The following is a 288,358-nucleotide window of genomic DNA, read 5'->3' on the forward strand; positions in this document are numbered from 1 at the left end:
TTGATTATAACCACCCAAATTTTCCCCGATAGGTGGAAAATAAGTAAAGTAACTCCTATACCAAAATCTGGTAATGCCAAGGAAATCATCAATTATAGGCCTATATCTTTAATTTCAACACCAGCAAAAATTTTTGAACACATTTTATATAATAGAATTTGTTATCATGTTAAACCGTATATAACTCACCATCAGCATGGTTTTATATCCAAAAGATCAACCTTAACTAATCTTATCTCATTTACCCAATTTTTGGCAGACTCATTTAACAATGGTTACTCTGTTGATACTATTTATACAGATTTTGCTAAAGCTTTTGATAAGTTAGATCATGATATATTAATATATAAGTTAGCAAATTTCGGTTTTTCGTTTCCACTGTTAAAATTAATAGCATCGTATTTAAAAAATAGGAAATTCTATGTCACCTACAATTTTGAATCATCCCCTTTATATAATGTTACATCTGGTGTTCCGCAAGGCTCAAACTTGGGTCCCTTACTTTTTATAATATTTATTAATGATTTATCCTCTGTTATAAGAAATTCTAATTATCTGCTTTATGCTGATGACCTAAAAATATTTAAATCCATTACAAATATAAGTGATTTAGCGCAATTACAGAAAGATATAAACAATTGCTTTCAGTGGAGTGTCACCAATAAGTTAGATTTTAATATAAGTAAATGCAGAACTATTACGTTTAGCAGACATAACTTATCTTATACTCATAACTATACTATGAATGGAATAGTTTTAAATAGAGTTAAACTTATAAAGGATTTGGGACTTTTACTCGACTCAAGGCTTACTTACAGAGAGCACGTACAAACATTAGTATCGGATGCATTTAGAATTTTAGGTTTTATATTTAGAACTACCAGAGAAATTAATAATATTCAGGCTATTGCTTCAATATACAATTCGATATTAAGAAGTAAGTTAGAGTATGTTAGTGTCATCTGGGATCCTTATTTTCAATGCTACCGTGATTTAATTGAAAATGTTCAGAATAAGTTCGTAAGATATTTATATTACAAAAAATTTAAAAGATCTTCATATTTAGAAAGAATATCCTATAATACTATTTTATCTGAATTTGGGTTCTCTTCATTACAATCAAGAAGAGAACTAGCCAAACATATTTTACTTTATATATTTATAAATAACTTAATTGATGCTCAAGATTGTCTTCAGTTGATAGGATTCACAATTAAACCTAGAACGTTGCGTTCTTATTTGCCATTTTCTTTGGTTAATTCTAAAAATATTGTACATCAGAATTCAGTAATGGTTCAAATATGTAAAGCTCATAATGTACTAATACAAAATAATGTTAATATTGATTTTGCTATGTCCTACAAGAAATATTTATCTGTCATTAAACAATTTATTCTTAATTAGTACTTTGTCTAAAAAATTGTAATTCTATATTTTAAGTTATTTTATCAATGCTAAATATAATTTTATAATACAATATAATATAACACAAACTGAAAATAGGCATTAATATCATTTAATTATTTGTGTATATGCAATTGGTTTATGTGCTTGTATATGTTAATATTTGTGTTTATGTATATGTTAATATTATGTTTATGTATATGGATATTATGTACCATAGTTTATTTACTGGTAAGCCCCCGTTGTAAGTGGAGCAATAGCTCTGTTATGGGGAGTATGTATAAATAAATAAATAAATATATAAAGATAACAATATTCATTCTAAATTAATTTATTTTGCACCTTCGACATAAGTATTCTAAGCATGATTATCTTGAATGTATTCTAAAGTATAACTTATGGCCACATACTTAAAGTGAATATTCCATGTGGAATCGTTAATAAATTAAATATGTTATTTATGCCCCCAAAATACCCGTTGGAATTTAACGTAAATAAAAATATATAATTATTTTCTTAATTTTAAAACGTTTTCTTGACATTGAAATTGAAGTTCAAGACAATGACATAATTATGTAAACATAATTAGCCTTTCTAAGAAGCTAGCATGTTTATAGAAACCCAATGTCATCCAGAGGGCAGACAATTTCCCTTGCGCAATAGCTTCATCTCTTCAGCTAATTCAAACGAAGAGCTTTCTGCTCATTGTGTACTTTCCCCCCCTTTTCTTCTTCAATCTAGAGAGAAAAATGATTTTATTTTTAATCCGCCCAGCAGGGAATCCCCAGGCTGAAACAATATTTGAACTTAGTTTTCTTTTTAACGGAGGTTATCCAGTGTGAATAAACGAAAAGTTAAACATGATAATCTCTCGTGTTTACAGCAGTCCCACTGCGCCTTCAAATGCCTGGCTTTACCATGCCATCAAGACTGCAAAGTAAAACAATCCCTGTTACCATGTACTCTACAGGGTGTACACATGAAATCACCCTGATTTCAAATTGCAATTGTGACATAGAGCCTTAAGGTTTGCGTTTAAATTTAGTGCTGTCGTCATCGTTGCTAATTACCCAGCACCAAGAAAGGAAAATAGAATAAAACTCTTTGAGTTGCTTTACATGATGCTGCAAACCGCAAAGCTCTGTGGCGAATAGCTTCCTCACAATTGTAATTTGAAATCAGGAAGGTTTCATGTGAACACCCTGTATTAGTGATGACGTCCAATGAAGTTGTCACGTGGTTTTGCCGTATACTATACGGCGTACGTTTCTAGAAACGATATCGGGCGGGGCCACGCAGGTGCTGTACAGTTAAGAGACTGCGGCGCGCAAGTTAAACGCCGTGCTCTGTATTTTTCTTGCGCGCAAGAAGTTTTTGTAAAATTCGCCACTTTAGGGTTCGTCACGGAACACGGGAAACAACACGTCTCTACACACACACACACACAATGACCTTTTGATTTTCCTTCCGTCTGTTCTTTTCGTTGCCACCGTGTTGACGCCGCTGAGTTGTGTCTTGTCTTGGGAAAGCTATGGTTTCATCGGTGTTAAATTCGGCTGAATATACACAATGACCCTTCATTGCTGTGGGCGTTCACGAACTTTCCGAGTCTGGGTCAGTTTGAGTTCAGCGTTTTCGTGGCAAGGGCGGTGTAAGACAATTATACTCGTACGCCACGAAGAACAGTTGTGAGAGGATTCAATACAGCCCTTATTGATTGATTGATTTATTTTACTTCGCTTCTGGCTAATCGCGAAGATGAGGATGAGTGATGATATGATGAAATTGATGAAGGAACAGTTACAAGCATCCATACCCGGGCCGGGATTCGAACTTTGGACCCCTGGCATCATAGCGCGCTCTGCAATACAGCCCTTATGTTCGATTGTTGTGCAATAGTGTGTGTTCCGTGAGTGTTACTTAATAATGTCGCTCTCGAAACCTAGCACCAGTAGTGCAGGCACCAACTAACTAACTAACTAACTCGCTAGCCTTCTTAAACCCGAAGGTTCATGGCTGCAGCAACACAGGCCTTCCATCTTTCCCTATCTTGAGCAAGTTCTATATACTCTTTTCCATCCCTACCGATTTCCCTTAGGTCCATCTCAACGTTGTCCCTCCATCTTCGTCTTGGCCTTCCTACAGGTTCTTACCATCAGGTTTCCCAACAAGAATCCTGTAAACTCCTCTTTCCTCTCCCATTCGTGCCACATGACCTGCCCACCTAAGTCTTCTTGATTTAATTATTCTAATAATATCTGGACAAGAATACAAATGATGTAGTTCTAAATTATGTAACCTTCGCCACTCACCTGTCTCGTCATCCCTTTTAGGTCCAAATATTTTCCTAAGGATCTTATTTTCAAATACTCTCAATTTATGTTCCTCTTTCAATGTAAGGGACAAAGTTTCACACCCATATAATACTACAGGCAAAATTACTGTTTTGTATATTTTAACTTTTAGTATCTTAGATATTAAACGAGAAGACAAAAATTTATGAAGAGAGAAGTAACATGCATTTCCTGAATTAAGCCTACTTTTTATTTCCTCTTTAATATAATTTTCATTTGTTAATATTACTCCTAAGTATTTGAATTTGGAAACTGTTTCAAACGAGTTGTTATAAATAATTAGATTTTGATTATTACCTAACACTTGGTTTCGGCCTGTAAGCATATATTTAGTTTTATCTTTGTTAACTTCCAAACCTATCTCTTTAGCAGTTTTGAAAAATATTTTAGCATTATTCTTAATTGTATTCACATCATCCCCCAGTAAGTCTACATCATCTCCATATGCTAAGAACTGAGTCACACCATTTAATTTTAGTCCTTCTTTAGTTTCTTTTACTTTCCTAACAGCATATTCTAAGGCAAAATTAAAGAGCAATGGAGATAATGCATCTCCTTGTTTTAACCCATCATGAATTGTAAATTTGTGAGACATATTAATACCCACACGAATTTTACTTCCTGTTGCACTGGTGCATATTTTTATCATACTAACAAGCTTCTTAGGTATTCCAAACTCTACTAATATATTATATAATTTATCACTTTTGACCGAATCATATGCTTTTTTGAAATCAATGAATAGCTGATGGACATTTTGATTATATTCCCACTTTTTCTCAAGTGTCTGTCTGATGTGAAAAATTTGATCTGTAGTTGATCTGTTACGTTTAAATCCACATTGATAATCACCTATAATTTCATTAGCATATGGGGTTAGTCTTGTTAAAAGAATGTTTGATAATATTTTATATGTTGTTGAGAGTAGAGAAATTCCACGGTAATTATTGCAGTTCATTTTATCACCTTTTTTAAACACAGGAACAATTATGGATTCTTTCCACTGTTGAGGGATTTCTTCTTTATTCCATATTAAACAAATTAATTTATGAATTTGACATATTAATGAATTTCCACCATATTTAATTAACTCAGCTGGTATTAAATCAATGCCAGGTGCTTTGTTATTCTGTTAATCTATTAGATTATGACATTCATTATCAAACCATGGCTTACTTTTTCTCGGTTTATGGTATCCTATACTTTCTCTAGCTGCTGATTCTATTGCATTACGTATGTGCTCCCAATTCTTATTTACGTCTGTTTCATTTATATTTTCATCATCATTTAAATCCTGCAAAACATCAAATCTATTTGACAGTTTAATTTGGTAATCTTTCTTAATTCTTTCATCAGTAAACTTTCCTGTATCCAATTTTATAACTTTTAGATTTTGTTGCTTATGATTTATCACTGAGAGTCTTTCTCTTAATTTAGCAATTACTAAATAATGGTCACTGGCACAGTCAGCACCTCTATGTGTACGAACGTCAATTATACTAGTATGCCTTCTCTTATCAATGAGAATATGATCTATCTGATTATGAGTTTTACCATCTGGAGAAGACCAGGTATATTTATGGATATCTTTATGTTTAAAAGTGGTACTTTTCACAATTAAATTCTTTGAGGTTGCAAAAGTAATCAATCTTATACCATTATCATTACTTAATTCATGAAGACTTTCTTTACCAATCGTGGGTTTAAATGTCTCTTCTTTGCCAATCTGTGCATTACAGTCACCTAACAGAATTTTCATATCATACTGAGAAAATTTATCAAAGACCTGTTCTAACTCTGTATAAAAATCATCTTTAGTATTATCATCTTTATCTTCCGTTGGTGCATGTATGTTTATTAAAATAATTTTACACCACCTCCCTGTAAAACTGCATATGATATCCTATCATTAATAAATTCTACTGTTTTAAGAGCCGAGATAATTCTATTATTTATGAAAAAGCCTGTTCCAAAATTATGATTTTCAGTACCACCATAGAAAAAAGTATAATTTTTAGTTTTACAATTCCCTTCTCCTGGCCACCTAACTTCCTGGACAGCTACTACATCTAATTTATACTTAACTATCTCATTAACTGTACACTGACGGGCCTCCCCTATGGCGCAGTGGTAGCGTCATTGCCTTGTAATCGAGGGGTCCCGGGTTCGATACCCGTTGGAGGCACAAGTGGTTCGGATCCCACTTTAAACTGTAGGTCCAGTCCCGATTAGCCTTACTGTGCATAAAGTGGACTTAAAACAGCAGCTCAAATCAAAATCAAACTGTATACTGAAATGCCCAAGGCCGGTAAAGGCTCAGAACATTCAAGGTGCCTAATTTAATATCCTTATTCCTAACGTAGATCTTATCCTTAGTCCAGGGACCTCCCAAAGTAGTCCCCACCCGGAGATCCGAACGGGGGACTATTTTACCTCCGGAATATTTTACCTTGGGAACATCCATGGCCTTATATTACTGTTTCTTGACATTGTTTTTATACAGTGCAACTCTACGCCTAACCTCCAATATGAATGGAGGAACTACTACACAAGACAAACAAACACATTAAACAGCACAATTACAACACAAGACGAACACAAACACATTAGACAGCACAACTACTACACAAGACACACACAAACACATCACAACTATAACACAATATAAACACAAACACACCACAACTACTACACAATATAAACATAAACAAACTACACACCACAACTACTACACAAGACAAACACAAACAAATTAGACAGCACAACTACTACGCAAGACAAAACAAACATACTAGTCAGCACAACTACTACACAAACATACTAGACAGTACAACTACAACACAAGATACATACATACACATTACCGATACTACACAAGACAGACAGAAATACATTAGACAGCATAACTACTACATAAGATAAACACAAACACACTAGACAGCACAACTACTACACAAGACAATCCCAACCACACTAGACAGCACACCTACTACACAAGACAAACCCACATAGAAGCACACCACAACTACTACACAAGACAAACACAAACACACTAGACACCACAGCTACTACACAAGACAAACTCACACACTACACAGCACAACTACTGGACAAGACACACAAACACATAACAACCACTACACAAGAAAAAAACAAACATACAACTACTACTACACAAGATTATGAAAAAAAAGGAAAGAAAAAAGAAAGAAAGCACATTTAAATACAAAACACTGTTTTCAAATATTTTAAATTTCAGCACAGCCCTAAGACTGATAAAATTTCCCTCACCTTTTCATAACCATTTCACTTCAGAGTTGATTTTATGTCAACGATATGCATAAGCATGTATTATGTACGTGTAGATACAAACATTTCTGCATAAACATGCACAATGTCTCTATCAGAAATAATCACATCTAGTGCATAATATTTCAACTTTTAACTGGTCCCAGTAAACACAATAAATTAAATTCAAAATAAATAAAGATGATCTTCTTTTTGGTAATAATTCAAAATGATGATTTTTGAGTACAAAAATATAAAAATATATATATTTAAGAAAATCTTTGTTGCATAAAAAATACCATAGTTACTTAGCAGGGCCTCCCCGATGGTGCAGTGGTAACGTCGTTGCCTTGTAATCAAGGGGTCCTGAGTTCGATAACCGGTGGAGGCACATAGTGGTTCAGATCCCACTTTAAACTGTAGGACCAGTCCCGATTAGCCTTACTGTGCACAAAGTGGACTTAGAACACCAAATCAAACCAAAGTTACTTAGCAATTAATTCTGAGCTTTTTTTAAAATTGAGAAAACAATGACATGAATGTGTGTGTGTAGTAATTTCTTGTTGTGTCAAAGAAATTACTCTGATACACACAAGCACACAATCTAAATAATATTACTTATTATGTTAATAATTCTATACAATACTTTTAACAGAAATTATGTAAGTAAACAGACCTATTTCGTATATATGCTGATAAAAAAAAATAATAATAAAAAAAAGTGGTTAGCAAATCGCGCTGCCGCCAAGGGTCCCAGGTTCGAATCCCGCTCGAGCTTGGTTGTTTGTGTAGTGCAGGCACCAAGGGGAAAAATACAGAAATCTTATTTTTAAAGGGCGTCGGAAGAAGTACTTACTGAAACAGTGTTTTCTCAGTCGAGAACTTACGGCTAAAGCGTGTGGTGTAGGTGCATACAGTGTCGCGTATTATAAAACAGGGTAAAATAATCGGCGAGCCCCTATTCAAATCTCCTGGGAAACATGCTAAAAAACAGAATCGAGAACGTTGATGATGACCTTGCAGTTCCTCTACAATAACTACCTTGAAACTTCTTTCAGGTATAAGTATCTATTATATGCTGCAGAGATATGATATTATGATCCTCTGTAGAAATATTCACTATATTATTTCAATGTACTCAAATATAATGTGCATGCAAAGCTAAATATTGGACACAGCAAATTTTCTGTGTTTTCCTTCCGCTAGCAGTTAATTTGGCAACAGCGCAATAGTACTGGCTGCGTATTGGCTGAACTCATGTTCCTTCTAAAAGCGTACGACGTATAGAGCATTGGGATTTCCATCGTGAGGCGTTACTTTAACTATTGCGAGAGCAGTTATGAAACAAAATTGTGATGTATATCGTACATCCATGGATTCATATATATCATGGTTTTGTTCTATTATAATTAAACTAACATTTTTAAATTAACTCTGTTTGTTTGATATATTTGAACACTATTTTCTGTAGGTAGTAATTTTTACTAGTTATGATTTCAGTAATTTGGATATTTTTTAAGTATGTCAAAACACTCCAAAAGTCAGGAAAAATCAGTTTAATTGGAATCATCAGACATAAATATAAATTCACTATAGCGTCAAAAGTCAGTGAAGAGCAAACAAACATAATTATGTTATTAGATATGATAAAAGATTGCCACTTTCATAGAAAATAATTAGTAGTTTGATTACTTCAATTACCGTTACCAGATGGCAGCACATACCATCTGCAATGATAACTGAGAAACTCTTGGCAAGTTTTCCCTCTGTTCACTAAATATTTTTTTTTTTAATGTTTAATTTCTACTTGTGTATCTTTGCACTTACTTAAGTTGGTACTACTTTACTATACCGGAGACACCTATCAATGATTTATTTCGCAATTTTTTAAATTGCTAACGTACTATTCTGCATTGCGGAACATTTATTTAGATGAAATAATGAATTTCTAACGAAAATAATGTCTATTTCTTACATTAACGAGTACTTACTCTTGTTTCTTATTTCCCACAAACCATCCACGGGTAGCCCCAAAAACCATTGACATTAGCCCAAAAATTCACGATAGCCCCACGAACCATCACGGGGACGAGGTATGCCTACTAGGTTAGGTTAGGCCTGTTAGGTTAGGTTCCATTAGCACTCCTTTTGTTCAATTTAGCATATACGGACAATACGAGAGCGTATTGTGCTCTCGTGCAGGAAGCAAATGGCGGCAGCAGCAATAGCGCGTCGGAAATAGATTTTCGTACAAAGCCACATGAATTCGCATTAAAATGGATCAAAACTACATTCCCGAACATCAACAACGCTGCAGAAAATGATTTGCGTAAGTACTTTCTCCTGTAAATTTGAAGAAATCCGTCTCTGGTATAGTAAAGTGTTACCGTAGTTTGATTACTTCAACTACCATTAAGAGATGGCAGCACTTACCATCTGCAAAGCTAACTGAGAAACTCTTGGCAAGTTTTCACACTGTTCACTAAATAAATTAAAGTCTTTTTTATGTTTAATTTCTACTTGTGTATCTTTGCACTTATTTAAATTATTGCTATCTTTCACGATGTGCATTTTTGTGTGAAATGTTTGTAACACTGTAATATTTATGTAATATTTCAGAGTCGTCAACGGTCGTAGAGGTGTCCATGCACATTACGAAAATAACTCACGTGAATGAGGATAGTGCGGTAAGTAGACTTCACCATATTAACAATGAGATGTAACTGGATCAGAAATACGGGCTATAAAAATCATAAGTACAGGGTGTTCAGCCTAAAAGCATGTCGTCAACTAAGTCGTAAATAATTTTATAATTTATTAGTTCCCCGTGCCGGTAATTTGGGTCACGTTGCTTATGAGTAGTCTCACCAGGAGGCAGGACAGGTTATTAGAAAATTGTGAACTGTATTGAACCAGTTATATCTGCTACAGTACGGGGGTGTGGACTGTCTGGTGTTTGCTAGTACACGTTAACACACTTTGGTGTTTATGGTGCATTCAAATACTTAGGAGTGCATGTTTTTCTTGTACAGGGTGTTTTAAAAAAGTGACACAGTTATTGGCTGAAAAGTCTGAAAATTGGGGGTCCCGGGTTCGAATCCCGGCCTGGGCATGGATGTTTGTGAGCGTCCACTCATCATTTTCATCATATCATCATTCATCCCTATCTTTGCACATTAGCCAAAAGTAGCACAAAAGGCGAAGTAAAATAAAGCAAATCAATCAATCAAATCTGAAAATTAAGGATTATATTTAAATCCTTTCTATTTAAATTTGTATTTAAATTTCATCACGATCTGACCGCAAGTTTTTTTTTTATTTATAGAATTTCAAAGGGAGCTGTCGTTTGAAAAACACCAATAAACCGGTACCTTTTTTCTTCTCACGACGATAGAAATCAAAATTGGTTACCATAGCTTAACGCATAATTGAATAAGCTAAATTTTGATATAACTCTTTTTAATATTAATTTTTAATTGGAGTCTAATCTCGAGTATCCTTAATTTTTAATCCGATAATAGATGGCGCAGTTATAGACTTGTAGAATAAAAACAAGCAACGTTAACTACTTAGATCTCTAGTACGCACTCTTAAGACATTTAAATCTTTCTAAACTAATCCTGTATCAACGGATTTTATAAATGTATTCTTGATAATATTTATGCAAGGCTGAAGCTTCCCAAAGACATGTCTCGGATATATTATGAACAGAAACTCTGTTATATAACACTATGCAAGTGGAAAAATCGAGTCGAGTGATATTCTGCGTCATTCTGCGTACAGTCGTGTAAAGAAATGCTTCCCCCATAAGACTACATATATTAAGGCTTTATAGTGTCTCTCAACCTTAAAAGTCAGTATGTAAGTAAATGGATTACTTCACTCTCTCTCTAATACATGAGTTTTGCCAATAGCTCTGTCCTTCTCTACCACCGCTGCGTTGCGAGATGTTACAAAAATTTACAAAATGTAAAAGTAAAAAAATTAAAACAGTGAAATCATTATCCTGTAGAGTTTTTTATGCTCTATTTACTGACGGCATTATATAACCTGTCATAAATTAATGTGATCTGAAATTTCCATAATTATGCAATTTTGCAAAACGCTTAATTTTTTTCTAGTAAATACTTCAAAAGCCATAAATATCAAACAGCTTCAACAACTTCGCCAGTTTTTTTTCTACGGGATCTATGATGTTTGTAGATATGATATTCTTTGCCTGAGTGAATTAATTTGCTTACGAGGAGAGTTATATATATACACATTGGATATTTTGTATAAATCATCAGACCGTAACACGAAAAAGTTGGTTAGCGAGAAACTTTTCGGTTTGTCGCGATACACATGCAGACCAAGCGAGAAAAGTGTTGACCATTGTTTGAAGTTATTTTTAGAATGCATTGTTACTCCACAGCACCGTTATTTATTCCGCAATCGTAGTTTGCTTATGCGGGCTGTCTCGTGTATCAAATTCATCGCGCGGCACCAAGGTTACAATTCAGTTGCAGGCAGGTGCCTCAGTTTGTAGGAAGTTCAGTGTGCTTTATTTTCCGTAAAAAATGTATCTTAATGCTTGTTTTTGCATTTATTTAATTCTGTTTATGTAAAGGATACAACATTAAACGAAAGAAGTAACAATAGTTGCGTCGTGTATTACACATAATCAGTGATATGCGTCTACGCGTAAACAACGATAGTCTACATTCTACACGTAGACTATTTTATACACGTAGATTAGGTAATCTATGTAAACAACATGGTGGAAGGTGATAATTTAAAAAAGGGCGCCGTGGAATTAAAATAAAATTATATTGCGTATCAGTTGCTGATGTGTGAAGAGAACTTTTCATACTCTTTCTTCCAAATTCGAACAATTTCTCACCTAGGAAGAAACCTAATATAGGAAATATTCTAGTGTTTTATGAGAAAAAGACCACTCTTGCCTCACGACTGCCATCTGTTGTTGTTCTTTGCATACTATTTATCTTCTTCCATAGTTGATGATAGAAGAGAAGAGAAATTTTGTTGTAAATAGGATTCTTTTCATTTCGTTACAAACCAGTATAGTTGAAAATGTCACTTTCCTTTCATGAAAGCCTTGATAATTAATTTTAATGCACTTTAGATTGTCTACATAGTCTATGTAAACTACAACCCAATGTAATCTACGCGTAGATTACGTGTAGACAACGCATGTAGACGTAAAGTTATAGTCTACGGCACATCACTGCACATAATGCAAATGGTAAATAGTTAAGTCGAAATATAAACATTTACATGCAAATCTTGAGGTAACTATAGTATTTTTTTTCTCAAAGTGCATCAAATACATAGATATTGAAGATTTCCTATACGATATTAAGGAAGCAAATTTGTCACAATAATTAGCGATTAACAGCGACTCCGTTTGTTGATCTGGCAACGCCGCGTTCCATTTAACCCATACTGACTTTTAAGGTTGAGACGCTCTATAGGGGGAAGTACTTTTTTTCCCCATGACTGTACATTGGACCCATTCGGTTTATGATTACGTCAGACCTCGACTAGGAACGTAATAGGCGTAGTCTCTAGAGAAGCAGTTGGTGGTTTGTATTGCTTTCAAATGGAGGAGGACGTGATCAATATTTCACCTTCTCTGTCTACATACACACAAGAGCCAAGTGGTTTACGGAGCGACCCAGGATTTTCTCTGTTCAAAAACTAACGTCATATCCTGACGTCATGCTCTTTTGCATTCGTAGGAACAGGATGAAATATTGATTCCTTCTACGCTGTTTGAAAAGTGCTTTCTCCAGCTGTGTGCTTTGTGTATGGATTTGAAACTCACGCTTCATATCCTTCTTCTTTCTTCATAGGTCATCTCTTCTACCTACCTATCTCCCTTTTCTCGCACTTTATTGAATCAATTTTCCCTATCCATCCTTTCATTATATCCTCCTCTCTCTCTCTATTTTCCTATTTCTTGCTTCCCCCTCTCCCCTCTTTTACTTTCGCCTATTATTTTCTCCGTTTCTCGTTCTCTATACATTATCAAGGTGCCAGCAGGATTTTTCTCGGGTGGGGTGGGGGCGCAATATAGATTTTTCCCTGCAGTCATAGAAATTTATATTTAACTTTTTATTATTATTATTATTTTACAAAGAATAAAATTTAATTGACTTGAAAACACTTGGCGTTGTTAGAATTGAGTCCACTATTCAAATAGAAACTGGAAAGGAACCTAGAAAATAGGAAAATAGAAAACTTGCTTTCATAAACATCAATCACTTTGGCTTGTTGTGTCTTTTAAGCGGGAGAGGGACATTTTTTTCCTAGATCCTTCACTCTGAGGCAGCTGGGAACACTGTTGCCAACTTAGCTCTTTTGGGACCAGATCTGGCTCTTTCGTGCACTCGTTTGGCTGTGAACTGTGTCATCCGCCCCCCGCCCCACTATGATGCCACCACTTGCTCCGGCCCACAAAGACCAACTTTTGCCATGAGTGTACATTTTGCACATGACGTGATATTAATATATCGGCTACTCGTCCCATCCCCTCTTACCTCCCCAGCTTCTTTTATATAGCGCCTTGGCTGAGGTGAAGATGACAATACTGTTATCCGGCAATCCCTTATTTCCGATTCATACAACCATCGGTGGATTATTGAGATGGGTGATGCTGTCAGATGTAGACGGTGAAATCTAAGAATAGATTGTCACCACTTTAAAGTTACCGGTAATAGCAGTAACAATAACAATAATTTCAGTAACTTTTCTTTCAGTGAAAGTACAACATTGTGGATGTTCTATATAATTGTAACTTAAAATATTTTTTGTAGTGTTTGTATCTCAATGTTGGCAATGATAGGTTGCAAAATATCGGCTTCCATGTTTGTTTATAGTTTAATGATGATAACACTCTTTAGGGCTTTACATGATTAGTATTTTGTATATTATTCTACACAAAATATTGCTATTTTTGCCTATAGAAATTATTGAATTTTAAATCAAGAGAATTTAAGTGTGTTTACAGTTTTCTTTCGCACGAGCTTCACCCCATTAGTGTATATAATTTGTTTCCTTTCTTTTCCTGTCTTAGAGCCTAATAAACACCATTTACGAGATTAATGCACTTTCACCATAAGTGATTCTGATATCTAACAACATCAATTTACCTTTGCCACAATGGAATGCTCCTGATACAACTCAACCAACATTTCCCCTTTTGATTTCCAGGAAATCACGATGGACGTGTTCCTCCACCTGTACTGGACGGAGACTCGCCTCGTTCTGCCGGACAGCGTGAACAGCTCCTCCCTCCCGCTGAGGGTGAACAAGGACGAGATCAGCCAGTTCTGGGTGCCCGATCTCTTCATCGTTCAGCTGAGGCAGATAAAGAACAGGGAGATTTTCCACGAGCTCAAAGACTTCAAAATCTTCGGCAACAGGACAATAAGATATGTTGTCGCGTGAGTACCATTTCGTTTACCAGCCATGTGAAAGTTGATATGCACTTAGATGTCAGGCTGCTACTACGAGGGTTGGAGAGTAAGTCATGGCAACCCAGTAATAATTCGACAATCGAAGGATGTATTACAATTTGTTATATACAACTGAAAGAGTATCCGTTATGGTTATTTTGTTGGTAGGAACAATGGAAAGAAATCCCAAGCAACCCTGTGACATACACATGTATTAATGTACAAGTTACAAAAACCTGTCTGACCCTGTGACATACACATGTGCACATGTTACAAAAACTTGTCTGATTATGACAAACCTTCGAAATAATCTCCCGCATTGTCCACAGCACGGTGCCATCGATGTGGAAGAGTTCCTGCAGCGACATCTACGACGTGCCGTTAGGGAGAAGCATCCAGATCTACTACATAATGCAATCATACTCCACGATAATGCAAGGCCACATAATTCAGCTTGCGTACGGGACCCGCTGCGCAGCGTACTGTAGACAATGCGGGAGATTATTTCGAAGGTTTGTCATAATCAGACAAGTTTTTGTAACATGTGCACATGTGTATGTCACAGGGTCAGACAGGTTTTTGTAACTTGTACGTACATTAATACATGTGTATGTCACAGGGTTGCTTGGGTTTTCTTTGCATGGTTCCTACCAACAAAATATCCATAATACTCTTTCAGTTGTATATAACAATTTTTTAATACATCCTTCGGTTGTCGAATTATTACTGGGTTGTCATGACCTACTTCCCAACCCTCGTATTATACAGGGTGATTCATAAGTTTTGGCCCAAAAGTGTATGTAAGCATGGGTCCGCCAACGAACAGCTCATCGTGCCTGCAGTAATACCACTAAGAAAAACTCAATATGCTGACCAAGGCAGAAATTTATTTTATTATAAAACATAAACTAAACGTAACGTTTCAACCTTCTAGCAAGGTCTTCTTCAGACTCTGCACCAAGTACAAATGTAACAAGGTACAAAACAGGACGATATATATACACAAACATTACTTCCCTCCAGACTATTAGAAAGTTGTTCTGGAACATTCTAGCAGGTGGGTTTCCCTTGTCATCTGTACTTTCACCTGACAGGCGATTTAGCTAAACATTTTCTTTCATCTGGAATGTGGTTGGATTCTTTATCTCACGCTGGAAACAGCTGGAAATGAATGGCTACGAGAAGGAGGATAGACTGGACATCAACAGAAGAAGGAAGAAAAGTGGCAGTGGAGAAGAGGAAGAGAAAGAAGGGAAAAGAGAGGTGGTTTGGCATAAGGAGTATGGGGAAGACCACATAAAAGATATGCAAAGTGCTTAGGAAAGCGGGCATTAAAACGTACAGGAAGGGAGGGAGAAGCATCTTAAGAATAGCGAAGAATGCAAACAGGAAAAAGGAAAACAGAGAAGAGGAAGAGGAAGGGATTATCTACGAAGTGAAATGTAATGAATGTGAGAGTGTGTACATAGGAGAAACGTAAAAGAGGCTGAAAGACAGGTTGAAACAACATAGAGATGATGTACGACTTAAGAGAGAGAGACATGCGATATTTAAACACATGAGAGAAATAGGACATGACATAGAGTGGGATGAGGCTAAGCAGATAGGAAGGGAGAAGATAATACTAGTGACAAAATGGAAGGAGGCAAAGGAAATAGAGAAGAAAGGTGAAGAAGACACAATGAACTGGAATTAAGATAAACAAAGAATGGAAGAAGGTGTTAGAGAGAGTGGAAAGGACAAGAGAGAAAGAGGAGAGAAGAAGAAAGAAGAATGAAGGAAATAGAGCGTGAGATAAAGAGTCCAACCACATTCCAGATGGAAGTAAATATGTTTAGCCTTTTAGGTGAAAGTACAGTTGACAAGGGAAGGCCACCTGCTAGAATGTTCCAGGAAAACAACTTTCTAATAGTCTGGAGTGGGGTAATTTTTGTATATATATATCGTCCTGTTTTGTACCTTGTTACATTTGTACATGGTGCAGAGTCTGAAGAAGACCTTGCTAGAAGGTTGAAACATTACGTTTCGTTTATGTTTTATAATAAAATAAATTTCTGCCTTAGTCAGCATATTGTGTGTTTCATATCATGGAAACAAGGCTTAAGGGTGTTATAATACTACTAGTATCAATGGAGAACAAAATACCAAAAACAAGGCGTTCGCCACTGACGTGTTTGCTGGGAAAACACGAATAAAAATAGTGCACATTTCGCTAAAACGGTGTCTATCGAACGTACGATTTCAAGTGCACAGGTTTGTACAAATCAAGATATTACATGTTACACTGTGCTACATAAAGTGTTCGAATTGCATCAGTACGCAACGTGTACTCTTTCCGAATTCTTTCAAACACCCAGTTGATTTCTTAATTGCTGACAAGCAACCTTAATCCTGCGCATTAATTCTGCAACTGTCTCAACGAAAAAGCTGAACACTTTGTTTTTCGGATGATTCCAGAAAAAATATCCAAATGATTTAAGGCAAGTCAGGTGATTTGTGATGCCATATCTTTGTGTTAAATGCAAAAATATCCAAGTGATTCACGTCAGGTGATCTGTGAGGCCATATCTTTGCGTTAAATGCAAGAATATCCATATGATACAAGTGAGGTGATCTGTGAGGCCATATCTTTGTGTTAAATGCACAAATATCCATATGATACAAGTCAGGTGATCTTTGAGGTCATATATTTGCGATAAATGCAAAAATATCCAAATGATTCAAGTCAGGGGATCTGTGAGGCCAAATCTTTGCGTTAAATGTACAAATATCCAACTGATTCAAGTCAGGTGACCTGTGCGACTATATGCCACACATCAGTGGTTTATGTACAACACATTCATACATTCCCAATTATCTCGCAAACGGTTCATTTGCGGGCCCATGATTACCGACACTTTTTTGCTTCAATCTGTGCGTACTTTTCATCATCGTTTCGATCTTATTTATGAAACACCCTATGTGGTTAAGGAAGTTATTAAAATACAATACATATTTGAGTTGAACAATTTATTGTTTGGGTGAAGCGTATGCATTCAGAGTCCGCAACTCCCCACATGTACGAAATCTTTAATTTTTATCATGTCTCACTTTGGTAACATATAATCTGCGTTGGAAACACTAAAAGGATAAATATTTGTCCGTAGTACATAAATATAAAGCATATGACTATGTTATACAAAGTATGAAATTCTGCCAACTTTCTCTCTATACAGAAAGAGAACCTTGTATCACCCCATACAAGGTCCGATAGCCGGAGGCACATACTTGTTCGGATTTCACTTTAAACTGTAGGTCCAGTCGCGATTAACCTATCTGTGCATAAAGTGGACTTAAATAATCGGGTAATTTGGATATACGAATAATCTTGATATCAGAGTATCCGATATCCGGATAGAAAATTATGTGATATCAGGATGAAATTTTATCTGGATTTGACCATCCCTAGTTTTTAAGGATCGTAATTTTATGTATGTTGAAGCATAAGTTGTCAGAAACGTGTTTGGTATTGTGTTTCAATTATTGCATAAAATAGAGAGAGTGAGCAATGCCAATGGACAATTTGCTTAGCAATACTTATGCATCCCACTGTACAATTTGCTTTGCAATACTTATGCATCCAACTGTACAATTTCATATTCATGCATATGTATTGTCCTTATTTAGCATCGTGTTTCATCTAATTTTGGCTAATCGCGACGATGAAGAGGCTAACTGGATGTGTGTCGCGAAGAGAGACGCGGGATTCGAACAAGGAACCTTCGACCGCCATGCCTTGGGCCGACCATCCAGTTGGTTACATATTCTCACATCTTACGTTTTCCTTTAAAACAACCTTACCTCGTGTTGTTGAGATTTCGCTCCTAAAAGACCGCGAAATCCGATAATTTTAATTACTGCTCTCGTGAAACGGTTGCCTAGTAACCAGCGTCTGGTGTAATTATCATAAAACGTGATCGGGAGCCGGCGCCAAAGGCTGGTCGTTCCATTATATTTTTATGATCAGAGGAGAATCGGGAATCAGAAGACTGGTCCTTGAAAACCCGTTAATTTCACTTCCCCCCCTCTTTGAACCGATCGATACGCACAAAACATAGTCTAGTTAATTGGCAATAAAGCTAATTAATTTTTTTTTATGTACGTATTTGCAGTTCTAGTTGATGCTTGTTACAAGCACTGAAATACTTTTTTTATGTAATGTTTATGGAGAATGCACACTGTTTTCATGAGATATTTATTTGTAGTGTGTGTAAAATTAAACTATTATGTTCTTGAATAAATCAAACGACATCATAGGCGTGCGCACGAGAGGGAAGGGAATGGTAGGGCGTGTTCCCCCAAAAATAAAAATATAGAAACTACCATTAGTAAAATTAATACTCGTGTTTTAAAAAGTAAAGAATTTCGTTTCATTTTAGATGCCCGCTCTTTCTCCCCATCTCACCAAAACAGTGTGATGTTGTTTACTAATCTCGTAGTAAAGATGAATCGCACAGAGCTGTATTCCTAGCCTGATATTATTAGAAAAATTAAATGGCTTACCCAGGGTAGGGACAGATGGAAGGCTTGTGTTGCTGCAGTCATAAACCTTCGGGTTTTAGAATTCTAGAGAGTTAGTTAGTTACAGAGCTCCGCCACAAATCGGCCCGAACTTGTCACAGTGATAGGGAGACTTGTGCTAAATTGATAACGAACATTCAGAGACTATAATGATAAAATTTCATCTTCACATAACTAATAGTTTCTGTGAGAAAGGAATATGAAGTTGCAATACACTATAATTGTCCAGATAGGCAAGCGAAACTACCCCTGCCGACCCTGTGGCCGAGAGTTTAGCACATCGCGCTGCGACGTCAAGGGTCCCGGGTTCGAATCCCGGTCGGGCTTGGTTGTTTGTGAATGTCCATTCATCAATTTCATCACTCATCCCCATCTTCGCAAATTAGCCAAGAGGCACAAAACGCGAAGTAAAATAAACTAAATCAAATCAAATCAAACTACCCCTAAGGCAGAGGAGTCTCCTGAACGCATGCGTCAATTGTGGGAAAAAGGACAGCTTGCTCTGCGACGACATTAATGAGCATTTCTACATTCTAATTTCTTCATATAGGAGAAGTATTTATTTTACACGAGAGCGCTCAACTAAGCTTATATTACATTTCTTGGATCTGAAATGAAAGAAAGTAATAATTATTTTCCCACAATTGACGCATGCGTCACTTCAGATCCAAGAAATGTAATATAAGCTTAGTTGAGCGCTCTCGTGTAAAATAAATACTTCTCCTATATGAAGAAATTAGAATGTAGAAATGCTCATTAATGTCGTCGCAGAGCAAGCTGTCCATTTTCCCACAATTGACGCATGCGCAGCATGCACCGTATGCGTTCAGGAGACGCCTCTGCCCTAAGGCACCCCCAAATAAATTACTCTGCACACTCGTCTGCATTAGATCATATACGTATATTGTGGAATGAAACAATGAGCCATCATAAAACTCATAGTTTTCAAGCCATCCATCAGAACTCGGTCAGTCGTAACAAATAATATTCCTTTGCAAGATCAGCAGTGACGTAGGAAATATACAGCATTCCTAATTCACTGCCGGGTCAGAGGGATGAAATAAACAAGTAAACAGCCGCCAACCCGGAACGATTGATCAGGAGAAACGCAGCAGAACAATCGCCGCTATATAGGCCAACAAATTTGGAGAAGGGATGAGATGAACGCAGAAGCTAGCACCGAGAATAGAAGTTACAGAAGAGGATCGCCGTTTGAGAACGCTGCAACCGCCACTCCGCCTTACACCACACGGCAGCCAGCTTTGTTCTCTGCGCTGACGCTGTTAGCAGCCTGTTTGACACCGCGAGATCGGCGCTCGTCATCTCCGTCGCAGCGAGTTCCGTAGGGAACCCCGTCGCAGCACCCGGACAGCCTAAGCCCGCACGCCCTTCCTTCGCTGCGACTCAGGCTCTGTCCGAAAGGTACGAAGTACGTACTTGAAGCATGGTTTTGGCGGAAGTGACGTCACCTAGTACAGTTCGAAAGCGCCAAGAACAGGAGTACGCAAGTGCATAGCTCGCAGTGCAGATGGAAGCTGACTCGGTCACGTGATTTCCACACTCGTTGTTCCTTTGTTTAAAATCGCGGAGGTAGAAAGCCAGCAAGAAAGGTTTAATATACGTTTTGGGTCAGCAAGTTGTTGGTTAAAGTGCTTCTAATGTGTGGAAATGTATGTGTACGAACATTTGAAAATGCAACGTGATTTCTATGGTGAAAAACAAGTGTTTAAAACGTGGGGAAAACAACGAGTACTCAGTTTTATCTACTGATCGTATTTGGCGCTGCAGTCGAAGTGCAATTCGAAAGACAACACTTCCAGTCCACGACTTGAAGACCGCACTGCAAGACCATACTCGGAGGATGCTCGCTTCAAGTACAGTCTTGCACCTTTGGGACACGGCCTCAGTCTCTGTCGCCAAGTTTCCTGACGTGCCGTTGTTTCGGGCACGAAGCGAAAGGCCAATTACGCCGCGAAGAGTTACAGCCGCCGGCACTCAGTCAGCCTGCAACGCCACAGTATACGGAATAACTGTTAGGCCTACCGCTTATCCCGGACGCCACAAAATCGGAAGGTTGTGGGCCTCACAGCGCGAGACCGAACCATGACGTCAACACCGGACTGATTGACTGAGAGGTCCCTTGTTTCCTTCCACGCCACTGGCTAGGGGTTGATAAGGGAGATTGTAGGGGGACAACAAACCTGAAACCTCCTGCTCTATCATCTGGGTCCAACCGCACTCACGGTAAGATCCCACGTAACAACAAAGATCCTGTGAGTGCATCAATATATATAATCTGAAATGATCTTTGTGACACGTCATTTTCAAATTTACTTGTTACAAGTATAAACACATGCACCATTTCTTCACAAATCATATCAACAATGCCAAATAAACCTCTTGGTTCAAATTTGTTCTTGCTTCGTATGACATTTAGTCAGCTTTCATCCTAACAGTTCGATCAGTTCTATCCTGAAGATGAGCGTGACGTTAGCTCACGAGAGCTTGAAAACTTCTCCAGGAATCACCTCGTCAATAGCCCAAGACAATCTGTTCGTCAGTGTGTTGAGGTTTTGTTATTAGCAATTTGTTTAAACTAACACATTTCTATTTATAACAACGTTAATGAAAATAGTGAAATTCAACATCTGAGAGTAGCTCATACTCTCATATGTCAATACGTAGATATGGGACATTCCACTGTCGCGGGTGACACGCGCAGACTACATTTTTGATATTAAAGTAACTATTCTACTGATAGTTAAGCGACATTTTTCTCACATTTTCTGTACAATGAATTTTGAAACTAAACACTGTTGATTAAACATAACTACCTTTATGTTAATAAATAAGGAGCGGAAGTTGATGAAATGTCATCTTTTTCTGACATCTCGGACACGATGCCCATTAAATATACACAATATTACACTTCCTCTAGAACCCAAAAGAGGTAATTTTAAAGTGCATTATTTTGCATTTTTTTGCCAATTTTCAGGTTTTAGGTCATTTTCTCCGATTTTCGTAATTTTTCGCAATATTTGTTGTATTGTTTCGTCATATTTTGTCACTTCTTTCATTTTGGTAATATTCTTGAGTCTATTCACAAAGGTGAAATATATATCTCACCTCACACGATTGCAATTTACGTGTGCAACGTCCACCCACTCAGTGCTCAGAACCACGGCGCAGGAGTACTGGTACTGGCTGCGTTCAACACGCTAAACACTGCAGTTGGGTGGTCGGCAAAAGTTTACCCATATGTGCTAACTGATTCAGTCGTAGTACAAAGTCTCAGAAATATCTCAGGGCTTGCTGGGTGTAAAGAAAGACTAAACCAGGTTTATTTATATATAGATGTAACAGTTTATTATAATCGTATCACAAGGATGTTCGTTAGCACACTTACACACGTGTCTTTACCTTTACCCTTACCACTCATGTGCATTTACCTGTACCACCTTTAGACTCGGAAGAGATAAGGGGGGAGCAGGGAACATCCAATTCATTCCTCGCAGTGAGGCGCCAATGGGGAGTATGGGGACCTAATTTTATTTAGGGCCTGGTCGCCGCAGTCGTCACGGGTTCCCCTGAAAGAGAGAGTAGGTTGTCTGGAAACCCAACGCCACACTACCCTGGCGGGGTGCCGCAGGTTGATAGGGGAAGGAAACCTCTCGCAGCAAGCGGAGCGGGTCCTCTCACTCTAAAGTGGAGTTGTTCTCTCTCGCCAATAAGCGGAGTGGGGTATCTCTCACTCGAAAGTGGAGTGGGTTCTCTTGCCAAAGGCAGAGTTCAACCTCTCTCGCTGGAAGGCGGAGTGCGGCTTCTCTCGCCCGCAGGCGGAGGACAACTTCTCTTGGGTGCTTGGCCTCTCGCAAGAGCGGAGTGCAACTTCCTTCCTTCCTTCCTTAGGATGTTTGGACTCTCGCAAGAGCGGAGTGCAACTTCCTTCCTTCCTTCCTTAGGATGTTTGGACTCTCGCAAGAGCGGAGTTATCCTTCTTCCAGGTCCGTTGGTAAGAGAGATCTTATCGGGAGCCGACCTGAAAGCCAACTGAACTGCGGGCCTTGCTGCGCTGGCTTTATACTCGCGGTGGCGCATGGGTGGTGAAAATAGTAACTAAAAGTACGCGTTGCTAACTCATTTTTTTACATATTGCAACCTTCGTACTGAGAAACATCAAAGAAGTGACTTCAAGAAAACACTAGTGGGAAAATCACTAGATGCACGGGTCAAATATAAACTAAAACTGGGTGCATTCAGACAATACAATTAATAATGAGCCTCGCAGGACTTTGCAACGAATTGAACAGAGTAAATGACAATAAATGATAACATTTACCAAATACAACGACCACGCAGGGTCTAATAAAGAGCGAAGTTAATAAACGTAGAGGTGGACCCGTTAACATTTACAGAATACAGCGACCACGCAGGGTCAAATAATAATAAGCGAAACTAATAAACGTAGAGGTGGATCCGTTAACACATTTAAACATTTAGCATGCATTCTTCATCCATACCTTCTTAACAAAATATAATATTGCGACCACGCAGGGTCGTTAAATGTGGCGACCACGCAGGGTCGTTACATACGCCCCTTCCTCGGGCAAAAATTTTGGTAGAAATTTAAAACTTACAATTTCTGGAAAAATTTTACTGGAAATATTAAAGATCAAACTGGTAAGAGTATCTGTCTCTTCTACACTTCAGTCACTTGGTCCTCTTCTTCCCCTACTACTTCTCTTCTTCGCTCCGGAGAACATCTGTAAAGGCGAAGGTTGTCGAAGTTGACTCTGTCGACTGGGTTCTTGGTCGTCGGGTTCAACAGCAGGGCAGTGTTGCTTCGAACATCCGTGGCGACATAGGGGCCAATAAACACCTCAAATAGTTTGGCGATTGTCTTATTCCTTTTGGAACTCAGCTTATGGTTCCTGACAAGAACCAAGTCACCTTCTTGCAACAGGAATGCATTTCCTTTTACTTTAAACTTTCTTTTCTCACTTTTGGAGCGTTCTCTAGCTCTTGCCATGAATAACTTTTGATCCCAGTTGTCTATTTGGGAATCGGCTTCGTCGATGGGCCAGTTGAAGTGGTCCAAAACTTCATTAGGCACAGGCCTGTTAAAGAATAACTCTGAAGGTGCGTATCCTGTAACGTCTGAAACAGAGTTGTTTAAGAGCCATGAAATTTCGGTTAGATACTTTGACCAAGACTGGTGCTCACGATGACAGAACAATCTGAGTAACCGCACTATTTCTTGGTTCATTCGTTCGATGGTATTACTACTGGGGTGATAAGCAGTGGTGAAGTAATACTTAATCCCTTTCTTATCTAAATACTCCTTCCACAATCCCGAAGTAAACTGTGTTCCTCTATCAGATAGTATTGCTCTCACCTTTGGAAAATGGGAGAAATATCCTCTCTCCATTACATTAAGGATTTCCCTGGCCGTTCCTCGTCTCAGAGGGTAAGTGGAGACAAATTTGGTTCCTACATCTACCATGGTCAAAATATACTGGTACCCATGAGACATAGGTAGCTTTCCAATTAGGTCGACTGATAAAAGTTCATGAGGATTTTTCTGGTTAATGTGTAGCTTATCCTTCAAAATACCTAATTTGTCCATTTTCGTTTTAGCGCAGGTGAGACAATCCCTAACATGTTTGGCTATATCCATCTTCAATTTAGGTAAAAAATATCTACTCTTAATTCTCTTAAGGGTTTTAGCCATGCCGAAGTGACCCAGTTCGTCGTGGTTCTCCATTAGCACCCTCTCTTTCAGATTCTCGGGGACACACAATTTCCAGGAGACTTCATCTCCAGATGTTTTTCTAAATAAGAGGTTTCCATACACTTGATACAATCTTTTTATCCTGGAATCAACTGGGGAGTCGTTAACTTCCTCTTGCCTCAGAATCTTTAAGACCGGCTTGCAGAAATTATCCTCTTCTTGGGCCTGGATCCAATTCTCTACATCCTCCACTTCTCCCCTTTCTTGCCAAACGTAGTTCACATGGAAAAATTTGGTGTCCTCATCTTTCACGCTCTCTTCGGCTGGATAACGGCTGAGTATATCGGGAACCGTGTTTTCTTTTCCTTGTATATAAATAATTTCAAAAGAGTAAGATTGTAGTTTCAGGGACCATCTGGTGAGTCGACAGTTCCAGTTCCTGGAATTTTGGAGCCAAACTAACCCTCTGTGATCAGTGTAGATTTTGAAATGTCTCCCGCGAAGATAAATCTCAAACTTGCTTACTCCGAAAAGTATGGCCAGGCATTCCAGTTCGTGAATGGAGTAGTGTACTTCATTGTTCTTTAGCTTTCTGCTAGCATACTGGATTACAGCTTTCTCTCTATTCTGCTCCTGAAATAAGACACATCCTAAGCCTTTGGTCGAAGCGTCACACTGTATGCAGAACTCCTGGTCTAAATCAGGTTGAGCCAGGGCAGGAGCGGTTACCAGTTCTTGTTTAAGCTGGTCGAAGGCGGATTGTTGCATTGAACCCCAATTCCATCTAGCGGTTTTAGAGAGTAACTTCAGCAATGGTTCTGTCTTAACCGAAAAATCTTTTATGAATTTCCGTCTCCAATTTGCGAGTCCCAAAAACTTCCTGACATCTTTCTTAGTTTTAAGTTGTGGAAACTTCAGGATGGCTTCGTTCTTTTTCGGGTCTATTTTAATCTTATCTCCCGAAATTAAATGGCCTAAATAAATCAATTCACCTTTTGCAAAATTACATTTGCGAAGTTTCACCTTAAGTCCAACCTCTTCTAATCTATGGAGCACCTCTTCTATATGTTGGATATGGCTGTCGAAATCCACATCAAAAATCAGAAGATCGTCTATGTACACTGTCAGATAACTTTCAGTCTCAGGTCCAAAAACTGTATGCATAACCGACACAAAGGTAGACACAGCATTAGATAAGCCGTAAGGCATCTTCAAGAATTCGTACTGGCGACCTTTGTACGAAAAAGCCGTGTATTTTCGGCATTCTTGTTTCAAAGGTATCTGTAAATAGCCTGAAGCTAGATCTAAACTTGAAAAATACTGGGCTTCTTTAAATCTCTGCAATGACTCATCAATAGGTGGCACCGAACTTTTAGGAACAATCATAATAGCATTTAATAGTCGAAAATCCAGGCAGGGTCTTACACTTCCATCGGGCTTGTCTACCACTAGTAATGGATTTAGATAGGGTGATACCGATGGTTGTATAATGTTCCAGCTTTTCCACAAGCTAAGTTCTTTTTCTAAAGCGGCCCTTTTCGAAAGCGGCACTGGATATGGCGGGCGATGAACTGGTTCGGTACTTTTTAAAAGGATCTCACATTCTGCACTTTCCATGGTACCGGGCTTCTCTGAGAACACAGCTATATATCGATTCAGCACTTGCAGCAACTCCTGTTTCTGGGAATCATTCAGAATGTCTATAGTTTCGACCTTCTCCTTGAGGTCTGCCGGTTTATACATCCACTCTTCGTCTCTTTCTTGGACCTTTTGGATGTACCGCACAATCTCAACATCCAGTGGATTCCCTACATCTTGATCCGGAGTTTTTCCAAAATACAATTTTACCGAGTCTCTTCTGAAATTTATCTCGGCCTCGTGCTGCTTCAAGAATGGCATGCCCAAAAGAAGATCGGTACCAAAACCTCTCAATATAAAAACTTCAGTACTGAATACCATACCTTCAATCTCCAGTTCCACACGTCTGCTGCCAAAGACGCGCTTCCTATGGCTCCCCGAAAAATCCACCAATCTTATCTCTGGAACCTTCTGCACTTGAATACCTGGAATTTGTTCCTTTAATTTAGCCCAAATTTCATAACTTAAAATAGAGCATTCGCTCCCAGTATCTATTACACAAGTCACTGGTATATCTATTAACTTTGCAGCCACTGCTGGTGATTTATATCTAATCCTTGATTCCCTTGCGGATTTCAGTTCACTCTGTAATTTTACTTCTTCTGTTTCAGTTAGTTGGAAGTTAACCTTTAGTTCTTGGATAGTTGTATCAGGTCGCTCCTCCGAGGCCCCTTGCCTAAATGGGAACGAAGCACCTAGACAAGGATCTAGTTTGTTTGGCAGGATTGAGACCTTTGATTATGCAGGAAGTCCCGGGTTGTTTCTAGGGCTTCCTCCTGCTCAGAGGTCAAAACTTCTCTGGAGGGTGGCTGTCTTCCACTTGGTCCCGAGTCTCTAGGTGAGGGTCGCCTAGGAGAATTAAGACTACCGCGTCCCTGATTGTTCCTCCTCCAATCGGGAAATATGCGATCTGGCCCTTGATTTGGTCGATAAGGTTCCCATCGACCATTCTGGTTACGGCTCAGTCCTCTGTTACCTCCCCCTCTATTAAAATTCCGAGTTCTCCAAAAGTTTTCTGGTTTAGTGTCATTCTTGGTCTCAATGCTTCGCACTTTGAAATTCTTATTGGGAAGTTCTTTACCTTTGAAGTCCTCTTTATTTCTTTAGAAGTCGGGATCATCGTATATTTCAAAGTCCTTGAGGAAACTGGTTAATTCGTCGACTGTTCTGGGAGAGTGCGCAAGGCAGAGATTTCGAGTTCTATAGGGTAACTGACCTATGATTAAATTCAGCACCTCGCTCTCGCTGAAGTTGTCACTTAGATTCCTATAGGCGGCGTAAATGCTCCAAGCGAAGCTCTCCATATTTTCATGTACGGGACGGGAATATCTTCTATTTATTACTGCTGTTAATTGTCTCTGCTTAGCCTTCTCGGAGGCAAACTCTTCTTTAAACTTTACGCAGAAATCAGCATAGCTAACAAAACTGTCTATGTTACCTGCCAGCCAATGTTCAGCTTTACCTGTGAATACTCTAGGTAGCAATTCGAGTCTGTAATTGTCAGGCACTTGCATGAGCTCGAAGCTTACATTGAGCTCACGAAGATATTTCTCAGCTGACTGAGCTTCGATATCACCCTTGAACTTGGGGATGTGTGCGATGTCAGCCATTCTAGGCATCTTAAATTCGGTTCTTCGCCGAGGAGATGTCCCGTCGGAACTATCTGCTTCTCTAGGCCGCTTACGCTTATCCGATTGAATGGTTCCCAGATAGAAAGAATTCTCCACCACTCTAGGAGGTTCATAAGTGGCTGCTTCAGGATTCAGACTTCTATCCCGTTCAATGGAATCTGGGAGAACATCAGAAGGGACTCCCGGTTGTAGCTGCAACCGTTCAATTTTATCTTGCAGTTCGCCTACTCTTCTGACTATAGACCCAGTCTGCTCTTGTATTTCTTGCCGAAGAGATACTTCCAATTTCTGTGTTTCTCCGCGAAGAGAGTTCACCTTTTCGCCGGTTGCTTTGGACATCGTTTCTGCAGCTGCCTTCTGTTCTACGGCCTGCTCACTCAGAATCTTTACTGCTGAACTTATGGTTTCTATAGATGCTTCTATCTGCTTCACTCTCTCTGGTTCTTCACTTCCGTTATCCGTCGTAGACCGGGTTACCAATTGTAGACAGACATCTAAATTTTTCTTTATTTGTTCCTGCTCTTGCTCCATTTCACCACGCCAGGCAGCTAAAGGTTCTAATTGTTCTTCCACTACTTTCACTACTTCCAGCTGACAAGAGATTCTAATTTTCTCTAATTCCTCCCTAAGACTTTCTAACTGGTCTGTCTTATGTTGGGAGAAAAGAGTCTGTAATTCTGCTCTGCTTCTTTCAGCTTCTTGCTGTCTTCTCTCATTCTCCTCTTCTTTTTCTTTCATTCTCTTTTCTTCCTGACTTTCAACCAACGCACGGAGAATTTCTAACTCCCTGTCTCTCTTTTGCTCTGCTTCTAGTTTTTCAATTTCTCTTTTCCTTTCAAGAGACTCTATTAGCGACCTAAATTCTTGGGTCTCTATTTTTCTTTTAGCTTCTTCTTCTGCTTTTTCTAGTGCCTTTTTAGCTTCTTCGTCAGCTTTTTCATGAAACCTTTTCTCCTCCATGGACTCCACTACTTGTCTTAGCTCCATTACCTCTTTCTTTCTAGCTCTCTCTAATTGAGCCATATCTTTCTTTCTCTGTTTCTCTTCCATAAGTCTAAGCTCTTCTTCCTCTTTCTTTCTCTCTTCTTTATCTTTCATCAGCCATTCTAATAACCAATGGTCTGATGGGGTCGTACTAGGAGCACTTGGTTCTTGCCCGAAAGCCATCAAGGGCACTGAGGAGCAAGTCTTGCATCTGGACTCTGCAGTGGACACTGAGGTCTCTTCTTGCCCCTCACATTTCCAATGGAACTTCTGGAGACATTGCCAACACTGGAAATCCTCCATCTCTCCTCCGGTATCTTCACAGCATCCGAACCCAGTCTCTTCATCTACGGTTTTCCTCTCTCTGCTTCTTAAGTTCATACCTGACGCGTCCCTTTCCATTTTGGCACACCGTCTATGGTTTCTTCCACAACACAACACTATATCTTCTCCTTCGTGAATTCTTTGGACGAACACTAACACTGACACTTATGAGCCCTTTCTAGTCCTTGTAGCTAATAGGCCCCCTGGCTTCCTGGTTTCAGTCTTTACAATCGGGCCCCACGTTGGGCGCCAAAAACTTTATGCAACGTCCACCCACTCAGTGCTCAGAACCACGGCGCAGGAGTACTGGTACTGGCTGCGTTCAACACGCTAAACACTGCAGTTGGGTGGTCGGCAAAAGTTTACCCATATGTGCTAACTGATTCAGTCGTAGTACAAAGTCTCAGAAATATCTCAGGGCTTGCTGGGTGTAAAGAAAGACTAAACCAGGTTTATTTATATATAGATGTAACAGTTTATTATAATCGTATCACAAGGATGTTCGTTAGCACACTTACACACGTGTCTTTACCTTTACCCTTACCACTCATGTGCATTTACCTGTACCACCTTTAGACTCGGAAGAGATAAGGGGGGAGCAGGGAACATCCAATTCATTCCTCGCAGTGAGGCGCCAATGGGGAGTATGGGGACCTAATTTTATTTAGGGCCTGGTCGCCGCAGTCGTCACGGGTTCCCCTGAAAGAGAGAGTAGGTTGTCTGGAAACCCAACGCCACACTACCCTGGCGGGGTGCCGCAGGTTGATAGGGGAAGGAAACCTCTCGCAGCAAGCGGAGCGGGTCCTCTCACTCTAAAGTGGAGTTGTTCTCTCTCGCCAATAAGCGGAGTGGGGTATCTCTCACTCGAAAGTGGAGTGGGTTCTCTTGCCAAAGGCAGAGTTCAACCTCTCTCGCTGGAAGGCGGAGTGCGGCTTCTCTCGCCCGCAGGCGGAGGACAACTTCTCTTGGGTGCTTGGCCTCTCGCAAGAGCGGAGTGCAACTTCCTTCCTTCCTTCCTTAGGATGTTTGGACTCTCGCAAGAGCGGAGTTATCCTTCTTCCAGGTCCGTTGGTAAGAGAGATCTTATCGGGAGCCGACCTGAAAGCCAACTGAACTGCGGGCCTTGCTGCGCTGGCTTTATACTCGCGGTGGCGCATGGGTGGTGAAAATAGTAACTAAAAGTACGCGTTGCTAACTCATTTTTTTACATATTGCAACCTTCGTACTGAGAAACATCAAAGAAGTGACTTCAAGAAAACACTAGTGGGAAAATCACTAGATGCACGGGTCAAATATAAACTAAAACTGGGTGCATTCAGACAATACAATTAATAATGAGCCTCGCAGGACTTTGCAACGAATTGAACAGAGTAAATGACAATAAATGATAACATTTACCAAATACAACGACCACGCAGGGTCTAATAAAGAGCGAAGTTAATAAACGTAGAGGTGGACCCGTTAACATTTACAGAATACAGCGACCACGCAGGGTCAAATAATAATAAGCGAAACTAATAAACGTAGAGGTGGATCCGTTAACACATTTAAACATTTAGCATGCATTCTTCATCCATACCTTCTTAACAAAATATAATATTGCGACCACGCAGGGTCGTTAAATGTGGCGACCACGCAGGGTCGTTACACGTGCAAAAGAAATGCTGAACTGGTGACAGTCTTTGTTGTGTCGGGGGAAACCACCAGGTGTCCGTCTTGGGCAAACTCAAATTTCAGATCAGATAAGGAGATTGCATTTTGTTTAATTTGCTTTTCATTTAAATTTTTAACACGAAACTAACAAATTTAATGGTCATTTTTTGCATTTTGTTACGTCATTTTTTTCCATTTTTTTAGGACATTCTATAGGTCATATACCTATATTTTTTAGGTCATCAACTTCCGCTCCCTCTTAATAAAAAACGAGGCAGGGGATATTACACCAAAACTATGGTAGTTAGAAATGGGTCGCCGGGCCCGAAATGGAGGTGCAGGTGTGACGAAACTGATTTGCTCATGTTTTCCCGCTAGATGGCATTACGTGTCTGGCAAGTTATGCGCAAAGGCTGCTAACCGAGCAGCGGCCGTGTCCAGTCATTCCGTGTTTTTCCATCACCAAAAAAGTTCAAGACCCTCCACACTAGTGTCGGTAAGGTCATGATTTCGTTCTTCGATCGCAAGGGACCGCAACTCGTAGACTTCCTGTAGCATGGAGCTACGGTCAATGCCCAGCGGTATTGTGAAACGTTAACGAAGCCTAGGAAGGCAAATAAATCAAAACATCCCGGTCATCTTTCTCGTTGTGTCGTCCTATTGCACGACAACGTTAAACCACACAGCCAAAGCAAAAAAGAAATGTCTGAATTCAAGTGAGAAGTCCTATAGTCCAGATCTGTCCCCGTGTGACTTCCAGATCTTCGGTGAGCTCAAAAAAGCACTGCGGGGACAATGGTTTCAATCGGACGATGACGTCAAGAAGTACGTGCGCAATTGGTTCCAACAGCAGCCAAAGGAGTTCTACTAGCATGCCATTTTGCGACTGGTGTCACAATGGGATAAATGCCTAAACAGTGGCGGAAAATACTTCTGAGCGTCGTTACGTAAGCACTGTGAAATATCCTCTGCCTCGTTATTTATTCACTGAGCCTCATACTTTTCCAGATATATAGCTATAAGTGAACAATTTTGTGTAACAGGCGGGACGGTTAAGACACTGCCTCTTCACTTAATAAGAAATTCATGTTAATTTCTGTGAATTGTCAAATGAAAAACTATACATTATTTAAGACAAAGAAAGAAAGCAATTGACCTTTGAATATTCTAGTGGAGTTGAAGAGGAAATGCAACAGTTAAAGGAGAAATTAATTGCTTTTTTGTGTCACGGGTTGGACACAATACAAAACAAAAGTAAATCAAAAAGTTAAAATAAACAAACAATGTGTAAAATACTTTCTAACTTAATTATGTATAATACTTGAATTTTTATCCACATGACAAATGTCCAGATTGTTGACTCAGAAGATAGAATAAAGTTGCATCAGTTCATTTAATTTGAAAAATTGAAATTCGAGGGCACTTTGACATGGAATGCCCCATGCATAACAATTTTAAGTGACTTCAATGCTAAATACTGGATGATCCGTTTGGGATGTCATAAAAGTAAAGTATTATACACATAATGTTAATGTACATTTCTCTGAACAGTTTTCCATACTCTAAGCAGTAAGGTCGTAAGTTTCAAGTGAGCAGAGGTTTGCAGACTTCAACCGTGTGCATGAGAGACAAAATGGAGACAAAATGATGGTCACGGCACAAAAGCGTGCTCAGTGCGTCGTATGGCGTGCAAAATTGGGATACTGGACACCATCATCTTTCAACAGGACGGTGCTCCGCCACATTGGGCTCTCATAGTGCGGGATCATCTTAATGGGATATTCAACGATCGCTGGTGTAGCCGTGGTGGACCCATCTCATGGCCTGCGAATAGCCCGGACTTAACGCCTCCAGATTTTTTTGTGTGGGTGTCAAGTCATTATTGTATGCACAAAACCCACGGGCTGAAGCCGACCTGCGATTGCAGATTAGAGCAGCTTTTCAACAGAACACTCCAGAAATGGTGCACGTCACGTGGCGCAACATGTCTGCGCGGTATGAACTGTGCCGTGTCCGCAATGGCGGATCTGTTGAGTGCTGGGATACAAAAACTGTGACTCTCCTACACATGTATGTACATTGACAGGCAATACATTTAAATGGTTTCTGGTATATAACACTTTACTTTTATGACATCCCAAACGGATCACCCGGTATTTAAAATTTTGGTTAACCTAAAGAGGAAAGTGACATACAGAAGGAATCACAAATTTTCTTATAAACAAACTTGTAGCTTTCCTAGCAACCAAATGAAGGGATTCCCTTATATTGAGGACGAGAGAGACTTTATATCTGGAATCTCAACAATTTCCCCCACAATTCACCTTGTTATTTCTTTATTTACATAGTCTTACAGCGAGAAGATAATGCAGAGCATGTGAATAACATTAAGCTAATGAACTGGAAGTAAAGAATATTACTCTTCGGTGAACTGACGACCCCAAGCATGTTCGTAAACGGTCTGAAGTGGAGAACATTTGTGTCTCTACACTAATTATCCTATTATGCAGACAACCTGCCGTGCGGCATAGCTTTGTGGGTTGCATAACATCACGGCACTTTCCTCCTATCGAAGTTCATCAAAGTCGTAAGTCCATTTTATGCTCATTATCGAACCTGCGGTTTAGTGAGGTTCGAACCACTGTATAACTGTCTCCACAGGGAATCGAACCCGGGACTTGTTATCAAGGGGTCCCGGGTTCGATCATCATTGACGCTACGTAGTGGTTCGGATCCCACTTTAAAACCGTAGGATCAGTCCCGATTCGTTCAATCTGTGCATAAAGTGAACTTGGATGCTGATTTTGTGTTTTACAAGTTTGCTCTAGGTGGCCGAGCGTTCCGGGTTCAAGTCCGGATATGGTGCGGGCCATATCCAGCTTGCAACAAACGCTAAAAGCAATTGCTAAGGGCTCTAGACCTGGCCATCCTAACCTAACAATTTAGCTTCAGTATAATAATGCATATGTAGTTAGGTTCGGAGGGTCGCGTTTGGAGCTCTTAGCATTTACAGTAGAACCTCGTTAATCCGGACTAATGGGAGAGGGTAAGTTGACCGGTTTAACGAAAGTCCGGATTAACTGAAATAACCTAAAAGAACAATAGAAAGTGCATTAAAACTCCGTTTATAGCAACAAAACACGTTTATTATGGTGTATGTAAAGGGCATAGGCCTAAATACACTATACAGTACAGTACAAAGTCTGCTGGGAACTAAATTTCATCAGTGGTTGACTGCCTTTTCTTTGGGAAATTCTCTTGTTGACTTCTAGCCACATTTAAAACCTTGCATTCTGCTTTTTTGCCTTTTGCCTGTCCGGATTAAGCGAAGTCCGGCTTATTTGCTTCCGAATTAACTAGGTTTTACTGTAATTTTAGCGTTTGTTGTAAGCTGGGTGTGCCCCGCACCAGGCCCTTCGATCCTGTGCGAACGTCGCAAATGAAACCCACACAGTCGCGAGTAGCGTAGAGAGGCACGAAAGTGACTTAAAACAAAAATAAATGAATAATTGTTCTAGCGTTTTGCTTCAACAATACATTAACAAATACACCGATTCATTGCATTAGGTTATTTCGACGCTGATATGAACCTAGGATCCTTGACATTGTAGCGTGCTGTGATAACCATTCCCTCACGGTGATGGACACAACCTTCACGAATAAAGATAGTGTTTAAAACGTTGCTTGCCACGTGGTGGCAACGTGATCTCATTTTCATTGCTGCTTTTGCGGCCACGTGAGTCAGTCTGGGTCTCACACAGCCATTGTTGACCAGTTGACACGTGGTGCTTCAATACGCTGGCTTCACTTTTTTGGATTCCTGGCATAAGGAATTCGCACATTGGTCTTCATCACGACAATCATTGAACATTTTCCCCTTGCTTTTGGCACATCAGAGTTCACATCACTTAAACATCACAAGCTAAATTACTTTTCAAGAAATTGAACAAGAAAACATACAATCACAACCAACAAAAGAGTTCTCTAAAACACAGGAAAACAAGAGAATATTTCACGTTTCTCGCACAACACGTGTGTTCTCCTCAATGTGCCACATCCTCCCACCAACAATCTTAGCCTAAAAACACCTCCCATAAGGGTCCCAGATTTGATACCCGGGGAAGGCACATAGTGGTTCGGATCCCACTTGAAACTGTAGGCCCAGTTCCGATTAACCTTACTGTGCATAAAGTGGACGTTGACACGTTATTTAGTCAAAAGAACATGATTTAACTAAAAGAGAAAATAATAAGTTCACATGAAAGACTCGAAAGCATTCGCGTGATGCCTCTCAGGGTATGGGGTAATATCTCTGTGTTAGTTCGTCAAATAAAAATCAAAGTTAAGGTTGCACTAAGAAAAAATAAATCTATTTTACTTCTTTGCAAACTAAATACTTATATGCCTAACATATAATCCATGTCACTCAAAGAAATTAAACTTCTTATAATTCAACTTGATCACTCTATTCAAAAACCGAGTCCGAACTTCCAAAGTCAAGACAAAACACACTCGTAATTGCCATGGTAACAGCCCTTACAAGATAAGTATATACAGGTAAGTCACTATCCTGACATTATCAGTGATAGGTAAATTACAGAAGATAAGATTAAAGAACAATAAATATTTGTACAAGAGAAATGATAATTAATAACAATACATATTAGTGCAATGGGAAAGGACGTGAGTAGACCTAGTGTCCGGGTACTGAAACAAGAATTGGGGCTCGGTGGGGCTCGCAGTGTTGCCAACTGCTTACTCGAAAAAATCACCAAGGTTTTTGGTCTAACCTAACCTAAAAAGCAAGAAGCTGGCAATTTTGCTTGAGAGTTCACAAACCGGAAGTGGGGCTCGATTGCCTTAATGGATTTCTCTCGTAAGGCATGATCTCCACTTGATGGCGCAGTGTTGTCAACTTCTTACCCGAAAAAATCACCAAGGTTGTGGCGCTCGTTGTAGCTTTTTATGATGTATATTTTGAGGGGCAGAGTTGGCAACACTGTGGGTTTTTACTGTAGCCTTTTATGAGGGGGGGGTTTATTGCTTTCTGTTTGCATCTGGCAACACTACCGTAGATTGACAGTGTTGTTAACCTACTGGGTTTTTTCACTGTAAATTTTTATCAAAGGACCTGAGGGGTCCATGTATTTTTTATGTCTGGCAATACTGTTGGGGGCCTAGTGTTGGCGACACTGTGGGTTTACTGTAGTTTTTTATGAGGGGTACCTATTGCCCTCTGTTTACATCTGGCAACACTACCACTATTCATACTTTTTCTCACATATAGGTGTACGTGATGAATCACCAAACAGATTTTTCCTAAGTCATGAATTGGAGGGTTCTATGACAACCTATATTAATTCTCGTAAGAGAACAGAAAACACACACACACAAAAAAAAAAAACAATACTGTGGTCACTACAACAAATAGTCTTCTTCAACCCCAATCCAACAACCCAAAAATCATCCTAACTAGAACCATGTAACTATCTGCCATCTGTTAGAGGTTTTGTGAACTATGTGGTGTTTTGTTTGTGTGTAAAAAAAAAAATGCAATGCTTTTTGCACTTGGTTATCATCACCTAACATGTTATTAATTGTTTTTTAAAATTAATTACAACTGAAAACTAATAATTAATATTATCTAAAGTTACTAATTAATATTATACAAATAATTGATATATTTTTTTTGTTCTTGTTGCTAGTGTTGGGTAATTACAGTTGTTGCAAAATATTAGCTCTCGCGTATGACAGTTTCTGAGTTTTGTTGGGTATATATAGACGAATCGAAATTTTACTTGTTATGTTAAATTGTATGTTAGGGTACATGGTAGGAGAAATCATTGTATATTAGAGCGCTCTTTTAATGATTTGCCTATAACTGCATACAGGCAACCGTAAATTTAGCATAAAATATCCTGATCCTGTTTCTTCTAGCATGTGCGACGTTTGTTGTGGTGGGCTTCTTGGGGGAAATGTGATTCTCCCATGATGTCATCTGACTTACTAGCATATGCGATACGAAGAACAGGTGTGTATGTGGCTTACTAGGATTAGGCTCATGGTAATGAGGTCCTAGTAGCTGAAATGTTGTCGGGGTATTTTGCAAAAATTTTCCTTAAACAGTTAACAAATATAATATATATTTTTTTTTAAATTCAGATATTAGATGGATTTTACAAATATATTTTTTAAAAAATAGGTTAGGTAATTGTGGCTTCTACAGCTCGCCAAGCAGGGTGCTCTTGCATAAGCTCTTATCAGTCTGTAAGTCAGCAACAAGCAACCTGCGCTAGAGGTAGATGCTCTTGACATCATGAAAAATGAAAGCTTTTTCACTGTAAATTTTCATAAAAAAACCTGAGGGGTCCATGTATTTTTATGTCTGGCAATACTGTTGGGGGCCTAGTGTTGGCGACACTGTGGGTTTTTACTGTAGCTTTTTATGAGGGGGGGTTTATTGCTCCCTTTTTATATTTGGCAATTTTATTGGATGTTCCTTTTTTTGAGGCTCGAAATTATTATTTGAGGCTTGAAATCATTATTTGATGCTCGTCGGTGTTGCCAACCCACTCTACAAAAATTCTACTATATGATCTTTCACTGGCTAACCTAACCTAACCTAACCTACTCTAACCTAACCTAACCTAACCTACTCTAACCTAACCTAACCTAACCTAACCTACTCTAACCTAACCTAACCTAACCTAACCTACTCTAACCTAACCTAACCTAACCTAACCTACTCTAACCTAACCTAACCTACTCTAACCTAACCTAACCTAACCTACTCTAACCTAACCTAACCTAACCTAACCAGGTCTAACCTAACCTAACCTAACCTAACCTAACCTAACCTACTCTAACCTAACCTAACCTAACCTACTCTAACCTAACCTAACCTAACCTACTCTAACCTAACCTAACCTAACCTAACCTACTCTAACCTAACCTAACCTAACCTAACCTAACCTAACCTAACCTAACCTAACCAGGTCTAACCTAGCCTAAAGCAAGGAGCTGGCAACCTTGCTTGAGGCTTGCCTTACAGTGCATAAAGCAAGGTTGCTAACCTACTGGTATTTTTGCCATAACTTTTTACAAAAAAAGAGAGAGGAGAGAGAGAGATGGAAGAGTTAAACAACCGACAGCCCACCTACAGCTTTTTTTTGTCTAACCTAACCTAAAGCAAGGTTGCCAACCTACTGGTACTTTTGCCATGGCTTTTTACAAAAAAAAGAGAGAGGAGAGAGAGAGGGAAGAGTTAAACAACCGACAGCCTACCTACAGCTTTTTACAAAAAAAAGAGAGAGGAGAGAAAGAGAAGGAAGAGTTAAGCGTATTATCTGCTTTCATGTCAGATTTTACCAACCTGTGAGCTGTAGTGTTTAGGTGACAAGCGACCTGCTCAAATATGAGTTGGCAGCACTGACTTATAAACCCATTGGGTTCTCTTGGCATGTTTTTTCATGATGTGTTGCTAGGCTATTGAGCATCTTGGCGTATACAATGTATATATTTTGAGAGGGGGGTTATAGCTTTTTTATGCTGTACGAATACTGGAAGCTTGACAGTGACAACCAACAGAGTAGGTAAACCTACATCCAGGAACTGGCAACACTAGTTTCTGACAGTGAATTTGAAATAAAATATTAAACAAAATACATGAGTAAGCACTGTGATTACAAATAGTACCAGTGTTGTGCCCCCAACTCCAACTGGGCAACTGGGGGAAATAATTGTACAACAATTTGTACCTAATTGTACAACAACTTGTACCTAATTGTACAACATATACACAGACATAAAAGAGAGAGCCTTCCCGCAACTTACTTCATGTACAATTTATATGATTTTACAACTGTGAAAAGAAAGCATATGTGTTCTGTATGCACACATTTATTCTTATTTTTCGAAGTTGAATGAAAGCACATGTTTTTACGCTCTCGTAATACTAACCTTGCTCCACTGATTTTAAATTGCTTCCATCCGCTTTTTTTTTCTGTGTTATTTCCGCATGTATGCAACATTTGCTTTCAATAGACAGAAGGAATGTTAGTATAGCAGGCTCCGAGTTTACAATTTATTAAATTAAACAATAATTTATGTAAGAATATACTTGTACTTACCGAACACAAAATAATAAAAAGCACATGTGAATGTTTGCGTGTACAAAATGCTAATTAGCGAGAGTTAATTAAGCAAGGCAAGTAAAAGAAGCAAAATAGAACAACATATGGCGGCGTGAAAATATGTAAAAAATTCGATTCTGAGGTGGATCGAATTAAAGTTGGGGGATATTTTGCATTTTTTCCCTATAATGTACAAAACATTTACCGTACATAATCTTTTCCATTTACAACAGTATAAAATAAGAGGAATGTGTGACAATATCCATATTAATTAGGAAAGTATGTTGTATGCTAGGTTAGCTAATTGTGTCTTCTACAGCTTCACTGTATAGAGGGAAGATGGAAAAAGAGAGCTCTACAAAAACTAACGCTCTTAACAATATTGAACGCCCCGTGAAAATTACATATAAATAAGGCATAAGCGTATTATCTGCTTTCATGTCAGATTTTCCCAACCTGTGAGCTGTAGTGTTTAGGTGACAAGCGACGTGCTCAAATATGATACTGTTGACAATATTGTACGTCCGTGAAAATTATATATAAATAAGGCATAAGCGTATTATCTGCTTTCATGTCAGATTTTCCCAACCTGTGAGCTGTAGTGTTTAGGTGACAAGCGACCCGCTCAAATATAATACTGTTGACAATATTGAACGCCCCGTGAAAATTATATATAAATAAGGCATAAGCGTATTATCTGCTTTCATGTCAGATTTTCCCAACCTGTGAGCTGTAGTGTTTAGGTGACAAGCGACCCGCTCAAATATAATACTGTTGACAATATTGAACGCCCCGTGAAAATTATATATAAATAAGGCATAAGCGTATTATCTGCTTTCATGTCAGATTTTCCCAACCTGTGAGCTGTAGTGTTTAGGTGACAAGCGACCCGCTCAAATATAATACTGTTGACAATATTGAACGCCCCGTGAAAATTATATATAAATAAGGCATAAGCGTATTATCTGCTTTCATGTCAGATTTTCCCAACCTGTGAGCTGTAGTGTTTAGGTGACAAGCGACCCGCTCAAATATAATACTGTTGACAATATTGAACGCCCCGTGAAAATTATATATAAATAAGGCATAAGCGTATTATCTGCTTTCATGTCAGATTTTCCCAACCTGTGAGCTGTAGTGTTTAGGTGACAAGCGACCCGCTCAAATATAATACTGTTGACAATATTGTACGTATATTGTATTGTATAGGAGACTAGAAGCATATAATTTGGCGAAAAAAAAAACCAGGTAAGGTCATAGAAAATAGTTAAAAAAAAATGAGCAATTATATTTTGCATTGCACAGCATTAGGTATTAAATAACATACCCCCAAAAAATCTCTGCATTATGCGTTCTGAAAAAAATTGCCCTACGTGCCAAATTGCTGTGTCAAGTAAACATTTTCAAAGGCACTGTCGTACTTGTGTGCCGGGAAAGCGAATATGTGCAACCAAACTGTGCTCTAAGTGTGGAAAAAATTTTTCTATTGACTACTTCAAGCAACACCAGGTTACTTGCAAGAGCACTGGAACATCTCTACCGCAACCTTCCAAGCGAAAGGTAGAAGTAACCTCCCTCGATACATCGCCACCTGCCAAACGCGTCAAGCTGGCGAAGAAAGCAGACCGAATTGCGTTTGAGCATTTATTAGAAGACTTTAACATAACATCAGACAGCTCATGCGATGTGCGTAGTTTTCTGGAGAGCGAGCGAGCTAAGATAATATCCATCCTCAACGATGCATTGGCTACATACTCCACTAAATTCTATGCTGTGCTATGCTGCAAGTATAAGAAACCGTCTGATGAAATATATAAATTCTTCCATGCCACAAAAGCAAAAACACTGCATCAGGCAGATGTCACTGACCTCGACAGCATCTACAACAAGTTTGTCGAGGAGTTTGTGGCAAAGCACGAGGAGCATCAGGCTAAAGGCTCGGGCGGTTCGCTGTGTGGCGACCCCCACGAACTTTGTCTGACACTTAGCAAGTTCCTGCCACTGGCAGGGTCTAGCTATATTGCCCTGCCACCCGAGGTTGAAGCAAGGAAAGCTGTTCTCAATATTCAGAACAAAGACACCAAATGCTTCCTCTGGTCGGTGCTGGCAGCATTGCACCCTATACCTAGGGAAAACAATCCACGCCGTGTTAACCACTACACGCAGTATGAGTCGGAACTGGAGGTTGCAATGGCCGGGATTGCCTACCCTGTAGAAGTCTCGCATATTCGCAAGTTTGAGGTTCGTGCTCGTGACTTGTTGGGCCTGCAATTAGCCATCAATGTTTACGGTCTCACCGAGAACGAAAATGAGGTCCACCCCATCCGGGTGAGCAACGTGAGCAACAACAACGAGGTACGAGAAATCAACCTCCTGCTCATCAAGGACGAAACCCATCACCATTACACCCTTATCCGTTCCCTCTCTCGGCTTGTTTCGAGCCAACGGAGCAAAGACAAAACCCACGTCGAGGTGTGTCGCAGGTGCTTGGCTATATTTTATAATCGAGAACAGCAGGGTTACCGGTACATCAGAGGACCCAATATTGCTGCTGAGAAGCTAGCTCGCCACATGCTCTATTGTGGTACCAACAAGCCTGCACGAATTATTCTGCCCGAACCTGGTGCAGTAGAGTGCTTTCGCATGCACAGTGCTATGGTGAAGCATCCTGCCTATATTGTAGCAGACTTCGAGGCCTTTCTTCAACCTCTGTCTAACTGCGAGCCCAACCCCGAAACATCCTCTACCATTTCTTTCCAAATCCACGAGGCCTCGAGTTACTCCTATGTTGTGGTGTGGCGAGACCAACATATTGCCTCCGAGCCCTATGTGTATCGCGGTCCCGACCCGGTCAAACACTTCCTGGAGAGAATGCAACAGGAAGCCATCAAGATAGGGAAGGTGCTGTTGGCCCCCAAGCCCATGCTGCCTCTGTCTCCCAAAAACAAGCATCAGCACGAAATGGCTCTAAATTGTCCTGTTTGCAACTCGGTCTTCACTGACGATAACAAAAAGGTCCACCACCATGACCATTATGGGACCGGAAGCTACATTGGCCCGTGGTGCAACAGATGTAACTTGAGAGCCAGGGACCCGCGCTTCATACCGGTCTTTTTTCACAATGGCTCGGGATATGATTTCCATCACTTGGTCACACATCTAGGGTACGACAATGCGAGAATCAATGTCCTGGCGCAGAACGAGGAGCGTTATATTAGCATCAGCAAGTGGGTGCCGATCCCCAACTCAAGCAGCAGCATCGAGCTTCGGTTCCTCGACTCTCTGAGGTTCCTCCAGGCAAGCCTCGATGCTCTTGCTGGGAAGCTCAGAGACGACCAACTAGTCATTACTACATCAAGTTTCCCGAACTTAGATGTCGCACTCATCAGGCGTAAAGGGGTCTACCCCTACGAATACGTCACAGACCCTTCCAAGTTCGAAGAAGAGTTGCTGCCTCCCCAGGATAAGTTCTACAGCCAGCTGAGAGGTTCAGGTATTACCGACGAGGAGTACAAGCATGCTCAGTCTATGTGGGTCGAGTTGGGTTGCCGAACTTTCGGTGATTACCACGATGCATACCTGAAGCTTGATGTGACGCTTCTTGCCGATGTGTTCCAGGCGTTTCGGGCGACTGCGATAAATATTTACAACCTGGACCCTGTATATTTTTACAGCCTTCCTGGACTGGCATGGTCGGCCATGCTCCTGCTGACTAAAGTTAAACTTTCACTTATCTCCGATAATGATATCATGCTTTTCATCGAGAGAGCTATCCGGGGCGGCATGGTCCAAGTGTCGCAACGCTTCGCACACGCCAACAATCACCACATGGCCACTGGTTACGACCCCTCCCAACCATCAAGCTACATCATGTACACTGACGTGAATAATCTTTACGGGCACTCCATGATGCAGCCACTCCCAACAGGACAGTTTAAGTGGGTTGATCCTTTATACCACGACATCGAAAGCTTCGACGATTCAGAACATGGGTTTTTTGCCGAGGTGGACCTTGACTTCCCCGAGAAGCTGCAGGATACATTCTGTGACCTTTCGCCTGCTCCGGAATTGAAGTGCCCACCTGGCTCGGATCAACCGAAGCTCGTCATGGACTTGGAGCCCAAAAAGCGTTATGTGCTACACTACCGGAACCTCCAGTGGTTAATGCAGCAAGGGGTCTCGGTCAAAGCAGTTTACCGCGTGCTCTTGTTCAGGCAGTCTCCATGGTTGAAGCCGTACATCGAACTGAACACCAACCATCGCACTGATGCCACTTCGGAACTTGATCGCGATTTTTTCAAATTAATGAACAATGCGGTATTTGGGAAGACCATGGAGAATGTGCGAAATCGCGTTGATGTGAGGTTGGTGACGAAGAAAACACAGTGTCGTCGACTTGTTGCAAGCCCGCTGTTCAGCTCTCGAACAATTTACAACAAACAGATGTCTCTGATTCACATGAACCGGGGCAAGGTGCTACTCAACAAGCCCATCTATGTGGGAGCTGCAGTTTTGGATCTGAGCAAGTTGTGCATGTTCGAGACATATTACGGCATACTACGTGCACACTACAACCACAATATCTCGCTCCTCTACACAGACACAGACAGCTTGGTGTACCATGTTCGCACGGCCGATGCGTATGGTGATATAGCCAAAGTTCCAGCTCTTGTCAAGCTCTTCGACACATCGGGCTATCCCCAGCTAAACCGGTATGGAATTCTGCCCCGGAACAAAAAAATACCCGGCAAACTCAAGGACGAGAAAGACGGGGATGTGATTGTGGAGTTTGCTGGACTTCGTGCCAAAGCCTATGCGATCCGGGCTGAGGGTTCTGTAACAAAAAAGGCAAAGGGTGTAAGCAGGCAAGTGGTTCGGGAGCACCTCAAGTTTGAGGATTACCTCGAGTGCCTCAGAACAAAATCGCCCATTCTACAAAAAGAGCATCGTATCCAAAGCGTCGATCATGTGCTTACAACTAATATTGTCAGGAAAGTTGCTCTGGATGCACACGACGACAAGAGGTGTATTCTTGAATGTGGGGTCCATACACTTCCGTGGGGCCACTATCGCCTCCAAACTAGTAAGACCTGCCCAGAGTGTAACAAAAAGTAATAGGCAATGCGAAAAAAACAATTTTAATTTACTTCCACTTCCTCGATTACATGCATGCATGGCACAGCAAAATTAAACTTCTGGAAACTGCTAATTGCAATTTGTACTTATATATATAAAATTCCACATTTCTTATTGTGTGCTATTTTTTTTTTATTTATTTAAAACTGTTCAGTTACTCTTTCATTCTTGACGTCATACACAAATGTTTTCTCTGCAATAAGAATGACACTGCACAGAGTATCTGCAGGCAAGGCATCGTGGAACTCGCATACGATCTTGATGTTGGTACGATCGTTGACCACCACTTGCTTCCTCTTAGATGTGTTGATGACGGTCATGGGTCTCCGTGCTTTGAATTCGCTGGGCGCGTAGTACACGTCCACGCTTCCCTCGGTCACGCGTTTGTAAGCCGTGTAAGCTTCGTAAAGTTTGAGGTAATCGTCTTTGGTCATGTCGAGGTTGTAATTCTCGCGCGGGAACACTTCGTTCCTACCGTTCTTCAGATAAACGTTCTTGATCTTGCAGTCGTCGAACTTGCTGGAATCTTTTTCCTGATCGTTATCGCGTCCGGTCTGAAAAAGCACTACGACGAAATCTGGCATGTCGAACTGTATGTTGTTGAACTGCGTCGTCACGTCGAATTCCATGTGACTTCCCGACGCCATCTTCTGCACGCACTGGTAACCGTGAAAGTGAATCGGCACCTGCGGACTTTTCAAGATCTCCGCTTTGTACTTGAGGGCGTAGTTCGTTTCGTATTCCACCACCGGCATTCTCAATTCCATGCTCCGGATGACGCATTTCGCTGCTTCGGGTAAAGTGTTGGCTATCGGCGTGGTGCCGTCCGGACCCAAAGTAGCGTATCGCATCAGTGCGTCGTTGTCGTTGGCCGCTCTTCGAAACGTAACGCGCAGTCCTCCCTTCCACATGATCTCCTTGTAGTCCGAGAAGAAACCCGGCAGCAGACGCATGGGAAAGAGCACCGTGTGACTTTTCGTCGATATTTTGGTCCCGGCTTCGAATCCTCCGGCCTGGTAGTACGCTGCGTCCGTTTTGGATAATTTCAACGTTCCCACTGCCGTCGACGTGATGCCTGGATAATCTATTCTGTCGATGACGGTGTTGTGTTTCCTCACCTCCACCTGCGAGAACAGGTGAGGCACGAAGTTGTCCACGAGTATCAAGTTTGCTGCTGCGGGAAACGCGTCTCCGCTTTCCTTCTTCACCACGTCGAATTGAAGGTAGAGGTCCGCTCTGTGAGGATGAATGAACCCGTCGCCTACGTCCACGTCGTATTCGATCTCCCTGTTCGCCTCGTTCAGATTGGCGAACGTGCGACGGTTGGGAGGGAAAGATTGCAATTCGTAACTTTCGATTTGCTCCATTTTACATGTATGGTTATTTATTATATGTTGATCTCCACGATGGCCGTCGTAGTGGCACCTGCGAAATCCACCACGTCTCCTTTCTCGTTCGTCACCACCAACTCTATGTCGTCTATGCGGTTGTGACATACTGGAAAATAGATCGGCGAAGAGGGCGTGTAGATGATCGGTTCCATGAACTCGGAACTTGGTTTGAAAGTGGCTATGATTCCCGTCTGCTTGTGACTTCCTAATAATCCGTCCGAAGATTTCGTGATCATGCCTTCCGCCACGTTGCAGTGTACGTTCAGAGTCTCTATGGCCAAGAATTTAGGAATGTTGGTTGCCACGTGCTTGATGCCAGCTTCGAGTTTGGTGTTGTTCTCGAAACCTAAAAGTTCTCCCATGGTGCCCAGGTCCACGGTCTCCGTCGCGGATAGGATTTCCACTCTGTGCGTGACCGAATTTTGAGAAAGGTATGTGCCTTTGGGTAATTGAGCTTGCAAAGTGGAAAGATTGTATTGTCCTGGCGTGACGACGATGTGTTCGCTTCCGACGCTAATTTTGTTGTTGTGCTGCGTAACATTAGGTATGAGGTACATGCTGTAGAATGCACGCAGAGCCACGGATTTAGGATAGACGATGTCGTCGTGCAGCGTGAGTTTCAAGATTGAAGATTCGCTCGTGAGATGGAACACGCCCATCCTAGTGATGCTGTTTGAGGTTCCACAATGCTTTCTGGAAATCCTCGATCGTAGGGTTATTTATTTTAGAGAGAAACGCGAGCACGGAGAGGCAGAGATGACCGCAGTTCACGTCTCCGAAATTTTGAATGCGTTCGTCGTTGTAGTATATAGAGGTTTTGTTCGTTTTCAGATAATGAATTAAATTTGTAGGTGGGACACCTCCGAAAGAATCGAAAACGAATGCTTTATCATTGTCGTTTTTGTGGTAACATATCCAATGCGTGCCTGGATTTTCTTGACCGTCCAAGTTGACTACTCCGCATTCTCTTTTTTTAACGCTTGAAGGTAACGAGTCGGACATGAAAACTCCTCTGAAGTGTTTGATTTGTAACGGTTCGATCAGAGATTCAATGTCTCGGTTGGTGAGTGCTTCTGTTTCTTTTTTTTTAAACTTTTTCATCACGCCCTTTCCTCCTTTCTTCTCCATGGCCAGGTTGTGACGTTTCTGTTCTTCCAACTCGGCCTTGTTCTTCTTCGAGTCGATGACGGTTTTCGCGATGGCGGCACTTCCGCCGGCCAAACTTCCAACGGCCCCCAATGCTGCTAGGATGGCCGGGATGCTGAATATGAAACCTCCGATCTTTTGCTGTTTCCGCGAACGCTGCAATCTTTTCAATTGAGGTGTGCTGAGCAGCAATTTCATTCCGTGTCCTTTCGACAAGCAAGAACGTTTCTTCTCGCGTTGTTTCTTGGTGAGTAACCCATCGAGGGCACCTAGATTTTTAAGATTGGAGTATGGTATCTGGTACACGACACCCTTGGGCTTCATGTTGATGCTCTATGTGTTATTTTCACGGTATGTTATTTATATATATATTCTGAGATTTTTTCTTGTGTAGTTTTTTTACGGTATGTTATTTATATACCCCACCCCAATTTTTGTTTCGTGTTCATGGCGATGGTGGTACCCAGTGCGGCGACCCGTTCACCCAGCGATGCGTCTCTGCTCACGAACCTTTCGAAAGCTGCATGTTCCAATTTTTTGTCTGCTTCGTGACGTGCGTCCAGATCCGTCTGCGTGGTGTTGTAGGCGATGTCGTGATCTTTGCATGCCGCGTCCAACGGATTCACACCCTTGTCTCCTCTCTCCAATCTTTTCTCGAGTTTGGTGCCCGGTCCGCAGTACTGGTAGCCAGGTAGATGCATCTCGAAAGGTAACTTGTTGATGATGTCGTTCACGAGTCCTTTTCCTTCGGCCACGTTCCAGAATTTCGGAGGCAGCGTGTTGATGATTTTGATCAGGTAACCTATGCCCTTGTCGTCGTTCACGATGAAGTTGGAAAGTTTCGTGCTGATCATGTCCACGATGCCAACCTTCTCGTTGTAGAAATTACGGTTACCTGCATTCTCTTCGCCGGCTATCACCAACAATCGGTCCACGAGTTTCCTAACGTCGTCCACCCAAACGAATTCTTTGGGTAACGTGTTGTAGCGTTTGACGCCGCTGCCTGTTTTGACCTGGTTCCAAATCGGTTTGATGAGATTCCTGTACTTCTCGCCGCTGCTCGATTTCACCCTATTCTGCGAGGCGTCGTTGTTCTGGTACAAGGCATCCGTCATGATCAGAATTTCCTTGTAACTTTGGTAATCTTCGTCGGTGTAATCTTTCGGCTGCTTTTTGGCGACGAGTTCCCACAGTCCCACCGTACCCGGATACCTGTTCCAACTATCCTTGTCGCCTAAATTGACTTTAATGTCGTTGCCTTCGAAGGTCACCTTCGATTTCCCAATCTTCCACACCACACCGCCGCCTTCGCTGGTTTCCATGCTGGGATACAATCCGAACACTTCATCCTTGTCGAATTTCCCCGTACTCAGGTAGTCTCGTGCCAAAGGTCCCAACTCGATTTTATCCGAAGACGACGTGCTACCAATGGCTCGACGTCGTGCAGGTGCATCCTTCAGTTCGAACGGCGTCGAAGGAATGCTCGAAATGGGCGTGGGTACGGCGTAACTTTTAGCTGCGAGCGGTACGAGTTCATTAATCAAATTTTTATTTTGTTCCGTGACACTTTTAATTTCTTTACCTAGACTGCTGATGGCATCGATCACGGGTTGATCCTGACGTTTCTTCTCTTCGTAGAATCCGCGATTCTCGGATTTCCAACCTTTGAAGCGTTTCGCGAGGTAATCGCGAAGCTTGAGATTTTCGTCTTCGATTTTTCGTTTCGTCATGACGTTATTTATACACGTCGTTTCTCACAACGTTGCAACGTTTAGAAAGTCGTTGATTTTGTTTCTGTATTTTCCGTCGTTGGGTTTCCTCGTCATGTCGATCGTAGCGAATCCGAAATCGTCACCGTTCCAGCAAGTAGAGCAGCAGCGTTCCGAAAATTGATTGTAGTTCATGTCTCCGCCTACGTAGTCATCGTACGCGTGCTTGAGGTTGGTGTGATCTTGACGAAACAAACATATGAAATTAGCGTTGTCGCGCACTAACTGTTTTGGAATTTTGGAAAACGTTTGAGCTAGGTAAAAGCAATCCATTTCTTTGTGATTGCTTTTACCTAGCTCAAACGTTTTCCAAAATTCCAAAACAGTTAGTGCGCGACAACGCTAATTTCATATGTTGGTGTGATCTTGACGAAACAAACATATGAAATTAGCGTTGTCGCGCACTAACTGTTTTGGAATTTTGGAAAACGTTTGAGCTAGGTAAAAGCAATCCATTTCTTTGTGACGACCTTGCGTGAAAAAGTTGCGAATTTCATTTTGATTTTCCAGGATGGCGTCGTCGAACACAACGACTGAATTTTCACGACAATCGTCGAGTGGTTTTATTTCCGAGGCGAACGTTGCAATGTCCAGACCATCGTACAGTTTCATCAGTTGCTGGTATTTGGATTGCTCCAAACTTTTCGAGAACACGTACAGGTGCCTGTTCTTCCAATCTAACCAATTCGGTGCGAGGAGAAAATTGTCCACGAGCAGTGTCGTTTTCCCACACCCCGAAGGACCTACGATCAGACAGCGGATGCTGTCGGGAAGCAACTCGCCGTTCTTTTTTTTTTCTCGTTTGACTTTCCGGATCCGGTAGACGCTTCACCACGTTCCACGTACTCACAAGATCACTTCGTTCGCGTCGATCCAACTCTTTTCCGGAAGTCCCAGCCATTTGACAAACAGTTTGTCACCTTTCCTACGCAATACTTTCTCGATGAGGTACGTGTCGGGGTGTTTTGTTTTAGAGAGTTCCTCTTCGTAAAATCTTCCTTTCAAAATCTCGCCGCTACTATCTTTTATTATATACGTGTGTCGGTTTCCGGGTAGAACTCGAACCACCGTAAAGAGTTCCGTGCTCCAATTTTTTGTGAATCCCTTCTCGAAGGTGCGTTTGAATTTGCTGATCCTCACCTGGTCTCCAATTTTGTATTTAGCTTTTTTTGTCGTGGGTGTGTACTTTGGACAGTAAACTGTAGAAATTAAATGCTGCTCGTCGGACTTGGTAACGTCGGCTGGCTTCAGGCCTATTGTTCTGTGTACCGTATCATTATAGGTGTCGACGAGTTCCGGCAGGATGTCGACCCACTTGTAATTTCCCCGAAGCGTGAATCGTTTCCACATGTGTGTTTTCAAGGTTCGATTAAATCTTTCCACGATGCTGGCTTTGATGTGACTGAAGGTCGAATAATGTCGAATCTTGTGTTTTTGAATAAACTTTTGGAATACAGCGTTGTAAAATTCTTTACCGTTGTCCGTTTGCAGAAACCGTGGTCGTCTGCCGCCGCTTTCGCGAAAAATTGTCTTGAATGCTTCCGTGACGCACGTTCCCGTTTTGGCTTTCAAAGGTAGAGCCCATGCGAATTTCGAAAACGTGTCTATGACGGTGAGGAGGTACTTGTTGCCCTTGTTCAATTTATGTACGTTTTTCAAATTGCCGCTACTCATCTCCACGAGGTCGCTTTGCCAGAGGTCGTCGATGCCCTTGGTTACCACAGCCAAACGTTCGTAGTTACGGCGTGCAGGTTTATGCAATTCTTCGACGATGGCTTGCCTAGACATTTTTTCTTAGAGATTACGTTTCAAGAGAAGCACAAGCGTGATGGGATTCAAAGAGGGTGGCACTTCGCTCGTGTTTTGAATGATCAGCTTATCGCCGGCACTCACGTCGAAAACGGTGAGATCTTCGTCTTCGTGTATTTCATATATGTTGCGCGTTTCGTTCCAACGTGCCAGAGGAATGTTTCCTGCTTTCTGGACACCACGATTCGATATCAAAGTCATGGTAGGAACGCTAGCTTTTCTGCCGTGAGACCAGTACGAAAATTCGTTTATCTGAATCGTGCCATCGAGGAGAAACTTGTAGTACGGATGATAAGGATGTAACATGTACAGTTTGTTACCTTCGACGAACGTGGAGATTCTCTGTTGATTGGGTACGCTGTTGATTTCGATGGCTTGCAGAGAATGCAGTTTAGCGAATTTAGTGTCGACGCCGAGCAGATTACTGTGAACGTGTCCGAGTTTATTTTCGATGGGCAGCAAATGCTCGACTATGGTATCCGTTACGGCAGACAACGACGGTTTGATTTTCACTTCCACGTTCAACTGCTTGTAGTTTTCGTTGAGTTCTTGCAACTTAGCACCGAAAGAGGCCAGCGTCGATTCCTGCGTGGATTCCAGCACTCCGACTTGATCTCTGATGTTGACGACGATGTTCTGAAGGTTCTCGACTTGATTCAATTTCGAGCTCTTCTCGGTAAGATCGTTCACGATGCTTCGCATCTCTGTAAACTGCGTGTGAAGATCGGCGACGCTCTGCGAAGTGGGCAGCGCGACACCAGCGAACTAATTTCGTCTCGAATCTGTTCCACGTTCGCCGTTTCCGTTTCTAGTCGTTTCAGCATTCGAGATATGTTCCTTTTCAAAGCGTGCAATTCTTTGGAGGTGGGGAGATTGGCCACCCTACTCTCGAGATCGCTCAAAGAACTTTTGATGTCGCTCGATTCGGATAGTGCCGTCACCGCCGTTTTCAATTTTTCCAAATCTTCGCTCGAAGGCACGCTCGTCCGTAACGATTCCAAGTCACCCTGTATGTTGTCGAGTACGTGATGAAAATGAGCGAGATTCGTTTCGACGTTTAAATTTTCTAAATATTCGATCTTCTGCTGAACCGTGCTCAACGTGTCTTGAATGCTCGTCAACGCTCTCGCTTCAGCGTGAATATATTTAATTTCTTCGTTGATCAATTCCAAGGACGCCTGAAGCGTGGCGATGGTGGTTTGAATGTGTTCGAAATCTTGATAGGCCTCCAATTGAATTTTTATGTTCGCGACGCTTTTACCGATGACCTGCAGTTCGTCCGACGATGGTAGGTTCGTCATTGTATCTTCCAAAGTCTGCAACTTGGATTTAATTTCTTCCAACGTGCTGGTGAATTCTTCTTGTAATTTGGAAACGACGACATGTAAGCGTTCTGCATCTATATCGTTCACGACGGTTTGAAGTTCAGAGAAATTCTTTTCGATTGCGGAAGTTCGTTCTTCGATTTCGAGTTTCAGTTTTTCCAAATCTTCATTTTTCGATTGAAATTGCTGTAATTTGGCCAAATCATTTTGAAGCGAATCCACGCTCAACTGTATATTTTGAACGCTGTCGTAAGAAGGTACGTCGACATAATTTTTTATGAGCGTTTTCAGTTCGGAATCGATTTTCAGAATGGGGTCGAGACATTGCGTTTGGAGCGTAGCGATTTCCGACTCTAAACTTTTGTTTAAGGTCTCCTGCAAAGCGATCAAATCGGTCCTCAACTTCTTAACTCGAATGTCCAACATGAGAATCTCTTCTGCGTGGTCTACACGCTTGGTGTTGCCGAAAATGTCGTTAGGCATTTTTGGTTAACGGTTATTTATAATAGGATAGACGATTCGTAATTCTACAAAAAGAGGAATGAGTTTGTCGTAATCTCCGAGGAGTTCCACGTACAGGTAATCTCCTGCAGACACATCGTACGTAATGTTAGAAAGCATCTTGTCGTGCTTGATTCGAAAAATATTCTTGCCGGTAGAAATTTTGAATTCGCCTGCGTTTTCCGGATTCACGGTGATTTGAAGTTTCCCGTCGATCGGAATTTCGTAGAAATGTAAATTGTTATTAAAAACATAAAACATCTTGCCCACATCGTCATTCAGTTTCGTCCAAATGCTGTTGAGATGAACAATCAGTAAACCATTGAGTTTAGATAACACGGAAGGTAAGAGGTTATTGAAATTTGGCGGTGCAGTCTCCATGTTGATCTGTTTGCGGAAGCCAAAAAGATTCATTGTCCTTGTTAGTTATTTAAGAATACGGTCAAAGTTTTTTTTGTAATAACACGCAAAATTTTTTTTGTTTGCTTGCGTCACAATACAGGCACGCGCGCGCGCGTGTGTGTGTGCGACACATTGTTCCCGAAAAAGGTTTACAAAAGTCACGATATATAAACATTTGGTCCCACAGTTGGAAAATTACGATAAGTTGCATTCAAAAGTTTCAAAATATCATATAGTGGAATTTTTGTAGAGTAGGTAGGCAACACCGACGAGGCTCGAATCATCATTTGAGGCTCGAAATCATTATTTAATGCTCGTCGGTGTTGCCAACTCCTATTTGTAGGTTAGCTTAGCCAGTGAAAAATCATATAGTGGAATTTTCTTCGGATGGGTTGGCAAAACCCAAGCCTCAAAAAAGGAACATCCAATAGAGTTGCCAGATGTAAACAGAAGGCAATAGGTACCCCTCATAAAAAACTACAGTAAACCCACAGTGTTGCCAACACTAGGCCCCCCCCAACAGTATTGCCAGACATAAAAAATACATGGACCCCTCAGGTCCTTTGATGAAAATTTACAGTGAAAAAACCCAGTAGGTTAACAACACTGTCAAAAAATCTACGGTAGTGTTGCCAGATGTAAACAGAAGGCAATAAACCCCCCCCTCATAAAAAGCTACAGTAAAAACCCACAGTGTTGCCAACTCTGCCCCTCAAAATATACATCATAAAAAACTACAACAAGCGCCACAACCTTGGTGATTTTTTCGGGTAAGGAGTTGACAACACTGCGCCATCAAGTGGAGATCATGCCTTACGAGAGAAATCCATTAAGGCAATCGAGCCCCACTTCCGGTTTGTGAACTCTCAAGCAAAATTGCCAGCTCCTTGCTTTTTAGGTTAGGTTAGACCAAAAACCTTGGTGATTTTTTCGAGTAAGCAGTTGGCAACACTGCGAGCCCCACCGAGCCCCAATTCTTGTTTCAGTACCCGGACACTAGGTCTACTGACGTGTTAACTTAAAACCCAAAATTTTCGTGGGAAGACTTTTGTTAAAACAAAAAGAGATAAGCAATTAGTTTTGACTTCAAATATAGTTTACTAAGGATAATATCGAAAACACACAAAGTAGTGTGGCTGCGAGTGTTGAATGCTTTCTCTCCCTCCCTCTCTTTCAAGAGATCATTAACAGATCTACATCAATAACAACATGCACAGCACAATACAATTAAAAATGTGGGAAGAACCAGCAGTTCTTCTGAATCGTCTTGTATAATGGAGACTAAAATTACAGCCGAGGGAGATAAATTAAAAATAATAAAATAACAATGATGTACTGATTGTGATTGTTGTAGTTTCTAAGAGCCTTTAAAATTCAAAAGTGAACATGAACAGAGGAACATTTTCATATCTAGCATGATAAGAGAAACATGGAAAAACTTAATGTTTTTTGATCGACATTTCAGTCCAGGTAGACTATTGAATGTCATCTATTGGATTAATGCATACGTTCGTAGCGGTTTTCTTTCACCGTGGCAAAGGTTTTCTATTTCATACTCATTTGAGATGAACAAAAGACAAAAATTAATCAGTAATATAATTTCCGACGCTGTCTATGACTGTCTACCAACGCTAGGACAGTTTTTCGATTTTACGCGCGAAGAAACCCGTTGGTTTGTTGTTAAAGACGTCGCCAAGCCAAGCTTGAACAGCATTTTCGTTACCAAAGGCGTTTCGGAGTTTCGTTACCTTGGAGATTGGTGGATTGGGAGCTGAAAAGGTGGAAATCTGAAGGCGCAAGATCGGGGAAGTAAGAAGGATGTGCAACCTCCGCAACAAGCTCTTGGGTAGCAACTTTTGTCATGTTAGCGGAGTGCGGGCGTGCATTATCGTGTTGGAGCAGCACTTGATGCAGTCTTCCTGGCCTATTCGCTGGTTTGTTTTATGTTTTCCCTTAAAGCTTGCGGTATCCTGAACCTTACCCATTGAATGCAAATGTCGCACGATGGTTTAATGATCAAAATTGCTAATTCTCGGCTCGACTGACGTGGATCATTGTTGATTAAAGAGTTAAATGGCCTTAATTATAGCTCGATGGTCTTCTGTCCCTCTCTCTATCTCTCTTCCTCCACTTTTATCTTTCTCTCTCTTTCTTTTTCTTCCTCCTTTCTTTCCTTAGAAAAATGAAAGAAAGAAAGAAGGAAAGAAGAAAAATGAAAGAAAAATAAGAAAAGGAAGAAGGAAGGAAAGAAAGAAAGTTTCCTTTTCCTTTCCTTCTTTCTTTCTTTTTCTTCCCTCTCTCTCTCTCTCTCTTCCCCCCTCTCTCTCTCTCTCTTCCCCTCTCTCTCTCTGCCCTATCTATTTCTTTACTTCCTTCCTTCTTCTTCTTCTCTTTCTTTTTCTTCTCTCCTTCCGTCTGGAAAGAAACAAGGAACGAGAGACAGGGAGAAAGAGAGAGAGAGAGAGAGACCACCGAATCTCTCTCTCTCTTTTTCTCTTTCTCTCTACTTTTTCTCTCTCTACTTTCTTCTCTCTCTCTCTTCTCTTTATTTCTTTACCTCTTCTTCTTTTTTTCTGAAAGAAGGAAGGAAAGTACTCTCTTTCTTTCTTTCTTTGAAAGCAGCCAAACATTCGCTGCATTCACTCCTCTGTTACACCCAGACGGAAGAATATGTCGGAAGTGTTCGCTTTTTTCCACTTGACACTTATTGTTCTTTAGGCCAAAAATAACACTGTCTTCCTTCAAACCTGCAAAATTCACAAGCATAACAATGCCACTCCAATTGATGAACGTAAAAACGATAAACAAACACCTAACATCGTAGTGTTGCCATACCAAACACAAACATTACGAACTTATGCATCAACCCAATACAAATAACAATTATAATTAAACAATCAATGCAATTTATATCTGTTTCAGAGCAACGATAACAATCGAGTGCACAATGGAGTTTATTCTTTATCCGCTGGATATCCAAACCTGTCCGTTGGACTTGACAAGTTGTAAGTATAACTTTTTTCCTATGGTTAAACATTTTACCACAGTAATTTCTCCCATATAGCTTACACCATGGCGTAATTTATGGTAATTTTGGTAACACTTTACTATAGGGGTGACGAATTTCTTACTTTTTACAGGAGAAAGTACTTACGCAAATGAGTTTCTGTAGCGTTGTGGAAGTTCGTGAATGTAGTTTTGATCCATTTTAATGCGAATGCATGTTGTTTTCTGCGAAAATATCTGTCCGACACGCTGTTTCTGCTGCCGCCATTTGCTTTCTGCACGAGAGCACAATGTTACGTGTGGTAGATGACGTAAACCCCGTAGTCAGTGTTTCAAACTCGCCGTGTTTTCACTTGTCGAGTATTTTTATTTTTTTATTTTTTTTACTATGCTTGCCTAACCTAACCTAACCTTACGGAAAATGGTTTGTGGGGCTAACGTGAATGGTTTGTGGGGCTAACGTCAATGGTTTGTTAGGTTTGCATAATTTCAAATCCGGGTACGAAAGTAGGTATTTTCCGGTGAACAAGGTTGCAACACTGCATAAATCGACAAAACACTCTCACAACGCGCGATGAACCAATACGCTATCGCCATAATGTGTGTTACAGAATCGAAATAACGAGTAACAGTAAGTACTCGTAAATGTAAGAAATAGACATTATTTTCGTTAGAAATTCATTATTTCACCTAAAGAATTGTTCCGCAATGCAGAATAGTACGTTAGCAATGTAAAAAAGTGCGAAATAAATGATTTATAGGTGTCACCCCTATAGTAAAGTAGTACCGTCATTTTAACACTAAGTGAACTCTGAAATGTCAAAAAACAAGATGATATTGGTATTCTTACAAAAACAATATGACCTTCATAAGTTTTCCATCAATGTTCTTACCATGAGAGCTCAAGTAACAAGTGTGTCCTGGTGGTGCATTTTACATTACCACTGGCTCACAACCTTCCCTACAGAACTTACAAATTTGTTCGAAAGAAAATGCTTTTATGTCAGGGAAATATTCTATTGCATTAATAGATATAGCAAATTTGCAACATAAAACTTCACATCGATATCTATGATTAATTTTTAAGAAAGGAGCAGTTCATTTGTCATCATTACGTTCTTTAAAAACGTTCTTTCGTTTCCTGTTCGTTCCAAGTTTATAGGTTAATGGTAATGATTATATCCAGCGCCGTAGTTCCAAAATTTTCGGATGGTATACCCTAAGTTTCTTGAAACGTTAAGTGTAGACCATGTTTCCATTAAATATAAGGTTGAAATCATTTAACTTCTATAAAAATTGCCATTGATTGTAACTTCTATAAGCATTGCCATTGATTGTTACTTCTATAAAAATTGCCATTGATTGCAACTTCTATAAAAATTGTCATTGATTGTAACTTCCATAAAAATTGCCATTGATTGTAACTTCTATAAAAATTGCCATTGATTGTAGAATACTGATGGTATACTCATGATTGGCTAAGAGAGGCATATTACGTACAATAGAGAAGGATATGAAACACGTATTTTAATGATTGTACTTGAACGTAAAGGTTACAGTACTCGAAAACACTCCAAAGTGCCTCTTCTGATACGTAACTACCTGTAGAGGCGATTGGGTGCCAAAACAGGGCAGATTACTTTCTCTTGGTAGACAAGGCTTAGCATTAAGAGGCCACAGTGCGGGGGCAAATATGGCTAAAATGGTGGGCAACTGCCCCCCACTGGTCACTACACTTGTCACCAGAACGGTTGCAGAAACTCCTGAATTAGTGTCATTTACAGCATGATAATTTTCCTTAATATATTTCCGAGGCTTAAACTGGTGGACCTTCTCGACATTACGTTCTCGATCACGTGAAACCAGAAGTACTCTATGTGATCAGAAGTATCTGGACACTCACCTGAAACTGAAGTACAAGTTCTCCAACGGGAACACTGGCAGTCAATACGATGTTGGCCTACCCTTAACCTTGTTGACAGCCTTCACCCTCGCAGGCATATTTTCAATCAGTTGGCGGAAGGTTTTCTGGGGAATGGCAGCCCATTTCTCGCGGAGCGCCGAAATGAGAAGAGTTATCGATGGGGATCGGTGTGGTTTAGCATGAAGTCGCCGTTCCAAAACACCCCAGAGCTGTTCTATGGGATTTAAATCAAAACCGTGCGCAGGCCAGTTCATTAGTGGGACGTTGTTGTCGTCAAACCACTCCCCCACAAGCCCTGCAGTATGGACGGATGCTCGGTCGTGTTGAGATACACAATGTCATCCCCGAACTCGTCTTCGACGGTAGGCAGCATGAAAGCGGTTAAAATATCAACGTAAGCTTGTGCCGTGGCATTGCCACGTAAAGCAACAAGGGCGGGCCATGCCCTTTCAGGAGAAACATGACCACACTGTAACCCCACCACCTCCGAAGTTCACTGTCGGCACTATATAGGCTGGTAGATGTTGTTCACCAGGCATTCGCCACACCCACACCCTACCACCGTGATTCATCACTCCATACAACGGTTTTCCACTGTTCTGTGGTCCAGTTTCGACGCTCCTTGCACCACGCGAGACGGCGTTTGGCTTATGAGCAGCTGCTCAGCCATGGAAACTAAGTTGCCGCACCTCGCATCAAACATTATGGTGCTTGGAGTAGATCCTGATGCAGTTCGGAATTCCTGCGTGATGGTGACGATGGATGATACGACGGAAGTTCAGGCATTTATTTTCGTTAAAATAGGCAGGCAAAAAGGCATTTATAATGTGGAAAATAGGCACTAAAAATGAAGAAAAAGGCAAAATAAACCGAAAAATGGCACATTTGGAAGTCTATTACTTTTATCTATAATTTCTGGCAAAATGTTAAAATCTACATTGAGAAGAGCATTTCAATTTTCACCAAATTCACGCACGTAACCATGGAACTTACCACTTAATGGCACACTAAATTTCGGCATGATGACAACTACACGATCCTTTCCCTCCAAAGTGCAGAACTAAACTAATGATAGAGAACTTGATTTTGGAATCCATGCAAAGGCCCTTGGGCATTAGTGCTGTTTTTTGTCAATAACCTCCTGACACGGACGCTGGACGTGATGACGTAATTGTGCAGATGTTCTGCAACAGGTTTTCAGCAGTCAATCATGCACAAGAAAATGTTAACCGAAAGGCAATATCCTAAATCAGCATGAAATACTTTCTTCTCACACTTTTCTCTTTCAGCAATGTTGAAACATGCCTGAGTTCAGTATTACTTAAATAAGGCGAAAATTATTCAAATAATAAACGGAAGAAAAATAAATGCCATGAAAGTTTTTTGGGAGAAAAATAATTTATATACACACTTTTTATTTTAAAAAATGGTCCAATTTCATTGAAAAAGGCAAAAGGGGCATTATAATTAAAAATAGGCAGTGGGGTCCCAAATAGGCAAAATAGGCAAAATGAAAAGGCTTCTAAAACACTCGAAACAACATAAAAAACTTATATCCGGAAAAAAATTATCAATATATGCAGTAGATAAAAAGAGGCATTTTGCCAAACTTCCGGGCTCTAGTGATTACGCTGTACGATCCTCTTCAACACTTGACGGTCTCTGGAGGTCAACATGGGAAGTCGGCCTGCATATATAACATCAGAAACAGTGGACCTAGGGATGTTTAGGAGGGTGGAAATCTCGCGCACAGGCTTCTTACACAAGTGGCACCCAACCATCTTGAAAGTCCGTGAGTTCCTCAGACCGTCCCATATTGTAGTCTCGCGCTGTCTGCAGACTACTGAGATCACTGACCATGTTTTCCACTCGGTAGATGGCAGTACTGTCTCGCCCCTCTATAATGAGCACACGTTTCGCGATGTGCTTTTGATCACATAGAATATTTCACAGCTCAACGGAGCAATAGCCAAATTACATAAATAAGTATAACCGATACGAAAGTAGAAAGTATACACATTGTACCTATTCATATTATTCACAAAACGTTATTACAAAAGTGAACATTATTAGTGGGATTTAGTGAATTAATACAAAATTTAAAAGCACTAAGTTGCTGACCAAGGCAGTTTATTAAGATATAAAAACACATAACAAGTAACGTTTCAACCCTGTATCAGGGTAAAAAGGTAAAGTGTTCCCCTGTGCTTAGCACCACGCCATGAAGGCGCATAGGGGGTGTGGGGGTAACGCCCCACACTTTCTTGATCCGGTCGTGAGTGAGGGTGATGTGATCAGCACCACGCCCCTGACCGCCTTTACCCCCCAGGGTTTCCCCCAGGTACCCATGTTATTCGACGCTGGGTGGACGCCGTGGCCGCTTCCAACGTTAGAAAAGTTCCCGGATTTGAACCGGCCGGGGATCGAACCCGGGACCTTTAGCATGGTAGTCAGACGCGTTACCGACTGTATCAGGGTCTTCCCCTAGTTTAGTTCTTCGTCTTGATTGATTGATTGATTTGGTGTTTTAAGTCCACTTTATGCACAGAAAGTCTAATCGGGACTGGACCTACAGTTTAAAGTGGGATCCGAATCACGTGCCTCCACCGGGTAGTTCGTCTGAGGAAGACCCTGATACGGGGTTGAAACGTTACTTGTCAAGTGTTTTTTACATGTTAATAAACTCTCTTGTTCAGCAACTTAGTGTTTTTAATATGGATACAATTAAAAACCTAAATTTAGCAAAAATCAGAAATAATATTTTGTTTACTTGAAAATTAAATAACCTTATCATTATTTCTTTAAGATTCCATGTTTCCAGGGTCCTCTCTTAAACAAAAACGAAAAATGTAATGGGACGAAATTAGGAACAAGAAGGGGGCCGAAATTAGGAACACTCCTCAACCACATGGCGCCAGAACTCGCCACCTTCTCAACAAGTGAACCTGACGGCACACAACTCACATCTATTGACGAAATACCCAAGCCAATGACATGCAGAGAATGTAAACGCAACGATTAGACTAGGCGTAAAGGACTTGTAATAACTCATGTTACCAAGAAAACGAAAAATCTTCGTATAACCGAAACAGGAGCTTCCTAGATCTCTAAAAGTACACAACTGGCTCTGTTTGCCTTCCCCTACACACACGTTCTGGCGCCGATAGCATTCTTACCGACAGGACCGAGAAACTGAAGGGAACGGAATTAGGCGCCGGACGATATTTCCACCCCTTCCTACTGCTAGAAAGTTTTGAGAGTAATCTTATGACTCATTGTCTTTTGCAGTCAGCTATGGAGGCGACATAGTGAAGTTCCAGTGGCACAATGACGATGCTCTGACCTATCCGGACACCGCTCTTCGTCTCTCGTCTTTCAACGTCCAGTTCTTAACCAATGAGGAGCCTGTCGCTGTTCCCGGAGTCATGGGTGAGTAAGTTCTCTTGAAAGTAAAGTAAGACACTTAGAAACTTTGTTTGTATTTTAAAAATCATAACAATTAGATATATTTTAGATTCTGAAGAAAGCAAGCGAACGAAAACGAGTTCTCTGCGCAGGTAGTGACTCGAGAGGGTTCGACCAATGAACGTGTGAGAGGGGAAGTGAGTACATGGAGGGGGAAACGTGACCGCAGATCGCACGATGCTCTGCCCACTCGCTTTCTCCCCTTCTCTGCCGTTGCTCCACAGATTCCTGGGACAGACTGTAGAAAGAGTGAATCACGACTGACGGTAAGGCGTCTGTCAAGCAGGGAGACCCTGGTTCGATTCCCGTTGTGCTGGTGCTCGGGTAAGAAATTTTCTGACAGTATCCTTTCATAAAGCGGCTGTGGGGTTCAAGCGGCCTCTCGTCCGTGCGTACCTGTGGTTAACCCTGGAGGCTGGAGCGTGATACTGATCACCACCTGCACATGCCCCGTGACAAAGCGAATAAAGCAAGGTGGGCTTTGGTAGGACTACGTATACCCAATATAAGAAGGCGAATGCACATGAGAGCCGCTTATGAAGACAAATATTAAAATTCTCGTTTCAGATAACTCATCTCGATTGTTTTATTAATTGGGTGTATTTTATTTAGCTTTTGTGCCACTTTTGGCTAATCGCGAAGATTAGGGTGAGTGATGATATGATTAAAGTGATAAACGGACGCTCACAAAGAACACCCATATCCAGGCCGGGATTCGAACCCGGGGGCCCTAGAGTAGTAGCGTGCTGTGCTGACCACCCCAACACGGAGGCCGGTGCCCATCCCGAGAATCGAACACCAGTCTCCAGTGTGGTAGTCAGAATCCTACCAACCGAACCACTGCATGTCTTACAAGAACACTGGAAAGTCCGGCCGAAGTTTAAAAGGAGTGGATTGTGGTCAATAACGACGAAAATTGAAAAAAATCAGATTAAGATAATGTCAATCATTATTTCCTCATTTCCGTCATTAGTTGCATGGGTCAACTGATTTACGCACTACCCTATACTTCTACAACTCGGACTTTACACTCTATTATACCTTCATACATTGAAATGTAACACATTCCAGCTACTGCTACAATATATGAATGAGAAACAATGTTTTACCTTTTGGTAAAACTTTGTGTTCTTCATAATATTCATAGCAACGCCTATTCAGTCTCTATTATTGTTCCTTAGATATCTAGATTTTCCCAAGGCGTACGGTTTTAGCATTCCGGCCATAAGATGCCCTGAAGTACATAAACAACACCTCCAAATATAATTTCGATAACAGTTTCATATATCGGAGACACATTTCTTCATTTTTACACAAGAAACTACTTATGGAAATGAGTTTCTCTAAGGTTTTCAACGTTCGTCGAGGTATTTTCTTTCATCGTGGAATCTATTTGACCGGGAAATCATATATTTTTCAAGAGAAATATCTCACCGACGCACAATTGCCACTGATTTCCGTACGTGAACGGGATGCTGCATACGCTTGAAGACGTAACCCCCTGTCAGTGTTTCCAACCCTTTTTTGTAACTATGCTTGCCTAACCTAACCAAACCTAACCTAACCTTATCGGAAATGGTTCGTGGGGCTATCCGTCAGCTAGCCGTGCAATTTGCACACGTGACGAACACGATAGTAGGTATTTTTCGGTTAAGAAGGTTGGAAACACTGCATACCCACTACGGTAGTCAAGTTTTGCCCGCCATATTGTGTGTTAAGGAAGCGAAAAAAGGAATAACAAAAATTACTCTCTATGTGAAAAATTGTGTTTGTTTTCGTGTAAAAAGCATAATGGCACCTTGAACTATGTTCCGCAATACACAATTGGTAAGTACGAACCATGCGAAACACAAAATATCCGATTTTAATGTGCCTCCGATCTATGAAACTGGTACCATCATTTCTTTAGTAATTACTTCCGGGTCATATCCTAATTCCACCCTACTAAAGGTTGTGATGAATGATGATTATATTAAGTTAATGAAGGGACCTTTATTGGCAAGATTGGTTCACTGGCCACCGAGCGTCAGTAAAAGCAAAATGGACCGACAGAAAAAGATAACCAAGAAAAAATTTAAAACTATTGGAATACCAACACAGGAAGGGAGAAAAGCAATATGACAAAGTGAATTAGTCTCGAAACGATAAAAACAACTCGAGAGAACATGTAGCAACCTATCGCCCATTAAAACATGATAGAAATAGAGGAACAGAGGCTAGACTGTACAATCAACCCTTGTGTTTTACCGTTTGAAAGTAAAAAGAAAATATTGTGCGCTAATAGTACGTATTTAACACTTCGAATTGCCACTGTGCATTTCTCAATTTGAAGTTACATTTCTATGAAATAATAAAAGGGATAGTACTACATTACTTCCCATTACTGGTTTCCTTGAACCTAATACATGTTGTAAACACACAGTATTGCCAGGTCGAACTTTGGTTTTCAACGGGAATATATATGCGAATTTCCACTAGGATTCAACTTTTTTAAAATCATGTTTTCATTCAAAGGGACTCTATAGAAAAAGGCGGGGCCGCGGTAGCGGTAGGGGTTTTCAACTTCCAATTGTTTCCTCACCTTAAATTTTACATTTCTGGGATCTTTGATTCATACCCTTTCCAACGATGTATCAAACATATTTCTATTAAGAAGGATCGATCCGACATCCTTACCAGAGCAGAAAATATGAAGCTATTGTGAAAAAGCTAAGAGAAATTATCGAAAAGACGTTTAAGGAAATAATGCAGAAAATACAGAACTTGTATTCTAAAACCGCCCCGCCACTCGGCTGTCTGTCGACTGCTGGAAGATCCTGCCAGCCATACAGGGGCGCTGGAGACAGCACGTGCTTTGTTTTCAGCCAAACAGAGCTCGCCGTTCGCTTTTCGAGGGAAATTTGAACGTTCGGTTGCCATATTCACAGCAGAGGGGAGGGAAAAGCAACCGATGTGAGGGAAACGAATTTTCCTTCTAAGGGCTTCAATAATGCGTTCATATTATTTTTTGCCCTTTCGAAGGCCATGGGCGTGCGCAGGGAGGGGGGCGGGGCAAAAAAGCATTGATGAAAGTTTGGTCCGGGAAAGAAAATTTTTATTTCCTCTCACAGGGGCGTGTATTAATTATAATATATTATATTATATTTGTCCTTCTCCGTGGCCGTGCTGTTTAAGGCGCTATGCTTTGGACTCAGACTGCGGGACGGCAAGGGTTCGAGTCCGCCTGGGTTCAGTCTGGGTTCTCGGCCTGTGTATAGGACCGGTGGCGAACAACCATCGTGAGGAAATTGGGGAGCTACGAGTGTGTAGCGTAATCCGGTCTTGGATATCTCCTACAAACGGCTGAGGGTTCGACGTGCTGACCCCACGTTACCCCGTTATCGGTTGAAGATCTCCACACTTCTAGGTAGGACTGTAGGAGGGAGAGTGGCAGTCGGGAGATAGGCCAAGGCCCTTCCAGGGCTGTAGAGCCACGGGTTATGTTATATTATAATTAAATTATATATTAATTATATTATATTATATTATAAAAATATTATAAAATAGTAGATTACACACTACCCTGAAGACGGAGGCAGAATCAGTCTCCGAAACGTTGATATTTTTAAATGTAACACAGTGGTTAAAAGTCCAAAACTAAGAATGAAAAATATTATAATATTATGATAAAGATTAAGGAACTAATTTACATATATACATGGTTTCGCAGAGCAGATTCAAAACAACTAGAAATAATTTACACATTTCCAAAAGTGGTGGTGCTTAGGGGCCGTGGGGGCTATTGATCCCCCACTTTTTGCCTCACTCTAGATGTCTTGTCTACCACCTTTGTTGGCACCCAAACGCCGATGCTGATTTCGAATGTATGAGCAATCAATTTATTCTGCAAACATATAGAGGTAACGCAACTAAAGAAGAAAATGTGTGGTAGTTTTTATACAAGAAAGTTGCTAGAGAACGACTTTAGATAGTTCACATAGGAAATAATGCAGCCCCTCCCCCTCCGTAATTGCTTTGAACTTGAAAATACTTTAATTTGTCTTCAAGAGCATAATATTGTTTAAGAACGGCGATAAGATTCTATACACTAAATTTTTAAACGAGAGTATTAGGGGGAGGCAACTGCCCCCTCTTGCCCCCCGTGCGCACGCCTATGTTTGCAGAAAACATACGTTTGACAACAGCAGCCCGCAATCGACAGACCAGTTAGTGAGGCGAACTGTACCAAAATAAATCTTCTGACCTATAGTTAGTTAATTTTGACATGTTCAGCAACGAGTTTATATTCTGTGCTTCGGAAAATATTAACTAACATTCTTTTGTTAAGAAAATTATGCACGTTTTTAAAAATGAAACTAATTCATAAATTGAGCACGTTTGATCCGGGCATAATATTAATTCCTCTTTGCAACGATTCTGTGGTACACAGGAATTGAAAAAATAAAATCTAAGTTTGCTCCGGGGATAATATTAATTCCTCTTTGCAATGTTTCTGTGGTAGACAGGAATTGAAGAATAAGTAATACCTGTCGTCAGAACATTATAAAAATCTTATGTAAGTTTATTTGGCAGCTAAATTTTATAATTTGTTCCCAATATATTGAGTAGATCCATTTAAAAAATGTTTACTTTTCATAAGATAATTCAAAGACACGTTCCGAACGCCATCTATATGTCCGCGAGTGCAATTTGCGACTACACAGTTCTTATCACCGCTTTCTGCCTACAGCCAGATCCAGCATGTAGGGTGGGTCAATCAGTTCAACATTACCAGTTGAGAGCAGGCATACTGCTCGAATTATATTCAGGTACTTGTCAAACGCATTCCCGATTTCCAAAGCTTTCTCTTCTTTAAATCAAATCATTCTCACTTTTCTAACAGGTGATCACACTGCGGCCCGCATGTTCATCGTCCTGAAGAGGGAGCTTCGGAGCCACATGCTGGACACCTACATCCCCAGCGCCCTCTTCGTCCTCATCTCCTGGTGCAGCTTCCTTGTGCCACCGGAGGCCGTACCAGGGCGCATGGTTCTTCTGGTAACAACCTTACTGACGCTGGTCACCATGTTCAATTCCCTCAGGTGAGTTCAACAGATTTAGTGAATATTTGAAAATTTACCTATTTTTAAATGCGAGCAGTGTCGGACAAGAACAAGGAAAATCAAGTCATGAGGTATGGCGGTAATATGTCTGTATTTGATTGCATGCCACGTATGCATATCATATCGTCTATTCCCTTATCTTCCTGGTGGTGTCCTCTGCCTCTCCCCTCTCTCCAGTGTGTGTGTGTGAGCATGGCCGTAACTTGGTACCTAACTTTGGAGGGGGGAGCAGAATAGAAGTTGGGGCTTAATTTTTGTGGGTGTAGAATCGAACTTGGGGCTTAACTTTTGAGGGTGTAGAATCGAACTTGGGGCTTAACTTAGCGGGTAGAATCGAACTTGGGGCTTAACTTAGGGGGGTAGAATCGAACTTGGGGCTTAATCTAGAGGTGTAGATTCAAACTTGGGGCTCAATTTAGGAATGTAGAATCGAAGTTGAGGCTTAACTTAGGGATGTAGAATCGAACTTGGGGTTTACCTTATGGAGATAGAATCGAACTTGGGGCTTAACTTAGGGATGTAGGATCGAAGTTGGGGCTTAACTTAGGGGTGTAGAATCGAACTTGGGGCTTAACTTAGGGGGGTAGAATCGAACTTGGGGCTTAACTTAGGGGTGTAGAATCGAAATGGGGGCTTAAATTAGGGGGGTAGAATCGAACTTGGGGTTTAACTTAGGGGGGTAGAATCGAACTTGGGGCTTAACTTAGGGGGGTAAAATCGAACTTGGGGCTTAACTTAGGGGTGTAGAACCGAATTTGGGGCTTAACTTAGGGGAGTAAAATCGAACTTGGGGTTTAACGTAGGGGGGTAGAATCGAATTTGGAGTTTAACTTAGGGGGGTAAAATCGAACTTGGGGTTTAACTTAGGGGGATAGAATCGAACTTGTGGCTTAACTTAGGGGTGTAGAATCGAATTTGGGGCTTAAATTAGGGGAGTAGAATCGAACTTGGGGTTTAACTCATGGGGGTAGAATCGAACTTGGGGCTTAACTTAGGGGGGTAGAATCTAACTTGGAGCTTAATTAGGGGGGTAGAATCGAACTTGGGGCTAAACTTAGGGGTGTAGAATCGAACTTAGGGCTTAAATTAGGGGGGTAAAATCGAACTTGGGGTTTAACTTAGGGGTGTAGAACCGAATTTGGGGCTTAACTTAGGGGAGTAAAATCGAACTTGGGGTTTAACGTAGGGGGGTAGAATCGAATTTGGAGTTTAACTTAGGGGGGTAAAATCGAACTTGGGGTTTAACTTAGGGGGATAGAATCGAACTTGTGGCTTAACTTAGGGGTGTAGAATCGAATTTGGGGCTTAAATTAGGGGAGTAGAATCGAACTTGGGGTTTAACTTAGGGGGGTAGAATCGAACTTGGGGCTTAACTTAGGGGGGTAAAATCGAACTTGGGGCTTAACTTAGGGGGTAGAATCTAACTTGGAGCTTAACTTAGGGGGTAGAATCGAACTTGGGGCTTAACTTAGGGGTGTAGAATCGAACTTGGGGCTTAAATTAGGGGGGTAAAATTGAACTTGGGGTTTAACTTAGGGGTGTAGAATCGAATTTCGGGCTGAACTTAGGGGGGTAAAATCGAACTTGGGGTTTAACTTAGGGGGGTAGAATCGAATTTGGGGTTTAACTTAGGGGGGTAAAATCGAACTTGGGGTTTAACTTAGGGGGATAGAATCGAACTTGGGGCTTAACTTAGGGGGTACATTCGAACTTGGGGCTTAACTTAGGGGATAGAATCGAACTTGGGGCTTAACATATGGGGTAGAATCGAACTTGGGGCTTAATTACAGGTGTAGAATCGAACTTGGGGCTTAACTTAGGGGGAGAATCGAACTTGGGGCTTAACTTAGGGGTGGAGAATCGAACTTGGGGCTTAAATTAGGAGGGTAGAATCGAACTTGGGGCTTAAATTAGAGGTGTAGATTCGAACTTGGGGCTTAACTTAGGGATGTAGAATCGAACTTCGGGCTTAAATTATGGGGGTAGAATCTAACTTGGAGCTTAACTTAGGGGGGTAGAATCGAACTTGGGGCTTAACTTAGGGGTGTAGAATCGAACTTGGGGTTTAACTTATGGGGGTAGAATCGAACTTGGGGCTTAACTTAGGGGGGTAGAATCGAACTTGGGGCTTAACTTAGGGGGGTAGAATCGAACTTGGGGTTTAACTTATGGTGGTAGAATCGAACTTGGGGCTTAACTTAGGGGTGTAGAATCGAACTTGGGGCTTAACTTTGGGATGTAGATTCGAATTTGGGGCTTAACTTAGGGGGTAAAATGGAACTTGGGGCTTAACTTAGGGGTGTAGAATCGAACTTGGGGCTTAACTTAGGGGTGTAGGATCGAATTTGGGGCTTAACTTAGGGGGGTAGAATCGAACTTGGGGCCTAACTTAGGGGTGCAGAATCGAACTTGGGGCTTAACTTATGGGTGTAGAATCGAACTTGGGGCTTAACTTAGGGGGGTAGAATCGAACTTGGGGCTTAAATTAGAGGTGTAAAATCGAACTTGGGTAGAATCGAACTTGGGAATTAACTTAGGGAAGTAGAATCGAACTTGGGGTTTAACTTATGGGGGTAGAATCGAACTTGGGGCTTAAATTGGGGGTAGAATCGAACTTCGGGCTTAACTTAGGGGGGTAGAATCGAACTTGGGGCTTAACTTAGGGGGTAGAATCGAACTTGGGGCTTAACTTAGGGGGGTAGAATCGAACTTGGGGCTTAACTTAGGGGGGTAGAATCGAACTTGGGGGTCAACTTAGGGGGTAGAATCGAACTTGGGGCTTAACTTAGGGGGGTAGAATCGAACTTGGGGTTTAACTTATGGGGGTAGAATCGAACTTGGGGCTTAACTTAGGGGGGTAGAATCGAACTTGGGGCTTAACTTAGGGGGGTAGAATCGAACTTGGGGCTTAACTTAGGAGGGTAGAATCGAACTTGGGGTTTAACTTATGGGGGTAGAATCGAACTTGGGGCTTAACTTAGGGGTGTAGAATCGAACTTGGGGCTTAACTTAGGGATGTAGATTCGAACTTGGGGCTTAACTTAGGGGGGTAGAATCGAACTTGGGGCTTAAATTGGAGGTGTAGAATCGAACTTGGGGCTTAACTTAGGGATGTAGATTCGAACTTGGGGCTTAACTTAGGGATGTAGAATCGAACTTGGGGCTTAACTTAGGGGGGTAGAATCGAACCTGGGGCTTAACTTAGGGGTGTAGAATCGAACTTGGGGCTTAACTTAGGGGGGTAGATTCGAACTTGGGGCTTAAATTAGAGGGTAGAATCGAACTTGGGTAGAATCGAACTTGGGGCTTAACTTATGGGGGTAGAATCGAACTTGGGGCTTAAATTAGGGGGTAGAATCGAACTTGGGGCTTATCTTAGGGGGGTAGAATCGAACTTGGGGCTTAACTTAGGGGTGTAGAATCAAACGTGGGGCTTAACTTAGGGGGGTAGAATCGAACTTGGGGTTTAACTTATGGGGGTAGAATCGAACTTGGAGCTTAACTTAGGGATGTAGGATCGAACTTGGGGCTTAACTTAGGGATGTAGATTCGAACTTGGGGCTTAACTTAGGGATGTAGAATCGAACTTGGGGCTTAACTTAGGGGGGTAGAATCTAACTTGGAGCTTAACTTAGGGGGGTAGAATCGAACTTGGGGCTTAACTTAGGGGTGTAGAATCGATCTTGGGGCTTAACATAGGGGGGTAGAATCGAACTTGGGGCTTAAATTAGGAGGGTAGAATGGAACTTGGGTAGAATCGAACTTGGGGCCTAACTTAGGGGGGTAGAATCGACCTTGGGGCTTAACTTAGGGGTGTAGAATCGAACTTGGGGCTTAACTTAGGGGGGTAGAATCGAACATGGGGTTTAACTTATGGGGGTAGAATCGAACTTGGGGCTTAACTTAGGGATGTAGGATCGAACTTGGGGCTTAACTTAGGCATGTAGATTCGAACTTGGGGCTTAACTTAGGGATGTAGAATCGAACTTGGGACTTAACTTAGGGGGGTAGATTCTAACTTGGAGCTTAACTTAGCGGGGTAGAATCGAACTTGGGGCTTAACTTAGGGGTGTAGAATCGAACTTGGGGCTTAACTTGGGGGGGGTAGAATCGAACTTGGGGCTTAAATTAGGGGGTAGAATCGAACTTGGGTAGAAACGAAGTTGGGGCTTAATTTAGGTCGGTAGAATCGAACTTGGGGCTTAAATTAGAGGTGTAGAATCGAACTTGGGTAGAATCGAACTTGGGGCTTAACTTAGGGGGGTAGAATCGAACTTGGGGCTTAACTTAGGGGGGTAAAATCGAACTTGGGGTTTAACTTATGGGGGTAGAATCGAACTTGGGGCTTAACTTAGGGATGTAGGATCGAACTTGGGGCTTAACTTAGGGATGTAGAATCGAACTTGGGGCTTAACTTAGGGATGTAGAATCGAAGTTGGGGCTTAACTTAGGGATGTAGGATCGAACTTGGGGCTTAACTTAGGGATGTAGAATCGAACTTTGGGCTTAATTTGGGGATGTAGAATCGAAGTTGGGGCTTAACTTAGGGACGTAGAATCGAACTTTGGGCCTAACTTTGGGGACAGAATCAAACTTGAAGCATAACTTGGGGGGAGGCAGAATCGAACTTGGGGCTTAACTGGCGGGCGGGAGCAGAATAAAAAATCGTTCAGGATAATTTGTTAAATAACTGTTACGTGTGCGAAATCACAAGAATTACTCTTTAATGCTTTTTTCTTCAGGTCTCAGAAGGTTAACAGAAGTACCAATAACTTGTACGTTTTAATAAACATGAAAATTTGGGGGGCAAGTGCCCCCATGCCCCCGCCAAGTTACGTCTATGTGTGTGAGTGAGTGTGAGAGAGAGAGCCACATGACAGAAAGAACGAGAGGGGAGGAAGGGGTATACAAGCATGAACAGGAGAGAGAAAACAATGTCTGCCCCTCCCCCACAACTATGTTTCTTTGCCTTTAACTATCTCACTTTCTACTTTCACTTTCTTATCTCCCTGTCCCTCTCGTTGATTTGTTTTATTTCTTACTTTCATCCTGTGTCTATTTTCCTACCTTTCACCTTGTATATCTCACCCACTCTCCTTCCTACATCTGTCTATGTCACCGTGTCTCCATATCTGAGCCTCTGCTACTGTCTACAGAGCGTCTCAACCTTAAAAGTCAGTATGGGTTAAATGGAGCGCGGCGTTGCCAGATCAACAAACGGAGGCGCATCGAGTCGCTGTTAATCGCTACTGATTCCTACAAATTTACTTATATCGTATAGGATATGTTCAAAATCTATGTATTTGATGTATTTTGGGAAAAAAAAACTATAGTTACCTCAAGATTTGCATGTAAATGTTTATATTTCGACGTAACTATTTACTATTTTACATTTGCATTTTATGTGTAATACACGCAACTATTGTTACATCTTTCGTTGAATGCTGTATCCTTTACATAAACAGAATTAAATGCGAAAACAAACATTAAGATATATTTTTTACGGAAAATAAAGTAATAACAAAGTGTGCTCACGTACCTTTAAGCGTAACTACAGTCCTCGTCTGGTAATCACGTTACATCCTCCAAAAAATCTTCTGTTTCTTTTGATGGACCCGGTTCCATCGCATTTTCTCGTTCTGGCATTATTCTGTTTCCCCATTCTTTTCGACTTCTTTTTTGCCGGTGTTCTGAAAGGATCTTTGGTTTCTTCCTTTCGTATTCTGTATATAAGACGTTCGGAACACTTCGTAGCATTAGCCGTTCTCTTGTCTTTTCCAGCTTCTCTATCCATTATTAAACGAAATATGTAACTTCCATGCAATCCACAATTATCACACAGCACACTGCACTTCCTACGAACGGGCACTTGCACCTGCCTCCAACTGAATTGTAAACTCTGTGGCGCGCAATGAAATTGTTACGCGAGACAGCCCGCGTAAACAAACTACGATTGTACAATAAAAAAAGGTGGTGTGGAGTAACAATGCATTCTAAAAATAACTTCAAACAATGGTCAACACTTTTCTCGCTTCGTCTGCACGTGTATCGCGACAAACCGAAAAGTTTCTCGCTAACCAACTTTTTCGTGTTACGGTCTGATGATTTATACAAAATATCCAATGTATATATATATAACTCTCCTCGTAAGCAAGTTAATTCACTCAGGCGAGGAATATCATATCTACAAACATCATAGATCCCGTAGAATAAAAACTGGCGAAGTTGTTCAAGCGGTTTGATATTTATGGCTTTTGAAGTATTTACTACAAAAAATTAAGCGTTTTGCAAACTTGCATAATTATGGAAATTTCAGATCACATTAATTTATGACAGGTTATATAATGCCGTCATTATATAGAGCATAAAAAACTCTACAGGATAATGATTTTACTGTTTGAAATTTATGACTTTTACATTTTGTTAATTTTGTAACATCTGGCAACGCGGCGGTGGTAGAGGAGGACAGAGCTATTGGCAAGACTCATGTATTAGAGAGAGAGGGAAGTACTCCATTTACTTCCATACTGACTTTTAAGGATGAGACGCTCTATATAGCCTCTTTACTCTTTCTCTCTGTTTATCACAACTTGTTTATATCTATTCCCCTTTCACACAGCCAGTCTCTTTGTTGCGCGTGGCTCATCCTGTTCATCATTGTTGATGTCGCACACACACACACAGCCACTTTCCTTGCAATTTCGTAGGGTAATAATTTCTGTTTTAAACCTGGAAAATGTAATGCGTACCATACGACAAACATCATGATAATACAAGCTGTCAACGCTGTCGTACGTACAGGGGGCTGATGAGGCTACAGCCCTCTTCGAAATTTTAAAATAAAAACGGTGAAGAATTCAGGAAAGAACAAACTTCCCTTAACTTCAGTTAACATTGTTGAGAGTGGAATTTCTAAATATACTAAATATATTTCTTGTGTATGCCGCCCCTCTTGAAGGCAGGTATCCACGTTTACAATTCCACCCCCCCCCAAAAAAAATCATGCGTACGCCAGTGGGCTATCAGTATATTGATAGTCCACGTTAATTCGATTCTCTAAGAGTGACAGCAGACGAGATAATTTGATAGAAGTACATCTCCATAGTCTTTTAGGCAAATTTCATCTCCCTGTTCACATCGGTTCCTAGGATAAAAGAGGTCGCTTATTGTTCTCTTCCCAGTTTTCCTGATTATTGAATCAGATGCGAGTACCTCCTAAATGCTAATGAGGTCAGGTGACCTTCTAGGCACTTTTCTCCATCCAGGCCGAAGAGAAAGGGTGAATTAAGTTCTCTCAAGAGAGATTGAAGCAAGTTTGTTATCCCAGGCTGGATCTCGGTAGCTTTGAAATATTAATCCGGTCCTAATGGGATTCCGGGGTAACTCGACAGCGAAAAAATATTGACAGCTCCATCAATCTATATGAAAGCTTTTCCTCTCCTCTATCCTTCAACTGTTTGCATTTTGGATAATGGAACGGGATCAGAAGGCGAGCTGAGAGGACGCTATAAGCAATACAAATGTTCAATAGCAGTTTTAAACTATACTGCTGGACAAAAAAAACCGGACACCTTAATATTTGACATCTGAATTGCAATTACTTATGAATTACGCTCTCAGTTAAGTATTGAACAATTGAACATTCATTATTGAACATTTTGCATAGTTTTCCATTTACTATTTATTTATTTATTTACTCGTATTTACTTATTTGGGACACCTAGTAGGCTCAAAATTAATTTCATGCAATTTTGTTTTAATTTATTGATTTTCAATTCCTGTTGATGTTATTTTGTTTAATGTCTAGAGAGGCATGAATTTTGGTTCATAGTAACCATAGTAACAGATATTATTGATATTGTCATTTCTGGTGGTTATCTTGCAAGTGTATTGTAAGTTTGCTAGCTTGAAAATGAGACGTGAAGAGGTAGTAAAAGCAGTAGCTCTTCGTGATGATGGTCGTATATTGCTAGGGTGCTAAATATAGCACAAAGTACTATCAATGAAGCTCTCAGACGGTATGATGCAACTTGTTCCTATGGTAGAAGACCGGGTTCTGGTCGGAAACGATGCACAACAGCACGGGAAGATCGTTTCATGTGTATCATAGTCTTAACGGAACCATCGTACGACTTCAAATATTGTGGCACGGCGTTTGAGAAATGTTCATAGAGCTGTGGTTTCTTCACGAACAGTTCGTAGAAGACTAAATGAAAGTGGTTTATCATCTCGGAGGCCGGCCACACGTCCCAGGTTGTTAGCACGTCACCGGAAGCGAAGACTGGAATTTGCTACACAACACTTACATTGGAATGTGGAGCAGTGAGAAAAGGTTTTATTCTCCGATGAGTCAAAATTCAACCTACGTTCATCAGACGGGTGTGAACAAGTGTACAGAAGACCTAGTGAGCGTTATGCACAATGTTGTTTCGTTGAAATAACACCCTTTCGAGGCGGTGGTGTAATGGTCTGGGGAGGTATTTTTTTACAAGGACGTACAGAGTTGGTTCTTGTAGAGAATGGGGCAATGACAGCTCGCAGGTATATTACAGAATGTTTTGCAGATCATGTAGTACCATATGCACCATTCATAGGCCCAGATTTTGTTTTTATGCATGACAATGCGCGTCCTCACATTGCAAATATTGTCACGGAGTACCTGGACAAAGTTGGGATTACGCGATGAGAATGGCCACCACAAAGTCTGGACCTAAATCTGATAGAGCATGTCTGGGATCAACTGAAACGACATATCAGAAACCGCGCAATAGTTCCAGGAACAATTGAAGAGCTAAGACTTGCTATTCAAGAAGAATGGGAGCAATTGGACCAATAAGTGATTGCCAACCTTATTCGAAGTATGCCACGGAGGTTACAAGTTGTAATTGATGGCAGGGGAGGTAACACCCGCTACTAGACAGCTTATATACCCCACCAGTAGCACTTAACAATATTAAAACAAAATATTGCTAAGATTTTTTTTTCTAATTTTTTTTGGTAGTTTTCTGTAACTTTCGTTTATGTTCTAATTTAACTTATTAACAATAAATTTTAATTTGCTTTCTGTTGAATATATTCAGGTTTTTTTATTTCCAATAATTTCTGCAACATTTAGTAAGCCTTCGAATCAGAATTTATGCGTTATCACAAAAAATGCAAGTGTCCGGTTTTTTTTGTCCAGCAGTATAGTTGGAACTGGTTTTGCTATTAATTCGGTCCCTGGCCATAAGATCCGCACAAATTTTGAGGTGGACGAGTTTTCTCTTTTGATCCTGTTAGGGCATGCCTAAAGAAAGGAAAAAAAATCTTGGGTAGACATCTGACATACCGGGCCCAAGTTTTCTAGGGCCCATAAATTCAAGATGGCTGCTGCTTCACGCACCAGCAAATGAAATCGACCATAACTCCTTTAAAATTGGTTTTTGACAATTTTGCATAGAGACATATTTTGTTCAGAATTGAAAACTGAAGAAAAAATATTCTTACAGTTTTTTCATATCTTGCACTGTTATGGAGAATTCCGTGAAGGAATTCCGTACCCTTTTCTGCGAGGATTCTAAGCAATAGTTTACACTTTACTTGACATTCCGGCATATAAAGGGCAAATAATTACTGCCTGTGATACATTGTTGATGCCTACTATTGTGGCGCATGGCCTGTGTGACGTTATACGTTAAAGATGTCTGCCTCTGAAGACATTAACAAAGAACATCGACCATGTCTCCTTATCTCCTTCAGAAGTTCGTCGAGTTTTTGAATGAAGGGAAGCCATGTGTATGGAGGATGCCTTCATTTTGAGGCATGCAATCATAAGTATAATACTAGGTGTTTTGCTGGACAATGTGTCAAGAGAAGGTACATGGCGTCTGGAATCCAAGATGGCCGTCACGGAGGTTCTGAGCATAAAATATTGTCCATATCCTGATATACAGTTTGTTTATCAGATTTTTCCAGAGGCATTATCTGTTAAAAATAGCAAGTGAAAATATATTATTACAATTTTTGTAACTACAGTAGTGTCCAAAAGTTAAGGATGACGAAGATATGAGAAAATGTGTTATTGGTCAGAACTGCACAAAACATAGTGAAAGTTAATCAAAACGTTACATGAATTAACAATTGTTTTTAGTGTGAAGACAAGAAGTCCAAAAATCAGAAAATTGAAAATGGCTTCCTTAACAAGAAAAAGGTTTCTCTTGCATCATGTCTTCATTAACCTCTTGTCTGTGAGGAAGTAAAATATATAGATATTCTCCAGAATCTAGTATTTCTTTAGTTTCCTAACGGCTCATTGTTATAAAAGTCACGTTTTCTCGATCAGTTTTCAATACCGAAGCACAGAGACTCCCCAGGTGCAAGTTTCTTTAGAAACCTCCATACATCCGGGGCACTGGTTCTGGTGACGCCAGGTTTATGCTTGAAATATAGCAGTGCCATCTCTTGTCGATTATTATAAGTACGACTGATATCAATATTGCGGGTGACGCCCCTCAGCGGATTATTTTGAACTTCTTGCGGAAAGTAGTTCCCAGGAGGATGTTTTTCTCCCTAAGCTAAACATCGTATAATACGTTAATCTGTGATAATATCTTTAAAAGGGAAGCTTTATCTGAATTACTCCTAGATGTCGCGGTTATTCCATGCATAAATTTTAACTCATTGTAGTAAATCATTTAACCTTAACTGAAAGCAAAATTACATAACAAGGGAAGAAATTGTGATCTATCACACATTAACTACTTTTTTTTCAACCGTTTTTACTAGCGTAAAAATTTCGTCGATTTCTCTGAAGAAACTTAAGTCAAATTAACAAAATTCCTACTTTTATCATGGTTCACTCGCCTGGATAGTAATGTGATTTCCTCTCATGGATTATTTTCCATTATTTATACATCATCTTCGTCCAATGTTGGTCAAACTGCAACTTCGACAAGATCGCTGTATAAAGAAGCGAATTACGGCCTACTGAGACAAAGCACGCTACGACGCCCAGGTCTGGAGTTCGAATCCCGACATGGGCTTGGTTGTTCTCTCTGAGAGATTCTCACCAATCTCATCTTGTAATCTTTCCTCATCTTCGAAATTAGGCAGAAGTGGCAGAAGAACAAATTACAATAATGCAATCAATCAATTTCATTTTGCTTTTAAATACCGTGGTAACAGATAGTTCACTGGGCAGTTTAGTTCCCCGAAGATGAGAGTTACTTAACTCTCTTCTTCAAGGACCTCGACTGAAATTCAATGAGAGTTATCTCACTTAACTCTCATCTTGAAGGAACTAGACTGAACTTCATTGAGAGTTATTTAACTGAACTCTCATCTTCAGGGAACTAGACCGAAATTCACTGAGAGTGATTTAAGTGAACTCTCATCTTCAAGGAACTAGAGTGAACTTCATTGAGAGTTATTTATCTGAATTCTCATCTTGAAGGAACCAGATCGAACTTCATTGAGAGTTATTTAACTGAACTCTAATCTTCAAGAAACTAGACCGAACTTCATAGAGAGTTATTTTTCCCGGGTTCGAATCCCGGTCGGGCTTGGTTGTTTGTGAATGTCCATTCATCAATTTCATCATTTCATCACTCATCCCCATCTTCGCAAATTAGCCAAGAGGCACAAAACGCGAAGTAAAATAAACTAAATCAAATCAAATCAATCAAAGAGAGTTATCTTACTTAACTCTCATCTTCAAGGAACTAGACTCAACTTCATTGAGAGTTATTTCACTTAACTCTCATCTTGAAGGAACTAGACTGAACTTCAATCAGAGTTATTTAACTAAACTCTCATCTTCAGGGAACTAGACCGAAATTCACTGAGAGTGATTTAAGTGAACTCTCATCTTCAAGGAACTAGAGTGAACTTTATTGAGAGTTATTTATCTGAATTCTCATCTTAAAGGAACCAGATCGAACTTCATTGAGAGTTATCTCACTTAACTCTCATCTTCAAGGAACTAGACTGAACTTCATTGAGAGTTATTTCACTTAACTCTCATCTTCAAGGTATTAGACTGAACTTCTTTGAGACTGATTTAACTGAACTTTCATATTCAGAGAACTAAACCGAAATTCGTTCAAGGAACTAGACTGAACTTCATTAAGAGTTATTTCACTTAACTCTCATCTTCAAGGTACTAGACTGAACTTCTTTGAGAGTGATATAACTGAACTTTCATCTTCAGAGAACTAAACCGCTGAACTTTCATCTTCAGAGAACTAAACCGAAATTCGTTGAGAGTGATTTAAGTGAAGTCTCATCTTCAAGGAACTAGACGAACTTGATTGAGAGTTATTTATCTGAACTTTCATATTTAAGGAACTAAGCCGAAGTTCATTGAGTATTATTTAACTGAACACTTATCTTCAAGGAACTAGACTGAACTGTATTGAGAGTTATTTAACTGAACTGTCATCTTAAAGGAACTAGACTGAACTTTGTTGATTTATTTCACTTAACTCTCATCTGCAAGGAAGTAGACTGAACTTCGTTAAGAGTAATTTACCTTAACTCTCACCTTCAGGGAACTAATCCGAAATTCGTGAGAAAATTAAGTGAAGTCTCATCTTCAAGGAACTAGACCGAACTTCATTGAGAGTTATTTATCTGAACTCTCATGTTTAATGAACTAAGCCGAAGTTCATTGAGAATTATTTAACTGAACTCTTATCTTCAAGGAACTGGACTGAACTGTATTGAGAGTTATTTCACTTAACTCTCATCTTCAAGGAACTAGACTGAACTTTGTTGATTTATTTCACTTACCTCTCATCTTCAAGGAACTAGACTGAACTTAGTTGAGAATGATTTAACTTAACTCTCATCTTCAAGGAACTATACTGAACATCATTGAGAGTTATTTCACTTAACTCTCATCTTCAAGGAACTAGACTGAACGTTGTTGAGAGTGATTTAACTTAACTCTCATCTTCAAGGAACTATACTGAACTTCATTGAGAGTTATTTCACTTAACTCTCATCTTCAAGGAACTAGACTGAACTTAGTTGAGAGTTATTTCACTTAACTCTCATCTTCAAGGAACTACATCGAACTTCATTGAGAGTTATTTATCTGAAGTCTCATCTTCAAGGAACAAGACCGAAGTTCATTGAGATTTATTTAATTCAACTCTCATTCTCAAGGAACTGAACTTCACTGTAACCTTGAGAAAATTGAACGAAACAAGAACGTGGCCACCATTTTGTGAGTTTTTTACTTGTATTTTTCAGGGCCAACACTCCAGACGCCCTCGGCCTGAAGTGCAACGAGGTGTGGGTGGTCTCCTGCATCCTGTTCGTGTTTTTCGCCTTCATCGAGTACGGGTTCCTCCTCTTCATCATGCGTTTCCATCCCAGTTGGAGGAGCAACAGGGTAGCCCACGTGGGTCTCTCGGACCCCCAGAACACGGCCTTCATCCCCTTGAGCGACCTGCGACACAGGAAGTCCAGCGCGGCTCCGGAGACGCAGGTGAGGGTGGTGGGAACTAAGTATTTCCTCTAGATCCAATTGTGCTTTCTCATTTTATGTAGTAGTGTTTTTTTCTTTCTTATTGCGTCACTTTTAACTGTCATAATTACGAAATGAAATGTGTGATGATTACATGAAATGAAGAAACACTTGCATAAGTACGTACTTCCAAGGCGGGATTCGAACCAAAAAGTTTTTCGTTGCAAGATCATTAGTGGACAACACAAGTTGCATGCATGCACACACACGTATGTGTGTAATACGTGGGTAGGGAATTTAATAGTGGCAACTATCTAACTAACTCTCTAGCCTTCTTAAACCCGAAGGTTCATGGCTGCAGCAACACAGGCCTTCCATCTGTCCCTATCCTGAGCAAGATCTATATACTCTTTTTTCATCCCTACCAATTTCCTTTAGGTCCATCTCAACGTTGTCCCTCCATCTTCGTCTTGGCCTTCCTACAGGTTTCCCAACAAGAATCATGCAAACTCCTCTTTCCTCTCCCATTCATGCCACATGTCCTGCCCACCTAAGTCTTCTTGATTTAATTATTCTAATAATATCTGGACATGAATACAAATCATGTAGTTCTAAATTATGTAACCTTTTCTACTCACCTGTCTCCTCATCCCTTTTAGGTCCAAATATTTTCCTAAGAATCTTTCTTTTAAAATACTCTCAATTCATTTTCCTCTTTCAATATAAGGGACCAAGTTTCACATCCATATACTACTACAGGCAAAATTACGGTTTTGTATATTTTAACTTTTAGTTTCTTAGATATTAAACGAGAAGAGAGAAGTAACAAGAATTTCCTGAAATAAGCCTACTTTTTATTTCCTCTTTAATATAATTTTCATTTGTTAATATTACTCCTAAGTATTTGAATTTGGAAACTGGTTCAAACGAGTTGTTATCAATAATTAGATTTTGATTTTTAATTTACAAATGATGCGAAATAGATACCTCTCTGAAACTTTTATAGCCCTTTGATGTAATCACCAGCATTGTGTACAGTGTCTCTCAAAAGTTTTAGGACAACGACATTTTAAACTAGGCAACCCAATTTACACAAGCCGTTGGTGGGTTGCGTGCAGAGTTAGGCTCAATTTCAGGGTTGCCACATGCACAATAGATATTTATAAAATACGCGAAAGAAATATAAACAAGTATTATTGTATAAAATTATTAAAAATATCACTATTATATCGCAAATGACAAAATTCTTTCTGAAAGAAAAAAAATAGGTTTTCTAGTATTTCATCGCTGATGAGTCTACAGTAAGGAAAGGAGGTGAGAGGAAACGAAAGGTTACAAAGGAGAGGAGAAAGAGAAAGCGAAAGGAGAAGAGGAAAGTAGAGGAGAGAAGAAAGAGAGGATAGACGAGGAGAAGAGATGTAGTGAGGAGAATGTAAAAAGATTCGAGGAGAGATGAGGAAAAAAGAACAAAGAAGAGAAAAGAGGAGGAAAACGAGACGAGAGGAGAGGAGGAGACGAGAAGAGGGAAGTGGAGAGTAGGGTAAAGGAGAAACAAGGAGAAGAACGAAAAAAGATAGAATAGTGCAGTGGAGTCGGAAATCTAAGACGGGAAAGTAGATAAGAGGAGTGGAGAAGAGTGGGATGGAGATAAGATGCGAGAAAAGTAGGGAAGGCGATATGAGATAAAAGCATAACAGAAAGAGGGGAGAGAAGAAGGAGAAGGAACTGGAGAGAAGAGGTAGTTGCAGAAAATATCCTCTGAGCGTCAAGAATGGATGCATTGGTCAAATTATCGACATGAAACATTCAATAACATTTTGAAATGTATTGGAGAATATATTAGATCGGTGCGAAATGCCTTTTGGCTGAGTTCAGAGCAAGTTAAAATTTTCCATGTAAGATCTTTGATTTTACCTGCGATTACACCACTAAAAAAATGAACGTAATTTTTAATAATTATTCAATTTTTCTCCACTTCTCGGTTCGTTGAAATGGAGATTTCGTAATTCATATTTCCCCTCCCCCAATCGTTAATTCCAAACGGAATTATTCCGTTTCACACGGCGTGGACAATGAACACAATGGGATATATCTAAAACTTACGAAAATTTTCTGCCACCGGAAGGGTTTGAACCTATGACCGTCAGATTGACAATCCTAAACGATAGCCACTACCCTACAAGCTTTCGATCCTTAAACCAGGTAGAAGAACCACTACACCACGCCTTTACCTTCGAATGAAACAACAATTGTTTTTAAGTATTCCTGTCCCTCCAATATTGTAAATGTCGTTTGGTATACGTGTAGTTGAACTTTTACTTTAATTTTGATTTGCTTTCTTGTAGTATAACCGATATCTTCGAGAAATAATTTTCGAAGTGATTAAAAACGAGAATATTGGTAGTTGTGAAAATGCGAGATATTTCTTCTAACTTATTATTGTGATTAGACATTATTAATGGAAAATATCTAGAGCTTGAACATTACAGGACGATGTTCTTTTCCTGTGATACTGTAACAGACAAGATGCTTGTTTACTGATGCAAATCTTGTGTCCAGAACAGTCTTATGAAATGTATTTGCTGTTGCGTAAGGTAACACGAAATAATTACACCGTGTGCGAACTACCAAATCTGCGCAACGTTATACGTAAACAGGCGGAAAATTTTATTCATAAAATCATCTTACATTTGGCAGTATGTGTTAAGAGAACTCGTGGGACACTGTGTTAAGGTGCTGGACTAAATCCTTCTAATTTTCCTTCCTCGAAGAACAACAATTTCTAAGGAAAAGCAACAGTTATGCTCTTTCTTATTTCTTTTAAATGCTTACACTTTCCTTTAATTGGGTTAAAAATAAATAAGATTATTGCTTGCATTTCTGTCATTGACGTAGACCAGGTCCTTAAGCAGGATTTATTTGAGGGAGGGGCCAGACCCAATTATATATATATATATATATATATATATATATATATGTGTGTGTGTCTGTGTGTGTGTGTGTATACACACACACACACCATCACTCACACACACACACACACACACACACACACACATATATATATATATATATATATATATATATATACAGAGAGAGAGAGACAGAGACAGACATATATTACAAAATAGTTCAAATAGTGCGAGCGCCATTAAAAAGTCATGATAATTCTATGTTTAGAAAATAATATATTTATAAATTAAATGTTGCGTACTTAGAATTATTCATAAAATAAAGATCATGTCTAATTGTAAGTTAACAAAAAAACAATAATAAAGAGACATTTTCGCATCACGATTGCAGTTCGAAAAAGTCGGGACAGGGATTGAAAGTAACGCACTGTCCTGACTAAATCGGTGAATCGGACGTCTGGTAGCCTTGCATCAATGATTATAAAACTAAAAAGACCCAATATTGCAGCTTGAAGACTTTTGCACAAGAAACAGATTCATTTATGCAAGAGCAAAATTGAAATTTTTACACATTTCAAAAATCGACGATCTTATTTTCGTATTTATTTATTATTAGGTTCACATTTAAATATTTCAGAGTTCGAGGGGGGAGCATGGCCCACATGGCCCCTCCCCTGGGTACTGACCTAACGTAGACAGTGGAAGAGAAATTTTTGAGAACCTTTCTATTAAATTTAGTATTTACATTCACCTTATGCTCAGATAGGTTAAACCGTTTATTGACAACCGTGAACTTTTCGTTTAATAGATAATATTTGGTTTTAAACGATGGGAGAACATTGGTCGAATTTCCTTTCTTGCTCTTTTGAGAGAATATATACTTCTACAATAGCAATCGCGTTCGGAAACCGTGAAACAAATGACTTGGTTTTCAAAGGCAGACAAGCTTGGTAGTCTAGCTTGCTCGCGATTAAAGTGACTCACTTACGCTATTCAAGGCCGCTTCTTATCGCAACACTGTGCTTCGATGCACAATGTCTGCACCCAGCACGTTACAAGTGACCAGAGTCGAATTTTAAAGAGAATCTGAAGAATGGTAGATTTCATCAGAGGCGGCTAGGTAGGCATCAGCTCAACATGCAATAGTTTAAGTGATAATTCCTGACAAACAAAAAACCGTATTGAATAATTATTGGGTTAGTAATACGTGTATCCGCTTCTTTTTAACAATGTAAGCTCGAAGACAATCTGTATTCCATTTATTTATATTGGCAACTTGGTCAACCGGAGGTTATTTTATCGCCTTCGATGATCGAATTGTCTGATCGATTATTTTTTGTTTACCCAGGAACATGCTCCATAGGAGATTTCCGAGACCGGGTTACGCTACTCGCTCGTAGCTCCCCAATTTCTTCACGATGGTGGGTTTCTACCGGTCCCATACACAGGCCGAGAACCTAGAGAGTGAGCATAGGCGGACTCGAATCCATGCCGTTCTGCAGTCGGAGTCCAAAGCACAACTCCTTAGACCGCACGGTCACGGAGGAGGACTTTTCTTATTTTACCTTTGGCTAATCGCGACGATGAGGATGAACAATGAATAGAAAAATAAAGAAGGTCACGCACAAAGTAGAGGACGATCTTCAACCTCTTAGGTGACGAGTTCAAGCCCTAATTATGAGGATTTAAATTTCAAAATTATAAACAAATTGCCTACTTACACTAAACTTCTCATCAAGGCCAAAATAGTTTGTAACTGTGAAACTACCGCTGAATACAAATTGACATTTTTTCCATATGAGTAAGAATTAAATGTGTGGCATACAGAGATAGATGATACCTTTTGAGAAACAATTAACTGTATTCTGTCCCAGCATCTCTGGAGCAAAGCCGCCCATAACGGAAGAAAAGTGGAGAGAGGAGAGAGGGGATCGAGTGGACAGAGCGAAACAGTGCACGCTGCTGGGAAGGCTGGTAACTGAAGTGGGTTTCCTCCCTCCACGCAATCCCGTTCCTCAGTAGTCCAGTTTAGAGAGTTCTGCAACATCAAGTGAGGAGCTGAAGTGAGGAGCTTGCCTTAATGGATTTCTCTCGTAAGGCATGATCTTCACTTGATGGCGCAGTGTTGCTAGCTGCTTACTCGAAAAAATCACTAAGGTTTTTGGGGTAACCTAACCTAAAGCAAGGAGCTGGCAACCTTTTTCTCGCAGTGTTGTCAGCTCCTCACTCGAAAAAATCACCAAGGTTTTTGGTTTAACCTAACCTAAAACAAGAAACTAACAACTTTTTTCTCGCAGTGTTGCCAACACTACACCCGAAAGTAAAGCTCGGTGGGGCTTGCTTTAATGGTTTGCTCTTGTAAGGCATAAACCCCCCCCCCTATTTTCGGACACAGTATTACCAACATCTTACTCAAAAAAAATCACCAAGGTTTTTGGTCTAACGTAACCTAAAGCAAGGAGCTGGCAACCGTGCTTGAGGCTTGTTTTACAGTGCATAAAGCAAGGTTGCCAACCTACTGGTACTTTTGCCATGGCTTTTTACAAAAAAAAAAAAAAAAGAGAGAGAGAAGAGAGAGAGAGGGAAGAGTTAAACAGTCGACAGCCTACCTACAGCTTTTTTTTGTCTAACCTAGCCTAAAGCAAGGAGCTGGCAACTTTGCTTGAGGTTTGCTTTACAGTGCATAAAGCAATTTTTGCCAACCTACATATACTAAACAAGGAGAGCCGGCACTGCCGTAAAAGAGAGAGAGAGATGGATGGGTGGGAACACTGCACGGGTTCAACGTTATTAAGTAAAAATCGCCTTAATGGTTTTTTCTTGTAAGGCATGATTTCTATTTTCTCGCAGTGTTACCAACTCCTACCTACACCTTTTTTTTTTACTTGGCAAGGGCTAGGGAGAGAGAAAAACCTATAGCTGGGAACAGTAACGAGCGAATGCGCCATATCGTAATTTTCCAACTCCGTATATCGCGACCTTTGTAAACCTTTCTCGGGGGAACGATGTGCCACACACACACACACACACGCGCGCGTATTGTGACGCAAACAAACAAACAAAATAATAATTGTTGTTTTTTAGGATGCCTGGCCCCTATAACCTCGCCAGGGTGCGTGGTGCCCAACCAAAAATGTAAAAGGTTCTAACGGCTGCGGTTCTAGATAACCACACCTCTGTAGGGTTTCACGTGTTTTTTTTTTCTCAAACTTCTTATATATTTTTTTAAATTTTTTTACAGGGTTTATTAAAGCACATATTTGAGGAAAACAACGTCACCCATATATAAATAAACCCCTCAAACTAACACTAATTAGAATTAGCCTACAAAATTTTTCTCGTAAGAAATTTTTTTTTTGTAAACACTCTACCACCAACAGATCACATATAAATAAACATACCCCCCAAAAAAATGCGCTCCATGAAAAGTTGTCCTGTGTGCAAGATAACCATATCAAGCCAAAATTTTGCAAGACATTGTCGTACCTGCGCACCTGGTAAGCGTGTAACCGCTAAAAAATCATGTCCCAGGTGCGGTATACATATTACCATTAATAATTTGAAGAGGCATATAACATCATGCAAAGTTGTCGTCGGAGCACCTGTTCCACAACCGTCGACCAGCTCGACCAAGAGGAAAGCGGAAGCTGACTCGCCACCATCCGCCAAACGCGTCAAGCCTGTGTCGAAAGCGAACCAGTCTGCTTTCCAGCGTTTGTTAGAAGATTTTGTCATCACTTCGGAGGGCTCATGCGACGTGCGTAGCTTTTTGGAGAACGTGCAAGCCGAAATTATTTCCATCCTCGGCGATGCGCTTGCAACGCACTCCACCAAATTCTACGCATCGCTACGTTGCCAGTACAAGAAGCCGTCTGATGAAATTTACAGCTTCTGCCACAACACCAAGGCGAAGACGCTGCATCTGGCGGATGTCGACAACCTCGAGGTTATCTACAACCAGTTTGCCGAGGAGCTGGCGGCAAAACAAGAGGAACATCAAGCCAAGGGCTCGGGGGGTTCGCTGTGTGGCGAGCCTCACGAACTGTGCGTCAAACTTTGTAAGTTCGTGCCTCTCTCCGCCTCCAGCTACGTCCTCTTACCACCTACCATTGTGGCAAAGAAGGCTGTCCTGAACATTCAGAACAGTGACGCCAAGTGCTTCGTATGGTGCGTGCTGGCAGCATTGCACCCCGTCGACAGGAAAAACCAACCACACCGAGTTAACCACTACCTACCCTACGAGTCAGAGCTGGAAGTTGCGATGGCTGGGATCGACTATCCCGTAGAGGTCTCGGACATTCGAAAGTTTGAGGCTCGTACACACAACCCTCGGTTGGCCATCAACGTTTACGCCCTCACTGACGAAAATGCGGTGTACCCCATCCGGGTGAGCGACGTAGAGGACGATGGTGTGCAGGAAATTCACCTTCTGCTCATCAAGGACGAGACCCATCACCACTACACCCTTATTCGCTCGCTCTCCCGGTTGGTGTCGAGCCAAAAAAGCAAGCATCATGGTAGCATAGAAGTTTGTCGAAGGTGCTTGTCAACTTTTGACAATCAAAAACAGCCGGATTATCAGCACATCAGAGGTCCCAACATCGCTGCAGAGAAGCTTGCCAGCCACAAGTTCTACTGCAATGCCAACGAGCCGGGTGTGGCAGTCTTGCCCAAACCTGGCACCGTGGAGCGTTTCCACATGCACGGTGCCATGGTAGAGCATCCCGCTATCATCATCGCGGATTTCGAGGCCTTCCTCAAACCCCTGTCCACTTGCGATCCCGACCCTGAAGTTTCCTCCACCACCCCTTACCAACTCCACGAGGCATCCAGTTTCGCATACGTTGTGGTGCGACGTGACCAGCACATCGCCCCCGAGCCCTACGTGTACCGCGGTCCCGACGCAGCCAAACACTTCCTCGAGAGGATGGTTGTCGAGGCCAACGAGATAGGGAAGGTACTGTTGGCCCCCAAGTCTATGCTCCCACTGTCCCCCGACGATCAACGTAGACACGACAAGGCTATCGCTTGCCCTGTCTGCGTCAAGGAGTACACCGCCAACAACCGTAAAGTCCAACACCATGATCACTTTAACGGTAGGTATGTTGGTCCATGGTGCAACGGATGCAACCTCATGGCCCGGGACCCGCGCTTCATCCCTGTGTTTTTTCACAATGGCTCGGGATACGACTTCCACCATCTGGTGCCTCACTTTGGGTACGACGACATGCGAATCAACGTCCTGGCGCAGAACGAGGAGCGTTACATTAGCTTGAGCAAGTGGGTGCGAATCTCAGGAACACACTCTACCGTCGAGCTTCGCTTCCTCGACTCCCTGAGGTTCCTCCCGGCCAGCCTCGATGCTCTCGCAGGGAAGCTTAGCGACGAGCAAATGCTTATTACCTCCGGAAACTTTCCGAACTTGGACGCAGGTCTCTTCAGGCGTAAGGGTGTCTACCCCTACGAATACGTCACAGACCCTACCAAGTTCGCAGAGACGTCGCTACCTCCCCAGGCGAAGTTCTACAGTCAGCTGCGAGGCTCGAACATCACCGACGAGGAATATCACCACGCCCAGTCCATGTGGCGCGAGCTGGGCTGTCGAACTCTCGGGGACTACCACGACGCCTACCTCAGACTTGATGTGACGCTCCTCGCCGACGTGTTCCAGACGTTCCGTGCGACTGCGAAGACCATCTACCAGCTGGACCCTGCCTACTTCTACAGTCTCCCCGGACTGGCGTGGTCAGCCATGTTTCTGGTGACGAAGATCGAGCTGGAGCTTCTTTCGGACGTGAACATGGTGCTGTTTGTGGAACGTGCCGTGCGGGGTGGAATGGTCCAGGTGTCGCAGCGACACTCGCGCGCCAACAATCACCACATGTCCACCGGTTACGACCCCTCACAACCGTCCAGCTACATCATGTACACGGACGTTAATAACCTCTATGGACACTCCATGATGCAGCCACTCCCCTTTAGAGGCTTCGAGTGGGCTGACCCTTCCAACTTCGACGTCGAAAGCTTCGACGATTCGGAACATGGGTTCTTCGCCGAGGTGGACCTTGAGTTCTCCGAGAAGCTGCAGGATTTGGTCTGCGATCTTCCCCCTGCACCCGAGTTCAAGTGTCCACCCGATTCCAACCAGAAGAAGCTCGTCATGGACTTCGAGTCCAAAGAGCGTTATGTCCTGCACTACCAAAACCTCCGGTGGTTGATGAAACAAGGGGTTACCGCCCGCACAGTTCACCGCATCCTCAAGTTCGAGCATTCTCCGTGGTTGAAGCCATACATCGAGCTCAACACCGAACATCGCACAGTCGCCACTTCTGATTTTGATCGCGATATCTTCAAGTTAATGAATAATGCGGTGTTTGGCAAAACTATGGAGAATGTACGGAATCGCATGGACATAAAATTGGTAACGAGGAAAGCACAATGTCGCAGGCTCGTAGCAAACCCGTTATTCAAATCGAGGACCATTTATAATGAGCAGCTTGCTCTGGTGCATATGAGGAAGAGTGAGGTGAGGCTCGACAAGCCAATTTATGTTGGTGCCTCAGTATTAGACCTGAGCAAGCTGCACATGTTCGAGACGTACTACGACATATTACGCCCACATTATAGCCACAACATCTCGCTTCTCTACACGGACACGGACAGCTTGGTGTACCACGTCCACTCACCCGATGCATACAGGGATATAGTCACGGTACCAGCTTTGGTTAACCTCTTCGACACCTCGGGCTATCCCCAGCCGAACCAGTACGGCATCCTGCCCCGAAACAAAAAAGTGCCTGGCAAACTCAAAGACGAGAAGGACGGTGATGTAATTCTCGAGTTTGCAGGTCTTCGCGCCAAGGCCTATGCCATCAAAGCCGAGGGCAGCGTTACCAAGAAGGCCAAGGGTGTCGGCAGACAGGTGGTTCGGGAGCATCTCGCATTCGAGGACTTCGTCGATTGCCTCAAGACCAGGTCGTCGGTTCTAAGAGAAGAACAGCGCATCCAGAGCGTCGACCATGTGTTGACCACAAACAAAGTTAGAAAAATTGCCCTGGATCCCAACGACGATAAGAGGTGCGTTCTCGAGTGTGGTATTCACACATTGCCGTGGGGGCACTATCGCTTAGCAGAAAGCAAAACCTGCAACATATGTCCATCTTCAACAGAAGATTCATAAAAACAAAAAAAAACAAAAAAAAAAAAAACACTTTGACTGTCATTACAAAAAAAAAACTTTGACCGTATTCTTAAATAACCAGCATGCCTATGAATTTGTTCGGTTTCAAAAAACAGATTATTATGGAAACCATACCAGATCATGAAGTCTTACCTTCCGTGTTACCTAAACTCAACGGTCTGTTGATTATTCACCTCAACAGCATTTGGACGAAACTGAATGACGATGTGGGCAAGATGTTTTATGTTTTTAATAACAATTTACATTTCTACGAAATTCCGATCGACGGGAAACTTCAAATCACCGTGAATCCGGAAAACGCAGGCGAAATCAAAATTTCTACCGGCAAGAACATTTTTCGAATCAAGCACGACAAGATGCTTTCTAACATTACGTACGATGTTTCTGCTGGAGATTACCTGTACGTGGAACTCCTCGGAGATTACGACAAACTTATTCCTCTCTTCGTAGAATTACGAATCGTCTATCCTATTATAAATAACCGTTAACCAAAAATGCCTAACGACATTTTCGGCAACACCAAGCGTGTAGACCACGCAGAAGAGATTCTCATGTTGGACATTCGAGTTAAGAAGTTGAGGACTGATTTGATTGCTTTGTAGGATACCTTAAACAAAAGTTTAGAGTCGGAAATCGCTACGCTCCAAACGCAATGTCTCGACCCTATTCTGAAAATCGATTCCGAACTGAAAACGCTCATAAAAAATTATGTCGACGTACCTTCTTACGACAACGTTCAAAATATACAGTTGAGCGTGGATTCGCTTCAAAATGATTTGGCCAAATTACAGCAATTTCAATCGAAAAATGAAGATTTGGAAAAATTGAAACTCGAAATCGAAGAACGAACTTCCGCAATCGAAAAGAATTTCTCCGAACTTCAAACCGTGGTGAACGATATTGATGTAGAACGCTTGCACGTCGTCGTTTCCAAATTACAAGAAGAATTCACCGGCACGTTGGAAGAAATTAAATCCAAGTTACAGACTTTGGAAGATACCATGACGAACCTACCATCGTCGGACGAACTGCAGGTCATCGGTAAAAGCGTCGCGAACATAAAAATTCAATTGGAGGCGTATCAAGATTTCGAACACATTCAAACCACCATCGCTACGCTTCAGGCATCCTTGGAATTGATCAACGAGGAAATTAAAAATATTCACGCTGAAGCGAGAGCGTTGACGAGCATTCAAGACACGTTGAGCACGGTTCAGCAGAAGATCGAATATTTAGAAAATTTGAACGTCGAATCCAATCTTGCTCATTTTCATCACGTACTGGACAACATACAGGGTGACTTGGAATCGTTACGGACGAGCGTACCTTCGAGCGAAGATTTGGAAAAATTGAAAACGGCGGTGACGGCACTATCCGAATCGAGCGACATCAAAAGTTCATTGAGCGATCTCGAGAGTAGGGTGGCCAATCTCCCCACCTCCAAAGAATTGCACGCTTTGAAAAGAAACATATCTCGAATGCTGAAACGACTAGAAACGGAAACGGCCAACGTGGAACAGATTCGAGACGAAATTAGTTCGCTGGTGTCGACGCTGCCCACTTCGCAGAGCGTCGCCGATCTTCACACGCAGTTTACAGAGATGCGAAGCATCGTGAATGATCTTACCGAGAAGAGCTCGAAATTGAATCAAGTCGAGAACCTTCAGAACATCGTCGTCAACATCAGAGATCAAGTCGGAGTGCTGGAATCCACGCAGGAATCGACGCTGGCTTCTTTCGGTGCCAAGTTGCAAGAACTCAACGAAAACTACAAGCAGTTGAACGTGGAAGTGAAAATCAAACCGTCGTTTTCTGCCGTAACGGATACCATAATCGAGCATTTGCTGCCCATCGAAAATAAACTCGGACACGTTCACAGTAATCTGCTCGGCGTCGACACTAAATTCGCCAAATTGTTCACCTTGCAAGCCATCGAAATCAACAGCGTTCCCAATCAACAGAGAATCTCCACGTTCGTCGAAGGTAACAAACTGTACATGTTACATCCTTATCATCCGTACTACAAGTTTCTCCTCGATGGCACGATTCAGATAAACGAATTTTCGTACTGGTCTCACGGCAGAAAAGCTAGCGTTCCCACCATGACTTTGATATCGAATCGTGGTGTCCAGAAAGCAGGAAACATTCCTCTGGCACGTTGGAACGAAACGCGCAACATATATGAAATACACGAAGACGAAGATCTCACCGTTTTCGACGTGAGTGCCGGCGACAAGCTGATCGTTCAAAACACGAGCGAAGTGCCACCCTCTTTGAATCCCATCACGCTTGTGCTTCTCTTCAAACGTAATCTCTAAAAAAATGTCTAGGCAAGCCATCGTCGAAGAATTGCATAAACCTGCACGCCGTAACTACGAACGTTTGGCTGTGGTAACCAAGGGCATCGACGACCTCTGGCAAAGTGACCTCGTGGAGATGAGCAGTGGCAATTTGAAAAACGTGCATAAATTGAACAAGGGCAACAAGTACCTTCTCACCGTCATAGACACATTTTCGAAATTCGCATGGGCTCTACCTTTGAAGGCGAAAACGGGAACATGCGTCACGGAAGCATTCAAGACAATTTTTCGCGAAAGCGGCGGCAGACGACCACGGTTTCTGCAAACAGACAAGGGGAAGGAATTTTACAATGCTGTATTCCAAAAGTTTATTCAAAAACATGGCATTCGACATTATTCGACCTTCAGTCACATCAAAGCCAGCATCGTGGAAAGATTCAATCGAACCTTGAAAACACACATGTGGAAACGATTCACGCTTCGGGGAAAGTAGTACAAGTGGCCCGGTACCCAGTCATCATTTGGCGCTCGAATCATCATTTGGCGCTCGATCGCCTTAATGGATTTCTCTCGTAAGGCATGTGTTGCCAACTCCTTACCCGAAAAAATCACCAAGGTTGTGGCGCTCGTCGTAGCCTTTTATGATGTATATTTTGAGGGCAGAGTTGGCAACATTGTGGGGGCACTGTAGCCTTTTATGAGGGGGGGGGTTTATTGCCCTCTGTTTACATCTGGCAACACTACCGTAGATTTTTTGACAGTGTTGTTAACCTACTGGGTTTTTTCACTGTAAATTTTTATCAAAGGACCTGAGGGGTCCATGTATTTTTATGTCTGGCAATACTGTTGGGGGCCTAGTGTTGGCGACACTGTGGGTTTACTGTAGCCTTTTATGAGGGGGGTCTATTGCCCTCTGTTTACATCTGGCAACACTACCAATATTCATACTTTTTCTCACATATAGGTGTACGTGATGAATCACCAAACAGATTTTTCCTAAGTCATGAATTGGAGGGTTCTATGACAACCTATATTAATTCTCGTAAGAGAACAGAAAACACACACACACAAAAAAAAACAATACTGTGGTCACTACAACAAATAGTCTTCTTCAACCCCAATCCAACAACCCAAAAATCATCCTAACTAGAACCATGTAACTATCTGCCATCTGTTAGAGGTTTTGTGAACTATGTGGTGTTTTGTTTGTGTGTAAAAAAAAATGCAATGCTTTTTGCACTTGGTTATCATCACCTAACATGTTATTAATTGTTTTTTAAAATTAATTACAACTGAAAACTAATAATTAATAATATCTAAAGTTACTAATTAATATTATACAAATAATTGATATATTTTTTTTTGTTCTTGTTGCTAGTGTTGGGTAATTACAGTTGTTGCAAAATATTAGCTCTCGCGTATGACAGTTTCTGAGTTTTGTTGGGTATATATAGACGAATCGAAATTTTACTTGTTATGTTAAATTGTATGTTAGGGTACATGGTAGGAGAAATCATTGTATATTAGAGCGCTCTTTTAATGATTTGCCTATAACTGCATACAGGCAGCCGTAAATTTAGCATAAAATATCCTGAACCTGTTTCTTCTAGCATGTGCGATGTTTGTTGTGGTGGGCTTCTTGGGGGAAATGTGATTCTCCCATGATGTCATCTGACTTACTAGCATATGCGATACGAAGAACAGGTGTGTATGTGGCTTACTAGGATTAGGCTCATGGTAATGAGGTCCTAGTAGCTGAAACGTTGTCGGGGTATTTTGCAAAAATTTTCCTTAAACAGTTAACAAATATAATATATATTTTTTTTAAATTCAGACATTAGATGGATTTTACAAATATATTTTTAAAAAAATAGGTTAGGTAATTGTGGCTTCTACAGCTCGCCAAGCAGGGTGCTCTTGCATAAGCTCTTATCAGTCTGTAAGTCAGCAACAAGCAACCTGCGCTAGAGGTAGATGCTCTTGACATCATGAAAAATGAAAGCTTTTTCACTGTAAATTTTCATAAAAGGACCTGAGGGGTCCATGTATTTTTATGTCTGGCAATACTGTTGGGGGCCTAGTGTTGGCGACACTGTGGGTTTTTACTGTAGCTTTTTATGAGGGGGGGGGTTTATTGCCCCCTTTTTATATTTGGCAATTTTATTGGATGTTCCTTTTTTTGAGGCTCGAAATTATTATTTGAGGCTTGAAATCATTATTTGATGCTCGTCGGTGTTGCCAACCCACTCTACAAAAATTCTACTATATGATCTTTCACTGGCTAACCTAACCTAACCTAACCCACCCTAACCTAACCTAACCTAACCTAACCTAACCTAACCTAACCTAACCTAACCTACTCTAACCTAACCTAACCTAACCTAACCTACTCTAACCTAACCTAACCTAACCTAACCTAACCTAACCTAACCTAACCTAACCTACTCTAACCTAACCTAACCTAACCTAACCTAACCTACTCTAACCTAACCTAACCTAACCTAACCTAACCTACTCTAACCTAACCTAACCTAACCTACTCTAACCTAACCTAACCTAACCTAACCTAACCTAACCTAACCAGGTCTAACCTAGCCTAAAGCAAGGAGCTGGCAACTTTACTTAAGACTTGCCTTACAGTGCATAAAGCAAGGTTGCTAACCTACTGGTATTTTTGCCATAACTTTTTACAAAAAAGAGAGAGGAGAGAGAGAGATGGAAGAGTTAAACAACCGACAGCCCACCTACAGCTTTTTTTTTGTCTAACCTAACCTAAAGCAAGGTTGCCAACCTACTGGTACTTTTGCCATGGCTTTTTACAAAAAAAAGAGAGAGGAGAGAGAGGGAAGAGTTAAACAACCGACAGCCTACCTACAGCTTTTTACAAAAAAAGAGAGAGGAGAGAAAGAGAGGGAAGAGTTAAGCGTATTATCTGCTTTCATGTCAGATTTTACCAACCTGTGAGCTGTAGTGTTTAGGTGACAAGCGACCTGCTCAAATATGAGTTGGCAGCACTGACTTATAAACCCATTGGGTTCTCTTGGCATGTTTTTTCATGATGTGTTGCTAGGCTATTGAGCATCTTGGCGTATACAATGTATATATTTTGAGAGGGGGGTTATAGCTTTTTTATGCTGTACGAATACTGGAAGCTTGACAGTGACAACCAACAGAGTAGGTAAACCTACATCCAGGAACTGGCAACACTAGTTTCTGACAGTGAATTTGAAATAAAATATTAAACAAAATACATGAGTAAGCACTGTGATTACAAATAGTACCAGTGTTGTGCCCCCAACTCCAACTGGGCAACTGGGGGAAATAATTGTACAACAATTTGTACCTAATTGTACAACAACTTGTACCTAATTGTACAACATATACACAGACATAAAAGAGAGAGCCTTCCCGCAACTTACTTCATGTACAATTTATATGATTTTACAACTGTGAAAAGAAAGCATATGTGTTCTGTATGCACACATTTATTCTTATTTTTCGAAGTTGAATGAAAGCACATGTTTTTACGTTCTCGTAATACTAACCTTGCTCCACTGATTTTAAATTGCTTCCATCCGCTTTTTTTTCTGTGTTATTTCCGCATGTATGCAACATTTGCTTTCAATAGACAGAAGGAATGTTAGTATAGCAGGCTCCGAGTTTACAATTTATTAAATTAAACAATAATTTATGTAAGAATATACTTGTACTTACCGAACACAAAATAATAAAAAGCACATGTGAATGTTTGCGTGTACAAAATGCTAATTAGCGAGAGTTAATTAAGCAAGGCAAGTAAAAGAAGCAAAATAGAACAACATATGGCGGCGTGAAAATATGTAAAAAATTCGATTCAGAGGTGGATCGAATTAAAGTTGGGGGATATTTTGCATGTTTTCCCTATAATGTACAAAACATTTACCGTACATAATCTTTTCCATTTACAACAGTATAAAATAAGAGGAATGTGTGACAATATCCATATTAATTAGGAAAGTATGTTGTATGCTAGGTTAGCTAATTGTGTCTTCTACAGCTTCACTGTATAGAGGGAAGATGGAAAAAGAGAGCTCTACGGAAACTGACGCTCTTAACAATATTGTACGCCCGTGAAAATTATATATAAATAAGGCATAAGCGTATTATCTGTTTTCATGTCAGATTTTACCAACCTGTGAGCTGTAGTGTTTAGGTGACAAGCGACCTGCTCAAATATGATACTGTTGACAATATTGTACGCCCGTGAAAATTACATATAAATAAGGCATAAGCGTATTATCTGCTTTCATGTCAGATTTTCCCAACCTGTGAGCTGTAGTGTTTAGGTGACAAGCGACCTGCTCAAATATGACGCTCTTAACAATATTGTACGCCCGTGAAAATTATATATAAATAAGGCATAAGCGTATTATCTGCTTTCATGTCAGATTTTACCAACCTGTGAGCTGTAGTGTTTAGGTGACAAGCGGCCTGCTCAAATATGATACTGTTGACAATATTGTACGTATATTGTATTGTATAGGAGACTAGAAGCATATAATTTGGCGAAAAAAAAAACCAAGTAAGGTCATAGAAAATAGTTAAAAAAAAAAAGTGAACAATTATATTTTGCATTTCACAGCATTAGGTATTAAATAACATACCCCCAAAAAAATCTCTGCATTATGCGTTCTGAAAAAAATTGCCCTACGTGCCAAATTGCTATGTCAAGTGAACATTTTCAAAGGCACTGTCGTACTTGTGTGCCGGGAAAGCGAATATCTGCAACCAAACTGTGCTCTAAGTGTGGAAAAAATAAGTCTATTGCCAACTTCAAGCGACACCAGCTTACTTGCAAGAGCACTGGAACATCTCTACCGCAACCTTCCAAGCGAAAGGTAGAAGTAACCTCCCTCGATGCATCGCCACCTGCCAAACGCGTCAAGCTGGCGAAGAAAGCAGACCGATTTGCGTTTGAGCATTTATTAGAAGACTTTAACATAACATCAGACAGCTCATGCGATGTGCGTAGTTTTCTGGAGAGCGAGCGAGCTAAGATAATATCCATCCTCAACGATGCATTGGCTACATACTCCACTAAATTCTATGCTGTGCTATGCTGCAAGTATAAGAAACCGTCTGATGAAATATATAAATTCTTCCATGCGACAAAAGCAAAAACACTGCATCAGGCAGATATCACTGACCTCGACAGCATCTACAACAAGTTTGTCGAGGAGTTTGTGGCAAAGCACGAGGAGCATCAGGCTAAAGGCTCGGGCGGTTCGCTGTGTGGCGACCCCCACGAACTTTGTCTGACACTTAGCAAGTTCCTACCACTGGCAGGGTCTAGCTATATTGCCCTGCCACCCGAGGTTGAAGCAAGGAAAGCTGTTCTCAATATTCAGAACAAAGACACCAAATGCTTCCTCTGGTCGGTGCTGGCAGCATTGCACCCTGTTCACTGGAAAAACAGTCCACGCCGTGTTAACCACTACACGCAGTATGAGTCGGAACTGGAGGATGCAATGGCCGGGATTGCCTACCCTGTAGAAGTCTCGCATATTCACAAGTTTGAGGTTCGTGCTCGTGACTTGTTGGGCCTGCAATTAGCCATCAATGTTTACGGTCTCACCGAGAACGAAAATGAGGTCCACCCCATCCGGGTGAGCAAGGTGAGCAACAACAACGAGGTACGAGAAATCAACCTCCTGCTCATCAAGGACGAGACCCATCACCATTACACCCTTATCCGTTCCCTCTCTCGGCTTGTTTCGAGCCAACGGAGCAGTGATAGTCGCCACGTCGAGGTGTGTCGCAGGTGCTTGGCTACATTTAATAATCGAGAACAGCAGGATTACCGGCGCATCAGAGGTCCCAACATTGCTGCTGAGAAGCTAGCTCGCCACATGTTCTACTGTGGTAGCAACAAGCCTGCACGAATTATCCTGCCCGAACCTGGTGCAGTAGAGTGCTTTCGCATGCACAGTGCTATGGTGAAGCATCCTGCCTATATTGTAGCAGACTTCGAGGCCTTTCTTCAACCTCTGTCTAACTGCGAGCCCAACCCCGAAACATCCTCTACCATTCCTTTCCAAATCCACGAGGCCTCGAGTTACTCCTATATTGTGGTGTGGCGAGACCAACATATTGCCTCCGAGCCCTATGTGTATCGCGGTCCCGACCCGGTCAAACACTTCCTGGAGAGAATGCAACAGGAAGCCATCAAGATAGGGAAGGTGCTGCTGGCCCCCAAACCCATGCTGCCTCTGTCTCCCAAAAACAAGCATCAGCACGAAATGGCTCTAAATTGTCCTGTTTGCAACTCGGTCTTCACTGACGATAACAAAAAGGTCCACCACCATGACCATTATGGGAGCGGAAGCTACATTGGCCCGTGGTGCAACAGATGTAACTTGAGAGCCAGGGACCCGCGCTTCATACCGGTCTTTTTTCACAATGGCTCGGGATATGATTTCCATCACTTGGTTACACATCTAGGGTACGACAATGCGAGAATCAATGTCCTGGCGCAGAACGAGGAGCGTTATATTAGCATCAGCAAGTGGGTGCCGATCCCCAACTCAAGCAGCAGCATCGAGCTTCGGTTCCTCGACTCTCTGAGGTTCCTCCAGGCAAGCCTCGATGCTCTTGCTGGGAAGCTCAGAGACGACCAACTAGCCATTACCACATCAAGTTTCCCGAACTTAGATGTCGCACTCATCAGACGTAAAGGGGTCTACCCCTACGAATACGTCACAGACCCTTCCAAGTTCGAAGAAGAGTTGCTGCCTCCCCAGGATAAGTTCTACAGCCAGCTGAGAGGTTCAGGTATTACCGACGAGGAGTACAAGCATGCTCAGTCTATGTGGGTCAAGTTGGGTTGCCGAACTTTCGGTGATTACCACGATGCATACCTGAAGCTTGATGTGACGCTTCTTGCCGATGTGTTCCAGGCGTTTCGGGCGACTGCGATAAATATTTACAACCTGGACCCTGTATATTTTTACAGCCTTCCTGGACTGGCATGGTCGGCCATGCTCCTGCTGACTAAAGTTAAACTTTCACTTATCTCCGATAATGATATCATGCTTTTCATCGAGAGAGCTATCCGGGGCGGCATGGTCCAAGTGTCGCAACGCTTCGCACACGCCAACAATCACCACATGGCCACTGGTTACGACCCCTCCCAACCATCAAGCTACATCATGTACACTGACGTGAATAATCTTTACGGGCACTCCATGATGCAGCCACTCCCAACAGGACAGTTTAAGTGGGCTGACCCCTCCAACTTCGACATCGAAAGCTTCGACGATTCAGAACATGGGTTTTTTGCCGAGGTGAACCTTGACTTCCCCGAGAAGCTGCAGGATACATTCTGTGACCTTTCGCCTGCTCCGGAATTGAAGTGTCCACCTGGCTCGGATCAACCGAAGCTCGTCATGGACTTGGAGCCAAAAAGCATTATGTGCTACACTACCGGAACCTCCAGTGGTTAATGCAGCAAGGGGTCTCGGTCAAAGCAGTTTACGACGTGCTCTTGTTCAGGCAGTCTCCATGGTTGAAGCCGTACATCGAACTGAACACCAACCATCGCACTGCTGCCACTTCGGAACTTGATCGCGATTTTTTCAAATTAATGAACAATGCGGTATTTGGGAAGACCATGGAGAATGTGCGAAATCGCGTTGATGTGAGGTTGGTGACGAAGAAAACACAGTGTCGTCGACTTGTTGCAAGCCCACTGTTCGGGTCTCGAACAATTTACAACGAACAGATGTCTCTGATTCACATGAACCGGGGCAAGGTGCTACTCAACAAGCCCATCTATGTGGGAGCTGCAGTTTTGGATCTGAGCAAGTTGTGCATGTTCGAGACATATTACGGCATACTACGTGCACACTACAACCACAATATCTCGCTCCTCTACACAGACACAGACAGCTTGGTGTACCATGTTCGCACGGCCGATGCGTATGGTGATATAGCCAAAGTTCTTGTCAAGCTCTTCGACACATCGGGCTATCCCCAGCTAAACCGGTATGGAATTCTGCCCCGGAACAAAAAAATACCCGGCAAACTCAAGGACGAGAAAGACGGGGATGTGATTGTGGAGTTTGCTGGACTTCGTGCCAAAGCCTATGCGATCCGGGCTGAGAGTTCTGTAACAAAAAAGGCAAAGGGTGTAAGCAGGCAAGTGGTTCGGGAGCACCTCAAGTTTGAGGATTACCTCGAGTGCCTCAGAACAAAATCGCCCATTCTACAAAAAGAGCATCGTATCCAAAGCGTCGATCATGTGCTTACAACTAATATTGTCAGGAAAGTTGCTCTGGATGCACACGACGACAAAAGATGTATTCTTGAATGTGGGGTCCATACACTTCCGTGGGGCCACTATCGCCTCCAAACTAGTAAGACCTGCCCAGAGTGTAACAAAAAGTAATAGGCAATGCGAAAAAAAACAATTTTAATTTACTTCCACTTCCTCGATTACATGCATGCATGGCACAGCAAAATTAAACTTCTGGAAACTGCTAATTACAATTTGTACTTATATATATAAAATTCCACATTTCTTATTGTGTGCTATTTTTTTTTTATTTATTTAAAACTGTTCAGTCACTCTTTCATTTTTGACGTCATACACAAATGTTTTCTCTGCAATAAGAATGACACTGCACAGAGTATCTGCAGGCAAGGCATCGTGGAACTCGCATACAATCTTGATGTTGGTACGATCGTTGACCACCACTTGCTTCCTCTTAGATGTGTTGATGACGGTCATGGGTCTCCGTGCTTTGAATTCGCTGGGCGCGTAGTACACGTCCACGCTTCCCTCGGTCACGCGTTTGTAAGCCGTGTAAGCTTCGTAAAGTTTGAGGTAATCGTCTTTGGTCATGTCGAGGTTGTAATTCTCGCGCGGGAACACTTCGTTCCTACCGTTCTTCAGATAAACGTTCTTGATCTTGCAGTCGTCGAACTTGCTGGAATCTTTTTCCTGATCGTTATCGCGTCCGGTCTGAAAAAGCACTACGACAAAATCTGGCATGTCGAACTGTATGTTGTTGAACTGCGTCGTCACGTCGAATTCCATGTGACTTCCCGACGCCATCTTCTGCACGCACTGGTAACCGTGAAAGTGAATCGGCACCTGCGGACTTTTCAAGATCTCCGCTTTGTACTTGAGGGCGTAGTTCGTTTCGTATTCCACCACCGGCATTCTCAATTCCATGCTCCGGATGACACATTTCGCTGCTTCGGGTAAAGTGTTGGCTATCGGCGTGGTGCCGTCCGGACCCAAAGTAGCATATCGCATCAGTGCGTCGTTGTCGTTGGCCGCTCTTCGAAACGTGATCCTCAGTCCTCCCTTCCACATGATCTCCTTGTAGTCCGAGAAGAAACCAGGCAGCAGACGCATGGGAAAGAGCACCGTGTGACTTTTCGTCGATATTTTGGTTCCGGCTTCGAATCCCCCGGCCTGATAGTACGCTGCGTCCGTTTTGGATAATTTCAACGTTCCCACTGCCGTCGATGTGATGCCTGGATAATCTATTCTGTCGATGACGGTGTTGTGTTTCCTCACCTCCACCTGCGAGAACAGGTGAGGCACGAAGTTGTCCACGAGTATCAAGTTTGCTGCTGCGGGAAACGCGTCTCCGCTTTCCTTCTTCACCACGTCGAATTGAAGGTAGAGGTCCGCTCTGTGAGGATGAATGAACCCGTCGCCTACGTCCACGTCGTATTCGATCTCCCTGTTCGCTTCGTTCAGATTGGCGAACGTGCGACGGTTGGGAGGGAAAGATTGCAATTCGTAACTTTCGATTTGCTCCATTTTACATGTATGGTTATTTATTATACGTTGATCTCCACGATGGCCGTCGTAGTGGCACCTGCGAAATCCACCACGTCTCCTTTCTCGTTCGTCACCACCAACTCTATGTCGTCTATGCGGTTGCGACATACTGGAAATAGATCGGCGAAGAGGGCGTGTAGATGATCGGTTCCATGAACTCGGAACTTGGTTTGAAAGTGGCTATGATTCCCGTCTGCTTGTGACTTCCTAACAATCCGTCCGAAGATTTCGTGATCATACCTTCGGCCACGTTACAGTGCACGTTCAGAGTCTCTATGGCCAAGAATTTAGGAATGTTGGTTGCTACGTGCTTGATGCCAGCTTCGAGTTTGGTGTCGTTCTCGAAACCTAAAAGTTCTCCTATGGTGCCCAGGTCCACGGTCTCCGTCGCGGATAGGATTTCCACTCTGTGCGTGACCGAATTTTGAGAAAGGTATGTACCCTTCGGTAATTGAGCTTGCAAAGTGGAAAGATTGTATTGTCCTGGCGTGACGACGATGTGTTCGCTTCCGACGCTAATTTTGTTGTTGTGATGCGTAACATTGGGTATGAGGTACATGCTGTAGAATGCACGCAGAGCCATGGATTTAGGATAGACGATGTCGTCGTGCAGCGTGAGTTTCAAGATTGAAGATTCGCTCGTGAGATGGAACACGCCCATCCTAGTGATGCTGTTTGAGGTTCCACAATGCTTTCTGGAAATCCTCGATCGTAGGGTTATTTATTTTAGAGAGAAACGCGAGCACGGAGAGGCAGAGATGACCGCAGTTCACGTCTCCGAAATTTTGAATGCGTTCGTCGTTGTAGTATATGGAGGTTTTGTTTGTTTTCAGATAATGAACTAAATTTGTAGGTGGAACACCTCCGAAAGAATCGAAAACGAATGCTTTATCATTGTTTTTATAATAACATATCCAATGCGTGCCTGGATTTTCTTGACCGTCCAAGTTGACTACTCCGCATTCTTTTCTTTTGACGCTTGAAGGTAACGAGTCGGACATGAAAACTCCTCTGAAGTGTTTGATTTGTAACGGTTCGATCAGAGATTCAATGTCTCGGTTGGTGAGTGCTTCTGTTTCTTTTTTTTAAACTTTCTCATCACGCCCTTTCCTCCTTTCTTCTCCATGGCCAGGTTGTGACGTTTCTGTTCTTCCAATTCCGCTTTGTTCTTCTTCGAGTCGATGACGGTTTTCGCGATGGCGGCACTTCCGCCGGCCAAACTTCCAACGGCCCCCAATGCTGCTAGGATGGCCGGGATGCTGAATATGAAACCTCCGATCTTTTGCTGTTTCCGCGAACGCTGCAATCTTTTCAATTGAGGTGTGCTGAGCAGCAATTTCATTCCGTGTCCTTTCGACAAGCAAGAACGTTTCTTCTCGCGTTGTTTCTTGGTGAGTAACCCATCGAGGGCACCTAGATTTTTAAGATTGGAGTATGGTATCTGGTACACGACACCCTTGGGCTTCATGTTGATGCTCTATGTGTTATTTTCACGGTATGTTATTTATATATATAGTAGTGGTACTTATGCTATTACCAGCACGAGAAAGGAAGAGCACTCCTCCAGCAGCTTTGCTACACTTAAAAACTTGCTTAACATGAGCATATGAGCATTTTGTTCTAGTGTAGAGCCCTACATAATCCAAGATTTTTGTAAAAATGCCCTCAGGACTTTTTCAGAAACGAAGAGCTCTTCTTATGCAGATTTGTTATACTTAAAACTTGTTCAACATGTTCATATGAGCTTTTTGATCTAGTGTAGCACCTGCCTAACCCAAGAGTTTTGTAAAAATGCTCTTCGGAAAGTATCAACCCCCCTCTCAAGCAGATTTTTGTCTATAAAATTGTTAAAAATTGTTAATGTTTTGGTTATACTTTAAATTAAGCCAAAAACCTACACACACATACATATTTACTTCTGGCTTAAGTTTAATTGGATATCAGGTTCATCTAATATTAAAACAATGCAATTCTAGAAGAATATGCCCCCCTCGGAATTTCCCGGCTGATGCAATTTTCGAGTATAGAAGCTTTGCATGCAAACAAAATTGCATCAGCCGGGAAATTCCGAGGGGGCATATTTTTTTCACGGGAATTTCCCGGCTGATGCAATTTCTGAGTATTGAAGCTTTGCATGCAAACAAAATTGCATCAGCCGGGAAATTCCGGTTTTTTTTCTTCTCGGCCCGGCTTAGGGTATATAAAGAGATTTTGCATTGCATCAGCCAGTATTGTGAGAGTAGCTGAGGGGTACAGACGTGTTGTTACAGTGCTTCTCATACTACAGGCCTGTTTGTTTTAATATATCTGCCCCAGCCTGTTATACAAAAAAAATCAATACATAACAAGGTCATTGCCATTCTAGATACGCGTGTCTGTACAGGTATTTGCGGAGGGTCAGTTTAGATCAATATTTCCACTTGTGGGCCATTGCCCTTACAACCTGTCATAAGATAGGCATAGAGTTTTGAATTCAAGCCCAGGAAATTTTATATAAATACCAAAGCCAAAAATATTAAGTGTATACACACATACACACACACACACACACACACACACATACACACACAAAGCACAGTGCTGAACCCAACTGATTCAGTATAAAGTTTTGATTTGAATCCCGGGAAATTGTATATAATAAACAACAGCAAAAATGCCGAATCAAAAATATTGTAATCAGTGCAATAAAAATATATTTAGCTCTAATTGGGCCAGACACCAAAAGATTTGTAACCCAGACAAATGCAGAACTCCCACAATAAGTTGCCCCAAATGCAATAGAAAATATAACATGGAATATTTCACATATAAACATAAAGATACTTGCTCTGTACAGTCATCAACTCAACCATCTACATCTGGTCTGAAAAGAAAGCACGAAACACCTGTTAATGCTGGACCTGCAAAACAGCCACGCTATGCACCCATCCACAGCAGTTTTGCTGGCCAACTTAGGGATTATCCGTTTGTATCAGAGCCAAGATGTGGCATTGAGAATTTCTTGAACAGTATAAATTCTGATCTCCAGGCAATTCTAAATGCACAAAATGGCTCTTATAAGCTGTTCCTCAAATTGTTTGTACAATATAAGAAACCAAATGGCACAAAATTTACACAGCCCCACATAACAGAAACTGTACCGGTATATTCAAATGCAAATTCAGACGGAATAATAAGCAGCTTGATAAATCAATTGAATATTAAACACTCTGAATTTGCAGCAAAAGAGTCCGGATGGAGTCTTTGCGGTTCTTCACACAAGTTATATGTTCATATTTCTGAATTCAGCCCATTACAAGGTTCCACTTATCTGCCATTACCTGCCAATATTAAAAACAAACAAGCCGTGGTTAATATAAAAAATGCCGACCTGAAATGCTTTTTGTGGTGTATATTAGCTGTTCTGTATCCAGTTTCAAGGAATCCTCAGAGAATAACTTATTACGAACAACATGAACATCTTTTTGACGATGCAATGGAGGGTTTAGAATATCCGATGTCTGTTCAGAATATTGACAAATTTGAAAAAAGGGCCAGGCACATCAATGGCAAACAATTATCTATTAATGTATTTATTTGTTCCACTGGCAATTGCTTAATAGCACCTCTCAGAATCAGTATACTTGATGATGAATCTTCTATTCCGATTGATTTGCTCTTAATTGAAGGGGATGATACACATCATTATACTCTGATACATAATCTTCAAGCTTTAGTGAGAACACAACTAGACAAAACTAATAGAATATTCAAGTTGTGCAGAAGATGTTTGACTGTATTTGATGGTCAAAAAATGGTGAAGGGGGTTCCTGAAAAAAATGCAGAAATTGCCAAAAACAAATTAATTGAGCATCTGAAATACTGTGGCAATCATAAACCTGTTCATATGGTGATGCCCAATCCAAGTGAAAATTGCAAATTCAAAAAGTTTGAAGCCTTGTTGGAACACCCAACATTTATTGTCTATGATTTTGAATCGAACCTCAAACCTCTTGCATTCTGCAATCCAGATCCTGAAGAATCTTCAATTACACCATACCAGCTACATGAACCTTCCGGCTTTTATTATGCGGTTGTACAGGGTGGTATGGTTAGTAAAGAATATTTATACCTGGGACCAAATGCCGTCAAAGAATTTGCACAAAGAATAGAAAATGAGTGCCGTGACATAGCATCTAACATCTTATTAAAATCAAAGCCTATGTTGCCTTTAACAGAGGAACAGATTGAAGATTTCAACAATGCAGAAAAATGCCCGGTATGTGATTGTGAATTTTCAGATGCAAATATCAAGGTACGTCACCATTCTCATACAGATGGTAAATTTTTAATGGCCCTGTGTAAAAGCTGTAATATTAAGATCAAGAGACCAAGATTTATCCCCATATTTTGCCATGGAGCATCCAATTATGATTTCCATCATTTGATCAGGTACGAGGGTTTTGAGAAGCAGAATTTAAATATTTTAGCTGAAAATGATGAAAAATATATTGCCATTACCAAGATAATTAAAGTTGATGGTGTTCCTATTCAATTAAGATTTCTTGATTCTCACAGATTTTTACCTGCTAGCCTGGCTACACTGGCCACTCAATTACCTGATGATGACTTGAAAATCACACGTGCCTCGTTTCCAAATCAGGACCTGCAATTAATTAGGCGGAAGGGTGTATATCCATATGACTATGTTACAGATTTTTCTAAATTTGATGAGTGTTCCCTGCCACCGCAAGAAGAGTTTTACAGCAGAATCAGAGGATCTGGAATCAGTGATGAAGATTATCACCATGCCCAGTTGGTGTGGAACGATTTAAAATGCAAGACATTTCGTGATTATCACAAGGCATATTCGAAACTTGATGGGACCCTCTTAGCTGATATAATGCAGGCATTCAGAAAATCTTGCATGCAAAATTATGGACTGGACCCAGTGTATTTTTACAGTGCCCCGGGCCTAGCATGGGCCGCAACGTTTTTGAACACTAAAAAGCAATTGGATCTGATCCACGACCAAGATATGTATCTGTTTGTGGAGAAAGGTATAAGAGGGGGGATGGTGCAATGTCCTCAGAGATATGCCAGAGCAAATAACAAATATATGCCTGATTATGATCCAACACGGCCATCAAATTTTATAACTTATGTAGATGCCAACAACCTCTATGGTCACGCTATGATGGATAAATTGCCATATGCAGGGCTTGAATGGGTTGAAGATTTCAATATTAAAGATCTTAAGAATTTTGATGACAGTGACTATGGCCTAATCTTAGAGGTTGATCTGACAATTCCAGAACATTTGCACAATAAATTTTCTGATCTGTCCCCAATTCCTGAGGTTCAGTGCTCACCTGGCTCTAAACAGAAGAAGCTCATGATGACACTGGAGCCAAAACAGGGTTATGTCGCATATTACAAAAACCTCCAGTTCCTGATGAAACATGGTGTTCAAGTAACCAAAGTTGGAAAAGTCTTGAGGTTCAGGCACTCAGAATGGTTGAAACCATACATTGATACAAATACGGAGCTTCGAACATCTGCAAAAAGCGAATTTGATAAGGGCTTGTTTAAATTGTTGGTTAATTCAGTGTATGGCAAAACAATTGAAAATGTCAGAAAACATACCGATGTTAAAATAATTACTGACCCCAGCCGGAGCAAAAAATTTGTCGCAAAGCCTAATTTCAATTACAGAAGAATTTATGATGAGCACATGGCACTTTTCAACATGAAGAAAACAAAGATTAAGTTTGATAAACCTATTTATGTAGGGGCTGTGATATTGGAATTGTCCAAATTACATATGTTAATATTGTATTATGACGTGCTGAAACCTTTTTATGGTGATCGTGTAAAATTATTGTACATGGACATGGATAGTTTTATTCTTGATATTCAAACAGAAGATGTTTATCAAGATATGTCACAGCCTGAATTGTTTCAATACTTTGATACCAGTGAACATACAAGAATTCAACCTCACAACAAAAAGGTGCCTGGCAAGTTAAAAGATGAGACACTTGGTGATGTTATTGTGGAATTTGCTGGGTTAAGTGCCAAGGTGTACAGTTTTAAAACATGTAGTGCTGTTGTCAAAAAGGCCAAGGGTATTGGCAAAGTAGCTGTGGAAAAAGAGCTCCAATTTGAAGATTATAAAAATTGCATCAAATTATGTACCACAATCAGAACATCAGAAAATAGAATTCAGAGTGAGGATCACTTATTGACTAGCAATACTGTAAGAAAAGTGGCTCTGGACCCGCATGATGACAAGAGATGCATTTTATCATGTGGCATACATACTTTACCTTGGGGGCATTGTGATTTGAAAAATGGGAATCAGTGCCCAATTACAGAGCATGATTTGAAATAAATAAACATGCCTATGAACTTATTTGGGTTCAAAAAACAGGCTATTATGGACCTGCCAACACCACAACCCTCTCCTGATATGCTGTCTAAACTGAGTGGCTTGTTAATTATTCATCTGAACAGCATACTTACAGAAGTTGATGATAAAACAGGCAAAATATTGTACATATTTAACAATAATTTAAATCATTACCAATTACCTGTAGGTGGGCAATTGCAATTTATTACAACCCCTGAGGGTGATGTCAAGATTTCAGTAGGGAGAAATATTTATAGAATTAAGCACTCAAACATGATTTCTGGCACTGTTTATACTGTTTCTGCTGGTGACTGCTTATATATTGAGGTCCCTGGATCATATCACAAGCTTATACCTTTTTTTATAGAATTAAGAATTAGATATTCAATAATAAATAACCATTAAAACAAAATGCCTAATGATATTTTTGGCCATACAAGACATGAAGATCACAGTGATGAGATTCTGATGCTTGATGTCAGAGTCAAGAAATTAAGAAGTGATTTACAAGCTTTACAAACCACTCTCAATGCCAGTCTTCAACTAGAAATTACAAATTTGCAATCACAATGCATGGACCCTCTTCTTAAAATTGATTCAGAACTCAAATTATTGCTTCAGAAATATACTGACCTGGCAACATTGGATAATTTTCAAAGTTTAGAAGAAGCTGTAGCAGCTCTTCAAGCCAAATTTAAGACCCAGGCCACCAACTCTGAGCAATTGAAACAGCAATTGGAAGAGCAGATTAATAATGTCCAGACACAGCTCCAAACAATTGTCAAAAGCATAAAGTCACAAGAAGATTTTGATCTAGTGATTTCCACTCTAAAAGAACAGATTCAGTCACTCCAAATACCTAATCTGGACCCCTTGAACAATGCCATAGCCGAGGTTAAAGAAAAAATTGAGACACTTGAAAATTTTATGAACAACTTGCCATCTTCTGATGCTTTGAATGCAATAACTCGGAGTGTAGCAAATATTAAGTTGCAACTTGAGACATACGAAGATTTTGGAAAAATTCAAAGTTCCATAACTCATCTTCAAGGTACAATAGCAGCAGTGCAAAGTGATTTGGCAAATGTACTAGAATCCCGCCTGCCTGGGATTGTAGATACCCTTGTCAGTGTCCAGCAACAAATCACAAAGCTTGAAAACCTCAACACTGAATCTGAACTATCTCATTTTCATCACTTGATCGATGATATCCAAACAAAACTTGAAATTTTACAACAATCAACACCCTCTCAGGCAGATATAGCCCTGCTCCAAAATGCTATGCAAAATGTGGCTGATGCTTCTGAATTAAATACAGTGAAATTGGCACTTGAATTTTTGCAAAATACAGTATCAAATCTCCCTACATCACAGGAACTTAAAAATATTAAGAGAGCAGTGAATAGGATATTGAAATCAGAAGATATCAAGAATATCCAGACAGAGATCAAACATCTCACTCAGACAGTGGCCACTCTACCAACCAATCAACATATTAATGAACTGCATGCCCTGTTTGAGGATATCAGAAGACAGGTCCATGATCTTACTGCTCAAAATTCAAAATTGGCAGTTGTTGAAAATTTGCAACAAATTGTAGCTAATATCAAGCAACAGCTAGGAACCATGGAATCCAATCAAGCAAATGCCCTGTCTGTTTTTGCCACCCAGCTCCAAGAGATTGTGCAACAATACAAGAAACTTATTGTGGACATAAAGATCAAGCCAGGCCATGATGATGTTGTTAGAACGATCAATGAGCACCTTGAATCTGTAACAAGCAGATTGCTTACAGCAGAAAAAGAAATAACAGGCATAATCGAGAATCCAAAACATACAGTAATTCTTGAATTGTACAGTATCCCCAACAAAGAATATGATTCTCCATTTACACCAGGTGGCAAAATATATATGCTATCCCCTGCACAATTTTATTACCAGTTTTTTGTTGGGGGCACACTGAGACCAATCAAGATCAAATATTGGCATCAACCACAGGCACACCACTACCCTATATTATCAATAACAAATGCTGAGAACAAACCAAAAATCACCAGTGTGAAGTTAGAGGATTTTACAGATCCCAATACATTAGAAACAGCCTATACTGAAGATGATGGCACTCTGGAATTTAAAATACAAATAGGGGACAAATTATATTTAGAAAATCCTGCAGTATCAGCTGCTGAACACCCTATAGTTGCAATATTCTTGTTTACATATTATGTCTAGACAAATTATTGTTGATGAATTACACAGACAGGCCAGACATAATTTTAAGAGACTGCCAGTAGTTACAAAAGGCATAGATGATTTATGGCAGAGCGACTTGATTGAGTTGTCAAGTGGGCAGTTGAAAAACTTAGACAAAATCAACAAGGGCTACAAGTATCTACTCACTGTAATAGACACATTTTCAAAATTTGCCTGGGCTGTGCCACTCAAATCCAAGACTGGAAAATGTGTTACAGAAGCCATCAGGACAATCATCAATCAGAGTGGAAGATCACCGCGCTATTTGCAAACAGATAATGGCAAAGAATTTTATAATTCAGTGTTTCAACAATTTATTAAAAGCCAGGCAATAAAACATTACTCGAGTTACAGTGATCTCAAGGCCTCAATTGTAGAGAGATTCAACAGAACCTTAAAAAATCTTATGTATAAACAATTTACACTGCAGGGTAATTATAAATGGCTTAATATTCTTCCAGAACTTCTACATAAATATAACAACTCGGTCCATTCCACAATCAACATGAAACCCTCTGAAGTAACTTCATCTGATGAGCAAAAATTGATCAGCACTGTTTATTATCCTAGATACCAGCCAACAACAAGAAGGGCCAAATACAGGGTGGGTGATCAAGTAAGAATAAGCAAATATAAGCACTTATTCAAAAGAGGCTTTACAAGAAACTGGAGTACAGAATTATTTACGGTAGTTCAAGTTAAACCTGGGACCCTTAACACATATATAATAAAAGATCACCGAGGAGAAATTCTCAAAGGCAGGTTCTATGAACAAGAACTCAGCAAAACTAAGCAGCCTGACACATATCTCATAGAAAAAATTATCCGCAGAAAAGGCAACAAGTTACTTGTCAAATGGCTAGGTCATCCGGAAAACAGCTGGATCGATGCAGACAAAGTGATAATATGAGCACCTGGGATGTTATAAAGAGGCTGCCAGAACCTGAACAGCAGAATAAGAGAAATGGCAACTTGCTACCTGATAATATTAGGTGTCTTATTGTTGGGCCATCTGCTTGTGGTAAAACTACACTTATGGTTGATAATTTTTTATTGGCACCCAACTGGTTAGACTGGAAAAACAGGCACTTGTATGTTTTCTCTAAGAGCTTGGAACAATTAAAATATCAGCAGCTGATGAAGCTATATGATGGATTGGATATAGCCACTTTTGAACCAGATGTTAAGCCACTCCATGACTGTCTCGATAATTCTGTTGTTGCGTTTGATGACATTATACTGGATAATCAAAACAAGGTTAGAAATTTCTTTACACAGGGGCGACACAAAAACATTGATTGCTTCTACCTGGCACAGACTTTTTCTAAAATACCGAAGCAACTGATTCGGGACAACAGCAATTTTATATGCGTGTTTCATCAAGACCATACCAACCTCAAACACATACACGATGAATATGTGGGTGGGGACTTGAGCTACAATGATTTTTCAAAGTTTTGCAGCAAGTGCTGGAACCAGGATAGTTATGGGTTTGTCACAATTGATATGACAAGAACACCTAACACTGGAAAATACAGAAATAAAATCAACGATTTTCTAGACGTTGAGACATAAATAAATAAACATGAAAAGGCCAATCATTGACGATCTTAAATTAAGAGATTATCTTGTAAAAAGATTTAAGGGATGGAAATCAGAGAACCGTGGAATTTATGAAAAACACAAACAAACAGAACAGCCTGTAATTGATGCTATTAATAATTTAGGTAAGAATATCAAAACTGTTACGGAGCAAAATCAAGATTTGATCACGGAGCTTGTACCTGTAGCTGCAAGGAACATATTAGATTATCCATTCACCCCACTTTCCAGTATTCATACACCTAGTCCTGTTGCTCCTAGAAGAATTGAGGCTAGTCAGGATCCTATTGAATTGGGTCTTCTTGCTCAAAAATATTTAACAACACCTAAAGACAACAAAGATGAGGTGTTTGGCTTATATGCCGACACAGAGCTTGATGGCAGCATCATACATAGAATTGGCAATTTCAGAGTAACATTTATGGGGGATGATATAATTGTATATTCAGAATCTCGTCTCGGAGAAAAAGGTGCTTTTGTTAAGTACACCGGCACACCTGGATTGTGGGAACTGATGACTCGGAAAAGGCCTGGCAGCTATACAGATCAAGATTATGAGGATTACAAAGAAATATTAATAAAATCAGATGCTCTATACCAGAACAATGATCCCACACAAAAAAGAGTCAAGTCGAGCAGTGGGGCAAAATACAATAATTTAATCAAGCCCATATGGTCACAAATCAAGACTGGCAGTGGAATCAAACAATACAACACCCTACCGAAAGAATTTGTGTGGGTTGATGATGTCAGGAAACTTGTAGATAGGTTGCTGGTGATAGCTGGGGAGGAAAATGCTGGCAACCACAATTTTTACAATGAAAAGGTTGGAATTATGGACATGATAAGCACCAAATTATCTAATTTTATAGTGAATGACCCTAAGGGGATTGGATATCTCATAAAAATTATTAATACTCTACCACCTAAATTTTGGAATATTTCTGAGGGCCGGGGCCTTGTTAATGACATTATAAACAAGCTGCCATTTGAACTACATATTCCAGGTTATCAGTATTGTGGTCCAGGCACAAAATTGGACCATAGATTAAACAGAGGGGATCCTGGTGTTAATCCTCTAGATGCTGCTTGTAGAGACCATGACATAGCATACAACACACATTCTGATCTTGACAAGAGACATGTTGCAGACAAGAAATTAGAAGAGGCTGCATTTGGTAGATTTGTAAGCAAAGATGCTTCTTTGAGTGAGAGAATATCAGCATTGGGAACCACCATAGCTATGAGCACCAAACAAAAACTGGGGTGGGGGTTGTGAATATGTATATAATAAACCTACAATGAAGGCCAAGGGTGTTATGTATCAAATACCTTATGCAGGTCTCAAATCTCTTAAAACTATTGACAGCCTTTTAACCAAAAAGCAGCGGAAGAAAAAAAATTCTTGTCTTGCCAAGGGACATGGTATGAAATTGTTACTTAGTACCCCCCAATTAAAAAAATTACAGCAATCAAGAAAAAAATCACATGTGGGGGGTTTCATATTTACCATCCCTGCCATCTTAGCTGCTCTCGGGGCAGTTGGGAGCTTGGCCGGCGGATCAGCCGCCATAGCAAAAACAGTAATAGCTGCCAAGAAAAATAGGGCAGAATTAGATGAGCAGAGGCGCCATAACCTCGCCATGGAGAAAAAAGGCAAAGGTGTTATGAATAAGTTTAAAAAAAACAAGAGTCGCTTACAAACCAAGATATTGAAGCTTTAATCAAGCCACTGGGCATCAAACATTTTAGAGGTGTGTACATGTCTGATTCTTTAGCAGAACAACCACTCAACAAAGAGTGTGGCATTGTTAATTTGGATGAGTACAAAAATCAGGGCACTCACTGGATCTGTTATCTTAAATATTTAAAAAATGAGGCATTTGTGTTTGATTCATTTGGAGGTGTTCCACCTGAAAATTTAATAAAATATCTAAATTCAGCTAATCTTTATTACAATAATGCCCGTGTTCAAAACTTCAAAGATGTTAATTGCGGACATTTGTGTTTATCTGTTCTTAGATATATGTCTCAAATAAATAAACCATCAATTGAAGATTTTCAAAAAGCCTTGTGGTATTTAAAACATCATGGGGGTATTCCATCTCACCAGCCAAAATTCAATATTGAAACTCAAATTGCATGATGACATAGTGTATCCCAAAACAATAGCTCTCAGAGCATTTTATGGCATGTACCTGATCCCTAATATTACACGCCACAACAACACAATTGCAGTAGGTAATGAAAAAATTGTCATCACTCCAGGGCAATATAATCTGTCCACTCTAAATGCTCAATTACCCAGAGGTATAGTGTTAAGTCAAAATTCTGTCACTCACAGAGTAGAGATTGTATCTGCTACAGAAACAGTGGATCTGGCTACTATAGGAGAGCTGCTAGGTTTTGAGAACAACACAAAACTCGAAGCAGGCATCAAACACACTGCTATGAATATACCTAAATTCTTAGCCATAGAGACTCTGAATATTCACTGTAATGTGGCCGAGGGTATGATCACCAAATCAAATGGCATAGGCACTCACAAACAAACTGGCATCATTGCAACATTCAAACCTAATTCCGAATTCATGGAGCCCATCATCTACAATCCATCCCCAACATTATATTTTCCTGTGTGTCATAACAGAATAGACTACATTGAATTGATGGTCACTAATGAAAAAGAAGAATTAGTTGATTTTGCTGGAGCCACAACAACTGCTATCATAGAGATTAACATTTAAATAAAAATACATACAATGGAAAATATTGAGAGTTATGAGCTACAATCATTCCCCCCAAACAGGAGGACATTTGCAAATTTAAATCAACCCAACACGGAAATAGAGGTGGATCTTGATGTAGGGGACGGCTTTATACACCCCCACAGAGCAGATCTATACATCAAATTTGATGTCGTAAAGCTCGATGGAACAGATTACCCGGCGAATTCTAATATAAGATTGGTAGACAATTTTGTGCCGCATCTGTTCTCTGAAATTGAGATCAGAAAGCATGGGGTTGTTATAAACAGAATAGATTATCCCGGCATTACCTCCACGGCTTTGGCCACACTAAAATTATCCAAAACCGAGGCTTGTTACTACAGAATCGGTGGATTTGAAGCTGGTGAGAAAATATTATCTAAAAACCACACTGTGCTGTTCCCCATGCGCCTATTGCCAGGATTCTTCTCGGATTACAAAGATATTATGTGGAAGGGTGGGTTAAGAATTACATTTAGGAGAGCTGCAAACGATAATAATGCTTTGATGAGGTACAGCACATTAAACCCTACAGGGGAAGCTCTGCCTAATACCCTACCTGATGCAGGCAAATGCATTATTCAGACTATGGAGTTAAGAATCCCGGTTGTTGAATATGAAGCCAGTTATGCTCTCAAATACAAAGCAGATATAATAAAAAATCCACAAGTTCCTCTGCAATTTTACACATATCAATGCGTACAGAAGGGTGCCGCTGGTACATATTATGAATTTGATGCTACAAATTCATTCTCCAGTATTCAATTCGACATGCCTGATTTCGTGGTGGTACTGTTTCAGACTGGGAGACACAATAATCAGGAAAAAAATTCAAGTAAATTTGATAACTGCAACGTCAAGAACATATATCTTAAAAATGGCAGAAATGAGGTCTTTCCTAGAGAAAATTACAATTTAGACATGTCCAAGAATGATTTCCTCAAATTATATGAAGCTTTTTCAGCTTTCAAGCGTGTCACTACTGGCAATACAGATATATATTACACACCAGATGAATTCAAGGCACAGAGACCCATGTTTGTAATTAACACTTCAAAAAGGAAACAAGTTGTAGTGAATGATAGAACAAATATTAAAATTATCTGTGAATTCCATGAGGCATTACCTGATGAGACCATTTGTAGTGTCATTCTCATAGGGGAAAAATCATATGTTTATGATGTAAGAAATGAGAGGGTGACAGAGCAGTTCTAGAAGATATTATCCTGTTGTACAACAACACACAAACCTCAACTGTTTATCAGCTAGCAGTTAATATCTTATGTGTGGGCAGTTGTATATATACAGGACTCGAACCCAAAGCCCCTGATTACAATGCCACAATATTAACACGTCTCTAAATAGAATATGCCCACATTTTACTGGGTTCTGAAGACCTTGATACAGACAAAATTAGATTTTGAACTGTGATATTATTTTCTAAGTTCTTGCCTAGGCTTATATTATCAGAACAGAATTGCTTTCAACATGATGAGGGGGGGGGGCAGTTCATTGCCACTGTGTGAAAATATGTATCTTTATCTCAATAATCTTTGTTACACTTTTACATGTTGACAGACATGTTACACGCACAGAAAGATTAATAGCCCCCTTCAGTGTCGCACAGAAAAATCATTATTATTCCCTTCTAGCGTGTCTCTTGCATGTCCTGCCGACACGCAAGCAATTAATTATGCTTACCCGCTCTTCTCTATTGTATTGAGGATTTGGTTATAAAACATGAGAAAATAAGAAAATTCAGTTTTTTGTACAATATATTATTGTAAAACACTTTTACCAGGTTTTCAGATCTGGGAGTTGTATATCAACTATTCTCAAAATCTTACGTATGGAATGCTGACGCAGAGGTGAAACATGCAATCACGGAACAATTCTCTGCATATTGCATTGTTTTAATATTGGATATGCAAGTTGAGGCTGGGGTCCAATTAAACTTAAACTGGAAGTAAATATGTGTGTGTATGTATGGGTTTTTTGCTTAATTTCTGGTGTGGCCAAAAATTTGGCAAGTTTATAGACAAAAATCTGCTTGAGAGGGGGGTTGATACTTTCCGAAGAGCATTTTTACAAAACTCTTGGGTTAGGCAGGTGCTACACTAGATCAAAAAGCTCATATGAACATGTTGAACAAGTTTTAAGTATAACAAATCTGCATGAAAAGAGCTCTTCGTTTCTGAAAAAGTCCCGAGGGCATTTTTACAAAAATCTTGGATTATGTAGGGCTCCACACTAGAACAAAATGCTCATATGCTCATGTTAAGCAAGTTTTTAAGTGTAGCAAAGCTGCTGGAGGAGTGCTCTTCCTTTCTCGTGCTGGTAATAGCATAAATACCACTACTTTCTGAGATTTTTTCTTGTGTAGTTTTTTTACGGTATGTTATTTATATACCCCACCCCAATTTTTGTTTCGTGTTCATGGCGATGGTGGTACCCAGTGCGGCGACCCGTTCACCCAGCGATGCGTCTCTGCTCACGAACCTTTCGAAAGCTGCATGTTCCAATTTTTTGTCTGCTTCGTGACGTGCGTCCAGATCCGTCTGCGTGGTGTTGTAGGCGATGTCGTGATCTTTGCATGCCGCGTCCAACGGATTCACACCCTTGTCTCCTCTCTCCAATCTTTTCTCGAGTTTGGTACCCGGTCCGCAGTACTGGTAGCCAGGTAGATGCATCTCGAAAGGTAACTTGTTGATGATGTCGTTCACGAGTCCCTTTCCTTCGGCCACGTTCCAAAATTTCGGAGGCAGCGTGTTGATGATTTTGATCAGGTAACCTATGCCCTTGTCGTCGTTCACGATTAAGTTGGAAAGTTTCGTGCTGATCATGTCCACGATGCCAACCTTCTCGTTGTAGAAATTACGGTTACCTGCATTCTCTTCGCCGGCTATCACCAACAATCGGTCCACGAGTTTCCTAACGTCGTCCACCCAAACGAATTCTTTGGGTAACGTGTTGTAGCGTTTGACGCCGCTGCCCGTTTTGACCTGGTTCCAAATCGGTTTGATGAGATTCCTGTACTTCTCGCCGCTGCTCGATTTCACCCTATTCTGCGAGGCGTCGTTGTTCTGGTACAAGGCATCCGTCATGATCAGAATTTCCTTGTAACTTTGGTAATCTTCGTCGGTGTAATCTTTCGGCTGCTTTTTGGCAACGAGTTCCCACAGTCCCACCGTACCCGGATACCTGTTCCAACTATCCTTGTCGCCTAAATTGACTTTAATGTCGTTGCCTTCGAAGGTCACCTTCGATTTCCCAATCTTCCACACCACACCGCCGCCTTCGCTGGTTTCCATGCTGGGATACAATCCGAACACTTCATCCTTGTCGAATTTCCCCGTACTCAGGTAGTCTCGTGCCAAAGGTCCCAACTCGATTTTATCCGAAGACGACGTGCTACCAATGGCTCGACGTCGTGCCGGTGCATCCTTCAGTTCGAACGGCGTCGAAGGAATGCTCGAAATAGGCGTGTGTACGGCGTAACTTTTAGCTGCGAGCGGTACGAGTTCGTTAATCAAATTTTTATTTTGTTCCGTGACACTTTTAATTTCTTTACCTAGACCGCTGATGGCATCGATCACGGGTTGATCCTGACGTTTCTTCTCTTCGTAGAATCCGCGATTCTCGGATTTCCAACCTTTGAAGCGTTTCGCGAGGTAATCGCGAAGCTTGAGATTTTCGTCTTCGATTTTTCGTTTCGTCATGACGTTATTTATACACGTCGTTTCTCACAACGTTGCAACGTTTAGAAAGTCGTTGATTTTGTTTCTGTATTTTCCGTCGTTGGGTTTCCTCGTCATGTCGATCGTCACAAATCCGAAATCGTCACCGTTCCAGCAAGTAGAGCAGCAGCGTTCCGAAAATTGATTGTAGTTCATGTCTCCGCCTACGTAGTCATCGTACGCGTGCTTGAGGTTGGTGTGATCTTGACGAAACAAACATATGAAATTAGCGTTGTCGCGTACTAACTGTTTTGGAATTTTGGAAAACGTTTGAGCTAGGTAAAAGCAATCCATTCCTTTGTGACGACCTTGCGTGAAAAAGTTGCGAATTTCATTTTGATTTTCCAGGATGGCGTCGTCGAACACAACAACTGAATTTTCACGACAATCGTCGAGTGGTTTTATTTCCGAGGCGAACGTTGCAATGTCCAGACCATCGTACAGTTTCATCAGTTGCTGGTATTTGGATTGCTCCAAACTTTTCGAGAACACGTACAGGTGCCTGTTCTTCCAATCTAACCAATTCGGTGCGAGGAGAAAATTGTCCACGAGCAGTGTCGTTTTCCCACACCCCGAAGGACCTACGATCAGACAGCGGATGCTGTCGGGAAGCAACTCACCGTTCTTTTTTTTTCTCGTTTGACTTTCCGGATCCGGTAGACGCTTCACCACGTTCCACGTACTTACAAGATCACTTCGTCCGCGTCGATCCAACTCTTTTCCGGAAGTCCCAGCCATTTGACAAACAGTTTGTCACCTTTCCTACGCAATACTTTCTCGATGAGGTACGTGTCGGCGTGTTTTGTTTTAGAGAGTTCCTCTTCGTAAAATCTTCCTTTCAAAATCTCGTCGCTACTATCTTTTATTATATACGTGTGTCGGTTTCCGGGTAGAACTCGAACCACCGTAAAGAGTTCCGTGCTCCAATTTTTTGTGAATCCCTTCTCGAAGGTGCGTTTGAATTTGCTGATCCTCACCTGGTCTCCAATTTTGTATTTAGCTTTTTTTGTCGTGGGTGTGTACTTTGGACAGTAAACGGTAGAAATTAAACGCTGCTCGTCGGACTTGGTTACGTCAACTGGCTTCATGCCTATCGTTCTGTGTACCGTTTCATTATAGGTGTCGACGAGTTCCGGCAGGATGTCGACCCATTTGTAATTTCCCCGAAGCGTGAATCGTTTCCACATGTGTGTTTTCAAGGTTCGATTGAATCTTTCCACGATGCTGGCTTTGATGTGACTGAAGCTCGAATAATGTCGAATCTTGTGTTTTTGAATAAATTTTTGGAATACGGCGTTGTAAAATTCTTTACCGTTGTCCGTTTGCAGAAACCGTGGTCGTCTGCCACCGCTTTCGCGAAAAATTAATTTGAATGCTTCCGTGACGCATGTTCCCGTTTTGGCTTTCAAAGGTAGAGCCCATGCGAATTTCGAAAACGTGTCTATGACGGTGAGAAGGTACTTGTTGCCCTTGTTCAATTTATGCACGTTTTTCAAATTGCCGCTACTCATCTCCACGAGGTCGCTTTGCCAGAGGTCGTCGATGCCCTTGGTTACCACAGCCAAACGTTCGTAGTTACGGCGTGCAGGTTTATGCAATTCTTCGACGATGGCTTGCCTAGACATTTTTTTTTAGAGATTACGTTTCAAGAGAAGCACATGCGTGATGGGATTCAAAGAGGGTGGCACTTCGCTCGTGTTTTGAATGATCAGCTTATCGCCGGCACTCACGTCGAAAACGGTGAGATCTTCGTCTTCGTGTATTTCATATATGTTGCGCGTTTCGTTCCAACGTGCCAGAGGAATGTTTCCTGCTTTCTGGACACCACGATTCGATATCAAAGTCATGGTGGGAACGCTAGCTTTTCTACCGTGAGACCAGTACGAAAATTCGTTTATCTGAATCGTGCCATCGAGGAGAAACTTGTAGTACGGATGATAAGGATGCAACATGTACAGTTTGTTACCTTCGACGAACGTGGAGATTCTCTGTTGATTGGGTACGCTGTTGATTTCGATGGCTTGCAGAAAATGTAGTTTAGCGAATTTAGTGTCGACGCCGAGCAGATTACTGTGAACGTGTCCGAGTTTATTTTCGATGGGCAGCAAATGCTCGACTATGGTATCCGTTACGGCAGAAAACGACGGTTTGATTTTCACTTCCACGTTCAACTGCTTGTAGTTTTCGTTGAGTTCTTGCAACTTGGCGTCGAAAGAGGCCAGCGTCGATTCCTGCGTGGATTCCAGCACTCCGACTTGATCTCTGATGTTGACGACAATGTTCTGAAGGTTCTCGACTTGATTCAATTTCGAGCTCTTCTCGGTAAGATCGTTCACGATGCTTCGCATCTCTGTAAACTGCGTGTGAAGGTCGGCGACGCTCTGCGAAGTGGGCAGCGTCGACACCAGCGAACTAATTTCGTCTCGAATCTGTTCCACGTTCGCCGTTTCCGTTTCTAGTCGTTTCAGCATTCGAGATATGTTTCTTTTCAAAGCGTGCAATTCTTTGGAGGTGGGGAGATTGGCCACTTTACTCTCGAGATCGCTCAAAGAACTTTTGATGTCGCTCGATTCGGATAGTGCCGTCACCGCCGTTTTCAATTTTTCCAAATCTTCGCTCGAAGGCACGCTCGTCCGTAACGATTCCAAGTCACCCTGTATGTTGTCGAGTACGTGATGAAAATGAGCAAGATTGGATTCGACGTTTAAATTTTCTAAATATTCGATTTTATGCTGAACCGTGCTCAACGTGTCTTGAATGCTCGTCAACGCTCTCGCTTCGGCGTGAATATTTTTAATTTCTTCGTTGATCAATTCCAAGGACGCCTGAAGCGTAGCGATGGTGGTTTGAATGTGTTCGAAATCTTGATAGGCCTCCAATTGAATTTTTATGTTCGCGACGCTTTTACCGATGACCTGCAGTTCGTCCGACGATGGTAGGTTCGTCATGGTATCTTCCAAAGTCTGCAACTTGGAGTTAATTTCTTCCAACGTGCCGGTGAATTCTTCTTGTAATTTGGAAACGACGACGTGCAAGCGTTCTGCGTCTATATCGTTCACCACGGTTTGATGTTCGGAGAAATTCTTTTCTATTGCGGAAGTTCGTTCTTCGATTTCGAGTTTCAGTTTTTCCAAATCTTCATTTTTCGATTGAAATTGCTGTAATTTGGCCAAATCATTTTGAAGCGAATCCACGCTCAACTGTATATTTTGAACGCTGTCGTAAGAAGGTACGTCGACATAATTTTTTATGAGCGTCTTCAGTTCGGAATCGATTTTCAGAATGGGGTCGAGACATTGCGTTTGGAGCGTAGCGATTTCCGACTCTAAACTTTTGTTTAAGGTCTCCTGCAAAGCGATCAAATCGGTCCTCAACTTCTTAACTCGAATGTCCAACATGAGAATCTCTTCTGCGTGGTCTACACGCTTGGTGTTGCCGAAAATGTCGTTAGGCATTTTTGGTTAACGGTTATTTATAATAGGATAGACGATTCGTAATTCTACAAAGAGAGGAATGAGTTTGTCGTAATCTCCGAGAAGTTCCATGTAAAGATAATCTCCTGCAGAAACATCGTACGTAATGTTAGAAAGCATCTTGTCGTGCTTGATTCGAAAAATATTCTTGCCGGTAGAAATTTTGATTTCGCCTGCGTTTTCCGGATTCACGGTGATTTGAAGTTTCCCGTCGATCGGAATTTCGTAAAAATGTAAATTGTTATTAAAAACATAAAACATCTTGCCCACATCGTCATTCAGTTTCGTCCAAATGCTGTTGAGATGAACAATCAGTAAACCATTGAGTTTAGATAATACGGAAGGTAAGAGGTTATTGGAATTTGGCGGTGCAGTCTCCATGTTGATCTGTTTGCGGAAGCCAAAAAGATTCATTGTCCTTGTTAGTTATTTAAGAATACGGTCAAAGTTTTTTTGTAATGACACGCAAAGTTTTTTTTTTTGTTTGCTTGCGTCACAATACAGGCACGCGCGCGCGCGTGTGTGTGTGCGACACATTGTTCCCGAAAGAGGTTTACAAAAGTCACGATATATAAACATTTGGTCCCACAGTTGGAAAATTACGATAAGTTGCATTCAAAAGTTTCAAAATATCATATAGTAGAATTTTTGTAGAGTGGGTAGGCAACACCGACGAGCCTCAAATAATAATTCAAGACTCGTCGGTGTTGCCAATTCCTATTTGTAGGTTAGCTTAGCCAGTGAAAGATCATATAGTGGAATTTTCTTCGGATGGGTTGGCAAAACCCAAGCCTCAAACAAAACATCCAATAAAATTGCCAAATATAAAAAGAGGACAATAGACCCCCTCATAAAAGGCTACAGTAAAAACCCACAGTGTCGCCAACACTAGGCCCCCAACAGTATTGCCAGACATAAAAAATACATGAACCTCTCAGGTCCTTTGATAAAAATTTACAGTAAAAAAACCCAGTAGGTTAACAACACTGTCAAAAAATCTACGGTAGTGTTGCCAGATGTAAACAAAAAGCAATAGACCCCCCCTCATAAAAAGCTACAGTAAACCCACAGTGTTGCCAACTCTACCCCTCAAAATATACATCATAAAAGGCTACGACTAGCTCCACATGATGATTCGAGCTCCAATTGAGGGCTTAGAACACTGTCAAAAAATCTACGGGTAGTGTTGCCAGATGTAAACAGAAAGCAATAGACCCCCCTCATAAAAGGCTACAGTAAGCCCACAGTGTTGCCAACTCTGCCCTCAAAATATACATCATAAAAGGCTACGACGAGCTCCAAATGATGATTCGAGCTCCAAATGAGCTGCGAGAAAAAGGTTGCCAGCTCCATGCTTTAGGTTAGGTTAGACCAAAAACCTTGGTGATTTTTTCGAGTGAGGAGTTGGCAACACTGTGCCATCAAGTAAAGCTCATGCCTTAGTAGAGAAATCCATTAAGGACGACGAGCGCCAAATGATGATTCGAGCGCCAAATGATGACTCGGTACCGGGCCACCTGTACTACTGGGGAAATTACAAGTGGGTCGACATCCTGCCGGAACTCGTCGACACCTATAATGAAAGGGTACACAGAACGATAGGCATGAAGCCAGCCGACGTTACCAAGTCCGACGAGCAGCGTTTAATTTCTACAGTTTACTGTCCAAAGTACACACCCACGACAAAAAAAGCTAAATACAAAATTGGAGACCAGGTGAGGATCAGCAAATTCAAACGCACCTTCGAGAATTGATTCACAAAAAAATTGGAGCACGGAACTCTTTACGGTGGTTCGAGTTCTACCCGGAAACCGACACACGTATATAATAAAAGATAGTAGCGGCGAGATTTTGAAAGGAAGATTTTACGAAGAGGAACTCTCTAAAACAAAACACGCCGACACGTACCTCATCGAGAAAATATTGCGTAGGAAAGGTGACAAACTTTTGGTCAAATGGCTGGGACTTCCGGAAAAGAGTTGGATCGACGCGAACGAAGTGATCTTGTGAGTACGTGGAACGTGGTGAAGCGTCTACCGGATCCGGAAAGTCAAACGAGAAAAAAAAAGAACGGCAAGTTGCTTCCCGACAGCATCCGCTGTCTGATCGTAGGTCCTTCGGGGTGTGGGAAAACGACACTGCTCGTGGACAATTTTCTCCTCGCACCGAATTGGTTAGATTGGAAGAACAGGCACCTGTACGTGTTCTCGAAAAGTTTGGAGCAATCCAAATACCAGCAACTGATGAAACTGTACGATGGTCTGGACATTGCAACGTTCGCCTCGGAAATAAAACCACTCGACGATTGTCGTGAAAATTCAGTCGTCGTGTTCGACGACGCCATCCTGGAAAATCAAAATGAAATTCGCAACTTTTTCACGCAAGGTCGTCACAAAGAAATGGATTGCTTTTACCTAGCTCAAACGTTTTCCAAAATTCCAAAACAGTTAGTACGCGACAACGCTAATTTCATATGTTTGTTTCGTCAAGATCACACCAACCTCAAGCACGCGTACGATGACTACGTAGGCGGAGACATGAACTACAATCAATTTTCGGAACGCTGCTGCTCTACTTGCTGGAACGGTGACGATTTCGGATTCGCGACGATCGACATGACGAGGAAACCCAACGACGGAAAATACAGAAACAAAATCAACGACTTTCTAAACGTTGCAACGTTGTGAGAAACGACGTGTATAAATAACGTCATGACGAAACGGAAAATCGAAGACGAAAATCTCAAGCTTCGCGATTACCTCGCGAAACGCTTCAAAGGTTGGAAATCCGAGAATCGCGGATTCTACGAAGAGAAGAAACGTCACGATCAACCTGTGATCGATGCCATCAGCGGTCTAGGTAAAGAAATTAAAAGTGTCACGGAACAAAATAAAAATTTGATTAATGAACTCGTACCGCTCGCAGCTAAAAGTTACACCGTACCCACGCCCATTTCGAGCATTCCTTCGACGCCGTTCGAACTGATGGATGCACCGGCACGACGTCGAGCCATAGGTAGCACGTCGTCTTCGGATAAAATCGAGTTGGGACCTTTGGCACGAGACTACCTGAGCACGGGGAAATTCGACAAGGATGAAGTGTTCGGATTGTATCCCAGCATGGAAACCAACGAAGGCGGTGGTGTGGTGTGGAAGATTGGGAAATCGAAGGTGACCTTTGAAGGCAACGACATTAAAGTCAATTTAGGCGACAAGGATAGTTGGAACAGGTATCCGGGTACGGTGGGACTGTGGGAACTCGTCGCCAAAAAGCAGCCGAAAGATTACACCGACGAAGATTACCAGAGTTACAAGGAAATCCTCATCATGACGGATGCCTTGTACCAGAACAACGACGCCTCGCAGAATAGGGTGAAATCAAGCAGCGGCGAGAAGTACAGGAATCTCATCAAACCGATTTGGAACCAGGTCAAAACAGGCAGCGGCGTCAAACGCTACAACACGTTACCCAAAGAATTTGTTTGGGTGGACGACGTGAGGAAGCTCGTGGACCGATTGTTGGTGATAGCCGGCGAAGAGAATGCAGGCAATCGTAATTTCTACAACGAGAAGGTTGGCATCGTGGACATGATCAGCACCAAACTTTCCAACTTCATCGTGAACGACGACAAGGGCATAGGTTACCTGATCAAAATCATCAACACGCTGCCTCCGAAATTCTGGAACGTGGCCGAAGGAAAGGGACTCGTGAACGACATCATCAACAAGTTACCTTTCGAGATGCATTTACCTGGCTACCAGTACTGCGGACCGGGTACCAAACTCGAGAAAAGATTGGAGAGAGGAGACAAGGGTGTGAATCCGTTGGACGCCGCATGCAAAGATCACGACATCGCTTACAACACCACGCAGACGGATCTGGATGCACGTCACGAAGCAGACAGAAAGTTAGAGCACGCAGCTTTCGAAAGGTTCGTGAGCAGAGACGCTTCGTTGGGTGAAAGAGTTGCAGCACTAGGCACCACCATCGCCATGAACACGAAACAAAAATTGGGGTGGGGTATATAAATAACATAGAGTAAAAAATAATAATAATAACAACATGTCTCGTATAACTGATTTGCCACCCGAGCTACTATCTAAAATATTCAAGAAAGTAGTAAACGGAGATGTTAATAAACTTCTAATCATAGCAAGAACAACGCCGGAATTTCGCATCCCTTGTGAAATAGTTCTCAAGGACCATCTTCGGGAGATCAGCGGCCTGAGGTGCGGTGATCTCAACATTCTGCTTTCGGCTGCAGGGGAAAAATTGAACGAGAGGTTGGACGAACTGGACGAGGCGAGGCAGGGAAGAAGATGGTACACAGTAGATTGGTACAAGTCTATGCAGGAGACGGAAGATATCATTACGCACATCATCGCGTTTTCCGAAGCACGGACTTTCTTCCTCTGTTAAAAAATAATAATATATATACGTGTCAAAAAAAACTTGGTATATAAATAACACACATCGTGAAAAAAATAATCTTCGGTATATATAAATAACACACATCGTAAAAAAAACAATTAAATTTCTCTCTAACACTGAAATTTTTTTTGATATGACGACTGAAAAAATAAGTGATCTCCAAGCATTAAAACAAATGCTAAATTTGTCAGTTGAGTATGTAAAAATTCAGGAATTGGAAGTCGACAAACCTTACACGATAACTTCCGGTTCAATCGTTTCTACCCAGTATGGTCCCAAGGTACGTCTGTTGCTCAACGCACAATACAGTCTATTTTTACCAGATCGATACGCTAACATGTTATCCGACGAGAAGCTATCTATTTTAATCGAGAACAAAACTCGAATCGTGTACAAGGGGACAAAGGAACTTCTTGGCAAGAAAACGAAACACGTAATAGAATTTGTGTAACGACTGCGAGGCCTTGAAAATATATAAATAACATACCGTAAAAAACTACACAAGAAAAAATCTCAGAATATATATATAAATAACATACCGTGAAAATAACACATAGAGCATCAACATGAAGCCCAAGGGTGTCGTGTACCAGATACCATACTCCAATCTTAAAAATCTAGGTACCCTCGATGGGTTACTCACCAAGAAACAACGCGAGAAGAAACGTTCTTGCTTGTCGAAAGGACACGGAATGAAATTGCTGCTCAGCACACCTCAATTGAAAAGATTGCAGCGTTCGCGGAAACAGCAAAAGATCGGAGGTTTCATATTCAGCATCCCGGCCATCCTGGCAGCATTGGGGGCCGTTGGAAGTTTGGCCGGCGGAAGTGCCGCCATCGCGAAAACCGTCATCGACTCGAAGAAGAACAAGGCGGAATTGGAAGAACAGAAACGTCACAACCTGGCCATGGAGAAGAAGGGGAAGGGCGTGATGAAAAAGTTTAAAAAAAAGAAACAGAAGCACTCACCAACCGAGACATTGAATCTCTGATCGAACCGTTACAAATCAAACACTTCAGAGGAGTTTTCATGTCCGACTCGTTACCTTCAAGCGTCAAAAGAAAAGAATGCGGAGTAGTCAACTTGGACGGTCAAGAAAATCCAGGCACGCATTGGATATGTTATTATAAAAACAATGATAAAGCATTCGTTTTCGATTCTTTCGGAGGTGTTCCACCTACAAATTTAGTTCATTATCTGAAAACAAACAAAACCTCCATATACTACAACGACGAACGCATTCAAAATTTCGGAGACGTGAACTGCGGTCATCTCTGCCTCTCCGTGCTCGCGTTTCTCTCTAAAATAAATAACCCTACGATCGAGGATTTCCAGAAAGCATTGTGGAACCTCAAACAGCATCACTAGGATGGGCGTGTTCCATCTCACGAGCGAATCTTCAATCTTGAAACTCACGCTGCACGACGACATCGTCTATCCTAAATCCATGGCTCTGCGTGCATTCTACAGCATGTACCTCATACCCAATGTTACGCATCACAACAACAAAATTAGCGTCGGAAGCGAACACATCGTCGTCACGCCAGGACAATACAATCTTTCCACTTTGCAAGCTCAATTACCGAAGGGTACATACCTTTCTCAAAATTCGGTCACGCACAGAGTGGAAATCCTATCCGCGACGGAGACCGTGGACCTGGGCACCATGGGAGAACTTTTAGGTTTCGAGAACAACACAAAACTCGAAGCTGGCATCAAGCACGTGGCAACCAACATTCCTAAATTCTTGGCCATAGAGACTCTGAACGTACACTGCAACGTGGCAGAAGGCATGATCACGAAATCCTCGGACGGATTGTTAGGAAGTCACAAGCAGACGGGAATCATAGCCACGTTCAAACCAAGTTCCGAGTTCATGGAACCGATCATCTACACGCCCTCTTCGCCGATCTATTTTCCAGTATGTCGCAACCGCATAGACGACATAGAGTTGGTGGTGACGAACGAGAAAGGAGAGGTGGTGGATTTCGCAGGTGCCACTACGACGGCCATCGTGGAGATCAACGTATAATAAATAACCATACATGTAAAATGGAGCAAATCGAAAGTTACGAATTGCAATCTTTCCCTCCCAACCGTCGCACGTTCGCCAATCTGAACGAAGCGAACAGGGAGATCGAATACGACGTGGACGTAGGCGACGGGTTCATTCATCCTCACAGAGCGGACCTTTACCTTCAATTCGATGTGGTGAAGAAGGAAAGCGGAGACGCGTTTCCCGCAGCAGCAAACTTGATACTCGTGGACAACTTCGTGCCTCACCTGTTCTCGCAGGTGGAGGTGAGGAAACACAACACCGTCATCGACAGAATAGATTATCCAGGCATCACGTCGACGGCAGTGGGAACGTTGAAATTATCCAAAACGGACGCAGCGTACTACCAGGCCGGGGGATTCGAAGCCGGGACCAAAATATCGACGAAAAGTCACACGGTGCTCTTTCCCATGCGTCTGCTGCCGGGTTTCTTCTCGGACTACAAGGAGATCATGTGGAAGGGAGGACTGAGGGTCACGTTTCGAAGAGCGGCCAACGACAACGACGCACTGATGCGATACACCAACTTGAACGCCGACGGTACGCCGATAGCCAACACATTACCCGAAGCAGCGAAATGCGTCATCCGGAGCATGGAATTGAGAATGCCTGTGGTGGAATACGAAACGAACTACGCCCTCAAGTACAAAGCAGAGATCTTGAAAAATCCGCAGGTGCCGATTCACTTTCACGGTTACCAGTGCGTGCAGAAAATAGCGTCGGGAAGTCACATGGAATTCGACGTGACGACGCAGTTCAACAACATACAGTTCGACATGCCAGATTTCGTCGTAGTGCTCTTTCAGACCGGGAGGGACAAGAATCAGGAAAAAGATTCCAGCAAGTTCGACGACTGCAAGATCAAGAACGTTTATCTGAAGAATGGACGCAACGAAGTGTTCCCGCGCGAGAATTACAACCTCGACGTGACCAAAAACGATTACCTCAAACTTTACGAAGCGTTCTCGGCTTACAAACGCGTGACCGAGGGAAGCGTGGACATGTACTACACGCCCAGCGAGTTCAAAGCACGGAGACCCATGACCGTCATCAACACATCTAAGAGAAAGAAGGTTGTGGTCAACGATCGAACCAACATCAAGGTCGTCTGCGAGTTCCACGATGCCTTGCCCGAGGATACCCTATGCAGTGTCATCCTGATTGCAGAGAAGTCCTTCGCCTACGACGTGAAGAACGAGAGGGTCACAGAGCAGTTTTAACAAGTTTTTTTAACATCTTTTCTTGCACAATAAGAAATTTTCTGCACTAGCACAATCAGTTACAATGGCACAATACGAATTTCACTAGTTCAGATCAGTTACAAATGTCAATTTCATTAGTTATCAGTTACAATATCTTTTTTGCACTATAGCACGAGACAATCAGAAAATTTGCACAAAAAAATTTGTTGTTGTATTTTACACGTGAAAATTAACAATAAAATTTCTTTTTTTATCGTTTCAGATGCTGCCGAAACATCAAAAAACACATACACACACACTAGAAAAAAAGCATGCAACTTTATTTGTAACACACACATATTCTCCATCTTCATCAAGAAAATATTATAATAAACATAATTATTTTTATCTATCACACAATAAAACTCTATATCCAAAAATATCACAACATCAAATAACACTAGAGTCGTTAGTACACGTTGCATGCATTACGGAGGTCCTCTGTAGGGTTTCATGGAAGTTTGGGGGAAAAAAAAAACACGTGAAACCCTACAGAGGTGTGGTTATCTAGAACCGCAGCCGTTAGAACCTTTTACATTTTTGGTTGGGCACCACGCACCCTGGCGAGGTTATAGGGGCCAGGCATCCTAAAAAACAACAATTATTATTTTGTTTGTTTGTTTGCGTCACAATACGCGCGCGCGCGCGTGTGCGCGTGTGTGTGTGTGTGTGTGTGTGTGTGGCACATCGTTCCCCCGAGAAAGGTTTACAAAGGTCGCGATATACGGAGTTGGAAAATTACGATATGGCGCATTCGCTCGTTACTGTTCCCAGCTATAGGTTTTTCTCTCTCCCTAGCCCTTGCCAAGTAAAAAAAAAAGGTGTAGGTAGGAGTTGGTAACACTGCGAGAAAATAGAAATCATGCCTTACAAGAAAAAACCATTAAGGCGATTTTTACTTAATAACGTTGAACCCGTGCAGTGTTCCCACCCATCCATCTCTCTCTCTCTTTTACGGCAGTGCCGGCTCTCCTTGTTTAGTATATGTAGGTTGGCAAAAATTGCTTTATGCACTGTAAAGCAAACCTCAAGCAAAGTTGCCAGCTCCTTGCTTTAGGCTAGGTTAGACAAAAAAAAGCTCTAGGTAGGCTGTCGACTGTTTAACTCTTCCCTCTCTCTCTCTTCTCTCTCTTTTTTTTTTTTTTTTTTGTAAAAAGCCATGGCAAAAGTACCAGTAGGTTGGCAACCTTGCTTTATGCACTGTAAAACAAGCCTCAAGCACGGTTGCCAGCTCCTTGCTTTAGGTTACGTTAGACCAAAAACCTTGGTGATTTTTTTTGAGTAAGATGTTGGTAATACTGTGTCCGAAAATAGGGGGGGGGTTTATGCCTTACAAGAGCAAACCATTAAAGCAAGCCCCACCGAGCTTTACTTTCGGGTGTAGTGTTGGCAACACTGCGAGAAAAAAGTTGTTAGTTTCTTGTTTTAGGTTAGGTTAAACCAAAAACCTTGGTGATTTTTTCGAGTGAGGAGCTGACAACACTGCGAGAAAAAGGTTGCCAGCTCCTTGCTTTAGGTTAGGTTACCCCAAAAACCTTAGTGATTTTTTCGAGTAAGCAGCTAGCAACACTGCGCCATCAAGTGAAGATCATGCCTTACGAGAGAAATCCATTAAGGCAAGCTCCTCACTTCAGCTCCTCACTTGATGTTGCAGAACTCTCTAAACTGGAGAGATACTTGTCTTCGTTCACCTGCTCCAGAGATAAGTGGGACAGAGTGTAGTTCGCATACATGTAGCAAGTAAAGACACTTATCCCAGAATGAAAATTCCACATAGTTTTAAAACGTTTCTTTAAGCAATGAATGACTGGAAACGGATCACACATAATTCCCTTGCCAAAATCTAGTGGTCGAAAATTAATTTTAAGACATTTCATATCTATTCACCATATTCCAAGTTATAAGGAACTATTTCGTAGATTTTCATGAAACCGTTATAAAATTACATTGTGGTCCCACGTTCGATCCTCCATACTAGATGTTCCTTAAAAAATATCCATTCCATTAAACATGAGCATGGTAACATTATTTATAATAGCAGTATATAGTGGCTACATTGTTCTGCATATGGAATTTATAAAAAAAAATAAACAAATAAATGAATTGACACACGTTCAACGGGATATTTTTATATATAAGATCGTGAATTATGATACTCTAACGATAATTGTGTACTGCTTCCAAGACATTGACAAATATTAATGAAATAACTATTTATATGGGTGGCAATTCAGGACATGCTAATTTTACCCCTTTTCCCACTCGGGTTCAATGCAAGGATACCTCCGCAAATATCGCATGAAAAGTTCTCACCATGTGCAATCCTCCATTAAATGTTTTCGCCGAGTCGTACTACCTTCGTTTTCTTTGTTACAAACAATACTTGTTTGCACGTTACATGCATAAGAGTTACATCTACATTTCTCATTGGTCAACTCCTTCTAGTTGGCTTAAAGAGCGAAAGCTTGTAGGGTAGTGGCTACCGTTTAGGATTGTCAATCTGACGGTCGTAGGTTCAAACACTTCCGGTGGCAGAAAATTTTCGTAAGTTTTAGACATATCCCATTGTGTTCATTGTCCACGCCGTGTGAAACGGAATAATTCCGTTTGGAATTAACGATTGGGGGAGGGGAAATATTGAATTACAAAATCTCCATTTCAACGAACCGAGAAGTGGAGAAAAATTGAATAATTATTAAAAATTACGTTCATTTTTTTAGTGGTGTAATCGCAGGTAAAATCAAAGATCTTACATGGAAAATTTTAACTTGCTCTGAACTCAGCCAAAAGGCATTTCGCACCGATCTAATATATTCTCCAATACATTTCAAAATGTTATTGAATGTTTCATGTCGATAATTTGACCAATGCATCCATTCTTGACGCTCAGAGGATATTTTCTGCAACTACCTCTTCTCTCCAGTTCCTTCTCCTTCTTCTCTCCCCTCTTTCTGTTATGCTTTTATCTCATATCGCCTTCCCTACTTTTCTCGCATCTTATCTCCATCCCACTCTTCTCCACTCCTCTTATCTACTTTCCCGTCTTAGATTTCCGACTCCACTGCACTATTCTATCTTTTTTCGTTCTTCTCCTTGTTTCTCCTTTACCCTACTCTCCACTTCCCTCTTCTCGTCTCCTCCTCTCCTCTCGTCTCGTTTTCCTCCTCTTTTCTCTTCTTTGTTCTTTTTTCCTCATCTCTCCTCGAATCTTTTTACATTCTCCTCACTACATCTCTTCTCCTCGTCTATCCTCTCTTTCTTCTCTCCTCTACTTTCCTCTTCTCCTTTCGCTTTCTCTTTCTCCTCTCCTTTGTAACCTTTCGTTTCCTCTCACCTCCTTTCCTTACTGTAGACTCATCAGCGATGAAATACTAGAAAACCTATTTTTTTTCTTTCAGAAAGAATTTTGTCATTTGCGATATAATAGTGATATTTTTAATAATTTTATACAATAATACTTGTTTATATTTCTTTCGCGTATTTTATAAATATCTATTGTGCATGTGGCAACCCTGAAATTGAGCCTAACTCTGCACGCAACCCACCAACGGCTTGTGTAAATTGGGTTGCCTAGTTTAAAATGTCGTTGTCCTAAAACTTTTGAGAGACACTGTACAACAGTTGTCAACGATGTGGAAGTCGCAGTATTTCTGTAGCAGTGCCTGTTCTGTTTATGGTTTCAATGGAGCGATCTGTTGCCTGAAGAATCTTTTGAACAGTTTGGAAGCGAATGCCATGAAGTTGTTCCACCATCTTAGGGATCAAATAAAAGTCACAAGGGCTTAAGTCTGGGAAGTAAGGGGGATGGTAGGGTTGCGCTACGTGCGCCCGAGCATTGCCCTGCAAAATGACGGGAGGATTCCGCGGAAAGTGTCCCCTCTTCAAGTCGCAGGTTATGTTCCAAAAATGAACAGTAATACTGCGCATTGACGGTCTGTCCTGGAGGCAGGGCGAGATTCACAAGAACCTTAGTGGGGTTCTGAGTCTGACTACACAACTTTAGACCGCCAACTTCAATGATACTCTATTCCTCTCATCACTGCGCATGCGCCTAGTGTTGGAAGGAAGAGTCCATTTACTGGGAGGTAGGTTAGGTATCAAACTAACATGTGGTATAAGTGTGAAGCACCGGTTCCATTTCATGGTTTATGTAAAGCAGTGTTGCCACTATTAAATTTCCATATATATAATGTCAGTACTTAAGTTATTAACTTTTAAGTTATTTAATTCTCATCTTCAAGTAACAAGTAACTGAACTGAACCTAATTGAGAGTGACTTAACGCTCATCTTGAAGAAACTAAACTTTATTTAGTTATTTAATCATCATCTTCTAGAAACTGAACCTCATTGAAAGTTACTTAATTCTCATCTTCAAGGAACTGAACTTCATTGAAAGTTACTTAATTCTCATCTTCAAGGAACTGAACCTCATTGAAAGTTACTTAATTCTCATTTTCAAGGAACTGAACCTCATTGAAAGTTACTTAATTCTCATCTTCAAGGAACTGAACTTCATTGAAAGTTACTTAATTCTCATCTTCAAGGAAATAAAACCGAACGTCATTGTTTAACTGAACTCTCATCTTGAAGAAACTATACCGAACTTCATTGAAAGTGATTTAACTTAACTCTCATTTTGAAAGAACTATACAGAACTTTGTTTTTTAACTGAACTCTCATCTTCAAATAAATATACCGAACTCCATTGCTTAACTGAACTCTCATCTTCAAGAAGCTAGACAACTTCATTGAGAGTTATTTAATTTAACTGTCGTCTTCAAGGAACTGAACTTCATTGATAGTAAACTTCACTTTAATCGTGAGAGAACTGAGTGAAACAGGAAACAAGTAAGGTTTTTGCTTGTAATTTTCTGGGCCAACACCCCAAACACTCAGAATATGTTTCGTTGCAAGGTCATTATTGAGAAAACACAAGTTGCATGCGTGCGCACACATGTATGCACGAGGCACGTTCCGAAAGTAAGTTTCGTCATTTTTTTTCCACAGGGAAGCTTTATTACAAACAGAAGAATACAATGTCATAACAAAATACAATCTGTTGGTTATTTTTCCACATAGTCGCCACCAAGATTGATACATTTGTCGTACCGTGAAATCAATTTCAAGAAGTCGGTGCCCAGCGATTTAAGGAAGTTCTTGACAGCGTGTCGCACGTCTTCATTGCTTCCGAAGTGACGTCCCGATAGTGCTCGAAAAAGGTGGAAGTCTGATGGGGCAAGATCGGGGCTGTAGGCCGAGTGATTCAATCTCTCCCATCCGAGACGACGAATGTGTTCTGCAGTGACCCTTGCTGTGTGGGGTCTTGCATTGTCGTCCAAGAACAAAACCCCTCGATCCAAGAGCCCCGGTCTCTTGCGTCGAATGGCGGACTTCAGTTTGCTTAGTGTGTGGCAATAGCGTGCCGCGCTTCCATTTGTGACCACGTTTCCAGCACACGTCTTTCTGCCATACTGGTTTGCACTCGAATGAGCTCGGGCACGTCGGTCTGCTTCTTATCGCTATTCTTTGGTACTCTGCGCATGCGCCATCGCTCCACTGCTCTCGCTCCTCCCGTCGTGTATTCAAGAAAGATTGTCTTTTGTTATGGAAAATGTGTTTTCTCTCTTTGTAATACAGCTTCCCTGTGAAAAAAATGACGAAACTTACTTTCGGAATGTACCTCGTATATATGTAATATATATCACTCTCACTCTGTGTGTAGAGAGAGAAAGAGAGAGAATGAAAGATGAAAGACAGAGAGGATAACGTTTCTCTCTCTCTCTCTATCTCTCTCTCTCCCTCTCTTCGCTCCGTTCTGTTCTCCCTCTTTCTCTGTACTCCCCCACGTGATATTTTCAGAATACGCTAGTACCTCATGAGTAAGACGGGGAAATATACATATGTACATACAGAGTGAGTGTAATATCCAGTGCCGTTGTCGGATTTAATTGCATGGCAGATGTCATGGGATAATTCCACTAGTTACTGTAAACCTTTAGGCTCCATGTGTACTTGGTTCAAAAATACTTTGAACACCATGTACCCGTTAGATGAGCGGGTTTAAATTTGGCTTTTTCTTTGCAGCTGCAGAATGATGAAGACCTTGATGGAGAGGTGCCCGTGGAACATCTTGAGAACCGCCGGAAGGCCAAACGGATGAGACTGAAGAATCTTTTCCGGATGTGGCAGAGATTGAAAAGCGGCCCAGATTATCTGGATCAGCTCTGCCTGTTCCTGTTCCCGGGCGCCTATGTTGCCTTCAACCTGGTCTACTGGGTATGCTACGGGACTCAGAGGATGCAGCGCTTCAACCTGTAGACCAATCCCCTTCCCCCTCCTCTGACCAGAAACGCACTATCTTTTGCCCAGCTGAGGAGGACTTGTAAACATGATAACAGCGATCAACAAACGTAGCACCTTCAATTTCTCCTATTGGGGATATGAAGCAGGTCACCCATGCTTATCACAGTAGTGGTAGCTTACATTGAACACGCTCATTTCTCTAACGAAAAAATACAATCTTATTTGACAATACCCAGTACTAAGGAATAGTGGGTTCGATTTTTGCCAATAATAGAGGTTCTTTAACCTGAGAAGGTTCTGAACTTCATTGAGAGTCATTTAACTCATCTTGAAGGAACTGAACTTCATTGAGAGTCATTTGACTCATCTTGAAGGAATTGAACATCATTGAGAGTCATTTGACTCATCTTGAAGGAACTGAACTTCATTGAGAGTCATTAAACTCATCTTGAAGGAACTGAACTGCATTGAGAGTCATTGAACTCATCTTGAAGGAACTGAACATCATTGAGAGTCATTTGACTCATCTTGAAGGAACTTCATTGAGAGTCATTTAACTCATCTTGAAGGAACTGAACTTCATTGAGAGTCATTTAACTCATCTTGAAGGAACTGAACTTCATTGATAGTCATTTAACTCATCTTGAAGGAACTAGACAACTTCATTAAGAGTTATTTTAACTAAGCTCTCATCTTCAAGTTATTAGACTGAACTCCATTGAGAGTTATTTATCTGAACTCTCATCTTCAAAGGTCTCCCCGATGGCATAGAGGAATAGTGGGTTCGATTTCTGCCAATGATACAGGTTCTTTAACCTGAGAAGGTTCTTGTAAGGTCTTACTCCCATTCGTTTGTTTTTCTTCACTAGCAAGAAACGGATTGTGTTGCAATTGTGATAAATGCCAATTTTCATTAAGGCCAGCCGCACACCGGATCCAACACGACGCGACGCAACACGATGCGACAAGACAAGCCAATTTGTTGCCTACAATCTGATAGCAGATTCCGTCCATGTACGCAGTGTGTCTAGGTCTGTCTTTATAATTTGGGAAGCGGGTAACGATGTATTACAAGTATAATAATTTACAGCACAATGTATCAATGTCTTTAAGTTAGGCACACAGAGGAGATGCGCTATGTAGATTTTTCATCGAAAAATGCAGGCTCGACCAGGATTCGGACCTGTTTTTTTGGTATACCGTTCTCTAACCACTGAGCTACCGAGCCGGCCTGGCTTCGCATGATTTTTCGCTACCTCTGTTTTACCTGGCAACGTCGACGTCTACAGGCCGTGTCCGACAGGTGCAACAGTGTACTTGAAGCGAGAATCCTCCGAGTATGGTCTTGGAGTGCGGTCTAAGTCGTGGACTGGAAGTAAAAGTCTTTCGAATTGCCCTTCGACTGCAGCGCCAAATACGATCAGTAGATAAAACTGAGTACTCCTTGTTTTCCTCGCGTTTTAAACACTTATTTTTCACCATAGAAATCACGTTGCATTTTCAAATGTTCGTACACATACATTTCCACACATTAGAAGAACTATTACCAACAACTTGCTGGTCCATAACGTATATCTATCTGTGTCGCTCGCTGGCTTTCTACCTCCGTGATTTTAAACAAATGAACAACGAGTGCGGAAACCACGTGACCTAGTCACCAAACCATCTGCACTGCGAGCTGTGCACTTGCTTCCTTCTGTCCTTGGCGCTTGCGAACTGTACTAGGTGACGTCACTTACGCCAAGACCATATTTCAAGTCTGTACTTTGTACCTTTCGGACAGAGCCACAGTGTTTCTTCTCTCTCTCTCTCTCCTCTTTCTCTCCCTCTCTCTCTCTTCCTCTCTCTCTCTTCCCCCCTCTGAGAGAAAGGAGAAGAGAAAGAGGAGACCCTCTCTCTCTCTCTCTCTTTATTTTCTTGGAGAGGGGGAGAGAGAGAGAGGAAGAAGAACAGAGAGAGAAAAGAGGAGAGGAGGAGAGAGAGAGAGAGAGAGTTTTTATCTTTTTCTTCTCTTTCTCTCGCTCTCTCTCTGTGAAAGAGGAGAGAGGAAAAAAGAAAGAGAAAAAGGAATATCTCTCTCTCTCTGTTTCTCTCTCCCTCTTTCTCTCTCTCCTCTTCTCTTTTTAGAGAGAGAGATAAAGAAAAGGAGAGAGAGAGATAAAGAAAAGGAGAGAGAGAGAAGAAAGAAAAGGAGAGAGAGAGAGAGAGAGAAATAGAGTGAGTATCTCTTTCTCCATTTTTTCTCTCTCTCTCTCCCTCCGTTTCTTCAAAGGCAACAGATCCGGGTTGCGGTAGCACCAGCAGAGACGATTCCACACAGGTCACGTACGTATGTCTTGGTATGTCTACACAAGAATGTATTGCTTACGTGTCACCAGATGCTTCTGAAGGCATAGGTGAACATGCAAAGCCCGTTGTTAACTTGACATATTGTTGAGAAAATGGAAGTTCTACAGATGATCTCAAATTACAAATATGAAGTTTAATAATAACTTCATTGGGTGCTCTATTTTATATTAATAAAATTAATATTTCACTTGTTGCTAAAGATTTGATTTTGTAATGTAGATGAAAATATTCAGTGCATGGCAAATGGCAATCAATAAATACTATTATTACACATTCAGAAGGTTTTGTAATTTTCTTGTTGTGTAAACTCGAAAATAAAATATATCTTTCAAATACTCACAACTCATACTTTTAAAAATGTAAAATTGCTCTTTACTTGTAAGGTATGTTAGTTACCAGTAGTTTTAATCCTAGCCTAAGTGATACTATGACAACTCTGCAATACAGAAGCTGCATCAAAAAATATATGAATATTTAAATATAAACAAAATGGAAATTACAATATCTTGGTACAAAAACTTGTTCCCTGAACAGGGATAACAATTTATATAGTTTTGTAGAGTATATTACGCCTATTAGAACGCCATAAGTCTGAGATCTCTGTGACTACCTGTTCAGGGGTCAGGTTTTGGAGAGGGCAAGTTGGTGATAGGGTTACCAAAGTTAGTATATAGGTATATCGTTACTACAACTTTTGAAAAATTTGTTTAATTTTGCGATATCTGAAGCTGTTTTAGAGATATTGGAGATTTATGGATTTCTAGATTATTTTTTAATGGATACCTTCTCGAGCAGCGACCACAGGACAGTCTTCTCTCATCCCCCCCCCCCTCAATGGACGTCGTACATCACCAGTCGGGGTGCACGGCTTTGCGCCAATCACTCTGGAAAATGGTTTGGTTTTGCGCCAATAATTACCGGATCCTTATCTTTCCGTACATGGTTTTGCGCCACTACAGAAAATCGTAATTCAATGACTTAGGTTGGCAAGCATGATTTTCGTCCCACTTAAACAGGCTGCGGACTGTCACCGAGATGGCCGCGTACACAATGCTTGAGGGTTGTTCATGTAATGCACTTGACGCCTTCCGTTTACATGAACCACGAATTTGTTGAAGTATTAAACTGCGTTCATTGCTATCGTGATTATGAATTATCTTCTCACTTTCAACTATCATGTCACTGTTCGTAATTATTATTGCTGTACACGACTTGTTTGTGCAACGCCACCGAACACGTCCATCTGAATATGCGTAAGCTTTCCTGAATTTATAATTGTCCTTACTTATTAGATCCTTACCTCTATTCGATGCCTCTGCGAGAAGTTCCATGGTCGACCGGACTCCGGTGTAATGAAACGTGTAACGTTGAGGTGAAACACAGGGAGGTAGACGAAAGCCACGATCAGTCCTTGCCCTTGAGAGACAGGATTGCCAACCTATACAATTCTTAGCTCGGCTAGACATTCAAGAGTGGCGGAAAACATTCTTGGCGCAAAAGATACTGTGGCACTAATATTTACAATTTGTTCATTGGCGCAAAACACGCGATTTTGGCGCAAATGCATTGCATCGTTCGTCGTGATGTGGGACTTTAGCATGTAGTTCTATCCAGGGTGGGTAAAAATCATGATTCTTTTTTTTTAAAAAAGTCATTTTGATGATTTTTTAATAGGATTTTTTAAATTTAAATCGATTTTTTTAAAGGCTTAACATTTTTTTGTATATTTTTTGGCACCATACTTGTATGTTTTCTTAGAAAGGATTTTTCTAGTACGCGGCCCAGTAAAATATTTGAACAGTTTGATTAAAGCAAATACAAAATTATATGTAAATATACCTACATCTGGAATACCCCATTATGCTTGCAAGGTGAATCACCCGAGAATATAAATTGGTGTCTGATATTCTAAAATTTATTTTAAAAAATGCCATGATCATAAAAAAGCACGTTGGTTATTTGCAGTAACAATATTAAAGATGATGGAAATATCCTAAGCCTGCTCTTCCTGGCCCTACTGTATTTGAGAATGAGATTGGGTTATTTTTACGTCGTTTTTCTGTCACTTTTGACTAATCGCGGCAATGAGGGTGAGTGATGATATGAAATTGATGAAGCGACACTCACAAAAAACAATCATTCCCAGACCAGGATTCGAACGCGGGTTCCCTTGCCGTCGTGGCGTGCTGTGGTAACCACTCCACCACGAAGATCCGCTCTTAGACATACCTGAATTGAAATCGGTTTATTTTGGGAACCTCGCACACACAGCATAGTGCTACGTGTACAGACTTTTACAAGAAAGTTAAGTTTTCTTCTCGCAATATAGAGTGGCATGCCTAAAGGGGTGCGGGGGGTGGTGCGGATAATAACCCCCCCCCTTTGGGCAGGAAAACATGGCAAAAGATGACTGCCTACTAAGAAACTGTATAGGTCCCCATCCCTTTTTAAAGTCTTTGGCACGCCACTGTATATAGAGCTTATTAGAGCATTGTTTTTAAGCCCAATTTATGCACAGGAAGGCTAATCGGGACTGGGGACTTGCAGTTTAAAGTGGAATCCGAACAACTTGTGCCTCACCCTTGCATCAAACCCGGCACCCGTTGATTACAAGGATGCGACGTTACCACTACGCTATCTATCAAAGAAAGAAAAACGGAAATTGTCCCACAACTTTTCAAGACATGTGCTGTTCCATTTGGAACAAAGAAAAGTAGGAGAATGGGCTGTTCCACTTTTTGATAGGGGAGGAAGTGTAATAATTTACATTGACATTTCTTAACATTTTAATTACTTTTTTCTCGAAAATGGGACGAGGCCCCAACGTTTTTTCATTTCCGTGTGTTAGTACATATATTCAGCTACAAGATGGCATACTTAGTTTATTTTTGGCTTGATGCTGTTTTGAGATAAATCTAATTCTAAAGTTGTGGATTTCGCAATTTTTGAGTATTCAAAGGGTTATATCTGCTAACAGCATCAATATCCAAGTAATGTGCTATATCAGGTAGCTTGTCCTAATATTGAGCTTCAATGCCCAGTTAACAAATCTTTAGGGTAGTGTTGCTTAACCAATATATTAAGGGCCGAAAACAAAAAAAAACTGCATTTTGGACCATCTTTGTTGCCACATAACAATGGAAAGCAACAATGTCCCATCAAAACAATTGAATGTATATAAGCAAAAATACTTATATTAACAGTATATCAAAACAAAAGTTTGGGGTGTTTTTGCTTTCCAAAGATACAGCACTCCGTACTTACCCATGTTTCACTTTCCATGAAAAATGGTTTCCATGAAAATGGGCGGTCTGACCTTGAACTTTGATATTTTCTACAGGGGAGGGAAAAAATTTTCATGGTCTCAAAATTGCACAATATTCATTTCTCATAACCTATTTCAACATATAAAAAAATGAAGCCAATCAAAAAATACAACTATCCAAATATCCCTTTTTTGTTCGAATTTCAAAATAACGGCTCTTAATATTACTATAATAAATTTCAGTAACTTTTATTTCAGTGAAAATAAAACACTCTGGATGTACTCTACAATTGTAACTTAAAATATTTGTTATAGACTTTGTAGCTGAATTTTGACAATTTTTTAATGATAGTTTGCAAAACATCTGCTGTCATGTTTATTTATGTTTATAGACACTATTTATGGTTTAACATGATTAGTATTTTGTTATATTTTTCTACACAAAATGTTTGCTATTTTTCCCAATAAAAATTATTTAATTTTAAATCTAGAGAAATTTAAGTGTGTTTACAGTTACATATTACATTTCATTTTGTATGAGCTTCATACTATCAGTACATATATTTAGTTTATTTTCCTTCCTTTCTTAGCCGCCCCCCGTGGAGGAGTGGTTAGCACATCGCGCTACGACGCCAGGGGTCCCGGTTTCGAATCCCTGCCTGGGCATGGATGTTTGTGAGTGTCCATTAGGGTGAAATGAAAAAAAAAAGTTTTAAAAAGAATTCTAATGGTGCTGAAAAGTTGCCTTTTGATGTAAAAACGACAAAAATAAAATTTGATGGTGATCGGAGCATGTCTTGTAGGTGCCGCAAGTACGATAAAGTTTCATAAATTTGATTTTTTCTCTCTATTTCAACCTTTTTCTCTAGTTTATTTGCGCTATAAAAGCCCAAATCAAAAAGTTCGTACTTTTTATGCCTTTTTATTAATAGAACAAACGTTTTAGGGGGGGGGTTAAATTTAATATTTTAATAATTTATTTTTGTTATCCTCACCATAAATTTAAAACCCCCCAAAACGTTTGTTCTATTAATAAAAAAAGCATAAAAAGTACGAACTTTTTGATTTGGGCTTTTATAGCGCAAATAAACTAGAGGAAAAGGTTGAAATAGAGCAAAAAAATTCAAATTTATGAAACTTCATCGTACTAGCTCCGATTACCATCAAATTCTATTTTTGTCGTTTTTACATCAAAAGGCAACTTTTCCGCACTATTAGAATTTTTTTTTAAAAAAATATTGTTTTTCGTTCCACCCTAGTGTCCATTCATCATATCACCACTCATCCCCATCTTCGCAATTAGCCAAAAGTGGCATAAAAGCGAAGTAAAATAAACTAAAATCAATCAATCAATCAATTCCTTTCTTAGATCCTGATAAACACCATTAAGTGATTACGAGATTAAAAGTGATTCTGATATCTACAAGATCGTTATGTACATTATATTATAAATTATTTATTTAAATTAATCCACGTTGGTTCTACGGCACATTGTTCACCACGAGGAAGTCAACCCGTGATTTCAGTGCTTCGTACACCTCGAAAACGTTGACAGTATCGGCGACAAGTCTTTCTACAAGCCTGTCTTCCTGTTGCTGAGTTACATGCCTGCTTGCCTGTCTGCAGACCAATGTGCACGTGTGAGATGCGTACAAGCAGATTCGACCAACCCACTTAAACTGGTGGGTTCCAGTGGACGGCGCGTGTGGATAGAGAGCTGAACGGAAAATTAGAAAAGGTATGTAGCGATTGTGTTATTGCTAGTGCTGCGAAAATAAGCGAATATTCAGGTATCCATTATCACGTGCTCGATACATCTATGAAAGAAATCGGAGCAGTAGTACCCGCATCGCTATTCACGTTATGTATCAACTGCATTAAAATCCGGTGGAGGCACACAGTCAGGCACGTAGCCAGGGGGAGGGCTAAGGGGACTGAAGCCCCACCTACAAATATCTAATTTAAATGTTATTTTTATTGTTAAGAACAGAAATAAAGCTATAACCACATTAGAAAAACTGCATTACACCGGAAAAGGTTTAGTGTATAATAGAGTAACCAGCTTATAGTTTTATATTCTACCATTTAATCCAAAGAATAAATGGATCCACAGCTTCCAAAAGTTATAGTTTTCTTTGTGAGAGGTCACAGAATATAAATTTTATGAGTAACATTTACCACTAACTGTTGAAGCCTTTTTTTTAACTATTGTGTAAAAGTTTATAACAAAATACAAGAACTATGATATTAAGTACACTAACTGTACAAAATATAAGAAAAATAATGGACAACAATTGTGTTAGATATTCACTGATACGGTAGATTGAGTAGCAAAGTCCATTTATGTGATAATAACAATACATTTGGATTGAAATTGATATATTTTTAATAACTTGTAATAGTTATTATTGTAAAGTATCACTAATCAAGTTTCATCTATGGCCTGACCCCCTGTACAAATATTTCTGGCGACGCCCGTGCTGATAAGTGATGAGCCCCCCCCCCCCCGAAGTAGAATTCTGGCTACGGGCCTGCACACGTGGTTCGGATCCCTCCTTAAACTGTAGGTCCCGTCCCGATTAGCCTTACTGTACATAAAGTGGACTTAAAACTGTACCCTTGACCCTCTGTACCCCTTGGAGAAAGTGAAATATCTTGCATGGTTTATTAAGATTTTGTTGTTCATGAACGTTTTCAGTTAATTTTAGCTCTCGTTAAATATGTTATTGCGAAGTAAAGTACGTCTGTTTCCTTAGCGCATGTTACTTTACTGAGAAGCAGAAGCCCGAAGGCTTAGCGCAAGTGAATATAGCACCCAAACGACTTTCCACAACAGCAGCTACAATTTTACGTAGTTAGGTTAGGATTGTTAGGTTTGGTACTGATAGTTATTTTCGACGTGTTCTTTCGCTATTTTAGTGTACATACAGACAGTTTATAGTATCAAAAAACCTTCGAAAATTCTCCGCAATTGCAGGTTTTAACTTACGTGGGCCATTCTTCGGGATCAAATATCTCCGTTATTTGTGCTTTCCTAACGCTGGAACGACTTTTACATTACGTAAAGCATTAAAATCTGTCGATTAAAAAAAATCGACGTAATTTTCGAAGGGGTACAGTGGGTAAACGTCCTCCTTAAAACATGAAATCAATCAATCAAAGTAGTAGAAGAAGCCCGGTTCACAAACCGAAAATGGGGCTCGGTGGGGCTCGCCTTAATGGATTTCTCTTGTAAGGCATGAGCCCCATTTTCTCGCAGTGTTGCCAACTCCTCACTCGAAAAAAAATCACCAAGGTTTTTTTTGGTCTAACCTAACCTAAAGCAAGGAGCTGGCAACCTTGCTTGAGGCTTCTTAATGGTTTGCTCTTGTAAGGCATAAGCCTCATTTTCTCGCAGTGTTACCAACACCTTACTCGAAAAAAATCACCAAGGTTTTTTTTTCTTGGTCTAACCTAACCTAAAGCAAGGAGCTGGCAACCTTGCTTGAGGCTTGTCTTACAGTGCATAAAGCAAGGTTGCCAACCTACTGGTGCTTTTGCCATAGCTTTTTACAAAAAAAAAGAGAGAGGAGAGAGAGAGAGGGAAGAGTTAAACAACCGACAGCCTACCTACAACTTTTTTTTCTTGGTCTAACCTAACCTAAAGCAAGGAGCTGGCAACTTTGCTTGAGGCTTGCCTTACAGTGCATAAAGCAATTTTTGCCAACCTACACACACTGGGCAAGGAGAGCCGGCACTGCCGTAAAAGAGAGAGAGATGGGTGGATGGCAACACAGTATGTGTGTGCGTGTGTGTGTATAATATGTAGCATTATTAACTAGAGTGTGTTGGCAAACCACCTGCAACTAAAAAAAATAGAGATGCCAACGTTGCTGTAAGATGAAGAGAGAGAGAGACCTACGGCTGGCAACAGTGGTGAGCGAATGCGCCATATCGTAATTTTCCAACTCCGTATATCGTGACTTTTGTAAACCTCTCTCGGGGGAACGATGTGCCACACACACACACACACACACACACACGCGCGCGCGCGCGTATTGTGACGCATTACATACATGTGGAAAAAAAAAACTTTGCCTGTTATTATAAAAAAAAACTTTGACCGTATTCTTAAATAACTAACAAGAACAATGAATCTTTTTGGCTTCCGCAAACAGATCAATATGGAGACTGCACCGCCAAATTTCAATAACCTCTTACCTTCCGTGTTATCTAAACTCAATGGTTTACTGATTGTTCATCTCAACAGCATTTGGACGAAACTGGATGACGATGTGGGCAAGATGTTTTATGTTTTTAATAACAATTTACATTTCTACGAAATTCCGATCGACGGGAAACTTCAAATCACCGTGAATCCGGTGAACGCAGGCGAAATCAAAATTTCTACCGGCAAGAATATTTTTCGAATCAAGCACGACAAGATGCTTTCCAACATTACGTACGATGTTTCCGCTGGAGATTACCTGTACGTGGAACTCCTCGGAGATTACGACAAACTTATTCCTCTCTTCGTAGAATTACGAATCGTCTATCCTATTATAAATAACCGTTAACCAAAAATGCCTAACGACATTTTCGGCAACACCAAGCGTGTAGACCATGCAGAAGAGATTCTCATGTTGGACGTTCGAGTTAAGAAGTTGAGGACCGATTTGATCGCTTTGCAGGAGACCTTAAACAAAAGTTTAGAGTCGGAAATCGCCACGCTCCAAACGCAATGTCTCGACCCCATTCTGAAAATCGATTCCGAACTGAAGACGCTGATAAAAAATTATGTCGACGTACCTTCTTACGACAGCGTTCAAAATATACAGTTGAGCGTGGATTCGCTTCAAAATGATTTGGCCAAATTACAGCAATTTCAATCGAAAAATGAAGATTTGGAAAAATTGAAACTCGAAATCGAAGAACGAACTTCCGCAATAGAAAAGAATTTCTCTGAACTTCAAACCGTCGTGAACGATATAGACGCAGAACGCTTGCACGTCGTCGTTTCCAAATTACAAGAAGAATTCACCAGCACGTTGGAAGAAATTAAATCCAAGTTGCAGACTTTGGAAGATACAATGACGAACCTACCATCGTCGGACGAACTGCAGGTCATCGGTAAAAGCGTCGCGAACATAAAAATTCAATTGGAGGCGTATCGAGATTTCGAACACATTCAAACCACCATCGCTACGCTTCAGGCGTCCTTGGAATTGATCAACGAAGAAATTAAAAATATTCACGCTGAAGCAAGAGCGTTGACGAGCATTCAAGACACGTTAAGCACGGTTCAGCAGAAGATCGAATATTTAGAAAATTTGAACGTCGAAACGAATCTCGCTCATTTTCATCACGTACTCGACAACATACAGGGTGACTTGGAATCGTTACGGACGAGCGTGCCTTCGAGCGAAGATTTGGAAAAATTGAAAACGGCGGTGACGGCACTATCCGATTCGAGCGACATCAAAAGTTCATTGAGCGATCTCGAGAGTAGGGTGGCCAATCTCCCCACCTCCAAAGAATTGCACGCTTTGAAAAGAAACATATCTCGAATGCTGAAACGACTAGAAACGGAAACAGCGAACGTGGAACAGATTCGAGACGAAATTAGTTCGCTGGTGTCGACGCTGCCCACTTCGCAGAGCGTCGCCGACCTTCACACGCAGTTTACAGAGATGCGAAGCATCGTGAACGATCTTACCGAGAAGAGCTCGAAATTGAATCAAGTCGAGAACCTTCAGAACATCGTCGTCAACATCAGAGATCAAGTTGGAGTGCTGGAATCCACGCAGGAATCGACGCTGGCCTCTTTCGGTGCCAAGTTGCAAGAACTCAACGAAAACTACAAGCAGTTGAACGTGGAAGTGAAAATCAAACCGTCGTTTTCTACCGTAACGGATACCATAATCGAGCATTTGCTGCCCATCGAAAATAAACTCGGACAAGTTCACAGTAATCTCGTCACCTTCGACACTAAATTCGCCAAATTGTTCACCTTGCAAGCCATCGAAATCAACAGCGTTCCCAATCAACAGAGAATCTCCACGTTCGTCGAAGGTAACAAACTGTACATGTTGCATCCTTATCATCCGTACTACAAGTTTCTCCTCGATGGGACAATTCAGATAAACGAATTTTCGTACTGGTCTCACGGCAGAAAAGCTAGCGTTCCCACCATGACCTTAATATCGAATCGTGGTGTCCAGAAAGCAGGAAACATTCCTCTGGCACGTTGGAACGAAACGCGCAACATATATGAAATACACGAAGACGAAGATCTCACCGTTTTCGACGTGAGTGCCGGCGATAAGCTGATCATTCAAAACACGAGCGAGGTGCCACCCTCTTTGAATCCCATCACGCTGGTGCTTCTCTTCAAACGTAATCTCTAAACAAAAAAATGTCTAGGCAAGCCATCGTCGAAGAATTGCATAAACCTGCACGCCGCAACTACGAACGTTTGGCTGTAGTAACCAAGGGCATCGACGACCTCTGGCAAAGCGACCTCGTGGAGATGAGCAGCGGCAATTTGAAAAACGTACATAAATGGAACAAGGGCAACAAGTACCTCCTCACCGTCATAGACACATTTTCGAAATTCGCATGGGCTCTACCTTTGAAGGCGAAAACGGGATCGTGCGTCGCGGAAGCATTCAAATTAATTTTTCGCGAAAGCGGCAGCAGACGACCTCGGTTTCTGCACACGGACAACGGTAAAGAATTTTACAACGCCGTATTCCAAAAGTTTATTCAAAAACATGGCATTCGACATTATTCGACCTTCAGTCACATCAAAGCCAGCATCGTGGAAAGATTCAATCGAACCTTGAAAACACACATGTGGAAACGATTCACGCTTCGGGGAAATTACAAATGGGTCGACATCCTGCCGGAACTCGTCGACACCTATAATGATACGGTACACAGAACGATAGGCATGAAGCCAGCTGACGTTACGAAATCTGACGAGCAGCGTTTAATTTCTACAGTTTACTGTCCAAAGTACACACCCACGACAAAAAAAGCTAAATACAAAATTGGAGACCGGGTGAGGATCAGCAAATTCAAACGCACCTTCGAGAAGGGATTCACAAAAAATTGGAGCACGGAACTCTTTACGGTGGTTCGAGTTTTACCCGGAAACCGACACACGTATATAATAAAAGATAGTAGCGGCGAGATTTTGAAAGGAAGATTTTACGAAGAGGAACTCTCTAAAACGAAACACCCCGACACGTACCTCATCGAGAAAGTATTGCGTAGGAAAGGTGACAAACTGTTTGTCAAATGGCTGGGACTTCCGGAAAAGAGTTGGATCGACGCGAACGAAGTGATCTTGTGAGTACGTGGAACGTGGTGAAGCGTCTACCGGATCCGGAAAGTCAAACGAAGAAAAAGAACGGTGAGTTGCTTCCCGACAGCATCCGCTGTCTGATCGTAGGTCCTTCGGGGTGTGGGAAAACGACACTGCTCGTGGACAATTTTCTCCTCGCACCGAATTGGTTAGATTGGAAGAACAGGCACCTGTACGTGTTCTCGAAAAGTTTGGAGCAATCCAAATACCAGCAACTGATGAAACTGTACGATGGTCTGGACATTGCAACGTTCGCCTCGGAAATAAAACCACTCGACGATTGTCGTGAAAATTCAGTCGTTGTGTTCGACGACGCCATCCTGGAAAATCAAAATGAAATTCGCAACTTTTTCACGCAAGGTCGTCACAAAGGAATGGATTGCTTCTACCTAGCTCAAACGTTTTCCAAAATTCCAAAACAGTTAGTACGCGACAACGCTAATTTCATATGTTTGTTTCGTCAAGATCACACCAACCTCAAGCACGCGTACGATGACTACGTAGGCGGAGACATGAACTACAATCAATTTTCGGAACGCTGCTGCTCTACTTGCTGGAACGGTGACGATTTCGGATTCGCGACGATCGACATGACGAGGAAACCCAACGAGGGAAAATACAGAAACAAAATCAACGACTTTCTAAACGTTGCAACGTTGTGAGAAACGACGTGTATAAATAACGTCATGACGAAACGAAAAATCGAAGACGAAAATCTCAAGCTTCGCGATTACCTCGCGAAACGCTTCAACGGTTGGAAATCCGAGAATCGCGGATTCTACGAAGAGAAGAAACGTCAGGATCAACCTGTGATCGATGCCATCAGCGGTCTAGGTAAAGAAATTAAAAGTGTCACGGAACAAAATAAAAATTTGATCAACGAACTCGTACCGCTCGCAGCTAAAAGTTACGCCGTACCCACGCCCATTTCGAACATTCCATCGACGCCGTTCGAACTGAAGGATACACCGGCACGACGTCGAGCCATTGGTAGCACGTCGTCGTCTTCGAATAAAATCGAGTTGGGACCTTTGGCACGAGACTACCTGAGTACGGGGAAATTCGACAAGGATGAAGTGTTCGGATTGTATCCCAGCATGGAAACCAACGAGGGCGGTGGTGTGGTGTGGAAGATTGGGAAATCGAAGGTGACCTTCGAAGGCAACGACATTAAAGTCAATTTAGGCGAAAAGGATAGTTGGACCAGGTATCCGGGTACGGTGGGACTGTGGGAACTCGTTGCCAAAAAGCAGCCGAAAGATTACACCGACGAAGATTACCAAAGATACAAGGAAATTCTGATCATGACGGATGCCTTGTACCAGAACAACGACGCCTCGCAGAATAGGGTGAAATCGAGCAGCGGCGAGAAGTACAGGAATCTCATCAAACCGATTTGGAACCAGGTCAAAACAGGCAGCGGCGTCAAACGCTACAACACGCTACCCAAAGAATTCGTTTGGGTGGACGACGTTAGGAAACTCGTGGACCGATTGTTGGTGATAGCCGGCGAAGAGAATGCAGGCAATCGTAATTTCTACAACGAGAAGGTTGGCATCGTGGACATGATCAGCACGAAACTTTCCAACTTCATCGTGAACGACGACAAGGGCATAGGTTACCTGATCAAAATCATCAACACGCTGCCTCCGAAATTCTGGAACGTGGCCGAGGGAAAAGGACTCGTGAACGACATCATCAACAAGTTACCTTTCGAGATGCATCTACCTGGCTACCAGTACTGCGGACCGGGTACCAAACTCGAGAAAAGATTGGAGAGAGGAGACAAGGGTGTGAATCCGTTGGACGCGGCATGCAAAGATCACGACATCGCCTACAACACCACGCAGACGGATCTGGACGCACGTCACGAAGCAGACAAAAAATTGGAACATGCAGCTTTCGAAAGGTTCGTGAGCAGAGACGCATCGTTGGGTGAACGGGTCGCCGCACTGGGTACCACCATCGCCATGAACACAAAACAAAAATTGGGGTGGGGTATATAAATAACATAGAGTAAAAAATAATAATAATAACAACACATCATCGCGTTTCCGAAGCACGGATTTTCTTCCTCTGTTAAAAATAATAATATATATATACGTGTCAAAAAAACTTGATATATAAATAACACACATCGTAAAAAATAATCTTCGGTATATATAAATAACACACATAGTGAAAAACAATTAAATTTCTCTTAACACTCTGAAATTTTTTTGATATGACGACTGAAAAAATGAGTGATCTCCAAGCATTAAAACAAATGCTAAATTTGTCAGTCGAGTATGTAAAAATTCAGGAATTGGAAGTCGACAAACCTTACACGATAACTTCCGGTTCAATCGTTTCTACCCAGTATGGTCCCAAGGTACGCCTGTTGCTCAACGCACAATACAGTCTATTTTTACCAGATCGATACGCTAACAAGTTATCCGACGAGAAGCTATCTATTTTAATCGAGAACAAAACTCGAATCGTGTACAAGTAGACAAAGGAACTTCTTGGCAAGAAAACGAAGCACGTAATAGAATTTGTGTAACGACTGCGAGGCCGTAAAAAAAAATCTCAGAACATTTATATATAAATAACATACCGTAAAAAACTACACGAGAAAAATCTCAGAATATATATATAAATAACATACCGTAAAAATAACACATAGAGCATCAACATGAAGCCCAAGGGTGTCGTGTACCAGATACCATACTCCAATCTTAAAAATCTAGGTGCCCTCGATGGGTTACTCACCAAGAAACAACGCGAGAAGAAACGTTCTTGCTTGAGCAAAGGACACGGAATGAAATTACTTCTCAGCACTCCACAATTGAGACGCTTGCAGCGTTCGCGGAAACAGCAAAAGATCGGAGGTTTCATATTCAGCATCCCGGCCATCCTGGCAGCATTGGGGGCCGTTGGAAGTTTGGCTGGCGGAAGCGCCGCCATCGCGAAAACCGTCATCGACTCGAAGAAGAACAAAGCGGAATTGGAAGAACAGAAACGTCACAACCTGGCCATGGAGAAGAAAGGGGGCAAGGGCGTGATGAAAAAGTTTAAAAAAAAGAAACAACAGCACTCACCAACCGAGACATTGAATCTCTGATCGAACCGTTACAAATCAAACACTTCAGAGGAGTTTTCATGTCCGACTCGTTACCTTCAAGCGTTAAAAGAAGAGAATGCGGAGTAGTCAACTTGGACGGTCAAGAAAATCCAGGCACGCATTGGATATGTTACCACAAAAATGATGATAAAGCATTCGTTTTCGATTCTTTCGGAGGTGTTCCACCTACAAATTTAATTCATTATCTGAAAACGAACAAAACCTCTATATACTACAACGACGAACGCATTCAAAATTTCGGAGACGTGAACTGCGGTCATCTCTGCCTCTCCGTGCTCGCGTTTCTCTCTAAAATAAATAACCCTACGATCGAGGATTTCCAGAAAGCATTGTGGAACCTCAAACAGCATCACTAGGATGGGTGTGTTCCATCTCACGAGCGAATCTTCAATCTTGAAACTCACGCTGCACGACGACATCGTCTATCCTAAATCCGTGGCTCTGCGTGCATTCTACAGCATGTACCTCATACCTAACGTCACGCAGCACAACAACAAAATTAGCGTCGGAAGCGAACACATCGTCGTCACGCCAGGCCAATACAATCTTTCCACTTTGCAAGCTCAATTACCCAAAGGCACGTACCTTTCTCAAAATTCGGTCACGCACAGAGTGGAAATCCTATCCGCGACGGAGACCGTGGACCTGGGCACCATGGGAGAACTTTTAGGTTTCGAGAACAACCACCCAAAACTCGAAGCTGGCATCAAGCACGTAGCAACCAACATTCCTAAATTCTTGGCCATAGAGACTCTGAACGTACACTGCAACGTGGCGGAAGGCATGATCACGAAATCTTCGGACGGATTATTAGGAAGTCACAAGCAGACGGGAATCATAGCCACTTTCAAACCAAGTTCCGAGTTCATGGAACCGATCATCTACACGCCCTCTTCGCCGATCTATTTTCCAGTATGTCGCAACCGCATAGACGACATAGAGTTGGTGGTGACGAACGAGAAAGGAGACGTGGTGGATTTCGCAGGTGCCACTACGACGGCCATCGTGGAGATCAACGTATAATAAATAACACGCATAGTGAAAATGGAGCAAATCGAAAGTTACGAATTGCAATCTTTCCCTCCCAACCGTCGCACGTTCGCCAATCTCAACGAAGCGAACAGGGAGATCGAATACGACGTGGACGTAGGCGACGGGTTCGTTCATCCTCACAGAGCGGACCTCTACCTTCAATTCGACGTGGTGAAGAAGGAAAGCGGAGACGCGTTTCCCGCAGCAGCAAACTTGATACTCGTGGACAACTTCGTGCCTCACCTGTTCTCGCAGGTGGAGGTGAGGAAACACAACACCGTCATCGACAGAATAGATTATCCAGGCATCACGTCGACGGCAGTGGGAACGTTGAAATTATCCAAAACGGACGCAGCATACTATCAGGCCGGGGGATTCGAAGCCGGGACCAAAATATCGACGACAAGTCACACGGTGCTCTTTCCCATGCGTCTGCTGCCTGGTTTCTTCTCGGACTACAAGGAGATCATGTGGAAGGGGGGATTGCGCGTCACGTTTCGAAGAGCGGCCAACGACAACGACGCACTGATGCGATACGCTACTTTGGGTCCGGACGGCACCACGCCGTTAGCCAACACTTTACCCGAAGCAGCGAAATGCGTCATCCGGAGCATGGAATTGAGAATGCCGGTGGTGGAATACGAAACGAACTACGCCCTCAAGTACAAAGCGGAGATCTTGAAAAGTCCGCAGGTGCCGATTCACTTTCACGGTTACCAGTGCGTGCAGAAGATGGCGTCGGGAAGTCACATGGAATTCGACGTGACGACGCAGTTCAACAACATACAGTTCGACATGCCAGATTTCGTCGTTGTGCTCTTTCAGACCGGACGCGATAACGATCAGGAAAAAGATTCCAGCAAGTTCGACGACTGCAAGATCAAGAACGTTTATCTGAAGAACGGTAGGAACGAAGTGTTCCCGCGCGAGAATTACAACCTCGACATGACCAAAAACGATTACCTCAAACTTTACGAAGCTTACACGGCTTACAAACGCGTGACCGAGGGAAGCGTGGACGTGTACTACGCGCCCAGCGAATTCAAAACACGCAGGCCGATGTTCGTCATCAACACATCTAAGAGAAAACAGGTGGTGGTCAACGATCGAACCAACATCAAGGTCGTCTGCGAGTTCCACGACGCGCTGCCTGCCGATACTCTGTGCAGCGTCATCCTGATTGCAGAGAAGTCTTTTGTGTATGATGTCAAAAATGAAAGAGTGACCGAACAGTTTTAAGTACAAGAAAAAAAATCACATAATTGTCAAAAAATTATACTGACCGCAGGTTCAAATATTAGATTAACCTGCAACGCAATGTTTAGGATGTACTGCGAGGAACAACTTCTTACATTTGTGAGAATAATCTGGAATAAAAAATAATAATAAAAAAAAATAATTTTAATGCATTTATAATAAATCACACTTGAACGCACAAAGGAACTTCCCCTTTGGCCCTGCGTGTGCCCCATATTCACCCCGTAGGGCGCGGCAGGGAGTTAGTCCCGCTAAACCTCCGCCTGTTTTTTTTTTTTTTTTGCATTTGAAGATAAACACTATTGTTCTAATATTTTGGCTATATTAAATTAGAACTTCTGTTACATAAATTGTTTTTTTTTCATACATACATACATACATGCCATTTACCACATTCGAAGCTAATTTCTAGATGATAGTGGCCCCATGGGAGCGTGTGAATCCCACATTTCAGAACGCACCTCTTGTCGTCGCGTGCGTCCAGGGCAACCTTTCTCACCTGGTTGGTTGTCAACACATGGTCGACGCTCTGGATGCGCTGCTCCACTCCTGCAATTGACGTCCTAGTTTGAAGGGTTTTGACGTAATCCTCGAACTTGAGGTACTCTTGGACGACCTGCCTGTCCACACCCTTAGCCTTTTTCGTGATGGATTCTTCTGCCCGAATAGCATAGGTTTTGGAGCGAAGACCGGCTTTCTTGAGAGTCACATCACCGTTCTCCTCGTCTTTGACTTTGCCGGGCACCATCCTGTTGCGAGCCGGGATGCCGTATCGGTTCGGCTGGGGATAGCCCGAGGTGTCGAAGAGGTTAACCAAAGATGGAACCGTGGCCATATCCTCGTACGCGTCGGCTGTGTGAACCTGGTATATTAAACTGTCCGTGTCTATGTAGAGAAGCGAGATGTTGTGGTCGTAGTGTGCACGTAATATGTCGTAGTACGTCTCGAACATGTGTAGCTTGCTCAGATCCAGAACCGTGGCTCCAACGTAGATGGGCTTGGTGAGCCTCACCTCACCTCGCTTCATGTGAATCAGAGCCAGCTGCTCATTGTAAATGGTTCTTGATTTGAATAACGGGTTTGCTACGAGCCTGCGACATTGTGCTTTGTTTGATATTAGCCTCACATCTACACGATTTCGCACATTCTCCATAGTTTTCCCGAACACCGCATTGTTCATTAACTTGAAGAAATCGCGATCGAAATCAGAAGTGGCGACTGTGCGATGTTCGGTGTTGAGCTCGATGTATGGCCTCAACCATGGAGAATGCTCGAACATCAAAACTCGATGTACCGTGCGGACGGTAACCCCTCGCTTCATCAACCACCGGAGGTTTTGGTAGTGTAGGACATAACGCTCTTTGGGCACGAAGTCCATGATGAGCTTTGCTTGGTTCGAGCCGGGCGGGCATTTGAATTCCGGGACTGGCGGAAGATCGCAGAACAAATCCTGCACCTTCTCGGAGAACTCGAGGTCCACCTCGGCAAAAAATCCGCGTTCCGAATCGTCGAAACCTTCAACGTCGAAGTTGGAGGGATCGGCCCACTCGAAGCCTCCAAAGGGGAGTGGCTGCATCATGGAGTGTCCGTAGAGGTTGTTGACGTCCGTGTGCATGATGTAGCTGGACGGTTGCGAAGGGTCGTAACCGGTGGCCATGTGGTGATTGTTGGCGCGTGCGTATCGCAGCGACACCTGGACCATTCCACCCCGCACGGCACGTTCTACAAACAGCATCATGTCCACGTCCGAAAGAAGCTCAAGCCTGATTTTCGTAAGAAGAAGCATGGCCGACCAGGCCAGTCCGGGAAGACTGTAGAAGTATGCAGGGTCCAGCTTGTAGATGGTCTTCGCAGTTGCACGAAACGCCTGGAACACGTCGGCGAGGAGCGTCACATCAAGTTTGAGGTACGCATCGTGGTAGTCCCCGAGATTTTGGCAATCCAGCTCGCGCCACATGGACTGAGCATGGTTATAGTCATCCTCAGATATGTCCGAGCCTCGCAGCTTGCTATAGAAGTTTGCTCGAGGAGGTAGCGACGTCTCCGCGAACTTGGTAGGGTCCGTGACGTATTCGTAGGGGTAGACCCCCTTACGCCTGAAGAGACCGGCGTCCAAGTTCGGAAAATTCGCAGAGGTGATGAGTGTTTGCTCGTCGGTGAGCTTCCCCGCGAGAGCATCGAGGCTTGCCGGGAGGAACCTCAGGGAGTCGAGGAAGCGAAGCTCGACGGTAGAGCGTGATCCCGGGATTCGCACCCACTTGCTCAAGCTAATGTAACGCTCCTCGTTCTGCGCCAGGACGTTGATTCGCATGTCGTCGTACCCCAAGTGAGGCACCAGATGGTGGAAGTCGTATCCCGAGCCATTGTGAAAAAACACAGGGATGAAGCGCGGGTCCCGGGCCATTAGGTTGCAATCGTTGCACCAAGGACGAACGTACCTACCGTTAAAGTGATCGTGGTGTTGGACTTTACGGTTGTTGGCGGTGTACTCCTCGACGCAGACAGGGCAAGCGATGGCCTCGTCGTGTCTACGTTGATCGTCGGGGGACAGTGGGAGCATAGACTTGGGGGCCAACAGTACCTTTGTTATCTCGATGGCTTCCACAACCATCCTCGCGAGGAAGTGTTTAACTGCGTCGGGACCGCGATACACGTAGGGCTCGGGGGCGATGTGCTGGTCACGTCGCACCACAACGTAGGCAAAACTGGATGCCTCGTGGAGTTGGTAAGGGGTGGTGGAGGAAACTTCGGGATCGGGATCGCAAGTGGACAGGGGTTTGAGGAAGGCCTCGAAGTCCGCGATGATGATAGCGGGGTGCTCCACCATGGCACCGTGCATGTGGAAACGCTCCACGGTGCCAGGTTTTGGCAAGACTGCCACAGCCGGCTCGTTGGCATCGCAATAAAGTTTGTGGCGAGCGAGCTTCTCTGCAGCGATGTTGGGACCTCTGATGTGTTGGTAATCCTGCTGTTCTCGATTATCAAATGTGGACAAGCACCTGCGACAAACTTCTATGTGGTGACTATCACTGCTCCGTTGGCTCGAAACAAGCCGAGAGAGCGAGCGAATGAGGGTGTAATGGTGATGGGTCTCGTCCTTGATGAGCAGAAGGTGAATTTCCCGAGCATCATCGTCGTCTACATCGCTCACCCGGATGGGGTACACCACATTTTTGTCAGTGAGGCCGTAAACGTTGATGGCCAACCGAGGGTTGTGTGTACGGGCCTCGAACTTGCGAATGTCCGGGACCTCCACCGGGTAGTCGATCCCAGCCATCGCATCTTCCAGCTCCGACTCGTAGGGTAGGTAGTGGTTAACTCGATGTGGATGGTTTTTCCAGTGGACAGGGTGCAACGCTGCAAGCACACACCATACGAAGCACTTGGCGTCACTGTTCTGAATGTTCAGGACGGCCTTCTTTGCCGCGATGGAAGGTGGTAAGGGGACGTAGCTGGAGGCGGAGAGAGGCACGAACTTGCAAAGTTTGACGCACAGTTCGTGAGGCCCCCCACACAGCGAACCCCCCGAGCCCTTAGCTTGATGTTCTTCTTGTTTAACCAGCAGCTCCTCGGCAAACTGGTTGTAGATGACCTCGAGGTTGTCGACATCCGCCAGATGCAGCGTCTTCGCCTTGGTGTTGTGGCAGAAGCTGTAAATTTCATCGGACGGCTTCTTGTACTGGCAACGTAGCGATGCGTAGAATTTGGTGGAGGAGTACGTAGCCAGTGCATTACAAAGAATGGAAATTATCTCCGCTCGCTTCTCCTCTAAAAAGCTACGAACGTCGCATAAGTCCTCCGAAGTGAGGACAAAATCCTCCAACAAAACGCTCGAAAGCAGATTGGTTCGCTTTCATCGCAGGCTTGACGCGTTTCGTGGGTGGTGCATTGATGGAGGCTGCTTCTGCCTTCCTCTTGGTGGAGGTCGAAGGCTGAGCCCCAGATGTACTTTCGCTTAGACAAGTAAGCTTATGCTTCTTGGCATACGCAATTGTGATGCGTTTATTGCATCCGGAACACAGTTCGGTGGCAGCCAAATGCTTGCCTGGCACGCAGGTGCGACAATGTCTTGCAAAATGTTTGCTTGATATGGTTGTTTTGCACACAGGGCAACTTTTCATGGAGCGCATTTTTTTTGGGGGTATGTTTATTTATATGTGATCTGTTGGTGGTAGAGTGTTTACGAAAAAATGCCTTATGAGAAAAATTTTGTAAGCTAATTCTAATTAGCGTTAGTTTGGGGGGTTTATTTATATATGGGTGGTGTTGTCTTCCTTAAATATGTGCTTTAATCAACCCTATAAAAAAATAAAAAATATATATATAAGAAAAATATGATTGTAGATAGAAAAAGCACAATAAATATTATATGCATGTGTAATTCTATTTAGCTTATTTTTGCTAGACACGAATCTTCTTCAGATTTTATTGCCTACTAGTATATTTTTCTACCAATCTAGTAGAGGTGCGAAACTATGAAAATGTTTTTGTTTAAGCACTAATCATTATGTTTCCAATAGGACTCCTATGGGACGTAAAACCTTGTAACTTTGCTCTATGTATATACTAGTGCTTTTCCAACATATTCACAAAACCTTAGAACCTTCACAGACAAAAAAATAAAGTTCCCCCCCTATGTACATGTATAATTTTAAACTCCAAGTTCGATACCCGGCAGATCCCACTGTAGGTCCAGTTTCGCTTAACCTTACTGTGCATAAAACAGCAAATCCAACTTAGAGTATCAACACATTCAAAAAAATAAAGTTTCCCCCTGTGTACATGTATAATTTTAAACTCCAAGTTCGATACCCGGCAGATCCCACTGTAGGTCCAGTTTCGGTTAACCTTACTGTGCATAAAACAGCAAATCCAACTTAGAGTATCAACACATTCAAAAAGATAAAGTTTCCCCCTGTGTACATGTATAATTTTAAACTCCAAGTTCGATACCCGGCAGATCCCACTGTAGGTCCAGTTTCGCTTAACCTTACTGTGCATAAAACAGCAAATCCAACTTAGAGTATCAACACATTCAAAAAAATAAAGTTTCCCCCTGTGTACATGTATAATTTTAAACTCCAAGTTCGATACCCGGCAGATCCCACTGTAGGTCCAGTTTCGCTTAACCTTACTGTGCATAAAACAGCAAATCCAATTTAGAGTACACGCGTCAATACCATCCACCATGAGTAAACTAACATGATTATTACCTCGCTTTTATGTTATTCGCGATGAAGAATAGTTTTTTTCAAGCGCACGTTATGTATGCTCATATTTTTTTTGTTTATCGTAAATTTCGATGTTTAATCAAAACAACACTTTCTGTTCACTAACGCCACTCGTAATTATTATTATTAACACACACACACACATGCAAAAGAAATAACAAAAAAACACAACTTACCTACAAAAGGCTGCTAGCAATTTAACACTCACAAATAGTAGTATAATCGCGCACAGTCGCAAAAACTTCACTGTTCTGTCTAGAAGCTTCCACAGAAACGAAAGTCATCCCCCCCTCTCTCTTCTCTCCACCCGTCGTCGCATCCGGTTGCGGTGACAATATAAGCAAAAACTAGGTCGCGTCAGTATTGCCAACTCACTAGGCCTCTGAGTTTAGGGCGACCCGAATTGTGCTGCCAGAGCGTGTTGCGCGCGGACCAGGTTCGAGGGCACAAACTCAACTGGCATCTCTCGCATTATTATTTCAGCAAAGCATTGCAGAACAAGCAATGTTTATGTTTCCCACGGCAGCATCTCGAGTATCATCACAAGCTGGTCGGGGGTTACGTACAGCAGCTGGCCTCCCCCCCTTTCAGCGTGAACTTGGGAGTGGCGCGAATTCCACGCCGCCGGAGCGGACGTTCCACCCGGTACGGAAGTTGATGTTTATCGCGGCGTCACGAATCCCACACCGGCGGCGTGGAAGCCAAACAGAACACGGCTAAATTAATGATGAATAGTATGCACGGGTAAATGTACAAATTGAAAAACACCCCCGAAGAGATTCGCCCCCACGTCAATCAATTTTACGTTCGAAGGCCGTACGGGAAAACCTTTACTTTTTTGTTTGGGCACCACGCACTTTGGCGGGGTTATAGGGGCCAGGTATCCTAAAAAACAACAATTATTATTATTTTGTTTATTTGCTTGCGTCACAATACAGGCGCGCGCGCGCGCGCGCGCGTGTGTGTGTGTGGCACATCGTTCCCCCGAGAGAGGTTTACAAAAGTCACGATATACGGAGTTGGAAAATTACGATATGGCGCATTCGCTCACCACTGTTGCCAGCCGTAGGTCTCTCTCTCTCTTCATCTTACAGCAACGTTGGCATCTCTATTTTTTTTAGTTGCAGGTGGTTTGCCAACACACTCTAGTTAATAATGCTACATATTATACACACACACGCACACACATACTGTGTTGCCATCCACCCATCTCTCTCTCTTTTACGGCAGTGCCGGCTCTCCTTGCCCAGTGTGTGTAGGTTGGCAAAAATTGCTTTATGCACTGTAAGGCAAGCCTCAAGCAAAGTTGCCAGCTCCTTGCTTTAGGTTAGGTTAGACCAAGAAAAAAAAGTTGTAGGTAGGCTGTCGGTTGTTTAACTCTTCCCTCTCTCTCTCTCCTCTCTCTTTTTTTTTGTAAAAAGCTATGGCAAAAGCACCAGTAGGTTGGCAACCTTGCTTTATGCACTGTAAGACAAGCCTCAAGCAAGGTTGCCAGCTCCTTGCTTTAGGTTAGGTTAGACCAAGAAAAAAAAACCTTGGTGATTTTTTCGAGTAAAATGTTGGCAACACTGCGAGAAAATGGAGCTTATGCCTTACAAGAGCAAACCATTAAGAAGCCTCAAGCAAGATTGCCAGCTCCTTGCTTTAGGTTAGGTTAGACCAAAAAAAACCTTGGTGATTTTTTTCGAGTGAGGAGTTGGCAACACTGCGAGAAAATGGGGCTCATGCCTTACAAGAGAAATCCATTAAGGCGAGCCCCACCGAGCCCCATTTTCGGTTTGTGAACCGGGCTTCTTCTACTACTAATCAACTGCATTAAAAATGAAAAGACGTTGGTTATTTTGTGGTGTCTAGAAAGTGTGTATAGAACTATGAATAACGTTTCAAGCTAAATTTCTCGTATCGGACAAACGGTTGAAATTTGCTAGTTCATTTAATTTGAATATTCGTACTTACGTATTCTGCATTGAGAAACATTGCTGAAGGTGGCATTTCGCTTATTTTACGGAAATAAGCTCTATATGCGACATATCGAGTAAGTTTTCTTCGTTTCTTTTTGCCTTCGGTAACACGTAGCCCCACAAACCATTGACGCATAGCCCCACGAACCATTCATACATAGCCCCACGAACCATTTCCGGTAAGGTTAGGTTAGATAGAGTCACGTATAGGTTACAATAGTTAAAAATTGGTTTCGAAAAAAATATGCGTAGCCCCACACACCATTTTCGCATAGCCCCACGAACCATTGGCACATAGCCCCACGAACCATTGGCACATAGCCCCACAAACCATTTGGGGAAACGTACCTTCTTTAGTTACAAAAACACGTGTTTGGAAACACTGGCCGGGATTACGTCATCACACACATCCACCTGGAAGTAAATGGATGCAAGAGCTTTCGTGCATCGGTCACACATTTATATCTAAAAATAGATGATTTACCGGCAAAATTCAATGAACGATGCGAGAAAACACTTCCCCGAACTTCCACAAGTATAAAGAAACTGCATTCGGTAAGTAATTTCTCCTGTAAATTTGAAGAAATCCGTTTGTCCGATACGAGAAATTTACCCGTTTGAACGCTCGTGAAGTTACAAGCATCATACAAATTGTGTACAGGACGCGATCACACGTAGCCCCACCGCATCGACCACGCGACTCAGTATCCATAATCCCAGCATCTACCAACGGTGGCTCATAGCACGGTGGATTGGAGCGCACCAAGCTTCTTACTATGCGCCAACAGGATGTTCATCATCCTATCATTGTTCGTGATCACCTAAACGAAGTTTTCACCGGTAGATGGATTGGTCGTGTCTCGCAACGGGGAGTTGCCCCCCTCCCTCGATCTGACCCCATCAGACTTTTACATTTGAGGGTTTATAAAGTCTAAGGTGTACGCGGCGAGGATCCACAGCATAGCCCAGTTGAAACAACTCATTACGGCCACAGTTGCTGAGATTACACCAGCTATGTTGGAGAAGGTGTTTCGGGCTGTGGTGGATTAATGGCATATGTGCCTAGACCTGAGGGGTGGTCACATTGAGTTATACTGATTTTGTGTCCTCCTGTGATATATGTTTCAGTACATATTGTATTTTTACCATAAATCCTATTCATGCAGAAATGTTAAGTGACTTTATAGACACCCTGTATTTCCACACATTAAAATAACATCAACCAACTGACTTTCTGCCGCCGTGATTTCAAACAAATGAACAATGAGTACAGTTCTCAAGAGTGCAACGATGCGTGCTCCGGTCTGTGGTCTCGATAACTCGTTTAATTGGCGCTTTCGAACTGCACTAGATGACGTCACTTCCGCCAAGACGATACTTCAACTCTGCTCTTTGTACCTTTCGGAAACAGCGAAAGGTTTACGAAACTTTTAAAGTTTTCTACAGCAAGTTACGCTGTTTAAAACCCCACAAGTTTCAAGCCCCTTAGACAATCCGTTCAGCACTTAGAAGCTATCCAAGGTTATGCTTTGTGGGGAGTTACGTCACCAACAAGATGGCGAACTCGTTCCGAACGTCAGTTAACAAACTTGTTATTCAGTTATGAAAGGGTGGGTAAATGCGCCTCTGTGTCTTTATGAAACATCCTTCAGATGTTGGAAACGAGTCGCAACAAAGCATTTTCTTCAAGGATTAATTCAATTAAAACAACAAAGAACGCTTTTCTCCACGACAACGGAGACTTTCCGCGAAATCTACAACAATATAGTTCCCCTGTATTGATTTCGAAACCTCACGTGACGTAACAAGGAGAACGTTTGAACCAATTCTTTAGCTTGTACAGAGCGTTTCACTTGCTCTCGGACCCTGATTTTGCTACGGACATACTTTGATGTATGAGAAGCATGATGACGTCACAGCGAGTGTTGGAAGTGGTCGCCATGCCTACACACGCCTCTCCATATTACAGAAGATGGGCATCAACACATCATGAGTCACAGCGTCAATTTCCCGCCGAATTCTGTCTTGCAGTTCCATGATAGTCTGAATAGTGATTTAGATTTATTCTTTCATGTGCGAGCCATAAGCTGTACGCACTACATAACATTTGGATTTTTTCTACAATACACACACACACACACACACACACACACACACACACACACACACCCACACACACACACAATCACACACACACACACACACATATATGTATATATATGTGTATACTGTATATATATATATATATATATATATATATATATATATATATATATATATATATATATATATAATTTGTAACGACCGCCATGTTAGGCAGATTTCAGTCGTATATTGGCATTTATCTTAATCGTATACTTTCAAGTTAAGAACGTAGATTAAATTATTTATACTTAATTGTTTTTATAATTCATGTATATATTTACGTTTTATCTTATTTTATAATATTATTCGCGTATTTTTGCAACATTTATTCAGAATTTAGAGGCTAATAATTATCCCAAATAATATATGCAACGTTTTCATTGTTTTTCAAATCCAAAATGGCTAGAATTATTTCTATCTTTCACGCAAATTTTGTTTGTTCAAGCACAAGTTAAATACATTTCTTCTTAATATCGATTTTTGTTCAACAATGTACAAGATTAAAGTAATTTGTCTTCGTTATAAACTAAATCTTTATTTAATCATTTTTATGTACAAGGGCAAATATGAATTATTTGATAAAATCAGTTTAGTTATTTCTATATAGTTTAATATTGTAATATTATAGCAAAGTATTTCTCCCTCGTTTTCAATAAAATATCGTTTTCATATTGGCTGTTTATGTTAGGAGTGGGGGAACCACGCTTTGTGTTCTTGGCGATGTAAAAACTTCCACGTTGGCATTTTTAATTGTTGCCAACCTGAAATTTAGCTTACTATCGCTAATTAACATTGATGTGTTATATAAATTATCAGTTTTTCTTGTGTTATTTTATGTTATGAGTTTGTATTGTAAGTTAGAACAATCTGTTATGCTGCGCCTCGCGCTTGATGTAGGCAGTTGAAGTCTTGCTATTAACTGTGAAGGCTGTGCGCCGACTCTCGTGTTAAATAAGTTGCTTATCACTGCCTACGAGCGTGCATGACCCAACAAATAAAACTTTTAACTTGTGCGAATCAGTATGTACGCGCGCGATTCGTGATTAAAGATTTTGGACATTTCAATTATAAAGTATTTGGAATTTTATTTACTGTCACGTGTCGCAATTCGGTGGTTACCTTCCTGGAGGAAGGGCGGATCTCTTAATCCCGATCCCTGAGTGAGAACTGGTGCTCCCAACTGACCAGCCGGAGCAAGGAGCGGTGTGTTGCCAATTCGGATCTCCATACCCCGGAGTTACGAGTGGGGGCACGTTGCTATATTGCATTTAGTTTATCTTAGTCTCCTAGTTTGTCCCCTATGTACACATTCTTTCCCCTCCCCTAACAACTCATTCACTCCACTCGTTCTTCTTCCAGTCTTTCTTCCTTCTTCCTCGCCTCACTTCTCTTTTCCTTCACTTTCACCAAAAACACTCCCACTTTCTCCAACTTTTCCACACTTGCTGCAGTCTGTTCCACAACTAATTTGAGTGCTTCTTCTTTTCCCACACCCTCCAGCCATTTGTCCTGCAGGGCGCGCGTTCCCGGACATGCAAACAGATGATCCGTCCCGTCATTCCCCTTACATATTATACATTCATATGCACCTCTCTCTCTGTTTTCAGCGCACTGTGTCTCCACCCCCAGTCTCAGCCATACTAAACCCTCTCTTGCTTTCTTGCTTAATTTATTTATATAATTTGCTTTTCCCCATTCCCGAATCTGCAAGTCTAGTGATATTTTAGTTGCGGTTTCCATCATTATTTCTTGCCGATCTATATCTTCTAGTCGCTGTAACGAGTTCAAGTGTTCCTTGGTCTACGTGCTCTTCTTCCCATACCCATCCTAACGCGATCTCGAATAGTTTACCTTTAACTTCATGATAGTCCGTAGCTGCTTGCGATAGACCTTTCAGCATGCCCCATAGGAAGAAATCGCCAAAGTCCTTTGAAAATGACACGATCTTACGGAGTTCCCTATCATCCAATTGGCCAAGAACTCAGACTGAAAGCACACGTCCGTACAATTGGCATGCCCACGCAAGGACTAGAGAGACTGTGGCGCCATCTCCAATGACGTCACCGTGCTTCTCGTACACGAAAGTATGTCCGTAGCGAATTTCATTACGTTATGACTAGGTCTCGGAAGTTGAGTAAAAATCCTTTTTTTTTCTAGTGTCCGAAGACGAGGCCCAACATAATATATGTTCATTTTGGGTCATGGTTGGCCAGAAAAAGGTGGGGTTTATTTGTCCTTTTTTGCCTTTCTCGGCGTTTTTTGGCTTAACATAGGGGGGTAGAATCGAACTTGGGGTTTAACTTATGGGGGTAGAATCGAACTTGGGGCTTAACTTAGGGGTGTAGAATCGAACTTGGGGCTTAACTTAGGGATGTAGAATCGAACATCGGGCTTAACTTAGGGTGGTAGAATCTAACTTGGAGCTTAACTTAGGGGGTAGAATCGAACTTGGGGCTTAACTTAGGGGTGTAGAATCGAACTTGGTGTTTAACTTATGGGGGTAGAATCGAACTTGGGGCTTAACTTAGGGGTGTAGAATCGAACTTGGGGTTTAACTTATGGGGGTAGAATCGAACTTGGGGCTTAAATTAGGGGAGTAGAAACGAACTTCGGGCTTAACTTAGGGGGGTAGAATCGAACTTGGGGCTTAACTTAGGGGGGTAGAATCGAACTTGGGGCTTAACTTAGGGGGTAGAATCGAACTTGGGGCTTAACTTAGGGGGGTAGAATCGAACTTGGGGCTTAACTTAGGGATGTAGATTCGAACTTGGGGCTTAACTTAGGGGGGTAGAATGGAACTTGGGGCTTAACTTAGGGGTGTAGAATCGAACTTGGGGCTTAACTTAGGGGGGTAGAATCGAACTTGGGGCTTAACTTAGGGGGGTAAAATCGAACTTGCGCTTAACTTAGGGGGGTAGAATCGAACTTGGGGTTTAACTTATGGGGGTAGAATCGAACTTGGGGCTTAACTTAGGGGTGTAGAATCGAACTTGGGGCTTAACTTAGGGATGTAGATTCGAACTTGGGGCTTAACTTAGGGGGGGTAGAATCGAACTTGGGGCTTAACTTAGGGATGTAGATTCGAACTTGGGGCTTAACTTATGGGGGTAGAATCGAACTTGGGGCTTAACTTAGGGGGGTAGAATCTAACTTGGAGCTTAACTTAGGGGTGTAGAATCGAACTTGGGGCTTAACTTAGGGGGGTAGAATCGAACTTGGGGCTTAACTTAGGGGGGTAGAATCGAACTTGGGGCTTAATTTAGGGGGGTAGAATCGAACTTGGTGCTTAACTTAGGAGGGTAGAATCTAACTTGGGGCATAACTTACGGGGGTAGAATCGAACTTGGGGCTTAACTTAGGGGTGTAGAATCGAACTTGGGGCTTAACTTAGGGATGTAGATTCGAACTTGGGGCTTAACTTAGGGGGGTAGAATCGAACTTGGGGCTTAAATTAGAGGTGTAGAATCGAACTTGGGTAGAATCGAACTTGGAGCTTAACTTAGGGGGGTAGAATCGAACTTGGGGTTTAACTTATGGGGGTAGAATCGAACTTGGGGCTTAACTTAGGGGTGTAGAATCGAACTTGTGGCTTAACTTAGGGGGGTAGAATCGAACTTGGGGTTTAACTTATGTGGGTAGAATCGAACTTGGGGCTTAACTTAGGGATGTAGGATCGAACTTGGGGCTTAACTTAGGGATGTAGATTCGAACTTGGGGCTTAACTTAGGGATGTAGAATCGAACTTGGGGCTTAACTTAGGGGGGTAGAATCTAACTTAGAGCTTAACTTAGGGGGGTATAATCGAACTTGGGCTTAACTTAGGGGTGTAAAATGGAACTTGGGGCTTAACTTAGGGGGTAGAATCAAACTTGGGGCTTAAATTAGGGGGGTAGAATCGAACTTGGGTAGAATCGAACTTGGGGCTTAACTTATGGGGGTAGAATCGAACTTGGGGCTTAAATTAAGGGGGTAGAATCGAACTTCGGGCTTAACTTAGGGGAGTAGAATCGAACTTGGGGCTTAACTTAGGGGGGTAGAATCGAACTTGGGGCTTAACTTAGGGGGGTAGAATCGAACTTGGGGTTTAACTTATGGGGGTAGAATCGAACTTGGGGCTTATCTTGGGGGGGTAGAATCGAACTTGGGGCTTAACTTAGGGATGTAGGATCGAACTTGGGGCTTAACGTAGGGATGTAGATTCGAACTTGGGGCTTAACTTAGGGATGTAGAATCGAACTTGGGGCTTAACTTAGGGGGGTAGAATCTAACTTGGAGCTTAACTGAGGGGGGTAGAATCGAACTTGGGGTTAACTTAGGGGTGTAGAATCGATCTTGGGGCTTAACTTAGGGGGGTATAATGGAACTTGGGGCTTAACTTAGGGGGTAGAATCGAACTTGGGTAGAATCAAACTTGGGGCTTAACTTAGGGGGGTAGAATCGAACTTGGGGCTTAACTTTTTGTGGTAGAATCGAACTTGGGGCTTAACGTAGGGGTGTAGAATCGAACTTGGGGCTTAACTTAGGGGCGTAGAATCGAACTTGGGGTTTAACTTATGGGGGTAGAATCGAACTTGGGGCTTAACTTAGGGATGTAGGATCGAACTTGGGGCTTAACTTAGGGATGTAGATTAGAACTTGGGGCTTAACTTAGGGATGTAGAATCGAACTTGGGACTTAACTTAGGGGATAGAATCTAACTTGGAGCTTAACTTAGGGGGATAAAATCGAACTTGGGGCTTAACTTAGGGGGGTAGAATCGAACTTGGGGCTTAAATTAGGGGGGTAGAATCGAACTTGGGTAGAATCGAACTTGGGGCTTAACTTAGGTGGGTAGAATCGAACTTGGGGCTTAAATTAGAGGTGTAGAATCGAACTTGGGTAGAATCGAACTTGGGTAGAATCGAACTTGGGGCTTAACTTAGGGGGGTAGAATCGAACTTGGGGCTTAACTTAGGGGGTTAGAATCGAACTTGGGGCTTAACTTAGGGGGGTAGAATCGAACTTGGGGTTTAACTTATGGGGGTAGAATCGAACTTGGGGCTTAACTTAGGGATGTAGGATCGAACTTGGGGCTTAACTTAGGGATGTAGAATCGAACTTGGGGCTTAACTTAGGGATGTAGAATCGAAGTTGGGGCTTAACTTAGGGATGTAGAATCGACGTTGAGGCTTAACTTACGGATGTAGAATCGAAGTTGGGGCTTAACGTAGGTATGTAGAATCGAAGTTGGGGCTTAACTTAGGGATGTAGGATCGAACTTGGGGCTTAACTTAGGGATGTAGAATCGAACTTGTGGCTTAACTTAGGGATGTAGAATCGAACTTGGGGCTTAACTTAGGGACGTAGAATCGAACTTGGGGCCTAACTTTGGGGACAGAATCAAACTTGAAGCATAACTTGGGGGGAGGCAGAATCGAACTTGGGGCTTAACTGGCGGGGGTGAGCAAAATAAAAAATCGTTCAGGATAATTTGTTAAATAACTGTTACGTGTGCGAAATCACAAGAATTACTCTTTAATGCTTTTTTTTTCAGATCTCAGAAGGTTAACAGAAGTACCAATAACTTGTACGTTTTAATAAACATGAAAATTTGGGGGGCAAGTGCCCCCATGCCCCCGCCAAGTTACGTCTATGTGTGTGAGTGAGTGTGAGAGAGAGAACCACATGACAGAAAGAACGAGAGGGGAGGAAGGGGTATACAAGCATGAACAGGAGAGAGAAAACAATGTCTGCCCCTCCCCCACAACTATGTTTCTTTGCCTTTAACTATCTCACTTTCTACTTTCACTTTCTTATCTCCCTGTCCCTCTCGTTGATTTGTTTTATTTCTTACTTTCATCCTGTGTCTATTTTCCTACCTTTCACCTTGTATATCTCACCCACTCTCCTTCCTACATCTGTCTATGTCACCGTGTCTCCATATCTGAGCCTCTGCTACTGTCTACAGAGCGTCTCAACCTTAAAAGTCAGTATGGGTTAAATGGAGCGCGGCGTTGCCAGATCAACAAACGGAGGCGCATCGAGTCGCTGTTAATCGCTACTGATTCCTACAAATTTACTTATATCGTATAGGATATGTTCAAAATCTATGTATTTGATGTATTTTGGGAAAAAAAACTATAGTTACCTCAAGATTTGCATGTAAATGTTTATATTTCGACGTAACTATTTACTATTTTACATTTGCATTTTATGTGTAATACACGCAACTATTGTTACATCTTTCGTTGAATGCTGTATCCTTTACATAAACAGAATTAAATGCGAAAACAAACATTAAGATATATTTTTTACGGAAAATAAAGTAATAACAAAGTGTGCTCACGTACCTTTAAGCGTAACTACAGTCCTCGTCTGGTAATCACGTTATATCCTCCAAAAAATCTTCTGTTTCTTTTGATGGACCCGGTTCCATCGCATTTTCTCGTTCTGGCATTATTCTGTTTCCCCATTCTTTTCGACTTCTTTTTTGCCGGTGTTCTGAAAGGATCTTTGGTTTCTTCCTTTCGTATTCTGTATATAAGACGTTCGGAACATTTCGTAGCATTAGCCGTTGTCTTGTCTTTTCCAGCTTCTCTATCCATTATTAAACAAAATATGTAACTTCCATGCAATCCACAATTATCACACAGCACACTGCACTTCCTACGAACGGACACTTGCACATGCCTCCAACTGAATTGTAAACTCTGTGGCGCGCAATGAAATTGTTACGCGAGACAGCCCGCGTAAACAAACTACGATTGTACAATAAAAAAAGGTGGTGTGGAGTAACAATGCATTCTAAAAATAACTTCAAACAATGGTCAACACTTTTCTCGCTTCGTCTGCACGTGTATCGCGACAAACCGAAAAGTTTCTCGCTAACCAACTTTTTCGTGTTACGGTCTGATGATTTATACAAAATATCCAATGTATATATATATAACTCTCCTCGTAAGCAAGTTAATTCACTCAGGCGAGGAATATCATATCTACAAACATCATAGATCCCGTAGAATAAAAACTGGCGAAGTTGTTCAAGCGGTTTGATATTTATGGCTCTTGAAGTATTTACTAGAAAAAAATTAAGCGTTTTGCAAACTTGCATAATTATGGAAATTTCAGATCACATTAATTTATGACAGGTTATATAATGCCGTCATTATATAGAGCATAAAAAACTCTACAGGATAATGATTTCACTGTTTGAAATTTATGAATTTTACATTTTGTTAATTTTGTAACATCTGGCAACGCAGCGGTGGTAGAGAAGGACAGAGCTATTGGCAAGACTCATGTATTAGAGAGAGAGGGAAGTACTCCATTTACTTCCATACTGACTTTTAAGGATGAGACGCTCTATATAGCCTCTTTACTCTTTCTCTCTGTTTATCACAACTTGTTTATATCTATTCCCCTTTCACACAGCCAGTCTCTTTGTTGCGCGTGGCTCATCCTGTTCATCATTGTTGATGTCGCACACACACACAGCCACTTTCCTTGCAATTTCGTAGGGTAATAATTTCTGTTTTAAACCTGGAAAATGTAATGCGCACGATACGGCAAACATCATGATAATACAAGCTGTCAACGCTGTCGTACGTACAGGGGGCTGATGAGGCTACAGCCCTCTCCGAAATTTTAAAATAAAAACGGTGAAGAATTCAGGAAAGAACAAACTTCCCTTAACTTCAGTTAACATTGTTGAGAGTGGAATTTCTAAATATACTAAATATATTTCTTGTGTATGCCGCCCCTCTTGAAGGCAGGTATCCACGTTTACAATTCCACCCCCCCCCCAAAAAAAATCATGCGTACGCCAGTGGGCTATCAGTATATTGATAGTCCACGTTAATTCGATTCTCTAAGAGTGACAGCAGACGAGATAATTTGATAGAAGTACATCTCCATAGTCTTTTAGGCAAATTTCATCTCCCTGTTCACATCGGTTCATAGGATAAAAGAGGTCGCTTATTGTTCTCTTCCCAGTTTTCCTGATTATTGAATCAGATGCGAGTACCTCCTAAATGCTAATGAGGTCAGGTGACCTTCTAGGCACTTTTCTCCATCCAGGCCGAAGAGAAAGGGCGAATTAAGTTCTCTCAAGAGAGATTGAAGCAAGTTTGTTATCCCAGGCTGGATCTCGGTAGCTTTGAAATATTAATCCGGTCCTAATGGGATTCCGGGGTAACTCGACAGCGAAAAAATATTGACAGCTCCATCAATCTATATGAAAGCTTTTCCTCTCCTCTATCCTTCGACTGTTTGCATTTTGGATAATGGAACGGGATCAGAAGGCGAGCTGAGAGGACGCTATAAGCAATACAAATGTTCAATAGCAGTTTTAAACTAGTTGGAACTGGTTTTGCTATTAATTCGGTCCCTGGCCATAAGATCCGCACAAATTTTGAGGTGGACGAGTTTTCTCTTTTGATCCTGTTAGGGCATGCCTAAAGAAAGGAGAAAAAATCTTGGGTAGACATCTGGCATACCGGGCCCAAGTTTTCTAGGGCCCATAAATTCAAGATGGCTGCTGCTTCACGCACCAGCAAATAAAATCGATCATAACTCCTTTAAAATTGGTTTTTGACAATTTTGCATAGAGACATATTTTGTTCAGAATTGAAAACGGAACGAAAGATATTCTTACAGTTTTTTCATATCTTGCACTGTTATGGAGATATATCCAGTGAAGGAATTCCGTACCCTTTTCTGCGAGGATTCTAAGCAATATTTTACACTTTAGTTGACATTCCGGCATATAAAGGGCAAATAATTACTGCCTGTGATACTTTGTTGATGCCTACTATTGTGGTGCATGGCCTGTATGACGTTATACGTTAAAGATGTCTGCCTCTGAAGACATTAACAAAGAACATCGACCATGTCTCCTTATCTCCTTCAGAAGTTCGTCGAGTTTTGGAATGAAGGGAAGACATGTGTGTGGACGATGCCTTCATTTTCAGGCATGCAATCATAGGTAAAATACTAGGTGTTTTGTGAACAATGTGTCAACATTGCGTCGGGAATCCAAGATGGCCGTCACGGAGGTTCTGAGCATAAAATATTGTCCATATCCTGATTTACAGTTCGTTTATCAGATTTTTCCAGAGGTATTATCTGTTCATAAATAGCAACTGAAAATATATTATTACAATTTTTGTAACTACAGTAGTGTCCAAAAGTTAAGCATGACGAAGATATGAGAAAATGTGTTATTGGTCAGAACTGCACAAAACATAGTGAAAGTTAATCAAAACGTTACATGAATTAACAATTGTTTTTAGTGTGAAGACAAGAAGTCCAAAAATAAGAAAATTGAAAAAGGCTTCCTTAACAAGAAAAAGAGGTTTGTATGGGCGTGATCCAGGTTAGTTTAGGTTAGGTTAGGCAAGGCAAGCATAGTTAAAATTTTGTCCGTAAAACAATGCGAAAAAGCTTCTTTTTTTTAAAAAAAAATCGACTCACATCAGCTTTTTTCACGATTTTCAGACGTGTCTGCCTCCAACTGAATTGTAAACTCTGTGGCGCGCAATGAAATTGTTACGCGAGACAGCCCGCGTAAACAAACTACGATTGTACAATAAAAAAAGGTGGTGTGGAGTAACAATGCATTCTAAAAATAACTTCAAACAATGGTCAACACTTTTCTCGCTTCGTCTGCACGTGTATCGCGACAAACCGAAAAGTTTCTCGCTAACCAACTTTTTCGTGTTACGGTCTGATGATTTATACAAAATATCCAATGTATATATATATAACTCTCCTCGTAAGCATTTTAACAACGTATTCGTGATTTGAAGTCCAAATTTAGTTAGTATACAAAATATTAACGAAATTAGAGACATTCTCTATATTCTACATTCGCTCCCTAATTTTTTCAACTCTTTTTACTAGCGCAAAAATTTCGTCAATTTCTCTGAAGAAACGCAAGTCAAGTTAACAAAATTCCTACTTTTATCATGGTGCACTCGCCTCGATAGTGATGTGATTTCCTTTGATGGATTATTTTCCATTATTATACATCTTCGTCTAATGTTGGTCAAACTGCAACTTCCACAAGATCGCTGTATAAAGAAGCGAATTACGGCCTACTGAGACAAAGCACGCTACGACGCCCAGCATGGGCTTGGTTGTTCTCTGTGAGAGATTCTCACCAATCTCATCTTGTAATCTTTCCTCATCTTCGCAATTAGGCAGAAGTGGCAGAAGAACAAATTACAATAATGCAATCAATCAATTTCATTTTGCTTTTAAATACCGTGGTAACAGATAGTTCACTGGGCAGTTTAGTTCCCCGAAGATGAGGGTTACTTAACTCTCATCATCAAGGAACTTGACTGAACTTCAATGAGAGTTATCTCACTTAACTCTCATCTTCAAGGAACTTGACTGAACTTCATTTGGAGTTATTTCACTTAACTCTCATCTTGAAGGAACTAGACTGAACTTCATTGAGAGTTATTTAACTGAACTCTCATCTTCAGGGAACTAGACCGAAATTCACTGAGAGTGATTTAAGTGAACTCTCATCTTCAAGGAACTAGAGTGAACTTTATTGAGAGTTATTTATCTGAATTCTCATCTTGAAGGAACCAGATCGAACTTCTTTGAGAGTTATCTCACTTAACTCTCATCTTCAAGGAACTAGACTGAACTTCATTGAGAGTTATTTTACTTAACTCTCATCTTCAAGGTACTAGACTGAACTTCTTTGAGAGTGATTTAACTGAACTTTCATCTTCAGAGAACTAAACCGCTGAACTTTCATCTTCAGAGAACTAAACCGAAATTCGTTGAGAGTGATTTAAGTGGAGTCTCATCTTCAAGGAACTAGACGAACTTCATTGAGAGTTATTTATCTGAACTTTCATCTTTAAGGAACTAAGCCGAAGTTCATTGAGAATTATTTAACTGAACACTTATCTTCAAGGAACTAGACTGAACTGTATTGAGAGTTATTTAACTGAACTGTCATCTTAAAGGAACTAGACTGAACTTTGTTGATTTATTTCACTTAACTCTCATCTGCAAGGAAGTAGACTGAACTTCGTTAAGAGTAATTTACCTTAACTCTCATCTTCAGGGAACTAATCCGAAATTCGTGAGAAATTTAAGTGAAGTCTCATCTTCAAGGAACTAGACCGAACTTCATTGTGAGTTATTTATCTGAACTTTTATCTTTAAGGAACTAAGCCGAAGTTCATTGAGAATTATTTAACTGAACTCTTATCTTCAAGGAACTGGACTGAACTGTATTGAGAGTTATTTAACTGAACTCTCATCTTCGAGGAACTAGACTGAACTTTGTTGAATTATTTCACTTAACTCTCATCTTCAAGGAACTAGACTGAACTTAGTTGAGAGTGATTTAACTTAACTCTCATCTTCAGGGAACTAAACCAAAATTCGCTTAGATTGATTTAAGTGAAGTCTCATCTTCAGAACTTCATTGAAAGTTATTTATCTGAAGTCTCATCTTCAAGGAACTAGACCAAAGTTCATTGAGATATATTAAACTCAACTCTCATTCTCAAGGAACTGAACTTTACTGTAACGTTGAGAAAACTGAACGAAACAAGAACGTGGCCACCATTTTGTGAGGTTTTTACTTGTATTTTTCAGGGCCAACACGCCAGACGCCCTCGGCCTGAAGTGCAACGAGGTGTGGGTGGTCTCCTGCATCCTGTTCGTGTTCTTCGCCTTCATCGAGTACGGGTTCCTCCTCTTCATCATGCGTTTTCATCCCAGCTGGAGGAGCAACAGGGTAGCCCACGTGGGTCTCTCGGACCCCCAAAACACGGCCTTTATCCCGTTGAGCGACCTGCGACACAGGAAGTCCAGCGCGGCTCCGGAGACGCAGGTGAGGGTGGTGGGAACGAAGTATTTCCTCTAGATCCAATTGTGCTTTCTCATTTTATGTAGTGGTGTTTTTTTTCTTTCTTATTGCGTCACTTTTAACTTTCATAATTACGAAATGAAATGTGTGATGATTACATGAAATGAAGAAACACTTGCAAAAGTACTTCCAATGCGGGATTCGAACCAGAAAGTTTTTCGTTGCAAGATCATTAGTGGACAACACAAGTTGCATGCATGCACACACAGACGTATGTGTGTATGTGTGTAATACGTGGGTAGGAAATTTAATAGTGGCAACTATCTAACTAACTCTCTAGCCTTCTTAAACTCGAAGGTTCATGGCTGCAGCAACACAGGCCTTCCATCTTTCCCTATCTTGAGCAAGATATATATACTCTTTTCCATCCCTACCGATTTCCTTTAGGTCCATCTCAACGTTGTCCCTCCATCTTCGTCTTGGCCTTCCTACAGGTCTCTTACCATCAGGTTTCCCAATAAGAATCATGTAAACTCCTCTTTCCTCTCCCATTCGTGCCTCATGGCCTGCCCACCTAAGTCTTCTTGATTTAATTATTCTAATAATATCTGGACATGAATACAAATTATGTAGTTCTAAATTATGTAACCTTCTCCACTCACCTGTCTCCTCATCCCTTTTAGGTCCAAAGATTTTCCTAAGGATCTTTCTTTTAAAATACTCTCAATTTGTGTTCCTCTTTCAATGTAAGGGACCAAGTTTCACACCCATATAATACTACAGGCAAAATTACGGTTTTGTATATTTTAACTTTTAGTTTCTTAGATATTAAACGAGAAGACAAAAGTTTATGGAGAGAGAAGTAACATGCATTTCCTGAATTAAGCCTACTTTTTATTTCCTCTTTAATATAATTTTCATTTGTTAATATTATTCCTAAATATTTGAATTTGGAAACTGGTTCAAACGAGTTGTTGTCAATAATTAGATTTTGATTTTTAATTTACAAATGATGCGAAATAGATACCTCTCTGAAACTTTTATAGCCCTTCAATGTAATCACCAGCATCGTGTACAACCGTTGTCAACGATGTGGAAGTCGCAGTATTTCTGTAGCAGTGCCTGTTCTGTTTATGGTTTTAATGGAGCGATCTGTTGCCTGAAGAATCTCTTGAACAGTTTGGAAGCGAATGCCATGAAGTTGTTCCACCATCTTAGGGATCAAATAAAAGTCACAAGGGCTTAAGTCTGGGAAGTAAGGGGGATGGTAGGGTTGCGCTACGTGCGCCCGAGCATTGCCCTGCAAAATGACGGGAGGATTCAGTGGAAAATGTCCCCTCTTCAAGTCGCAGGTCATGTTCCAAAAATGAACAGTAATACTGCGCATTGACGGTCTGTCCTGGAGTCACGGCGAGATTCACAAGAACTTTCACCTTAGTGGGGTTCTGAGTCTGACTACACAACTTTAGACCGCCAACTCCAATGATACTCTATTCCTCTCATCACTGCGCATGCGCCTAGTGTTGGAAGGAAGAGTCCTTTTACTGGGAGGTAGCTTAGGTATTAAACTAACATGTGGTATAAGTGTGAAGCACCGGTTCCATTTCATGGTTTATATTCAGCAGTGTTGCCATTATTACATTTATATATATATATATATATATATATATATATATATATATATAAATATAATGTCAATAGTTATTAACTTTTAAGTTATTTAATTCTCATCTTCAAGTAACAAGTAACTGAACTGAACCTAATTGAGAGTGACTTAACTCTCATCTTGAAGAAACTGAACTTCATTTAGTTATTTAATCATCATCTTCAAGGAACTGAACCTCATTGAAAGTTACTTAACTCTCATCTTGAAGGAACTGAACTACATTGAGAGATATTTAACTCATCTTGAAGGAAATGAACCTCATTTAGAGTCATTGAACTCATCTTGAAGGAACTAGACAACTTCATTAAGAGTTTTTTTAACTGAACTCTCATCTTCAATTAACTGAACTTCTCTAAGAGTTATTTAACTAAACTCTCATCTTCACGGAAATAAACCGAACTTGATTGAGATTGATTTAATTGAACTCTCATCTTCAAAGAAATATACCGAACTCCATTGCTTAACTGAACTCTCATCTTCAAGAAGCTAGACAACTTCATTGATAGTTATTTAATTTAACTGTCGTCTTCAAGGAACTGAACTTCATTGATAGTAAACTTCACTGTAATCATGAGAGAACTGAGTGAAACAGAAAACGAGTGAGGTTTTTGCTTGTAATTTTCTGGGCCAACACCCCAAACACTCAAAATATGTTTCGTTGCAAGATCACACGTTGCATGCTTGCGCACACAGGCATGTATGTATGTAATATATATCTCTGTCACTCTGTAGAGATAGAGAGAGAGAGAGAGAGAAAGACAGAGAGAGGAGAACGTCTCTCTTTCTCTCTCTCTCTCTCTCTCTCTCTCTCTCTCTCTCTCTCATGAGTAAGACGGGGAAATATACATATGTACAGTGGGAACCATGAGTGTTACCGTGCAAATTGTCCATCACCATGTTCGTGCACTTTATTTAACCCAATAAGAGCTTGAAGAATTAAAAGAAAACTCAAAACAAGCTGTTGACAACTTCTAAACCAGCATACAAAGAAAACAAAAAAAAAAACACAATTGCTTAAAAACACACAGGATGTAAGAGAAAAATTGTTGAAAATAGTCATGGACAATTTGCCGAGCAATACTAGTGGATCCCACTGTACATACAGAGTGAGTGTAATATCCAGAGTAAGGTACTGCCGTTGTCGGATTTAATTGCATGACAGATGTCATGGGATAATTCCACTAGTTACTGTAAACCTTTAGGCTCCATGTGTACTTGGTTCAAAAATACTTTGAACACCCTGTACCCGTTAGATGAGCTGGTTTAAACTTGGCTTTTTCTTTGCAGCTGCAGAATGATGAAGACCTTGATGGAGAGGTGCCCGTGGAACATCTTGAGAACCGCCGGAAGGCCAAACGGATGAGACTGAAGAATCTTTTCCGGATGTGGCAGAGATTGAAGAGCGGCCCAGATTACCTGGACCAGCTCTGCCTGTTCCTGTTCCCGGGCGCCTATGTTGCCTTCAACCTGGTCTACTGGGTATGCTACGGGACTCAGAGGATGCAGCGCTTCAATCTGTAGACCAACTCCCCTCCCCCTCCACCCCTTTTTACTGACCAGAAACGCACTATCTTTTGCCCAACTGAGGGGGACTTGTAAACATGATAACAGCGAGCAACAAACGTAGCAGCTTCAATTTCTCCTATTGGGGATATGAAGCAGCTCACCCATGCTTATCATAGTAGTGGTAGCTTCCATTGAACACGCTCATTTCTCTAACGAAAAAAGACAATCTTATTTGACAATACCCAGTACTAAGGAATAGTGGGTTCTACCTTCCGCCAATGATACAGGTTCTTTAACCTGAGAAGGTTCTTGCAAGGTCTTACTCCAATTCGTTTGTTTTTCTTCACTAGCAAGAAACGGATTGTGTTATAATTGTGATAAATGCAAATTTTCATTAAGACATTTCTCTCCTCTTTCTCTGTCTTTCCCCCTCTGAGAGAAAGGAAAAGAGAAAGAGGAGATTCTCTCTCTCTCTCTTTCTTTATTTTCTTGGAGAGAGAGGGAGGGAGGGAGAGAGAGAGAGAGAGAGGAAGAAGAAGAAGAACAGAGAGAGAAAAGAGGAGAGAGAAAGAGATAGAGAGAGAAGAAGAAGTGGAAGAAGAGAGAGAGAAAAGAGGAGAGGAGGGGAGAGAGAGAATTTTCTCTTTCTCTCCTTCTCTATTTTCTTGGAGAGAGGGAGAGAGAAGAAATAGAAGAACAGAGAGAGAAAGAGAGAGAGAAAAGAGGAGAGGAGGGGGAGAGAGAGAAAGAGATAGGGAGAGAAAAGAGGAGAGGAGGGGAGAGAAAGAAAGAGAGAGTTTTCTCTTTTTCTTTTCTCTCTCGCTCTCTCTTTATTTTCTTGGAGAGAGAGAGATAGAGAGGGAGAGGAGGGGAGAGAGAGAGAAAAGAGGAGAGAGAGAGAAAAGAGGAGAGAGAGAGAAGAAGAAGAAGAGAGAGAAAAGAGGAGAGGAGGGGAGAGAGATGAAAGAGGAGGAGGGGAGAGAGAAAAGAAGAAGAAGAAGAAGAAGAAGAGAGAGAGAAACGAGGAGAGGAGGGGAGAGAGAGAGAAAGAGAGTGTCTCTTTCTCCCCATTTTTCTTGCTTGATTTCGTGTTTTAAGTCCACTTTATGCACAATAAGGCTAATCGGGACTGGACCTACAGTTTAAAGTGGGATCCGAACCACTATGTGCCTCCACCGGGAATCGAACCCGGGACCCCTTGATTACAAGGCGATGACGCTACTACTGCGCCATCGGGGAGGCCCTCACATTTTTCTCTTTGTCTCCCTCCGGGTTGCGGTAACACGAGCAGAGACGATTCCACACAGGTCACGTATGTCTTGGTATTTTTACACAAGAATGTATTGCTTACGTGTCACCAGATGCTTCTGAAGGCATAGGTGAACATGCAAAGCCCGTTGTTAACTTGACATATTGTTGAGAAAATGGAAGTTCTACAGATGATCTCTAATTACAAATATGAAGTTTAATAATAACTTCATTGGGTGCTCTATTTTATATTAATAAAATTAATATTTCACTTGTTGCTAAAGATTTGATTTTGTAATGTAGATGAAAATATTCAGTGCATGGCAAATAGCAATCAATAAATACTATTATTACACATTCAGAAGGTTTTGTAATTTTCTTGTTGTGTAAACTCGAAAATAAAATATATCTTTCAAATACTCACAACTCATACTTTTAAAAATAGTAAAATTGCTCTTTACTTGTAAGGTATGTTAGTTACCAGTAGTTTTAATCCTAGCCTTAGTGATACTATGACAACTCTGCAATACAGAAGCTGCATCAAAAAATATATGAATATTTAAATATAAACAAGATGGAAATTACAATATCTTGTTACAAAAACTTAACAATTAATAACAATTTATATACATAGTTTTGTAGAGTATATTACGCCGATTAAAACGCCATAAGTCCGAGATCTCTGTGACTACCTGTTCAGGGGTCAAATTTTAGAGAGGGCAAGTTGGTGATAGGGTTACCAAAGTTAGTATATGGGTATATCGTTACCACAACAACTTTTGAAAAATTTGTTTAATTTTGCGATATCTGCAGCCGTTTTGGAGATATTGGAGATTTATGGATTCCTAGATTATTTTTTAATGGATACCTTCTCGAGCAGCGACCACAGGACAGTCTTCTCTCATCCCCCCCACACCCCTCAATTGACGTCGTACATCACAAGTCGCATCGTTCGTCGTGATGTGGGACTTTAGCATGTAGTTCTATGCTGGGTGGGTAAAAATCATGATTCTTTTTTTTAAAAAAAGTCATTTTGATGATTTTTAATAGGATTTTTTAAATTTAAATCGATTTTTTTAAAGGCTTGAAATTGCTTGTATATGTTTTCCTAGAAAGGATTTTTCTAGTACGCGGCCCAGTAAAATATTTGAACAGTTTGATTAAAGCAAATACAAAATTATATGTAAATATACCTACATCTGGAATACCCCATTATGCTTGCAAGGTGAATCACCCGAGAATATAAATTGGTGTCTGATATTCTAAAATTTATTTTAAAAAATGCCATGATCATAAAAAAGCACGTTGGTTATTTGCAGTAACAATATTAAAGATGATGGAAATATCTTAAGCCTGCTCTTCCTGGCGCTACTGTATTTGACAATGAGATTGGGTTATTTTACGTCGTTTTTCTGTCACTTTTGACTAATCGCGGCAATGAGGGTGAGTGATGATATGAAATTGATGAAGCGACACTCACAAAAAACAATCATTCCCAGACCAGGATTCGAACGCGGGTTCCCTTGCCGTCGTGGCGTGCTGTGGTAACCACTCCACCACGAAGATCCGCTCTTAGACATACCTGAATTGAAATCGGTTTATTTTGGGAACCTCGCACACACAGCATAGTGCTACGTGTACAGGCTTTTACAAGAAAGTTAAGTTTTCTTCTCGCAATATAGAGTGGCATAAATAAAGGGGTGCGGGGGGTGGTGCGGATAATAACCCCCCCCCCTTTGGGCAGGAAAAGATGGCAAGAGATGACTGCCTACTAAGAAAATGTATAGGTCCCCATCCCTTTTTAAAGTCTTTGGCACGCCACTGTATATAGAGCTTATTAGAGCATTGTTTTTAAGCCCAATTTATGCACAGGAAGGCTAATCGGGACTGGGGACTTGCAGTTTAAAGTGGAATCCGAACAACTTGTGCCTCACCCTTGCATCAAACCCGGCACCCGTTGATTACAAGGATGCGACGTTACCACTACGCTATCTATCAAAGAAAGAAAAACGGAAACTGTCCCACAACTTTTCAAGACATGTGCTGTTCCATTTGGAACAAAGAAAAGTAGGAGAATGGGCTGTTCCACTTTTTGATAGGGGAGGAAGTGTAATAATTTACATTGACATTTCTTAACATTTTAATTTCTTTTTTCTCGAAAATGGGACGAGGCCCCAACGTTTTTTTCATTTCCGTGTGTTAGTACATATATTCAGCTACAAGATGGCATACTTAGTTTATTTTTGGCTTGATGCTGTTTTGAGATAAATCTAATTCTAAAGTTGTGGATTTCGCAATTTTTGAGTATTCAAAGGGTTATATCTGCTAACAGCATCAATATCCAAGTAATGTGCTATATCAGGTAGCTTGTCCTAATAGTGAGCTTCAATGCCCAGTTAACAAATCTTTAGGGTAGTGTTGCTTAACCAATATATTAAGGGCCGAAAACAGGAAAAAATCTGCATTTTGGACCATCTTTGTTGCCACATAACAATGGAAAGCAACAATGTCCCATCAAAACAATTGAATGTATATAAGCAAAAATACTTATATTAACAGTATATCAAAACAAAAGTTTGGGGTGTTGTTGCTTTCCAAAGATACAGCACTCCGTACTTACCCATGTTTCACTTTCCATGAAAAATGGTTTCCATGAAAATGGGCGGTCTGACCTTGAACTTTAATATTTTCTACAGGGGAGGGAAAAAATTTTCATGGTCTCGAAATTGCACAATATTCATTTCTCATAACCTATTTCAACATATAAAAAAATGAAGCCAATCAAAAAATACAACTATCCAAATATCCCTTTTTTTGTTCGAATTTCAAAATAACGGCTCTTAATATTACTATAATAAATTTCAGTAACTTTTATTTCAGTGAAAATAAAACACTCTGGATGTACTCTACAATTGTAACTTAAAATATTTGTTATAGACTTTGTAGCTGAATTTTGACAATTTTTTAATGATAGTTTGCAAAACATCTGCTGTCATGTTTATTTATGTTTATAGACACTATTTATGGTTTAACATGATTAGTATTTTGTTATATTTTTCTACACAAAATGTTTGCTATTTTTCCCAATAAAAATTATTTAATTTTAAATCTAGAGAAATTTAAGTGTGTTTACAGTTACATATTACATTTCATTTTGTATGAGCTTCATACTATCAGTACATATATTTAGTTTATTTTCCTTCCTTTCTTAGCCGCCCCCCGTGGAGGAGTGGTTAGCACATCGCGCTACGACGCCAGGGGTCCCGGTTTCGAATCCCTGCCTGGGCATGGATGTTTGTGAGTGTCCATTAGGGTGAAATGAAAAAAAAATGTTTTAAAAAGAATTCTAATGGTGCGGAAAAGTTGCCTTTTGATGTAAAAACGACAAAAATAAAATTTGATGGTGATCGGAGCATGTCTTGTAGGTGCCGCAAGTACGATAAAGTTTCATAAATTTGATTTTTTTCTCTCTATTTCAACCTTTTTCTCTAGTTTATTTGCGCTATAAAAGCCCAAATCAAAAAGTTCGTACTTTTTATGCCTTTTTATTCATAGAACAAACGTTTTAGGGGGGGGTTAAATTTAATATTTTAATAATTTATTTTTGTTATCCTCACCATAAATTTAAAACCCTTCAAAACGTTTGTTCTATTAATAAAAAAAAGCATAAAAAGTACGAACTTTTTGATTTGGGCTTTTATAGCGCAAATAAACTAGAGGAAAAGGTTGAAATAGAGCAAAAAAATTCAAATTTATGAAACTTCATCGTACTAGCTCCGATTACCATCAAATTCTATTTTTGTCGTTTTTACATCAAAAGGCAACTTTTCCGCACTATTAGAATTTTTTTTTAAAAAAAAATATTGTATCTCGTTCCACCCTAGTGTCCATTCATCATATCACCACTCATCCCCATCTTCGCAATTAGCCAAAAGTGGCATAAAAGCGAAGTAAAATAAACTAAAATCAATGAATCAATCAATTCCTTTCTTAGATCCTGATAAACACCATTAAGTGATTACGAGATTAAAAGTGATTCTGATATCTACAAGGTCGTTATGTACATTATATTATAAATTATTTATTTAAATTAATCCACGTTGGTTCTACGGCACATTGTTCACCACGAGGAAGTCAACCCGTGATTTCAGTGCTTCGTACACCTCGAAAACGTTGACAGTATCGGCGACAAGTCTTTCTACAAGCCTGTCTTCCTGTTGCTGAGTTACATGCCTGCTTGCCTGTCTGCAGACCAATGTGCACGTGTGAGATGCGTACAAGCAGATTCGACCAACCCACTTAAACTGGTGGGTTCCAGTGGACGGCGCGTGTGGATAGAGAGCTGAACGGAAAATTAGAAAAGGTATGTAGCGATTGTGTTATTGCTAGTGCTGCGAAAATAAGCGAACATTCAGGTATCCATTATCACGTGCTCGATACATCCATGAAAGAAATCGGAGCAGTAGTACCCGCATCGCTATTCACGTTATGTATCAACTGCATTAAAATCCGGTGGAGGCACACAGTCAGGCACGTAGCCAGGGGGAGGGCTAAGGGGACTGAAGCCCCACCTACAAATATCTAATTTAAATGTTATTTTTATTGTTAAGAACAGAAATAAAGCTATAACCACATAAAAAAAACTGCATTACACCGGAAAAGGTTTAGTGTATAATAGAGTAACCAGCTTATAGTTTTATATTCTACCATTTAATCCAAAGAATAAATGGATCCACAGCTTCCAAAACTTATAGTTTTCTTTGTGAGAGGTCACAGAATATAAATTTTATGAGTAACATTTACCACTAACTGTTGAAGCCTTTTTTTTTTTAACTATTATGTAAAAGTTTATAACAAAATACAAGAACTATGATATTAAGTACACTAACTGTACAAAATATAAGAAAAATAATGGACAACAATTGTGTTAGATATTCACTGATACGGTAGATTGAGTAGCAAAGTCCATTTATGTGATAATAACAATACATTTGGATTGAAATTGATATATTTTTAATAACTTGTAATAGTTATTATTGTAAAGTATCACTAATCAAGTTTCATCTATGGCCTGACCCCCTGTACAAATATTTCTGGCGACGCCCGTGCTGATAAGGGATGAGCCCCCCCCCCCCGAAGTAGAATTCTGGCTACGGGCCTGCACACGTGGTTCGGATCCCTCCTTAAACTGTAGGTCCCGTCCCGATTAGCCTTACTGTACATAAAGTGGACTTAAAACTGTACCCTTCACCCTCTGTACCCCTTGGAGAAAGTGAAATAGCTTGCATGGTTTATTAAGATTTTGCTGTTCATGAACGTTTTCAGTTCATTTTAGCTCTCGTTAAATATGTTATTGCGAAGTAAAGTACGTCTGTTTCCTTAGCGCATGTTACTTTACTGAGAAGCAGAAGCCCGAAGGCTTAGCGCAAGTGAATATAGCACCCAAACGACTTTCCACAACAGCAGCTACAATTTTACGTAGTTAGGTTAGGATTGTTAGGTTTGGTACTGATAGTTATTTTCGACGTGTTCTTTCGCTATTTTAGTGTACATACAGACAGTTTATAGTATCAAAAAACCTTCGAAAATTCTCCGCAATTGCAGGTTTTAACTTACGTGGGCCATTCTTCGGGATCAAATATCTCCGTTATTTGTGCTTTCCTAACGCTGGAACGACTTTTACATTACGTAAAGCATTAAAATCTGTCGATTAAAAAAAATCGACGTAATTTTCGAAGGGGTACAGTGGGTAAACGTCCTCCTTAAAACATGAAATCAATCAATCAACTGCATTAAAAATGAAAAGACGTTGGTTATTTTGTGGTGTCTAGAAAGTGTGTATAGAACTATGAATAACGTTTCAAGCTAAATTTCTCGTATCGGACAAACGGTTGAAATTTGCTAGTTCATTTAATTTGAATATTCGTACTTACGTATTCTGCATTGAGAAACATTGCTGAAGGTGGCATTTCGCTTATTTTACGGAAATAAGCTCTATATGCGACATACCGAGTAAGTTTTCTTCGTTTCTTTTTGCCTTCGGTAACACGCAAAATGGCGGTCACAGTTTCACTACCGTACTCGGCATGCAGTGTTTCCACCCTACTGCACCCAAAAATAACTAAGTAGCCCCACAAACCATTGACGCATAGCCCCACGAACCATTCATACATAGCCCCACGAACCATTTCCGGTAAGGTTAGGTTAGATAGAGTCACGTATAGGTTACAATAGTTAAAAATTGGTTTCGAAAAAAATAAGCGTAGCTCCACACACCATTTTCGCATAGCCCCACGAACCATTGGCACATAGCCCCACGAACCATTGGCACATAGCCCCACGAACCATTTTCGCATAGCCCCACGAACCATTGGCACATAGCCCCACAAACCATTTGGGGAAACGTACCTTCTTTAGTTACAAAAACACGTGTTTGGAAACACTGGCCGGGATTACGTCATCACACACATCCACCTGGAAGTAAATGGATGCAAGAGCTTTCGTGCATCGGTCACACATTTATATCTAAAAATAGATGATTTACCGGCAAAATTCAATGAACGATGCGAGAAAACACTTCCCCGAACTTCCACAAGTATAAAGAAACTGCATTCGGTAAGTAATTTCTCCTGTAAATTTGAAGAAATCAGTTTGTCCAATACGAGAAATTTGCCCGTTTGAATGCTCGTGAAGTTACAAACATCATACAGAAAGGGGAACTGAATGGCCAGTAGAAGTAAAAAGAAAATCGAAGACCCAAGTTCCTTTTGTGTTTTTGCGATTTCATCCTGCTACGATTGCAATTGTAACATGGTTCGATTTCGATTTATGTCTGTTAACACATACTACGGAGTTTTAACGATTACTTAAGATTTTGTTCAATATATGCTTTCGTAGTTAGGTTAGGCAGACCAGGTTTGGTTCTCTTAGCATTAAAATAAAGTCCCTAAATGCATTGAACTAAAGTTCCGATTTACTTATAAATTCCCACTAGTCCACGACACTTATAGTCGCTTGTCAGCGGAAAATACATACATTGTCCATGGGAAGCGCGCGTGCTTGCGTTAGGCAATTTTTAAGTTGCTTTTACCACATAAATAACTTTATTTTCGAAATCCAAACAGTGATCATTACTTTAAGGAATATTTAAATTTCATGTGACAATGATTGCCAAAATTCTACGATAATTAGTCCTTCTGCTAGGAGAATTTGAAAAAAATCATAAAATAATCGGAACCGTTACAAAATCGAATTTTTATTCGGCAGAAATTTACAAGAGTATTGCCTCCTTTCCTCCATTGTCATTGTAATAAAGCAATTTTCACGATTCACCTGATGCAGCGGTTCTCAACGTTTTTCCTCTTTGTACCCTTTAGTCGTAACTAAACTCCTAATATACCCCACCCCCACCATAGGGTTTCTCCGAATCGTGGATTTTGAGGATTTTTTTTGACTGCCTGATTGGTTGGGCGTTTTTGATATGTTGGAAGCGTGTATCTGCAATGGAGCAAAATGGCATTCGGTCTGCATCTGGAAAGATGATGAACAAATTACGTTCATTATTTTATTGGGTGTTCCTACATTTATAATCTTTATGATTAGTTACAAAAATAAAAATATGAAACGCATATATAGAATAGAATAGAATAGAATGGTCTTTATTTAAGCAGGCGTGTTTCGGCCTCATGGGCCATTCTTACAACCAACCCTTGTCAAAGATACAATAAATGAATAAAAACAAAAAGAAAGAAAAAAAACACATAATGATCATGATAATACAATAAAGATAATATAAAGATTATACAATGATAAAATAATACATTGAATAGATTAGTATATATACTGTTGAGTAAAGATAAGTAATAAGTCTTCGGTAGTTCAATGTGTATGCCGGGGGGGGGGGGTAGGTTAGGTATGCATTATATGATGTATAAGTGCAGGTGCAATTGTTAACATATGAAGGTTAATTAAGTTGTTGGGACAATAGTAAGTTCTTCAGATTTTTCTTAAAACTTTGATGGCAAATAATGTTAGTCAATGGTGCAGGCAGTTTGTTCCATTCCCTGATCCCTGTAACAATGATGGACTTGTTATATGTGGCGGTTTTATGTTTGCGGATTTTTAGATTGTGCTTGTTGCGGATATTATGTTCGGCTGATGTTCTATGAGAACAGATCTTATCGGATAAGTATTTTGGGGAGCCACTCTTAAGTATTTTGTGCATCAAGGTGAGTGTTAAGTATTTTCTTCTATTGTTAATGTTTAGCCAAGAAAGTTTCTTTAAATAGGGGGATACATGTTCCTTTCTGTTTAGGTTAAATATGAAACGTATACAACAATTCTGAATTTTTTGAAGTTTATAGTTTAAGCCCTGGGATATATTACTGTACACTGGAGCGCAATAGTCTAACGTGGATAGGACAAGTGATTGCATAAGACGATCTTTAACATTAGCGTCCAGAGCATGTTTTAAATTATACAAAGATTTAAGTTTCCCCATACAGTTTTTCACAATAAATTCGACTTGTGGCTCCCAATTTAAGTGTCTATCGAACACAATCCCCAAGTTTTTGCTTGTATCCACTTCGCATAGCGGTATACTGCCAAGAGTTGGAGGAGAAGGTGTGTTTTTGTGAAGTTAAATATGCTAAGAAGTATGTAAAAACATTAATTTTCATGTATTTTTTCCAGTTATTGAAACAAAAGCAAAGAACAAAAACAGGTTTGTAAACAAACTGTCAAGCACAATTTTGGAGTTTTTATTGTAAATCCTCGGAGTTTCTAGTTAAAAGGGTGTGCCTTCATAGCCTGACACAGTCTCTTGATGTCTAGTTGTGCACTTGAAACTTTCAAGCGGAGATTCGGCTCCAAATTTAGTCTATTATAGATTTCGAAAGAGTATTTTATTTCAAAACATATGAAACAAAGATAATTGTGTCAGTGATAAAATCAGCCTTATTTTCCTGTTGCGCGTTAAAGCTTTGAAGTCTGCTGTACACACCTGCAGCTAAAATGTTGTCTTGTAAAGGGGGGGGGGGTGTCTTCGACATTTCTCTTCCGAGCTGATAGCGCACCCCCTTGAAGTCGTTCATGTACCCCTGGGGGTACGCGTACCACTGTTTGAATGCCACTGGACTAGAGCATCTGAAATAATCTTAAAAAGGCAGAAGTAAAATGTTAAATTGTTAATAGATTCTCGTGTGGTTCACGCGTACTCAACAAATTATGAATTACTCTTGTATGTAAAATCGCTAACGAAGCATTGTGATAAATGTCTGCAATATACTACAGTCGGGACGCGCTAGCAAGCGGCGTGGAACCACCCACTCTGGTAGCGACGCGCTGTTGCCGGATTGACCTACTTCACGATTTTCGCGAGCCCACAGAAACACGTGTAGGATTAATCATCTGGTTAAACAGTCAACATCGGGACACTTCCATTGTTCTCATTCCGACTCTGTTCATTTTTGAAGGAACAACGTTAACTTCTGTGCGTGAGCGGGCGTTCGTGTGTGTGTTTGTAAGTAAGAGTTGTTTGGATAAATTGTACTGCAATGTCGGAAAGAAGAAAGAAAGTAATTGGTACACTGCAATGGTAGCCGGTAAGCAAAAACAACTGATTCTTTAACTACTACTTCTGTTCTTTCATTCATTTTTTATGTTTTTACATACAGGTAGCTCAAAGCATTAATAACACATGTACCAAATGTATCATTAATGTTAAGGAAATCGAGCAATTGCCAAGCGTTTCGTTGTAATTTATTGAACTCTTTATTGCCAGAGCCTGTATTGTCATGTAGCTTCCCAAATTATCTCACTTCACACACCCACATGTGCCTCCCCGATGGCACAGTGGTAGGGTAAGTGTTGTCGCCTTGTAATCAAGTAGTCCTGGGTTTGATACCCTGTCGAGGCACATAGTGGTTCGGATACCACTTCCAACTGTAGGTCCATTCCAGATTAGCCGTAGTGTGCATAAAGTGAACTTTAGAACACCAACTCAATCAATCAATCAATTCACACACAATTGATTTGTTCTTGACAAATTCTTCTCCGTAATACAGTAACTCAGTTCTGTAAAATTCTGTTTTAGAAGTGAATTTTTGTAGGTTCCTCAAAATATAATTTAAAAACGTGTTAACGAAACGAAGTTGTACGTAATTTGTTTATACGTAATTTGCCCTAATTTTCAAGAAATACATTTCATTTGTACGTTCTGAAGCTTCAACAATCGCGGCGTGACAAAGAAGGCAAAAAGAGGCGGCATGAAATCGAAGGAGAACGATTTGCCACAGTTGTTCATAACACAAGACGCATTTTCTTTTGTTGGTAATTGTGATACGATACAACATAAGTAAAAAGATGCCGGTAGCTGATGCTTGCAATGTACCATAATAAAAACACAACAAAGGTTCTTTCAGTGAAGGTTTTCGGTTGCTGTGTAGAGCAGGAAGATAAAATGTTTCATGCTTGCCAGAATGCCCGAGCTTGCCAACAGCTGATTAGCTTGTCCGCCTGTTTGTGCGAACGTGGCAACGTAGAAAACCCCCAGCCACATGGCAGCCAACGAGGAGACAGAATTTGGTCACGTTCTGCCGTTCTGCGTTCTGATTGCACGCCGCTTCTTATCGCGTCCGTACTGTAAGTGCATGACCGGTATATATATATAATTGTATCAAAATTTTAGAAACAAGAACATCTGCATATGTTTATAACAAACCAAGTATTAATTGAAAGGACAGTTTTATAATTTCATGATGGCGCATTGATAGCGTCTTTGCCTTGTAATTAAGGGGTCCCGGGTTCGATACCCGGTGTAGGCACATATAGTGGTTCGGATCCCAGTTTAAGTTGTAGGTCCAGTCCCGATTAGCCGTACTGTGCATAAAGTGGACTTAAAACACCAACTCAATCAAAAAATGAATTATAATTTCACAAGTGGAATTTGCTTTGGTTATGCAATAGATGTAAGGCATAAAGCTTGATTGTTAGTTATTAAGTATTTGAACGTTGCATTCGTGGAACTCGCTTCAACGCTTTTGCGTGAGACAACCCCATTGCAAATACAATTTTGTTTTTTGGTCGTCATTTGGAGTTCATTATGTGGGCCAAGTCAACGTGCAAGTTTTCAACGACCAATAATCACGTTTACATCTTATAAAGGCATTGCCCGAGAAGTGCAAGACTGTGCTTGAAGCCAGGATCCTCCGAGAGTAGTCTCATAGTTCGGTTACAGCGCCTTGAATAACGTAGTGTGGAAAACGACCCAAGAAACTGGTTCCCGCGACTGATGAGAACATAGATGGCAGTGCGATCAGAATCGGTGCTAATTTTCTTATGAAAGTAATGCGGCTTTGTTAGTTTTTGGAAAATATTGTGTAGATTTGTTTCTCCAGAAAGGCGGTAAGTGAATTGATGGAAACAGTTATATTTGTGGAGTGATTTGCAGTCACGAAATGGCATTAATTTGGAAAGAAAAGTAAAATAAAATTAATAAATAAATAGCATGCGTGCGTAACACAAGAAGAAACATCGCAATGTGATTCCGGTTTGGACTGTGTATTAGAGTTTATTTTTCTATGTTATTACAATATATAAATAGTATCCTGAGAGATATTTCATACCGAGGCGACAAACCACAAATGTCGCTTGAAAGCGAGCAGTCGGAAATCAATGCAGCCTTTCGAACCGTAGGGACACAAGCTCTGACTGCACCGTTTCCTCAAGGAGATTTTAGACCAAAGCGACACGCGACAGACGATACGAGGATTTCACACCAAAGCGACACGGGTCATTCGGTCCAAGGCAACTTTCATACCGAAGCGACACATGTTGCTTGGAAAGGAGCCAATCAAGAGCAACATTTCACATCGTAGCGGCATGACGGGAAGCACAGGCCAGCGTTCGGTTGGTGAAATCCTCAAGCGATAAGTGTCGCGTGCCGCTTGTCGCTTTGGTGCGCAATCTCACTAAAGCATGACACTCATTGCATCGCGTATGCGCGAACAACAAACCACGGCAACATGTTGCAAGCTATTGAGGAAATGGCCCAGTTTGAGCGACGCACAAGCGACAAAGCGACACGGGTGGCTTATCGTGTCGCCTACATCTGTTGTTGTAATGTGCGGTTTATCGTGTCGCCTATCTGTTGTTCGCAAGCAACGCTTGCAAATAGATTGAAGGCACCATGTCGCTTGTCACTTAGTTGGGAACTCCCCCTGTAGCGCGTCGCTTCGGTCTCAGCACCCTTCCTTTAAGGAGCTTTCCGACCGAAGTAACAAGTAGCACGCGAATACGCTATATGAACGTGTCGTTTGCTGTTTGGACCCTCATGTGCAATGAATGCTATTTTACAGTCTGGAAGTGTGTGTCACTAGTGTGACAGTGTGAACATCCCGTGTCGCTTGTCCCATTGGTTTGAAAGTTGCCTTACACTCATGTCGATGGCACTAAGAAAGTTTTGTGGGGTTCCCCTTGTCGTTTCATGCAATCATCATTATCATCATCGCCGCGATTAGTTTAAAGCGGAAGAAAAGAGACATTAAATATCAAAAATACAAATGCTTCAGTATGTATATCTTTAAAAGAAATGATGATGATGATAATAATAATGAACCTAATTCGTACACAAAAATTTAGTTGAAAAGAGCATTCCACGCGTATTTTTCTCCCGTATTATTAACGAAAGTATGACGATAACAGGACGTGGTCGACTGTCTAGAATGTTCGTTAATATCTTCGCGACCATTGTACCAAATATCATAGCAATTATCACATTCATAGAAATGCTTCATGTAAAAGAATCAGACGTTGCAGCGAAAACTCCATTTACTTCCATTATAAGCAGACGAATACCAAGCACCGGGTACTACACCAGCGCCTCTAGCGGATCATTTTCGAGTGGAACCAGCCATGCACCTCGACTGCAGCGCCAAATACGATCAGTAGATAAAACTGAGGACACATTGTTTTCCCCACGTTTTAAACACTTGTTTTCACCATAGAAATCACATAGCATTTTTAAATGTTCTTATACATATACAGTGTGTCTATAAAGTCACTTAACATTTCAATGAACTAATGACAAATCTTTTCTTTTTTCCAAGTGATTTGATAAAATGTACTCTATAGAAGAGAGAATAGCCGTTGTTTGTGCTCGTCTGCGTGGAATGACGTATGAACAGGCGCGGACGGACTTCACTCGGAAATTCAGAAAACCAGGCTCCACCAGGCTGGCTATTAAGAACCTGGTCAACAAATTCAAGTGAAAGGTAGTGTTGAGGATGAAGAACGTCCTGCTACGCCAGCCATAACACTACAAATTGTGTACAGGACGCGATCACACGTAGCCCCACCGCATCGACCACGCGACTCAGTATCCATAATCCCAGCATCTACCAACGGTGGCTCATAGCACGGTGGATTGGAGCGCACCAAGCTTCTTACTATGCGCCAACAGGATGGGGCAGCCTCCCATCTTGCTATCATTGTTCGTGATCACCTAAACGAAGTTTTCACCGGTAGATGGATTGGTCGTGTCTCGCAACGGGGAGTTGACCCCCCTCCCTCGATCTGACCCCATCAGACTTTTACATTTGAGGGTTTATAAAGTCTAAGGTGTACGCGGCGAGGATCCACAGCATAGCCCAGTTGAAACAACTCATTACGGCCGCAGTTGCTGAGATTACACCAGCTATGTTGGAGAAGGTGTTTCGGGCTGTGGTGGATTAATGGCATATGTGCCTAGACCTGAAGGGTGGTCACATTGAGTTATACTGATTTTGTGTCCTCCTGTGATATATGTTTCAGTACGTATTGTATTTTTACCATAAATCCTATTCATGCAGAAATGTTAAGTGACTTTATAGACACCCTGTATTTCCACACATTAAAAGAACATCAACCAACTGACTTTCTGCCGCCGTGATTTCAAACAAATGAACAATGAGTACAGTTCTCAAGAGTGCAACGATGCGTGCTCCGGTCTGTGGTCTCGATAGCTCGTTTAATTGGCGCTTTCGAACTGCACTAGATGACGTCACTTCCGCCAAGACGATACTTCAACTCTGCTCTTTGTACCTTTCGGAAACAGCGAAAGGTTTACAAAACTTTTAAAGTTTTCTACAGCTAGTTACGCTGTTTAAAACCCCACAAGTTTCAAGCCCCCTTAGACAATCCGTTCAGCAGTTAGAAGCTATCCAAGGTTATGCTTTGTGGGGAGTTACGTCACCAACAAGATGGCGAACTCGTTCCGAACGTCAGTTAACAAACTTGTTATTCAGTTATGAAAGGGTGGGTAAATGCGCCTCTGTGTCTTTATGAAACATCCTTCAGATGTTGGAAACGAGTCGCAACAAAGCATTTTCTTCAAGGATTAATTCAATTAAAACAACAAAGAACGCTTTTCTCCACGACAACGGAGACTTTCCGCGAAATCTACAACAATATAGTTCCCCTGTATTGATTTCGAAACCTCACGTGACGTAACAAGGAGAACGTTTGAACCAATTATTTAGCTTGTACAGAGCGTTTCACTTGCTCTCGGCCCCTGATTTTGCTACGGACATACTTTGATGTATGAGAAGCATGATGACGTCACAGCGAGTGTTGGAAGTGGTCGCCATGCCTACACACGCCTCTCCATATTACAGAAGATGGGCATCAACACATCATGAGTCACAGCGTCAATTTCCCGCCGAATTCTGTCTTGCAGTTCCATGATAGTCTGAATAGTGATTTAGATTTATTCTTTCATGTGCGAGCCATAAGCTGTACGCACTACGTAACATTTGGATTTTTTCTACAATACACACACACACACACACACACACACCCCCACACACACCCACACACAATCACACACACACACACACACATATATGTATATATGTGTGTGTGTGTGTATATATATATATATATATATATATATATATATATATATATATATATATATATATATATATATATATATATATATATATATATATATATATATATTGTAACGACCGCCATGTTAGGCAGATTTCAGTCGTATATTGGCATTTATCTTAATCGTATACTTTCAAGTTAAGAACGTAGATTAAATTATTTATACTTAATTGTTTTTATAATTCATGTATATATTTACGTTTTATCTTATTTTATAATATTATTCGCGTATTTTTGCAACATTTATTCAGAATTTAGAGGCTAATAATTATCCCAAATAATATATGCAACGTTTTCATTGTTTTTCAAATCCAAAATGGCTAGAATTATTTCTATCTTTCACGCAAATTTTGTTTGTTCAAGCACAAGTTAAATACATTTCTTCTTAATATCGATTTTTGTTCAACAATGTACAAGATTGAAGTAATTTGTCTTCGTTATAAACTAAATCTTTATTTAATCATTTTTATGTACAAGGGCAAATATGAATTATTTGATCAAATCAGTTTAGTTATTTCTATATAGTTTAATATTGTAATATTATAGCAAAGTATTTCTCCCTCGTTTTCAATAAAATATCGTTTTCATATTGGCTGTTTATGTTAGGAGTGGGGGAACCACGCTTTGTGTTCTTGGCGATGTAAAAACTTCCACGTTGGCATTTTTAATTGTTGCCAACCTGAAATTTAGCTTACTATTGCTAATTAACATTGATGTGTTATATAAATTATCAGTTTTTCTTGTGTTATTTTATGTTATGAGTTTGTATTGTAAGTTAGAACAATCTGTTATGCTGCGCCTTGCGCTTGAGGTAGGCAGTTGAAGTCTTGCTATTGACTGTGAAGGCGGTGCGCGGACCCTCGTGTTAAATAAGTTGCTTATCACTGCCTACGAGCGTGCATGACCCAACAAATAAAACTTTTAACTTGTGCGAATCAGTATGTACGCGCGCGATTCGTGATTAAAGATTTTGGACATTTCAATTATAAAGTATTTGGAATTTTATTTACTGTCACGTGTCGCAATTCGGTGGTTACCTTCCTGGAGGAAGGGCGGATCTCTTAATCCCGATCCCTGAGTGAGAACTGGTGCTCCCAACTGACCAGCCGGAGCAAGGAGCGGTGTGTTGCCAATTCGGATCTCCATACCCCGGAGTTACGAGTGGGGGCACGTTGCTATATATATATATATATATATTGCATTTAGTTTATCTTAGTATCCTAGTTTGTCCCCTATGTACACATTATTTCCCCTCCCCTAACAACTCATTCACTCCACTCGTTCTTCTTTTAGTCTTTCTTCCTTCTTCCTCGCCTCACTTCTCTTTTCCTTCACTTTCACCAAAAACACTCCCACTTTCTCCAACTTTTCCACACTTGCTGCAGTCTGTTCCACAACTAATTTGAGTGCTTCTTCTTTTCCCACACCCTCCAGCCATTTGTCCTGCAGGGCGCGCGTTCCCGGACATGCAAACAGATGATCCGTCCCGTCATTCCCCTTACATATTATACATTCATATGCACCTCTCTCTCTGTTTTCAGCGCACTGTGTCTCCACCCCCAGTCTCAGCCATACTAAACCCTCTCTTGCTTTCTTGCTTAATTTATTTATATAATTTGCTTTTCCCCATTCCCGAATCTGCAAGTCTAGTGATATTTTAGTTGCGGTTTCCATCATTATTGCTTGCCGATCTATATCTTCTAGTCGCTGTAACGAGTTCAAGTGTTCCTTGGTCTACGTGCTCTTCTTCCCATTTCCATCCTAACGCGATCTCGAATAGTTTACCTTTAACTTCATGATAGTCCGTAGCTGCTTGCGATAGACCTTTCAGCATACCCCATAGGAAGAAATCGCCAAAGTCCTTTGAAAATGACACGATCTTACGGAGTTCCCTATCATCCAATTGGCCAAGAACTCAGACTGAAAGCACACGTCCGTACAATTGGCATGCCCACGCAAGGACTAGAGAGACTGTGGCGCCATCTCCAATGACGTCACCGTGCTTCTCGTACACGAAAGTATGTCCGTAGCGAATTTCATTACGTTATGACTAGGTCTCGGAAGTTGAGTGAAAATCCTTTTTTTTCCTAGTGTCCGAAGACGAGGCCCAACATAATATATGTTCATTTTGGGTCATTGTTGGCCAGAAAAAAGTGGGGTTTATTTGTCCTTTTTTGCCTTTCTCGGCGTTTTTTGGCTTATTGGTCCTCTTTTTAGGTCTTAACGGCTTTTTTCTTTGCAACTTCACCTCCTTTCGACTACGATTTTACTCCCCTTTCTCAATTCTAATCATCATCAGTTCATCACCTCTTAAACATCCTTTCTGTAGTAAAGGCATAAGAAAAAGAAAGAAAGAAATATATTTGAATCATCCCTGAAACGACAGAAAAACCTTTTTGGACGACTGAAATAGGATCTGAAGTCCTATTTCTGTAACCCTAGTGTGGTTAGACCAAATATGATTCTTCAAATATGATTTTTCAAATTATTGTTAATCTAAAAAATATGTGTCTGAAAGAAGATGCATTTCATTCCTATAGTTTTTTTGCACTGTGTGTTCCATACCACCAGAATTTTGTATTTTTTTCATTAAATATGTAATTAAAACTGAAGTTATTAATTAATTTGGATCACATTTATACGTCCTTTTTCCGTTTTTAAGTCGTTTTTTCATATTTTTAGGTATTTTTATAGGTCCTTTTTTGGCAATTTATAGGTCTTCAACTTCCGAGACCTAGTTATGACCAATAGTTTGATATTTACAAGCGAAAATCAGGGGCCGAGTGCGAGTGAAACACCCTGTACCGTAAGGATCCTTGCAGCCAACAAGACACATTTGGCTTTCATGACTTGTTTGAACTTGGAATGTTGTTTTCGTTCCTTGTTTCACCACGCCAGTCCGGCTGCTCTTTGAAGCTAGGAGAGTTAATATTTGTACAGCGCTGTTGTCCGATTGAAAGTCTCGCGTGAGAAGGCTACCAGCGATGTGTTGGTTCATAGGATAAGGAAAATGACGTAAACAGGACTTGCAAGTTCTCTTGTTTGTTTCTACAATAATCCAAAGTACTCAAAGTTACCTTCCGCTGTAAGGGATGGTAAACAAAAAGCAAGATCGATTATCGAAGAGTTGCAGGCTGACTTCGATATTGGTGATAAACTGAAGAGAGATGGGTCCTGCTTGCACGGGTAGAGATGAACAAAACAGTGCTGTGTTCTGGTTAAAAACTGCCATTGTAGAGATCTGATATTATACAGGGCGACTCAAAGTGATTCGTCCGAATTGTAAATATTTCGAAAACGGATGGAGACGTAGCAAAAACATGGGGAATGGGTTCACCTGAAGAAAGAAAAATGCTCAGTTACTGATTTTTCTTTCTTCTATCTTCCTTACTTATCTTTTCTTTGTAGACACTTGGCTTCATTCTTATTCAGAATCTCTATTGCTTACCCCTTTGTTGATTACTTCTTTAACTATATTTTCCTCTATTTTCTGCTTAGTTTTCTCATTTACTCTCACTCTCCCTCATTTGCAACCCTGTTAACCCTTAATTGAATAGAAAACGTTCAAGGAAGTAGGAAGTGTTCAAGTTGAGTGTGAAAAGATAGAGTCCAACATGAGTGCGAATAGGAGGTGTTCAATTTGGGTGGGAAAAGGAGGTGTCCAAGTTGAGTGAGAAAAGAAAGTATCCCTTAAACATGACATCACACAATTGTCAATACATGATATGTGTTTTTTTTAAATGTAAGTGTTTTGAAATAAAAAAAAAACACAATTTTAGAAGAGATCTCTTGTCCACTGATAATCATACTGTACGTTGTGTCCATTTTCTTACCTACAATTTCTTAAAATCAAAGCTATATGATTGTACTGTACAGAATCAACACTGAAAAATCAAATTGCCACTGGAGTGTTATTATAGCAACATCTAGAAACTATTAATCAACATTGTCTCGCTTTATTACTTGCAACACGAAGCACTTTGCACTCAATTCCCCCGAATGTGGCATTTTTTACAAGAATGAACTGGGTTCAATACCAAATAAAATTCTTGAATGAGAAGGCGTGAACAGAAAATTTTCTGAGGATGGCTCAAAATCGAAAACAAAAGAGAAAGAGAAATGAAGTACAAGGAGCTTAGGAGAAAAGGGAAATAAAGAAATGAGAAAGAAAAGTGAATGAGAGGATAGGAAGAGAAAAACACGAAGAAGAGAAAGGGGTAATATATGCGCAGAGAAAGAAAAGGATTGATAAAAGCAAAGGAGAGAAAGGGAAATAAATAAACAAAAAGAAAGAGAGAGAGGAAAACAAAAGGGGAGAGCAGGCAATAAAGAAAAGAAGCGAAGGAGAGAAAGGGGTAATATAGAAACAGGGAAAGGAAAGGAAGAGAAAGGAATGAAAATAAGTGGAGAGAAAGGGAAATAAAGAAACAGGAGAGAAAGAAAATAAAAGCGAATGAGAGAAGAGGAAGGAAAAGAAGCGATGGGAGAATGGAAAATGAAGAAACAAGAGAGAAATGAAAAGAAGCAAAGGAGACAAACGCAAGGGTAAAATAGAAACAAGGAGAAAGGAAGCAAAAGCGAAGGAAGTGGAAGAGAGAATGAAGAGAAGCGAAGGAGAGAATGGGGTAACATAGGAACAGGGAAAGGAATGGAAGAGAGAAAGTAATGAAAATAAGTGAAGGAGAGAAAGGGAAATAAATAAACAATTTAGAAAGGAAAGAAAAGCGAATGAAAGCAGAGGATGGAAAAGAAGCGATGGGGGAGAATGGGAAATAAAGAAACGAGAGACAGTAATGTAGAGAGAAAGGCAAGGGTAAAATAGAAGAAAAGAGTAAGGTATGGAATACAAAAGAAGCGAGTGAGAGAAAGAGGGAGAAAGAAATGAAACACTGAGAAAACAAAGGAAGAGAGAGAAATTGAATGTGAAATAAAGTAAGAAGACAGAAAGAAAGGAAATGCAGCGAGGAAGAAAAATAATGAGGTAGAGAGAGAGATTCAAATGATAAAAAATCATTACGCAATACAAGAAAGGGTGTACAAAAGTATTAATTAATACATATTGTTACTATGTGGGTGCATAGTAAATGCAGCCTCAAGTTGTTATATTCTGAAAAATGTAGGAAGGTATTACTTTAACAAAATAGCCTGGACATTGCTTCGAGAAACCGCAACGAAAATTTAAACATGATCCTCTTATAAATTCCTGAAGTTTTCCACCATAGGAAAAAAAGTTCGTTAGTTCAAAAATGTTGTCATGTTTCCTAACAGCTATTTATCAAAATTTCGTGATCGGTGTCTTGCTTAATTCGTCTTTTCACGCGGAAAAGTGGCTGATAATTTCTTGCAGGATGCGTGTCAACAGCCTGTCAGCCTCCCGGTGTCATCCCTGAAAGGGGGAGAGCAACCCCTGTGGGGTTCATGGACCGTGCGCCCTGCATTCATCTCTCGAGCGGTGTTGCCACTGCACACGCGGAAAAAAATCAGGTTACTAACCTGATTTGCTGAAATCAATACTCCAGTAGCGCTCTCCGTGGATCTTGTTAGCCAATATTGTTCTCCTGTTTGGAAGATGCTGCTTCATCTTCATACAAACCCTTTAGCAGTGGCGTGCCCAGGATTTTCGAAAGGGGGTCTTTAGTAGTCAGCCCTGATTTTCCTGCTTTGACGATTTTTTTAAAGAATACTGGGCCAAAAGGGAGGGTTATGACCCCAACACGCCCTCCCTTGGGCACGCCACTTTCTCTTAGCATCTAAGAATGTTCTATTTGTAATATTATGAGCAAAAACGCTCTTGACACACGAAGAAGGGAACGAAGCACGCTTGGTTAAGCTTTTTGTTTATAAAATAAAATGGCAACCTCGTTTAATTTGTGTTATTTAGCGTCGCTTTTCTGCCACTTTTGGCTAACCGTAACGACGAGGAGGATTGCAGGGACACTCACGAAGAACACCCGTGCCCAGATCAGGATTCGAGCGCGAAATCTCCATGGAGGTTGGTTTACTTCCGATTGAAAAGTTGCTATTGAACTTGTCTCATCGCAGAAGAGTTATGCAACACGCATAACGCATTGCAGAGAAGCCAGTATTTCAGGATGTGTCCCATTTATATTGCCGGTGAGTGTACATGGCACAGTGGTCCAGATCCCATTTTAAGTCCCGCTTTAGACGAAATAATTTTCCTTAACATTTATGCCATGACCAAAAAGCTACTGTGTAGATTGAGAAATGTTATGGCATTTCAGATGCCATGGCATATTTCATGGCATTTCGCAAGGATAGAACTCGTCCTATTTCAGTAGCATTTTTCGTAGCATAACCAATGGAGTCCAATAGTGTGACGTTACAGCAGACGGCGCGCTGGAACTGAGTCTAAACAAATAAACACATGTTTTTTTTTCCTATCCAATTCAATGCTATTTTCCTTCGGAAGGGGTAGCTTTAATTATTGTGACAGCTGTTATGAAACAAAATTGTGATGTGCATCGTACATCAATGTAAGGATGAGATTTCGGAGAATACGTCTATATATAATATATACCTTACAGATGAGAATGTAAAGCGTAAATGGTGTAAGAATAAAGTGAATGGTTCAAAAGAAATCACAGCCAATGGGCGCCGCCGGTTCAATCGCCTGAGGCTGCTGGTTTCCCATCATCCATAGCGGCAGCGTGGCCGACTTGAGATCGGGTGAGCTTCGGGTCGGCTTCGGCTGTACTCGGAACTAGAATGTTATGAAAATGCATGATTTTCTTACTCCGGTTATTCTTTACCTTATCCTCTGTAAGGTATGTGTGATATAAAGTCGTATTGTCCGAAATCTCATCTTTACACTGATGTACGATACGCATCATAATTTTGTTTCATAACTGCTGTCGCAATAATTAAAGCTACCCCTTCCGAAGGAAAATAGCATTGAATTGGATAGGAAAAAAACACGTTTTCTCGTTGTGTAGACTCAGTTCCAGCTCTTTGTCTGCTTGTGACGTCACCACTAATGGACTCCATCAGAAGCGACCTCTAGGTCACGAGTGGAAATGTAATGGCATTCGCGTGAGATGTAAACAACGTATCACTTCACACTTTTAAAAGACGATAACTATTCAACCGAGAGGAATGTCGCTTCGTATTAAATGGTTTTAGGTAGAGAAGAAAGGCGCTGATTAAATACATACTTTACAACGTTTACTGTGCACGCATGGAATAATATCTTAGCTTTTTCAATTGTAAACACCGTGCACACAGCATTGACGGTGTAACTCGACGTGCCTTTCGTGCTGTACATTGTAATTGAAACAGCTAACCGAAATGTTCCATAAAATGCTTTCGTGTAAAGTACCATCTCTTATAAGATTTTTGGAAGCATTTACGTAGCATTTAAGCTAGCAAAAATGTTTAAGGAAATGCTTTCGTATAAAGCCGGTTTAACTGTAGGTCCAATACATATTAGCCTATCTGATCAAAGAGTAGGAACATTTATTTCAGAGCCTTGTGGCTTTGGGACAATTATGAAAGAAAGCCCAAATAAATATGTTCATTAAAATTGCAGATTCTAAAAAAATCCAACATTTTTCAACTTAAGAAAAAGTTATAGCATAAAAGTTCGTTCTCCAAACGACTATATTGTTCATCTGAGAAATTGTTTTGGTAGTTCGTCGAGTCGTGGCTTCAGATTTCTATGCCCGGAACGAGAATAATATTTGACGCTCACTCTTCTGCTTGGGACAATCATGTTATTCCACAAATTTACATTTATTTTAAATTCGCGACCAAACAGCCAACTCCCTGAGGCCGCAAGGAATCTACAGCTAGAATAACACCCACTTCCTCTCCTCTCTGTAAAGAAAACATAAAAGAAACCCGTCTTCCTTAACTGTAGCAAAACTCCCTAAGACAAAGTTGCTTGACAACAAAAAGTTCGAACTGCATATACGAACTGCTGCTTAACGAGTCCTCCTTGTACACAGTAAGCCTAATCCGGACTGTACCTACAGTTTAATGTGCGATCCGAACCACTATGTGCCTCCACCGGGAATCGAACCCGTAACCCCTTGATTACAAGGCGACGACTTTACCACTACGCTATCGTTGAAACCCCTTTAGCCCCGGCATGAGTGTTGTTTGTGAGTGCCCCTTCATCCATTTGGTCCGATCACTCAACTCCATCGTCGCGATTAGCCAAAAATGGCAGAAGAGCGGCGCTAAATACAATATATAAATACTTGAGTTTTATAGCAAACATAAAAAAATAAGATATACGAGGGCTGGGGCATAACTCGTGGCAAGTATATTTTTTCTGAAAGTTAAACAGTGAAACAATAAAACAGTTAAACAATATGATCGTATCGTAACGAAGCGTAAGCCTGTACATTTTCTAAAAGCTTCAATCTGACCAAAGGTCATTCACTTATTCTACCAGCCAGTTGCTCTTCTTAGGCATGTCAAAAACTACTACTACTCTCACCATGTATGATTCAGGTTCGCAGGTTTTAAAATCCAAGCGTTAACTGTTTGACATTTCTAGTTTTTGATTAGTGTACAGTCTGAGAAAAAAATACCTGGGCCACGGGACGTAGAATTTCGTAACGTCTTAAAGCCTGTTGTTTATGCAACCCAAATAACAAAATATTCGCTTAAGTTTGCCTGGTGATTCTGACTTCTCGGGAAGGATTGAGCTTTGATAGCATGAGTCACATGACTCGTGCCCCAGCCACAACAAACAGCTGGGTGCTACGATGCCTCCAGAAGAAAATTTCAGGAACTGGTTTCTTGACAAGAGCTACTCGTAAGGAAATACTATTCTATCAAGTGATATTAGAGTCATTGTCAAGAAGGTTCGCTGAAATGATGGTTCTCATCACAGACCACATGCCACACGTTAATTGTTTAAGTCTAGTTCATGCACTGGACCTACAGATTAAAATGGGATTCGAACCAAAGCCTCTCTACTTGGTATTGAATTCGGAAGCCTTTCATTACATGGCGAAGACGTTACTACTACGACATCAGAGAGGCAATGGAACCCCTTGAGAAAGAGATAAGCGAAAATTGCTACCTGACAAACCATATTTGCCCGTAAATTTTAAAAATAAGACAATATTTTGTACTGACAGTTTCGAACCGTGGGAGAGGCATATATTTTTTGTACCATCGTCCATTTCACGAGTTTATAATTCTTCCTCACCGACACGAGTAACGCGAGTGGTAGAAGAAAAGCGAAGTAAAATAACTGAAACAGAAATAAAAGGAAAAAGCGAAATAAATTTTATTCATAATATTCTGCAGTCACTTGAGTTGTATTCACGGGATGCTATCTTTAAAGAAAGCCGTGGTCTCTTCCTTGTCTCTTTCGCTTTCTTTGTGCTCTTGCTTCCCCCGTCACGATTGGTCTAAAACTAATTAATGCGACGTTAATTAAACAATCCAAACAACGAAACAATGCACAATCAACTGCACAAGACAACATTCCAAATGTTTTCGAATCGGAAAACAATTGAGATGCTGTAAAATGACTTAAGATGCAGTAATAAAGTGGGAATTCGGTACCGTATAGAATTAAATCGGTAGAGATGTTCGATTTGATTGGATGTTTGTTATTTAGATTTGCTATTCTTTCACTTTTGGCAAATAGCGACGATGAAGATGAGTGATGCTATGATGAAATTGATGAAGGGACACTTACCAAGGACACCCACGCCCAAGTCGAGATTCTAACCAGGGACCCATGGCATCGTAGCGCGCTGTGCTAACCACTCCTCCATGGAGTGGACATTATAGCATATTTTGTGTGCTCAATTGGGATCAATCAATGGAATGAATAGGCATATTATATGATTAATAAATTCATATCATAATACCACGTCATATTATTCGGCACGAAGTAACATCAGAGACATTCAATCTTGCATTTTTGCCTTTCAACTAATTCTTTGAATTCAGGTTAATCACAACAATAAGATAAATTATGAAGAAAATGATAGTGAATGTGGGATATTGACAGTTATTACGAATTTCCTGAGAGAAACAACATTAAGCAGGCTCGGTGGTCAAGCTCATTAAGTGATTGACATTCGATATCGTCGCCAAAGTTCCCGGTTTTGAGTACCGTCCTTGTCGGGGGTGTTTGACTATTTCGTCATCAATTTCGTGTAATGGTCACTCGTCCTTATCGTCGCGATCATCGAACAGGGAATAAAAATTATAAAAATAAATACGATGGAAGAGTACTTATTTCATCTCTCACGAAATCTCCTACAAAAACGGAATATATAAAATACATGTATATTCATTCACATACATTTTCGATTTCTATATTTAACTAGTCGAGACCGAGAACGGGAGAGCAATTTTCAATTCGACAAACCGAGAGGCGGAGAAACTGTCAAGTCTCGTTTCTTCTTGGCACCTCCGTAATCGAGTTGTTCTGTTTGTCATTGGCTTTGTATTGGCAATTATTGTCATTATTCTTCCCCTGCAGGTAAACCATAACGATGAATTATGATGAAATGAAGCAGATAAAAGGGCAAGAACAAGAAAGTCATGCCTGTTCGGGACTCCAACCCAGAACCTTATGTAACGAGATTTGAAATTCTGGAGAAGGCGTCCGTGTTTCGCTTGGTTTTCTCTTTCCTCTACTTCTCTTATATTATCATACATGTATAATAAAAATGGATCTCATACGATATGTTGCGATTCATAATTGTGCTGGTTAGATGCTACAGATGTGAACTCCAACCTGCAATATATTATTCCCTTTTGTTTCGTATCTGGTTGAACATGAAATTTTCTTACACTGTGACAATTTCTTTCTTAGTTTTGGTTTGGTGCACAGATATGCTAATCTGGACTCGACCTTCAGTTTAAAGTGGGATACTAACCACTATGTGCATCCATCGTGTATCAAACCCGGGATCCACTGATTACAAGGCGACGACGTTATCACTACTCCATCCAGGAGGCCCCATGACAAAATGTTATTCACTCGATCTCTACCATAATTTATTTCAGCATTTACATTTTCGTTTTCTTCTTCTTTTTTCCTTTTGTTAACTACTCTTATACAACTCTTTTTGCGTCTTCGAATTTCTTCTTGTTTCAGGAAAAAATAATACATGCAGGCTCTATAAAAATCCCCCGTTCAAATAGATAAAACGTTCACTCTCGAGAACTAATTTACATGTTTATCACTAACGTAACCATTAGGAAACTATTGAAATGTTAACTGATATAACTGCAGATGAAACAATACTTACAGCCACTAACGAAATATCTATTCTTGTGTAGCCTCACAGACAACAAGTATCTGGTGAGTCATTCACTCTTGCTGACTACGGGCGAAGGTCACTGAACTAAAGGGTGGTGGCAAGCAAGCAGGCTTGTGCTCTACCAAAGACGAGGTCACGTGTTCCAGTTATCAATGGCGTACGAAATAAGGAGGAACACAGCTATCTGACGTATGTTTTGGTCCCGTCATTGCACGTAGACAGTGGCGTATGCTGGTTCTAACGAGTGGGTAATCTCCGACCTTTTGATCCTCAAACTCCAAAAGTTTCCGTGCAATTTATGTCACGCTCCATATTGGATTTAGGAATATTGTGTCGGAATGTTTGTCTTATTGCTACGATCACAATCAATTAATTCTCGTTATTGCAGTTTACTATACGCGTAGAATTTCAAATAATAAAACAAGACAGTATTATAAAGCTATAAAAAAACAGCCTGTGAAATATAAAAATGAAAGACGTGCACTAGTGAAATAAAAACCCGCAATATTAATTTAAGTGCAAAATTCAACTTACTCCAGGACCCGATTACTTGTGCTGTACTACATCCAAAGCACGCTGTTTGTCCAGTTGCACGTCAATACGTGTCTGGGCGAAAGATTGCAGCTTAACAAAGGAAGTTATGTGACTTTTGGATTTTTCATGTTTGGCACAAGTGTTGCAAAGATTACAGTCACGCGTCCATACATTCTTTTCAGCCCCGAAAAGTAAGCACGGCGAACAAAAATGCAAAGCTTATTAACACTTATACTTCCTGTCAACCATGGTGTTTTGTCATAATTTGCTTGCGAAAATGCCTCACATATTCCCGATTTTGTCTTTGTGTGTAGAAATAAGTTCAAGCGATGACACTGGCCTACCTGTATTAACAATTTGCAACTTCTCCTGAAAAGATCTTGTTCCAAAAGGTTTCACCAGCAAATCTTGTATCACATCCATTACCCTTTAACACAGCACTATCACGACAAACACTAACACCTAAATAAATAATAAACACGAAGCACAGCACGAAGCCAACGACTACACGCATTCAGTTTCACGCGCCAAACTTCTGTTGTTGTGTTCCTGGCTCAGAATGAAATTCCCTATGAATAATAAAAAAAATCCCTTTCCGAGCTCGAATTGACAGGTTTTTAAAAGTTCGAATCATTGCAGGTCAGAGTCAGAATTTTAATTCGGGATGAGGATCATCCCTTATTATCAGCCGCCACATAAATTTGAAACAGTGGGGTTAGAAGTCCTGAAGATGAATCTCAGATTATTAGAACGTATTAAGCAAAGTGTTTAATCCTGCTAATGAAGTAAAATGAATTACCACTATACACTTTTTAAATTAGATATTTGTAGGATTTCGGGGAGGGGGGTTTCCCTTTAAAAAAATATTCAGTTCCGTGAGATAAGTATTCTCGCTGCTTTTGAAGATTAGAGAGGAGAAACAATCACTATTTTTGTAAATACAAGGATGGGGGGAGTCAGCAAATAGGTGCTTTAATTGCTTAAGCCTTGAATTTTAATTCAGTTTGCTTCATCTTCAATATTTAAGCTTTTCCCTTTTGATAAATTTATGTTCAAGTAACAGAAATCAGCAAGACAGAAGCAAATGTAAAGTGAAAATTAGCGTAGAATTGGTTTGCCCATGTTATTCAGTTTTCCTGTTCTTCGCACTCTACCGGGTATGTTTTCCCTAGTTGAGCGGAGGGAACGGTAAAGGCTCTCAAGGTTGAGAGTGCGACCGGTGGACTCTCACAAGAAGGAGCTTACCCTGGGCACGGAATCACCGCGCCTGAAAAGCAGTGTTTCCTCCCCCTCTTTCCTTTCTCCTCCCTCCTCGCCAAGGGTTGTAAGGAAAGCGGGAGGAATGACGTCAGGGTGAGATTCCCTGAAGTCATTCCACCGGCTGGAGAAAGGTTCCCGGACATTCGGTGGCAAACGATTGGAAGTATTCGCGCGCTGGAAGCAAGGAAATGTATGCATCGAAATTGGTTTGGAAGAATATTGCGAGGAAATGTATATATATATATATATATATATATATATATTAAAAAAAAGAAATACAGCCGGGTCATCTGCGATTACCTAGATGACCCAGAGTATACGCCGCTGCACGTAGAACACTTTATCGTAGTGGCCTTGAAGTTCCCTCAGGGCACTCCTACGTAAAGGCTTCTGAGCTAGAAGGATATCTTCCCCATTGAGTGGAGGAAAAGTGGGTGCGTATAGAGGTCCCTCAACTTTCGTATTCTGTTTCATTTCAGAACCCGTGCTGTATCGTCGACTTAATCCAATCTATCCGATGTAGGTTTTAGGTTCTGTTTCTGTTCGGTTATTTCATGTTGTCTTCCTGCTTATGTTATTCGCGACGAAGGCTCTGGATTCGATAATCTGGACAATAACGGGATTGTGTTGGTTGCTTGATTTGGTGTCTTAAGTTCACTTTATGTCCTGTTAGGCTAATCGTGAATGGACCTACAGTTTAAAGGGGGATCCGAACCACTATGTTCCTCCACCGAGTATCGAACCCGGGATCCCTTAATTACAAGGCGCCCACGATCCCACTCCGCCATCGGGGATTGTGTTCGCAACGAATGAATCAAATTTGAGTGATATGATATGCAACCATTGGAAGACTATTGAAAGAAAAGCTACGGGAACCTGCCAGTTTTTCTACTGCAGACAGGAAACCATAAACATGCAAGAGAAGCTTATATTCTATGAAACCTGACGCTATGTGCTCGAATACTGGCTATATATAATCCATAGAGGCATAGCAACGTTAAACAACCTCTTATATGATACATATAGGTTTAAAAAGGTCGAAATACAAAGATTGTGTGCGCCTCACTGATCGCGTAGTGGTAAGGCCTTGTAATCAAGGGGTCTCGGGTACGATACCAGGTGATCGCACATAGTGGTTCGGATCCCACTTTAAACTGTATGCATTTCAGATTAGTCTATCTGTGCCGGTGACTCAGTCGGAAACGCGTCTGAGTACCATGCTATAGGCCCCGGGTTCGATCCCCGGCCGGTTCAAGCCTGGGAACTTTTCTAACGTTGGAAGCGGCCCCGGCGCCCACCCAGCGTCGAATGACATGGATACCTGGGGGAAACCCTGGGGGTAAAGGCGGTCAGGGGCGTGATGCTGATCACATCACCCCCCACTCACGAACGAATCAAGAAAGTATGGGGTGGCGTGATGCTGATCACATCACCCCCACTCACGAACGAATCAAGAAAGTGTGGGGCGTTACCCCCACACCCCCTATACGCCTTCATGGCGTAGCGCTAAGCACAGGTGAGAACTTTACCTTTTTTTTTTGCATAAAGTGGACTTACAACAAAATTTAAAATTGCGATAAAGATTATGATAAGGTATTAAAGAATTGGGTCTAACACATTTTTTTATTGTTTACCAATGACCTTGTTAACGGTGGAAGCGGTCCCGGCGTCTACCCAGCGTCGAATAACATGGGTACCTGGGGGAAACCCTGGGGGGTAAAGGCGGCAGGGGCGTGATGCTGATCACATCACCCCCACTCACGACCGGATCAAGAAAGTGTGGGGCGTTACCCCCACACCCCCTATACGCCTTCATGGCGTGGTGCTATGCACAGGGGAACACTTTACCTTTTTACCTTGTTAACTAATATTCTTAATTTCAGTTTCAAGATGAAATCGGCTACGAAATAAAAGGAGTGGGTTCACATTTCTGTTACGAAATTCCACTTTTGTAGTAGACCTGTGCCACACTAAGATGTGACATAATAAACAAATCTGAGACACTTTCAAAGTATTAAATTGCTATCTACGTATTTGGGAACAATCTTTCAAATTAATACTTTTTTTGGACGCGTCAAATCATAGTATTTAATTCCTGTTTTAGCAGCTTTAAGAAACCTGATTTTTTGGGGGGGGGTTACAAATGCCCTTTCTGCTCCCGTCAAGTTACGCCTATGAAAAAACAGGAATTCAAAGTAAAAGACTGTCCCGACTAAATCGGGAGACACGTCTGATAGATTTACAATTGGGAAAATCATAATTAAGCGTGTAGTTGAAAACAACCTATTTTCATATATTGCATGCAGCTCTACTTTTTCTGCAATGTGGATCAAGAACTGGGGACGTGGAGAAGCACACCACTCCACGTAACCAATAGTCACGTGACCCTCTTTGCTTTCCTGTCATGTTGACCTTCGCGTGGAACACATTTCTCGGTGTTAAGACAGGCAAAATCACCCGATCATCGAAGGGTGCAATATGTGTTGCCTACCCTCCTGCATTACTTGCTCCTATTAAAGCCTTATGGGGAAGAACTTTTTTCCATGACTGTACCTTGTTACTTTAGTATCTGATGCACCTTACCAGCAAGCTCACTATGAGCAGCAAGTTGGTCTGACGTTTGAGATAAATGATTAAGTGAGCTACATTCCCAATAAGATCCCTTAGGTATGAAACGATATGTCCCGGAGAACGTAGCACCTTTAGTATGTGAACATGTCACTAGATGGCAGTGTGATGAACCGTTATGGTACAGAGGACAGTGCTAATTCATTGTTAAGTCAACTGTCTTGCCACGGCGTGAACAGCGTTCATGTATCAAAATATCCGTTCTGGGGAGAAATGTCAGAGAATGCCACAGTGAGTTTGTAGAAACTGTGGGAGTAGTGCCCCACTGCAGTATGCTACTCTTTTGTTCCTGTAAAGTGTGTATGCTTCTTGACTTGTAGACACATGTGGCACGATATGTTACTTTGAGGACGTTTTGCTTTCTCCTGTATACTGCACCTGTGTTCTTCTTACATTCAACAGTACATACACTGCCCCCCTTCCTTTTCTATTTTTCTGATTTTCGTGCCGGTCCCCCCATTCTCGTGAAGAAAAATAGTTGACATGACTTATGCTCCAGCCCTCGTATATACAGTTGGTTTAAGTTTCGGTTTATATTAATTCGATTTTGCCACTTTTGGCTAATCCTGAAGGTGAGGATGAATATGATACAGAACACTTATGCCCAGGCTGGGATTCTAACCTGGTACCCTGACTGTGCTAACCACTCCGCCACTAGGCCAGCTACAGCTTATAGTGGAATTGGAGCCAGTATGAGCATCGAGGTACTGAAGACCGAACCGCTTGATTACAAAGCAACGACGCCAACGGGAAACCTCGCAACTGATCTGTCACTTTGAAAAAAATTAAGAATGTGCTAATATTAAAGCTAATTTAAAACCTTAAAATGGGCGGGTATTATCCGAAATTTACCTGGTATTGCGATTTATAATAATTTTGGAAGAAACACGTTTGAAGCTTTATAAGAAAAGCTTTAAAAATTTATGTTACGCTCGGATATACTCTTTTATGATGTAAGCTGGTATTATAGATAAGGAGAGCACTACTTTTCAGCAGCCTGTAGCTGACGAACAGAGGTACTTCTTAGGATCTTGAAAGTTAGATGGACTGCTCCTATTTATATATCGTTTTCCGTAAGACTGGATCATTGTGTTCATTTAGTTCCTCATTATCGTTCAATGTAATATCATGTAGAGGAAGTGTACAGAATGTGAGCCCCCATTTTGTTTTTGGCGCATATCAAGGAAACCATGAAGCCAAAATAAGTGGTACTTAAGCCTGAAATAGTACGGTATGACTTAGGCCCGCTTTAGACGAAAGCATTTTTCTTAACATTTATGCCATGACCAAAAAGCTACCGTGTAAAGTGAGAAATCATATGGCATTTCAGATGCCATGGCATATTTCGTGGCATTTCTCAAGGATAGGCTCGGTCCGTAGCATTTTTCGTAGCGTAACCAATCAGAAGCGACCTCTAGGTCGCGAGTGCAGTTGTAATGGCGGCCGCGTGAGATGTAACTTCACTTCACACTTTTAAACGACGATAACTATTCAACCGAGAGGAATATCGCTTCGTATTAAATGGTTTTAGGTAGAGAAGCATGGCGCTGATTAAATACATACTTTACAACGTTTACTGTACACGTATGGAATAATATTTTAGCTTTTTCAATTGTAAACACCGTGCACACAGCATTGACGGTGTAACTTAACATGCCTTTCGTGCTGTACATTGTAATTGAAACACCTAACCGAAATGTTCCATAAAATGCTTTGGTGTAAAGTATTATCTGCTATAGGATTTTTGGAAGCATTTACGTAGCATTTATGCTAGGAAAAATGTTTAAGGAAATGCTTTCGTCTAAAGCCGGATTTATTTAGTATGTTTCCTCCCGTAGCGGGAAAAAAAATGGCTTCATTGTGAAAATTCTGTTTCTTCGAAGAGATGCAATTTCGAAGATTGAAAAAAAAAAACGTTCCTAAACTGGGCTCCCTTATATTTAGTACAAGTAAAAGTAGCAACTGCATAAATTATAGTGATATAAGCTTAAAGACGATTCATAAAAGCTGTGGAATACAACAAAACGTTTTCTGAAATGCTAGACAGTATTACAAGCTTTCTTCAAGATCGTCCTTTTTCTTTCATGTAGACTCTAGGTGGCCATGTTGTCTTGATTAAACGATGTTACTTTCTCCCCTGTTCCCGTCATATCTATTCTCTTGGAACATGTACCAGAATTCCATGATTAGAATGTGGGCGAAAATGCATTCTGTGCTTGTTGCACAACAGCACAAGGGGCCCACTTTAGGACCACTAGGGATTTTTTTTTCATGATAAATATTTCTCACGTATTCCCATCCATTACTTCCCATTTGCATACAAAGATAGCTACTATATTTAGGATTAAGTATGTAGAAGAGTTGACGCGTTTACCTCTCAAATGACCGAAGTACGGCAATTGAACGTGGGAGTATTAAAACTTTGCACTTTCACAAACTCTCTCACGAGCTGATTGGAGAACAATAGACGCAGTAATCAACATGGGCGCAAGCACTGCACGCGACAATAACGTAAACTACCAACTCCATGTATTTCCGCCAGGGTACAGCACCATCCAGAGCATACTTTCTGGATTATGCGCTCTTTGTCCTGGTGCCGGGACGCAGTTTCCTCGGATTTTTAGTGATTTCCCCATTTATTATGTTCTTTATTTATTACATACAAGTGAATATACAGATATTACGTTACAAATACATACACATTAATGAAAAGATATAGGTTTCCATGTCTAGGGCTAGTTCTGGGAGCAAGAACAAGTTTTTTAAGTATGTTTAACTTGGCGTGATATTATGATATGCCTTTTGATTATTGCGGTTGTACAACGTTAGTATTTACTTATTTTGGTTTTAGAAGTGTTTATTGAAACATATTTGAGGAAATATGGTTAGAGTTAATTTTGCAGTATGGTGATTTTAAATGAGTATTTTGGTTTGGAAGATAAGTGGTGGTATTAGGGGTATGTTTATTCATTCAAGTTGTTGTATATAAAGGTAAAATAATAAGAGTTAGATATTTAATAAATAAATATCCTACATGCAAAAACCTAATACGAAGCTACAAAATCTTAGTTTTAAATCCTAGTATAACGAAATCGAGAGAATGGAAAATATAAAGTGAGAATACATACAATAGAAACTAATGCATATTCAAGTAAGAGACAGGGATTTCTTACGAGTCGAAACTGATCCACGATTGGGAACAATTCCATTTTCCCTATTTTACTTTCATATATGTTGTCATCAATAGAAAAGAAATAAGAAAACAGGGCAGATAGCGAGCGGAGAGAGTCTAGTCAAAAAGGGAAGACGGAATTCTTTCCTAAACTATCATTATTAACCCTAGCAATACCAAAGGGGGGGGGGGGCTCTCAGGCCCACTGATTCATTTTTTGCGTATTACATGTATATCCATCAATGTAAAAATTCATAAAAAATAGTAATTGTTCTTTGCAATATTTAGAATGACCGCGTGATTTTTCCCAAAAATGTTCATTAAAAAGTTACTTTATTTCGTTGATATTGTTTATGGGCCTCAAAGGCTTGGTAATTCTAAGGAAATATTTCGCAATGATGTTTTAAAGGTATTTCAATACATGAGAGGATATATTCAATTGGTAAACTATAGTAACAATTTGAAATAATGAACGTATGGGTAGTAGAAAAAGAAAAAAATAACTTTGCTAGAATTTTGCACAGTTTAAGCATTGTTCCAAGTATCAACATTGTAATTGAAGAAAAGTAATAAATGTTACAGTGGTGTACTATAATTACTTAAAAATCATTATGTGATTTATCTTTCATGTATAATCCATAACAAAACATGAAAGTAGTGTCTAATTAGTTAACTTATGTGTACAAATGACAGAAAACACACATCAGTCCAGTTCAATTGATTTTTCATTCATGGGCCTTTTAGCCCCCCCCCCTCCCTTGTTAAACCGTGTAACAAAAAATACCTTGGCATTGCTAGGGTTAAAGCAATGAAAACTGACTTAGACTAAAATGCTTTATTTTAATCAAGCAATGACAGTAATAAATAAGAGAAATTGAAATAACAAAATGCAACAAATGATGACAAGAAAACTATTATATATTTAGTTCCATACCACTGCTTTCTAGTTACTTCCAGTTTTAGGAATTTTATGGCAATGTTATTACTTTATATGCTAATTGTAGCCAGCAATTTGAGAAAAACTAACAGAAAGTTGGTTTGCATTCTGTAAGAGACAGAGCCACCTCTGAGACACAAAGTAAGCCAAAGCGTTTCAAACCCAAAAACTAACACGAGCTATGTGAACATAGGCGTAGCTAGAACTTTATATTTGGGTGTGCACAAAGAAAAAAAATGAGGTCTTGTACCTTTTTAATAGCATATTTCGCAACACAATCACTTGGCTCTTTAACTGCACTGATGTTTGTAAAGGGATATAAATTCACTAAATTACAGTGTTGAAAATTTCTGAATATATGTAGTAGAAAAAATCAAATTGCATAGAAATTACACACACACAAAATGTTCATAAATGTTATGAACATTTTGTTCATGCATACATCAACCAAATACATCAAAATACACGCAATCTATAACAAGAGACGTCTGTCAAAAGGTACAATGTTTTTAAACTCATCAATAACTTCATTTACATCAACAGACTAAGCTTTTTCCTGTTCCACAAATAGCAAGAGCAGGGCTTCCAATCTATCCTGCTTCTGAGTTGCTCTTAATTTAGTTTTAACTTGGGTAAGCTTGGAGAAAGCTCTCTCACGCGTGCAGCTTGTGACAGGTATAGAAGAAAAGCGCTGTCGTACAGAGTAGAATGCAGTAAATATCTTCCTTCTCCAATGACATCAAAAAATCGAAAATCTATAGACACTCGTTTCATCAGCGATAATGCACACGTTTGTACAAAGTAATGACATTTTCAACTTCTTACAAATTGCCGCTTATTTTCTCTCTTATTGAAATATCTGTCTTTAATTCTCCTTGATAAAGTAGCCCATGAAGACAGAAGTATACAAGAGAGAAATAACATTTGCGGCTCTGTTGTTCCTGTTCATTGTTGAACTGTGGGATCTTATTTGTTACAAAGAAGCTTTAAAGGCATATCCAAAGCAATTACACACAGGAAGTGCAGTCCCTAATACCTGTTCCATACAGGCAGTCTCTTTCCCATTACACACAGGAAGGGCTTAAATTCACTCTCCCTACTAAAGAAATTCTGAGGTATTTGTACCCGAGGTTTTACTCTCCACCCCCTCCCCCTTTTGGTCACATAATTATCATATCATAATAAAGTTACATTCATTAAAGTTTTTTATACATATGATGTTTAAACGTTATAAATTTTAAAAGTTGGGATATTATACACTTCTTCCTTTTATCTTGCTTCTCAGAAAAATACATTTTTCTTTACAAATTGCAGTTACCAGTTAATTACATCAGATTACATACAGGTTAGTCGCTTCGTTACTTTAAGCGCTGATTCGCAAAACAACAAATACGTAATATACCAAAGCTACATTTCTCAACTTCGTATTTAAAATAAAGCCGTAACAACCTATATTGCTATCTACAAGGTTGATGTCGCATTCTTAAAATAACATCAATAACATGCATAACTTCACACGTGCTGGCAACACTGAAAATCGTTCTCTCCTTTCAGCCACCCTCCGAGGTGGTGGAGTTGGAAGGCAATGACCTTGGAAGACGGAATTGGAGCCAGCTTTGATGAAGAGGATGCATGAAAACTCGGACGTTCCTTTCCGGGAGGAAACGGCCATCTGGCAGTGGCGTGCCCAGGGAGGGATTGGTGGAGGGCAATCCAATACGACACGCAAGAGATTGCTGACAATCAATTTCATTTAAGAGGTTGCAAACAACCAAGATACGAACATTCGACAGTGTATAAACAAAGCTAAGATGAGACCCCAGGTATTCAAGTGGGACTTTAATGTTTGATGTGGTTTATTTTGCTTCGCTTTTCTGCTACACTTTTGGCTAATCGCGAAGATTAGTGGTGATATGATGAAACACAAAGAACATCCTTACTCAGGCAGTGATTTGTGACTGACCTAAATATGTTAATTTATTTAATTTATTATTTATTGTTTAAATTTGTGCTTAATACGTACGTTATCAATTTGTGTTATCAATTTCTATTTTGTTATGTTCGCAAAACATTGTATTGAAGTAATATGATATATAATTTAATTATGATCACATTATTGAGAATGCAAAATTACGCTGTATAAATTTCTATATACATTTTGAGCACAGCAACCGTGGGCGTCCGGAAGGGGGGCAAGGGGAGGCCGTGCCCCCCTGGAAATTGAGTCAACCACAAATTATGTATTTCACACATATCATTTCATTTTAGCCTCAATAATATGTGTTAATTATTGCATGAACATCAGCTCCTCCCTGGAAAGAATCCTGCGGACGTCCATGACAGCAACGGAAAAGAAACAAATGACTATAGATCGATAAGTGACTAATATATATATGGAGATTTTTAATAGTTACGTCCCAGTTTTCATTGAATTTATCAAATTGTAAGCAGATTTGGATAAAGGGTGTGAAAGTGTCGCCCCCCTATCCCTCGTTTCTATCCGGCCCTCTGGATTACTTCCTACTTTCATCCCTCAATCTCTCCTTTCACCTCACCCTGGGTGCCAAGCGAGCAGATTATATTTGCGCCGGAATTACAAAAAGGGGGGGTTTCACATAACAATTTATATTTGTATGTCCCTGGTTCGTTTACACATATACAGCAAGTGAATATACAACTGGTTAAATGGACAGTACCGTAGTTCTTGAAATTATAACATTCTCGTAGGATATATTGGTTTATTTTACGTAGTTATATATATACATATTTTACAGAGCGTTTCCATGAGTGTCTTGCATAGACCAAAATTACCAAATCTCTAATAATATAGTTGCGCACCTATGGCATAACCATCGGCACTTCCCTTACCACCGAGTTAGCAAAACTATCTCGGTGGGCCTATCCTCAGCTTAAATGATATTCCGTTACAAATGCGTTTCCTTACGCCTTCTCTCTTTCTTTTGGGCATCAATTAATCATATACGGAAATATCCACATAATCAAAGCTTTTTCTAAAAGGGGACTTGGGACAGCAACAGGAGCTGGCATAACCAGATGCTACATTATTATATCCAGTCTAGCCACCATAAGTGGACTAAACTTAAGGAGACGTTCCTCTTTCGTCGATCAATGGGGAAACACTGCTTTTTCGCTAAAGCCCACTGGCTCTTTTTATAGCCGTGGTAAACGTCCGTGGACGTGGACCCCGTAGCGTTGGAAAATTCCACTGCCAACGGTCCTTTGTAAGACAGCTAGCTCCCCCAACCGGGGAGGTAAAAACAGGGGAATCTAACATCCAGCAAAGCACAATTCAATAATATACACTTACATGCAATAATAACATAAAAGTACACTCATGGAAACATATTACTTAACCCTACACCTTGTAGCTGGCCAGCAATTAATTATTACAATATACCAAAACCAGTAATGGTCAATCCGACCGTTACATAGTTCCCCCCTTCAAGAGGAACAAGAAAAAACAATACACTCAAAAACAAAATCACCATATTTACAAAACCATCCAACACACACTAAAGATATTCAACTGTTCTCAGAGTATCTGAAAAATGAAATAGTCACTAGTTCATTCACTGAATCACATTGTCCACAATGTTCACAGATTCACCAAGCTTCCTCTTCCTTGTGAAGTCCGCCACTGAAGTATCCTCTCTAGGATGAAGTCTTCCTGACAGCATCTTCCTTGAAGTTGGTTTTCTCTGGTTCCTGGTTTGACTCCCCAACGAGTCGCTGGTTCGACTCCCGACTGAGTCCTTGGTTTGACTCCCAACTGAGTCTCTGGTTTGACTCCCAACTGAGTCCCTGTCTTCGACTCCTGACCGAGTCCTTGGTTCGACTACTGACCGAGTCCTTGGCTTCGACTCCTGACCGAGTCCTTGGTTCGACTCCTGACCGAGTCCTTGGTTCGACTCCTGACCGAGTCCTTGGTTCGACTCTCCACCGAGTCCTGGTTCGACTCGCGAATCTAAATCCACAATGTGTCTTTCTGTTTACAACTTGGAGACACGCAAATAAATAAACTGTGTTGTGTGAATGAAGAAAATGGGGGTAAGTTATATACAAATGAAAACTAAATAATAATAAAAAATCAGAAATAAAAGAAGATCCGCGGTCGGCTATTATGACAGCTTGGATTGCTGGCCAGGCGGCCCGACGGTAGTCTTCCTAACCCTCATTAGGAGCTTGTCGCGTGGCTCCCCTCAACCTTTTGCTGTCCCTCCACCTCGCAGCAAAAGCTGGTGGTTTATGGCTGGACAACTGGCCTGGTTCACTTTCCACAATAGGACAATCCTCCCCATTCTTTGCCCTGAAAGTATCTTCTTTAATCCTTCCAGACATTAAACATGGACCCGAGTGTTCCGTTCCAAGTTCACCATTAACGCCACTCAATCTGCCAGATATAGTGTGCTCTTTCAGCCACACCTTGTCTCCAATGCGAAATTTACATGGCTTACGTTTGATCTGGTTCTCTTCATCCGGGAACATCTGTAAGGCTGGGCTCGTTTTCTTGTATTTCAATCTCACTTCTTCTGTCTTCCTTTTGCTGGAAACAGTACAGGGAACGCAACTTCTGACGTAGCGAGCGATATCTCGTGTCATTCCAAGCCACGAATATTTCTCCCTGACTTTCGACAAAGTTTTCCGCTTCCCATTGTGTCCTGCAAATTCAGAATCGTGATGTGACGTCAATATTTGAGATTTCAAACTCAACGGGACCCATATCTTGGATGTTCCCTTAGAATCTTGCTTGCAGTCTATCCTCCTGCACAAAACTCCCTCCTCATCCAAAAACGACTGATTGGCCAACTTAGCAACTTTCTCCTTATACTTCCTACTTCCAGAGAAATGCTCTCCCTTCAGTTGTTTCATTATATGAGATAACAAACTGTCTCTCATTTGCTCTGAAACAAGCGATGAAGTTTTTTGTAGCCTCTCAGAAACCAGTAATTCATCCTTTTCATTGTCCTCTAAAGCAAAAGGCAAAAATGATAATGCATGGTTCTTCTTGTCCGTAGAAATGGAATTTTTTCGAGGAAATTTGCATTCCCTTTTTATTCCCTTCCTCCGTTTTCTCTTTACCTCTTTCGAGATTTTGAGAGAGCATAATGCACCAGCGTTTGCAGTCTTCTGAACTTCGAGTCCTTGGGAATCCACTAATTGGCCCGTATCCTCATTCGTAGACTTCCCGCTATTCTCATGTGCATGTGTGTTGCATCCATCCAGGCTCGAGGGATCTGACGATTTATTCCTTTCCTGTACCACGTTATTTCTCTGCATAACTGTAACAGCGAATTCTCGTTTACATGCACGCTTCGAGAATGTGTAAATCACGTCGCTATCCTTGAACGACCAACCGTTCTCCTCAATGTGCAAAATTATCCCACTCTGCCTCAAAAAATCCCTTCCAACGATTATGTCACGGAAACAATTCTCAAGGATGATAAATTTATGCTTAAATTTCATGTTATTAATACAAACAGTAGCATACATCTCGCCCTTCGACGTAACGCTGCCCACAGCTAATGAAATGTTCCATTTTCTCGTCTTCATGAATTTATTTCCATCCCTCTCTAACAACTTGGCTGTCTCCAAACTTAGCGTAGAAGCTGAAGCTCCCGTATCTGCAAATAATACAAAGCGTTTGTTGTTAATTTTACATTTAATGAGAGGTTCGAGGTCATGCTGAAAACAGCCTTCTCCAATCAAAAAACGGCCTTTGTTTCTGTGTTTTCTTCCGGCGGGCGACAGAAGGTTTATTTGGGGACGCTGCTGACCTCCCTTTCCAGCGGGTTGGTTCCTTTTATTGGTCTGTTGACATTCCTGAAGTTTATGGCCCTCACAACGGCAGCCCCAACAAATTATCTTTGCAGAATTTTTATTGGCCCCCGCTTGTCCAAAAGTCGCATCAAAAGAGGGTCTCTTTTGCCCTACGGTCGCATCACCGCCAATGCCCCTTCTTAGAAACGCGGTTGTTTCACAGCCCTTGATCCTTTTTCCTAAACCTGGATTGAGAGAGAATAACGGTAGCTGGTCACTCTCGGTTCCCCCCTCGCTTGTCCTCGCGGACAAAGCCAAATGTTTTCCTCCTGTTCTTCGCGAGGTGTCCTCTTCAGTGTTGCAAACTTCAGAAAAAGATAATTCCGTCTCACCGGCGAGCGGTGAAAAATAAAGCCTTTCTGAATACAACCTTCTCTGAACAATGGCTGCTTCAGATTCCAATTCCTTCAAAGTCTGAAATTGCATTCCATACAAATGCCTTCGGAAACTAGGGTGTGCATGAGATAGAATATGTTCTATTACTTCACATTCCTCTGTCTCTTTTTGCCTCATAGAAAACAGTTTTCTCATTCTTCGAATAAACAAAACCAGAGATTCTTTGCTCATTTGGAAGCGATTCAGAATCAAACGGTCGATCTCATTCTTATAATCTAACTAACTAACTAACTAACTCTCTAGCCTTCTTAAACCCGAAGGTTCATGGCTGCAGCAACACAGGCCTTCCATCTGTCCCTATCTTGAGCAAGATCTATATACTCTTTTCCATCCCTACCGATTTCCCTTAGGTCCATCTCCACGTTGTCCCTCCATCTTCGTCTTGGCCTTCCTACAGGTCTCTTACCATCAGGTTTCCAAACAAGAATCCTGTAAACTCCTCTTTCCTCTCCCATTCGTGCCACATGGCCTGCCCACCTAAGTCTTCTTGATTTAATTATTCTAATAATGTCTGGACATGAATACAAATTATGTAGTTCTAAATTACGTAACCTTCTCCACTCACCTGTCTCCTCATCCCTTTTAGGTCCAAATATTTTCCTAAGGATCTTATTTTCAAATACTCTCAATTTCTGTTCCTCTTTCAATGTAAGGGACCAAGTTTCACACCCATATAATACTACAGGCAAAATTACTGTTTTGTATATTTTAACTTTTAGTTTCTTAGATATTAAACGAGAAGACAAAAGTTTATGAAGAGAGAAGTAACATGCATTTCCTGAATTAAGCCTACTTTTTATTTCCTCTTTAATATAATTTTCATTTGTTAATATTACTCCTAAGTATTTGAATTTGGAAACTGTTTCAAAAGAGTTGTTATCAATAATTAGATTTTGATTATTACCTAACACTTGGTTTCGCCCTGTAAGCATATATTTAGTTTTCTCTTTGTTAACTTCCAAACCTATCTCTTTAGCAGTTTTGAAAAATATTTTAGCATTATTCTTAATTGTATTCACATCATCCCCCAGTAAGTCTACATCATCTGCATATGCTAACAACTGAGTCACACCATTTAATTTTAGTCCTTCTTTAGTTTCGTTTACCTTCCTAACAGCATATTCTAAGGCAAAATTAAAGAGCAATGAAGATAATGCATCTCCTTGTTTTAACCCATCATGAATTGTAAATTTGTCAGACATATTAATACCCACACGAATTTTACTTTCTGTTTCACTGGTGCATATTTTTATCATACTAACAAGCTTCTTAGGTATTCCAAACTCTACTAATATATTATATAATTTATCTCTTTTGACCGAATCATATGCTTTTTTGAAATCAATGAATAGCTGATGGACATTTTGATTATATTCCCACTTTTTTTCAAGTGTCTGTCTGATGTGAAAAAATTGATCTGTAGTTGATCTGTTGCGTTTAAATCCACATTGATAATCACCTATAATTTCATTAGCATATGGGGTTAGTCTTGTTAAAAGAATGTTAGATAATATTTTATATGTTGTTGAGAGTAGAGAAATTCCACGGTAATTATTGCAGTTCATTTTATCACCTTTTTTAAACACAGGAACAATTATGGATTCTTTCCACTGTTGAGGGATTTCTTCTTTATTCCATATTAAACAAATTAATTTATGAATTTGACATATTAATGAATTTCCACCATATTTAATTAACTCAGCTGGTATTAAATCAATGCCAGGTGCTTTGTTATTCTTTAGCCTTTTAATAGCATCTTTAACTTCAGTCAAATTAGGTTCTGGAACTAAAGGTTCTGCTGTGTGGACTTCATTCACTTCTGATTTATCTCCTACATGGACATTTAAAAGGTCATTAAAGTAGTTCTTCCATCTATTTAGAATATCGCTTGGGTCAGCTAGAAAATCACCGTCTTTATCTTTTATCAAGTTTACTTTAGGTTGCCACCCCTTTCTAAACTCATTTACACCTTTATATAAATCTCTGATATTCTTATTATTAAGTTAGTTATTCTTATAATCTACAGAATAATATTCTTCTAAAAAAGCATTTTCAAAGCTCTTGAAATCTTCAAACGGGCGTGAAAATCTAAACCAATCCCCTGCAGCCCTCCTTAGCGAAAACGGAAGAATCTTGTCAAACAATGACTTCTCCGAAATGCTCATGACATCTTTATAATTCCGCAACTCTTGCAAATAATCATGCGGCGAAATCTTGTCATCGCTCCCTGTGAAGACTGGAATAGGTAAATTTGACTTATCGAGAATTTTCTGAACTTTTTTCTCCTCTTCCTTAGCACTCTGCTGTTCAGTGCGAGAAAAAGCAAGATTATTTAATTCCCTAATAATTTCCTCCTGAGATTTATCGCTTATATCCTGATTACCCAATAGCTGTCCAAGCAAATCTCTACCAAATTGTACTGCCATTTTTTCTACTTTACTTTTTCCACTACGTAATAACATTCACTTCTGTACGATCTTCGTTGTAAAAATTAAAAAAATCTATCCGTCCGTCAGTCCGTCTATCTTTCAAACTTATAGACCTGACGACAATTTATACAACAATTTATATTGCTGGACAATAGAGCCCCCATATGTGAAAGTGTCGCCCCCCTATCCCTCGTTTCTATCCGGCCCTCTGGATTACTTCCTACTTTCATCCCTCAATCTCTCCTTTCACCTCACCCTGGGTGCCAAGCGAGCAGATTATATTTGCGCCGGAATTACAAAAAGGGGGGGTTTCACATAACAATTTATATTTGTATGTCCCTGGTTCGTTTACACATATACAGCAAGTGAATATACAACTGGTTAAATTGACAGTACCGTAGTTCTTGAAATTATAACATTCTCGTAGGATATATTGGTTTATTTTACGTAGTTATATATATACATATTTTACAGAGCGTTTCCATGAGTGTCTTGCATAGACCAAAATTACCAAATCTCTAATAATATAGTTGCGCACCTATGGCATAACCATCGGCACTTCCCTTACCACCGAGTTAGCAAAACTATCTCGGTGAGCCTATCCTCAGCTTAAATGATATTCCGTTACAAATGCGTTTCCTTACGCCTTCTCTCTTTCTTTTGGGCATCAATTAATCATATACGGAAATATCCACATAATCAAAGCTTTTTCTAAAAGGGGACTTGGGACAGCAACAGGAGCTGGCATAACCAGATGCTACATTATTATATCCAGTCTAGCCACCATAAGTGGACTAAACTTGAGGAGACGTTCCTCTTTCGTCGATCAATGGAGAAACACTGCTTTTTCGCTAAAGCCCACTGGCCTTTTTTATAGCCGGGGTAAACGTCCGTGGACGTGGACCCCGTAGCGTTGGAAAATTCCACTGCCAACGGTCTTTTGTAAGACAGCTAGCTCCCCCAACCGGGGAGGTAAAAACAGGGGAATCTAACATCCAGCAAAGCACAATTCAATAATATACACTTACATGCAATAATAACATAAAAGTACACTCATGGAAACATATTACTTAACCCTACACCTTGTAGCTGGCCAGCAATTAATTATTACAATATACCAAAACCAGTAATGGTCAATCCGACCGTTACAAGGGAAATACTAGGGATGGGACCGATTAATCGGTACTCTATCGGTATCGGCCGATATAGGCATATCGGTGTATCGGTTTATCGGTAAAATTACCGATTATTTTACCGATCCGATATATCGATAAATATCTGATAGTTTAGTGCAAAATTCTGCCATTTTTGTTGTAATTTTTATGGATGATCTCCATGCCCTACTTTTTTAAAAAGTAGATGTCTAAATATGCAATTTCTCTTGCACTGCAGTCACTTTGAAACACACATTTTTTTAAGGTCAATGAACCTTTCAGGTTCTTCCGGGACCATTTCTAATTTTATATCGGATCGGTAGAATATCGGTTATCGGTATCGGTAAATTTTATATCGGTACTTTATCGGTATCGGCCAAAATTTCATATCGTCCCATCCCTAGGAAAAACTAAGATGTTTCGTTGAAGTGTGAGTGAAAAGGCTTGCTTCAGATTCGCACTGGGTACCCCTGGCGTCGTAGCGCGCTGTGGTAACCACTACGCCACGGAGATGGGTCTCTCATGATTACGAAGATCAGAATAAGCAGTTGAACCATATACCTTATTTATAAGTAAAGGGTTTATACAATAAGAAATTGAAGCGTTTATCTCTCTCCACATGCCTGCCTCGTAAGAGGTGTATTCAAAGGATTCGTTCCACGACGAATCTCTCTTAGTTCCAGAACTATCTCAGGGAGACCTGGCTGAAATTTCAGACTCGCTCTCATTAAAACTTTCAGACTTTCTTCCACGTAGCTTCGATGCATCTCCAGCTATCCAAGGAATGCGAGAAAGTTATCTCGTCTGCCAAATTGGAGCTAAATACTTTGAACCAAAGAGAAAACAAGGAGGGGAACAGTGCCGTTTGTCAAAGAGCAGAGAATGCTGCAAGAGAATATGATGAGATTATTTACACCCGAACGCTCATCTCGTCCTTTCTGACTGACATATTAGGTTTCGGGATGTGACGAACTGCGTTTCCGCTCCTTGAGAGAACGGTAGTAACTTGATAAATATTGACGATCACGGAATCAGCATGAGTTTGGCTTCCTTAATCACTTAAGCTTTACAAAAATCACCGTGACTATTTAACTTTGTTTATTTTGTCTGAAATCACTTCAGTGGAATGTTACAGTGCTCACAGTCACTTCAGTGACAACTTAGAGTAGATACTCAGACACAGCATTTTATACAGTGAAACCTCGATTTTACGTTTTTCGGGGGACCAAGCTGAAAAAACTTAAAATGCGGGAAAATGTAAACTGCAGGAACGTAAAATCAAGGTTCCACTGTATAAGTACATTACTTATTGGTTTTAAAAGCAAAAAGTATTGAAACTTGTCAGTTCGAAAACCTTTTACAATTAAATAATTGTAGAGTGTGTCAAGAAGTCATGAATTCTTACATTTTTCTTTACAGAACTAGATTTGTATTAAGAAGAAATCCTGTTCCTTCGCTATATTTCAATATAAGCTAATCTCGAGTTAATCCAAAATTTTTTCACTTTCCCATACTTTCCCCAAATTCACTCACTGGGGAAAACCCAAACAGAGCACCTATTTCATTTCAATACAGGACTTGGGCCGTAATTAAATTAATCCGAAAAAAAAGTTCCTGGACCGTAATTAAATTGACCCGGAAAACAAGATCCCTGGACCGCATTGACATCGATCAAAAAAAAAAAAGTTTCTTGGCCGTATAAAAATTGATCTGGAGAAAAGGTTCCTGGACCGAATTGAAATACTTGACAGATAATAAGGCTCTTTACGGTCCAGAAACCATTTACGCTGGTTGATTTACTCTCCTGGACCGGAAATGAATTTATTTTAAATTTCTGGACCTTTATTAACCCTGGTTTAGCGGGAATGTTAACATCACTTATAATTCCTTGTTCTAAGGTGAATGTAGGTTCCCATTTTCACCTTTACAAAATTTCTAAAATGTTTGATTTGATATGCATAATTTTATTTACCTTGCGTTTTATTTCAATACAATTTTACAAGAATTCACCACGAGAAGTAAGAATATATTTTATTGAAAGTTTCATTTTCGTAATATTCAAACAATATACTGTCTCTAAAAAGACCTGTAAGTATCATGTACTAATGTTCAAAACAATATTTTCTTTTTTTAAAAAAATGTCGAGGATGTACTACGCATCTTACATGAAACAAACTATGCTGCCATCTAGTGTTTCAAATTGAACTAATGCTGTGTAATAGGGTACATTTAATGTAATCGAATGGAGAAACTTTTATCGTAACAGTAGGACAGAGCCAGAGCCGGCCCTATGAAGGAGCAACTAGGGCACTCGCCACAGGCCCGATCTTCAGAGGGGCCCGCGGAAGATGAAAATAATTGTTTGTGTGCGGTTTATTACAAGTGCTTCAAATTAAATAACTAATTCGATTTTCCTTGACTTCATGGATTGTTTTGACATGGTTAAAAATATGCAATTTTTTTAAAAATTACCGTGCGGTCTAAGTTGTCATGCTTTGAGCTCCTGCTACGGGACGCACGCAGGTTCGAGTCTCCAGGGGGGGAACAACTATTCTCATGAGATTTCGGCCCGTGTATGGGAGGGGGGGGGGCACCCACCATCGTGAGAAAATTGTGGAGCTACGAACGAGTAACGTAACCCGGTCATGCAAACCTACAACGACGACTGGGGGTTCGTCGTGCTGACCGCACGTCACCACGTAACAGGTTGCATGATCTCCCACCTCAGCAGGTGGGATGAGGCTTGCAGTCGGTATGTAGGCCCTGGCCCTCAAGGGCTGTTGCTCCACGGGTTATATGTTATATTGTAAACAAAGTACTACATATAAATCGTGTTCAAATATTTCAATCAAAAATAGTTAAAAGTACAGGGTGGTCCAGAAAAAGTTGAACGACATGTAGAACCGTTAGTTATGTGTTCGGTTATCGTTTTTCTGGACCACCCTGTACAATATTCGTTAAATTATAGAATGAAATCCTATAATTTTACATGAAAAATTGCGTTCATTACTGTGTCAAAAATTCCATGAAAAGTAAACGACACTTTGATATACGAGTACATATACAGGGTGTACCAAAAGTCCCATTACCCCCCTCCCTTTGAATTGTAGACAAACCTGCAAAATGTTATTTTAACAGCATGCGTATGATGAGAGGATGGCATAGGCTACCATTAAATCAGACCAATGACCACCATATACTCCAGAGGATCTGTGTGCACACCGCCATTTTCATGGCACAGTATCCAGGTGCGATGTCAAATCCTCCTTAACATAAGATGTCAGATCTGGATTTCAAGTGGCCATTTTAAGAGAATACCTCAATGATGTGTTCAGAAACAAATGGATTGGGCGAGGATGGCCAAATTTACCAGCACCTCTAAAATGGCCACCCCAAAGTCCAAATCTGACATCTTGTGATAATGCGCTATGGGGACACATCAAACAGAAAGTCGCCCATAACAGTTATCAGACAACTGGGGAACTTCAAGAAGCTGTTCGCAGTGCGTTTGCTTCCCTCATTCCAGCCATGTTACGGAGGATTTCACATCGCACCTGGAGGCGAATAATACTGTGCCATAAAAATGGCGGTGTGCACACAGATCCTCTGGAGTAAATGGTGGTCATTGGTCTGATTTAATGGTAGCCTATACCATCCTCTCATCATACGCATGCTGTTAAAATAACATTTTGCAGGTTTGTCTACAATTCAAAGGGGGGGGGGGGGTAAAGGGACTTTTGGTACATCCTGTATATATTGAATACATCCAACTTTGTAATTAGGTATAAATATAATTAACGCCGCACCAGTGGCACACCAGAAATGAAACACTAAATTAGACAATTTTATTAACTTCCCATAATTCTTGATTCTTAGCCTTCAACATGTTCTGCTTATTGCTATTAAATGATAATACGAAATATACATATATATATATATTAATTGGATGGCTCGGGGGTAAACCATAGTAAATGACATTAGTAGTGTAAAAGTATATAGGATTGGGACGAGAAAGTATGAGGTCTTGCCTGTGCTAAAATTAGGCTAAGTTGCCTATAAAAATTTATTGCTCAAGTGTTCTCCTCTATCAAATTTAAGATTTTTGTACAAGAAAACTTTTTGAGAAAGTATGACCCCCCTCTTAGATTGATTTGGCTACACCTGAATCTGCCAGATTGTTATTTCTAAACTTATTAAAAATATGTTATTTATAAACTTATTAAAAATATGTTATTTTCGACACTGTTTTGGTTTTAGTTAACTACACAGTAGTACACTGTAAAATATAATTTTAAATACTTGTTTAAAAATATTTTTCGTACTATTATGTTAATATGTTGATTTAGAATGTTCTGAATTAAAACTAGGCTTAATTGATATATCTAATACTAAGATAATGCATTGTGCAAAAGTCTTCTAGAATTGCACTGCTTGGCTTCGCGTGTGTATTTTCAATGCTGAGTCTCGCTGTTTGGGCTTCGCGTGTGTATTTTCAATGCTGAATCTCGCTGCTTGGCTTCGCGTGGCTATTCTCAATTTGTTGAGTCTTGCTGCTTGGGTTTCGCGTGGGTAAGTCTTGCTGTTTGATAGATACAGCAATATACAAGATCGAAACATAACACACGCTATTATGGTCACTGCCTTTCTATGCCCGTAGAAACATGCAATTGCACGAGGTCAGTGATTCTCGAGGTCGTGTGCTTCTGGGGATCAATATTTATTCTATTTTTGTGCGTGTAGGCTATTAGTTTTTACAACCTGTCATTTATTAAAGAATTTTGATTTGAACCCCAAAAAATTGTCTATAATAAACCTAGGATAAAAAAATACTTACACACTAAATATATACACTAAGTATACAAAACATATTGCTAAAGCCAATTGATATTTTTATATTACATATAGAGTTTTAATTTAAACCCCAAGAAATCTGAAATAATAAACTAATAATAAAAAAATATTAACATATTAAGCATACAAAGCATATTATTAAATACAATTAATATTTTATATCAAGTATAAAGTTTTAATTTGAACCCCAAGAAATCTGTTATAATAAATTAATAACAAAAAATGCCAAATCAAAAATATTGTAAACAATGCAATAAAAATATATCTAGCCCTAATTGGGCTAAGCATCAAAGAAATTGTGATCCTGAAAAATGCAGAACACCAACAAAACTATGCCCAAAATGCCATAGAAAATATAACATGGAATATTTCTTATATAAACATAAAAATACTTGTTATGTACAACCATCCACATCTTCATCTGGTCTAAAAAGGAAACTTGAAACATCTAATAATACTAGATCAGCAAAACAGCTCCGCTACGCACCTATTGAACGCAGTTTTAATGGTCAACTAAAGGATTACCGTTTTATATCAGAGTCAAAATGTGATATTAAGAATTTTTTGAATAATATAAATTCTGATGTGCAGAATATTCTAAATAAACAAAATAGATCTTATAAATTATCTTTCAAATTATTTACACAATATAAGAAACCAAATGGAACAAAATTTACACACCCCCACATAACAGAAACTGTAGCTATATATTCAAATACAAATTCAGACAAAATAATAAGCAGTTTGATAGATCAATTGAATATTAAACACTCTGAATTTGCAGCAAAACAATCAGGATGGAGCCTATGCGGAACTCCACACAAGCTCTATGTTAATATTTCTGAATTCAGCCCATTACAAGGTTCCACATATGTGTTTTTACCTGATAATATTAAAAACAAAAAAGCCGTGGTTAACATAAAAAATAATGATGAGAAATGCTTTCTGTGGTGTATTTTAGCTGCTTTGTTTCCAGTTTTAGATCATCCTGAGAGAATAAGTTATTATAAACAGCATGAACATGATTTTGATGATGCTATGGAGGGCTTAGAATATCCAATGTCTGTTCAGAATATTGATAAATTTGAAAAAAAAAGGCCAGGGATATCAATGGTAAACAATTATCTATTAATGTATTTATTTGTTCTACTGGCCGTGGCAATTGCTTGATAGATCCTCTCAGAATCAGTACACTTGATGATGATTCTGCTGTTCCGATTGATCTGCTCTTAATTGAAGGGGATGACACACACCATTACACTCTGATACACAGTCTTGAAGCTTTAGTCAGAAAACAACTAGACAAATCTAAGACAATATTCAAGTTGTGTAGAACATGTTTAACTGTATTTGATGGTAAAAAATAATAAACAGGGTTTGTAAAGTGAATACAGAAATTGCTAAAAACAAGTTAATTGAACATTTAAAATACTGTGGCAACCATAAACCTGTTCATATGGTGATGCCTAATCCAAGTGAAAATGCCAAATTCAAAAAATTTGAAGCCTTGTTGGAACACCCAGCATATATAGTCTGTGATTTTGAATCAAACCTCAAACCCCTTGCATTCTGCAGCCCAGATCCTGATGAATCTTCAATTACATCATACCAGTTACATGAACCTTCTAGTTTTTATTATGTTGTTGTACAGGATGGTGTTGTTAGTAAAGAATATTTATACATGGGACAAAATGCCATCAAAGAATTTGTACATAGAATTGAAAATGAGTGCCATAATATAGCATCTAATATCTTATTAAAATCAAAACCTATGATGCGTTTAACAGAAGAACAAATTGAAAATTTCAATAATGCAGAAAAATGCCTGGTATGTGATTTTAAATTTTCAGATACAAATATCAAGGTAAAACACCATTCCCATACAAATTGTAAATTCTTAATGGCTCTGTGTAATAGTTGTAATATTAAGATCCAGAGACCAAAATTTGTCCCGATATTTTGCCATGGTGCATCTAATTATGATTTTCATCATCTGATCAGGTACGAGGGGTGTGACAAGCAGAATTTAAATATTTTAGCAGAAAATGATGAAAAATATATAGCTATTATCAAGATAATTAAAGTTAATGGTGTTCCTATTCACTTAAGATTTCTTGATTCATACAGAATTTTGTCGGCTAGCTTGGCTACTCTGGCCAGTCAATTATCTGATGATCAATTCAAAATTACTTGTAACACGTTTCCAAATCAGGACTTGAAATTAATTAGGCGAAAAGGTGTATACCCATATGATTATGTTACAGATTTTTCTAAATTTAATGAGTGTGCTTTGCCACCACAAAAAGCATTCTATAGTAAACTCAGGGCATCCAAAATTACTGATGAAGATTATCACCATGCCAAGTTGATGTGGGACAACTTAAAATGCCAGACATTTGGTGATTATCATAAGGCATATTTAAAACTTGATGTAACTCTTTTAGCCGATATACTTCAGGCATTTAGAAAATCTTCAATAGAAAATTATAAGCTAGATCCAATTTATTTCTATAGTGCTCCAGGGCTAGCATGGTCTGCAATGTTTTTAAACACTAAAATGGAGTTAAATTTAATCCAAGATCAAGATATGTATCTATTTATGGAACAGTGTATAAGAGGAGGGATGGTGCAATGCTCTCAGAGATATGCCAGAGCTAATAATAAATATATTTCTGATTATGATCCAGTATTGCCATCAAATTATATACTTTATGTGGATGCAAATAGCTTGTATGGTCACGCTATGATGGATAAATTGCCATATGCAGGGCTTGAGTGGGTTGAAAATTTTAGTATTGGGGATCTTCAGGATTTTGATGACAGTTACTATGGTCTATTCTTAGAGGTTGATCTGACAATTCCTGAAGATTTACACAATAAGTTTTCTGATTTGCCCCCAATTTATGAAGTTGAGTGTTCACCTAACTCTAAACAAAAAAAGCTAATGATGACTTTGAAAGCAAAACAGGATTATGTAATATATTACAAAAACCTGCAGTTTTTGATGCGTCATGGTGTTAAAGTAACTAAGGTTGGCAAAGTTTTGAGGTTCAGGCATTCAAGATGGTTGAAACCATATATTGATACGAATACCGAGCTTCGAACATCTGCAGTAAGCCAATTTGATAAAACTTTGTTTAAATTAATGGTAAACTATAGAAAATGTTAGAAAGCACACTGATGTTAAATTAGTTACCGACCCCAGCCGGAGCAAAAAATTAGTGGCAAATCCGAATTTTAATTATAGAAGAATTTATGATGAGAATATGGCACTTTTTAATATGAAAAAAACAAAGATTAAGTTTGATAAACCTATTTATGTAGGGGTGGTGATATTAGAATTGGCGAAATTACATATGTTAAAATTTTATTATGATGTGTTGAAACCTTTTTATGGTAATCGTATAAAATTAATGTATATGGACACAGATAGTTTTATTCTTGATATTCAAACAGAAGATGTTTATAAAGATATATCACATCCTGAATTATTTAAATATTTTGATACCAGTGAACATTCAAAAATTCAACCGCACAACAAAAAGGTGCCTTGCAAGTTAAAAGATGAGACACTTGGCGATGTTATTGTAGGATTTGCTGGGTTAAGGGCCAAGATGTATAGTTTTAAAACATGTAGTGGTGCTGTTGCCAAAAAAGCTAAGGGAATTGGTAGAGAAATTGTAGACAAAGAGCTTGAATTTGAAGATTACAAAAATTGTCTCATGTCACACAGGTTAATCCGAACATCGGAATGTAGAATTCAGAGTAAAGATCACTTGTTAACTAGCAATATTGTAAGAAAAGTAGCACTAGACCCACATGACGATAAGAGATGTATTTTATCATGTGGCATACATACTCTACCGTGGGGGCATTGTGACTTGATAAGTGGTAATCAATGCCCAATTACAGAGCATGATTTGAAATAAATAAACATGCCAATGAATTTATTTGGATTTAAAAAGAAGCTATTATGGACCTGCCGACACCAGCACCCTCTCCTAATATAATATCTAAACTAACTGGTTTGCTAATTATTCATCTTAATAGCATACTTACAGATGTTGATGATAAAACAAATAAAACATTATACATATTTAACAATAATTTAAACCACTACCAATTACCTATAGGTGGTCAATTACAATTTATTACAACTCCCGAGGGTGATGTCAAAATTTCAGTAGGGAAAAATATTTATAGAATTAAGCACTCAAACATGATTTCTGGCACTGTATATACCGTCTCTGCTGGTGATTGTTTATATATTGAGGTCCCAGGATATTACGACAAACTTATACCTTTTTTTATAGAATTAAGAATTAGATATTTTATAATAAATAACCCCTAAAACAAAATAAAAATAAAAATGCCTAATGATATATTTGGCCATACAAAACATGAAGATCACAGTGATGAGATTCTGATGCTTGATGTCAGAGTCAAAAAATTAAGAAGTGATTTACAAGTTTTACAAAGCACACTCAATGCCAGTCTTCAACTTGAAATTACAAATTTACAATCACAATGCATGGACCCTCTTCTTAAAATTGATTCAGAACTTAAATTATTGCTTCAAAAATATACTGATTTGGCAACATTGGATAATTTTCAAAGTTTAGAGGAAGCTGTAGCAACTCTTCAAGCCAAATTAAAAACCCAGGCTACCAACTCTGAACAATTAAAACAGCAACTAGAAGAGCAAATTAGTAGTGTCCAGGCACAACTCCAAACAATTGTCAAAAGCATAAAGTCACAAGAAGATTTTGATCTAGTAATTTCCACTCTAAAAGAACAAATTCAATCACTACAAATACCTAATCTGGACCCCTTGAACAATGCCATAGCCGAGGTTAAAGAAAAAATTGAGACACTTGAAAATTTTATGAACAACTTACCATCTTCTGATGCTCTGAGTGCTATAACTCGCAGTGTAGCTAACATCAAGCTGCAACTTGAGACATATGAAGATTTTGGAAACATTCAAAGTACCATAACCCACCTTGAAGGTACCATAGCAGCAGTACAAAGTGATCTGACAAATGTACAAGAAACTCTAGAATCCCGCTTGCCTGGTATTGTAGACACTCTTGTTAGTGTCCAGCAACAGATCACTAAACTTGAAAACCTCAACACCGAATCTGAGCTATCTCATTTTCATCACTTGATCGATGATATCCAAACAAAACTTGAAATTTTACAAAAATCGACACCTACTCAGGCAGACATAACCCTGCTCCAAGATGCTATGTGTAGTGTGGTTGATGCTAGTGAATTAAATAGTGTAAAATTAGCACTTGAATCTTTGCAGAATACTGTATCTAATCTGCCCACATCTCAGGAACTTAAAAATATTAAGAGATCAGTAAATCGCATACTAAAATCAGAAGATATCAAGAATATCCAGACAGAGATCAAACAGCTTACTCAGACAGTGGCCATTCTTCCAACTAATCAACATATTAATGAACTGCATGCTTTGTTTGAGGATATCAGAAGACAAGTCCATGATCTTACTGCCCAAAATTCTAAATTAGCAGTTGTTGAAAATTTACAGCAAATTGTAGCAAACATCAAGCAACAACTAGGGGCCATGGAATCCAACCAAGCAAATACTCTGTCTGTTTTTGCTACCCAGCTTCAAGAAATTGTGCAACAATACAAAAAACTTGCTGTAGACATAAGAATAAAACCAGGCCACGATGAAATTGTTAGCACTATCAACGAGCATCTTGAATCTGTAATAAATAGATTGCTTACAGCAGAAAAAGAAATAACTGACCTAATCGAGAATCCTAAGCATACAGTAATTCTTGAATTAAACAGTATCCCTAACAATGAATATAATTCACCATTTACACCAGGTGGGAAACTGTATAAGCTGTCCCCTGCACAATTTTATTACCAGTTTTTTGTTGGAGGTACACTTAGACCAATCAAGATCAAATATTGGCTACAACCACAAGCACACCACTACCCTACCTTATCAATAACAAATGCTGACAACAAACCAAAAGTCACCAATATAGAGTTAGAAGATTTTACAGATCCCAATACATTAGAAACATCTTATGCTGAAGATGATGGATCTCTGGAATTTAAAATACAAATAGGAGACAAATTATATTTAGAAAATCCTGTAGTATCGGCTGCTGAACACCCTATAGTTGCAATATTCTTGTTTACATACTATGTCTAGACAAATTATTGTTGATGAATTACACAAACCAGCCAGACATAATTATAAGCGACTACCAGTAGTTACAAAAGGCATAGATGATTTATGGAAGTGTGACTTGGTGGAAATGGCCCCTCATGGGGGACAGCTGAAAAACTTAGACAAGGTCAACAAAGGATACAAGTATATACTTACTGTCATAGATACATTTTCAAAATTTGCCTGGGCATTGCCGCTAAAATCTAAGACTGGAAAATGTGTTACAGAAGCTTTTAGGACAATTATTAATCAGAGTGGAAGATCACCTCGCTATCTACAAACAGATAATGGCAAAAAATTCTATAATTTGGTGTTCCAACAATTTATTAAAAGCCGGTCAATAAAACATTACTTGAGTTACAGCGATCTCAAGGCCTCTATTGTAGAAAGATTTAACAGAACTCTAAAAAATCATATGTATATACAATTTACCCTTCAAGGTAATTATAAGTGGCTTACTATCTTACCAGATATTATATATAGATATATTATAGGATAGATATAATAATTCAGTTCACACTACAATCAACATGAAACCCTCTGAGGTAACTTCATCTGATGAGCAAAAATTAATTACCACTGTTTACTATCCTAAATACCAACCAACAACTAGAAAAGCTAAATACAAAGTTGGTGATCAAGTAAGAATTAGCAAATATAAGTACTTATTTAAAAGAGGTTTTACAAGAAATTGGAGTAATGAATTATTTACAGTGGTTCAAGTTAAACCTGGGGCTCGTAATACATATATAATAAAAGATCACCGAGGTGAAATTCTCAAAGGCAGGTTTTATGAAGAAGAACTTAACAAAACTAAACAGCCAGACACATATCTCATAGAAAAAATCATTCGCAAAAAAGGCAACAAAATACTGGTCAAATGGCTAGGTCTCCCAGAACACAGTTGGATCGAGGCAGACAAAGTGATACTATGAACACCTGGGATGTTATAAAAAGACTACCAGATCCTGAACAGCAAAATAAAAAAAATGGCAAACTGTTGCCTGATAATATTAGATGTCTTATTGTTGGACCATCGGCTTGTGGTAAAACTACACTAATGATTGATAATTTTTTATTGGCACCCAATTGGCTAGATTGGAAAAATAGGCATTTGTATGTCTTTTCTAAGAGTTTAGAACAATTAAAATATCAGCAGTTGATGAATCTATATGATGGACTGGATATAGCCACTTTTGAATCAGATGTTAAACCACTTCATGAATGTCTCGATAACTCTGTTGTTGTTTTTGATGATATTATATTGGAAAACCAAAACAAGGTTAGAATTTTTTTTACACAGGGCCGACACAAAAACATAGATTGCTTCTACCTGGCACAGACTTTTTCTAAAATACCAAAACAGTTGATAAGAGACAACAGCAATTTTATATGTGTGTTTCATCAAGACCATACCAACCTCAAACACATACATGATGAATATGTAGGTGGTGACTTGAGCTACAATAATTTTTCTAAGTTTTGCAGTAGGGGCTGGAACCAGGATAGTTATGGGTTTGTTACAATTGATATGACAAGAAAACCTAATAGTGGTAAATATAGAAATAAAATTAACAATTTTCTAGATATTGAAATATATAAAAATAACCATGAAAAGACCAATTATTGATGATCTTAAATTAAGAGACTATCTTGTAAAAAGATTTAAGGGATGGAAATCAGAGAACCGAGGTATCTATGAACAACACAAGCGCACAGAACAACCGATTATTGATGCTATTAGTGAAGTAGGTAAAAATATCAAAACTGTTACAGAGCAGAATCAAAATTTAATCACAGAGCTTGCACCTGTAGCTGCCAGGAACATATTAGATTATCCAATCACCCCACTTTCTAGTATTCATACACCTAGTCCTGTTGCTCCTCGAAGAATTGAAGCTACTCAGGATCCTATTGAATTGGGTCTTCTTGCTCAGAAATATTTAAGCACACCTAAAGACAATAAAGATGAGGTTTTTGGTTTATATGCCGACACAGACCATGATGGTAGCATCATACATAGAATTGGCAATTTCAGAGTAACATTTATGGGAGATGATTTGATAGTATATTCAGAATCTCATCTTGGAGAAAGAGGTGGTTTTGTTAAGTATCCTGGCACACCTGGATTATGGGAACTGATGACTCGTAAGAGACCTGGCAGCTATACAGATCAAGACTATGAACACTACAAAAAATATGAATAAAATCAGATGCTCTATACCAGAACAATGATCCCACACAAAAAAGAGTCAAGTCTAGCAGTGGAGCAAAATACAACAACTTAATCAAGCCCATATGGTCACAGATCAAGACAGGTAGTGGGATCAAACAGTACAACACTCTGCCTAAAGAATTTGTGTGGGTTGATGATGTCAGGAAACTTGTAGATAGGTTGCTGGTGATAGCTGGGGAAGAAAATGCCGGTAACCACAATTTTTACAATGAAAAGGTTGGAGTTATGGACATGATAAGCACCAAATTGTCTAATTTTATAGTTAATGACACTAAGGGCATTGGATATCTTATAAAAATTATTAATACTCTACCACCTAAATTTTGGAATATCTCCGAGGGTCGGGGGCTAGTTAATGATATTATAAACAAGTTGCCATTTGAGCTACACATACCAGGCTATCAGTATTGTGGTCCAGGTACCAAACTAGACCATAGATTAAACAGAGGTGACCCTGGTGTCAATCCCCTAGTTGCTGCTTGCAGAGACCATGACATAGTATGCAACACACATACCAATCTTGACAAGCGACATGTGGCAGAGAAAAAATTAGAAGAGGCTCCATTTGGTAGATTTGTAAGCAAAGATGCTTCTTTGGGTGAGAGAATAGCAGCATTGGGGACCACCATAGCTATGAACACTAAACAAAAACTGGGGTGGGGGTTGTAATATATGAAGTAAATTAGTTACAATTTAATTGAACTAGTTAATCCCAGAATATGTATATAATAAACCAAAAAAATGAAGACCAAGGGTGTTATGTATCAAATACCTTATGCAGGTCTTAAATCTCTTAAAACTATTGATAGTCTTCTAACCAAAAAGCAGCGCAAGAAGAAAAGTTATTGTCTTGCCAAGGGACATGGTATGAAATTATTACTTAGTACCCCACAATTAAAAAAATTACAGCAATCTAGAAAAAAATCACATATAGGTGGATTCATATTTAGTATCCCAGCTATTTTAGCAGCATTGGGGGCCGTGGGGAGCTTGGCTGGGGGATCGGCTGCCATAGCAAAAACAGTAATAGATGCCAAGAAGAATAAGGCAGAATTAGATTAACAAAAGCGCCATAATCTAGCCATAGAAAAACAAGGCAAAAGTGTTAAGAAAGTTATAAATAAGTTTAAAAAAACAAGAGCCGTTTACAAACCAAGACATTGAAGCTTTAATCAAACCACTGGGCATCAAACATTTTAGAGGTGTGTACATGTCTGATTCTTTACCAGAACAACCACTCAAAAAAGAGTGTGGCATAGTTAATTTGGATAAGTACAAAAATCAGGGCACTCACTGGATTTGTTATCTTAAATATTTAAAAAATGATGCATTTGTGTTTGATTCATTTGGAGGTGTGCCACCTGAGAATTTAGTAAAATATCTAAAATCAACTAATCTTTATTATAATAATACCCGTATTCAAATTTCAAAGATATTAATTGTGGACATCTGTGTTTATCTGTTCTTAAATATCTATCTCAAATAAATAAACCATCAATTGAAGATTTTCAAAAAGCCCTGTGGTATCTGAAACATCATGGGAGTATTCCATCTTACCAGCCAAAATTCAATATTGAAGCTCAAACTACATGATGATATAGTATATCCCAAAACAATAGCTCTCAGAGCATTTTATGGCATGTACTTGATACCTAATATTACACACCACAACAACAAAATTGCAGTTGGTGACCAAAAAATTGTCATCACTCCAGGGCAATATAATCTGTCTACTCTAAATGCTCAGTTACCTAGGGGTACATTGTTAACTCAAAATTCTGTCACTCACAGAGTAGAAATTGTGTCTGCTACAGAGACAGTAGATCTGGGTACTATAGGAGAGCTATTAGGATTCGAAAACAACACAAAACTTGAACCAGCCATGAAACACACTGCTATTAATATACCTAAATTCTTAGCCATAGAGACTCTAAATATTCACTGTAATGTGGCCGAGGGTATGATCACCAAATCAAATGGCATAGGCACTCACAAACAAACTGGCATTATTGTAACATTTAAACCTGACTCTGAATTTATGGAACCGATCATCTACACTCCATCGCCAACATTATATTTTCCTGTGTGCCATAATAGAATAGATTATATTGAGTTGATGGTCACTAATGAAAAAGAAGAATTAGTTGACTTTGCTGGAGCCACAACAACTGCTATCATAGAAATTAATATTTAAATAAAAATACATACAAAAAAATGGAAAATATTGAGAGTTATGAGTTACAATCATTCCCTCCAAACCGGAGGACTTTTGCAAATTTAAATCAAGCCAACACAGAGATTGAGGTTGACCTTGATGTAGGAGATGGATTTATACACCCTCACAGAGCAGACCTATATATTAAATTTGATGTTGTCAAGCTCGATGGTACAGATTATCCGGCTAACTCAAATATAAGATTGGTAGACAATTTTGTGCCACATTTGTTCTCTGAAATTGAGATCAGAAAACATGGTGTTGTTATAAACAGAGTAGATTACCCTGGTATTACTTCTACAGCATTGGCCACACTAAAATTATCCAAAACCGAGGCTTCTTACTACAAAATAGGTGGATTTGAGGCTGGTGATAAGATAATATCTAAGAGTCACACAGTATTGTTTCCTATGCGCCTGTTACCTGGTTTCTTCTCAGATACAAAGATATTATGTGGAAGGGTGGTTTAAGAATTACATTTAGAAGAGCTGCCAATGATAATAATGCTTTGATGAGGTACAGTTCATTAAATTCTACTGGGGCAGCTCTTCCTAATACCCTACCTGCTGAAGGCAAATGCATTATTCAGACTATGGAGCTAAGAATTCCAGTAGTTGAATATGAAGCTAGTTATGCTCTTAAATACAAAGCAGATATACTAAAAAATCCACAGATACCTTTACAATTTTATACATATCAATGTGTGCAGAAGCCTGCCACTGGTAGCTATTATGAATTTGATGCTACAAACTCATTCTCCAGTATACAATATGACATGCCAGATTTTGTGGTGGTACTGTTTCAGACCGGAAGACACAATAATCAAGAAAAAAATTCAAGTAAATTTGATAACTGCAACATCAAGAACATATATCTTAAAAATGGCAGAAATGAAGTGTTTCCCAGAGAAAATTATAATTTAAACATATCCAAGGATGATTTCCTCAAATTATATGAGGCATTTTCAGCATACAAAAGGGTCACAATTGGGAATACTGACATGTATTACTCACCAGATGAATTCAAAACACAGAGACCCATGTTTGTAATCAACACCTCAAAAAGGAAACAAGTTGTGGTTAATGACAGGACAAACATTAAAATTATCTCTGAATTCCATGAAACACTCCCTGATGACACCATATGTAGTGTTATTCTTATAGGTGAAAAATTATATGTTTATGATGTAAGAAATGAAAGAGTCACAGAGCAATTCTAGAAAACTTTTGCACAATGCATTATCTTAGTATTAGATATATCAATTAAGCCTAGTTTTAATTCAGAACATTCCAAATCAACATATTAACATAATAGTACGAAAAATATTTTTAAACAAGTATTTTAAGATTATATTTTACAGTGTACTACTGTGTAGTTAACTAAAACCAAAACAGTGTCGAAAATAAAATATTTTTAATAAGTTTATAAATAACGATCTGGCAGATTCAGGTGTAGCCAAATCAATCTAAGAGGGGGGTCATACTTTCTCAAGAAGTTTTCTTGTACAAAAATCTTAAATTTGATAGAGGAGAACACTTGAGCAATAAACTTTTATAGGCAACTTAGCCTAATTTTAGCACAGGCAAGACCTCATACTTTCTCGTCCCAATCCTATATACTTTTACACTACTGACATTTTGGTCATTACTGAGTTACAAAGTAAAAAGAGCCATTCAATTTTCGTGTGTAATTGCCATGTCATGCAATTTTGTTTGACTCATTGAACGCTTCAGAAATTGGGAAACTCAACACGAAAAGAACCGATCTTCAGTATAACTTCTAATAATTGAACTTACTGGTTAATAAAACTCAATTATGACCAAAATGTCACCATGTTTTACTCCCGAGCCCTTAAATTGTTAATTAATTAATTATTGTAATTGTTCACGTCGCGTTATTGTTTGATAGCATTAATTATCTAACTTGCGAATTACTATTTTTTCAATTTATTTACGAGGAACGCCATTCGTCAAAGAGAAACAGAAGAGATAGGTGGGAAAAACCCTTCAGCCAATAGCTGAAGAGAAGAGATGGGAGAGAAGAAGAACAGGAAAAAGGAAAAGAGAGAAATCGTTAGCTTTACATCAATTTATGTACACAATACAATAAAACGTGTAGAGAGTATGAGAGAGAAAGAAAGACGTATAGAGAGAGATAGAGAGAAACGTGAAGAGCAGTGATGTGCGTCAACGCGTAAACAACGATAGTCTACATTCTACATGTAGACTTTTTTATACACGTAGATGACGTAATCTATGTAAACAACATGGCGAAAGGTGATAACTTAGCAAAGGGCGCCGTGAAATAAAAATACAATTATACTGCGTATCAGTTGCTGATGTGTGAGGAGATCTTTTCATACTCTTTCTTCCAAATTCGAACAATTTCTCACCTAGGAAAAAACCTAATATAGGAAATATACTAATGTTTTATGGGGAAAAGACCACTCTTGCCTCACGACTGTCATCTGTTGTTGTTTTTTGCATACTATTTATCTTCTTCCATAGTTGATAATAGAAGAGAAGAGAAATTTGTTGTAAATAGTATTCTTTTCATTTCGTTAGGAACAAATATAGTTGAAAATGTCACTTTCCTTTCATGAAACCCTTGAATATTAATTCTAATGCACTTTAGATTGTCTACGTAGTCTATGTAAACTACAACCCAATGTAATCTACGCGTATATTACGTATAGACAACGCATGTAGATGTCAACTTATAGTCTACGGCACATCACTGGTTTAGAGTGAGAAAGACCTAGAGAGAGAGAAAAAGGGAGGGAGGGAGAGATAGATAGATAGAGAGAGAGAGAGAGAGAGAGAGAGAGAGAGAGAAAGCAAACATTGGCTTCATAAATCAATTTCCGTCCTCAATACGATTACGTACTACGCCAAGAACAGTCATTCTTGCACCCAAAATACTGTAGGTGAGCAGATGTGAGCATTCAGAAAACTCAAAATAGACATCCATGCGTAACCGCCAGTTATGTTGAAGTTAAAGAAATTCGCGACCGGCCACAAAGTAAGTTACACCCAACAATTCTAGGTCAAGACACATACATTTATGGGGCGCAGAAGAATTTAAGAGAATGTACGAGGATTGAATAAAAAGTAATGGCAACACTTCCGTAATTGTGACCTGGTTTTATTACCACTTACATTATTTCAATGTAATCTCCTCCCATTTCTCAACCCGGGAATCGAACCTTGTTCTACCACGTAGCAGTCAGACGCTCTAGCGATCGGTACTTATTAATATTAATTAGCATGCGTTCATAATTCAACGTTACTAATTTTTTTATTTTTCATCTACCATCTACTCTTTGAGAGAATGCATATCTTGTCAATAGGTGGCAGCACTATAGCTAAAAATGTTTATATTCAGGCGCAACTGGAATTAAGCATTTTCTGTAATGAATTTACAGCCTCTTGTTTGATGTACGCAAATATAATTATTATCATGTTTACTATTCTTTGGAATCTTAGCGTACTAAGAGCAACTCCCAGATTAACTAAAGAATCCGTATTCAAAAAATAAATGTTGTCCAATATGTTGTGCCCTTTGTACAGTCAAGATCATGTCAACTCCCAATATGAATTTTTTGCGCGTCTCTGAAACTGCCCCCACATAGAGCACTCATGAATCTATTAGTACAATTCGTTAGTGCTCTCAACTACTGTTAACTATTGCGTTAGTGCTTCATTAGAACAAGAGTAATTACAAAAATAACTGTTGGGGCTAAGTTCAAGTCGACCCCCATATAGAGCGCTAACGAATCTAACAGTGCCATTTCTTAACCATGCAAGAAGCACTACCGCTAAATTATAAAATATCAGATCATAGCAAGAGTAGATTTCTGAAAGGATGAAAACTTAAGCGTTCTCTATGTCTCTTTATAGGAAGAATGCAAAAAAATGATAAGTTGATGTGGCTGCTGGAAATTTCAGCCAACTTGTGTAAATGAAATGAACTTATAAAATTATTCCTGCAAGACAATAGTTTAATTTACTGACTGGTAGCATATACAAATTTGTATGCAAGCCAAAAGAACTTACCCCAGAAATTAAATCAGAAATACGCCCCCCCCCAAAGCAAAAAGCTTAACTCGCTCACTGCACGTGCGGTGCTGATCTTAATAGCCGTGCTTTCATTATTATCGTTCTATTAGACATAGAAACAGTTACTGTGTACAATCTCTTTAGTATTTGCTAATGCTACATTTTCTTTGCATCAAACTTTATACTGTAGGTTTAGTCCGGACTTACTTAGAAACTCAAAACTTTATTGATTGAAAGCGAGCTGTTCTTCATTTTACTGACGAAAATCTAAAATTTGCATTAATTTTTTGGCGTTGTTTACCATTTTTTGCGACAACTAAGCTTTGCCTGTAGTGAAACGTCTTTCGCACCATCTCAACTCTTATTACGTAATATTTGGTCTTCAAGTTAGGTGATGTCTAGTAGAGACCTCTAGCGTCGCTTTTGGGAATCACGGTAAAACGTCAGTTGAAACAATGGTGTGAAGCGGACAAGGACGAAACAGATTAGGTGTCGTGACCTACAAGGAAGTGGAGTTTTCGGTGAGTACGTGTGCAGGCTGGTGTTTCCATGAATTTCTAGCACCACGGGGAGTCAAATCCACTTTAGCGAAACTGCGTTCACTGCTGCTGACCATATGAAACGGTTCTTTGTAGATTATGAGGGACATCTGAAACTGTTCCTATCTCAATTGTTTGCGTCAAGGATTTCGAAGGAAGTCTGTCTGATAGAGGCTTTGATCAACAAGGACAGAGAGAGGTAGACACTTTGCAATACGTTCCAGTTTTCCTTCTTGGGACGGCAAGATTATCAGAACAGATGTACAGGCAGAGGCGTCTCGTGAATGCATGCGTCAATTATGGCAAAATGGACAGCTTGCTTTGCGACGTCATTCATGAGCATTTCCACATTCTAATTTCTTCATAGGAGAAGTATTTATTTTACACGAGAGCGATGAACTAAGCTTATATTACATTTCTTGGATCTGAAGTGACGCATGCATCAATTATGGGAAAAGAATTATTACTTTCTTTCACTTCAGATCCAAGAAATGTAATATAAGCTTAGTTCAGCGCTCACGTGTAAAAAAATACTTCTCCTATGAAGAAATTAGAATGTAGAAATGCTCATGAACGTCGTCGCAGAGCAAGCTGTCCTTTTTCCCACAATTGACGGATGCGCAGCATGCACCGAGGAGTTCGCCTTGTGCTTCGGTGTGAGGCGGACGTTTGTGTTGTGTTCGTCCCATTCATACCTCAAAGGACCCATTTACTTATTAAGTGAATGGGAGGAAGAGTTTTGTGCTGTCTTTTGTGTTACTATTTACGAAGGACCTATTTATGAATATAAATAGGAGGAAGAGTTTATTTTCACACGGGATGTCATCGGATTTTGCCTGATGCATTCCTTCGGCACCGTTGTCCAAAATCGCCTTATTTAATGGTGATCGGGGCATTTTGAAGAAGAAGAAGAAGAAGCAGCATGCACCGCATGCGTTCACGAGACGCCTCTGTGTACAGGTATGTCAAACCTACTTGTCGACACTTCATTGCTTCAAAACACTGTTCCCGAACTATGAATACACTCGTCAATGGTTTCTCAAAAAATTGTCGGTAGGGGGGTTTAAGTGTAAAGTTATAGCCAAAAATACCATAAATTGAGCCTTTGTGAAAATTTCAGATGAGAGTTTGTGAATAAATCATTGACTCTCGTAAACACGGCGTCAAATGAATATGCCATTTCTGAGTGCAATGGCGATTTTGACCTTAGGCTTAATGTTGTTCATTATAGAAAACGCTCTCGGTTTATGCTGTTGTGCCTAGTAAACACGATCCAAACCCTATCACTTGCAAGAAAATCTTAGAGATTTGATTTTTGCTGCACCCTTGGCGAGGTTAGATGTTGGTGTTCTCTGCATCGAATTCGACGTGACGTGAATTTAAGCGTCCTAAATTATACTTCTGTTTAATACTAGCAACTTCCGGGGTGGGTAGTGGTCATTAGAAGAAAATTTTCAATCTTGATCTGCAATTTGTCTTTTTTTAAAAGATTGGACAGTGAAACTCATTATTTTTTGGATAAAATTTTCGTATCCGCAAAACGTATTTCTTCAATTTTACAGGAGAAAGTACTTACCGAACTGACTTTCCGTACACTTTTGAAAGGTAGTGGAAGTGTTTTTTCCCATCGGTTAATTTATTTCGCCGGTAAATCATGTATTTTTGAAGATTAATGTCTCTCCAATGCACGAAAGCTGTTGCCTCTATGTCCTTCCACTACGTGAACCAAATGTTGCGTGCGTTCGATGATGTAACCCCCGGTCAGTGTTTCCAACCACACCGTTGTTTTCCAAGAACATGACAATTTTAACTGTTTGCCTAACCTAACCGAACCTAACCTAACCTTGCCGTGCATGGTTCGTGGGGCTATTTATGAATGGTTTGTGGGGCTACGTGCATGGTTCGTGTGGCTATCCGTGCATGGTTCGTGGGGTTTTCGAACCTGGAAAAAAAATACAAAATAAGTAACACGAAAGTAGGTATTTTTCGATGAAGAAGATTGCAACACTGCATAACCACTGATCATGGACAACGCTAGTCAAGATTTCCCCGCCATATTGCGTGTAACGCAAGCGAAAACGAACAAAGGAATTACTCGATATGTCGAAAATTGAGATTATTTGCGCGAGAAAAACGAAATGGAACCTTCAAGAATCCTTAGGAATGCAGAATACGTAAGTACCAATGTGAAAAAGAAGAAAATAAAGGAATTTCAGACGTTTGGCGGATACTGAAATTTTAATATTTTTTGTGCTGACTGCAGTGTGTGGATTTTTTGTTGCTGTGGCCCAACTTCCGATTGTTTAATTCGTAAGTAATGAAGGTAGAGAGCCATTTTATTGCATAGTTCTATTTCTATTCATGTTTGTTGACACATACTTCACAGTTTTAGCAAGTATACTTATTACCTCTTGTCTGTGGAATGATTTTTTCCTTTCATACACTCCTATATATTTGTTGGTTTGCGAGCAGCCATTCGTTTGCTGTCGTCTTGGACATGGACTGGTGCTGCCATCTACTGTACGTGCGTGGGTGTGAAGAGCTATTACTTTCTTTAAATGCTTAGGTGAGGTCTCTTAACATTATTAATAAAACATCCCTAAATGCTTGCAACGTCCCACCTACACACTATTACCACTCTCTAAACACTTCACTTAGGAGGACGGCAAAAGTCTACCCATATGCGCTAACTTTTTGTCAGTCGTAGAACATGGACTCAGAAATATCTCAGGGCTTGCTGGGTGTAAGGAAAGACTATACCAGCTTAATATATATATATATATATATATATATATATATATTTATATATGTTTATTATAGTCTCAACACAAGGGTGTCCGTTTGCACACTTACACACGTGTCTTTACCTGAAACCTTTACCACGCTCGTGCATTTACTTGTACCACACACGTGCTTTTACCTGTTCCACGCACGTTCACCAAGAGATAAGGGGGGCAGGGAACATCCAATTTATTCCTCGCTGTGAGGCGCCAGGGGGAGTATGGGGACCTAATTTTATTTAGGGCCTTGGTCGCCGCTGACGTCACGGGTTCCCCTGTAAAAGAGAGTAGGTTGTGCGTAGTACCCCAACCACAGCCGGGAATTGGCCGAAACCAATCGGTACTCCCGAATAACGGGCGCAGGGTAAAAGGATTAAAGGATGCCGCGACACCCCGGCGTTAGCTGGGAGTTGGCAAGCCAACCGGTGTCTCCTATGAAGGGACGGCAGGTTAGAAAAGGAAGGTCCGGGTGCTCCCAGACAAGCCGGGCAGGTAGAACCTGGGCACCTATCAGCCTAAGCGAGCGGACCAGGTAGGTAGGTTGCTGCTAGGCTCTTCTTTCTCCGTCCTTCCTTCTGGGATGGCTTCTAGTTCTCAGGCTGGGAGGCCAGTTAACCCTGGATGTTTGCCTGTTGACATCAGGGAGCCAACTAAGCTCCGGTCTCGCTGCGCTGGGTTTTATACTCGCGGTGGCGCATGGGTGGTGAAAATTTTAAACTACAAGTATGCGTTGCTAACTCATTTTTTTTACATATTGCAAACTTCGTACTGAGGAATATCAAGGTTTTGACATTGAGAAATCACTAGTGGGAAAATCACTAGATGCACGTGACAATATAAAATAAACTAAAACTGTGTGCATTCAGACAATACAATTAATAATGAGCCTCGCAGGACTTTACTATTCTAAACAACACGTTGAACAATGTAAATGACAATAATTGATAACATTAAAAAGAATATAGTGACCACGCAGGGTCTAATAATGAGTGAAGCTAGTAAACGTAGAGGTGGAACCGTTAACGTTTACTGAATACATTTAAACTAAAATGGTACGCCTCGCAGGGACATTCCGCTTAACTCTTTCATCAGATTAAAAAGAATATAGTGACCACGCAAGGTCTAATAATAATTAAATGGCGACCAAGCAGGGTCGTTACATATGCCCCTTCCTCGGGCGAAAATTTTGAAGAAATTTAAATCTTACAATTTATGAAAAATTTTCATGAAACATTGATTTCAAATTCAATAGAAAAAAAATGACAGTAATAAGAGTCTGTTTCTCCTACACATTAGTCACTAGGTCATCTTCTTCCCCTACCACTTCTCTTCTTCGCTCCGATGAACACCTGTAGAGGCGAAGGTTGTCGAAGTTGACTCGGTCGACGGGTTGCCTGGTCCTGGGGTGAACTAACATTGCTGTGTTGTTCCGAAGATCAGTGGCTAAATAAGGTCCAATATACACCTCGAAGAGCTTAGCTATTGTTCTATTCTTCCTCGAACTAAGTTTATTATTTCGAACAAGAACCAAGTCGTCTTCGTGCAGCTCGAGCGCATGGCCTTTAGTCTTAAATTTTCGTTTCATATTTCTAGTGCGCTCTTTGGACTTGGCTAGAAATAGCTTTTGGTTCCAGTTGGAGATTTGCGGGTCTACTTCGTTGATAGGCCAGTTGAAATGATCAAGGACTTCGTTAGGAACGGGTCTGTTGAAGAATAATTCTGAAGGAGCATAGCCAGTGGCTTCAGATACCGAATTATTGAGTAGCCAACAGATTTCAGTTAAAAATTTACACCAACTTTGATGTTCACGATTGCAGAACAATCTGAGTAACCTTACAATTTCTTGATTCATCCTTTCGATTGTATTACTGCTTGGGTGGTAGGCGGTCGTGAAGAAATATCTTATGCCTTTCTGGTCAAGGTAGTCTTTCCATAGTCCTGAAGTAAACTGGGTACCCCTGTCTGACAATATGGCCTTAACGTTTGGAAAGTGGGAAAAGTATCCTCTCTCCATTATATTTATTATTTCTCTTGCAGTCCCTCGCCGTAAGGGATAAACTGAGACAAACTTTGTACCAACGTCTACCAGGGACAAGATGTATTGGTATCCCTGAGATGAAGGTAACTTTCCAATTAAATCTATGGACAGCAGCTGGTGAGGATCCTTCTGATTTATGTGCAGCTTGTCCTTAAGGATTCCTAGTTTATCCATCTTAGTCTTAGCACACGTGAGGCAATCTCTGACATGCTTAACTACATCTGCCTTCAATTTTGGCCAAAAGTAACGAGTCTTAATTCGGTTTAAGGTTTTGGCTAGGCCGAAATGTCCCTGCTCGTCGTGATTTTCTTTCTTAACTTTCTCCTTGAACTTTTCTGGAACACACAACTTCCACGTTACTTCATCTCCAGAACTCTTCCTAAACAAAAGATTACCATACCTTTGGTACAACTTCTTAACTTTTGTTTCTGCAGGCGAATCTTGCTCTTCCTTTTGTTCTAGGATTTTGATGACAGGCCGGCAAAAGTCATCAGCTTCTTGAGCTTCTATCCAACTTTCCACCTCCTCTATTTCATCTCGCTCCTGCCAGATGTAGTTCACATGGAAATTTCTGGTCTCTGGTTCCACATCTTCATCTTCCGCTGGATATCTGCTAAGCACGTCAGGTACTAAGTTTTCTTTTCCTTGGATGTAAATAATCTCGAAAGAGTAGGACTGCAATCTGAGGGACCATCTAGTAAGACGGCAATTCCAGTTCTTAGAGTTTTGTAGCCATACTAATCCACGGTGGTCAGTATAAATCTTGAAATGTCTACCCTTCAAATAAATTTCAAACTTATTCACTCCAAATAAGATGGCCAAACATTCAAGCTCATGAATTGAATAATGCCTTTCATTGTTCTTTAATTTTCTACTAGCATACTGAACAACAGCTTTATCTTCTCCTTGCTCTTGAAATAGGATGCACCCTAAACCTTTAGTTGAGGCATCGCTCTGAATACAGAACTCTTTATCTAGATCCGGCTGCACTAACGCTGGAGTACATACTAATTCTTCTTTTAACTGAGAAAAAGCTTCTTCTTGAGCTGGACTCCAATTCCATTTGGTAGCTTTGGAAAGCAGCTGCACCAGAGGTTCTGTCTTCACAGAGAAGTTCTTTATGAATTTTCTTCTCCAGTTTGCTAGTCCTAAAAATTTTCTAACGTCCTTTTTACTATTAGGGCGAGGGAACCTTAGAATGGCTTCATTCTTCTTTGGATCTACCTTGATCTGATCACCAGAGATTAAATGTCCGAGATACACTAGTTCTCCTTTCACAAAATTACATTTTCTTAACTTCACCTTGAGACCGACTTCTTCCAGTCTGCGAAGAACTTCTTCTATATGTGTTAAATGAGTTGGAAAATCCGAATCAAAAATAAGGAGATCATCAATATACACCGTTAAATAACTTTCAGTCTCAGGTCCAAACACACGGTGCATAACAGATACAAAAGTAGAAACTGCATTCGATAAGCCATAGGGCATTTTTAGGAATTCATATTGACGACCTTTGTAGGAAAAGGCTGTATACTATCTACACTCTGCTCTTAGGGGAATCTGCAAGTAACCTGAGGCCAGATCCAAACTAGTGAAGTATCGTGATCCTCGGAATCGTTGTAAAGATTCGTCAATTGTTGGAACGGAGCTCTTAGGGACCACCATGATTGCATTGAGTTGACGAAAATCCAGACAAGGCCGTACACTTCCGTCAGGCTTGTCGACCACTAATAATGGGTTCAGATACGGAGACAGAGATGGTTGGATGATATTCCATGCTCTCCAGAGATCTAATTCCTTTTCCAAAGCTTTTCTTTTGGAAAGCGGTACTGGGTATGGGTGGCGGTAAACTGGTTCAGAACTTTTCAGTACGATCTCGCATTCAGCACTTTCCATGGTTCCTGGTTTCTCTGAGAATACCTCTAGATACTGCAGCAGCACACTGAATAACTCCTGTTTCTGGGAATCGAGCAAAATATTTATCGTCTCGACCTTCTCTGTGAGGTCAGTGGGTTTATACATCCAATCCACTTCTTCATCTTGGATTCTTTGGATATACCGCACTATATCAATATTTAAAGGATTCCCCTCTCTCTGCTCAGAAGTTTTTCCGAACGACAACGTTACAATATTTTTCCTGAAGTTTATTTCAGCCTCGTGCTGTTTCAAGAAAGGCATTCCTAACAGAAGATCAGTTCCAAATCCTTTTAAGATGAAAACCTCAGTACTGAAATTTAAACCACCAATTTCTAACTCCACACGCCTGCTTCCACATACACGCTTCTTATGACTTCCAGAGAAATCTACTAATCGAACCTCTGGAACTTTCTGGATCTGTATGCCAGGTATCTTATCTACTAACTTAGTCCAGATTGAATAATTAAGGATCGAGCATTCACTTCCAGTATCAATCACACAGGTTACTGTAAAGTCCATTAATTTAGCTTGCACCACTGGAGATCTGTATCTAATTTTGGATTCCCTTGCAGACTTCAATTCCTTTTGTAAAATGGTCTCTTCAGTTTCTGTTAGCTGGAAATTTACTTGTAACTCTTGGACATCTTTATCTATTAATTTGGGCCGCTCCATCGAAGTCCCTTGCCTAAACAGGAACGAAGCATTTAGACAAGGTCCTAGTTTGTCTGGCTAGACTGGGACCTTTGATTTTGATGAAACACCCGCGCTGTTTCTACGGCCTCCTCCTGCTCCGATGTAATGTTTTGTCTAGGAGATGGAGGTCCGCGAATCTCATTCTGCTCACCCGAAAATTGTCGTCTCGGAGGACTAGGGCTACTTCTACCCTCACGGATCCTTCTTGGGTCAGGAGATCTACGTCTTTGGTTTTGGTAAGGTCGGAAAGAGTTTCTTCTAAAATCACGCCTGCCTCCTCTTTCATCAGTGAAACGTTGAGAACGCTGACAATTACTGTCTGGCCTCGTTTCTATGTTCCGGACTTTATAGTTCCTTGAGGGATTCTGTTCTTTTCCCTTCGGTTCATCTTTGTTCCTCCATGCATCTGGCTCATCATAGATTTCAAAATCCTTCAGGAAATGAGTTAGGTCATCTACCGTTCTAGGCGCATGTGCTAAACAAAGGTTTCGCATTCTATAAGGAAGTTGTCCGATGATCAAATTAAGTACTTCTCCCTCATTAAAGTTATCACTCAAGTTTCTATAGGCCGCATAAACGCTCCAGGCAAAGCTCTCCATACTTTCGTGGACAAGTCTGGAATATCTCCTGTTCCTCACAGCTGTTAGCTGCCGTTGTCTAGCCTTCTCAGAAGCGAATTCTTCTTTGAACCTGGCGCAAAAGTCAGCATAATTCACGAAACTATCGATATTTCCTGCAAGCCAGTGTTCAGCTTTATCAGTGAAGACTCTAGGAAGCAACTCCAGCCTATAATGCTCGGGTACCTGCATAAGTTCAGAGCTGACGTTGAGCTCCCGAAGATATTTTTCAGCTGACTGAGCCTCAATGTCGCCTTTAAATTTAGGAATGTGGGCGATATCCGCCATTCTAGGCATCTTAAAATCTGGCCTTCTTCTAGGTGGCGATCCATCTGAAGTGTCATCGTATCGAGGCCTCTTTCTTCCATCAGCCTTCATTCTGTTGGCAGCGAATAGAGGTTTCTCAGCCAACCTGGGAGGCTCATAAGGAGTAGCATTCGGATTCAGATCTCTATCCGGAGTAAAAGGGCTGGAATGATCATCTGGAGTGGGTTCTGTCTGAACATTCAATCTTTGGAACTGAATCTGAAGTTCACTTATCCTCTGGACAAATGTTCCTGTCTGATCTTGCATTTCTCTTCTCAGAGATACTTCAAGCTTCCTTGTCTCTACCCTAAGAGAATTCACCTTCTCTTCAGCTGCCTGCTCTACGTCCTTCCGCAGAGTTGCGGTCATTGACTCCATCACTTCCTTCTGTTCCTGCACGACTTTCTCGATGGATTCGGTCTTCTCTCCCAAATTTTGGACAGCTTTCTCAATGGACTCCACTGTAATCTCTACTTGTCCGCGCCACTGAGATAATGGTTCCAGTTTTTCCTGAAGTACCCCTTTCAATCTTTCCTCAACCTTTACTATATCTTGCTGAGAAGTAATTTGAATACTTTCTACTCCGGCCTTAAGACCTTCTATGTCAGTCCTCTGCTGGGCAAAGAGGGCTTGCAGTTCATTCCTACGCTTCTCTTCTTCTTCCTCTTTTTCTTTTCGTCTTCTGGCTTCTCCTTCCTCTTTTTCTCTTTGTCTTTTGGCTTCTTCTTCCTCTTTCTCTTTCTTTCTTATTTCCTCTAGGCTCTCAATTAAAGCTCGGAGAGTTTCAAAGCCTTTTTCCCTTTTCTCCTCAATTTCTCTTCTTTCTAGCTCTCTCTTCTCTTCAATTTCTCGTTTCTCAAGCTCTCTTTTCTCTTCGATCTCTCGTTTCTCTAGCTCCCTTTTCTCTTCAACCTCTCGTTTCTCTAGCTCTCTTTTCTCTTCATGGAACTCTATTAAGGATCTAAGTTCTAACAGTTCCTTTTTTCTCAGCTTTTCAGCTTGAACTGCCTCTCTTTTGCGCATCTTGTCTTCCTCCTGTTTCTCTTTCTTTCTGTCTTCCCTATCTTTCGTCAGCCATTCCAACAACCAATGGTCTGTTGGAGGCTTGGTCAGCGGACTTGGTTCTTGTATTGCGGTCTCCGCTACTTGGGTCTGCGGAGCACCTTCACACGTCTGGCATTTAACTCCTACAGCAGGGAAGGTAGCCACATCTTTTCCATCACAGTTCCAGTGAATTTGGCGCAGGCACTGGCAACACTGGAAATATGCTGCCTCTTCTCCCAGTTCTTCACAGCAACCAAATCCAGACTCTGAGTCCATGGTCTTCCTCCCTCTACTTCTCAGGTTCATACCAGTAAATTCTTGCTCCATGTTTAATACAGTCCACACTTTCACTTTCACTGGACAGTCCTTTTAATGCACGGTTCGGTTGACTTCACTTAATTGCACAATTCTGTCGGGCCCCACGTTATGGCGCCAAATACTTTTGCAACGTCCCACCTACACACTATTACCACTCTCTAAACACTTCACTTAGGAGGACGGCAAAAGTCTACCCATATGCGCTAACTTTTTGTCAGTCGTAGAACATGGACTCAGAAATATCTCAGGGCTTGCTGGGTGTAAGGAAAGACTATACCAGCTTAATATATATATATATATATATATATATATATATATATATATATATTTATATATGTTTATTATAGTCTCAACACAAGGGTGTCCGTTTGCACACTTACACACGTGTCTTTACCTGAAACCTTTACCACGCTCGTGCATTTACTTGTACCACACACGTGCTTTTACCTGTTCCACGCACGTTCACCAAGAGATAAGGGGGGCAGGGAACATCCAATTTATTCCTCGCTGTGAGGCGCCAGGGGGAGTATGGGGACCTAATTTTATTTAGGGCCTTGGTCGCCGCTGACGTCACGGGTTCCCCTGTAAAAGAGAGTAGGTTGTGCGTAGTACCCCAACCACAGCCGGGAATTGGCCGAAACCAATCGGTACTCCCGAATAACGGGCGCAGGGTAAAAGGATTAAAGGATGCCGCGACACCCCGGCGTTAGCTGGGAGTTGGCAAGCCAACCGGTGTCTCCTATGAAGGGACGGCAGGTTAGAAAAGGAAGGTCCGGGTGCTCCCAGACAAGCCGGGCAGGTAGAACCTGGGCACCTATCAGCCTAAGCGAGCGGACCAGGTAGGTAGGTTGCTGCTAGGCTCTTCTTTCTCCGTCCTTCCTTCTGGGATGGCTTCTAGTTCTCAGGCTGGGAGGCCAGTTAACCCTGGATGTTTGCCTGTTGACATCAGGGAGCCAACTAAGCTCCGGTCTCGCTGCGCTGGGTTTTATACTCGCGGTGGCGCATGGGTGGTGAAAATTTTAAACTACAAGTATGCGTTGCTAACTCATTTTTTTTACATATTGCAAACTTCGTACTGAGGAATATCAAGGTTTTGACATTGAGAAATCACTAGTGGGAAAATCACTAGATGCACGTGACAATATAAAATAAACTAAAACTGTGTGCATTCAGACAATACAATTAATAATGAGCCTCGCAGGACTCTACTATTCTAAACAACACGTTGAACAATGTAAATGACAATAATTGATAACATTAAAAAGAATATAGTGACCACGCAGGGTCTAATAATGAGTGAAGCTAGTAAACGTAGAGGTGGAACCGTTAACGTTTACTGAATACATTTAAACTAAAATGGTACGCCTCGCAGGGACATTCCGCTTAACTCTTTCATCAGATTAAAAAGAATATAGTGACCACGCAAGGTCTAATAATAATTAAATGGCGACCAAGCAGGGTCGTTACATGCTTTCATTGTTAGGTTAGGTGGGTCACGTTTAGGTCTCTTAGCATTAGCAAAATAACGTCCTTAAAGCCTAAATGCTTCCAACACCTGATCAAATCATAATTTCTTCAGCAAATAATACTTAGTGAAGCTATTAACTTTACTAATTAGTTTTTCTAAGCTTCTAAGTACCTTCCATAATTGTTTCCAGTATTCTAAAGTACTTCCTAACAATCATTAAACATTTGAAACCGTCACCACCGTTACTGCATTTTGAGCTTAATGATAGTTTATTTTAAACAATTTAAAGATAAGACATAATGATAATTTTTTTAATCAATTTAAAGATAAAGACATCCTTTATGTAAATTTTCCTAACCTAGTAATAACTTTTATTATACTGACAGAGTGGCATAATTATGAAAACTATTTTTAGCATTTACTCTAAAAAATTTTATATATGCTGATTTGAAGGCTAGGTTTTCTGCTTTGGTTCCTATATTTTGACCACTTTCGTCACCGTTCATTAACTTTTAAGTACAAATGAAATAATGTATTGTCTTCCTAAAAAATATGGCTTGGTGTTCAATAAATAGATGTGCTTTGATTGGCTGTGCTATATAATAAATTTTTGTTAATAGAATCTTTGTTGCTGTTTTAAAAATGCTAATTTTTCGATAGCCTGCAATTAATTTTGTCAGTTAAATCAGTGATTTGGACCTTAAGTCCAGTTTAGGCACAGTAAGGATAATCGGGACTGAAACTAGTTTAAAGTGGGATCCGAACCACTATGTACTACCTCTACCGGATGCGGGGCTATTTGTTTTAAAAAGAGTTGAATTCATTGAAGTTAGTGTGTATAAGTATATTTAAATAATCATCTAGCAATTTATGCTGGTTCCTGTTTTTTTTATATTGTTATGTAGGTATGTATTAAATAAACACATGCCTACAATAAACGTGTTCTTTAACCACTTAAGGAAATCTTTAAATAAGGTTATTATTTTCAGTCATTAAAATCGTCAGTATATACCATGGTCATGTTTCTTATTGGATGAAGGTGGAAAGTAGGAGGACGTGGGTAGGGTTGTTAAAGGTCCAGGAATTTTAGATAAATTCAATTCCGGTCCAGGAATTTTAGATGAATTCAATTCCGGTCCAGGAATTTTAGATGAATTCAATTCCGGTCCCGGAATTTTAGATAAATTCAATTCCGGTCCAGGAATTTTAGATAAATTCAATTCCGGTCCAGGAATTTTAGATAAATTCAATTCCGGTCCAGGAATTTTAGATGAATTCAATTCCGGTCCAGGAATTTTAGATGAATTCAATTTCGGTCCAGGAATTTTAGATGAATTCAATTTCGGTCCAGGAATTTTAGATGAATTCAATTTCGGTCCAGGAATTTTTAGATGAATTCAATTTCGGTCCAGGAATTTTAGATAAATTCAATTCCGGTCCAGGAATTTTAGATAAATTCAATTCCGGTCCAGGAATTTTAGATAAATTCAATTCCGGTCCAGGAATTTTAGATGAATTCAATTCCGGTCCAGGAATTTTAGATGAATTCAATTCCGGTCCAGGAATTTTAGATGAATTCAATTTCGGTCCAGGAAATTTAGATGAATTCAATTTCGGTCCAGGAATTTTAGATGAATTCAATTTCGGTCCAGGAATTTTAGATGAATTCAATTTCGGTCCAGGAATTTTAGATGAATTCAATTTCGGTCCAGGAATTTTAGATAAATTCAATTCCGGTCCAGGAATTTTAGATAAATTCAATTCCGGTCCAGGAGAGAAAATCCGCAAACGTAAATGGGTTCGAGACCATAAAATAACCTTTTTGTGTTTAAAGTATTTCAATACGGTCCAGGAACCTTTTTCTCCATGAAACAATACTCAACCTGTACCGAATTGAAATTGTGCGAGAGAAAAGGTTCCGGTCCTACAACGGAACCGATTATAATTTTTTTTGTTCCTGTATCTTTAACAACCCTAGTAGAAAGACGCGGGGGGAGCGGAGGGCAAAAAACCACTTCGCCCCCAACCAATGACAACTTTATCTCGAGCCACCCTTGTCGATATCCGATGGTGCACATTGCACAGTGGTTCGCATCCCACATTAAACTGAAGGTCCAGTCCCGATTAGCCTTTCTGTTCATAAAGTGGACTTCAAAGAAACATTCTCATGAAGATATCGTATGCAAATACAATTTAAGCAATAAGTATAAACTTGATATGACTTTTTGAGGGATGATAACAGTACGAGCGAAGGGAGCAAGAAAATTCTTATATTCCTTTGCAAACTGCTTATAACATTACTTTTAAAGAGGCCAACTTTATTTTCTATAATTTTACTCGTTCAGTGGGTGGACTCTTTGCCTCGGCACCGATTGAGAATGTTTTAGAACCGTGACGTACAACTTTATTCACAGGAAGGCTAATCTGGACTGGACCTACAGTTTAAAATGGGATCCGAACCACTATGAGCTTCCACCGGGAATCGAACCCGGGACCCCTTGACGTTACCACCCACGCCATCAGGGAGACCGGTAGAAAGTGGAAAATTTTGCTTGGTTTATGTAGATCATGTTGTTCGGCGTTCTCTGTTTTTAGCTCGTGGGGATGTTATAGTGAATTGATGAGTGGATCTTATGTTGTGCTTTTGAGGCCAAATGTCTACGCCATTTGCAGTGTTTGCACTCTAAAATACTTTTTTTTTTTTACATAAAACATCGAAATCTGTCGATTAAAATACTTTGCACGTGTTTTCCGATTTTTTTTTTAACGTCCATGGATCATTCCATGCCCTTTCGAAAATTTAATTAAATTTTCGACATTCAAACAAAAATCAATTACTGCATGTTTATCCAAACTATATTTGTGTACGTGAGTGTTGGGGTGGGGTTATGATGAACAATTATTTTGGGGCGATTTTTTGGGGGGAATGCGTCCTAGGCCTTTGGAGGGGCGGGGATGGGCACCCCTGGCCTGACTTACAATTCCGCTTAGGCCTAATAACGGATATGTGGTGAGGTTAGGAGGGGCAGGTTTAGAGCTAATAGCATTAGTTTTGGCGTTTGTGGAAGCTGAGTGTGCCCCGCACCAGACATGAAGGTGGGAACTAAATCAGGATAATAAGAATATTAAGTTAAGATATACACATGCAACTGGAAATAGTTTTCTTCAACGCAGGCAAGGAGTAGAGGCTTTCATATATGCATAAAAAATATATTTTGTCAGCTGCTTAACAAATATAAATCGATATGAGAAAGGCCATGAAATGAAGAAATATCTGAAATGTGGTATAACTATGAAAAATATAATTAACCACCTGATCTGTAACTTACAATTGAAAATATGCATTGGGGTCTGCACATTTACAAATCCAAGCCTGTCTTTATCCCATTGCCATCTTACGGCCAGAAATGGAAACGTAGAAAAGCCACAGTTACTTTATTAACTAATGTTAATTAAAATGTCAATATTTCTGGAGCTCTTTGACGTACTTTGATTAAAATTGAACCAAATGAAAGGTAATAAAATGTCACTGCAAACTGTAATAGCTATGTAAGCATGAACACAATTCAATCAGTATCTTAAAAGAAATATAATACCTTGTGTGACTTAATGCCTTCTAACCGCGTCGCACTGTGTAAGGGCTGGTTTTAAAGCTTCCAAGGGGGAAGGAGGAAAAGCCCTTGATTTGAAACTAACAGCCATAAGTTAGAAGTACCCCGTGCTTCCTTTGTTCAGAAGAAAGGTTATGAACACAGTATCCTTCCTGAATGGGCCAATAAACCACGTGCTCCAGCCCGGATAAGCGATCGTAAAAGAACAATGAAATAGTTTTATAAATAGGGTCAGAAGGAGGTGGTTTCATTCTTTTAAGTAATTTTCACGACACCAGTCTGTTCGACACTGTAGTAGACCAAAATGGGCGATTTGCCTGTTTTGCGATAACTACGGTACTGGTAAACAAGATGTCGCTGGTTCAACAACATGGTCGGTCATTTTAAATGCTGCGATGGTACCTTTAGCGAGTAATTTGTTACTTTCACACTAACTCGCTGCACTAGTTGATGCTACTAGTAATTGGAGGATTCTTTTCTATTATTAGAGCCGCGGTGGTTTAGTCGATACAGCCAGACGGGTGCCCCAGGTTCGATTCCCAGCGTGGGTGATCTCTTGGAATTTTTCCGGCCTTGTCCTCGCATAAAGCGGTTCTGAGGGTCACCTAGCCTCAAGTTAATGGGTACCTGTAGGCCAACCTTGGGGATAAAGGTAGCCGGAGTGTGGTGCTAATCACATCACCTCCAAAATTGCCGAGATCGAGAATATGTGGATTCCTACACCAACAACCCATAAATGTTTCTTCATTATACTTACCATATAGTAACACATAGTACATTACTTAGAAAAGCAGACACACACTGATTTTTTCATCGCCAAAAAATAACGTCTGTGAAATTCCCCCTACCCCATAGAGAGCACTCACGAATCAAATAGTGCAATTCGTTAGTGATCTCAACCATTTCATTAGTGCTTCATTAGAACAAGAGTAATTAAAGAAAACTGTTTGGGGGTTAAGTTCACGTTGCTCCCCACATATAGCACTAACGAATGTAATAGTGCCATTCGTTGGTGCTTCGTTTGTACACCAAACTACTGTTGTTCCTTTTATTAATATTTATTAGACACAAAAAGACTGTTGGGAGCTAAGGTCTTGCTGGCCGCTCATAGAGCACTAAGAAATCTAGTGCCATACCTTGCCGCTTGTTAGAGCTCGCAACTGCTACAGTTGGGTCCAAATTCAATTTAAACCTTGCACTTGCTCGACCGGTCAGTACGCCCCTGAGCAAATAGAGGCAAGAGTTTTTCATTGATTGCAATAGTGAACAAGAAGGAAGTTGAATTGAACCCTGGGCAGGGGTGCCGTCAGAAAGTTTCGACGGGGTGGGCAGAAGCTGTATATGAATACGTTAGGGTGGGCAGGTATAAATGTCAGACATTATACTAGTTCGGTCGTTTGTTCGCTCGCCCCCCTCTCTCCCCCCCACTTACTCCCTATTTACATCTTACCTTTTTATTATTGTATGCGTTCTTTTTCTGTATATTTCTTCCTGAGCTTGTGGTACATACAACCTCTATATCTTTCTCTCCCTCGCGCCGATCTTTGTAGTGGATTTGTTAAAACAGCACGCTCTAGGACCCGTGTTGTATTCCCGGCCTGGGCATGCTTGTTCTTTCTGAGTGTCCTTTATCAATATAATCATATCATCAATCATCCTCATCCTTGCGATTAGATAAAAGTGGCAGAAAAGCGAAGTAAAATACACACGGTAAATTTCTTATATCGGACATACGGATTTCTTCAAATTTACAGGAGAAATTACTTACCGAATGCAGTTTCTTTATACTTGTGGAAGTTCGGGGAAGTGTTTTCTCGCATCGTTCATTGAATTTTGCCGGTAAATCATCTATTTTTCGTTATAAATGTGTGACCGATGCACGAAAGCTCTTACATCCATTTACTTCCAACCGGATGTTGCCTGTGTGTGATGACGTAATCACGGTCAATCCCGGTCAGTGTTTCCAAACACGTGTTTTTGTAACTGAAGAAGGTACGTTTCCGCAAATGGTTTGTGGGGCTATATGTCAATGGTTTGTGGGGCTATATGTCAATGGTTTGTGGGGCTATATGTCAATGGTTCGTGGGGCTATGCGAGAATGGTGTGTGGGGCTACGCATTTTTTTCTAAACCAATTTTTAACTATTCTAACCTAAACGTGACGCAACCTAACCTTACCGGAAATGGTTCGTGTGGCTATGCGTCAATGGTTTGTGGGGCTACGTAGGTATTTTTGGGTGCAGTGGGGTGGAAACAATGCATTCAGAGTACGGTGGTGAAACTGTGACCGCCATTTTGCGTGTTACCGAAGGCAAAAAGAAACGAAGAAAACTTACTCGATATGTCGCAAATAGAGCTTATTTCCATGAAATAAGCGAAATGCCACTTTCAGTAATGTTTCTCAATGCAGAATACGTAAGTACGAATATTGAAATTAAAAGAACTAGCAAATTTCAACCGTTTGTCCGATATAAGAAATTTACCAATACACCCCATCAATCAATCAATCTGTTACTCATTCCACTCTTCAAAACTCTTATCTTAACTGATTTTCTCGTCCATATATTTCTATTTCCCAATCATTTGACCTTTCTTCCCTAACATATCTCGGCGAAATAAATTTGAATTTGGTTTAAGCTTGTGTTGCATCACATTTTGTTCTTCAAGTGCAAAAACTTCAAGGCACATGCAAAACGTATCTTCGACGATAAATGCTGATGTGGCTGATTGACGATGCTGAAAAATTTCATAGTTTTGTTCGTGGTTTAAATGCATGTACATAAATATATAGTTTCATCCAACGCTTGAATGTTGGTGGATGTTTGGTCGAGCCTTGGGGTTAGCTGGGGGGGCTCCTATGTTTTACCATGGTGACAGTGAGACAGCTGGGGATAAGCTTTGTGCACATGTTGCTAGATGGGCGATAACCACTCCACCACGGATGCTGGATTTATCATATTATGAGTTTTAAACGGAAAGAAGTGTTGTTTACTGGTCGAGGGTTAATGATCACTTTTCTTCGCTCTCTTTTTGTTTCTGTCAATCTCTTTTCCTATCAACCTCTTTTTCCACGCTGGAAACTGCATTCTTGTAGTCCAACAAAGTTTTGGAGCATGGGACCACAATCAAGATAATAAATCCTCTGTGGGATTTGTGTCTTTTTGTCCATGCGTGTTTGTGTTTGTTCCATCACTACTTTAATTTAACCACCATTCAACCAGATTAGCCAAAAACTAACTGAAAAGTAACGTAAAGTACGTATATCACTTCAATCAGTTACATCCTACTTCACAAATGCAGTTTCTCCAATTCATAGTAAATTCAATTCTACAATACTTCATTTTTGGATCATCAGAGAGCAACTGCGTCGTTTTCCGTAAAGGTCTCTATTGCTTGTAATTGTATTCTGCCATTTTTGGCAAATCGCAATGATGATGACGAGTGATTAGATTAAATTGATAAAGAGACCCAAAGAACATCCGTGCCCAGGTCGGGAGTCGAACCCTAGAACTTCGATGGCAAGATTGAAAGTCGACCACTTAATCCACACGCCACTGGGCCAGCTCAAATATTTCTCTCCGCATGTGGAAGAAATATTTTAATTCCTAGGCAGGACCATAGTAATACTGTCCTGTATATTCTTATATAGACACATCTTCTGTACTGATGAAATGACACTGTTGGCTTGAGTTATTTCTGTATATTTTCTTCCCGATGTTATCTGGTAATGCTGTCGCCGTCTAACGAAGGGGTCCTCGGTTCGATATCCAGTGTTGGAGGCACAATGAACACTTGTTTAAGTCCCAGTTCAAACCTGTTCTGCATATTTTGTGACAAAACACCTTTACATATTCTATCGAAGTTTTCACCCTGATGCTTCCAAACATTTCTAATCGTGCTTCATTATAACTCTCTGACAAATTTGAGTGTGTTACGTAACTGGCAGGAAGAATATACAAAGTGGACTTCTGAATACTGTTAATCCATCATTATCAACTCATTATTTTTTTGTTTCCTTCCACAACCACAGACCTGTTATATTAAAATTTAAATCACCTCGGTATTGTAGTGATTATTATACTCACTTCCCTATTATTAGAACGAATATAAAAATTATTATTTTACATACCACGTCATATCGTCTTTTGACGACAGTTACATAAAGATTGTGAGAAAAGGACATATCAATGTTCTCCCGATATTTCAATGCAGACATAATAAGGTCGAAAAAGCGGAGAAGAGGCTTTTATTTATTTTATTACGTATTTTTGTAAATTATTTGAATCATGCCCATGCCCGTATTTTTATATGTAGTGGCCTGAGCCTGGCAATGTCTGGAGGACCTCCTATAGCCTATTCACAGTTTATGTTAAAACTTGTAGGGTAATGTACGTCATACGAAGGGGGCTGGAAAGTTCATGAAATCACCCAGAAGAAATAACAATTAAAACAAACCTTTGTATTCATTAGAAATAGAATATATTGTAAACCTCTTATCATGCATATGATACTTTTGTCATTGTTATTTTTTTGTTTTTTTTTGTTTCGGGTTCAGTAAGAAGAGATGGCGGAGGACATAAGGAAACTTGAGAAGAATGAGCTTCGCAGTGTCATCAAGTTTTTCATGTTGCAAGACAAATCTCCCATGCATATCCATAAAACTTTGGATGAGACTTTGGGGGAACATGCTCCGGGATATACAACAGTAGCGAAATGGGTGAGATGTTTTAAGACTGGACATGGTGAGACTGAAGATTCTGGCAGGGCTCCAAGTGCAGTGACCACGGAAAACATTGGCAAAGTGCACGGCATGATCATGGAGGATAGGTGCATATCCACCAAAACTATTGCTGCGTATCTGGGGATATCATGTGAGTGTGTGGGTGTCATAATATCAGAGTATCTTGACATGCGGAAGCTCAGTGCGAAATGGATCCCAAAATGTCTGAATGCTGACCGGAAGAGAACACGGGTGCAGATGTCACGGGAGATCGTGCGCAAGTTTCAACACCCTGATGATATTTTGTGCTGTCTGGTGACTGAAGATGAAACATGGATTCACCATTATGACACACAGACTAAACAGCAATCCATTGAGTGGCGCAATGTGGGTCTCCTCGACCAAAAAATTTCCGAAGTCAAAGGTCAGCGGGGAAGGTTCTGGCATAGGTCTTTTGAGATAAAATATCTTAAACAGGGTAAAACCATCAATGCTGCTGTTCATTCCCAACATTTGATTGAATTGAAGGCGGCTCTGAAGGGAAAACGTCGGGGAAAGGTGAGCCGCGGTGTGCAATTTCTCCAGGACAGTGCGCCCTCGCACTAGGCCCATCAAACCATGCAATTGCTGGCGGATCTGGGCTTCACCTGTGTACCCCACCCACCCTATTCCCCTGATCTGGCCCCGTCTGACTATCACCTCTTCCCAAACCTAAAAAAAAACATCTCAAGGGCACACTTTTCAGTCCGAAGAGGCACTGGTTGAGGAGGTGGAGGGCTGGTTTGCACGGAAGGACAAAACCTTCCATTTGAAAGGGTTACAAATGTTAAAACATCGTTGTGAAAAGTGTATTTCGCTTCGGGGGGGGGGATATGTTGAATAATGTATTAAAATGGTTGTTCAAGCTGTATTTCTTCTGGGTAATTTCATGAACTTTCCAGTCCTCCCTCATTTTGTTCGTTATATTATTTATTTTTATATGTTTACCACGTTTCAAGTAACTAAATTCTTTCATTATGTGGCTCCTTTCAAAGCATATTTCCCCAGTAGAGGGCCTTCTGCAGATGAAGCCCCAGGGCTGCAACCTCTCTCCCCTAAATCCTGGCCTTATCATACCCACATAATTTTGTGCCTCTCTCAAAACAGACTTCATGGTTACAGCCTATTAAACCTGTTTTTTTTTGCTTACAATCACAAAATTATTCATTAGATCGCAACTTTTGTTTCAAAATTTATGTTCATTTGTTTTCGTTCTCTTTAAGCTCATGGCACAACAGCCCTCTAAGGGCCAGGGCCCGTCAGAGAGGCCTTTTCATAGGGTGACGCGTGGTCGGCGCATCAAGTCCCATCGCCGCTGTTTTCTGGCTTTCGAGACTGACCATTTCACTATCAAATTACCGAATTAATGAAGTTGCAACAAAATTTTTCATTCATTAGTTTCGCCAAAGGACAGCAAAGTTTGTGAACATTTCTAGTATTGACAATATTCAGTAGACAAGAATATACTTATTTATTGAGATATTTGCATTTTTCTAAAGCGTAAATATTTATTGAATTCGTTCGGGTGGGCAAACGGGTGGGCAAACGGGTGGGCACAGGAACTTTTGGGATTTTTTGATTCTTGCGTATTCATGATACTACTCGAGATTGGTTCCGAAGACATTTAACTTATTCAGTGAGTGTCTATTGTTTTATATTTGTGGCAAATTGTATCTAGATACTGCTGTTTGGAATATCAATGCTCTTTACTTTCATAACCCGTTTCACTTCTGACGAATCTTGGCTCTTTGAAAATGTTCAGACGAATCGAGGGAAATTTCATTTCCATAAGGGAACTTTTGTTGGAAAGAGGGAAATTTTCTGTACCTAAGAGGGAATTTGTTGGAAATGGAGCTGTCACCACTAAACAGCCAGTCAGCTGACGGCCACGCTTGGCCACGCAGCAGCTCTTTGCAGAGCGCCGTACGATGTGTGACCAACGAGCCCTGTGCCTGCCTGCCTGCTAAGAAGTAATGAGTAAAGTATGGTGTATTTTCCGTTTCGATATATCCTATAGACATATTTATTTTATTCGTAGAGTTGCAGAATTTGTTTATCGATCGCGAAAATTGTTTAAGTGTGGCACGTACCCCTTTCAACAGCTAAATTAAACTATTAGAAGAGTCAAATTTCTGTAGTTCAGTGAATAAAATATTAACAGCTAACTACATTTTTGTATGGAAAAATAGCTCCTATCGTTGTAGTACCCAAATAATGCCAATTTCATTCATTCTAAGACTCTTCCTGTTAATAAATGTAACATTTATTTGACAACTAACAGCATGAAGATTACGTCCGTTAAATTTGAAAATCCATGCATACAGTTACATAATCGTGTACAGGATTTGACTGATCGAAAAAACTGGTTTCACACAGCAGCACGTATTGTATCGGAATAACTATGATATTTTCATAAACTTCAGTGTCTCGATAGCTGGAAATCTTGTGGTTTATTTTACATGTTTATTTGGGTACTTTAATGGGGAAAGTTTTGCAATGATAATTGGCGTGATAATAGGAGCGAATTCATGTTCATAAATTTTCGTTTTGTATCTGGTTTGTTGACTAAGTTTTCCGGGTAACAGTATGGTATAGTGAAAACACATTTCACTCGTTTATTTCCTAATTATTTACATTTGTACTTACTTGTTATGCATAGCGGAACATTTTTGAACGTGGGATTTTGCTTTTTTCACTGAAAAAAGCGTAATTTTTCTCATTACAAGTATTTATAGTTTGTTTCTAATTCGCTTTCGTCACACACAATATGGCGGGCAAATCTTGACTCACGTTGTCTATCGTCAGCTGATATGCAGGGTTTCCAAACTTAGTAACCGAAAAATGCCGCACAAATTATTCACAGAAGGTTTTTAAGCGAAAATTGATCCACATACCAATCACGGCAGGTTAGGTTAGGTTCAGTTAGGTTCGGCAAACAGAAAATTAAATTGAAAAAAAAAAACGCTCACACGTCATCTTGTAAAACTACCGTGTGGTTGCTACACTAACAGGGGGTTACATAATTGAAAGCACGGAACATTTGATTCACGTAGTCGACGGTAATGGTGGCAAGAGTTATCGTGAATTGGAGATACATTAATGTCGAAAAATACATGATTTACCGGCCGAATAAGTTGAACGAAGGGAGAAAACACTTCCGCGAGCTTCCAAAAGTCTACAGAAACTAATTTCCGTAAGTAGTTTCTCCTGTAAATTTGAAGAAATGTTTTCACTATACCATACTGTTAGTTTTCCATATTATATTTATTTTACGAAGTTTCAATAGTCTCTGGTAGCTCGGGTGCGCCATTATATACTGCTGGACAAAGAAAACCGGACACTTTAATATTTGACATCTGAATTGCAATTACTTATGAATTACGCTCTCAGTTTGGTAGTTTTCTGTAACTTTCGTTTTTGTTCTAATTTAATTTATTAATGTATGTAGAACATCCTCAAAGTTTGTTTTCTGTTGAATATATTTCCAATAATTTAGTTAGCCTTCGAATCAGAATGTATGCGTTATCACAAAAAATGCAAGTGTCCGGTTTTTTTTGTCCAGCAGTATATTTAATATATTCTCATTATTACGTCATCTAAATGAGAAATTAATATCCAATAAAGTTAGAATATCGCGGTAAAAACTTGTACAAATTCTAATATTGCATTGTAAATGTGTTAATTTTTTTTTATTTAGACATCCGTAATTAAGAAATCCTCAATTCGAGTCTTGTAAGGTTACCCATTATTTTCACTTACCTATGCACGTGAATTCTATTTTTGTCACAAAGTTTGCCAATTGCAATTTGACAGCGTGGGTTGACTTGATTTTGTGGCCTACACTTTGACGCTGCTCCTACTAGAACGTCAACGAAACGAGACAGCAATGTTCTCGCCCCAGACGTCTGAAACAGACACGTATTATTTGTAATTTCTGTAATCCCAACTTTTGAAGAATACATTTTTATCGACAAGTCACCAATTTGTGACCGGGAGGACTCATCCACAGCTTCGAATGCTTGAGAGCAGTCTTTTATTTCGTCTAGTTAGTCCAGGTCTCGGGTTCGAATCCTGGTATTTCTGCACTCATGCAGTTCATTATTTAACCTCGTCGTCGCTTGACCAAAGTGCCTGGGAAGAGATGTAAAATAAACATGCAAAAATAGTTGCCTCCCTTTATCAGGCACCTAAGCATTTCTTCACCTTGCACCTATGTTCTGAACGTCCTTGTAATCAACGGTTTCCGGGTTCGACAAGCGATGGAGGCACGTAGTGCTTCGGATCCCACCCCAAATTGTAGATCCAGTCCCAATTAGACTATCTATGCATAAAGTGGATTCTAATATTACACAGCTAAACTGACTTCTGGTACGAATTCCAGATGAAACTTGGATAGTATATACTTGACTCTCCGTACTCCCCTATAAAAGCTTTTGTGTGTGTGCGTGTGTGTTTAGATTCTCGTATAATCAACGTTTTGTGTTTCAGCTCGCGGTGATGTAGTATTACAGTGAAACAATGAATGGTTTCAGTGATATTATTTATTGCGTTGATCATCATTTCCAACTCTTGAGAGATTTGAGTTTTGACTTATTTGGTTTATTTTACTTCGCATTTCTGCCACTTTTGACTGATGAGGAATTATATGGTGATAAATACTGATGGGCACTCGAAAGGAACACTCAAGTCCAGGCCGGGATTCCAACCCTGGTGCCCTGGCGTCGTAGCGCGCTGTTCTGATTTATGTGGCATTATTTATGCAACTAGTTTTGTACTTCGGTACTTGGGAAGAACGACAAATAGAAAGGAAGCTGGAATGTGGTTACGTTATGCTCGTGGTCTGCATGGAGTTTACGTGAGGTTTTGGTGCTTACAAATGCAGTGGCGTGCACAGTGTTTTGGAAAGGAGGGGGAAGGTATATTGATTTTACTAATCAGTCGCCATGTTGCTATTTTTTTTCTACTTTTGACGTAGGGGAGTACAACACTCATCAACCGCCCCTTGGGCACGCCGCTGTAAAGATGGCAATACGGCTTTGATGACAGTGAAACTTGGAAAGAGATTTAATGAAGCTGTAGTGAGAATCGCTGGGTGCTTGCTTGTTTCCAAGTGTTCGTATTGTGGTTGTTAGAAGATAGTGCTCTATCATACACAGGCAGAATGTAGTTAATATATTTGGTGATTGGGATAGATTTCTAGTGAATTGGGATAAATGGGTTAAATAAAGTTAATATATTCGGTGAATTGGAATAGAATTATAATGAATTGTGGCCGTGTTCGAAAGGTGCAAGACCGTACTTGAAGCGGGAGTGCGGTCTTTAAGTCATGGACTGGAAGTGTTGTCTTTCAAATTGCACTTCGAATGCAGCGCCAAATACGATCAGTAGATAAGACTGAGTACTCTTTGTCTTCTTCGCCATTTAAACACTTGTTTTTCACCATAGAAATCGCATAGCATTTTCCAATGCTTGTACACATACATTTCCACACATTAGAAGTATTATAACCAACAACTTGCTGGCCCATAACGTATATCTACCTGTGCTGCTGGTTTCTACCTCCGTGATTTTAAACAAATGAGTGCGGAAACCACGTGACCTAGTCACCAACCATCTGTACTGCGAGCCGTGTACTTGAGTGCTTCTGTTCTTGGCGCTTTCGAACTGTACTAGGTGACGTCACTTCCGCCAAGACCATACTTCAAGTCTGTACTTTGTACCTTTCGGACAGAGACTGCGATTGTGATTGTTAGAAGATAGTGCTCAATCATACATGGTTTAAGTGAAGTTAATATATTCTGTGAATTGGATCAGAATTTTCGCGAATTTACATGAATTGTGCTTCATAATGTTTTAAGTGAAGCAAATATATTTGGTGAATTCGAATAGAATTTTAGTGAATTAAAATTGTCATTGTTAGAAAATAGAGCTCAATCATGCATGGGTTAAGTGAAGTTAATATATTCTGTGAATTGGAATAGAATTTTAGTGAATTGTGATGAATTGAGGTTTTAAGATGAGTGTTCTATCAAAGACGGGTTTAGCGAAAATATTTGGCGAATTGGAATTGAATTTTTGTGAATTGAGATTGTGGTTGTTGGAAGGTATTGCTCAATCATACATGGGCTACATGAAGTTAATATATTCGGTCAATTGGAATAGAATTTTAGTGAACTAGAATTGTGGTTGTTAAAATATAGTGCTCAATCATACATGGGTTAAGTGAAGTTAATATATTCTGTGAATTTGAATAGAATATAAGTGAATTGTGATGAAGTGCGGTTGTAAGATGAGTGTTCTATCAAAGACGGGTTTAGTGAAAATATATTTGGCGAATTGAATTTTTGTGAATTGAGATTGTGGTTGTTGGAAGGTATTGCTCAATCATACATGGGCTACATGGGTTAAGTGAAGTTCATATATGCTGTGAATTCGATCAAAATTTTAGTGAATTGACATTGTAGAAGATATTGCTCAATCATACATGGGTTAAGTGAAGTTAATATATTCTGTGAATTGTATCAGAATTTTAGTGAATTAAGATTATGGTTGTTAGAGGAGAGGGCTCAGTCATACATGGGTTAAGTGAAGTTTATATATTCGGTGAATTTTATTAGAAGTTTAGTGACTTGAGAATGTGGTTAGAAGATAGTGATCAATCATACGTGGGTTAAGTTAAATTAATATCTTCGGTTAATTGGAATCAAATTTTAGTGAATTGACATGAATTGTGGGTGTTAAAAGAGCGTGCTCAATCATACATGGGTTAAGTGAAGTTAATACATTCCGTGAATTTGAATTGAATTTTAGTGAATTAAGATTGTGGTGGTTAAAAGATAGTGCTCATTCATAGAGGGATTAAGTGAAAATATATTCGTTGAATTGGAATAGAATTTTAGTGAATGGAGATTGTGGTGGTTAGAAGATAGTAGTGCTCCGTCATACATGGGTTAAGTGAACTTAATATATTCGGAGAATTGGAATAGGGTTTTAGTGAATTAAGATTGTGGTTATTAAAATATAGTGCTCAATCATACGTGGGTTAAGTGAAGTTAATATATTCTGTGAATTGGAATAGAATTTCAGTGAATTGTAATGAATTGCGGTTGTAAGAAAAGTTTTCTATCAAAGACGGGTTTAGTGAAAATATATTTGGTGAATTTGAATTGAATTTTTGTGAATTGAGATGGTGGTTGTTAGAAGGTATTGCTGAATCATAAATGGGCTAAGTGAAGTTAATATATTCGGTAAATTGGAATAGAATTTTAGTGAACTAGAATTGTGGTTTTTAAAATATAGTGCTCAATCATACATGGGTTAAGTGAAGTTAATATATTCGGTGAATGGGGAATGAATTTTAGTGAATTAAGATTGTGGTTGTTAGAAGAATTGCTCAAAATGTACATGGATTAAGTGAAAATATATTCGATGAATTGAAATAGAATTTTAGTGAATGTAGATTGTGGGTGTTAGAAAATAGTGCTCAATCTTACATGGGTTAAGTGAAGTTAAAATTTTCGATGAATTAGAATAAAAATTGTCGTTGTTAAAAGATAGTGCTCAATCATAGATGGGTTAAGTGAAGTTAATGTGCTACTTAACATATTTCACCTCTTCAGTCAACTAGCGAAGAATGTATAGATTCAATGTGTGTTTTTTCTGGGGCGTGAGGGGTGATCTTCTGCAAAGGAACCCAAAAGGCAACCCCACTTCCACGTAGTACACCCCAGCAGCAGCAATGTTGAATCGACTACAAGGCTGACACCTGGACGCACAGTTAGTATAATCCTCTGTGCGACTTTCGTGGGTCAACTGTGTTCGTGATTGTACCTTTATCCATTTCATCTTTTCACTCTTGATTCTTATGGTCACACTATTAAGTTTTGTTTTCATATTAAAAGCAAAGTAGAATAGTCCCAAGTCCATCAATCGTGTTGGTTTTGTCGTAGAAATGACTTGTTTTAGCATTTGGCCTTGTTTTCTTCACTTGATGTGTGTGTAATCAATGAGATAGGGGGAATTTTGACGAAATAAAACCGTTGAGAGCAATGAGAGAACATATCTATATGTTTGCATAGAGCTTCAAAGTCTCTATTTAAAAAAATCTCCATAATTCTGGACGAGTTCAGTCGGTCAACTGCGCCGGAAATTTTCGCAACTATGGTGTATGATTGCTGCCAATTGCCATTTGACAAAATTCTCAAGGTTTGTATGAGGTCCTGATACCCTCACTGTTAATGGATACTGCGAAAAGTCGTGTTGTCGATGGGAAAGTTGTTTTTATGTTAGAAAGGATAAGAATACATATTTACTTCATTATTGAACGTAAATGAAGAACCCTTATCTAATATTCCAAACATGAAATTTGCTCCTGTTAAGTCATGTCAAGTTAGATCTTTCTTAACCTACAGACTAATGCGTAAAAGAGATTGAATGTTGTAAATCTTAATAAAATTTTGGTTTAATATTGCTACAGGAATTATTGTATGTAGGGCTGACCCAATACCAGTGGTATCGGTGAGTACAGGTTGACATTTTCCCACCCATACCATCCAAAACCATTGGTTTTGAGTCGCTAGAATCTAGACCAAGAGCAGCATCTGTCCTTCTAAAAAGTTCGTTCACCCTTCCTTGTGGCAGATTGGAAGAAACTCCACATGTAGTTTTTCGAAGAAGTGCTGGGCAAACCCCCCCCCCCTCTCCTGGGAATCAGATTATTGTAAAGATCAATGGCACGGGCAAAGTGAAAGCTGCGACCATACTTCTCAATGGCATGTAGATACCTCGTAAAAGCTGTTTGGAAATAATTATTTTCCAATTCTTGCTTCCAAACTCGTGGGGTAAGAGAGATGGGCGTGTTTAAAACCAGCATTACTATCATGCTTGGCTGTTTCCGGGCCAGACGGTTGCGAAGTTCTTGGGATGAACTGGTAAAGGTCGCTATGGAATTCGTTCTTTATTTGCATTGAAGCGAAAAGGAAGGGTTGTGGATTCAACGGTTTCTTCTTGTATTCTTCCCTTCTGCGTCTTTTATGTGACTGTTGGTATCGGCAGATACCGCAGCGACTTGTTTATATTACAAATGACAGACTGACGAACAGCATAGCATAAACAGAGCCGGCCAGATGATCGTTATCTTAATATCAGAATTTGCATGTATTTTTACGTCGCTTTTCACCCTCTCCAGGTTAACCCAAACAACGTGAATGAATAGTGTTTACATGAAGCTGATTTTTTGGTGTGGCTGCAACAGGTTAAAAACTCTTGTAGCCTTTCAAAAACCTCTATCCATGAATCCTTTGGGCCTACAGGAAAGTTCACAAAAGAGTTATAACGCTACATGAGAATAGTTCAGGAGTTATTTAATGCCATTAAAGGAATGCGATGTGATGAGTTAGTGTGACTCTGAAACTAGCTTTTCTTACTTTGAAATGGAATTTTACAAGTATCGGTATCTGTTCAAAGTGGTATCGGCTCAGCTCTATTTGAGTGATATTGATGATTTTCAGTGAAAATAGATATTACATACATGGTCATTTCATAAATAATGCACAGTGTGGCAACACTGCAGAATGGATGACGCAACCGAAGTAAGACTGCCGTCATTTTACGCAGTGGCGGTTCGTGGTCTGGGTTTATGGGTGTGCACCTTGGCCTCGCGTCCAGAGGAAGTGTTATTCCCACTCAATTATTCCTACCAGTTTCTGCTAATCGCATTTGCAATCAAATTTATGACGCATCTTTCCCTGATTATGAGACGATAGCAGAGTTATATTACATGAAAATTTTAAAAAATAAGGTTCATTACAAAATCGAAATACCCTAGTGATTTTTTTTTAATCTGTCAAGAGAGATGATGTGTTGTTTGGTCTCTTTCGTGACCTGTAGCAAATTCAGCGTTCGACGACCTGACAAAATCACTCGCAACGCTATACCGATAAACTGCTATGGTTTGTAAGGGATAATAATAGTGCCAGTATTCTGTGTAATTGCCTTGTTTTAATAATATATAATATCTTTCTCCAATGTAAATATGTCCCATCAGAAACCCAAGTTTAATGCCACATAAACATTTCAATGTACACTTAAGTTAATTACCATTTTAATGTACTTATTCACTTTAGTCATTGTAATGAGGATCCTCGAAACCCTATACAAATGCAACTAGTTCTTGCCAGCACCTTTACAAAAAATATCTCCATCAGTGACATAATAGTACAAGTTACAGATTCTCGTATGCACTGAATAAAGAATTGGATTGACTGTTCTGTGACAAGAATACAAGATTAAATTCTGATTATTTGAAATTTTCGTTGAACTTCCAAATACAAGTCAGAGCGTCTAAATGCACCAATTCCTACGACAATGTGAATGTTTTTAATTCAAACTGCTGACATTATCGTATCTGGCCTTGCATGGTTGAATAGCACGCTCGTCACTACATGCCACGCCCTTTTCCCTTCCTTTGCCGCCCTCCCCTCATTCGGACTTCAATGCGTTGCTCAGAACCGCGTGAGGTGAGAGATCAAAATTACCATTGCTGAGAATGGATGGGTTGTTCTCGACTCCGTCATACGGCAAGGAGTAGAAAGATTGCAACACTACATGACGAAGAGGGAACAGCGCATGTCCGTTGCTACTATGTCACAATTCTTTGTGCGAAGCGAGTCCGAAAGCCCTTGATTCAAGCCATAAGAGCCTTTCTGCTTCCTCTACCCGCCGTCGAACACAACGCCATTTCGATGTGCAGCTGTGTGCACTTCCCAATTGTGTTCATGCCATCCATCCGACGCGAGTTACTCAGATAGAAAAGCTGACGTAAGGAAGTAAATGGAAGGTAATATGGCCCGGGAACATTTGCAGTTTTGAAGATATGGCTTTCAATGAATAAATATAACAAAAATCGATAACATTGCACATTTATTTGGGTGTGCACCTGCGAGTGCGCGAATAGGCAGCAGCAGCTTCTGCATTGAGGGCATGACGCAGCCAGCCGTGTGTTTGTGAGCTCTCTACTTAACATAGCGTGACTGAGACGGAGTGGAAATGGAGGCTGCAGGTGTCTCGGGCAATATTACAGTTGACGATTAGAGGTCGTACATTAAAATTGAAATTCTACATGGCAAAAACCTGACAGAAATCCGCAGAGCGTTACTGGAAGTGTGCGGCGAGTCAACATTGAACCGTAGTACAGTGTCTCGTTGGTCAAATCGTTTTCATAGTGGTCGTGTGAGTGTACAGGATGATGCAAGACCAGGAAGGCCGAAAACAACTGATGAGCGATGTGTGCAACTCGTGGCAGCAGCTCTAGAAGAAGATCGTTGTGCAACTTGTGAAGAACTTTCTGACGCCACAGAGATTCCATCGACGTCTGCATACCGCATTTTGATCAATGATTTAGGGAAGAGAAATTTCGGTGCGCTGGGTCCCCCCACTTCTTGACAGCTGCACAGAAGACACGCCTGGACAACCGCGCTCAAACAAAGATTCAATGTTGGAGAGGCATTCTTGCATCGGATTGTTGCTATTGATGAAACGTGGATCAGGGACTTTGAACCGGAACTGAAAATGCAGTCAAACGAGTGGAGAGCTCCATCTTTCCCACGACCCAAAAAAACTTCGGCGTGCACAATCAAAATTCAAACAAATTATTATTTTTGCTTATGATCATCAGGGAGTAATCCTCATAGAGTTCCAGTGGCATATGTGTCACAGCAGTGTATTACCGTGATTTGTTGCAAATTCTGCAAAGAAAAATGCACAAAACACGCCCTCAGCTACTCGAGGCTGGTCCACTCATTCTTCAAGACAACGCTCGGCCGCATATTGGGCATGTCGTCAATGAAAAACTAGACGATTACGGTTGGGATGTGATATCCAATGCTCCGTATAGTCCAGACATGAGTCCCCCTGACTTCGACCTCTTCCCCAAGTTGAAACTGCCTTTGTGTGGACGTCATTTTTCATCTCTGGAAGACCTTTCTACTGCCGTTACCCGAGCCATTCGACAGCTGAACAAAGATGGCGTGTTGGACGGCATACAGAAACTTCCTCGACGTTGGGATTCGGTCACTGCCAAGCAGGGAGACTACATTGACGGACTGTGAAGAGACATCGTCGCCACAGCAACATAGGGGTGAGTAATACATTAGTGTGCATTATTTATGAAATGAACCATGATGTAGTTTGTTGGCGTAGCACTTTTACTTCTGTTTCGAGTTCTGTAGGATAGCAGAAGGATTGATTTCGTACGTATTTGCTGCTAATGTTAATTTTGTATGCTTTTAGGTTTTAACGGCATATATCCATGCATAATTTCCTAGATTTTGAAGCATATATATCCGCATTCTTCAGTGGACTCATTGCACATCTGTTATCTTCCACAAGAATGTAGCAAAACAGATCCAAAGCCATGGACTTGACACGTTCTAACGACTAACTAACTTAGAACGTACGCGTCGTATTATTATACTATTAATATTAACTTAATAATACTCAGCGGTGAACGATGAGACTCGGTGAAGTACACAGACTCCTCTCAGGTACAGGGGTAGTGTTAGGCAAAGACAATATTCACTGCACAGAGAAATAAAATCACATTATTGCAGTATATATAAACTGAAAGGTTTTATTCTTTATTCATTGCAATTATAATGCAAATATACTTGAGATGAAAGCGAGGATTTCGCTTTGTCGATGAATTGACTCAACTAAAACGCATAAACTCAATGCGTGGCTATCGGCAAGCCTATGATTGCATAGACCTAGCTTGCGCCCCGAACTACCACACCAAGAGATATGCAATGATAACTGAGCCAATATTTGCTCTTTAGCCTTTTTTTTCCAAATTAATCTTTAGGCTAACTTTATTATTTGACGTAGAATAGTTGCAGTATTGTGCATATCATCAATGCATGGCTATCGGCGTACCTATGTTCACATAGGCCTAGCTTGCGCCCCGAACTACCATACCAGGATGTATGCACAATACCGAGGAGTTCTTTTTAAGTTAAAAAGCTTCGACGATCCGTGGCGAAAGTGTGATGATTCTTACGCGATATCCTCGCTTTTATACTCTTTTCGAGAACACAGATTAAAGTACAGATGAATCACTCACTATCTACAAAAGGATACTATCAACAAGACTGACATCTATACATCTTTAGAAATACAAATTCGTATAGAGCACTCTTGCAAACAAAGATACATTAAGTTACTCATAACAGAGCATAAAATACAATAAACATTAAACAAAAGATATATATTACAAACAAGGTGCATTATTACATTTAATAACAAAGAAATTACGCTTTCTTTTACAAAAATAAATACATTAGTGACATATCTTTTACTGATGACGTCACATAACAATGTGGATCATATCATCTGCCCCTTCCTTTCGGAAACTAAGTTTCAGGAAGGAAGTTATCTACCTGGAGGAAACTTAGTTTTAAATTACAAATTCTTTCTTTTTATCCTCCGAAAAACGCACCAGTTTTACGTTATCCAAGTTAACCTTATCATATAATTCTTTAGTCCTTGGAATTAGCAATGTCACAACATTATTTTCCACTTTGTCCACTAGATAAGGTCCTATCCACAACATAAATAACTTTTGAATGGTTCTATCTAATGAGGAACTTAAGGAATGGTTTTTAACCATCACGAAGTCTCCAACTGTCACTGTCTTGGCGTTTCCCTTCTGTTTTAAATCCTTCGACAGCTTCTTCTTCTCCCTGACTTGGGCTAAGAATAATTTGGACTTCCAATCCGGTTGGGCTTCTTCCCGTTCGGGCCAATTGAAATGAGTTAGGATCTCTCTGGGTATAGGATGATTGAAGAATAGTTCAGCAGGTGAATATCCAGTTGTTTCAGAAATAGAATAATTAATCAGCAAAATGACTGCAGGCGTATGTTACCATCAGGCTTACCAACAATTAAGGTGCTCATGCAAGATGAATATCAAGGCACAGTAATATCTCATCGTCTCCACTTTTTTTCAGTTCTTCTTTCAGGAGCTTTCTTCAGGCTATCGGTATGGGATATGGAGATCGATACACAGGTTCTGTGGTGGTGAGTTCAATCTCACACTGGAAGTTTTTAATAGTACCTGGTCTCTCGGAAAATACATCTCTATGCTTCAATAAGACTTCTTTCAATTGGCTTCTACCCCTTTCGCATAAAATCTCATTCGCATTGACCTTCTGAAGAATGTCGCCAGGACTAGCCGTCCACTGATCGACATGGGAATCTTCACGGACTTTTCTTACATACGTCCCTGTCGAAGATCCATTATTCACGAGGTCCTGCTCTACCGGAACTCCGTCTACGGTGAGGGATAACTTCTCGCGCTGTAGGTCAATTCCTGCTTCATATTTCCTGAGGAATGGGTAGCCCAAAATAAAGTCAGCTTCGAGACCTTTCAAGACAAACATGTCCTCCAATAAATTTCTTCCAGCAATCTCCAGATATACTTGTCTACATCCCACAACTCTAGTTTTGTTTCTCCCAGTGAAATCAGTCAGCCTAACATCTGGACATGTTTGTAACTGCAATGACGGCAGCTTCTCTTTAATCTTCTTCCAAATGGCATAGCTCATGAGATTACATTCGCTGCCAGTGTCCAGAACACAAATAAACTCGACGCCTGTTACAGTTGCCTTAATTAATGGAGCCCTGGGTAAATTTTCCTTTCTAACTGCCTGTTGTAGTGCTCTATCAAAACTTTGTTCTCCTTCATTGAGAGTCAGCACAACAAAAAGATGATTGTCTTCACTATTTATAACGCTCTCATCTGTTCCCAGAGAAGTCCAAGATTTTAGCCCAACTGTGATCGGGAACGAAGAATTCACGTTGGGCGACTGGCTAAATCCGACTGCATACCACTCGGATTAGCACTAGTCGAGGGTGCCCAACAAAAGTCTCTTGTCATGTCGACGCTTTGACGTTGCTCGTTCGTCAAACGTGAAGCAGAAGGTTCAAACGGAGGCGCCGTCGCTCTGAAGTTACTGGGTTCAGAGGCGTTACGTGAAGAGTCACGGGAATGTTCTTCTGGATCAGATCTGGAACGACGCGGCCCACGTGCGTAGTTGTTCCTGCCATCCCTTCTCAGAGGATTACGCCGCCTGTTGTAATTGGAATATCCATTCCTCCGGTTCTGCATAACTTGTCTGACTCTGGGTTGTTGGTTTCCAATTCTATTTTGTCTGGGAGCATTTCCCTGGCCTGCACCTTCCCTATTCCACACAGGCTTCCAACTGTCCTGTTCTTCAAGCACTTCGAACCTTTTCAGAAAGTCGGCTAGCTGCCGTACAGTTTGAGGAGAATTAGCTAGACTCAGACTGCGAGCTCTATATGGAAGCTGGGAGATGATTAAATTCACAATCTCAGGTTCTATGTAACGAGCAGACAGATTGCGGTAGGCTGAGTAAATAGACCAGGCATATTCCTCCATGCTCATACCGGACTGCTTCAAGTATCGGCGAGATCTCACTGCTGTCAGCTGCCTCTCTTTGGCCTCTTCTGAAGCATATTGTTTGCGAAAACGACGGCAGAAATCAGAATAGGACTTGAACTCTAACTGGTTTGCTCGAAACCAATGCTCAGCCTGGCCCTTGAAAAGCCGAGGAATAATTTCCAATCGGTATTCGTATGGAATCTGCATTAAATCAAAATTGATATTAAGTTCTTTTAAGTATTGTTCAGCATTCTGGGCTTCCAGGTCTCCCTTGAACTTCGACAAGGAATTAAGGTCTGCCATCCTTGGAGTTCCAGTCATTGCTGATCGCTGAGTTCTTGGCGGCGACTCATCTGGCCCGCTCCTTGAATTTCCATGCCTTCGCGTTCGCTTCCTGATTTTTGCTTGATACTGAGAGTCAGAGGTGGTGCTGGAAGAGGAGGAACTGTGATCTTTCTTCCTTTCTAGACGTTTCCTCTTTGTCCTTTCTTCATAAAGACTGTGCCGGGCCCTGCGAGATTCACGCTCTCTGTAACTGCTGTCATCGCCCGAAAGACTAAAGGTAGGTGGAACAGCAGACGCCACTCCATTACCTCTTGAATCAGGTGTATCTCGTGGGCGACAGACTTGTTTGTCTTCTCTAGTTCTCTCTCCACCGGCTCTGTCCATCGCTTCATTTAGTTCAATGTTCACGGTGGGCAACGCTGCACTCTCAGCAACTGCAGACGGATGACCAGCTGTTCGAGATCCAGTTTCTGTTTCTGTTTGTTGGGTGACGTGCATGGTCTCTAACTGATTCGTAAGCTGTTCTACTTGAGTCTTTATTTCCTCAACGTCCTTGCTTCTTTGAGACACAACTACTGAAATCTGACTAATATTTTCTTGGACCTCAGCCCGGAACTGTATTTTGTCAGCCTCGGCCTCGGTCAATATCTGTTCCATCGTCAGCTGTTTTTCAATAATCTTATTGCACTCCTCAGTGAATCTTGAATTAATATCCTCTACATCGATGCGAACACTTTCCGTGGCTTTATTAACATCGGCTGCCAAGCTACGCCGGAACTCATCAAAGTCCATCTCTCTAGCCTGCCGAATTTCTTCAGAGAATCGGGCCCTAGTACTCTCGTTCTCAGACTTTAGTTGTTGTATTTCACAGGCCATCTCGCCTATTTCAGCTCTTAAAGCTTTCATGGATTCATCGTGCTGCTTACCGATATCATCCTTTAGCAACGCACATTCTCTGAGAATATCTTCCTTCAATATGTCAGATTGTCTACAGATATCAGCCTTCAGTGTTTCAGACTGTTTGCAGATATCAGCTTTCAAGCTGGTAATGGAATCAGCTTGCTGTTTAATATCAGCCTGCAGTGTTTCAGACTGTTTGCAGATATCAGCTTTCAAACTGGTAATGGAATCAGCTTGTTGTTTAATATCAGCTTTCAGTGCTTCAGACTGTTTGCAGATATCATTGCTAATATCGGCCTGTAATTTTCCCATACTTTCGACTTGTTGTTTGCTAATTCCTTCAATCATTGCTTTTAATGCGTTGAACATATTTAATGGATCAGATGAACTATCCGTAGACAATAATTCACAATCTTTACAAACCAAATCGGTAGACTCGTGGCTTTCAGTTCGAATATCTAGGCCACAACATTCAAAATGTAAAAGCTTTGTACATTTCTTGCACACAAATGTGGTTTTATCTTTATCAATGTTCCGACAACAATCGGGAACATTAAGCTCTGAATTTGAAGCAAGATTTTTATTTGCGCTACGCAAATGTTTTCTTTCCATTTCGAACGAAGTAGTTCTGTGCTTTTCTATAAATATGAAGGTTCAGTGCTCTTGCACAATTAATCTCAACTTTAAACAATGGTCTTGCCCTTGTACACTACAAAATCGAGCCAACACGTTGAGCTGCCACTTGACACGTTCTAACGACTAACTAACTTAGAACGTACGCGTCGTATTATTATACTATTAATATTAACTTAATAATACTCAGCGGTGAACGATGAGACTCGGTGAAGTACACAGACTCCTCTCAGGTACAGGGGTAGTGTTAGGCAAAGACAATATTCACTGCACAGAGAAATAAAATCACATTATTGCAGTATATATAAACTGAAAGGTTTTATTCTTTATTCATTGCAATTATAATGCAAATATACTTGAGATGAAAGCGAGGATTTCGCTTTGTCGATGAATTGACTCAACTAAAACGCATAAACTCAATGCGTGGCTATCGGCAAGCCTATGATTGCATAGACCTAGCTTGCGCCCCGAACTACCACACCAAGAGATATGCAATGATAACTGAGCCAATATTTGCTCTTTAGCCTTTTTTTTCCAAATTAATCTTTAGGCTAACTTTATTATTTGACGTAGAATAGTTGCAGTATTGTGCATATCATCAATGCATGGCTATCGGCGTACCTATGTTCACATAGGCCTAGCTTGCGCCCCGAACTACCATACCAGGATGTATGCACAATACCGAGGAGTTCTTTTTAAGTTAAAAAGCTTCGACGATCCGTGGCGAAAGTGTGATGATTCTTACGCGATATCCTCGCTTTTATACTCTTTTCGAGAACACAGATTAAAGTACAGATGAATCACTCACTATCTACAAAAGGATACTATCAACAAGACTGACATCTATACATCTTTAGAAATACAAATTCGTATAGAGCACTCTTGCAAACAAAGATACATTAAGTTACTCATAACAGAGCATAAAATACAATAAACATTAAACAAAAGATATATATTACAAACAAGGTGCATTATTACATTTAATAACAAAGAAATTACGCTTTCTTTTACAAAAATAAATACATTAGTGACATATCTTTTACTGATGACGTCACATAACAATGTGGATCATATCAGACTGTTAGAAATTCTGGAACGACACATTCCTTCCAAGTATTTAAACATTCTTTATCAGGAAACAGAGTGGTAAGTTCCCCTTTTAGAAATAAACAAGGGAAATATTAATAGAACATTAAAACTTATTAGAATGACAATTGAAGAGTTCTTAGTTATAGAAAAGAACAGTTATTAAATTTCCTCAATAAAGAGTTTAGATTTGAAATATGCAAACAATTTTCTATAAAATTATCCTTATCCTGGTCTAGATATGAGCTAGAAATAGTTTAAGTAGTAGACCAATTGACTATATTTGCTATTTATAAAGCGAAGTGTCATTTGATTTCATCTGGTGAAAGCAAAAATGTTCACAACCTTGCAACTCGCAAATTTAAGTTTTGCAGGGATCCTACTAAGATCTCTTTTAGTCTTGTAGGTAAAGAAAGCTATAATGACGCTTGTACCAGATTATTTAGGTGGAGAGAATACAGACTTGACTGATGAGGTATTGGAATCATCATGTAGATTCAGAAAGAAGATAAATCAGGTTTGGAAAATCTTTGTGGAAGACCTCCAGAAAAATACTGTTCTGCATTGTTCAGCTCTTTGTTCATATGTTCTATCCTCTTTCCATGGTTCGACCCAAAAAAATGATCCTGAAAATTGCAGAACTTGTTCATCGACCAAGGAAAGAGCCAAGCTACTCATCTGATTCAAAGAAGTCCACAAGCCCAAGTAAATTGGGCGCATAGGAAGGTAACGTTATTCTGAATATAAGTTACATGAAAGAGGAAATTGGTATGGTGAATTATATCAATTTGCAGGTATATTGGTGCATATCATTATGCAACCGAAAATTTGGGGTATATCTGCAGTTCACTTTTGAATTTAACTTACCAATATTTTGCTCAGTTAAGACTTGCCATATGAACATGCAGAATGGAGTAGACAATTTTATGTGAGGTGTAATTGTGGCTTAGTTTGCATGCAAGGTAGGTAGTTGGTTATATTTAGCTGCACTTGTTAGTTTGCTATAGTTCTCGCGTTTATTGATACAGTAAATGGGTTTCTTTCTTGCTTAATTGAATGTTCGGCGGTTATTGTTTGGTAATGTTCGCGAATTTGTGTATTATACATAACCCAGTGTTGACATGTGTTTTCAGATTACTGTCATTATTGCTATTTCTGATTTTTTGCCTGTTGAACATATCAGTGTTTCCTGTGGAGGCGATTGGGTTCGAAAACAGTTTGGAAAGGAGGCAGGACAATTTACTTTCTCTTGGTAGATAAGGTTTAGCATAGCCTTCCTAATCGCCGCCACTGAGTGTTTCAGATACTATAATTACGTGGTCTGTAAGGAAAGTAATGAGACTGGCAACACTGTGCGCGAACCGGCAACGCTGCTGCCCCCACCTTCACACGGCAGGTAGATGAACGCTTGCCGTTGACTCAGTACAAGTTTCAACTTGCTACAGTTGCTCAGTGTTGCCAGGTCTACTGATTTCGCAGCAGATTTCCTGATTTTCAGCACGGTCTACTGATCTACTGACAAGTTTCAGGAAAATGTGGAAATCTCCTGATTTTTTGCTTCCTTAAATATTTACAATGAACAATTATTTTTAAAAAAATGTAAAGTTGATTTAAAATTTACATATTCAGCTGATGGAATATTCCGCATAGAGAGAGAGAGAGGAGAGAGAGAGGAGAGAGAGAGAGAGAGAGAGAGAGAGGAGAGAGAGAGGAGAGAGAGAGAGAGAGAGAGAGAGAGAGAGAGAGAGAGAGAGAGGAGAGAGAGAGATAGGTGGTGGAGGAGGGTTATACCATAGAATATGGTTATACCAGGCTTGATGACATTGGGAAAGACGCGCGGCTTCTTGAGCCATTTGTGCATTGGGAACTCCAACACGGGTGTCCCATCTGGTGCTGTTTTTGTCAAAGGGGAGGTAACTGAAAACTGGTTACAACTAAATACCAATGTTGCCACCCACACATAGGAACAAGTTTTCAGTTTTGTGGTAGTGTTTATTGCAAATGCTAGATACTCGGATAAAAAAGGAAGTCCACATAACGAATGCAGCTAAAGGTTATGGTTACAAAAGCTCTTAGTAAACTGTCGATTGATTGATTTGGTTTATTTTACTTCGCATTTCTGCCACCTTTGGCTAATCGCGAAGACTAGGATGAGTGATGATGATATGATAAAATTGATAAAGAGACAACCGTGCCCAGGCCGAGATTCGATCCCGAGACGACCGGACCCTGGGGCCGAGTGGTTAGCACATCGCGCTGCGACGCCAAGGATCCCGGGTTCGAATTCCGCTCGGGCTTGGTTGTTTGTGAATGTCCATTCATCAATTTCATCATTTCATCACTCATCCCCATCAAATTTGCCAAGAGGCACAAAATGCGAAGTAAAATAAACTAAATCAATCAATCAATCAATCGATCCCGAGACGGGATCCCTGATGTCATAGCGCTGTACTAACCACTTAGCCACGGAGGTCGGCTTAGTAAACTGCTGTTGCAGACTTATACCTATGCTTATACGTCGCAGTCTCTTAACTTAAATAAAAACGTGAACTATTATTTCTAAGTCATTTCTGAGCGTAACTGCTACTACAATTGGTCTTATGTCCCTTTATGCTCAATCAATACTGTGGCGGTAGAAATTCTCTTTCCCGATTTTATACCAGATAATCCTCGAATGCAAACTAACTAACTAACTCTCTAGCCTTCTTAAACCCGAAGGTTCATGGCTGCAACAACACAGGCCTTCCATCTGTCCTCATCTTGAGCAAGATCTATATACTCTTTTCCATCTCTACCGACTTCCCTTAGGTCCATCTCAACGTTATCCCTCCATCTTCGTCTTGGTCTTCCTACTGGTCTCTTACCATCAGGTTTCCCAACAAAAATCCTGTAAACTCTTATTTCCTCTCGCATGCGTACCACATGGTCTGTCCACCTAAGTCTTCTTGATTTAATTATTCTAATAATATCTGGACATGAATACAAATTATGTAGTTCTAAATTATGTAACCTTCTCCACTCATCTGTCTCCTCATCCCTTTTAGGTCCAAAGATTTTCCTAAGGATCTTATTTTCAAATACTCTCAATTTATGTTCCTCTTTCAATGTAAGGGACCAAGTTTCACACCCATGTAATACTACAGGCAAAATTACTGTTTTGTATATTTTAACTTTTAGTTTCTTAGATATTAAACGAGAAGACAAAAGTTTATGAAGAGAAGTAACATGCATTTCCTGAATTAAGCCTACTTTTTATTTCCTCTTTAATATAATTTTCATTTGTTAATATTACTCCTAAGTATTTGAATTTGGAAACTGGTTCAAACGAGTTGTTATCAATAATTAGATTTTGATTATTACCTAACACTTGGTTTCGGCCAGTAAGCATATATTTAGTTTTCTCTTTGTTAACTTCCAAACCTATCTCTTTAGCAGTTGCAAAAAACGATTTAATTAACATTCACATTGTCTGGAGTGACTGGGGAAAAAGTTGAAGAAAAACCGGCGACTTGTCTGATACTGGATCCCGTGTTCGAATCCCGGACTGGGCATGGGTGCTCTTTGTGAGTGTCCCTTCATCAATTTCACATCTTTATGATTAGACAAATGTGGCAGATGCGAAGTAAAATAAACCAAATCAATCAATCAATCTGTCTAATAGTGGTTGGTTACCTTCCGTGATTGAAAGTAAAGTTTTAATTCAAGGATATTTCGGGGGTTCAGGCATGATAGCCCTTCTCCATTACCATCAATGCGAGTATGCTTTGAATGTGTTGTTAAAAAACACTGTGGGCGTTCTTACATCCTCTAACTTTGTCTAATTTTAAATAAAAGCAAGCTAAGGTACAGTGACGTGCGGTGACGTCGACACTTGGGGTAGCAATGAGTGGCGTGCCCAACGCCTTTTAGAGCCCATAATTCCTAAGAGAAGAATGTCAAGGACAGGAAAAACTGCAAAGTTAGGAATGACTACAAAAAATTGTACACTTAACTTCCATCCTCTTTCGAAAATCAAAAACGATTTGACTTGACTACTGAGCCAAAGATGCCGGGTTTGAATCTCGGCTTGGCAATGGGTGATCTTTGTGTGTCCCTTCATCAATTTTATCGTATCGTCTTTGCGATTAGCCAAAAGTGGCGGAAAGCGAAGTAAAATAATCCAAATCAAACAATCAATGAATGATTTGATTTGATTAGCTTTTTTGACACATTTGGTTAATCGCGAAGATGATACGACAAAATTAATGAAGGGACAAACACAAAGAACACCCATGCCCAGGTCGGGGTTCGAACCCGGAACTCCTGGTGTCGTAGCGCGCTGTTATAACCACTCTCCGACGGTTGGTTGATTTGATGGTTGATTTGGTGTTTTAAGTCCACTTTATACACAGAAAGGCTAATCGGGACTAGACCTATAGTTTAATGTGGGATCCGAACCACTATATGCCTCCAATCTGTCACAAGGAAGGGTGAACGAAATTTTAAAAAAACGACAAATGTTGAGACGAACTGTTTCCTTTGCCTGCTTTTCTAGCCACTGAAAAGAAAGCATACATTTTTTGTTTGCCCATAAGACGTTCCAATTGCATAAATAATAAAAGTACATACAAAGGAAGCGAAGGGAATCCAATCCCCTATCTGTCCTATAGGAGATAGAGTGGAGGACCTGAAAGCACGGGCTTTCAACCATGGGAGCGGGGGCGAGGGGCAAGGAAGGTAGAGGTAGAAATCTTCCTTTTCTTTAGCCCGACCGTTTCTACCTGGAACTGTGAGGCGGACGAAGAGCGAGCTAGGCCAGCTTTGCCAGCTGAACGCACCGAGGGACGAGAAGCGCGTTAAAAAAAAGTGTTGCATATGAACTGTGTCTTCAACAATACAATAAATATTGTGATTTGAAAATAATTAGAGATTGATTGATCTATCTCTGCTAGACTAGCTACTCCTCAGTGTACGTCACTGATCAGGTAGAGTAATTCAAAAATATATCCCCGAATGAGTAGTGGCTGAAGCTCTGGTCTTAGTTAACACAAAAATCACGAAATGTTTCCATAAACTTCTAAACGCCAAGTACATAAATCCACGCACAGTCACAACCATTTATTTTAGAATATTTCTGAGAGATGAACAGAAAATCGAGGTCGGATTTTTTCCAGTACTGTCACTTGCACCCCCTCTGTTTTGGCACTCGATCATCGCCACTGGTTGGGGGAAACTGTACCTTTACCTTAGGTGAATTTAAGGGGTGGGGTTATCGTACCACTTGAAGTGCAAATTCAAAATAAAATTTGTATTAACATAACAGTATTATTTTTTGACATCTAAAATTAATAATTAACGTTCAATAATGATAGTGGAAAGCTTTTCCCATTCAACCCCCTCTTAGAACGTTGATAATCTGCTATTATTAGTTCTTCTGATTTTTTAAGCAGACCTCCTGATTTTTCAGGGGACGATCTCCCGATTTTTGAAAATATGACCTGGCAACGCTGCAGTTGCTACACGATTGTTGAGAGCGTCTGACGTGAAGTTGTTTGTGAGGTGCGTTACGAAAATGGACTGGCAAAAGTTTGATCAACGTTGTGCCATCAAATTTTGTGTTAAGCTTGGCGAATCCGCCACTGTGACTTATGAAATGTTCCAAAGGGCTTATGGAGAACATGCACTACCTAGGGCACAAGTGTTCAGATGGCAGAAGTCCGTTTTAGAAGGCCGAGAACAAGTGGAAGAAGAACCTCGTGCGGGAAGACCTTC

At 40.4% G+C, this 288,358-nt stretch overlaps 2 protein-coding genes across 2 annotated transcripts; both read left to right on the forward strand.

The window, feature by feature from the left end:
• The first annotated feature begins 9,668 nt into the window (after positions 1 to 9,668).
• Positions 9,669 to 179,313, forward strand: LOC145996501 (gamma-aminobutyric acid receptor subunit delta-like). The gene is made up of 7 exons (XM_083133003.1): positions 9,669 to 9,733; positions 14,262 to 14,494; positions 55,561 to 55,643; positions 60,857 to 60,997; positions 65,916 to 66,114; positions 175,410 to 175,647; positions 178,577 to 179,313. Exons 1-7 carry the CDS (start codon positions 9,692 to 9,694, stop codon positions 178,808 to 178,810), a joined length of 1,170 nt encoding a protein of 389 aa, XP_082989129.1. The 5' UTR covers positions 9,669 to 9,691; the 3' UTR covers positions 178,811 to 179,313.
• On the forward strand, positions 66,163 to 136,574 carry LOC145996552 (uncharacterized). Its single transcript, XM_083133053.1, has 3 exons — positions 66,163 to 66,206; positions 79,369 to 79,606; positions 135,872 to 136,574. The coding sequence occupies exons 1-3, from the start codon at positions 66,163 to 66,165 to the stop codon at positions 136,103 to 136,105; spliced, it is 516 nt and encodes a 171-aa protein (XP_082989179.1). The 3' UTR covers positions 136,106 to 136,574.
• Positions 179,314 to 288,358: the final 109,045 nt, after the last annotated feature.

Source organism: Lepisma saccharinum, chromosome 12 (assembly GCF_977018435.1).
Source record: "Lepisma saccharinum chromosome 12, izLepSacc3.1, whole genome shotgun sequence".
Taxonomy (NCBI): Eukaryota; Metazoa; Arthropoda; class Insecta; order Zygentoma; family Lepismatidae; genus Lepisma; species Lepisma saccharinum.

What these genes read in the sequence shown, in the direction of transcription:
- LOC145996501 (XM_083133003.1), top strand. Translation starts at nt 9,692, where the DNA reads ATGCACATTACGAAAATAACTCACGTGAATGAGGATAGTGCG. An exon ending in ACAATAAGATATGTTGTCGC is followed by an intron (nt 14,495 to 55,560) that starts GTGAGTACCATT and finishes TATCTGTTTCAG; the next exon opens with AGCAACGATAACAATCGAGT. An exon ending in CGCTGTTCCCGGAGTCATGG is followed by an intron (nt 60,998 to 65,915) that starts GTGAGTAAGTTC and finishes CTTTTCTAACAG; the next exon opens with GTGATCACACTGCGGCCCGC.
- LOC145996552 (XM_083133053.1), top strand. Translation starts at nt 66,163, where the DNA reads ATGCGAGCAGTGTCGGACAAGAACAAGGAAAATCAAGTCATGAG. An exon ending in AAGGAAAATCAAGTCATGAG is followed by an intron (nt 66,207 to 79,368) that starts GTATGGCGGTAA and finishes TGTATTTTTCAG; the next exon opens with GGCCAACACTCCAGACGCCC. An exon ending in GCGCGGCTCCGGAGACGCAG is followed by an intron (nt 79,607 to 135,871) that starts GTGAGGGTGGTG and finishes TTTTCTTTGCAG; the next exon opens with CTGCAGAATGATGAAGACCT.